General features: G+C 38.2%; 3 protein-coding genes and 1 long non-coding RNA gene across 23 annotated transcripts; 3 read left to right on the top strand and 1 right to left on the bottom strand.

Annotated features, from left to right (window-relative positions):
• Nucleotides 1-19,519: 19,519 nt before the first annotated feature.
• Nucleotides 19,520-45,285, top strand: GTF2A1 (general transcription factor IIA subunit 1). 2 transcript variants are annotated; one of them, XM_061367553.1, is made up of 9 exons: nucleotides 19,520-19,880; nucleotides 27,086-27,187; nucleotides 29,418-29,622; nucleotides 32,591-32,652; nucleotides 34,773-34,848; nucleotides 36,275-36,408; nucleotides 37,274-37,594; nucleotides 39,550-39,639; nucleotides 43,023-45,285. In XM_061367553.1, the coding sequence occupies exons 1-9, from the start codon at nucleotides 19,851-19,853 to the stop codon at nucleotides 43,128-43,130; spliced, it is 1,128 nt and encodes a 375-aa protein (XP_061223537.1). In that variant the 5' UTR covers nucleotides 19,520-19,850; the 3' UTR covers nucleotides 43,131-45,285. The 2 variants fall into 2 exon arrangements, with proteins under 2 accessions (XP_061223537.1, XP_061223536.1); XM_061367552.1 differs by having other exon boundaries at nucleotides 32,588-32,652.
• A 9,566-nt stretch (nucleotides 45,286-54,851) lies between these two features.
• On the bottom strand, nucleotides 54,852-110,404 carry TSHR (thyroid stimulating hormone receptor). 2 transcript variants are annotated; one of them, XM_061367543.1, is made up of 10 exons: nucleotides 110,013-110,404; nucleotides 85,140-85,211; nucleotides 80,954-81,028; nucleotides 74,479-74,553; nucleotides 73,222-73,296; nucleotides 72,735-72,812; nucleotides 71,664-71,732; nucleotides 66,289-66,366; nucleotides 58,152-58,340; nucleotides 54,852-56,564 (listed from the first exon to the last, which is right to left on the bottom strand). In XM_061367543.1, exons 1-10 carry the CDS (start codon nucleotides 110,180-110,182, stop codon nucleotides 55,160-55,162), a joined length of 2,286 nt encoding a protein of 761 aa, XP_061223527.1. In that variant the 5' UTR covers nucleotides 110,183-110,404; the 3' UTR covers nucleotides 54,852-55,159. The 2 variants fall into 2 exon arrangements, with proteins under 2 accessions (XP_061223527.1, XP_061223528.1); XM_061367544.1 differs by lacking the exon at nucleotides 66,289-66,366.
• Nucleotides 62,796-78,802, top strand: LOC133219894 (uncharacterized). The gene is made up of 3 exons (XR_009727560.1): nucleotides 62,796-63,690; nucleotides 65,857-65,933; nucleotides 78,037-78,802. It is a non-coding gene; the product is annotated as an uncharacterized LOC133219894 (long non-coding RNA).
• Nucleotides 110,405-117,351: 6,947 nt separating the features above from the next.
• Nucleotides 117,352-262,805, top strand: CEP128 (centrosomal protein 128). 18 transcript variants are annotated; one of them, XM_061367525.1, is made up of 25 exons: nucleotides 117,371-117,566; nucleotides 119,787-119,947; nucleotides 121,980-122,066; nucleotides 126,215-126,341; nucleotides 127,329-127,450; nucleotides 129,939-130,030; nucleotides 130,753-130,825; nucleotides 137,761-137,877; nucleotides 148,636-148,722; nucleotides 150,282-150,356; nucleotides 151,686-151,806; nucleotides 154,246-154,406; nucleotides 157,800-158,150; nucleotides 161,000-161,650; nucleotides 165,680-165,844; nucleotides 167,241-167,417; nucleotides 168,332-168,391; nucleotides 169,089-169,281; nucleotides 201,022-201,071; nucleotides 203,617-203,640; nucleotides 217,741-217,818; nucleotides 219,630-219,743; nucleotides 223,438-223,546; nucleotides 228,254-228,394; nucleotides 254,883-254,988. In XM_061367525.1, exons 2-24 carry the CDS (start codon nucleotides 119,801-119,803, stop codon nucleotides 228,358-228,360), a joined length of 3,288 nt encoding a protein of 1,095 aa, XP_061223509.1. In that variant the 5' UTR covers nucleotides 117,371-117,566; nucleotides 119,787-119,800; the 3' UTR covers nucleotides 228,361-228,394; nucleotides 254,883-254,988. The 18 variants fall into 18 exon arrangements, with proteins under 18 accessions (XP_061223505.1, XP_061223511.1, XP_061223520.1 ...); XM_061367524.1 differs by lacking the exon at nucleotides 254,883-254,988 and adding an exon at nucleotides 230,488-231,151; XM_061367521.1 differs by lacking the exon at nucleotides 254,883-254,988 and having other exon boundaries at nucleotides 117,352-117,483; nucleotides 228,254-228,746.
• The last annotated feature ends 21,737 nt before the right edge of the window (nucleotides 262,806-284,542 follow it).

Below are 284,542 nucleotides of genomic sequence, written 5' to 3'. Positions count from 1 at the left end.
CTCTTGCTGTCTCATCCCCTGAATGGCAACATGTCGTTGTGCACATTTTCATGGGTCTGCACAAGTTACAAGAAAGTCTCTGCAATTTCTTAAAATTTTTATTTGTTAGTCTGTTCTATTATCTTGACTGAACATGGTAATGGCTGCTAGTAACAGGGAATGTGTCTTATAGAGGTGATACGGGAGGGACTTGGCTAAGATTAGATCATTCCTGCCTAGAAAGATATTTAAGGGAGAAACACTAGGGTTTGGGTTTGGGTTTTTTTATGTTTTCTGGGGTGGGAAAGGTGGGTGGTTATTGAAAATGTCAGAACAAAATTACTTCAACAGACAATGTTGTTTGCCTTCCTGAAAATCCTTGGAAGTTTGTCCAGCACAGTATCACTTTCATGTTCTATCTTGAACCTACAACAGAAGTAACTTGTATCTTTATAAACCCCCCACTAACTGGCGCCTAAAATCTCTTTTCATAAATTAATAACAAGCTTCTATCATGGAGATTCTTTTATCTCCACTTAGCTGAAGGTAACAGCAAGTCTTAAAGCTTCTTTCTAAATAAAAATGCAGAAGGCAAAGTTCCCATTCACATTCATATAAATTTTAGAGAAAACAGTGTTCAAAATACCCAATTTTTGTAACTGTTTCCCTGGCTTGTGTAATAGTTCATGTTGAGGGAATCTGGAATGTAAAAAGAAAAAAAATTAAGTCATTTATCTTTTGAAAGGTTACTGCTCACTTTAAAATCACATATTCAGCAAGCCTTGGCAATGTAATTTAAAATCATAATGAAAATGCAAGCTTTTTTATAAATGTATAGGTTTATTTGACATTTAATATAACAAAAAATTAATACATTCTCTATTTGCTACTTTCACTGTGACTTCTCTAAAAATCACTACAATGTTAAAATCCCAAATGAAACTTGATTAATTACATTTAGCCTAAAACTGTTAGTGGTAGAATTTAAACCAAATTATTGTCGAGAACTTATAAATGCCTTTTTGTATGAAGCTAAATTTCAATCCTAGGTCAACTTAGTGACATATATTTACACAGGTACACCTCTGTAAATACATAAAGTCTCAGTCCTTCTAGGACTTTATAATAAGCATGTGATATTTACTTCAGGTAGTTCTACTGAAGCCCAGGGAGCTGCCCAGAGCACACCAGTTAGTACTAAACTTTGCAGCATCTCTCTGTAAATGGAAGAATGCCATCAACTTTTATGAACCATTTTGTTATCAGTGGAGTAAAATTCCTGATAAAGAACAAATTATTTATTAAATGATTACCTTTATAGGTTGTGAAATACCTGAGAGCACAGTGCTGAATTCATGAGTAATTCTCATCTCTGTTACAGGCTGACTGCAGTGAGTTACATGGCAACTCCTATGTCAGATACACTCTTCTTTTGAAAGAACTTCTGGGGTTTTTTCCTGCTTTTCACTGTAGCTCCTAGTTTCTGAAAAGGACCAGCAAGAAATGCGACAAAACCAAGCTGAAGGAGTGCTAGATGTTCTAGATGTTGCTGAGGAAGTGCAGAAATGTTTTGTGAAAGAAGCAGTGAGGAGATTTCCTACTCTGATCTGCAGGCTTAGTGTCTAAATATTTGCCTATTGCCACCCAGCCCTTGAAAACACAAACAAGTAATAGCAAATAAACAATGTTGTACTCCTTGCAGAGGGGAGATAATTAAAGGAGTATCATTTTCCATCTCTGAATTCTTAAACTATTCAGTCTTCATCATACTCCAGCCACAGAATATTTCATGCCCACAAAACTGAAAGATGAATGTATCAGAAGCTTCTGGATTTCCTTAACTTTTCATCACTGATTTGTTTGTTTTTTTTTTTATTCAAAGCTAATGAATGAAAGAAAGAGTATGAGCCTGTCTCTGATCTCTCTCAGGTAATTAGCAGTACAAGAGATGTATCTCTTCCAGTCCTTCCATGGAGTTATGCACGCAAAACTGGAAAAGTTTTCTGGTTTATAAAAAAGTTATTTTAATCATAGAATCATAAAATTAATTAGGTTGGAAAAGACCTTTAAGATCATCAAGTCCAACCATTCCCCCAACACTGCCAAGGCCACCACTAAGCACTGAGGGCTGAATACTTGGGTTGGGGCAGTAAAGCATTCATAGAATCATAGAATGGTTTGGGTTGAAAAGGACCTCAAGATCATCCAGTTCCAATCCCCTGCCACGGGCAAGGACGCCGGACGCCTCACACTAGAGCATGTTGTCCAAGGCTCTGCCCAACCTGGCCCTGAACACTGCCAGGGATGGAGCATTTACCACTCCTTTGGGCACTCTGTGTCAGTTCCTCACCACCCTCACAGTAAAGAACTTCCTCCTTATATCCAATCTAAACTTCCCCTCTTTAAGTTTTAACCCATTACCCCTTGTCCTATCACTACAGTCCCTAATGAAGAGTCCCTCTGCAGGATCCCTATAGGCCCCCTTCAGATACTGGAAGGCTGCTGTGAGGTCTCCACGCAGCTTCTCTTCTCCAGGCTGAACAGCCCCAACTTTCCCAGCCTGGGACACCTGGTTTCAGCTCTGGGTTCTGCAGCCCATCAGCTCTGCACAGGCAAGGTCTGCACCCTGTGCTAAACTTGCAGAGCCTCCAGCACCATCCTCTCCATTGGTCCCCATCCACCACTGTCATAAATATGATGTTTAATCAACTCTGCTCACTGAAGAACATTTTTCTGATGGACCTGCTGCTGAATTTTCAAGAGCTTAGGATGAATACCTTGGCCAGAGTTTCAAAAGGTCTTATTTCCCAGTGAAGCACTGAGGTAGTTTGATTTTTCAAATGAGCACTAACAGCCAAAATCTTTAGGAAACCTAGTGTTGGTATCACCAGGTGTCACCGCTGAATTCCTTTTTCAGTCCACCACCATTACAAGCGCTGAGCATTTGAACACCGGGAACCTAAGTGCCCTTTTTGAGGCTTCCACTGTTCTTGCTTGATTAAACAGTGCCAATTTTTCAGTGTTAGATACTGTCACATATGAACTTTATGTACACGAACCATATACTCTTCATCCATGGGGCTCCATCAGAATTCGGACAGACTGCTGATGGGAGTGAGGAGAAAAGATCCGAGAGGTTTGTCAGTTTCAGAGGAGAAATAATTTAGATACAAGCTATGCTTGTAGTGGGAATGACTTTTTTCTTCTTTTTATCTTGAGGAAAAATCTCTTTGAATAGTCTCAATGTAATGCTCTTTTTGAAAAAGTTATCATCACTGTCCTTTGGTGTATTTGAAAGCTTTGTAGTACTCCATGCAGGAAATGTGCCTTCAAGGTAAGCATCCATTTACTCCCTGAAGCTATTCCCACTTTCAGCTTGCTTTCTATTTTTTGTGATGGTTTTGTTTCATTTTTGACTGTGATAAGACTTGAAGTATTGCAGGGAATTTTGTCCAGAAAAATAAACAGTCTTTGATCACAGGAGGTAAAGAGGAACAACACCTCTGGGCAGCTGAGCTTATTTTAGTGAATGCTTCTTACATTTATTAACTATGGACACCCTCCTAGCAAAGGAAAATGGGCAAATTCAGCTGAGAAATACTGTAACTGACTGGTGTTATTTTTGTCCTTTATTTTGACTCAGATTTAGTCATCCTATGAAAGAGACAGATATAGTAGTATCATAAGAAATTGCAGAAATAATTTACCTTTTCTGGTGGGTGGCTGGCATATTTACTTGACAGAACATCCAAGACCTGTTGGTCTACATGTCCACATGACATAGTAGCTTCTAAAACTCCCTCTTGATCATTGACCTCCCAGGACAGAGAGCAATTGCATGAAAGCAAGAGGAAAAAGCGTATAAAGCTCAGCCTGGAGGTACTTGCTCTGTTGCTTGCATTAAATTCTCAGTAATTTCATTAGCCCTTGAATGCACACAAACTGATCAAACCCTTGAGAGGTCACCTCTGTTCCACAGGATGAAAAATTCCTTTCAGTGACTCTTCGCAGCTTGTGTCTAGAGCTGTACTCATGTCCAGAACTAGCCAGCACAAGAATTTGCAGCACACAGAGATTACTTACCGATAAAGTGTTTACCCTGTTCTGCCACTAAAGTTCAATCTACATGATGAGCTGTCTGAGATACAAAATTTTGTGTGGTAATAGGAACAGCTGTTCCTATTCTTCCTGTTTTGGTCAGCCACCCACACATCCATCCCTCCATCCATCCATCCATCCATCCATCCATCCATCCATCCATCCATCCTTCCATCCTCCCATCTTCCCATCCATCCTACCCTCCCTCCATCTCTCTCCTATACTGGCAGTTCATTCTTTGCACTACTGACATTGATTGGTTTGATGATTATTTTGTAACATGTTCCTACCTTTTTGTTTTGTAAAATAAGAAAGTCTATACACTGGCTAACTTTGTAGAAGTGTTTTGTTTTATCTTTTTATTTTATCAGGTGAAATGGGATGTCATATTTTGTTTGAAATATGGGAAAACTTAAATAAATGTTAAAATGAAACATCTTGTTCACATTTTCACTGTGAAATTGAAGTTGTATGTACTGTATAATCTGGTAAGTCAGAAGTCTTAAGTTCAGAAGAGGAAAAGGGAATGTTTTGAATCACAGAATCATAGAATAGTTAGGGTTGGAAAGGACCTTAAGATCATCTAGTGCCAACTCCCTGCCACGGGCAGGAACACCTCTCACTAAACCATGCCACCCAAGACTTTGTCCAGCCTGGCCTTGAACACTGCCAGGGATGGCGCATACACAGCTTCCCTGGGCAACCCATTCCAGTGCCTCACCACCCTCACAGTAAAGAACTTCTTCCTTATATCCAATCTAAACTTTCCCTCTTTAAGTTTGAATCTGTTACCCCTTGTCCTATCACTACACTCCCTAATGAAAAGTCCCTCCCCAACATCCTTACAGGCCCCCTTCAGATACTGGAAGGCTGCTATGTGGTCTCCATGCAGCCTTCTCCAGGCTGAACAGCCCCAGCTTTCTCAGCCTATCTTCATATGGGAGGTGCTCCAGTCCCCTGATCATTCTCATGGCCCTCCTCTGGACTTGTTCCAACAGTTCCATGTCCTTTTTGTGTTGAGGACACCAGAACTGGACACAATACTCCAAGTGAGGTCTCACGAGAGCAGAAGGGGCAGGATCACCTCCTTCGACCTGCTGGTCATGCTCCTTTTGATGCAGCCCAGGATACGGTTGGCTTTCTGGGCTGCAAGCACACACTGAAGCCAGCTCACGTTCAATTTTCTCATCGACCAACACCCCCAAGTCCTTCTCCGCAGGGCTGCTCTGAATCTCTTCTCTGCCCAGCCTGTAGCTGTGCCTGGGATTGCCCTGACCCAGGTGTAGGACCTCGCACTTGTCATGGTTAAACTTCATGAGGTTGGCATCAGCCCACCTCACAAGCATGTCAAGGTCCCTCTGGATGGCATTCCTTCCCTCCAGCGTATCAACTGAACCACACAGCTTGGTGTCATCGGCAAACTTGCTGAGGGCGCACTCAGTCCACTGTCCATGTCACTGACAAAGATGTTGAACAAGACCAGTCCCGACACTGATCCCTGAGGGACACCACTCGTTAGTGGTCTCCAGCTGGACATTGAGCCATTGACCACAACTCTCTGTGTGTGGCCATCCAGCCAGTTCTTTATCCACCGAGTGGTCCACCTATCAAATTGATGTCTCGCCAATTTAGAGACAAGGATGTCGTGTGGGACAGTGTCAAACGCTTTGCATAAGTCCAGGTAGATGACATCAGCTGCTCGACCCCTGTCCCTCAGTTCCGTAGCCCCATCATAGAAGGCCACCAAATTGGTCAGGCAGGATTTCCCCTTGGTGAAGCCATGCTGGCTGTCACCAAGCACCCTGTTGTTTCTCGTGTGCCTTAGCATGCCTTCCAGGAGAATCTGCTCCAAGATTTTTCCAGGCACAGAGGTGAGACTGACTGGTCTGTAATTCCCTGGGTAATGGCATAAAGGATGTAATTGGAAGTAATCGTACTATATAGAGAAAAGAGATTATATCATTTGATCATCCACATTGAAGGATAGACTTGCAAAGGAAACAGAGCTTGAGTGACATAGCAGATGTTGAGCAGTGCTGACATAATATAGATGATCCAACATTTGAATCCTGAAACGAAGTGATTGAGAATTTAAGCTTATCCTCAGTCTCTTCTGCTTCTGTTCTCTGACTGCTAAAGCCAGGAGTCAGCCAGCAAGAGCAGTGTCTTCCTGTGATGAAAATATTTGTACGCAAAGCAAGTGTAAGGGTAGGGTCTAAACTATTTACAGAGTCCTCTGCTATGATTCTCTGTGTTATTTCAAACTTGAGTAAGCCACATATTTCATACATTCTTCCACTTCTCTCACTGCGACAAGTTGCAATCTGTTTTTCTCAAAAACACTCCCTGAATCAGACTGAAGAGCTGAGCAGTCTCATTGACCAAAGAAAATCAGATACCCATCATAAGGGCTGCTCAGATTATTGCTCTCAGCTCAGCACATTCTCTGTAGTATGCCTCAGTACAAGTGATATCAAGTTAATCATTTTACAGTATAAGAAAATGGAGGTACGAAGGGAACAATTATTCAAGGGTAAGTCAGGTCAGGCAGAAGAAAGAAGGAAGGTTAAATAGAAAGATTCAGGGACTGTTTCTAATAGTTTACTTCCTATAATTTAGATATTCACTGACATTTGGAAATTATACTATAAAACACATTAATCTTGATAATTAGATAATATGCAAAATGGTGTTAAAAAAAAAAGTTATAGAAAAAGCTGAAAGTTTCAAACAAGGGTGCTCAAAGTTCCCTGGCAACAGTGTAGTCTTTAGAGATAAGCCAAAATAACACCCTGCAAGAGATGGAGAAGTCAGAGTGCCAGCACAATGTGTACCCAAACAAAAAACATCACTATAGTAAGATAGCATGATTTGGAGAGAAGAAAACCCCCCCAGATTTCTTTCTCTTTTATTTTGCTCTTAGTTACCATGAATGGCTTTACCATCTAATCTGGACATGTAGTGTTTATGAGTAAGACAAAAGCTGCTGAAGGTCAGCTGAGGTAAAGCACAAGACAGATCAGCAGCTCATTATTTCAGCTTAGGAGCAGGTCTGTGTCGCAGCAAATGTGTCTGAAACATGAAGCACACCAGTCCCAGAAACAATCCTGTCCTTTTGGTCACAGTAGCAGAAGCCTAGCAGCAACTGCCACATGTAAAAAAGCAGATGGAGTAGTACTTTAAACAGAAGCTATGAAAGGTGCTGTCTTTCTCAACCCTGAATAATGGGACAGCAAAGCCTGATGGGTGACTATACCACTGCTTGCAGCTGCACTGGGGTGCTACAGCAAGTGGCAGGACCCCTCGGATTCAGGGGATCCTTTCCTGGTCTAGTTTTCCGTAGTCTTCCAGTTGCTACTGCCCTAGGGCCTGTAGATAAACTGAGAGCAATCAGCTTTGCCTAAAGAGCTTCAGAAGCAAAAGGCTGAATCCAGGGTGAATACAGCTGAAAGTAATTTCCTAAGGTGATAGCCTCTTTCATAAAGGTTTCCCTTATGCAGAATAGAAACGGAAAGCTCTGCTCCTCTGCTTAGAAACAACGAAGATTGCTAGGGCGTGGTCAGTTCAGCAGTTGAGTTAATACAGAGAGTACTCAGATTAAAAAGGAGTGGATGGGAAAGCCTCATGTCAGTGCACAGATTCAGGCAGAACTGCAGTGGAGTTCTGGCTTCTGGTCAAGAGGAAAAAAACCCAAACAAAATTGCAAACAGTTTTCAACTAAGAGATTAGTACAACACAACTGCTACAGCATCCTCTGTCCCCACCTTGCTTGGATCAAAATCTTGCCTAAACTGCAGTGTGGCAGTCAGCAGGCTTTATTTTTTTCTTTCCAAGCAAATAGGTATAGGTACCCTTTGCCCAGGAGGAAGTAATGTCCCTGGCAGTCAGGAAGTGACAGCTGGTGCAAGAGGAACAACCAGGGGAGCACAGGTGGCAAAATAGGATATGCTGAAGTTGCAATCCCAACAGTGAAAAAATGTGTGTTAATACCTCATGAAATCCCATGACAAGTCAAGAGCTATGCACAAGATATGACTTCAGGAGTTCTCGTCTACACACACTGATCCTGAGAATAAAGGAAAAGAGAGAAAAAAAATAGTATAAATATTACGAAAGATCAGAAGGTTTGTGAACAACTAGAACTGGATTTGGAACTGAACCACGTTGCCAAAATCAGCTCTCAAATTGTACAAGGCAGAGGACCTTAGAGACACAGGATGATGAAAGTGTCAGTTGACTGTGACATGGGTAAATTGTAATTTGTGGTATGGGTCCTACCTGGAGAAGTGAACTAGAAGATTGGTACAAAAAGGCGTTCAGCTGTGTGTTCACACTCTCTCTATTCACAGGAGCTAAGGGACTATTGCTCTCTAGTGGTCACTGCAAGCTGCCAGGTTTTTGCCTGAAATACTGACCTGCTGCATTGAGGAGACTCAATGAAACCCAAGGTTTCAGGACTGAGTGCAGTTCTGCATGCAGAATTTGGCCCATTGCTGACACCCGGAAAACCATTAGATCTCAAAACTATGTGTAAGAGTTGACTTTCTCAATTGAGTCCATCTTTAGCTGAGGAAAGGCCAAGAAGTCAATTTTTCAGTGGTATTGACTACTCTTTTAACTTAAGTAGTGCTTACCTGTCTGCACAGTCATGCACAGAATCAGTTTATGTCCATAAAGCCCTTCAAATACCTCCAACAGAAAATGCTTTTGGTTTTTTTAATGGACAGTAGTTAAAAGTTATCCTTTTACGGCCTTTGAAGTAAATACCTTCTTTACAGCATGGGGACAGTTTTCCTTCCCAGCATCCACAAACAGCACATGAAAATAAGTTTCAATCTGTCCTGAAATAATTTCTTCCTTAAATTTTAGATTTAAGAAAAAGATGTATAAGTTACTAATTTTCAGATTAATCATTTAACATTTCTTATGCATTATGAACCTACTTTTATGGAACTTACAGCCAACAGTCCTAAAAGTCTTCAATTTTGAGTGGACAATTTTAGCACAAAAATGACAAATTTTGAAAACACATGGCTCCGATTTAGGGCTACTATACTGGCATAGGAGTTCTGCCTCCCTCTTGTGGCTACATCTTTTACTTTCGACTTGGAAAAGAAACATTCACAATGCATCCACAGAGTTCAAGATAGTCACCTTCCTGATAATAAGCCTCCTCCTGAAATTTGGCAAAACAACTCCACTACATTGAGCATCTCTCTTACAGTAATTTTCTATATAAAGGATTCTTTTTCACTTTCATGTGGGGACAACTGAACATGTTTGTTAAGATCTGTGATAATTCATAGTGGTTACATTTCGTAATTGATCCAGAATGTTCAAAATAAAGACAGCCAAACATCTGCACTCCACCTAAGAGTTATTAAGGTATATTCCAGCTGATGTGATATTTTCAAGTGGTGCAAAAACTCATGGCTCATACATTTTAGGATATCACTTTGTCCCTTCCTATCACTTTCCATTCATATATCACATATTCTATCACCTTTCATATAAATATCACATAGTCCTTTTCAAATATTACGAAATTAAACTATCTGAAGAGTTAACTGAAATAAAAGACTGTACCTCTCAGACAATAAGAAAGCTAAGCTAGCTGGATGTAAGTCTAATGTCCCTCCATTTTTCCCTAATCCAGAAGAACAGCTTCTTCCTTCAAGGTCCTTAGCAGACTTACATCATTTGTAGTGTGATTTACCTGGAGTGTCTCTGCTCTGTGCCCTTGTATTCCTTATTCCTTAGTCATATACACTGATACTAATACAGCACATTGTCTGCCCCAGCATACAGAAAGACATGTGAATTGGGTCTTGAAAGGCATTGCTAGAAAGCAGTCAGGAGAGACCTGAAAATTTGTAGCAGTGGTCTACAGTATAGGAAGGAGAATAGACTGCACAACTTAAACATTACTGCTGGTCTTCTTGCTTGTTAGGTCTAGAAAAAGTGCCTCTGTAGATCTGCACCACTGTTACTTGGTTGCATCCTCCAAGTTCATCTCTAATTTCACCTAACTTTGGCAGCAGGGCAAGGGATTGGCTTTGAGGACTCATACATTTATGAAACTGTCCGGGTGGTGTGAATATATTATCCCTTTGGCTTTGAAGGTACTCTCATCTGCTTCAAGTTAGATGATACCCATCAACACCTCTTTGGCAGCTGGCCAGTGGAAACATTCATGTGAGCTGAGCCCAGCCCCATACAGACTCTGCCAGGGGCTGGTTACAGCAACAGCTACAACTTCCAAAAAACCATCAGTGGTGCTTACAGACCCCAGAGAATACAAGCAGTGTTGGGACCTTGTCCTGTAGTTGTTAATACTGTGACTGCATCTGGCCAGAGCATGGATCAGTCCTTCCAGCAGAAATGCAGCTCTCTTGAAACTCTATAAACTAGAAGTGCTGTTTTTTGCTCATCATGTGCTCTGCCTGTAACAGAAAACAGAGTGCAAGCAAAATTGCAAGTATAGCAGGTGTGATGGTATGCCCCACTAAAAGTATTTTCATTCAACAGAGACACAGATGTGCTGACTACAAATTTGCCTAGGGTCAGTCTGTGGCAGAAATGAGATGGCTGACAACAGTAGGTCATATTGCAAATCTAGGAGGATTTATAGTGGAAGATGATGCTTAAGATGGAAAAACAATATTTCATCCAAAGGAGCAAAAGAAGGAGTAGGAACAAGCAGCTGAGAGAAATGTGAACTATGGTCTGTAAGTGCAGCTTCCCATTTTTTTACATGTTTGCAGCTGTCAAAATCTTGGTATGTCCAAGACTCCCAGATTACACATCATTTAGCATGAAAACTCAAGTGGAAAGGAGCTCTGGAAATGGGTCACAGGTTAGAAATGGCAATTAATGCCTAAGGTCCTATAGCTCCATTATAGGATGAGCTGAGATGGCTCCTTCCTGCTGTTTTCCTTTCTCTCAAAGCCAGGGACTAGGATTGCCCAGCAACCCTCACACTAGCACAGGTTTGCCAGTTAGATAATTAGCCTCAGCATGGGAACTGCACATTAACTGCTTGTAAGCCATAGGTTGGCCACAATGGAGTTCATCTTCTCTGAGAAGGCTGAACACAGCCAAAACTGAACTGGAGCTGTCTCCTGCAAATTCCACCCAGTCCTATGAAAAGCAACCCTATGATTCATTTAGGGGAGAAAAAAATATGTATTAAAAAAAAAAAAAAAGAAAAAAAACAATAAAAGATTTGGCTTGTCTGCTGAATGCCTCCCATTGCTGAGTCCCAGAGGGGACATACAATCACCTCTGAATAGGCTGCAAAGTGTACGGCAATCCCATTTCTTTTTTTCCATGAAAGCTGTTGCCTCTTTGCCCTTAAAGCAGCTCTACTGGATCCTCACTAAGTCAGAAGCTAGTGTGATTTGCAAGGACACTCCCGTGGGCACAGAGGAACAGACTACTAAGCAGGAGGCAGTGAGCATCCAAATCCTTCCTTGCACAAAAGCGTTTTTAGTTTATGAACATGTGAACGGCTGAGTAAGATACACCACAGCACATCCCTGCTTGGCAGGAGCTGCCTGTGTGCAGTCTCCCATCCTGCCAGCTGTGTGAGGGAAGCCGAGGCTACACAAACCCACACACACTCTCTAAGGAATCACAGGGTTATCATGCACACAGACCAGCACCATAGCTATATGCTGCATATTTGTATTCTGGCATACTCTAGGGTGATTACTTTATCCTAAGTGACCATGTGGTGCCTGAGGTATGTAAGGCTTGTGAAGCCACATTATGGATCATTCTGTGCAAATTTTTCTCTATGAATATTTCACTTTTTGATGCTTGTATATATGAGGAATCACTTTGCTGAAGCGAATTCAGTTTTGCTGTGAACTTTTGCACATAATACCTGCTGGCTGGAATATATGGCAGTAATCAGTAAAAACATTTATCAGCATGCTAGGTAAAGCTTTGTTTTAGATCAGTAATGTAGGACATTATGTAGGACAAGTGGTGTCAGCTTAGGTGGCTCCAGCAATACATTTATCACTATACCTTAAAGTTCCACTCAGCGTGGAAATCCAACAGAAATGTGCAGCAACTCATGATGGCCCAGTGCAGCTGAGCTGGTGGGTTTATTCAGTCTCAAAATAATTGGTGTTTACTTTGCAGTTCCTGTGCAAAGGTGATCTCCTGGCTTCTTCCCTTTCACAGGAGCTCATCAGTATTTCAGTGTCTAGGGCCAAGCCAGGCAGCATGTGCACTTCAAGAAATGGTAGTCTCCCACAAAGTATTTTCTTTCATCAGTTTTCAAATGGTAAACACCTGTAGTTAAAAACCACCACAAAACAAAACCCCCTAACCACAAAACGTCACCCACATTTTGGGTCTAAAATGGCAAATCAATGCAAATGTCTCCAAGAATAAAGTGCAGAGACCTGACTAGAAGGTTTAGCAAATTAACTTAGCAGGAATCAGCAACCTGGTCTAGTGGAAGGTGTCTCTGCCCATGGCAGGGGGGTTGGAACTTGATGATCTTTAAGTTCCATTCCAACCCAAACCATTCTACGAATCTATGATTCTATGACATTGTGTGTAGGAAGACTAATTGGTATTTTAAGTGCAGAATTTTTTGTTACCTAACTTCTTTGTTGCTTGGCATCATGGGTCAGAGCCAGTAGTATTTCGGCTGTTGTCAGAACTTCATCACAGTTGAGTAGTTGTGATTCATAACAGTTGCAGTCCAAGTGGTTAATGCTGCTACTTAAAAAGCACTTAAGCAAGGTAGTACTGACAGAATGTGTAACTTGAAGCTACTCCTTGAGCTTATGCCCTTGCAGAGAAGCTCTAACCTTCAGAATTTTAGGGGCTTTTTTTAGCTATTTAAGAATCAGTACTCTGTATTCAAATTATGATTAATTCAGTCTGTAGAGACTTAAGCATTAGGTCAAACATGTATACACATGTGAAAAATAGGGGTGGTCTCTGCCCTAAAACCAATAATCTTCCTACTACAAACATTAGAGCCTGCTTACAGCAAGCGGGGTGTGCATTTTAGTAATGGCCAATTCGTCTTCAAAAAAAGGAAGCCTGGAGACTCTTCTACATGACAAAGCATTTGGCAACAATGCTGTTATTGAAGCATTTCCTCTTCTGGTCACTTATTTCTACTCCTGTCAGCTCTTTCAGTCTCACTAAGCATCTTTTGTGGGGCTGCCCTATGAACCAGATCAGGAAACTGATCCAGGTTAAAAATTAGCCAGTGCAGGAGAATTAAAAAAAAGTCACAGCAAGGCAGAACGTGGTGGCATAGGGACAGAACGAGCACTCAGTGGTATGGAAGGAAGTACGACTGTCTGAAATCCTCATTATCACTGAATGCATGGGGGTCATGAGAACCACGGGGTCAGTGTCTCAATTAAGCTTTGCCAACCAGACACGTGAAACACAGAAAGTCTGACTGACAAATCTATGTCAGCAGAAACCTCTGCTAAGGTGTAAATACATGCAGCACATGGCAACAGCCTAGAAAAGAGCTTGTTGCCTCCTCCAGCTGTCACTGATCATTTACTGGGAACAGCTGTTATAAAGACCATGGTGCAGCTATGTGACGGATGGGCTGAGTAAAGTTAAGGAAAGACCATCCTCTAGGGGCGGGGCATGGCACAAGTGGTGTCTAGAAAATGAAGTGTTGCAGTATCTGACATGGAGTTTGTGTATAAAAGAGAAGGGTGAGTTTGCTAGGGGAGAAATTGTAGTATTGAGAGAATAGCATCTAGCAATTAGTGGCAGCTTTGGAAGTAAGTCTTCTGACTGATTTACAGGCCTCTGGGTTTTGTGGTGGTGTTCCTTGGCTTTTGAAAACATGAGAGGTATGTTGGAGATACATGGGGATAGAAGGAGTTACAGGAACAAAGCAACTATAGTAGTTGGTCACCTGTGAATGTAGTCTTCTGTGAAGATACAAATTCTGTACTTTGTTTGAAGGAGGGAAGATAGCTTTCTAATGTTGGTAGTTATGTGGCTTTGACTGTGCAATTAAGTACATAGTTTTACTGTCCTGTTTAGACATGCCCTAATGAGAAAGGTATACATTCAAGTTGTTTTCAAACGACTATATGCATCCTAAACAGTAAACAGTCTTAGTCTGTATTAAAGAAAAACACTTTGTGCTTCCTACTTTGCTTGATAGGTACTTGATAAGAGCAGAGCAAGCCTGAGACTCTAGGAGTTTAATCATGAAACAAAGTTTAACGTGTAGCAAGCTATTCTGAAGGCCTTGCCTGCTTTAGCACTTCAAGCTGAGGATTTGCTGAAGCATGAATGTCTACCCTCAGAAGGTTACTAGAGACAAACCACATTGCTTGAGGATGACATGGTTTGGTCCTTTGTGGGTTGTGAGGAAGGCAGTTGAGTTGTGCATATGTTAGACCCTTAAAACTGGTGATAGTGTGCTTTAGTAAAGCATATTGCTGTGCTTCAAATTCTAAATGTGAAAGTAAATCCATCTAGACAAATTGAGGTCTGTTGGAATAAGGGTGATGGAAGATATTTCATTCCATTTCTGTCTTGCTTAAAAATTTTTCTGGGGAAACTTAGTGCTGAAAATGAGGGATATTAGAAGAAAAATGTCACCCTATAAATTATTCCTTTTAATTAAAGAATGTTTATACAGTAAATGAACAGTCTCTAAAACTGGTATCAGAAAAGCTCCATTAGTGTCAACATCTCTTTGACTCTTCAGGGTTGCTTGCATCCATAAAATCTTTGGTATGATATGTAAGTTGTTAACTTCTGTCTTTGCCTGAAGTTTTGGATTGCAGCTTGGGTCAGTTATTGTTTCTTTTTTTGAGCTCAAATTTTATTTAAGGTTATATTCTCTCTTTGGTACAGTGAGTGGAAGCAGCAAGAGCAAGTTAAACGTAGAGGTGAAGTTCTAAACTCACAAAGAGTGAACATAACTTCAAGCAGCTTTTTTCCCTGTTAATATTTTCTAGACTGGCTTGGTTCTGTGTTTGTTCTCGTTTTATCCTTTTAACACATGCTGTTGTAATTTAAAGTTATATATGTATCTCCTCATTGTTCTGGAAAATTGCCATTTCAGAGATTGGGTCAGAAAGTTCATTTCCTTCACTAATAATAATACTACATTGCCAAAGCCTTCTGAAAAGTGTTCAATGGCTTAGTTTGCTTTTAAGGAGAAAGTGTAATATTGTATGCTGCCTTCATACCCGCAGAGGGAGACTATGCCAGCACAACTACAACAGCAATGTAATAGCAATGTGGTCATAACAGGTAATGTGGACAAGAGCTATGGTGACAAATCTAAAAGGCATGCTTATGGCAAAACTTGTTCTGCCATCTGTGTTAAGATTTGTCCTCCTGTAATAGTGTTAAAACAAGTTTTTATTTTCCTTGATGAACAGCCCCCCTAGGGTCAGAGTGGAAATAGTCAACATGATAATACTTAACATGCTTTTCTCTTTTAAGAAGTAAGAAATTATAAACAACTGTCAGCAACATTTCATAGTAGGTACTGTATGCTTTGCTGTACGATCGGAAATGCTTTCAAAGAAAAGTAACAAGTGGTGTCCCTCAGGGATTGGTGTTGGGACCAGTCTTGTTCAACATCTTTGTCGCTGACATGGTCAGTGGGATTGAGTGCGCCCTCAGCAAGTTTGCCAATGACACCAAGCTGTGTGGTTCAGTTGATACACTGGAGGGAAGGAATGCCATCCAGAGGGACCTTGACACGCTTGTGAGGTGGGCTGATGCCAAACTCATGAAGTTTAACCATGACAAGTGCAAGGTCCTGCACCTGGATCAGAGCAATCCCAGGCACAGCTACAGGCTGGGCAGAGAAGAGATTCAGAGCAGCCCTGAGGAGAAGGACTTGGGGGTGTTGGTCAATGAGAAAATGAACATGAGCCAGCAGTGTGTGCTTGCAGCCCAGAAAGCCAATCGCATCCTGGGCTGTGTCAAAAGGTGCATGACCAGCAGGTCAAAGGAGGTGATCCTGCCCCTCTACTCTGCTCTTGTGAGACCTCACTTGGAGTATTGTGTGCAGTTCTGATGTCCTCAACACAAAAAGGACATGGATCTGTTGGAACAAGTCCAGAGGAGGGCTACAAGGATGACCAGGGGACTGGAGCACTTCCCATATGAAGACAGGCTGAGAAAGTTGGGGCTGTTCAGCCTGGAGAAGGCTGCATAGAGACCACATAGCAGCCTTCCAGTATCTGAAGGGGGCCTGTAAGGATGCTGGGAAGGGACTCTTCATTAGGGACTGTAGTGATAGGAAAAGGGGCAATGGGTTCAAACTTAAAGAGGGGAAGTTTAGATTGGATATAAGGAGGAAATTCTTTCCTGTTAGGGTGGTGAGGAAGCAGTGTGGGTTGCCCAGGGAAGCTGTGTATGCTCCATCCCTGGCAGTGTTCAAGGCCAGTTTGGATGAAGCCTTGGGTGACATGGTTTAGTGAGAGGTGTCCCTGCCCATGGCAGGGGGGGTTGGAACTAGATGATCTTAAGTTCCTTTCCAACCCTAACTATTCTATGATTCTAAAAATGAGGGCATGCTGATACTCATTGGTACTGATTTCTCCAGGTGTAGGAGATCAGATTTACTCTGTCTGCTTTTGGGAGGCAGAAAAGTAGCTTCAGGGTTTTTTACCATTTTCAAATTAAGCAAAAAGCCTCCATTTAAAACAAAACACAAACAAAAAATTAAGATCATATAACTGAAATTTATTGTGTTTTGACTTAGCAACAAGATTGTGTTGCTCTTATTTTCATCTGAATTGCTACCTGGTGGCTTTCAGTGGCAATCACAGGTACTTAGCATCATTGAGTTTCATGACTCAAGTGTGTCACATCTCTCATTAGCAAGTACCTGTACATCAGTTATTTCTTTGCAGAATATCTACTTGAAAGATACACTCTAAAGAATAGTTATTAGTATTTCCCTAGAATTTTAGTATGGAACTGCAATCAACCTAAAAATCTTACTGAAGAGAATTTATTTCCCCCTGCTTTGCAGCTTCCTCCTCACAAGTTCTAACAAATCTCTCTTCTAAAGGATGTAGCTCTGTGATAGACCAAAAAGGAGATGAACTAAAACCATCTCAATGTCTAAGACCCTTTATATTAACTTAGCAAGCTACTCGTGCGGTAGTAAGTAGCTTGCTCTTCTGAGAATTAAGGGGTGCTTCTGGTACTAACAGGACAGAATCATTGAGGACATTCAAAGTAGATCTTGTGCCTCTGAGCACAAAGTGTGGGCTATAAAAGATGATTTGTTTGTCTCAAACATTTGAGACCTGGACAGGCTTGAGATGTGTGTGTCTATGCAAACCTCATGAAGTATCATGAAGTTTCATGAAGTTCAACAAGGCCAAGGGCAAGGTCGTACACTTGGGTTGGGGCAATCCCAAGCACAGCTACATGCTTGGTGGAAAAGGGATTGAGAGCAGCCCTGGGGAGAAAGACTTGGGGGCATTGGTTGACAAGAAGCTCAGCATGACCTGACAATGTGCACTTGAGGCCTTGCAAGCCAACCATATCCTGGGCTGTATCAAATGAAGTGTGACTCCCAGGTCGAGGGAGGTGACTCTCCCCCTCTATTCTGCTCACGAGACCCCACCTGTAGTACTGTTTTCAGCTTTGAGGCCCCCAACACAAGAAGGATGTAGACCTGTTTGAGCGACTCCCAGAGGAGGGTCACAAAGATGATCAAAGGGCTGGAGCACTGCTAATGAAGACAGGCTGAGAGAGTTTGGCTTGTTCAACCTGGAGAAGAAAAGGCTCCAGAAGTTCTTATAGGAGCCTTCCAGTACCTAAAGGGGCCTACAAGGAAGCTGGAAAGGATTTTTTACAAAGGCATGTAGTGACAGGACAAGGGGGAATGGCTTAAACTGAAACATGGTCAATTTAGATTAGATATTGGGAAAGTATTCTTTAAGGGTGGTGAAACACCAGCACAGGTTGCTCAGAGAAGTTGTGGATGCCCCATTCCTAGAAATTTTCAAGGTTTCGTGGAGCTTTGAGCAACGGGGTGTCACTACACCCCTGCATATGATGTCCTGTGTGGTAGTGGGTTGGAACTAGATGAACTTTAAGGTTTAATTTAAATGATTCTATGATTCTATACAAAACATGTACATTATTCCAGTCTAAAAAAAAAAAAGCTGAATTAAGTAGAATCCCCTAAAATTGATACAGCAGGCAGTTGTGATGCTGGCGAAAACCAAAGTTAACAGATTCCACCAAGCAAGCAACTAACTTGCTTGCTCTCCCTGAGCAGCAGCTGAATTGCCATGAATTAGATGGGCCATTAGTCTGACTCAACGAGGCATTTCTTGTGAGGTCTTGATTTTGTTTGCAACAATATTCTTTAGAGGCACTTGGGGTTTGCAGTGCTGCATTGTAACTTGATATTAATATCCAAGAAACTGACAGGGCTATGCACACAGGTCTTACCTTCTGGGTAAGGCTTCTGTAGTCTGCTGAAACTTTTAGATTTGTTATCTGGAGCTCCAGCAGTGTGCACAGTGAACAGTGGCTTTGTTAGCTGGCCCATGGCAAACCAGTCACAACCCTCTAGAAAAGTCTGAACTCCAGAAGGGGAGTGTTTGTTCCTGATGAAATTAAGGATTTGGAGAAATGGGAGAGACAGGTCTCCTCTACCCATTAACAAATCCTTCCTGCCAAAAGGGAACAGGCAGGAACTCCTGAACTTGTTACTTGGGCTAATTAATAGGCAGGACTGCAGGCTGAAGGTAACAAAACAACTGTAGTCTGCACCACATTACATGTTGAAGATATGTTCTCCCTGCTATCCCTTGAGTATGCCCCATCAGAATTCACTGCCGTCAATTATGCTTGAGAGGAACTTACCCAAGTGAATGGTGGAGACCTAAAGGATGAGTGGAATTCAAAAGTAGTGCTAAGGACCAAGTGGCAGTGGTTAAATTAATTTTAATGGAATAATGGTTGAAAAGATACTTCTGTATTACATGCTGCTCACAGGCTGCCATAGACAAACGCCATGAAGACAGTGGATGTGAGAGAAGGCACCAGCGCCCACCGGACCAGGTAGGGCTTAACACCCCCTTCTTGTAGGCCAGGAAGATAACATTTCTGTCCTGAAGCAGACGGCTGCAGGTTTCGACTGCCGTGGAGTAAGTATATCCCAGGGACTCAGCCGGGGCGAGTTACTATCTCCGGTTGCGATCCCCTCCTCTTGTCCCTCCACAGCCCCTCCCGACCGCGCACAAGCTCAGCTTAGCGGCGGCAGACTGAACAGCCCCCTCAGCGGGCGCCGTTACGCCAGGCGCAGAAGAGGCGGGGCTCACGCGGGGCGGTACCAAGCGCTTCCGCCTCGGTAGAGCCGGCCGCGAAGGATCCAGCAGCAGTACGCCCTGCTGCTACTTCCGCCTCGGTAGCTGTCATGGCGGCTGGGCGGGCACCTCACGTGACGACTTCTTGCGAAGAGAGGTCTCGCACGCAGCTCTCGCGGTGCCTCGCCCCCCTCCTTTCCCCCCGCCCGCGTCCCCCTCTCGCCCTGGCCGCTCGCGCAGCTGCTCAGCTCTCGCTATATAAAGGGGCGAAGCGGGCAGAGCGGGCGGCTGGCGGCGGCGGCTGCAGCCCCAGGGCCGGCGAGAAAGGCCGGGCCAGGCCGCGGGGCAGCCCGTGAGCCGGGGACGCGCGGGATCTGGGGGGGACGCAGCCAGGCAGGTTTATTGTTTTAGGGGCGACTCCCCCCCCCGCGGTTGGGGGCGTCCCGGGGGGCTCGGGACATGGCGAGCTCGACTAACACAAACCCCGTGGTAAGGACCGGGTCGGGGGGCGAGGGGGGCCCCGGGGGCAGCGCGGGCGGAGGTGGCCAGTGTGGCCTGCCGGGCCCGCCGCCCCCCTCCCCCGCACTCCCTTCCCTCCCGCCGCCCGCCCGCCTCGAGCGGTCCCGGCCCCTGGCGGGAAGGGGCTCCGGGGGGGGGACGCGAAGCAGCCTCGCCCCCGAGGCGGCGAGACAACTTGTGGCGCCCGGCGCCGGCCGCCTCGGCGGAAGAGAGAAAGCGGAGCCGCGGGTGGCGGGCTGTGGGCGGCGGGGGCGCGGGGCGGCGGCTTGGGGGCGGCAGGGCGGCCCCGTGGGGGAGGCCAGGGTCGGGCCGCCGCCCGCGGGCCGGGGGTCCGGTGGGAGGGAAAGGGCAGGGCAGGGGGGGGGCGCCGGCGCTGCCGCTGGAGAAAGCCGCCAGGGGAAGGGGCGAGAGCCGGAGCGGGCGGCGGGAGAGCGCGGGCGCTGCCGCCCGGTCCGCCGCTGTCCCGAGGCGAAGGGAAGGGGCGCCCAAGCCAGGTTTCGGTTTTGTGGTGTCGGTGAAGCCCGCCCGGGCTCCGCTGGAGCCATTTTATGTTGCTTTGTAACAAGGAGACGATGGTTGTAAAGCACTTATCCCAACCCAGCCGGATCGAAAGCCCTCAACTTCCCTCCGTCGAGGAGCGAGGCAGTATTTATTTGAAAAAAAAAAAAAAGAAAAAAAAAAATCCCCTTTCCCCGTTCCCTTCTCGTGCTTTCTGCACCGTGGCGGGTGGCTAGCTGCTGCACTTGTGCTCACGGAGGTTTGCAACAAGCAGTCACACAGCCCTCCGCGGGCTCCGGCCACGGCCGCCGCGCTCCGCTCCCCCTGGTGTGCCCCCGGCCGCGACCCCCGCCCCGAAGCACAGGAGGAGACAAACCCGGCGTCCTGTCGGCGGGCTCGGCCCCCTTGTCTGTGGCTCTCAGATCCATCATGGCTTCCCCCTGCTTTTCTGCCTCCCTGCTCCTTGTGTTCCTCCTCCCTGTGGCTGCCCTGTTTATATAGAGCTTTGCCGCTCTCTAATATAGACTCTGCTCGGATGGGAAGGTGCTTTCCAGCCCCACGTCACCGCCTCTCCATTTAAACACCACATCAGCCTTTAAATAGGGAGCGAACCGCGGAGCGCGGGTTGGGAGGTGCATGCGTCCGCGGTGGAGGCTGGAAGGCGGGTGGCCGGTCTGTCGCATCCCGGTCGGGCTCTCGCCGGGTTTCCCTTCCGTCTATGCCGCCCGTCCCCGTCGCCACCGGCTTGCGGAGCGGTGATGCTTTCTGCCGGCCCTGGCCGGTGTAAATGGGCTTTGCTTTGCTTTTATGCATTGCACAAAGACAGTTTTCACCCTCTCGTGCATTTGAAACGGTTTGCCTTTTTTACGTCTTTTTCCTTTTTTTTTTGTACCTTTTCTATTTTTTTGTTCTTTGTCCCCAGCATATTGGTGGCACACATGGCAGTGCCCCCATAAGCTGTTCGAAGTATTTTTTTTTTTTTTTTTTTGCTGGGTGGGAAAAAGATTTTAAACGGCCCTTACTCAGCGCATCAAAGAGAGATGTGGTCCTTACTTTATGGCGTTTTGCCAAGGTCTGACTACAGTTGTTGCCCTACAAGTTATATTTAATATTAAAGTTCAGTCTGTGGGTCAGTGGCCACAGATAGTACTCAGTGATTTCTGTGTATTTCTGCTGACTAAAGTGTACAAATATTTTTATTACAGTCTAGGCAGGGCAAGGGTTTTAGAATTTTCACTAGTATTTATTTTACCTGCAATATTTGGTATTCTGCAAAACAGTATACAAAAAAGAATGGAAAGCAGCATAGTTTTCAAATCTGAAATTTTAGAGACTTGCCTGTGAGTTCAGGTCATGCGATTGCGAAGCAGCAGCGTTGCTTTGCTACTTCATCACGTTTTTTATCAGGACATGTTAGGAAAGTAGTCAGCCATTATGCAAGGCAGTTACTCAGTAGGATGCATGTTGAATGTGTGCGATCTGAATCTGTTAGACGTCCTTTTGTTATAAATCGCTGGCTTTTTTTTATTACAAGAAAAGGATTTTTTTCATACACTAAATTGAAGGGCTTGTTTTTCGGCCAAGTTAGTACTAAGCAAAATATACATATTGAATAATCTACAGAGTATTGTAAATATCTTCCATTCAGCAATTTACTAGGACTTGCTTTCTCTTGGCTGTATTTCTGTGCTGTCATAACTTCTGTAAAGTTCTCTTGGAAGGTGTCTGTTTGAGCATTGAGTTTGGAATAGCAAAATCCAAGCTTAAACCAGACGTGCTTCAAATAGTAGGTATGTGTTAGTTTGATTTTGAATTAAGTAGTAAAACTATGCAGTTGCATGGTCAGCTTTGTCACATTTGAGTTTCATTCCATAGCAGGGATCACAGTGTTTACCTTAGGCTTACCAAAGATGAATAGGAACATTTTGAAATACTGAAACCAGGTGATAATTTTAGGAAGCTAGACTTTGAGTCTAATGTGGCAGCAGTACTATGTCAGCATCTGATCAAGTCTGAATTGCTAGAAATCTGCTTTTCCTAATAAAGGACAAATACAAGATGTTAAGTTATATGCAGGATAACATTCTGTAGGTGACAAAGGTAATTTACTTGTGAAAGTTCATGGCAAGATATAAATATTTTAATGCTTACAGTCTTACTATGCACATCTTTGATGTAATTGTGACTAAAACTTTACAGTGTGCTCCTTTAACAGTCATGTAGCTAGTTTCCATCTGTGACTGCACAGATAGGAGAATGATTAGTGGTATTTCAGGGATAACTGCAGAAGCAACCAAACTACTGTCAAGTGCACAAAGCATGCCATGGTATATCTCTCCATAATGTGTTGGTTATTGCTGAAATCCCAAGTGTTGTGATAATAATTACAAAGAGATGCAGTTTTTGTAGTCTTGAACTGGAGGAGTGTAGGAAGTGTAAGCCCCCAAAGGCATGTGGCATTTCTTAAAATAGCTTGCTGGTTGCTCCTTGGATTTGGAGCGTGTGCGTGTGTAGCAGTCTCACCATACTTGGCATTTTCTTTACAAGATACACAGAGAAAGTGAAATATAATTATTCCCTTGTGTTCCCGGAGGGGGAAGTACTAGATTTCAGATCTTTTCTGTGTGTTTGTGATTGTATCTAATAAATCAGGAATTTTAATTGTTGTCTTTAATCTATAGTAAGTGTTTGGAATAGTGTTTATTGAAGAGTGATTTCAGTATTTTGCTCTTAAAAGAGCTTGAAATTTACAGCCATGTACTTTTTATGAGGGAGGCACTTTAATATAAACCAGATGAACGCATGATTATTTTAATAGCAATCTTTAAAGTTTCCATTATGTTTTCATTGCTTTTGCTGACTGAAATTTATTGAAAAGCTTAACTCACCTGCTGTCCCATCTTCACACCTGTTCAGTAATTGTGTTACCATGTTTCTTTTTTTATGAGTAAGCAATATATGAAAATAATTCTGTCATTCAATTCCAGTATTAGGTGGTTTGTATAAACAGCTTGAACATCATATAAATAATGCTTAAAGCCAACATTTAGTGCATATCTAAAACCGTACGGTGTGCTTCCTTTTCAAGACTGGGGCTCAAGGCTGTTTTGTAATGTTACTGGATTCACCTCTGTTGAAGTAAGAAAAGAGCATCCTGTGATATTTTTCAAAATTCCACTATGGATGGCTCTTGAAGGCATTGCTGCTCCCTCTGTGAAAGGTGTTGCATCCACCTGGGCTGTATGTTCAGTAGAACTGCATGGAAGGGAATATTTTCAACCGAACAGGATTTTTCTGAGTATTGTGTAAAAAGTGTGAAGATGTTTTCTTCTCTGTTCCTTCCTTTCTAAGTATACAGCCATGACTGTATCATATATTGGGATACTGTGTGATTAGAGCAGCATCCAAAAATTCTGACCCTTCTTTATATCCAGTGCACTGTGTGGCTCCTGTGGAGAGACACATGCATGTGCAAACTGCTGGTGGGTTTGTTAAGCACTGCACTAGGGTCACTGCACCCCTGTGGTGCCGTTGTCTTTTTGGGGGCTTAGCTGCTTGCTTGGGCTGTTGGAAGTTGTGCAAAAGGATGCCGTGTCAATGGCACAATGAACCTCTTATGCTCTTAACCTGTCTTTCTGCTCTCTTGCTACACTAATGGTGGACACCGGAAACCAGCATCCAGCTTACATTTGGGTGGGGTTTTTTTCCCCCTCACTAAGCAGGAAAAGAAGGGAACATTCCCAAGCAGACTTTTGGACTGTAGGGTCAGTTTGTTGTACAAATATCAACATGAATGTTGATACTTTTTCCTATGGCTTTATAGACTGAGGAGGCTTTGTAATGAATAAACATTACACGAATGCCTGACTATGGAGACAGGAGAAGGTAACTGCTGGGGGAAATTCTTAGAATTTGCTTGTGTAAAATCTGCTTTGTTAGGAAAGTGGACCTAATAGAGGGTTTAAAGAAAGGAAGATTGAAGGAGAAAATGAAGTCTCCATCCTGCAGGAATTTTGATTGTAATTTCAGACATGCAGGTAGTTCTCTTGACTGAAGTAAAGCAAATCACATGCCAGAGGTTAAGCATGTCTATTTGCAGAATGTGGTTTTGGCATTAAGCAGCAGATGCTTTTGATACAATAAGGAACAATATATGGAATAAGTTAAGTAGCATTTCTGTGCTAGTTTAATCGTTTAAGCTTTATGTGCTTTGTTTCATTATATAAATAATAGGACTTAATATCATTAAGTAAAATGGCTTTTTGCATCTGCTGTGAATTAAATCCAAGCGGAAAAATAATCTTGGTAATGATGCTTGGTATTTTTAAGTAACTGCAGATTTAAAATGATAGCACTCAAATAGGCTTTGAAAGTCTGTTTTAAGTGTCTCTATAAACATAATTAATTCTGTACTTGAAGCCTGGATAACATGAGCATGCTGTATTGTTTTGAAACAGAAAAGTATGCAAGTAGTCTGGCACGTTTTTTTTCTTTTGAAGAAGTTAAGTTTTCAACATAGGTGCTGTAAGCGTAGTTTTCAAAGATGGCAGACTTACTGTTGCTTAGGGCTAGAATTTTTTGTGAGACAGGTAACAAAAGGATGAATTCTAACACTTCAGTTACTTGATTTGCAGCAGCATGTTTTAAAGCTGAAAAGTGGCAAGTGGCAAACTGATGAAATAAAAAAAAAAAAAAAAGGTTGCTGATAGCATGTCACTTGCCAAAATACTGATATGGGATCAGTAACACAGAGTGGCTTGTTACTGGTTATGTATTATTACTGGTTTTTCTAAATGTTAGTTTGTTTGGTTTTTCTCGTAAGAAAAGTCACTTGACTATGTCCCAGTGCGAGCTTGTTTTAAATTCTAAGGACATAATGCACTATACAGCTATCAGACTGCTTAGTTTTTTAAGTTCCAGGCTTCCAAATAGGTTAATTTATCCCCATCTAATATCAATGCATTCCTTTATGTTGTTTGGTTATTGTTGTGGTGGGCTTTTTTTGGTTGTTTTTTTCTTTTTTTACCATTTTAACGCGAAGATACTCAACTTTTTTTTTGTGCTTATTGGCCACTCAGCTTTTTCCCAGACTAGTACATCATGTGATGTTATTCCCCCTCCATTATTCCATAACATAGGCATAACAATTTCCCTAACATGTGCAATATAATCTTTAGAATATATGTAGCAAATCCAACAGTTCTGGGAGGCATCAGACAACTGTGTATGCATACAATACATGTTTCAAGTGTGTGCAGTAAATCTGCATAGTTCCAGCACTCCTGTAGTTCCAGCATGTGCTTGGTGGAGGGTTTCTATGTGTGTATTTGAGACACAGCCCTCCTGGGGTGCCAAACCTACTGCACAAGCAGAGAGTGATTGTTTTGCATATAGACGGCATATCTTGTGTGTGACATCATTTGGGATTTGTTCCTTCAGGATGTTATGGAACTTTATAGAGGAAGAGGTCAGCTTACAGAAAGTTGTAGCTACTTCCAGATGAGCTTAAAAATGGCCTACCCCCATTCTAAGCAAGTGTTGGTCAGTGACATATATGGTTCACAGGCTGCAGATTCATCAACCCTAATTTAGAGCTTATAGTGCTGTCTTGCAGCATGACATAGCATGGATATTTAAACCCAACCAAAATACTGTTGAGGTTAACATGTATGAGAGACGTCCAAGCCGTACTGTTTAAAAGGTACAGAACGTGTATAGTACTATTTTCTTCTGGTCTTGTGAATTAAATTTTGTGCTTTAATTGATCAGGTTAAGTATGTATATTCTCTTAAAACTGTACCTGCATTTTAAAATTCACAGAATGGTTGAGGTTGGAAGGAACTTCTGGAGGTCATCTTGCATCATCTGTGCGTAAGCAGGGCCGCCTACAGTTGATTGCCCACAACCATGTTCAGATGGCTTTTGGGTATCTTTAGCAGTGGAAACTCCACAGTTCTTCTTGGCAACCTTAAGTAAATTGACAATTCAATTCACCATTGGCAGTGTAGGCCCAAAATCCGCATAATGGAATAGTCTCTCTGAAAAATTTCTAATGTAAAAATGTAAGTACTGATGGAAAACAGAAGTCTGTCTAGCCCTATATAGTTTCTTCAGTAGTTTTATAAACAGATGCCGAAGGAAGGAGATTCACATGAATACTTCCAGTTTTTTGAATCTTCAGTGTTTTTCAGCTTGAGAACATTCTGAGCCATGTATAGTTCCCGTTGAGCTAGCAAGCACTGACAAATTTCTTTTGTCTGTATTTGTCTAATATCCTTTTGAATTTTTAACATTTTTTGAGATTAATATTTTGCACACGTGCAAATATTTTTGAATACCACTATGTACATTGGTGAGCAGGTAACAAAATGGATGGAAAACAATCTCCTTTTCTCTGTTTTGAGTTACACTCCTCAGTGCTTGAAAACTCATGCTGTAGTTATGTCACGAAAGGTAGCAAACATTCCCTTAACCTTTTCACCTCATTTGAGCTATTCTTGCTGATTTGTGCCTCCTTGGATATTTTAGTTACTCAGAAACATGCAGTGTATTTTGTAATAGAGTTTTCAGAGTGGTGTTTGGGGCAGGGGGGGGGAAATGATATCTTATTTTAATGTTATAGTCATAAGTTTCTTTCAAAACAGTTCTGATCAGTTACCTTTTTTTTTTTTTTTAAGCCTAAATTGTACAGGTCTGTAATTGAAGATGTCATCAATGATGTCAGAGAAGTTTTCCTGGATGAAGGAGTGGATGAACAAGTTCTTATGGAACTCAAAACAGTAAGTTGCAGCTTAAAAGGTTTTTTTAATAGACTGATGCAGCAGTTGGTTTTTTGGCTCTGCTACTGTTGTACACAGTAAAAATTCTAATTTTAAGTTAGTGAAGCATTGCATTAATCTGCGTATCTGTAGCCCTGTATAATTTGAACTACACTGCTGTATAGAGAGATCTGCTCACCTTGTTTATTTTCCCTGTCATGTTGAACTTTAGATATAAACTAGCAGCAGGCATCCAAATTCAGTGTTTTTTGTGTCCCCAAAATGTTGTATCTTAAAAAAAAAAAGGGGGGGGGGGGGAGGAGCAGAGAATATGTCTTATTTTCGAGGCAGACAATTCTTAAGGTTTTTCTGCAGGGTAAATAAAACGCCTGCTCTGCTTGAGGTTTTTGTCTTTCTGAAGGTGGGGAGTTGCATTGTCAGATTTTTGCATGTATGGTTTGTGGCTTGAAGTATTGTTTCTGGAGGGTGGTACATAATAAATTGCACTGTGTGTGTCATGCTTTTCCAGAAATCGCAGATTCAGAATTGTTTTACATACAGTGGGTTTGAGCTGTTATCAAGGATTTAAAGGAAGGGGAGGATGTTGAACTGAGCTCTAATGGGTCTACTACAGCTTTCTTCATGTTCTTCCTGAGTAAAAGAAGCCCTTCAAAAGGCAAGAGAAAAGAAAAAAAGGGAAAGAAATAAAGTGAAAAGAAGCTGGGAAATTGGGTGCCCACTTATCTCAGTTGTTGAATAAGGACTTCATCAGAAAGCAGGACATCCTGTGTCTCAGTATTTTTGAAGTATTAAAAAATGGATGGAGTGGGAAAGGAATGTTGAGTTTGACTAGACAAAAGCAGGTAAAGAATTTTTCCATGAAACCATGATCTTGCTTGGGGGATAATGAAGTGAGCACTGTAAGAAAAGCATTGTGGTGTCTGTGTCACAGGCGTGTTCTGCAAGTGATGTCAGAACAGGCTGAAAGAGGGAGGAACTGAGAAGAAAACAATGTATTGAAGAGGAAGGCTTAGGGAGCTGTCATGGATTCAGCAGTAGCAGTCATTTTTCTCCTTAGGAGCTGGTGCAGTGCTGTGTTTTTGACTTTCAGCCTGGGAACAATGCTGGTAACACCAGTGTTCTTAGTTGTAGCTCAGTAATGTTTGCCCTGACCAAGGACTTTCTGAGTGTCATGCTCTGCCAGAGAGGAGGAGAAGTTGGGAGGAAGCAGAGGCAGGACACCTGACCCAAACTAGCCAAAGGGGTATTCCATACCACAGCATGTCATGCGCAGTATATAAATTGGTGGCAGTTACCTGGAAGATCACTGCTGGGTGTCGGTTGGCAGGTCGTGAATGGTTGAATTCTCTCCCCCTGTTATTTCCCTTATCATTACTGATGGTAGCAGTAGTAGTTTTGTGTTATACCTTCGTTCCTGATCAACCCGTGGGAGTTACATTCTTTTGATTCTCCTCCCTATCCCTCCAGGAGCAGGGGGAGGAAGAAGTTGCGGGGAGTGAGTGAGAGGCTGCATGGTTCTGAGTTACCAGCTGGGCTTAAACCACAACAGGAGCCTTATTTGTTTGTAGTCTTTTTGACTCTGTTGTATTATGGAGTACTTGTGTTGCTGTCTGTTTATAAGAGCTGCTTTTTCTTCAGAGATATGTCAGCTGGTATCAAGAACTGAAGGGCTGGAGAAGCTGAATTTGGTATTGTGATAGAAACGATGTAAATGCTTATACAGAGGTATTATCTTAGGTATACTGATAGTTTCTGTTGAACTGTGTTGTAAGGCAGTAGTCTTTGAGCAGCTTTTATTGAGGAGTTCCAAGAAGAAATGGCTTGAGGAAACAAGAACATATAGAACTGTTTTTGTGATTTAAGAGGTAAGAAAGGGAGAAGGTAGAGAAATGAAAACTTGAAGGCTACTTTAAAATTACCAGTCTAAAATTACCAGTCTATTCATGCTTCAGTTAGGGCTATTACAAATCTTTCGCAATTGGATAAATAAAGAATGTTAAAACTTAAGCTTGGACTGACAGTTCTTACGGGATATTTAGTTCCTCTTTTTAAAGCATTACCTGTCTGGAGTTTTTTCTTCAGTCTGTATTTTCCTGAGGGCTTTCTGGGCTAAGTAAGCAGCACAAGATAAACTCTGAAAATTCAGTTTTGTAATACTGTCTTTATATTGTTAAAAATCTTGTTGAGTAAAAACGGTACACGGAGATTTCTCTTTCCTTTTCCAAACCAGCTGTGGGAGAACAAATTGATGCAGTCCAAGGCTGTAGATGGCTTCCATTCAGAAGAACAGCAACTTTTGTTGCAGGTGCAGCAGCAGCAACAGCAGCAGCAACAGCAGCATCATCACCACCATCATCACACACAACCTCAGCCACAGCAGACTGTGCAGCAGCAGTCTCAGCCACAACAGGTCCTTATTCCAGCATCTCAGCAAGGTCAGACTTCTCTCTAACCTCTCTGGCAAAAGGCTCTAAAGTTAGACCAGCTCCTTAGTATGTTCTAAATATAGGGCAGGATGTTTATCTGACGGATAACTTTTGTGTTTTGATGTTAACTTTGTCTCTACTTGGGTCTGTTTAGTGGATCAAGAGAGCTGGCTTGGTGACAGCAACTTGGTATTTCTGTTAGCCGTATTCTTCAGGAGATTTTGGAAAAGCGAATTTTTTCTTTCAGTCTTCTGCTATGTCAGTTATGTTCTCAGAGTGCGTGACTTCCAGATTTTGTCAAAGATTCATTAGCAGCTCTGTGATTTCAAGCTGGTACACATATGGAGTTGACAATTTAGTCCTGAGGTATTAGTGTGATTGGGAGCAAATTAGTTTAAAACCCCCATACTGTTTACTGTAAGTGGATGCTGGGATGTGAAAAATACTTGTATAAGAGTCTGTTTGGAAGATGGTTTTTCCTGCTAGAATAAGTTTTGAGTAAAAAGCATAATGGCTGGGTGGTTTTCTGGTCTTGGAAGATTGCGTACTGTGTAAGTATATTTTAGCTAGCCATTCACAGTATTGTTTCTTATAATCATTGCCTTGTATATTCTCTGTTAGTTTAAGGGAGACGTTAATTTAAGGGAAACATTTTTACCAGTTACAATTTCATTTGAAAACTAAGATAAATACTGCTGGATTTTACTGCACATATGCTGTGTAAACAAATCTGCCTCCTACAAAATGCTTGAGTTTTCAATGTGCTACTAAAATTGTGGCGTAAAATATGTATCTGTCATAGTCACAGACTTCAGTCATTTTATCAGGTTTCATGGATCAGAACCTCTGTGTTATAGGTACAAAAGATAACTATGAGCTGGTTCCTCAGCTGTCTCTACCCCCAAACCCAACCACTGTATGTTCAAAAGGGATGAGAACTAGTGTGGCAAGAACCTGTTGTTGGGGTGGGTTTTTTTTGTTTGGTTGGTTTTTTGTTTGGTGCTTGGGTTGTTTGGGTGTTTTTTACCTTTCTACCTATCTTACAATACCTTGTATTTTGGCTGGACATATCTCAGTTTCGACTAATTTTGAGATTAAGAGCCCTAAATACACGTGGCTTCAAATAACCCGAGTGTTTTGGTTTAAATTCCAGTCAGTGGAACTGGGAAAGTCTGCTTACCAAGACCTCTAGTGGTGCCTTAGTGGAACAGCTGTGATTCTGCTAATAGGGAGATCCATGTCTTCCCATATGTGTCTTAGGGTAGAAAAGATCCTGCCTGTAGTAATACGCTTAAAACTGATTTATTGTTGCCCTATGTTGTGGCTTGTAACCAAATGACAGTGTGGAGGCTAAATGGAATTAGAATATCAAAACCCTTTAATCATAGACATGCAGTTTTCTGAATTACTTGACTTCTCTGTTCCATGGGGGAGATGGTGTAGTAGTTCTTTGCATGACCTGTTGCGGTCCCAGAGAGATCAGGACAACTGGAAAGGTGATTCCTGTTTTCCTGTGTGTGGTCCTGGCACAGGATCACAAGATGTCCTGGGGCTCTTTTACCCTCCCTGGATTTTCTGAAAGTTGGAGAGATGGCCTCAGGTCTTGGTGAAGGGTTGTGGGCCTTCCCTCTCCCAGATCTGTTCCAGAAACTCAGTATTCTTAAATGTCCTTGCTTTATAGGATTGGATGGAGAATACCTTGTTGATGATTAGTTTGTTCAAATTGTTCTGTCATTTTCCAGTTTGCTGCCACTGTATTAGCACTGGTAACCTGCTTGTTCCACACACTAGGACGCTTTTGCACTTCTAGATTATCAGCAGGTTATTTGTATAGTTAAGCTTTCTATTCCATTTAGCACATAAAACTATTTTGTATTTTTTTCTGGGTGGGACAGGTGGTTGATTATACTTCATCTGCTTCTGCTACATTAGATCATAAGATTATGCTGATTAGATGTAACTCAGGCCAACTGCTGCATTCTGTTAACATATTTTTCATCTTGCTTAAGTCAATTTTAAGAATTAGCCACAGTGAATTGATGCTTTTGGAGAACTCCGATACTGGATGTCAGCAAGTTTATCAACATTCCACTAATACCTTTCAGAAATAGATTCTAAATGTTGCTTTACTTGGGGTTTGAATAGGTAACTGAAGCCCTTGAAATAAAATCTGTGAAGGCAGAATTGCCAGCTTCTCAGAGCTGCTGCTGTATACTGTCTTCAGAATAAAACTTAGTAATGTCTTGCTGTGCTTCCTTGTGCACAATGCTGCCTTAATTGTGTGGAGAGACAGTGGGTTCTGCATGCAGCAGCTCCTTCTTCCACACTCAGTACTCTTCATTCCTCCAGAGCAAGGACTTCTGAGGCATAATGTGTGTTTAAATATGTAGGCAGTCTGTTAAATGTCTCAAGTGCCTTATTCCCAGATATTTCTTGAACCATTGTTAATTTGGAATATAGTTTTCTAGAGTAGTTCATGGTGATGCTTATGTGAAGTTGATGTGGATGCTCACTTCAGACTAGACCAATATCTAGAGTAGGGCAGTTATCTGCTCTTGGTGTCTTCCCTAGCTGAAGTTACCAAAAGTTTGCTAAAGTTTAGGTTAGATATAAAGAAGAAGTTTGTTACTGTGAGGGTTATGAGGCACTGGAATGGGTTGCCAAAGGAAGTTGTGAATGATCCATCCCTGACAGCATTCAAGGCCAGGTTGGATGGAGTCTTGCATGACATGGTTTAGTGCAGGGTGTCCCTGCCCGTGGCAGGGGGATTAGAACAAGATGGTCTTAAGGTGCTTTCCAACCCTAACTATTCTATGATTCTATGAAGAGCAGAGACTGCTCAGTAGCCGTTTGTGTTACAAAGCTTGGCTGATGTATGGGTGGTATTCTTTCTAAGTTATTCTGGCTTTGATGTTATTTTGGACAGACTGCATAGTTTTCATGAAATGCTATTTTTTTTGTTTGTTTGTTTTAGCAGCTCAGCAGCAAGTTATCGTGCCAGATTCCAAGCTTATACCGCACATGAATGCGACAGGCATGGTAAGAAAAGCAGAAGTTTATATATGCATGCACTGTCATTATGTAAGTTGTTTTGATTAAATAGTAAACAACAAGTCTGGTATTAGTCATCAGTGCTTAAAAGTAATTTAGGCCACACTTACATAGCTGCTTGCCATCTTTCTGAGTTTTACTGCTGCACTGACAATCCAGGAACAGTAACCTAGGTCTTCAGCTTTGATAACAAATCTAGGAGTTACCTTGACCTTCTGCTTTAAATGTGCTTAACCCATTTTTTTTTTTTTTTTTAAAAACATAATTTGGAGTACTGTGTGTATGAATCTGCATGATGGTGTGCTCTTCGTCTACCAACACAACACTATTAACTAGTGCGAGCATACTGTATTGGCTAGATGTAGGAAGAATCATTAACTACTCTGAAACATAATCTTGTATCAAATCAGAGATTATTTATCAATTCACATCAGTCTTGTCATGTTAATTTGATTCACTAATTTTTATAGTAGCATATGAAGTGGTATCATCATCCATCCCTTTCTTGCAGTTTCTATCTGTAGAGGTTTATTTTGGTTATCTTATCCTGCTTTAAATGCCCTGGCTTAATTAAAAAAATTGTTTGCAAAGTGAAGACAACAGCTAATACAAGTTAAATACATGTATTAAGACTGGAATTCTTACATTATATTCTTACTACTTTCATGGTAAAAGCACATGAAACTTTGTTTCGTGATTAGTCAAAGCTGCAACAGGTTGCTTAGCTTTACTTCTCCCTTACCTGCTGACCTTAATATAGAAAAGAACCTGAACTTTGTTACTTGCGTAGCGTGATTTAACCCAGAGCCTGTGAGCACATTAACATTTGCCTTTTCCTACATGTTTTACAGTCATTTCAATGTGATTTGTAACTTCCCAAGTCCAACAGTTAAACTTTGTCTTATTCAGTTAGATCTTACTGATGGACATTGGAAAAATGAGTATGCCGGATTTTAAAACTCTTCTGCTGTCAAAATGTAGATGAATTGTATATCACAGAAGACTACTGTTCAGTAAATAGTTACAGGATCAATCTGGAATTATTATGTGTGGTTTTTTTAGAAACATTTAAGATGGTAATAAGAATGGATCTGACAGAGCTTGAATGTTATGGAAGGCAGAGAGTATTGAGAGTTTATTCATCTGTCTTTGTTTGGGACATGAGGATGCAGACAAGCACTTTTCAGTTTGTTTGGTGATCTCTGGTTTTGGCAGTTTTAACTGTTATGTTAACCAGCCAATACAGGAAGTTCATATGTCTTATAAACAGGAAGCGTGTACTCTGTAATAAAATATTTACATCTTTTCTGTAGCAAAGAGGGAGCAGCCCTGGTTCCTGTATAGTAGGCTTTTTGATAGGCAGGTGAAGTTAGACCCTTGAAATTGAGAATTCTGTCTTGCTCTGTGAGTTAAGGACTTAATGCAGATTTTTGTGTTTGGAGCTCCCATAATTGTGTTGGTATTCAGTTTCCTTTTACGTTCAAATCACTACCCACTGAGAGTCTTCAGCTTCCTCTTCTAACTAGCTGTCTTCAGAGCAAAAAAATAGTCATTCTGTGACCAGTGAGTACACTGTATGCATATATTCAGTCAAAGGAGCTGTGTTAATGTGGTACGTGAAATGCAGTTCATTTACAGAATGAAGAAAAGTGCAAACCTGATTACAGCTCCATGGGAAAACAAGACGGGAACATGGTCACTGCTTCAGTACTGTATGTTTTTTCAGATTTGTAGGCATACCTTTAGCTGCTTTACAAAAGTGTAAGTAAAATTGCCACATGAGCAGTGCAGTGTTGTACTCTGTTAGAGTACTTGGCAGAGGAGGAAAAAATATCTGAGCTTGCAGATAAAGCAAGAAACCATGTGGACCTACGTTAAGGTGTTAGCTTAGTGATTGTTACTTCAGTCTTCCTATTACGGAAGAAGGCAAATAATTTTTATATGTAGTACAATGTAGAGTTGATTAATGCCTGCATTTCAGTAGCTGCAGAAACTACAGTGCAAACACTATAAACAGCACTAAAAAGGTATGTCTTTTCAGGCAGCATGTAGCGAGATAAAACACCGGCAATAATGTCTGTGGTTAAAAAGCTGTTGTTGTATTACAGAGTGCTGCAGCCACTGCGGCTACATTGGCTCTCCCTGCTGGTGTTACTCCTGTTCAGCAGATACTTACAAATTCAGGTAACTGTTGTAACATTCATATCAATGGTTTTGAGGGTGTTTGGGAAAAAATTATAGTTTTACTCCCTGTTATATATTGATAAAATATATGTCAGAACCTGTGAAGCCACGCTTAGAATGCAGTGCAGTCTCTCCACTAGTCTTGGACTCTTTAGCGCATTGACTTGGTAGACTTATGAACCTTGTGGTTCTGACCTAACTGTGGTCTGGGTTAGATTTTGTGCAAGTTTCCCCACTTGTTAGAGAAGTGCATGAAGCAAGAAGGTAGGCAAGGGTGATTCATCTAGTCTGCTCACAATCACCTGGGATTTAACCTCCCTGCTTTAAACATTTGAATGTTTAATGTATATGTGGTTGAAATAAAATCTATATGTGTAGCTGTTCTAGAAATCAACATCTTTTCAATTTTTCAGGTAGCACATCTGTGTCATAGCGTAGAGTAATCTGTGGCTCTCATTTGTTACTTTTGTTACGGTCATAATTTTTTTTCATCAGTTACAAATAATTATTGTTTGTTTTCTTAAATAAAGGGACTAGGGTAGACTCTTCTTTCAGATACACTTAGTTATTTCAGTAAATAGGGCTTGGCATTTTGCTGTGGAGGGAGAACAAGAACTAAAATTGGTCTTTGAAGGAATTGTGTCAAATTCAGGATTATTTAACTTATTTTCTTCTCCCACATCTTTCTGATCAGAGATGTGAAAAACTAATGTTGGAATATATCTTAGCGCTTCCTTTTCAGATGTGGAAGTCATTTCCAAAGGCATCTGAATCTAAGATGTGTTTTGTGAAATGAGGAAAGATATAATGATAAATCTATAGGATAATAAAATGGAGTACAGATGTTATGGGAACAGAAAGGTGAGTTGGATAGTAGCTGTAGGGATAGATTTTTCAAAAAGGCAGCTGCATGATAATATTGCAAATAAAGTTATGCGTGGAGGAATTTCTTGTAGTTTGATAATTAGAGGAAATAATGTGAGGAAAGGAAATAATCTAACAGGACCCTGGAAATATGACAGCGTCAGCAGTGGATAGAGGCTTTGTGGTGTGAATACCTGTGTTCTTATTTTGGTATATGTTAATTTGTATTTCTGTCTGTAAAATCATGTTTTGAAACATGATTAATATTGAGAAGTGGGAGCTAATATTTAAAGTACTGTGCTGTGTTAAAGGATTAGATTTTGGCCTGCATATGTGAATATATTTTTGGATTGCATACCTCATGATCCTATTCAGATGATAAACAGCTGTATTTGTTTCAGACACAGCTGCTACAGCATAGTATCTTTTCACTGATGAAAGTGAAATGTAAATACTCTCCTTTATTTATCATTGCTGTTCTTCCAGGAAACAAGCTTCTAAATTATGATCATTCTAAAAGTGATTTCTATAGTTGATTAGTTTGACATTTATTTTATTACAGGCCAGATCCTCCAAGTAGTTAGAACTGCAAATGGAGCTCAGTATATCATTCAACCACAGCAACCAGTTGTTCTACAGCAGCAGGTCATACCACAGATGCAGCCTGGTGGAGTACAAGCACCTGTTATACAGCAGGTAAAAAAAATAAATTTCAATAGGTACACTTGAAAGAAAAAACACTGCAGTAATTACTAGAGGGTTGCATTTTTGTGAGCAAATTGTAATAGGGCACAAAGTCAGAAAGGGTGTATTTAAAAAGAAAAAAAGAGAATTGTGCTAAGAAGTGTTTTTTAAAAATGCACAGTTTTGAAGTGGTGTTTTCAGTGTCACTTTTATTCTTGTCAAATTCTGACTGGCTGCAGTTTAAAATTTCTTTTGTGCATCCCCTGTTGACAACTATATAATAATCCCAGTCTACATCTTTCTAAAAATGTGTTTATCAGTTAAAATTACTGTGTCACATAAAATATAGAAGAAAGTACCTAAGCAAGCTTACACAACTCCCTTAATTATTTTAGTAGTGAATACAGGATGTTTTACGATGATTTTTGTTCAGCTACAAGCTCAGCTGTGTGTCCTGACTGTGTAAGCATTGAGTTTAGCACTGTGTCACTTAGTTCTGCGATTTAAGCGTGAAGAACAATTTGTAGAGAGTTTAAAGCTAAATGCTTTATAAAGAAGGCTTAAAAATAATCTTTTACTTGAATTTAAACATTCCTCTGCTGTGCTTGGAACTCGGGTATGACAGTAGTGCTAATGTTTTGGAATGGAATGAGAGCAGGTTTTCTTAGATTCAGCAATGCGAAATGCAGAAAATTACCACCAAGTAGTGAAAGCAGGTATATTGTTGAACATAATACTTCTCTGAAACAGGTGGAATTTTTGTAACTCATTTCTTTAACTAGTGCAAGTCAGGTTGATATACTTTAATTGTTTTCTGTGAGTGATGTGGTAGTCTGTTACGGTAGCAGCCACAGCACTTGCAATGATATTCCATCAGGTTTTGGCTCCTATCCCTGGAGGGATTTCCCAGCAGACAGGAGTGATTATTCAGCCTCAGCAGATCCTGTTTACAGGAAATAAAACACAAGTCATACCTACAACAGTGGCTGCCCCTACACCAGCTCAAGCACAGATTCCTGCAGCTGGTCAGCAGCAACCACAACAACAACAGGCACAACCACAAGCACCGCTCGTTCTCCAAGTTGATGGAGCAGGGGACACATCATCTGAAGAAGAAGAAGATGAGGAAGAAGACTATGATGATGAGGAGGAGGAAGACAAAGAAAAAGATGGGGGTGAAGATGGCCAAGTTGAAGAGGTAAGCTTAACATTATTTCAGAAGACTGGAGCATTCTTGTGTTTTGTTTTGTCTTTATTTGCAATATTTGAAAGAAAACTATATGCTTCAAATAATACCATATTTATATTCCAGTAATTTTGAGAATATGACTTTTATCCTTTTACTTCAATTTCTTCATATATCGAAGTTGTAGAAACTGTGTGTGTTAGCAAAGCACCTTGAAGTGCAGCTGGGAAAGGCGGGGGGATGCAGCAAAAACTGCTAATTGTCTTTAATGCCCTTTTAAAAAATTAAGCAGTAATATTTCTGATCTTATGGGGAGGTCAGCCATGGAATTATGGAAACAGCAATAATCAACTCACTTGGGAATAAGTGCATACAAAAGAAAGGTGTTATGAAGACTGACAGAAAGGAGAGCATATATTTAGTTCAGAACCAATAGACAGTTCAGCATATATTTAGTGACAGAACAAATAGATGTTGTCTGACCTTTATCTCACTGGGTATTCCACTGCTTTCTGTTACACTAGAACAAGCCTGAGAACTCAAATTTTATTATAAATCACCTTCTGGAAGTACACCTGACCTTAATTTAATGAAATCAGGATATAGGAGCAGGAGTGAATATTCTTCATGACTTGTTTCATTTTTAACAATATGTGCTTAATTTAGACTTTGAATTTTCTTGGGTTTGGACTTGAGCCAGTGGCTTTTACTAAATTTTGGTGTGCCAAAATTTTGGGGCACCAAAATGTCCCCTAAGAATTAGATACTCTTTTTTTAAAGTTGAGGAGGGAATGCTAATAAGCTGAAAGTACTGTTATTTTAGTCTTTGACAGGAAACTTGGTACTCCTTAAATCTGTCCCTAAAATGCATTTTGAACTGTCAAATCAATTCTCTGCAGCCTTTCTAATTATTTTAAGGTTCCATTTAAAATGCCAGCATGAGAAGCATATGCAGCATTTCACAGTCTCTGTTACCCATGTAGTAGGTCCATGTAAAAATTCTGATTTTTGTCAAGGAGTTAAGTCAGGCTTTCTGTAGTACCTCTACAGTGGTGTCTAATAGAATTTTTCTGTTACAACTTAGGTTGGGTTCACATCTCTTTTTCACTGTATTGGTCAGCACTGATGTCAGTTTGAATGTTGTAATAATTGCCTCATTAAGTGTAGGTCGTCATGCTTAAATATTAAGTATTCTCTAATACTGTCTTAATGGTAGCAATCTTGTGGAGTTTTTTTTAATATGCCAAGAGTTTATTATCAGCATGCCAGAGATCTCCTGTTACTTCTGCTACCTGTGTTCATCAGCAGTTACTTAAAGACTGGACCAGCTCCTTAAAGCTTTTGAAGTTACTTAAAGTCTTAATTTGGAAGGAATTGGAACTTTTTCTTCTTTCACTAGCATTCTCTTCCACTTATCTGGCATATTTGGGAAAACATGGGAAGACTTCGGAAAAGTTGCTCTGCGTTTATTGAGGTTGTTTTAACTTTGAAATGTGTGTATTTACATTAAATGAAAAAGAAAACACCGAAATTTTTCTGGAAGAGTGTTCGGAGAAAGAGGGGGAAAAAAAAGGAAAAGTAATTTTTAAGGGACATGAAAATAAATTCTAGGTCTGGAGAAGTTATTTTGCATGTAAAAATCTGTGTAATGATAAATTTTTTGTAAAGACAAATTGCAGTCACCTGAACGTTTACAGGAAAAGAGCAGGAGCGGTTGTGGTGGTAAAAAGCTGTGGTGCCCAGAGTCTGGCCTGGACGCTGACGTACCAAATAAAATTGGTAAGGGTATCTTAGGATGGAGCGCAGGAATGAAGTGTATGTACATCGCCCTTCTGCTGGAAAGCCTGATATTCACCACCTCAAATGAATTTTAGGTCCTATAGTTCATGTGCAACACTGTAGTCTTATGTAAATAATCAAAGTACTTTGATTTTACTAATCAGCATAACATTTTGCATGTGTTTCAGGAGCCTCTTAACAGTGAAGATGATGTGAGTGATGAGGAAGGACAAGAACTGTTCGATACAGAAAATGTTGTTGTGTGCCAGTATGATAAGGTAAACTCTACTGAAGAGAATCCAAAGATTCTACTCTTTGTTCTTCTTACTATCAAGTCATATTTTTTAAGAAATATCTTTGTGACTACTAAGTACAGATAGATCTGTAAAGATTATAATGTGAATGGTCGTGTCAGAATTGCCTATTGTTTGTTTCTGTGACACGTGTGTATAACCCTGATAGCGAGTAAAGCTTAGAAGGATTTGGATGCATTTTCTTTTTTTTTTCATCATGTGTTTTTGTGACCTTTAGCAAAGGTCAGTCCTCTGGGCTAAGGAGAAGTGAACTATTGTAAGAAGTTTGTACATTTGCTGTGATGGGGAATGCAAAAAGCAGTTATGATTTACATTTGTGGAAAACTTCCTTGATCACTAAAAGTATCTCTTCCTGATGGTGAATAGTTATCAGAGGAGACGGTTCTTTCTTTGCCATGTGGAATGCTTTTGCTTATCTTGCTTTAAATCCTGCAGAGCTGTCTTGCTTGCTTATAATGACTAATTTTTTCACACATATTTGTCCTGGAGTATGCAAGAATTCACCATGTCTGGAATTGGTTTAAATGTGTCTAGAGGATCTCAAACAACTTTTTAGTGAGGTAGTAGTATGCAGAAAGATTATTCAGTGTGGATTTTCTTTATTTTGCTATGCTAGAATAATTGGACTGTAACGAATAAGGATTCTTTTTAAAGCAGAAAGAAAATCTCTTGAGTTTGTTCAATAAAAACTCCTATGTTGTGAAGAATGCTTTGCTTAGAAGATCTTATGTCCAGACTCTGCGTAGACTTGTCATCACATTCAACAGAGAATTTAAGATAGAGAAAAGTTGTATCAGTATTTGCATCTCAGCCATCTGTCTTCTCAAGACTGTAATCCAAAACTGTTAGTTTTAGGGCAGTTTGTGAGGATAGTGAGGAACCTAAAAGTAGCAGTCAGAAAAGCTTGTTGGGAGCTGTTAAAGCTTGAGCATCAGGAACTACTTTGAAATCCTCATCCTCTTAAAAAGTTAAGAATGTGAACTCTGTAGAGAACTGTCCATCATTAACCTCTAGCACCACATACTTTGAAAGGACCCTCATCACTTATCAAACGATCATAATTCAGTTTGTCTCTATAAAATACACACGATTAACTCAGTTATTCTTAGCAGAGTTCCCTCTTGTATTAGTGTCCAGCATCAGCTGATGGTAGGTGCCTCTAGAACAGTGAGACAGGCAGATTGTGATGCTCACGTAGAACATTTTACCATCCTTCTGTGATACAGTGGCTTTGTATCAGATGGCCAGCAGGGGATTTTTTCCTTAATTTGTCAGAAATTAATTAGATTTGTTTTGAATCTTTCTCTTATGACAAGAAGTTTCATAGATGATGTGTGGAGAATTACCTAGTTTTCATCCCATTAGTTTCATATGATACCTCCTACTTGTTTATTTAGGAGATTGTTCCCTCTTTGCTTTCTTGGTGCCTTTTATGGTATTGCAGACCATCATAACCCTCCTCAGTCATCTCCTTGAAATCAGAGCTATGCTTTGCTTGGTTGCTGTTTTTACAGTTGTGTAAATATTTGATTGTTCTTACTTTAATTCTCCAGATCTGTTTTATTCTTTTGTATCTTACTTGATACAAGTAGATAAGGTTGGGGGAGGATCAGAGATACTCACAATGCAGGTGAACCTTTCATTTATTAAGTGGTGTAGCAATGTTCAGCAATAGTTCATGTATGCTTTTGACCCCACTGAACTCAGAGCTGATGTTCCCATGGAGGAGTCTTAGAACTTGGGGATCTCATTCCGGACTTGTAATTGTTGACTTCAAACCCATCATTTTTTCTATCCATGTAAGTTGGAATTGTTGTTTTTTTATCCATTGTTAACTATCTTCATATACTTTGAATGCCACCATTGTTTCATGACACGAGTTAGGGCAGTAACATCATTCTGCAGCTGTTCAGTAACTGCCCTTCTGTACAGTCAGTGATGTTTTGTCATTTTCCATATGATTAGTGAATTCTTAAACAGTGCAGACTCCAGCCAGCACATTTTTTTTCTGGAATGATCCCATTTCGCTGTAGAAACAGTGTTTTTTAACCTTGTTTTCCCATCTTTATTCATCTGAGGACCTTGCTCCTTACCTCATGGCATCTCAGATGCTTCTGATAGGGGATTTTTGTTCAGTTCCATTCGGAAGGGCATGTAGAGTATGTAAGCCAGACCCTTCCTTCTTCATTTTCAGTTTCCACTGACTTTTTATTTTAAAGTGAGCATAGACCAAATGATGCTGCTAATAACTGATTGAGGGCTATGGTCTTACCTGTTCTGGTGCCCATGGGAAAATGCTTGTCATACATAGTTGCTGTTAGTTTTGGTGATATTTTCTAATGTAAACCCTGCATGTTGTCTTGAACCAAGGGGATTTTGTATTTTGTGGGTTCCTGACTTGGCTTCCTCATGAAGTAGCACTTGACTGTATATTATCTAAAATGGCCACAGTCCTGCACATTGATGTTTACTCAGTAGGCATAATACAACTGAAGTCTTCAAGACTACGGCTATTTCTTGTTCTTTTGTCTTCTCTGATCCTTCAGCACACTGGTCAACCTGCTTCCTGTAGTTGGGTAGTATTAGTTTGGGGATAGGCATAAAGAGAGTTGCTTTGAGACGGATTATTTTTGTAAAGGGAGTATTAATTAAACTGCTGTTTTATTCGTCAACATGAATACCCATTATAACCTGAAGATCCATTATGTTACAGGCTTCACAAATATGGACTCCCTGGGGAGGAAGAGCAGAATTGGGTTCTGGGTGGGGTTTTTCCCTGCTGTGGTGATGGCATGTGGGAGAGAAGTTGTGGATGTCCCGTCCCTGTCAGTGTTCAAGATCAGGTTGAATGGGGTTTTGAGCAGCCTGGTTTAGTGGAAGGTATCCCTACCTGTGGCAGGGGGGCTGGAACTTGATGAGCTTTAAGGTCCTTTCCAGCCCAAACCATTTGATGTTTTTTTAATTTTATTTAGTCTGCCCCCTGATGAATAGGCCAACTATCTATCTTTCTAGCAGAAATGCTAGAAAAACTAGCTTTCATACAGAAAAGTTTGCACAAGAGGTCCAAGTAATAAAAACTTAGTGTTTCACCCTTTCAGAGTCTCTCTGTTACAGTGGCTGAAAAGGCATTTCTGGCTTTCAGGTGGAGCTTTGTGGCTGTTGTAATAAAAAATAACTTTTGGTTTTCATAGTTAAATGCAGAATTGATTTTTGAAATATGTAGTAATTTAGTAATGTATATCTGATAGTTATTCTCATTTTTTCTTGCCCTTACAATTTACTTAGGTGTTACTACTTATATCTGATACAGAGTAATAGTTTGATTTTTTTTTTTTTTCTGTTTTTAGATTCACAGAAGTAAAAACAAATGGAAATTTCATCTCAAAGATGGCATCATGAATCTTAATGGAAGAGATTATGTATTTTCCAAAGCCATTGGGGATGCAGAATGGTAAAGTTTTAAAAGACAAAACAAAAAAACTCCCTGTAAAAGGAAAAAAAAAAAGGCAGGAAAGGTTGAGACTTGGATGTGTACTCTAATCAAATGTGTATCTGCACATCGGAAATAAACAATAAACAAAAATATTGGAACAAAGGTAAAATGTGGCAACAAAGACACTACTTCAGCTGAGCAAGCCATGGACTGTAGCAGCTATAGCATTGTCTGGGAGCTGGTTTTGTGTGTTAGGAATACCTTAATTATCAATTCTACATACAGGTACCTACAGCTGGTATTTAGCATGTAAGGCTTTGTTCCCCTTCCCCCCTCCCTCCATTCTTCCCTTGATTTACAATTTTAAAATACTTCTTCCATTGATTGAAGGAACTCTTCCCTTTGATAGATTATTAATCTGAAAATGCTTATTGTGTGTACAAATCTTTGCTTTGAACACTTCCTTTTGGTAGTGAGGATGGTCAGAATGTTACTTAAACTGTGTGCAAGCTTTGTACAGAAGGGTAAGAATTAAGGTGTTAAATTTTAAATAACTTGTATAAGGAAAATATTTTTAATTCTGATATGCTCATTAATTATTATATCTGTTTGTTGTTTTCAGTTCCCCATAAACAGGTGGTTGTTCCTGGCAGTTACAAAGCGGTAGAATGATCATTTATATTTCAAAATTATTTTGATTTCATGTGATCCCTTTTATTTAGGGCTGTGTTTTTTAAATACAAAGCAACTCCCCTCACACAAGTCAGATTGCTTGTTAGTTATATTCTTGCTGTTTGGTTGTGGTTCAGCATCACTGAATTGAAACAACTAATTAACTGCCAATTGATTTGATTTTATTTTGTAATCTTTTTTTTAAAGGCTTTACAGACCTTTTGAATCAAATGTAGACATAATATAATGCATTCCTTTACCTGCTGAAGGAATGTCATCCATAGTCCAGACATCCACAAATAATTCAACAGACCACAAGAATGACTAAATTTGTCATACAGAAAATTGCATAAAAATCCTAACATCCTGGCTGCAACTCTGTTAATCAAAGATCTGCTTTACTTAAAATTGTAGCGATAAGTTACCTGCAGTGGTTAATATCTCTGAAGTTTCCAGGTGGCATGTAATTTCATGGAGAGCTTTACAGCTTTGAGAACACAAATTTTGTTAGTGTCTTTAGACTGTCTTGGTAACAAAAGCAAGCAGTTGGATGCAGTAAACTTTGTGTAGTCACTTTTTCACTTGCCTTCTCCAGAGGTGGGGTTTTGTTTTCTTCCTGAAAAGCAATAAGGTTGCTTCTCCCCCCCATTTCCTTTCTCTTCTTTTTGTGATCACCTTTTTGTCATGCATAGGTTATTCTTGCAAACTCTGCTTTTGGAAATGCAGTTGCTTTTCAATGAGGAGAGGGAATGGGCATTATACTTCAGAAAGTGTGGAGGAAGGATGCTCATGTGGCTCACCATTTGGAAAAAAACCTGTTTCATTGGGTGTTCAGGAAAAGCAGAAAAACCACAGTGAAGTTAATTTTAACTAAATTGGAAAGACTTTCAGAAGCAGACATTTGAACCACAATTTCTGACTTTTTTTTTTTACTTGAGAATGAAATTTTAAATATTATTTAACAGAGTCAGTGTATTTTAATGGTGTATAATGACTGCTCTGATTTTTATTCTCTCTGATTTACTTGCCCCCGAGTGCATTCATAGTCTCAGTAGTGCGTAGAAAACTCTATACATTGTAAAGAGGGTTTTTTTTTCTGTGATTTTGTACACCTGTGCTCTCTGATAACTAAAACTGCCTGTAGGCTGTATCTAGAACTGCATGGTTGTCGGTAAGCCATCTATGTGCGCAAGCTTCATGAAAAGTTAAATGTTTCTTCCAATTCATTCTTAAGTAATGGAATCATCATTTAGAGTGCATTTTTGGCTTGGGGCTTCAAGCTGTCTCAGACTGATTGGTGTTTGCTTTCTTCCAAACAAAGCAGATACTTTATTTTTTTACCACTATTGACACTTCTATACAGCTGCAGTGAAATCAGTACTGTACCAGTTAATTCTTTCCCTCACCTTTTCCATATTGTTACCAGTAGGTCTTAAGTAGTAGACTTCAGAAAAATTCCTGTCATGCTGCACAACCAAACCAATAAAAGGAAGAAAATGCCTTTAGCTATAGATCCCTTTTTATACTACTGGAACCCAGATTACTTGTACAAAACTTTGTTTTCATACATCTTAATGGTTTTTTTCACTCAAATACATATACTAGAAGCTGCATATCCGTTTTATTTATTTTTAAGGAATAGCAGAACTTTAAAGATAACTTAAGCTTAGCTTGTTCTGAAGGATGTTAGAAGCTTTCTGAACTTGCACAGCCTCCTACAAGCTAATTGTGTGGTATGCTTTTCAGAGAAGAAGTTTTGTCTTCAAAAAAGATAACCTGTGAAGTTTTCGGAAAGCCAGTCAAAACATGAACATACCAAACTGTGCTCTTATTGCTGCATCAAGTGTTCCTTTTTTTAAATCAAAAAGCATGTTTTAATTTCATTTTATTGTAGCAGCTTGCTGTAAGAATGTAGTTTGCTTAATTTTATTATTGTACTTGAATTTTTAATTGTGGTTTTAACAATGTAACTGAACAGACCATTTCATTAGGTTCCAAAGAAACCATTCCTTTCAGAGGGCAAGGGATTCCCATACCATAGCTCATAAATGATTATTTCCACCCCAACCCCCCAGAAATACTGTTTCTGGTTGTGTCTCTTTCTTCCCCCCCCCCCCCCCATTTAAATAGTTCAGTATTATGGAAACAGTTAATGATTTCAAGAGGGCTTATGTTAAAATTTGCACAGATAATGGAGCACCTTCTTATGATGAAAAAAATGGGAAAGATAACTTCATAATTGTAACCATGACAGCTGATGGAAACTTGGGAGTGTTGTGCCTTTTCAGTTTGCAGAATACCGGTTTTGCCAGTATGACAATACTTTGTTTTGATTCCTGAAAGAGTAAAAATTCCTGCAGTGATTCAATCAGAAAAGCAACTTTTTTTCTCTAATTCTGTTGGGGTTTAGTGTGTGCAATCATTTTAAAACATCTAAGTTGAAAACAAATTGAAATATGTTTTCTGTTAAGGAGATAATAGAGAATTTAGTCACATAAGGAACTTTATGTTGGACTATTTAAATAAAATGTTTTTATTCCCCCTCAATTGCTGGTTAGCGACAAGATTTCTTTGAGGTTTCATACTCTTGTTCCTGCATTGTACTCACAAGTTGCATTTGAACATCATTCCGTTTCCTAAACGCGATTTGTAATTGTGGTCCGAGTTTATTTCCAAGGACATGATACGTGATTCTGAAGCACAGTTTCTAGAAAAGAACATGTTGTGTCATGTAACAGATTTTTTCTTTATAAATGTTTATTTCTGCTGCACAGTTTGGAGTGTTAAACTTCATTGAGTCTGTGAAAATAATTCCACTGCTTAGCAGTAATTACGTCACCACATAACACTACCAGAGTAAAGGTTCTTAATTCCAGTGAGAGTTAAAAACCTTGTTAACTGAAGTTCATTTTGATTGAATCTCTTCAATTTATAAAAGATTAAAAAAAAATAAAATAATAAAGCCTCTCCTCAGTTTCCCCCAGAGCAGAAGCTTCCTGATAGAGTGCAGTAACACGTCCAGGAAGTGAGCAGTGGTTTTAGGGTAATGCACACTGGATTGACACTGGACTGCCTTACGCAGCGTTGTGGGGTTTGCTGTGTGCCACCTCACCCTGCCCATATACCCCAATGGAAATTAAGAGTTCTTTTCAGACTCAGATTAGTGACTATACAAAATGAAGAAACTTGCAAACTTGCATATTGTTATGTATTGGTGTCTGGCATTTACAGTCTTATTTTCCCATTGTTGTGATTGGTTGGGAAATGTATAAAACAAACCAGTCCATTGGTTTCCCTGTTGTCTACCTTTTTTCAGGCAGTTCATGCAGTGTGTCTTTTTAATTATTGGTTGGTGGGTTAGACATTGTGGAACAAAAGGAGCTTTTTTAACGGGAAGAGCTACCTTGGGTTAGCTATATGTGCAGTCATCCAATGAGACGTGTTCCAGAGTGCATAGGGTACCAATAGATTACGGAATGGGGGAATATCCTTTTTTGCTGTTCTGAGCTACTATTGTCAACTGCTGTTGTACATATACTGTTATGTGTAAGGGGGTAAATATATTTATTATGTTTGTAAAATTCATTCTGTACAATTGCAGATCAAGGTTGCTCCTCTGTGATATACAGGATATTATGTTTCAAAGGCCATGCTTGGAATACAATTAGAGAACTTAGTATTTTGATGTACTAAGACCTATTTTAAGTTTAATATTTTGCCTTTGCAAAAACTTTAATTAAAGATGTTATTTAAAAATGTTTGTCACTTCATTTAATATTTTGCACATGCATTTGTTTAATGTATGAGGCTTAATGATTACTGTGTAATAACCCTGAAGATTCTGAATTTGTTTTAATCACACACAGGTAACTGAATCACTGTCACCTACATGCTGAGTTTGCCTTGCAGACCTTCCATTTAACATTATCACAGCCTTACAAAAAAAAAGCACGTATTAATCTTGAGTTGCCCATCCCTCTCTGAAGATGAATAGTGGTGAGCTGGTATTTTGAAATGTTTTTTATTGATAACTGTTTAAAAAATATGTAACTGGGTGTATTTGGTTTATACTTTCTAGTTTGTCTTCATTTTTAGTTCAGTTTTGTAAACAAAAAGTTACCGACTGCAAACAGCAAGTGTTTAATTTGGAGAAGTATATTTCAATAACAACTCCAAAACAAAGACTTAACATTAAATTGTAAAAATAAAAAAGAGAAGTACCTTGTGACACAAAAAATGTGTTGTGTGGACACGTGATTCTGTCAAGGTAGAAATGCTTTTCCTTTGCTAGAGGTACCAAATGAAGCAGAACTGCACTGTGGACAAGCCCTCTAGACATCTGGAACAGAAGACACATTTGAATCCCAAGATAATTGGGATGCTGCTTTACAAGTGCTGGAGCTGGGAGGATGTAATGCCAAGGTAAAGTTAAGCCCTTTCTAGCTGGTGATGGAGAAAATGGTTTGGACTAGCAAAATAAGGAAGGCAGTCTTTTCTGGTGAACCACCTGGCTTCCTGATTTTACAAAGGTTTATTCCTATTTGTCGTAGGATTCTGATGCAAGACCCGGCAGACAGGGTTCCTTGTGTTTCCTGCCATACCTGTGTCTGAGGTTCTTGTACAGGCCTTTCCCTTAGAGGAACAGCTGGCTGACTTCAGGTAGGCCATCTGGATTGAACAGGTAATGTATTCTGGGAAACAGTGTTCTGGGGATTACAGCATTTCTAAAAAGGATGTATCACAGAATTTGTCCTGTGGAAGCACTGCTTCTAGGTTTTGTTCTGTCTTTGGTTGCCTCCCCCTCCATTCCCCCTGAAAACTCAAATTTTGGCAGGAAGGAAGCTCTTTCCTTGTGAGCTTACCTTGTTCAAGATTTTTAAAGAGAAAGCATTAGTGCTGGGAGCAGTATTTCTGAGGGTTTTATGAATTGAATTTCTTTCTAATTTAATAAATAGTTTTAATCTTAAAACATTAAAGCAACATCAAGTAAATTCCTGTGTATGTGTAGACAGTTGACGAACAGCTTGTTAAGTGTGATGTTGATACTGATGTTAAGAATTGGTTAGCTAAAGAAGAAATGTATTCCCATCACAGATGCTTCTGCGTGTGTCAAGTTGGTTTTGAGAGGGGAGCAGAGGGGAAGTGGAGCATTTCTTCATTTTAGTAGAAGTTGTTGTTAATCTTTATTCAGAATATCTTTTGGCTTTCATTTTCTGTCCTAAATCACTGTCATATTCTTAAACAGCTTTGTAATTTCTTCCTGAGGCTGCCGTGCATATGTTGCCATGTAGCCTAAATAACAAGATTGTAGGTGGAAAAATCTAAAGTCCTTCATCAAATAGAGCATTGGGTTTCTTCCATAATAGAGAAAGGAGACATAAAGAGAATCTGGAAAGAAGAAATGGAGCGCACAGAGGACAAAGAGAAAAGTAGGTAGTCAGCCTTTAAAAAAGAAAAAAAAAAAGCAAACTAACTCAAATTTCAGCAGTATATATAAGGAATAAGAATAAAAAAACCCAAACACCTTTTTCCTGGACTTTTCATGGGAAGGTGCATCTGGCACCTCCTAATTGCCGGTTATCAAAATACACTTCCTTATGCTTTATACTGGCACATCATTGCAGGATTTAATTGGGAATCTAGAGCTGGCTGAAAAATAATTGATGTGTTTTTTCCATGGCTCCCTCTAGGCAGCAGCAGTAATCCACATACACCTTATGTAATTCTTTAACTATAGTAAAATTTAAACCAGCATTTTACATGCAGCACAAACACAAATGCCTGTTTGTTCATGCTGCTTGATACTTCAATGCTGTCATGCATATGCCAGTCAACAGCGAGCAGTGGAGAAGACAGGCATTCAGACAATGCCTAAGAATTTGCAGTGAGAAGTTTCTTGTTAGAACACATATAACTGCTTTGATTTGATGTGTTGCAGCTTTGCCTTCACAAAAAAGAGGGAATGCTGTCACTTAGGAAAGAAAATCAGCTATTATTTCAGCTGAAACTTCAGCTGTAAGGAGGCTAGCGTGGGTTTGGCAGTCTAGCCAGTTATCAGTGTTTGCAGCAGGGAGGCTCTTGTCAGCATAGTAGGTCTGATAAAAAGTACCACAGTATATACACAAGTAACAATCCAGCAATTCCAGTCACTTTGTAATGACTGTTCAGTGCACTGTTAGATAATGTGAGGTGAATGAAGTTGATACAACAGATTTAGTTCCTTAAAAGAGACAAGAAAAACAGAGAACCTGGAGGAGACTCCGTAACACAGCTGGATAGTGAATAGATGAGAACCAAAATAAGTGTGCTCCTCTTCTCCTAAATTAACAAAGCTTCATGAGCTTCAGCTGAATGGCACAGATGTGCAACATTAAGGATATGACTTCAGATGACCACACATAAAAGACAGCATTGCATATAGTCCGGAGAGCACAGAAAGCTCCTGCTCAGAAAGAAGAGTAAGATTCAAGTTGATTCATATTAATCCTGCAGAAGTTAAGCTCTTGGAAGGAGTAAGTTCAGGATAGCCCCAGTGAGATCCAAGTCCTGCGTTGCAGTTGATGACAGTTTCCCATGGTTTTGAATAGTTACCCAGTATTTTCAGGGTGGAAAATAAGGACAGGCAGTTAAAAAAAATTAGAGATTTCCACAGGATTAGTATCTTGTCTAGTCTGAGAACTTCGTAATTTGAGGTACTGTGGCAGTTTGGGTTGGGGAGGTAGGCAGGCATGGGATAAGAATAAAAAGCTAGAACTGATGGGTTCTGCTGATGAAATACTCTGCATATTGTGACCTTAAAGTACCTCCACTTGTTCACTTTCAAATCGTGATTTCTAGTCACACAAAAATAAGTTGGGTCAGGTGGAAGTGACTAAACAGATCAAAAATAATTCAGCATTATGCAGGTGTGTTATTGAATCAGTGTGAGTTCTAGGTTGATGATGCTGTCAGAATCTCTCAGTGTGCATCACTGAGACCTCTTGACCACCTGTTCCAGGGTGTGACGATGGCCCTTCAATACCTTGTTGCCTTAGCCCACAATGCCTCATCAAAGTGCAGTATGATACCATACGTTTTCAGAATCTCTGACAAGCAGGAGCACTATATCCAATTAATTTTGTGCCTCACCCTGTCCAACTTTAATTGCAAACCAGAAACCATTTGATTACTGAGTGGTTTTAGAATGAGTTGCCTGGCATCTTAGGAAGTCTTCCTACAGTTCTTTATAGCAGCCTTTTTTTCTTGTTGCTCTGAGTTATCTCAGTATTATGGCAGACTTTGTTCTTTTGCTGTTCAGTCCTTTTTAGAGGCTTCTTATGCACATACTGAACAGCATAGCTCTCCTAGAAAGAATTGTTTATTCCTTGCCACTTGTCAGCCCATTCGATTTTCTTGTTGCTTGTAAGCTTAATTGTTCTAGCTGATGCCATTTGGCATCTAGAGCTGAGAAAAACCTTTTGTTGTAACCTAAAGCTTCCTGTAGGAGGGAAGCACAATTATAGGCAGCAGCAAGGTACACAGATACTGAAGTCAGATGAGTTTTTCGGCACTGAGAGGGTATGTCAAGAGATAACTCATTTGAGCACTTCAACGGTTTTCAGTTGTGGGAGTTCTCTCTCAAGTGTTCTTTTTTTCCAGGTATTGCAAGGATCTCAATAACAGATAATCACAAACACATGGATGAGAATTACTGAATGTAAAATTTGCCAGCATAAATTTTGGCAAATGTGTGTCAAGGGACATTTGCTGTAAGGGAGGGATGTTCCGTAATGTCGCATATGGGCAGATTATTCTGAGAATTCCTGCAGTAGCGTCTCTACCACACAAACTTCATACTATGTGTTTCTCATAAAGTACCTAATCCTTAGTTGCAGTGGCTGTCACATACAGATTTAGGAAGAATGTTAAAGATAATCCGATTCCAGACTCAGTCTTTTGAAGAGGACATCACGGTTGTTAGGTGATTCTTCTGGTTATCTTGGAATGTGATTAATGATGATTTTGGAAGCCCAGAGCTCAGCAATACTACAAGTAGTTCCTTTCCATCCCTGCTGCACTGTCTGAGATGGCCATTTAGGACATCCCTTTCCCAACTACTGGCATGGAAAAAAACCCCAAACTTCTGTCAAATGGTGTGTCATTGGTCAACCTTTTTGGCTGTAGGCCTGCCAAGGGGAACAATGAAGATGAGTGCAAGAGAAATAGAAAAACTATTTTAAAACCTTCAGGAAGAAAAACTTTCAGGACCTCTTAAAATTTCAAACAAAACATTTTATTCCAATGTTCTCCATTATTTCTAAAGTATTCTAGAGAAAATATGTATTGAATGCCTGCTGTAATACATCTTGCTGAGACAGGTTTAAAATAGCAAGTGTTACATAAGGGTGTACACAAAACCAAAAATGGCTGAAGGGATTGATCAGAGCAGAAATAGAACGGAGTATCTATAGAATACAAACATTTACAAGAAAAAGTCTGGTGAATAAATTATTTTGAGTCTATTGCCTGGATCTTTCTAATCCTTTTAAACTATTTTTACCAAGGAAACCACAAGAAAGAATATGCAAGACATAAACCAGAAATAACAAACTTTGTTCATAAAAGCAGTGTCAGAGAACTCTTTTAATAGATAAAATACATGCAATAATAGAAGATAAATTCATTCATGTGCAAATATATCCTTCGTCTATTAATAACAGCAAACAGCTGTATTAATTCAAAAGCATACTGCAGTCAATCCAGCATACCACATCTTTCCAATATCCTACTAGTTTCTAAATGGAACAAATATTATGGTTTGTTTTAAGGTAAAAAGAGGTTTGAAATAAGTGAGCCATGTTATTTTTAAAAGCACTTTTAAAATAAATGTAGTCTTTCCTCTCTTTCTGAAAAATACGATTTCAGTTTAGATTTTTCTTTTCCACTGGTACAAGTGGTACATATGAAGTCTGTAGCATAAGTGTCCATTAGAACTTGAATGTCTTAGCTGCTGCTGGGATACTAAATTAAGATACTCAGGAAGCTTTTTTTTCCTTTAATGATTATTCCAGTATCAGGAGGGTGAAAGATTCTGGGGGCAGGGGTTACATCTAAACATAACATATTTTGTATGGGACTTTTGGGCAAAACCAAAGTGTTCCAAATGCAGCTGTTTCAAGAGCAGGAAATTTGCTGATGCACACGCTTAAGTTACCCTTATGTTTCTGGTTAACACTGGGTGAGTACAGATCACAGAAGAGAAGGTCATAAATTATTATTTGCATGGTCTCCAGCAATTCTGGTTTCAAAGTGTGCTGAGAATCAACAAAAAAATGGAAGCATGCCTTTCACCAAAATAAGCAGCTTGATTTAATCTATAATGAAATACTGTAGGTTTTTAATGGTGTTAAAGACAGAATCTTTTTTTTTTTTTTTATAAGACCATCTCACAGAGTTGGTGAATATGGGCCCTTCCGTGATCTGAGTTTCAGCTTACTGAAGCAGCATTTGTTTGTAATCAGGAATATGAAATAAAATCAAGTTTTAACTGGGGAGAATATACATGGCACCTGCAGTCATGCAGTTTCCAGCTGTAGTAGCTAGCAGTTTAAAGGGCTCTACCGTTACGTTTTTCTCGATACTACTAACCCATTATAAAAGATGAGACTATTGTATGCTCAGTTTAATTACAGTTAACTCAAAGACTGTAATTCCATTAAAACCAGTGTAGATATTACAAAATGAGCTTAAAATACCTACCTGAAGGTAAAGATTTACCCAGTATTCTCCATTCTCACAATAAGCCTTGCAAATAGATGAGTGAAATGACCAATGACAGACTTAAGAGCAGTCCTACAGAGCTGGTCCCTACAGTTGACTAAGAACAGGTTTGATCCTGCTGTCAAAACCAGGCACTTGGGCCACACAGGTGTTAATGAGCATGCTGGTGCAGAGCCGCTCCTACCCTGAGTAGTATGTACCTAAAAGCTACGGACAGGCAACCAGAAGTTAACGGTGTGGTTTATGTAGTGGTACTGCAGACATTCCAGAAGTCGGATAACAGCTATCACTACAAGATGAAGAGATGCTCTTAAAACATGTTAGAGGTGCTAGCCTTCAATTCAGAAACTGAGGGGCATAAAGTAATCGGAAGGCGCAATCCACTTCTTTTCTCTAAGTGTAGATTTGAGGCATCTCAACATAGCAAGTGCTAGAAAGAAAGTCAGTCTAGCCCTATAAGAGGGGGGTAAACAGGGATAGCCTTAGTAGTGAGAAAAACAGTAATTACAGAGTGTTGAAAGTAATAAAAACATGCTGGAGATTGGATATAAGGAGGAAATTCTTTTCTGTTAGGGTGGTGAGGCACTGGAATTGGTTGCCCATGGAAGTTGTGAATGCTCCACCCCTGGCAGTGTTCAAGACCAGACTGGACGAAGCCTTGGGTGAGATGGTTTAGTGTGATGCGTCCCTGTCCATGGCAGAGGGGTTGGAACTAAATGATCTTAAGGTCCTTTCCAACCCTAACTATTCTGTGATTCTATGCTCAGATTAAACAGCACTGCACACAGGTAAAGAATGGATAAGTGGGAGAAGATTTAGTACAGTCTTAAGTATCAGCTATCAAACTTGACTGGGTAGACTGGTCTTGAAAACAGATTTAAACTAAACCATCTCCTAAACAGATGTATCAGAAAGTGAGATAGTGATATTAAGCACACAAACACAAATGCCCTAATGGTTCTTAGCTGTTAATGATCAGATTAAAAATCAGTTACATTTGCCTTTTGCCACCATAAAGGCAGTATGAAGAAGGTTCCTGCCTCACCCCCTACACCAAGAACTGCAAGCTTTGTTTAGGTCAGGATGGCAGAAGCATCTGTTCCATTTTAAGCCCTGGTGGAAGTTTTAGAAATTTGCTGTTAGAAAACCAGTTGATCATTTTGACTCACAGGCAATTGAGGCATTTGAGAACTTCAACCTTTATTTTTTATTCTAGTCTTCTAATCTCATTTTAATTATTAAACTTTATGTCCTTTTTTTAGTCATATAAGTACCCCCAAGTTTTGTGCTTGGTCTCCTCCTTCCCTATTTTTTTTAAATGAGGGTATGTTTTGTATTTGCTGAGTTTATATATATTAATTTTCCTATTTAGATAGAGCATTCCCATTTACTTCCCATGCTATCATCAGAACAGTACCTTTTGACCTGTACTGATAAAATTGTGAGACAGGAGGTTCAGCTGAGTGACTTGTCTGAAAGAAGACCACTCTGAAGGTACTTTCAGATATCACAAAGGATAGGCTAGGGAAAAAGGATATGGAGAATACATTATCTTCTCACTCAGTTCACTGTACACACAACCACCTCTGGACCAGATTGTGGCTTTTATACTGTGAGATGTCATAGCTCAGTTTGTTTGCATTCTTCTACAAGAATTTGGTTCTGCATTGTCATGGCAGGAAGGTAATCACTGACTGGGTCTTGAATGCTTGTAAGAATATGACCTATCCCTCGGCTGATTCTTTGCCCATAAGAGCCACTACTGTGTTTGGCTGAAATTGTCTGACCTCGGTAGACTTGAGCCTGATGCTCGCAGATGCCAAACTTGCTTAGCAGGATAAACACATCTCTTCGGAAAGCTTTGGTGAAAATAGCATAAAGAAAGGGGTTGGCACAGGAATTGAGTGGGTAGAAGAGTACCAGCAAAATCTTGGAATTGGTGACAGTTATCAATGGTTTGTTCATAATGGCAGATAAAGCATGGAAAGAGATGGGAGCCATGCATAAGAAGTCAGTGAAAATCAACACAGCCATACGCTTAGCAATTTTGGTATCTTTGTCTCCTGACTTGTACTGGGGGTTTCGCACAGTTACATAGATTTTTATGTAGCAGGCACAAATGATGACAAAAGCAATAATGTTACATATTAAAACGAAGACGATGTAGGCTTCAGCCACTGTCGTTTCAGTGTCCATAGGCAAGCAGATGCTGACTTTGCTGTAACTGCTGATGCCAACCAGTGGCAAAAGGGCAAGAAGAAAGCATGAGAGCCACCCTCCCAGCATGATAACCAAGGCATGCCGAAGGCGAATCTTTCGGTCTGGGCGCATGGCAAAAGTGATGGCATACCAGCGCTCCAGGGTGATCACAGTCAGAGTGTATACAGACAGTTCACTAGCAAATACTGTGAAAAAGCCAGCTGTGTTGCAACCAGGCCCAGTCTGCCACTCTATAGCATGATTATAGTATTCTGACCTGGTGTAGAGATCCACTGAAGCAATCAGGAGGAGATATAAACCCATGCAAAAATCAGCGAAGGCCAAATTACACATCAGAAAGCGTGGTACAGTCAGTTTATAATGGCTGGTGAGAAGGATGCAAAGGACAAAAATGTTACCTAGGATGGCCAGCAGGTTCACAAACCACACCACGATCCTCAGAAATTGATATCCCATTATATCCTCACAGGGATTAAACTCATCAGGTTCTGGAGTGCATATTACATCTTCATTGCCTCCACAGACAGCATAGTCATAATGACTGTCAAAGGTCTGGACATCTTCTGTTTGAGGGTTCTTGAGCTCTTGGCCAAACCCAAGATTTGCTTCTCCATGCTCTTCCAAAAAAATGTAATAATGGGAATTTTCTGGCAAATTTGTGAACTTGGTGTTTTTGTCATAAACTGTATCAGTGTGGTCTGTGTATTCTTCTGCATAATCTTTGTAAAACGAACCTCCGAGAGCTTTGACTGATCGTCTCTTACGAAAGCTGCTGCTCTGGTTACATGTCAGGTACTCCAAAATTCTGAAAGAGCAGAGGAGGAAATCACTGCTGGCATTTACAGTCTGACTGGAGTGCAGCGAGTAAACAGAGGGGGACACTTCAAAGGCAAATAACCATGAATGGAAATGTAGCTATAAAACTGTGATCAGGTGTGTTTCTGTTAATAGAATATATAGTAAATGATAAGCCTGAGCATTTCTGGGCCCTTTTTTAAGCTGTGTTTTTTCCTTTCTCTGTTGCTGTCAGCTATACCCAGTAGTAATTTGGCTTGTTCAGCATCCATAATCCCTCTTCCTTTTGGGGATCTACATTCTCAGTACATAACAACACTTTTATCTATTCTTTATAACTTCTTAACTAATACAGTATTACTTTCCTTTTCATTTTTGCTCACAAGTCGATTTCTCACAGAACTTCCGTCATTATAATTTCTGGTTTGTGTCTTTTCTGTGGGTGCTTTTGAGCTAACTATCAGTGTAGTGGTTGGAAATCCCATACCTCATGGTGTGATGCACCTGTATTTGTAGTAAAAAAATTATCCATACTTTTTACTAGGAAAAAAATTGTGGTTTGGTATCAGATATTTTGATCACTGTGACCCACTGTCACATAACCTTTAGTATGTCTCATTTCCAGATGTGTAGATTGCTTACAATTTGAGATTGCATACAGTTCAGTCTGAGAAATTTTTATTTCTACTAATAGAAATGCAGATACTTTTTTCTTTCAGTCATTAGATTGTGCTGGGTTCTTTCTGTACTTTCTTTCTATCCAAGTTTTAAATTTCTTCACTCCTCTGTTTTATTTCTGTCCTCACTTTCTCAGTTTGTTGTAATCGTGAATATTACTGCCTTGCGAGTTTATTATTGAATAATTCATGTACTTATGATAGCCTATTTTTAATATACTATGCATTCCATCCACAAATACTGCAGTACTGAAGACTGAGGCTGTATTCCTAAATCAGAGGCTGGATAAGAATTCTCTAAACCTTATTAAAATTTGGAGAAATTTACAATGCATTTGCATTCTGCAGTAGAAGTCTGCTTCTTATCAAAGTAAGTCGTCCTCCCTTTCTCCCTCCTCCCCCGGTGACAGCGCAAGTCGCTGTATTGCACCAGGACATCTGTAAATGTACTTTTTGCCTCACAAAAGCTATCCACACCAGTTCTGAGAAGAGGCTGGAAATCCTGCTGAAATGGCATTTGAAATATTTGTCTACAGGGTTAATCCAGAATCATCTGTTCAGAGCTTTAATGAGACATGAGGTTATAATCCCTCCAAAACTTCATTTTCCAGGCCTTGCTATAGCCCATTCTGTGTTACAGCACATTATCCTTCTCTCTTTTTTTTTTTTTTTTTTTTGGTTTTTTTTTGTTTTAATTCTGGGCTCAACAAAAGGAGAAGCTTTTGAAAAAGGTCCTACAAGTTGTAATATCGGAAAGTCTTTCTTCTGTCAGTTTGAAATTGTAATTTCTGTTTCAAAGAATGTCCTCTATACCTAAAAAAAAAAGTCACGAAAGTACCAATAGATATAATTTTATGTTAATGCTAAACACTGTCTTTATTTGCATACTTTAAAATGGTATATAAGGTAGTAAAACTCACCCACTGCTTTTTTTCCAGCTCTTGAAAGCACAGCAGTGACTTGGATATGATAGTTCAGCTCGCATTAGCTGAAGAAATAGCTTTACTGGTGGTAATTTCTTTAAAGCCCATGTATTTTTGGCTATTAGTTCTTTGAGGCTTTCCAGTCCTTTGGATGGAAGGTTAGCAATGGCTGTTCTGGAGACATCCCTAGGTAAAGGAAGAAGAAGACAAGTGTGTCAGAATATCCAGCAACTGGATCAGGTTTTTGTTTTTCTTCAGATTCTCACAGTAATTGAAGAGTTTCACAGAATTCTGCAGGAAAAATCAAATCCATAGGAGGCAGGGATTTCATATCACTTTGTTAAGTTCTGATACCACTCAAATTCAGGGAGGATATGAATTCCTCCTGTGATTTGTGTGTGTGTGTGTGTGTGTGTGTGTGTGTGTGTGTGTGTTTTAAAGCTCTCGTATGTAATGCTTCATACTGGAGAATATGGATGATACAGAAATAGCAGAACTTTTAAAATTGCACCTTTAAAGTGAACAAGATAAACAATTCTTTAAAAAAAATCACATCTTCCATTGGAACAGCGATTTTCCTTTAGACCTCTTTAGACTCATTTTAACCTATTGGGATACTTCAATAGAAAGTATTGTAATTACTAAAGCAATAGTTCTTCATAAACCAAAATTAACTCTTTTATCTCAATCCATTCTGAAACACTCAGAAAATTTAGTATTACGTTGATGCTTTCTATTCTTCTGGTACTGAGTCTACCTCAGCAGGTACGTTGCACGGTTCATGGGGGAGGTGGCTTCCTTTAGATCTGCCAGTTGAATGTCATCTGGTCCTGCTACTGTTTTTCACTCACTTTTTTGCTTTAACCTAAAGCCTCTTCTACTGACACTAGAAGATGTTTTTTTTCCAGAGTTGTACTCTGTAAAGAAATGAGCCTGTATAAAAGGTTCTAGTGCAGGAACACTGTTTGAAAGCCAGTGTCATCATGAACATCCTAGTAATAAACAATTCAGCTTTTTTTCTGTGTTGTTTCCCACGAGTGCTGTTCGTATCCCTCTGGAAGTCTCACTCACTGGCTGGTTTCTTGCAGCTAAAATAAAATTGTTAATAATTTTATGCTTTAAACAAATTGCTTCTAAAAGGTTTAGATTTACTCTGCTTTTTTCTTTTAATTTGCTTGTGTTTGTTTTTAAATAGAGTTAGAAATTGCTTCCCCTTTCTGTAGGAGGGCTTTTTTTTTTTTTTTTAATCCCTAATAGCTTCTTTGTATCATACATATTTGAATATGTCACAACTAGTTGATTTCAACCATATAAACTTCTTTTTTGTTCTTCTGGAGTCATTTCTGATAGGTAATATGTGTTTCTACCCAGCCCCTGAATTGGCTTTTAGAAGAGTCTGAATGCTGTCACAGAATAGTTGAGCTTCCAGATCATCAGTTTTGATCTCCCGGCTGAAAGCATGGTCAGCTGGAGCAGGTTGGTCAGACAGCTGTCTCCTGTTGACATCTCGGTATCTCCAGAACTGGAGGCTCCACAGCTTCTCCCAGCAACGTGTTCCAGCATTCTACCACCCCCACAGTAAAGAAGTTTTTTCTTACGTATTCCTGCATTTCAGCTTGTGCCTGTTGCCTCTTGCACTGTCACGACACCACTGAGGAGACCCTGGCTCCCTCTTCCCAGATCCTCCCCTCTCTGCCCTGCCAAGTGTTTATACATGTTGATAAGATTTCGTTGACTCTTCTCCAGAATAAACGTTTCCAACTCTCAGCCTGTCTTATGACAGATGCTCCAATCCCTTATTCCACTTAGTGGTCTTAATCAACTGCTCCTTTTTGGTTTTCACTGATTTCCTTATTTTACAGAGCTCTATTTCTGAAGCAAAACATCTTGGTAAACTAGATCTTGGACTAGATCTTACCAAGATAAGGCTGGCCTTTCGGCAACCCCCATGGGTCTCCATCAAGTCCTCATGGTGGTGGCAGCTACCTGCAGGAAGGGAACATGGTTAAATGCTGTGTCATAAGAGGTGCAAAGATTTTTTTGGAAGGGAAATAATACTTCACAGACTAAGAGTTCTGTGAAGATGTTCTGGCACAAGTGTATGGAGAAAGATGATCCTGTTTTGTAAAATGGGTTAGGATTTCTGAGAAGTCTTGACAAAATCGGACATTGAGGGCTGGTGAGATAACTAATCTGTTACCTGACAAGGGAATAGCTCTCTTTTATCAATTAAGACAAGAACAGAGTGGGGGAAAAGACTACGGACCAAGAACTTTTCATGCTAGAGCGTATTGGAATATACACATCATTGCAGTAGAGGCCTGCAGAGGCTAGCCTAGTGTTGGTACTACTGAAATATTCATAAACAGTCTGGAAAAAGAATGAGAGTAGCTGCAACAAAGCTTGTTTCTGTCACAAAGTAATAAAAGGTAGTGAAAGCTAAAGCTGATTGTCTAAAGAAACAGGAGGGTCCTGCAATACTAAGTGACAAAGCATTAACTGACATGATTCAATACTGATGAATGTAAAGTGCATTTAGGAAAAAGCAATCTTAACTGTACATAGATTACAATGGAGTTTATGTAGTGCTCTGGAAATATCTTGGAGTCCTCTGCAAATGTCAGTTCAGTGCTATTTAATAATGTTGAAGAGAAATATAGAATGCTAAGAATTTTTGGGAAAGACATAGAACAGAACTTCACTTTGTAAATCTGACTGCATCTTTAATACTTTATGCAGTTCTATAAATATTCTATGCAGAAAGCTACAGCAAGGATGATTGAAAGTATCAAGTTGTTTATATATGAAGCAATAAGGAACTTTCTCTTGGGAAAAGCTAGGACTAAAGCAGTAGTAGACTATATATGCCATGCATATTGTAAAGAAGGTGATTGGAATTATTTATTGTGAGATGAGTTTCGGAGCCTGAGAATGTGAGGCAAGAGGCTTAAAAATGAGAAAAGGGATAATCTTTTCACAACATTGCATCATTAAATTGTGAAAGTCAGTGCCACGGTTCATTGTGCAGGCCAAACAACAAGGTAACAAGATGAACAATATCTCTTTTTGTTTTATTCACAGTTGAGTCACATTCCCATCAGAAATGACTGGGTCAGGAGGAACATCCTGGGGCACAAGGGCTTGTGCCTTGGAAACAGCTGCAGAGAAGAGCCTCTCCAGGCCCTGGAGGGGATGGTGCTTCAGCAAGAAGAAGAGGGCAGCCAGCCTGGGGCCCAGATAGCAGAAACAACTCCCTGGGAGCAGAGGGGAACATGTGAAGTCTGTGGCAACTCAAAGAGTGTTACCAAGTGATGTTGCAAATTCTGAAAGAAAGGTATGTTTAGTGAGAAGAAAGGGCTTGGAAGAATTAGTTATAAGACTACATCAATTTTATCTTATGGAATCCTTTGAAGTCTTTTATTTATGTATATACGGGTGTGTATTTTAGCAGTTGGGTACTGTTTAGGTTTTAAAAAAAATTACTTATTTTAAAGTAGAGGGGTTTGGGGGAAGATTGAGGTACATATGCCTTGAAGTTCTAGTTGATTTAGGATTAATCATGTTGCGGGGCTAACACTAGGTGATTAGTCCCACCCATCTCATCCATGGGCCATATTAAGCACAATGGTTCACAAGTTTGGAAGTTTCCGAAATCCCCAGTTTGGAAAGTCCCTAAACTGCCAGTATAGTGTCTGCCACCAAGAAGTCTTGTGATGCTGTCTGTACCACTGCTATTGCAGTTGGAAAAGCCCCCTTAAGAGTCTGGTGGTAATTTGTTTCACTGTGGAAGATAACTTCTTAGTTACTCTACGTAGGCACACATTTTGTTAGTGACAAACTGTGTGTCAACTGGTCACAGGGAAGTGTGGAACTGACATGTATTTTTCTACCTCACAATTCCAATCTTGATGATTATCTATTTAGAATCTACTTAAAGCAGCATAGCAGCTGTCTTCAAACCAGAAAGCATAGGACTGAAAAGGTTTTAAATAGTAATTACTAATCTTCAGAGCAGCATTAATCCAATTAGTTGGAGTTTGCTGGACTACAGCATCTGTGTCTTCATTCATACAGGAGGTTCATGGTCTTAAGTGATTTCTTTGTTCCGTGTCATTGATTTTGGGCTGCTCACTAAAAATGGGAACTATCTGTAGTTGTGTCAGCCTCATTAATATTGTTAACTAATGTATTTAAATACAGCAATGTTTACACTGCACAGAAGAGTGTCTTGCTACTACTGCTAAGCTATAGCTTGCATACTTCAACATGAGAATGGGCAAGAGGTCTGATAGACTTCTCAAGAGGATCTGTCTCAAATTGAAAAGACTATAAAAGAGGTTAGGCAGGAAACTGATAAAATGGGTAGTAATGAGTCATGAGGACTGGATGGTTTTCACCAAGAAGTTCTGAAGCATCTCAAGGAAGTGGTAGTTGATTTGGTGAAAGAGGTGTGTAACCTTCAATTTAGCTCTGTGCAGGAAGGCAGCATATGAGCCACTAACTAATATGATCGACCTGGGGGAAGTCAACATGTAAAGGGCTTCTGTAAAAATAAGTCCTGCCTTACAAACCTTTCTGAGTATTGTCAGTAAGATCTGCTCAGTCTCTTTGGACTTTCACAAGGCCTTAGACAAAAAAGGCTGATGTTGAAGCCAGTCAGTCACGCTACTTGTGGGAGATGTCAAATGTTCAGGATTATGGTAAAGTGCTAACAAAATTCATTTCCAGCCTAGACTCAGATCAGACTTTAGCATTTAAGATGCCATGGTCTAGAGCTCACTCAGATGCTGGAAGTGGTGTGCCTGCAGTAGTGTAGAGCTCTACACTGTGGAGCGTAACAGCAACCAAAGTGCACTCGACCAGTTTTAACATTGTGGCTTGTTAGCTATATTGTTTTTTCCTCACGTGCTTTCTTATAAATCTGGTGTAATGTTTCTAGGCTGTGGCTTGCCTTATATAAAATTTACATGCTAGATTTAGTGTTGCAGAGACATTGGAGAGCTCCAGACGGAAGTGGGAATAAAATGTATCTTACTATTTAAGAGATGTTGTTTTCTGAACCGACTGTATACATGATACAAGTGTTAAACATGTTTGGCTGCTGAAATTGGATTTTTATTCTTGTGGGTTGTTGTTTTTTGGTCAAATTCTTCATTGCTTCTTTGGAGGCAGAAGTTCAGAACTAGGTATAAGGAATAATAACCTTGTCAGTAATCTTTTTTTAACAGCTGGAAACATGGAATTGTAGTGTGAAATCAAGTAATAATGATAATTTAAAAGATAATTGAGAAAATGAGCCTAAATGCATCACAGTACCGCTGGCAATTTTTACCTAATCATGCACGCATCTGAGTACTGCAATGCTACAGTAGTTAAAAAAAACATAAAGTATGTAGTAGTTGGGTTTAGACTATTCTGTCTGCTAAAGGATTCTTTAAATCTACAAATTTGCATTGTTTGATTAGCAGAATGCAGAGTGCTTCTGTGGCTTGAAGATTTTGTGTCCAGTGGCAGCAACAGAACGGAACCTCCTAAGGTAGGACCCATTCCTAGACTGGGAGATGATGCTTTAAAGAGCACTTACTGCTTTTTAAATATAATTAGTTACTCACATGTATCTTGTGTGACAATTACCAATGTTTTGAATTTGGCCTGTATGTTTTGCAAAAGCTAATTGAATAACGAGCATGATTGTATTTTTGTTGTACCCTGTTGAGTGAAGGCAGCAGCACTTGTTGGATCACTTACTATAAGTCATGTACACTGAGTTGCTGAATCCTAGCCAAGATTGCATTTTCAGATGAAGAGCAGTGTACTGCCATTATATTGTTAAAATGTTTTTCTAAAGCGAGCATTCTATGTATACATCCACGTATATCTTAATGTACAGCAGTGGCAAAGCAATCAGAATTACTGGTGTATGTTCTCCTCTATTCAGGGATCACACTCCCCTCTTCCTCTGCTACTGTAAACTGCAAATTTAGAAAAAAAACCAATCAGCTGACTTTTAAATACCTACTTAAATATACCATCTAACTAGGTGGCCTAAGAACGTGGCCAAACTCATACAACATAGTTTTTAATCACTGTTGATTTACATGCTGTTTTATGCCTTCTGCCTTTGAGAAGCAATACCTCCCTCTGTAATGTCACTATAGTACCATCTCTCTCTCTAACTATAAATATTGTTAGCCATGGAGGTATATAATTCTGCTGGGAGATGGGTAACTGGCTGTTCAGGCTGCAAATGTAGAACATGTCCTGAGATTGACGATCAGTGGCAGCTGGGATAGCACAATAATTAGGAAAGATTAGAAAAACTGCTAGTCATTTGGGAAACCTTATTTGAGAGCACAGAGTGAGAAGGAAGTTCTTTACAGTTACATATGCATGTCCTAGCAAGTCATCTCCGGCCCCTAAAACAAGCTGTTTCACGTAGCTCACACACCTTAAAGCTAAGCCCTTGCAGAATGAGCTTACGTGGCAACATTATTATAGCATATGATTACCCCACAACCCTTTGTAAGATGCCATAAATTGTTCACTTGTTCAGCATAACAACATAACTGGTGCTTTTAATACCCACCATAACTCCAAGAGTCAAAATCTGTGATGCTGAAAGCTTTTACCTCCCTTAGACTTAAGATCCTGAATTTTGTTTTGTGCCATCCCTAGCAAAGAGCTTTTCAACCCATTGTACCACCAGTAGCCTTAGAGGGAAGATGTGCAGTAAGCCATTTGAGACTGTTACAGCTGAAGGCAGGACAGAGACCCCAGATGAAACAGTGCATCTTGCTTCAAGACTGCGTATTTACTGTGACACAGTAGTATCATGATGGAAATATGGTGTCCAGGTAAAGTCATGTCAACTGAAAAATGCCTTTCTGATCAGGAACAAAATGAGAGAGGGTTTCTCTGGTGCCATGTGCAGAGTTAAGAAAAATGACTTATTAGCCAAATACTAACGAAAAAGGCTTACTCAGCACCAACACAGCCTCTGTTGCAATTCTCCAGCAATGACTCTTTTACTTCAGTGGTAGGTGGCCTGAGCCCTCCTGAAGGCAGAAGTAATGGAAATGAAAATGAGCCAGCTAGCAGGGAGGAAGAGGATCAACAGCAACCTCAAAGGCTCCCTGAGCAGGAGGTTTAACAGCCCTTTTGTGAGTTTTTTCAGGTTTCCCTCCTGATCTTTTTACTTCTGCTTCCAGAACACTCTCTTTTGCTCTGCCTATACGGCCAGTTCTCCTGATGGTGGACCAGCGCCTTGACTGTACTTTTCTTATCCAGATTGTGTAACTTTTAAGTCGTGGTCAAAAAACACTAACTTCTCACTGCTGTCTCGGATCTGGCCATTCAAGGCACAACTCAGGTTTAAACCTCAGGTGATTCAGTGATAAGAAGAAAAACAGGTATATTAGTCATGAACCCTATGCGGACCCTGTGATTCCTTCTGTGACCAATACACTCTTATTCTGATAAAAATATGTTGTTTTCCTCAAGAGCAGAAAGTAAAAGCGATTCTTACATGGAGCGAGCACTGCCAGCATCACCTGATTTTGGCAATGGAGCAGGAACTCAGTTTCCCCACTTCAGTTCTCCCTCTCAGTCCTATGCACTATGTTACATGCTAGATGATGAGTCAGGGAATATGATTCTTCTTAAAGTTTTTCATTTAATTCTGTATTGTGATTCCTAATTATAGTGAAGAGTTCTTTGGAGGACTATAAAATCAGACTGAAAGCCAAATTGCATGAGAAAGAAGAAAAGACAGCACTAGAGGTAACTTTATTCTGTCTGAAATTAATTTTTATCTCTGTTTCAATTTCCTGTATATGTGTGCTACTAGAGTCCTTAGTTCATGTTACAATTGTACTGCAATTGTACAGTCATAAGACAGATTGTAGTACAGAATCTTTCCAAAGAAAATTTGGTAGGAACAGTATTTCCAATGTAAGATGCAAGCATTTCTTAAATCAGTTTCCTAAAGCACACACAGCATTTGTTGCTGGTACTCTTTTTGTAAACATGGCATTCCCATCTCTGGTGTTCTGCTGTTAGTAGTGGTTGGAAAGAAAGTGCAATGTAAAATAGTAGTATTTTTAGAGCTATCTCTACTAGATTTTCTCCTACTCACAGTAGAGTTGGTCCACTGTGCACTCCCAGAAATGCATTGTCATTGATAACTTCCAGGTATTTGTTCTTGTGCAGATAGCTGCAGAAACAAACAAAACACAGTGATTTGGAAATAGTTATCCGTAGATTGAAGATCATCTTCAGTTAGTTGCCTAAGCAGATTTACAAAAGCAGTATGTATAAGGACCAACCTATCCCAACAACATATTGAAACATAATCAGTCACTTCATTTTCGGTGTACTAAAGGAACAAAATACAGGTTTGCTTTTTTGAAAATAAATTAAATCCCTCATCAAATAATAAAAAATTAAATAGGCAAAATAAATAGGCAAAAAAATTAGGCAAAATTAAATAGACAAAAAAGGAAAATACGTCATACACATAAAGATGTGAACGTAAGCTGTATCTTCAGCTAAATCTGTGCGGATGAGGTTAAATAGATGGTTTTGCTTTTATCAGAATGAGGTGTGGGGAATTACATGATACAGGAATGCTTAATCAACAAACATAAAAATAATGCCCTCTTTGTTTAGAGGTTGATAGTAAGTTTTAAGTACTTTAAAATCTCCGTAGCCTCGTGGAGGCTTTCAGATACAAATCAAAGTTAAGAATGAAGTTTTTTATAAAAGCAGCAAGATAGGGAGTGAGAAGGAGGACAGATTTGAAGGAAAAAATGATACATGTTCTGTTTTAAAAAAATAAAAAATAATCTGAAGTCTTGGGAAAACTGTGAACAATTTCCTGAGTGGCCAACACTTTCCTGAAAGATGGAATGCTGCAAATTTCTCCTATGATTACATGATTGGTGTAATCAAGGGCAAACGTTAATTACCATCACTCTGGAAAGTCACATATAAGGAAGCGTGGATTCAGGAAGTCAGGAATTACAGTTGAGTTAAAGGTGGATGATTAAAGACAGGCAGTGCAAGGCTGCTGAACACTCAAAAAATTAACATAATCCAAGTGGAACTGTCAATGTTAAATTGAGTTCTGTGGTTTTAGATTTAAAAGTGACTGATCGAGAAGGAATATTTCTTTATTATTTATCTATTTTTATTGATTACTCCTTACCATGGTCTGAAACTGATGTTTGAGACTTACAAATACATGGATTATTACTGCAGGTAATTCAGTCCAGTTCCAAATTGCTTTAGGGAGGCTATGAATTTCTGTCTGAGACTTTTGTTCTCAATGGCCTAATAGAATTTATGGGCTTTCTGGAAAGACTTGGGAGAAATAATTTGACTTCAACAGTTCCACAATTGCAAGTCCACAAAGAGAAAGCATAAATTAAACAACCTGCAGGAGCAGCAGAAGCCCAAGTGTCATGCTTTTCTGCCAGAGTCAGAGTGGACATACAGCACTGAGCAGATTTTATGACATTCTGTGAAGAGCAGACGTGCACAGAATGTGATGGAATAGAAAATTAAGCATTATTTTGTGTGTATTAGTTGGGTATATTTGACATAGAGATTAAAAATGTGGGTTTGGAACAATTGTTCGGCTAAAAAAGTACTTTTCAAAACGTAGCAAGCGTACTAATTTCCTTGACAAGGTGGTTCCTCCTGGTTAGTCAGGGAGGAGGAGGACCATAGTTATAAGCAGCTAGGTCTTCTAAGCACACAGACAGGAAGATGTTGAATTAGCTGAGTAGTGAAAAGAGAGTGAAGATTAGGTTGCAATATATACATATGTACATATACGTTTATGTGTGTTTGTATGTGTATGTGTGGATACTATAATTCCCTATGACAGCAATTTAACCTTAGGTAGTGTTTTTACTTCAGTCAACTTCTGTCAGAATGTTTACAAGAGAAATGACTTGCAGGCATCAAGCCTAGTCATGTTTTTTAACTTAATTGAAATGGAAATTGAAATACTGTGTTGAGATTAAGAATAATCTATTAATTATAGTAGTTCCTAGAGGATGGAGAATAGTTCCTAGAGGATGGAGAATCATGTAGCTCTCTCGGCTGAGGGGCACTACATAAACAAGGAGACAAAATAATCCAAGAATTTTGTTTCTGTACGATAATGAGAAAGGATCTCTGAGAGAAGTTTCAAGCAAGGCAGCAAAGGGGAATGTACAGCTGTAGAAATGCAATGCAACCCATTAAGGCAGAGAAAACAGAACATTGCCAGGGAAAGTTGTCAAGGGGAATGCCTGTTCCGCTTGATGAAATGATAGCAAAATGATCAATGCTGTAAAGCCTTGCCTAGGACCATGGTGCCTAGGTAAGAAGAGATTCAGGGAACCTGATATTAAATGAGTTCTGGAAATGTAACTTGGTAATGTATTTGTTCAGCCTGTTGAATTATGAAACAGGTTAAAAAGTAGCACAGGCAAAAGAGATAGGTTGGTAAATGAGCAGTGTTAAGGATTCATTGTATGCTTTTTCTGCACCATCGTTTATCTGACTTTTAGCTAAGTCAGACATTGTAAGTGACCCCTGAGAATGTATACTAAAACAAATATACTTTTTACAGTTTATTTTTGTAATTAGATTTTGAGATTGCACTTTTCCCATTTCAGTATTTTAGACAGCTCTGTAAAACCTCATCATATAAATTTTGCCATTCACTGGATGTATGTTTTTAAAAATGTTCTTTCCTCACCAATTTTCTTACAGAAATAAACATTGGTGCAGAAGCACCATTTTGCAGAAGTCTGCAGGAGTGATGCAGTTCACTGCCCTTAATGATGTGTTAGAATGAGGGATTCAGGTTTCAGATGAACACTGGTTGGGTAGAAGTGTCATCTGGCACTTCATCCTGTTTTTTTTTACTTCCCTACCTTTACAAAACATATACAGTAATACTGTGGTTTGCAGATTTATTAGGTAGTAGTGCCATTACTCAGTATGATGATGAAAACCATTTATGCATGGTTTCACTGCTATATCTGCATTGACTGTTTTGATATCCTTAAATTACACAGGTCTTTTAAGACTGCAGGAGTGCTAGAAAGGCATACTGCATGGTAGAAGGCAGCCTCTGAGATTCCCAAAATGTCTTCTGATGTATGGATGGAACATAGGGTCTTTGAAAAATTTGTCAAAAGTGAATTATTGGTTATGATTATTTTCCTTTTTTACTTTTTTTCCTCCTTCATGTTATCATTTAAAACCCATTAAAATTTCTTTCCCTCACTCTTTTTGTTTCTTTTTGCTCCTAGTTGCATCAGATCCAAAGAGCCTGGGATCAGACCCAGGGAAAAACAGGTACCTTCTTCACTGTACAGTGGTAGATAAACAGGAGTTCAAATTAGAAATGTCAAAATACAGAAAAAGAAATATTTGCCTTTTGCATTAACTTAATGATGCTACTAGAAACAATAAATCTCCAAGCTTGCACTTAGCAAAATTACACCTTATCTTGGCATATGGTAACCAAACCACTTCAGAAAATTAGTTTAGAAATTTCGGTGTAGTTTATCAAACAGATAAAGGTTTTACCACTGATGTTCAGCTCCCTGGTTTACCTTGTAAATCTGGAGTAGTGCTTTGCTCCAGGAAAATGAGATATGCTTTAATTAGGAGAAAACTCTTTGTTGTAATAAACCACTTTTATGGCTGGTAGATAAAGCCCTGAAAGTAAGCCTTGTTATAGTTTCTTTTTTCATTTGAGATTTTGTTTGTTTTGGTTTGTTCAGGTTGGTTTGGTTTGGTTTTTTTTTTTTTTTTGGCTTGTTTGTTGTTTTTTTTTTTACTTATTTAACTTATTTACTTATTTAACTAGGGCATCATAGCCAGTCGCTGGAAAGAATCACTTAAAATTGTAGAATAGTTAGGGTTGGAAAGGACCTTAAGATCATCTAGTTCCAACCCCCCTGCCGTGGGTAGGGACACATAAAATATTTCAATTTGGAAACGATCCATAAGGCTCATTGAGTCCAACTCCCTGCTTCCTAAGAGCATCATCCAAATGCTCCTTGAACTCTTAACAGGGTTGGTGTCCTGACAGTTTCCTGGGGAGCCTCTTCCAGTGACTGACCACCCTCTCACCCTCTTCTAATGTCCCATCTGAACTTCCCCTGCTGTGGCTCCATTAGATCTCTTCTTGTCCTGTTGCTGGACACCAGAGGGAGGAGATCAGCACTTCTCTCTCCACTGCCCCTCTTAAGGAAGTTGTAGACTGCCATGAGGTCACTTCTCAGCCTTTTCTTCTCCACAAAATAAGTGACCTCAGCTGCTCCTTGTAAATCTTGCCCTGGAGGCCTTTCACCATCTTGATTGCCCTCCTCTGGACACACTCTAACAGTTTGATGTCCTTACACTGAGGCACCCAAAACTGCACACAGTGCTTCAGTGCAGTGCAGGTGGGGCAATCAGCTCCCTCGACCTTGGCTAGCAATGCTGTGTTTGATGCACCTCAGGGCATAGTTGGCCCTTTTGGCTGCCAGGGCACACCACTGACTCATATTCAACTTGCCATCAACCCAAACCCCCAGATCTCTTTCTGCAGGGCTGCTCTCCAGCCTCTTGTCTCCAGTTTGCATGTGTAAGCAGGTTTACCCCATCCCAGGTGCAGAATATGGCATTTGCTCTTATAACAGCATCTCAGGATGCTCTTAAAGAATTCAAGCCCAATTTAAAATGAAGTATTGAAAATACTTTTATCTGTCCTCATGCCTCTCTGGTTAATTTAAGAACTCATGATGAAGAAACCTCTTTACTCATGAGATGATTGCTAGTCAGGCTCTTTAGCGAAGCCTCTGTAAAGCCAGAGTAAGCTCTGCCAAAGTGAATGGAGCCTCTGGAATTGAGATGTTTTATGTGTTAATGGTTGAGGCAGATGATTTGGATATGGTGTATAAAGGATATTGACTCACTAAGTGTTAGTTTCCAGAAACTGTAATAAGGTTAATGGAAAGTTGAAATTGTTACTTCGTGTTTTTGAGATGTCCACCTCTCATTCCTCATGCCAGTGACCAGTTCCTCTGAATTGCTTCCAACACCTTACACTACTCTTTTTTGTAGATGAGAAATTTCTGTGAAAGGGCTGCTACCATCATCAGTGTTACGCTTAGCAAAATAAATGTCATGTAAGTAAACCAGTATAATTATCTTCCAAATTGTCTTAGAAATGTTACTGATCAAAGGAAATTCTATTGTAGCTTCAAACCAGAACAAAATTACACTGTAATTACCCGCCATGATTTGATTTCTGAGCTATAAATAAATATACATCCCAAATGAAAGTAGGCTGCAAAAGACATTAGGTGCTAATGTTTTTGTTGCTGGCTGGAATTATCTTCTTTTTGTTCCTTAAAAATAATTAGAATAAGACATATATTTAAGAGCTTACAACAAGCACAGAGAGTTGGGTTTTGTTATTTTTTTTTTCCTGAAAGAAAAGAATGGTCTGTTACTTACATGGCATCCAGATTTGTCCCATTGAAAGCATGGCCTTGTATGCTGGTAAAACCATTATTGTAGAGTTTGCTACAAGCAAAGAAAAAAAAAAAAACATGTATTTTTGGTTGCTTCAGTACCAGAATACCTAACATTGTATGGATCATTTCTCTTGGCAACAGCACATTTATGGATGGGTTAATTTTAAATTCCTTGAAGAAGCAGCAGTTATAGTGCAAGGTCAAACAAATGCCCAGCAGCATTCTTGAATGCAGCTGAATAAGAACACCATGTGGCAGGTGTGCCATCTTCTACTTCTTTTTACAGCAAAGATAGAACTAGACTAAAACACACTGCTATAACTTTCTCACCCTCAAACTAAACCCAAGGAAAGAAAATTCTGCTAGGACTGGTTAAGGAAGGCTAAAGGAGCTAATACCAAGCAAAATAGCTAGGATTTTTCTATCAGGCCTGCCTGACTTTTTACAAATCATTCTTTTGCTCCCTTAGAGCAAAATGATTGTTTTGGTGGTTTTTTTTTTTGTTTTTTTTTTTTTTTTAATTTCTCCTAGTTCAGGTCATAGAATTATTTAGGTAGGAAAAGACTTTTCAGATATTCATTTTCACTCCCCTCCACCCTTTCCTGTAGTTAACATTGAGTATGGCTTGCATAACTGAACTTTATTTAACAGTTTTTCAAATATGACTCTTCTGAAATTTGCCTTCACGGTATGTGACACTTAGGCTGCAAAAAAGTTAGACACAGTTCTAACCATCCTGTAGCTTTACAGAAGGAGAAATCTGCAACCTTTTCCCATTGATTTTCCTCCAATATAACCATTTACTGACATCAGGGTCATACAAAAGCAAAACCACTTTGGTCAAGCCAGTTTAAAGAAAAGCAGTAGGGCTGATTCAGATCACTGTTAAAGTAAAGGGTTTAGGCAAATTAGATTATGGAAACTGCCTGTCTATAGTGTTTCTTTGTTACAAACTACTAGAGTAGGACAAGGATTATTTGGGGGTTTTAAAACATTTTACCATATGCTTGAGAGAGGTAATTGTCTTGCAACTTGAACTGGAAGAACTTACAGAGTTAGAGATTCATTACAAAGCCCGTGGAAAGCATTTGCAGGCACTGAAGTCATGAAAGGATTATCTGCAATTTCACTGAAAAAGGAGACAAGACATCACAATCAAATATCTGCCCAACAGAGCTCCTCCAGAACAATTTTATTACAATTGTTCTCTGCCTTCATAATAAATAAAAGCACAGAATAACTTTAGTTTATCTCAGGTCAGAAGGTACATGTGGGATTGTAGAAATTGTGTATTGTGTGCTTTGGCTGATTCAAGAGAAATGCACTTGAGCGTCTATGTCTTCCATCCAGGTCCAATGTATAATGCTATGTGACCTGTCATTTTCCGGGTCTGGTACTAATAATGATTGAAATATAGCTGGAGAAGAGCTTTGGCAGACATATTTCATGTTTTTCTTCAAACTAGAAACCTTCACTGTAGGCTTTCTTGGGATCTGAGGATGGTAATGTTTTAACCACCCGTGAGGCGAGATACTTACAGTAAAAAGTTCACATCAGATGAGTAGATTTTGGTGAGATCTGGAAATGCTTTGAGTCCAGTATTAAAAATACCACTGAAAAAGAGAAGAAACAGAATTATATGTACTGGATTACTGAACAACCACAACTAATGTATTTAAAACATTCAACAGTTCAGAACAGTTATTTCATCCTCCTTATTGTCAAGCAATTAATTTATAATCAACTGTCCAAAATATAAGGATGCAAGTACAATTAAAAAATCAAAATACCAGATTTATGGTATATTATAGCATCTAAAAAATGGAAATACAGAATAATCAGACAGCTGACCGTATCTGTGGAGTGAGTAGCATATGAGGTGAGAAAAAACCTGATAACTCTGGATTCATTGAGAGATTCAGACAATAGTCTGGACCCCCAAATCCGCTATCTTTCACTGGGGCTAAGATCTTAAAAGGGGAAGATAGTTTTGAATGTAAAGACAGTTAATGTCTCTTATTTCTGAATTCCTATAGAGTGGAAATAAGAAAATACAATTCTCGATTTTTAAAACTGTTACCCTGAAATGAAATTATTTAAACTTCTTTCTTTATATTGCTTTCAGATCTATAGGAAAAATCTTTCCTTTTCACCAGTACCCCTACAACAGAGTCTTATCATGACCCCCCTTTTTAAAGATTTCTAAACATTACTCAATCACAGAAGATACTCTTTCTCATCTCTCTTTCCTATGCTATAATTTTAGAATTTCATGGTTTGTCTACTCTGTGCTGCTCTTTAGAAACGTCATGGGAATACAGAAAATTCTTCAGGATTTCTTTCTGCCAGAGACTACATTAAATCAAGTGTCTATAGGTGGTCTTTCACATTTAGCTGACAGGTATGCTTTAAACCCCTGTGTAAATATAAATATAAAATATGTGTAATATCTCTGTTGTGTCCCTTCTTCCCAATATTCCATACAAAAAAGTATACTTATCATAAGAAGAAAGCTAGCTGTGGAATTTTGCCAAGGCGACCCTAGTATATTTCAGACATTTAATGCATGAGAAGAATGGCAAAATTACTGTTGAACTGTGCACACGTTTTCCTTTCTTGCAAACATAGTCTAAGTTCCAGCCCCTACCCTAACTGGCTTTCTGTCATTGAAATGAAACATCAAGGAAAAACATTGCAATCAATTCCAAAATGAAATGCAAAGAAACAAAACTGCTATAATGTAGAGTCATCTGTGAGGCTTAAGTGCCAGCTTGTTACAGGTGCTAAATACTTACAGATATTTCAGAAGTGGGAGGTTCTTAAAGGCATCTGGATCTATATAATCCAAGTTTCTAAGATTTCGAATTTCACTGTAAAAAAGGGAGGAACATCACCACATTGGTTTTTAATATTTAATTATCTATTGTAACAGAAATCAGCAATGTTAAAATGAAATTTCAGGGACTCGATTCTTGCAATGAGCTTTTGTACTGGCCAGCACTAGCTCAAGACCACTATGCATGCTGAGTAATCAGTCTTACAGTGATGAATTACATGAATGTTAAACTGATGTAATTAATAGTTATACTACTGCAATTACAGTGCTGTATTAAAATATTCTTTATATCTGTTAGCTACTTTGAACAGTACTGTTTCTGTATGTAAAAGAAGTCTTCTCAATGGCTGTTGCTTCTCTCAAATTAATTTATTAGTTCTATAGCTATCATATTCCCAACAGTGGTATTTGCTCAGCTTTAATTGACATGCTTTTCCATCACTGACTACATTTAAAATGCTGGACTCATGGGCCCCCTGGTTAGACAGTGGGCCAAATATTCCAGGGAAAGGCAGTCTTCAGATCAGCCTTCAGCCTGGAAATGGATAATGCATCAGAGTACCATAAAGTCATAAGGTTTTGGCTTGTTGCTATTCATAGTATTCTGCATAAATGAGGGTACTGAAAGTAAGAATTTGGATGAGGGTACTGAAAGTAAGAATTCAGAATCTGCAGCACAATTGAAAGCACAAAATAGTGCAGTGAGATTCAATCAGATTCTGATTTATTAAGTAACTAGGCCATGAGAGGGCATGTGCTGTTTAACAAAGGCAAATGAAAAACTAATTAATCTGGGAATAAAAGATTTAGAACTGCCAGATGAGACAGTTGGCACTGTAGTCAGAGAAAAGCTTAAATAACGTAAATGAAGAAATCAATATGATTCGACTGAACGTAGGATAAAAGATTTATGTCCCTGCTGTTTGATTTCCTTGAATTGGTAATACTGCAATTATGGAAGAATTATGCTTTAATATATACTGTATCTATATTTGCATTGGTGAATTGGAATGATTGAAACCCACAGATTTAGAAAGCTAGGGTTCCTTTCAAAAGTAACTCTAGGAAAACTATTAGTAGTTTTAGCTGCCTAAAATGCAGATAAAGGTGAAGAGCAAACTTAAAAATACCTAGTAGGTTAGTTCCAAGGTATCTAAGTGTCTGTGAGAGCTGATTTTAAGTGACTTTTGAAGTGGAACTTTGACACACCCCATAAATACAACTTAATCATAGAATGCAGTGCTTAAATTCTGCATCCAAAAGCAATGTAACAATTCTGAATTATTCTGGGAATGAAGTGCTTTAAAGATATAAGAAAACCTAAGACAATAGGCATCTTTGTTGACCATTGATGCAGAAAGGCAAAAGGTGCCCTGAATAAATATTTCACTTCTCAGTCCTAACTAAAATTGCTTAGATATACTTGTAAGAAGAAAGGATGTTGCTACCTAACTATAACAGAATTATTTGCGGCATATTTACAAAATTATTCAAAGTTACTTTACAAACTATTGAGCTTCTGCTTTATTTTTAAAAGTGCCTAAACCAATTAAGAATTGGTAGATATGCAGAGAAAGTCACTTTTTGATAGGAAGTCCTGCATCCAGACTTACAAATAACTATGAACTTATGTTCGGTTAAAAAGACATGAATATTTAGCTCAAAATCCAAATTAATATAAAATGAAACTAATAATAATTATCCATTGTATTAGTCTAGTGAATTAATTACTGAGATGTAATTTCACTAGATAATTTCTAGAAAGGTTAATAAGCTACATAGCATCCTATATGAATTTAGTAACATTTTGAAAGGCACATTTGCTTAAGCGGTGTACGAATTTCATTTACCAGACATATCTTTCATGCCTGCTTTGCAATATCGACATACCCCTGCCTCCAGACTGCAGCTTTTAACAAGATTTTTGTGCATGACACAAAATTTCAGTGCCTTGAAATTCCCTGCAGGTACACAGCAGTCCCCCAGATCTCTTCAATCTCCCTCTCCAGTTGCATCTCGGATATTTCCATCATATCGCCTCTCCTTTCTGCAGCACCATATCCCACAGCCTGGCTCTGGAAGCTGTCCAAGCCAGGGAAGTGCAGCCCTGGCCTGGAGGCTGGCAAAGCTGCCTTGGCCCTTAGCTCCACCTCTCTGCAGAGATGAGAGTGGTCCCCCACCAGCTCTTCAAATGATGTCGCATATATGAGGGCAAGTCACTTGAAACATAACCTTTGGCCCTGTTCCCAAATGCAGAGAGGTCTGTTTGTGTAGTTGCACAAGAGGAGGGAGCTTTTGAAGTGAGGACGAAAAGGGAGTAGGGAGATGATCTCAAAGGAGCATAAGCGAGACACAGAGAAGGGGAAAAGAGTGAATTTGTCTGGGGTTCCTTCCACAGGAATGTTTTCCTGAGAAACAATGACCTAATTACAAAAGCTTTTTATTTAGTGTAATGCTACCAAGCTGCAGCTCCACTAGTAAGACAAGTACACAGAGACACTGACTGCTAATCGGATACTTTCAAAAGTGTATCTGGATAAAAGAAATACATATGCCATTGTACAGGAGAGACAGTTCTGAATTTGTAAGGATGTTAAGTATGTCTCACAGACATGCTTAAAAAAGGCAAAACCAAAAGGAATAAGAAAACATTGTGACACCAATTTAACACAACTGGGGAAAAAAAACCCACAAAATCTTGGCTCTGATTTTCATCTTCATAGAGTGTGAATTTGTCATTAATTACGACCAAAATGAGATCTGGGCCACTGAAATACAGCAGCTGATCGGTATCCTTAATTTGCAGAGGTTGCTCAGCACTTGACAGGCATTGTTTCATAAATATGTGATCTATGCTTAAAGAGAGATGAGGTTTGGAAGGAACAGAAAGCTGGGATAGAGGCACATAAACTGAATAAGGATGAAGAAAGTGGAGCACTGAAGATCAAAGCTGAAGCACTCTAACAGGCTTGGCAAACATGGATGATGAAGAACACAGGATACCTATTCACATGACATTTGACTCAAGCCAAAGCAATTAGTTCCTCCCTTCCACAAACACTGATTTTTCTCCTAAGAAGTTCTTATGTTTAAAACTAAATGTTTTTAAAATGAAACTGTGTATATAAGATTAATTTAGGGTAAAAAAAAATATTTACATAAAGCTGCACTTTATGAAAAATCCATGAAAAACAACCTGTGAAGATTAAACTCTGTGAAATGACTTCTTTTACAAACTGTTAGAGTAACTTCAACCTCCTTTAAAATACCCTAAGATAGTCCTTACCTGGCATTATTTTAACAAAAATACTATGCAAGAAGAATTAAAGAAACATTAAACAAATATTTAATTTAATTTGGAAGAACATTAAAGAAATGCACAGCACAACATATACGTTTATCCCTGAATAACCTTGTTCTGCAGAAAATAAATCAAACCCAACAATAAGTGTTAACAAATCAGAGGAGTTAAGGAAGCCATTCAGAAAAGCAAATTTATAAATTGCTTTCTTTACAGCTCATATGTAACTGCCTAATCTGCCAGATGTCTGAATATTCCCTGATTAAAAAATACGTGTGCTTTACTTGCAAACATTTTAAAAATCTGGGAAGTGCTTTTGAGTGGTAGCCCCTTCTTTGTGGGCTATCTGCAAAGGTTTGAGGTTTGCCTATAGCTTCTGTGAGTAAAGTTCTGGTGTCTTGTCCTGGGTAGTATTTTTGGCTCTTACAAAAGATAATTAATATATATATATATATTTATGTACAGTTCTTTTTTGGGTAGTGCCTTGTGAGAAATATAAGGATGCCACATTACCATAACCCTTGCATAGCAGGTCAGGAGATTCCCTGAACACCATGCCCTCCTGGCTGCCTGTGCCATAGGGGCTGTGCATGTAGATGCTCGTGAACTCTGCTGACTCTTGGGCCTGAAGCTTCCTAAAGCATCGGCAGCACATCCAGGCCTGTGTTCTGGCATGGGGGAGATAAAGCAGTGGTTTTGCACCTTACTGGTGTGCTCCAGCCTGACTTAAGGGGAACAGTAACAGAGGCAGGCTATGGCAAGGGGCACTGGCTGTCCTCCCAGGCAGGAATATAAACATGCCTTGGGGGTGGTTAGAGATTTGAAGATGACAAGAGAAAAGGCTTCTGCTTATATTCCCTGCCAACCCTTTAGGTAGTAGAAAGAAACACAAATTAGGCAGTGCTACAGAGCACATCACAGTGCCTTGGGAGGTACTGGCAACACCAGAGCTCCATCCACCGTTCCTTCAAACTACTCATAGAATGGTTAAGTTTGGAAAGGACCTTCAAAATCATCTAGTTCCAACCCTCCTGCCACAGGCAGGGACACCTTCCACTAGACCCATTTCTTAAAGCCATGAACAGTGCCAGGGATGGGGCAGCCACAGGTTTTCTGGGAAACCTGTGCCAGGGCCTCTCAACCCTCATAATAAGGGTGAGGTCTCCCTGGAGTGTGCATTTTGTGGAAGAGCTCATGATATTCAAAGGCATACATTACATTACTCTTTGAAGGAGATGAGTTTTGTGTTATTAATTAAGATCCCAAGGGAGAATTTTCTAGTCCATTCTCCACTTTAAATCTAATACAGGAACAACAGAAAACAGCTATTTAGCCAGCTAGCTTTTTTTCTCTCAAGCCATCCTCAGAAGCCTTTTTATCCATATAGTTTAAAACAAGACAAAGATACTATACTACGTATTGCATGGAAGAATCCTGCAATGACCCAAGAGCATTTTATCTTTTAACTTCTAATGAGGTGAGCCACAAGTACTACATGAGGAATTGCTAGTGCATAGTACCAAATGCTTTATTCATTGCTTATAAAATGTGCTGCTGGTAAATGTTTCATTGCTCGTTTGTGTTGAACAAGAAATCCTAAAGACACAACAACTGAGAAAGAGGAAGAGAGAACATACAACAAGCCTGGAAAAAATATCTATAGAAGAGGAAATGGCGTTATAATCCAAGATATTTACTCATCACACCAAAGCCTTCCCATGAAATTCACTGAGGAATATTATACAAGAGCATGTTACTGGGCTGAACTAGGGCTCAGGATCCTGGACTTCTAGCTTTGCCTGTCAGGTACTTTTAGGACAGGTAGTTCCACTTTTCCAACATTAGTTGTTCTCTATCTGTAACAGTAATGATACCTCCTTCATTTTTATTAACCTTTCTGTTTCACACTGTGTGAAGTAAAAGGGAGAAAAAATAACAGGAAATAGAGCAGTGTTAAGAGATCATCTATTTCAATCTTCTCTCTGAGTGAAGATTAAATAGATGTATGGAGTTTCTGATTAAACAGCCTTAAAGGTCTCCAATGACAGGCAAGAGTGTAGGATTTACTTATGCCAGCCATATGAAAACATTTCCTAGAGTCTAACATGAACCTTGCCTAGTCTAATTTAAAAGTATTATTACTTTTGCTTTGTCAAACATCAGTGTGGAAAATGGGTTGTAGCTTTCACCCCTTGCAACAGCTTTAAAAGATGTATCTGCTTCTGGTATGTTCTCTTTCTGGACACAGAAGTCTTTCCTCTCTGTCAGTGTTTTCTGGACCCATGATGACAGGAAGTGCTCTCCCATGGAATCTCTGCAAACACAAATCTTCTCTGAAATATGATAAGCTTAAACTTAACTGAGGTTTACAACACTGGCACACTTTCCATTTCCTCATTTGGATCAGTAACAGAAATATGGAAGATACAGGATGAATCCCATAAAGCTCTATTCAGTACATTACTTCTCATTTTGATAGGGTACTGCTGAATGACAAGAACTTTGTGGATGCACGTATCCTACCACTTTTGTAACTGCCCTAGTGCATCACTTAGTGAGCACTGGTCAGAACAGAAGGGTATAAAAACACTTCCCAGAAGCCTTTGTCCATAACATTCTCATTGCATCTAAAAACCAGATAAACACTCTTCATTTTACTTTTGCACTTCCAGAATGATTGCTTGTTATTCTTCATGTCTCCAGCTAGTGCCATTTTGCTCTGTGCTTTGGTCCTTCTGATTTTATTTCTGGTGTTTATATTACTGTTTTGCACTTACCTTCAGTAATTTGACAAAAGTAATTCTTAGTTGTCAGTTTATTTCAAGTTGCCATCGAGCTCATAATGTAGTCCCACTTAATATTCACTGCACTTTCTTACACTTCTATCGGAGGATACAGGAAAGGAAGGGATCCAAAAAGATGTAGGGGAAGAGAGCACAAGGCAAAGAAAAAGAAACTGACTCCAAATTACGGAGAAAGGAAATGGGAAAAGGAATATTCAGCTACAAAGGAGACAAGAATGGTAACTCAAACATCAATATATATATATATGAGAGAGACAGATAGATGTTATTTCCACACATCCACAAATTCATTTAATCACTGTATTCATTTATTTATTTACAATACTTACATATGAGTGACTTTACTTAAACTGTTGAAGGAATGGGCCTCCAGACTCTGAAGTGTTTCATCTATGGAGATGTAGCTAAACACCATCAAACAGGGAAAGAAACAAGTCTCAGGTCATGGCAAACCATCATTACTGCCTGTCATACCATTTTATTTCTCTCATCCAACTGCCATGACATTTCCAGATACACAGACAGTGTCTTAGGAAAGAACTTTTAACAGGATTTTGATTTTGACTGATGCCTGAGATGCACAGTATACTGCAGAATACTGTTAAATCAAAAAACCACAACCGTGCTATTAAGCAGCAAAAGCAAACATCTGTATTTCACATTTCAGAATCGTATTTCTTTCCTTCTCCCCACTGAAAATCACCTTGGAGTTCTCTAAGGGGATCTAGCCCTCAGGTAAATTTGCATATTTATCTGTATCGAATTACTAAAAAGGAAGGAAAGAAGCAAAGATGGCCCTTGGGCCATCATTGCAAACAACAGTTGCAATTTCTCTAGAGAGAAACATCATCAGAGCAACCTTTGATATTGCTGAGAAAAAAAAACGTGTTCTGACATTAATTTAGAGAGAAACTCTAGCCTTACAGTGAATGTCATAAAGGATGTAAGGAGTAAAGTGGCTCAGAAGCAAAACCGGACACCAGGCTTAAGAAATACTTGCACACAGTTTAGACTGAGTAGTATTTGTACCACTAGTGATCTACTGAAACACAATAAAATAGTTCTAGTCGCCCCACCATCGTTAGGAAGATGATAATACTGGAACTCTCTCCTCAAAATATCTCTTTAGTTTTAAAATTTATTAATGTTGGAATAACGTTTAAAAGATGCATTCCTGTATTTTAATAACTTTTCTAATAATATTTTATATAATATTTCTAATCTATAGATCTTTTAAAATAACTTGACTACCTTCTTTGTATTTATCATTAATATTAAAATATTTAAGTACTTTTGATACTCTTGATCAAAGTTATTTACTCAATATAGTTTTTAATTTTTAATTTAATTTTACTCAATATAGTTTTAACCCTAAGCAACCTGATCATTATTAAATTGAGTAGAATCAATTACAGATGTAAAAATAAAATAAAATGTAATAATAAATAGAAATAATGTATTATATGCCTCATCTCCTTTTTAATTCTGTTTTTCCAATGACAGTATTAGAAGTAATAATAGCAAATTGAAATATGACCATTTAACTTAAGAGAGCTTTTTATTACAGTCAATGATGGATCAGAATGTTTTTTTGGTGGAAATTTTAAAGATGATAAATCTTTATTTCTTTCAATTTATATTAAAAAATATGTAATAAGTTTTAAATAATTGGGAAGAATACTTTGTGACCAGCAAATGCACTAAAAGCCTGCAGATGACTACTACCACTCTTTTCCAAGAGAACTAATGTCCTCTCCAGAGCAGAGCTATAAGCATATTACCTGAACTAATTTTAACTCTTCTGACATGGGATTTAATTTTTATTGGTCACTTTGGGAGATGTATTTAGCAGTGTTTGAAGAGATACTGGAAAAGTAACTAGTTGTGGTTGTATGACCAATAGATTCTCTTTCTACAGTAATGTTGCTTTTACAAAGCTTTTTACCTGTTCCAAAAAGAAGGAAGATAATAAAAGAGGGATACAATAAAGAAGTATTTCCAGTCTGTACCCTGTGATTGAGTAGTGCACAGGTAGATGTTTATGTGAGATGTTTTAATTTTGTTTTCCTGTAAGCAATAAATGTCTATTGCCCAGGAAACTGGAGTTTCAGTCTCAAAAGAAAATTATTACATTTTAATGTACCAAAAGACAGGTTATATCAGTGACACATTTAGAAAAAGTTGTTCTGTGTAGCAAACAGCTGTATATAAACCAGCTTGACAGAATATTAAATAAAAAATGCATAATAAACACTGTATCCTCCTGCTGGGGCTGGGAACGAGGGAGTACTCTTCATCTGCTCCTTGATCAAAATTGATCACCTTGTATCAGGCAGGCAAGTGTTTTTTTTTCTCACATATGAGAAAAGGCAGAAGAGTGGCAATGGGGATTCTGCCTCCCATCCCTTACCCCTACAGCCACCATGTCCCTTCCCACTACACTGCATGTCACACTTTCATTATACTGCCTGGCTCGGGACTAATGAAGTTACAGTTTTGTAGCTTTCAGCTGTGGGATGAAAGTGGGGCGAAACAGTTTATTTTCTTTGTGTGGTGACCTCCACTCTTCTGCTTCATTATCAGGTTTATCTGTGTACATTAATTAAACCACATCATCACTGATGACAGAGAAATGAGTAGTTTTACTTGCTTTAGTGTAATCTAGGTAAACATCCAAACCCCACACAAATACATCCAAAATGACTTATGAGACAAGAATGTCAAACATAAACATGTATTAATGTTGCATAAGCTTTTACTTCCAAGTGTTCAGAGTGATTCCAAAAACCTTTGGGCTCTAGTTAATTAACACATAATGCAACATGTTAAATGTAAGAAATAAAAATCATAGCAATCAATCAGAACTGAAAGGAGTTACATCAGAAAAAGAGAGAAAGCATCTTTAAGTCCCATTTTGAAGGTTTGTTACAATTCAGCACCTCTTCTCCCTATTAGCTGTGTTTAATTCACAGGATTTCAGAATGCCTTGAACACCCATCGCAAATACAGTCATAGATTAAACACCAAACCTACAGCTTTAGAGAAAGTCTGCAGATACCACTTGAATCTCCACTGCCCATTCAGAAGGAGCCTGAACACAGGACTTGAAGCAGATCTGCATGTGGCAGTAAATGCAAGGCTTTTTTACAAATTCATAAATATTACCATTTGAGAATATTAAAATCTGAAGTGTGTCTAAGCAATGGATTATGTGTCACTGGAAGCCAAAGAAGAGTTGACATCTTTCTACATTTACTAAAACTCTGTTTTGAACAAAGATTACTGGGTTTATATATGGTACTACAGATCATATGAGGGACATTTCTCTCCCCCCCCCAGTAATAAAAGAATACACTATCTGATTAAACTGATATGGTAAATGATGCCACAGATATTCTAGAACAATTACTTATATGGATTTTAGAAATTATTTCAGTATACCTGGATGAAACTGTAAAATGTAATTAGGCAGACCTTTATGTCTCCCCAAAGTCGTGTTTCATAAATTCTTAAGTATTTGTCCATCTCAGCCATTCAGCCAAAGCTCAGCTCAAGTTGAAACTTGCAAGGAATGTCAAGGTCAACAAGAAGAGTTACAGAGAGTAGCACAGAGTATTGGATTAGTAATAAATGGCTGAGCAAGAAAACTGTGAGCCTCTTGCTGAAAGAGGTAGTTACTTTAGTTGACAGTGCACACATCAGACTGGATAAAGCCCTAAGTACACTGGCTGGAACTCACAGTTAACCCAACCTTGAGCAGGGGGTGGACTAGAGGGCTTTTCAGAGGTCTCTTCTAAATTACATGACTCTCTGGTTCTAGGGAGTGAACTGGGAGATGGCAGAGAAGTTCTCTACATCAAATAGCCATGAACAGCCACCAAGAAGAAGAAGCAAAGGTGGGACAACTTTGTCTCAAGACTGTTGACATTGATGAGCAGTGCAGTGAAAGGTTAGCTACTTTCAAAGGGACAAATGTTGATGTGAAGCAAATAGGTAGAGGCTGCTGGTTGTGCATATGTAGGTTGTATCCGGGCATGTGTTTACACACAAAGAAGTGACTCAATGGAGTCTCTCTCATATCACACAAATACTAATGTTTTGGTGAAAGTCCATCCCTAGTCCAGAAATGCCACAGAGTCTCTGATGAAATGAGTTACAAATGATGCTGGGAGTGGGAAACAATTTTTTCAGCTAAACCCAGGACAACCAGCAATAGAATATGTTTGTTTGTTATGAATGAAACCATTTCTCATATTTTACAAGTTTTATGGCCTTATTTATCACATCTACTTCAATACAGGTGTTCTGTTGTCTAAAAATACTTAGTATGCCTTCCCATAGTTAGTTCAGATTATAAACAATGGGGTTATTACCTGCAGCTCTACAATATAAGTGGTGGGGTAGCAAAGGTGCTAGAATATTTTCATTTCAGAAGATTCTACACAAAGAATTTTGAAGAAGAAAAGTGATTTTAAATAAGAGAGCTAAAAGAATAATATCAGAAACAGAACTTACATCCTAGAGATGTTGGGGAGATTGGAAAAAGCATCACTTGGAATTGTTCTTAGATGAGTCTCCATAAACCTCCTATAAAGATAAAAGTTTGGCAGTTAATATCCTTTGGTAAGCACAAATTGATATTAAAACACAACTCCAGCTCTGCTCCGATACTTCTATTCTTCTCTTTTCCCAGTATTTCCATCTTTGCCTCATTCCTATTTCTGTTTCATTACATGGCTTGGTTTGCTGGTATGTTCCCTCAATTTAAATTACAACCTTCTGCATCTTCTCTCGTAGGAACTCAGCCTTCAGTGGTAATGATGGACCTTCCAAAGCTCCAGAGCATGATCAGCAAACATATTTTCCCATTGAAGTAAATGAAGGAGTCAAGAGTTTAAACATACTTTTAATGATTTCAGGCTCCATAAAGATGCCACATCCTGTATTCTGAGAAAAAAACCCAGATATTCCAGCCAAAATTGAATTAGAGCGATTGCATGCTACCTTCACAGAATTCTCCATATACTTTGTAATAAGGACAACATTCTTCCTCCCTAAGCTTCTGATGTGGGGATGGCATGTACATTGTTATTTTTTAGCTTAAGCCCATTTAAAGATGCTCTTCCGGAGAGAAAATAATTATGTATTTTACCCATCTGCAAGAGGTTTCAGAAAACCAAGCAATATTTAAGGAAGATAGATACTTTTCAACAGCAAAGTTCTTAATGGAACGAATCCTTAGCAAACTGACTCCTCAAAAAAATGGAGGAAATACTTTGGGAAAATAGCCTCTACTGTCATTTAAATTTACAATTACAACTTCTCATTGCTGGGTGAGGCGATCTTTGGTTTTCCAGTACATCTGGGAATACACTTACATAATTTATAGTCAATGAATAGTCTGAAGAATAACCAAGAACAAATGATAAGCTTTTCCCATAGGTTCTCTTTTAAGAATAGCTCAACAGAAAATAAATTAGCGTGATATCCTCATTCTGTTTTTTGTTTCATGATGTGAAGTATCTGATTATAGTAATTATATTTGGTTTACAGAGACTAAAATGTTGTCATCTTAAGATTTATCAAGGTTCTGGAACCTGCATATAAGAAATAAAAATATCTGTAGAAATCCATCTTGATTAAAAATATAAATTAAGACACCATACGCTACTATCACCACAAGGCTCTGTCTACTTCCCAAGTATACCTCTCCTACTCCATATACTTGTTACAAGAACGAGCAAGAAGAACCTAGACTTCTATGTTTCCAACAGTGGATTGATGTTTCCCCTGACTTTAATCCACCCAGCTCCCACCCCCATCAAACCCTCAACAATGGGAACGCCAGTTGCTTCAGAGGTATACTTGCCTATTCCCCTGCACCTGTAGCACCTTGACACCCATGCCAGTCCTCTTCCATCCCTCCTCCACTTCATGCTACTGCTTCTTTCTATTATCACAGTCCTAGACAAAGTATTTGTGAAAAACAGCTGCTTAGTCCAGCCCATCCTGCTGATCTTACTGTTGTGTTTTAACATCTGTCTGTATTTCCAGGCCTTTGAGATAGCTGACACAGTACTAAACCTATCACTTATTCATAATTCCATGTTCTAGAAAAGCAAGAATTTAAACACAATCTTAAGTCTCTTCTTAACCTCCTGCTTTTATGTCAGATATTCATCCCTCTCCATTTTTGTCAGATAATGAGCAGAGTCAGACGTATCATTCCTGAGCTACATATGGGCTAAGTAAGCTCACATTAATCTTGTATTGACATACTTGGAATTTACACATCCCATCAGAGAAGTCTCGAAATTCTGGATAGTATTTATGAACCAATTATATCGAAGTTGCTGTATTATGAAATCACTCTGCATTTATAAATTTCTAGACAAGGCTCCTGATACGTCAAGAATAAACAAAACGAATGTAGACTTAAAGGCTACATTTTGAGTGAATGTCTGGTGAATGGATTACGTGGGCTGTAAGTGGGAGTATATTTCTTCCTATCTCTGCTAGAGCTTAAAGATACACCAACATTCTGCAAGTATGACAAAAAGAAAACATATGGGTATGTTTATAAGCATACTGAAAGGAATGAGAGACAGAAAAGTGTAAGTAGAAATAAATCTTAGGCACAAGAAGGGAAGAAACAGCCCATTTCAAGATAAAATTCAGTTGTGAGGTGAAACATATTAAAGTTTGTCAGCTAAAACACTCCAAGTTGAGGTAATACACCTACTACATAAACTTACCAGACACATGTAGCATGTATACAATCATAGAATAGTTATGGTTGGAAAGTATCTTAAGATCATCAAGTTCCAACCCCCCTGCCATGGGCACACATCGCACAAAAACATTCCACCCAAGGCTTCGTCCAACCTGGCCTTGAACACCACCAGGGATGGAGCATTCACAACTTCCCTGGGCAACCTATTCCAGTGCCTCACCACCCTCACAGTAAAGAACTTCCTCCTTATATCCAACCTAAACTTCCCCTGTTTAAGTTTTAACCCGTTACCCCTTGTCCTATCACTACAGTCCCTAATGAAGAGTCCATCCCCAGCATCTCTATAGGCCCCTTCAGATACTGGAAGGCTGCTATGAGGTATCCATGCAGCCTTCTCTTCTCCAGGCTGAACAGCCCCAACTTTCTCAGCCTGTCTTCATATGGGAGGTGCTCCAGTCCCCCGATCATCCTCGTGGCCCTCCTCTGGACTTGTTCCAACAGTTCCATGTCCTTTTTATGGTGAGGACACCAGAACTGCACACAATACTCCAAGTGAGGTCTCACAAGAGCAGAGTAGAGGGGGAGAACCACCTCCTTCGACCTGCTGGTCACACTCCTTTTGATGTAGCCCAGGATGTGGTTGGCTTTCGGGGCTGCAAGTGCAAATTGCAGCTGGCTCATGTTCATTTTCTCATCGACCAGCACCCCCAAACCCTTCTCCGTAGGGCTGCTCTGAATCTCTTCTCTGCCCAGCCTGTAGCTGTGCCTGGGATTGCTCCGACCCAGGTGTAGGACCTTGCACTTGTCATGGTTGAACCTCATGAGGTTGGCATCAGCCCAATTCACAAGTGTGTCAAGGTCCCTCTGGATGGCATTCCTTCCCTCCGGCATATGAACCGAACCACACAGCTTGGTGTCATTGGCAAGCTTGCTGAGGGCGCACTCAATCCTACTGTCCATGTCACCGACAAAGATGTTGAAGAAGACCGGTCCCAACACCAATCCCTGAGGGACACCACTCATTACTGGTCTCCAGTTGGACGTTGAGCCATTGACCACAACTCTTTGTGTGCGGCAATTCAGCCAGTCATCCACGGAGTGGTCCACCTATCAAATCGATGTCTCTCCAATTTAGAGACAAGAATGTTGTGTGGGACAGTGTCGAACGCTTTACACAAGTCCAGGTAGATGACATCAACTGCTCTGCCGCTGTCCATCAGTTCTGTAGCCCCATCATAGAAGGCCACCAAATTGGTCAGGCAGGATTTCCCCTTAGTGAAGCCATGCTGGCTGTCACCAAGCACCTTGTTGTTTTTCATGTGCCTTGGCATGCCTTCCAGGAGAATCTGCTCTGAGATTTTGCCAAGCACAGAGATGAGACTGAGTGGTCTGTAATTCCTCGGTTTTCTCCTTCTTGAAAATGGGGGTTATATTTCCCTTTTTCCAGTCATCGGGAACTTCACCTGACTGCCATGATTTTTCAAATATGATGGCCAGCGTCTTAGCAACTTCATTTGCCAGCTCCTTCAGGACCTACAGATGGATTTCATCAGGACCCATGGACTTGTGTACGTTCAGGTTTTTAAGATGGTCTCAAACCAGTTCCTCTTCTACAGTGGGCCCAAGGTCTTCATTCTCACAGTCCCTGCATCTACTTTCCAAGACTTGGGTGGTGCGGTCAGAGCCTTTGCCAGTGAAGACCGAGGCAAAAAAGTCATCCAGAACCTCAGACTTCTCCAAATCCTGTGTAGCTAGTTCTCCCGATAGCTTCCAGAGGGGGCCTACGTTCTCCCTAGTCTGTTTTTTATTTGTTACGTACCTATAGAATCCCTTCCTGTTATCCTTAACATCCCTAGCCAAGTTTAATTCTAACTGGGCCTTAGCTTTTTCTAACCTGGTCCCTAGCTTCCCGGACAACATCCCTGTATTCTTCCCAGGCCGCCTGTCCTTGCTTCCACCTTTTATAAGCCTCTTTTTTCCTTCAGAGTTTCCTCAGCAGCTCCTTATCCATCCAAGGAGGTCTCCTGGCCCTCCTGCTGCACTTCCTTCTACCTGGGATGCAACACTCCTGAGCTTGTAGGTGATCCTTGAATATCATCCAACAGTCTTGACCCCCCCTGCCCTCTAGGGCTGTATCCCATGAAACCTTACTAAGGAGGTTCCTGAAGAGGCCAAAGTCTGCTGTTTTGAAGCCCAGGGCAGTGAGCTTGCTGCACGCTCTTCTCAGTGTCCTGAGGATCTCAAATTCGTCCATCTCATGATCGCTGCATCCAAGGCTGCCCTGGAGCATCACATTTCCAACGAGCCCTTCCCTGTTGGTGAGCACAAGGTCAAGCATGGCACCTCTTCTTGTTGGTTCCTTTATTACTTGCAGAAGGAAGTTGTCTTCCACACAATCGAGGAACCTCCTGGATTGCTTGTGCCAGGCTGTAACATCGCTCCAACAGATATCAGGGTGGTTGAAGTCCCCCATGAGAACAAGGGCCTGTGAGTGTGAGGCTTCTCCTATCTGTCTATAGAGTGCTTCATCCACAGGTTCTTCTTGATCAGGCGGTCTGTAACAGATCCCCACAGTAATGTCTCCCATTGCTGTTCTCCCTTTAACCCTGATCCACAAACTCTGTTTACTGATCACCTGTCCCCAGACAGTTCTGCAATCTCCAGCCTATCCCTAACATAAAGCGCAACTCCTGCTCCCCACCTGCCAGGCCTGTCTTTTCTAAAGAGCCTGTAACCTTCCATTCCAACACTCCAGTCACAGGAGCCATCCCACCATGTTTCTGTGATGCCTATTATATGATACCCCCATAGACATGCACATATCTCTAATTCCTCTTGTTTGTTCCCCATGCTATGGGTGTTTGTATAGAGGCATCTGAGCTGAGGTCCAAATGAAGCTGGCTCATTGGCTGGAGCAGCTGGAGTATCTCTACATTGCTCTGAGCATTTATTATAGGTGTTGGTAACTGACTGGGTGTGTTGGGATGGAATTATGCCCCACTTTCCCCAACACGTCTAGTTTAAAGCCTCCTTGACCAATTGGCAAGCCTCCTACCAAAGCTACTAGACCAGCTCCAATAGCCCCCAGTAGACCTGGCCTACAGACTTGGGTCCTGTGTTCAAGACACCCAAACCCCTGATTTTGGCACCGCCCTTCTAACCATTTATTAACCTGGCTAATCCTCCTAGCTTTTTTTAGGTCCTCCACTGTGTCCTAGAGAATAGACGAAAAGACTATCTGAGCTCCAGAGCCCCTAACCACCCCTCCCAGGGCTCTGTAGTCCTTCTTTATGTTCCCCAAGCTACTATTGTCTATATCCCCAGCACCCACATGTATCACCAGAAGCCGTGGGACTTACTAGAGCAGGCAGTCTCTCTGCCACATCCCTGATCCATGCCCTTGGTAGGCAACAGACCTCCCTTGAGACTGGGTCAGGCCGACAGACGAGTGCTTCTGTCCCTTTCAGAGTCGAGTCCCCTACTACTACAACCTGCTTTTTCCTGGCAGCACCAGTGGAGATCTTTATCAGTGTATCAGCCAGTTGTTCATGGTGCAAGTGTGTTTCCTCATGAGCCCCCTACAGGACAGCAAAGCGGTTCTGGGTGGGGACAACAGATTTAGGAGGAAGTCCCTTGCTTTTAATTATCCTTTCCCTCCTTTTTTTTTTTTTTTTTTTTGTTTGTGTGTGTGTCACCAATTCCCAGCTTCCCCGATAACGGCCTCCTTCTTTCCTCCATGAGCTACAGGGGAAGCTTGAGGCCCCTGCACAGTTTGGGCCAGGAGCAAGCATTCCGGCTTCCTCTCAGCTACCCTGACATCTTTCAGCCTGTTAATAGCATCCTGCAGCTCAGCCACCTGCTGCAGGAGAGCCTCCACCAGGGAGCACCGAGTGCAGCCCTGCCCATTGTGCACCTTTCCCTCACCAGACCAGTGCAGGCACTCTCTACACTCCGAGCTCTGCACTGCAGCCTCCCCTCTCATCGGCTCTGTCTGGGTGCCTACCCTGGCCGCCGCCGGGGCAGCCAGAGCAGAGCTCCCAGACCGGGCCCATGTCGTATGACGAGTGCTCACCATCCCGCTCGCCTGCCCGCGCTAACGGCAGCGCAAGCTGCCTCGCCGCGCTCTGGTGGCCCGCGCTCCCTGGGGCAGGTTTTTACCCATTCAGGGCTGGTGCCGCTGCTCCTGGCTTCGCCCCCTGTGAGTCCCTGCTCGCGTCAGCTGAGTTGCCTGCTCCTGGGCAGGTCCTGTCGAGGACTTGAGGCCCCCTCGGTGGCTCTGCTCTTGTCGCTCTGAGTTGAGGCTCCTGGACGCTGATCTCCCCCCGCTCTGGTGTTGAAGGCGTCCTCGCTCGAGCTACTCACCTCAGCAGAGTATTTGATGCTTGTTAGCTGCCATTTTTTAACTAGTTTTTTGTCTTAACAGACCACCTGAGTTCAGAGTCAGTGATTATGCAGACCGTAAACTGGAGTGAATGCAACAGGCCTGGAGCAAGGGCCAAACTTTAAAGCTAACCTTTGTGCAGAACCACCCACAAAGCAACAGCTTCCTCTGAGTTTTACAAACCTGTGGGCTGATGCGCTGTTGCTATTTTAAGCTAGCTCCTAAATCAGTGTAAAACTTTGCAGAAAAAAATCAGTGCTTCAGTTTCTGTTTGCCAAACGTGAGTCTGGGGAATTACTAGCTGGGGGCCATGAGTATGTAGAAGGCTGTGGGATGGACAGTAATTCTTAGGAGTGGGAAGAAGAGAAGCTGATGAAATTCGCAATCAGTGAAGTCTATGATGGATCACAAATGAGAGTCATTTAAATAAAATAGTTATAGTTTAGCCCAGTCTAACTGCATTTAAAGATCACAAGCTTACCAACTGTCTTAAAAGTCCAGTATTCAGCCAGCCACTGTATCTTCATGAAGGAAGTAAGCTTTTTTCAGAAAAAAAGGGAAAAACTTCACTGGGCAAATATACATTATTTTTCCAAGTGAGAAAAAATGTGGCTGTAAGCACATATTTAACAGACTCACTTAATATCCTTTTTATATTAAGGCAAATACAACATACATGAAAATGTTCAATACCATTTAATGAAAAAATTGCGCCTGTGCTACCCTGAGTACTACCATTTATTTCTACCTTTTTTTCCTCATTTAGATTAAAAGCTCTATTAAATCCAGAAATAAACCTTCAATCTTCCTTCCATAAAATTTTTCAAAAAGAAGAACCCAAAGGCTGAGGTCATGTTCATTGCAAGCATACTATCAATATTTGCAAATATAAAAACACAAATCACATTTTCGCTAAATGAAATATTTTTAAAATGGCAATAAAATGTTTCAGAAGAAAATTTCAGGTCTCATAGGGTAACATTTAGTTTGCATTTCTTAGTTTCATAGGTCAGAAAGTTGGTTTGAAGCTTTTAAAACTCTCTTTCTGTTTTTGATACTTGCACCAAAGGTTTAGCCTCTATGTTCCTGAAAGACTCTACATTTCATGTATCAATAAAATGAAACCTGAACTACTGGTAAGAAACTTATTAGACTGCTTGTGCAGAACTTAACATTTTTGCTTTCCCCTGCCCAAACATCTTGTCAACCAGGAATGTAAAAAGTTTTCTTGCTCAAAAATCAAGTACTACAGACACTCACCTAACTGCGAGTTGTTACTTCAAAGACATAAGATTGGTGGCTTAGGCCAGGCACAAGACAATAAAACTAGAATCAGCTCTGTAAACTGAGCAAGTAGCATTAATTGCATTGCAAATAATGATGTTAATTGCCCTTACTATATTCTGTTGTAGCACAATAATTTTTTCTTATTTGGACTACACTTTAAAAAATCTATAAATAGTAATCCATTAAAATACACAATTTACAGGTGGCTTAAAACAAGGCATAAGTAATAATCATAGAAATAAAAAACAATTTCACAAAAATATTCCAATAATAAAGCCATAATTACATCTCAGAAGCCAGGAGTTTCTCACTTCCCCTTGTGCACTTAAGTCAGAATTACAGCATAGCTGATTTTTTTTTTCATTGAACACTAAATACAATTAGAGACAAGTACCAAGGAGTTACAGAAAAATTCAAGTGAAAGTGTTCATAATCATAGTCCTCTTTCAACTGCACATATGCACAAGAATAGAATCTGCTTATGACTTACAGAAGTGATATAGAGAATATAAGGAAGTTAACAAAAAAACTTTGGTAGTTATTTCATTTCTTACGGCTCGCCATTTTCAAACACATGATCTTGATGAATATCAGAACTATGTAGCAACCAGGAAGAGAGAAACACCAAGAGATGTAGAGGCTATTTCACTTGACTGTGGCTACTTCATTTCTATTACTGCTTTGTGTTAGAGCAAAAAAGTCCAGGGGAAAATGTAGGATTTATACACTCCCTTCTGTTACACCTTTCATCTGATAACTAGCACTAACAGCATCCATAATGTAGCCAAAATACTATTAGAGTGAGAATTTACAGGTGTAAATGTGAAAATCTAAAGAAGAAAAAATTCTATTGCTCTTTGGCTTGCTTATTAAATCACTTGAAAGCTTTATTTCTCATTGCAGATGAATTCTGACTCAGTGCTGAAGTTCTTACAATAGCATGAAGGCATAAGTAATGTATAATATATTTATGGAAAGCACTGGTCTTTTAAAAAGATTTTACAACATTTAGTTACAAGCTTCTCAGGACTTTGGGGTTTGTTGTGGGGTTTTGGAAGGTTTGTTTGCTTTCCAAGCCTGAGATTCTGTTCATCAAGGCAGGGCAGCAGCAGAAGGGTGTCTTTCCTGTCACCTGTGAGAGGGTGGTAGGAGGGAACATTCCTTCTTTGAAGAACACTGACCATGACTTCTCCCCTTCCCATTCGCAGTCCCGATGGTTCCACTGTCCCTTCTCATGGACTACTGCTGCACCCAGATACTCAGAAATGGTCGGTAACAAGGGTCCCGACCTCATGCTCAGGCATGCAATAGGCAGAGAAGGAAAACTTTCTCAGTCAGTTGCACCCCCTCTGCAGCCATCCCTGCAGCTACTTCAAGTTCCTAAATAAGGAAGTAAAGAGCATCTACTAGGCCATTCTGGCACTGAGTGGACATTATCTTTTAGCAGGAGCTGGAGGCAAATAGTAAAAAAAAAAAAAAGTGAAACCAACATCATCCTCAAACATGGTTTCACATTTTCTATATTGAGAAATACAGAAATATGTCAAACACATAGATAGATAGATAGATAGATGATTTTAACAACATCCTTAGCAATAACTGTGGTATTGCTTCAGTAAGATCTACTAGGGAATATATATTTTACATACTTAGCCTCTTTATTTTAAAAGATTTTTAAAATATCTGTCTACAAAACATAAATAAATGGGGATCATCCAAAGAATTTCAGATTAAAATAACATGATTTATAATTTAAATTGTGCCAACTATTTAAATTTTAATCATGGCAACTACTAAGGTACAGGTATTTTAATGAACTACTCTCTCCAGAAAAATGGGGGGGGGGGGGGGGCCCCCCCCCACGACAATGACAGTTGGCTATATGTGAAACTAAATAAATTTTACATATTAATATTTCTGAGAAAATTGTAACAAGCAGTGACCTTCCAGCTTTTACAATAATCACAACAGCTGAGATAATGGCTAGGTAAACAATTATTGACACACTAACTTCTAGGATTTTATATCCAACTAAACTCAACACAAACTAAGCAAACAAAAATATTACCTTTTTGATTATTACTATTCTGAAATAAATTCATTATAGTCTTTTAGTGGTGCAAAAATAGCTATAAAAAAGACATTTCACATAGTGAAGTGCGTGCTGAACTTACCAGAAAACGATTACCACCTAGTGTCTAATGCTAGTATTACCAACAAGGTAGAAGTTAGGGAAAGACTGACAGCAAAATAACTCTAAAAGTAGAAAACTGCTTCTGACTATGCTAGAAGACTACATAGCTACATTTATATAATTAACCAGCAGTCCAAAAGATTAACATAAAGTATACATCAAAACTGGCCCAGCCCTGTGAAATTAAAGACATACTAGATCCTTTCAAAATGAAACTGTGCAGGTCAGCATTTGGGATGACTCTGTATTAAAAGTAAGTTCTTAGCACTAACATATCCTCTCCCTACAAACTGAGGTGCATATGGACACTGTCAGACTGACAGGCAAGAAATCAGGTTGGTTACTTGCTAATTTATAGCAAACATAATACACCAAACCACAATGTTGGAGCTTATTCTTGTTCAGTTTGTAATCACCCACTGCTTCTTACTGGAATTCAAGTAAAAAATGAAGACTTTACAGGAAGCACTGGCCCTACTCAATGTTACCTTCTATTTACCAGCAAAACAGTATGTTGCTAATGTTTAACAGATTTCTAAACCAACAGGACTGAAGAAAGCATGACATTTAAATGCTTACAAGGAATAAGTGACAGAAGGGAACCAGAGAGACTACTGAAGAGCAAAACAATAATTTTTGAATATTGAATGCAACTTGGTTTCCATTGCTTATCAGTCATCATGTCAGTAGCATTTCTTGCATGTTTGTAACATTTAAATTTCCTGTCTCATGGCATGGAAAACCATAAAGTGTTGGTAACTATACAAGTGCAAACAAAAAGCCGTCAACATTCTATGATTCCCATTCCCAGCAGAAACAAGTATTACTTCAGTATGCTTTAACTACATACATAACTTGCTCAACAGAAAAGCAGGTGGACTGCAAATAGTTCTTTTGTAGATGCTAAGAAGAGGTTCACTTACATGAAAATACAACACATTGTCACAAAAGGCACTGGTGACATGGCAGGAGAAACTCACTTTTATCCTTTCTTTGTCTGTAGAAATGACTAGTTTTGATCAAGTTAATAGCAAAAAAGTGGTTTACACAAGACTTAAAACCCCAGACGTAAAACCCTCTATTTTTGGAGAAGATTTCGACAGTCATTTAACAGACTGATTATGTAAGTGTTACACACCACAGAATCTTGAATTGCTACTGCAGTCAGTTTTCATTACTTTGTTTTCTTTTGACATTAAATTTCCAACTCATTACACTTCAGAAGCACACAACAGCCTTCTCTTGAGCTGAGAAACAGAGCTTATTGACGTAACTGTAAAAGGGAAGAAAAATATCAAATTTTACAAAATACTGTAACTACAAAGCAATTGTGTAGCAAAACGTAGAGTGTAGAAAAGTAGTTTGTTTCACTCAAGGCCTCATTCCAACGCCAAGTCAATGGGAAACAATAATGATCAGGATTTTGCAAAATCCAGCACTACAGACTCGGGTAGAAACAATGATAGATCCTACAGTAAATTCATTACAATTCAAATTATATGGATAATGAGCTGCTGGCTCATGCTAAAATAAGACTAGTTCTCTATTCATCTGAGGACAGTGAGCGTGATCAGTCTGGATCTAAACAAAGCACCCTAGAGTAATTTTATGGAAATCTTTTGGGCTTGTTTTGAAATAAAAACAAAAGTACCAAAGTAGACAGCAATTATCTCTAGTGTGAATATATATATATAAAAATATATTTCCTTATATGTATATAATGAAAAACAACCTTTTAAACAGCAGTGTTTAAAACACAAGATTAAGTCACGCAACACAGTAAATGCAAGCTATGTTTTCTGATGAATAAGAAGATACTTAAACATACAGTTTGAAGAGTTAGTAAAGGTAATGTAACACTGTAACCTAGCATAGAATCATAGAATAGTTTGGGTTGGAACCAAGGGACCTTTAAAGATCATCTTGTCCAACCTTCTACCCCCCCCGTCCCTCCCCGTCCCCCCCCCCCCCACAATAGGCAGGGACATCTTCAATTACATCAGATTGCTCAGAGCTCCATCCAACTGAATTTTGAATGTTCCCAGGGATGTGGCATCTACCACTTCTCTGGGCAGCCTGTTCTAATGTTTCAACATCCTCATCATAAAAAAAAAATATTCTTATATCAAGTCTAAATCTTAACTCATAAGCTTTCAACCTGTACAATTGTGTGTGATTCAGTAAAGACTTAAACTACATCGATGGCACAATATGAAAACTCTTTCAAGCTTATCTGTCAGTCACAGGTAGTAAGATAGACCATAAAGAGATTGTTTCTGCTCTGACATCTTATGCCTGTCACTCCTATTTTTTTTCCTTTCTTCTATACATTTCACTGGTTACCTAGCTTTATGTGCTTCATATCTTTTGCATAATGACAAAAATTTCTGGACTCCAGACTACCAGATACTTCAATCTTCTATTTTTCTGTAGAAATAGCGCCATTTCGTCTTCTGCCTTTGCCTCTTAGCCCCGGTATCTAAGAAGGACAGTCCCATGGATGAAAGAGTATTTCATGCTTAGACTTCTTTCTGACAACTACTAGTAAAAATAATACTTTCCCAAAACACTGGCCTACCTGTCAACATGTACTGCATCTGCTGACCACCTTTCCAAACAGCCCGTTACCTTGCTCCAACTGCACTTGAGGAGCATGTACTCCAAAGATGATAGAGAAGAGCTGTGTTTCTGAAATGAAACCAAGAATCTATAAATAGCTGCCAGAAAAGATCAAATGGGATTATAAAATTTCAGAAAACAGCAATCAGAAGAGGTTCACTTCTTTCAGGGAAAGAGAGTAAGAACACGGTGTAATTGATGGCTACTACTGTTTCTAATCAGACCAGGGTTAAGTGCCTGTAATTGCTGCCAGCTGCTCAGCAGAGGTTAGAAAAGGCAAGCTGAATGTTAGGAATTATTTAGACAGAAATATAGGATAAAATAAAGGCAATTGTTTTGCCACTAGTTGTGTATATATAGCACCTGCAAAAGAATGGTTAAAAGTACAGAAGGACTTCCATACAAAAAAATAACTACACAGCAGCCACCAGCCTGTGTTTCTCCATATCCTCATTTTTGCCTTACTGGTAAATGTGCGTGATGTTTGCCTTTTTCAGATACCATCAACCTCACTCGATCACCGTGATCTTTCAATGATGATAGAGTGGCTTCACAATGACATCAAGCAGCTTCCACATCACTCTTAAGTGTGTCCCATCTGGACTCATAGATTTCTCTGTCCGGTATGCTTCTGCTGGTTTTGGCTGGGGTAGAGTTAATTTTCTTCGTAGTAGCTAGTGTAAGGCTATGTTTTAGGGTTGTGCTGGAAACAGTGTTTATAAACCAGGGGTGTTTTAAGCTGCATTACCCGCCAGCCAGTTGGCTGGGGGTGCACAAGAAATTGGGACAGCTGGGACAGCTGACTCCAATTACCAAAGGGATATTCCACATCATATGGCATCATGGTCGGCATATAAAGAAGGGGGAAGAAAAAGGAAGGTGGGCATGCTCAGAGTTATGGTGCTTTGGCTTCCCAAGTAACTGCTATGTGATGTAGCCCTGCTGCCCTGGAGATGGGTGAACACCTGCCTGCTGATGGTGAGTGCTGAATGAATTCCTTGTTTTGCTTTGCTTGTGTGCACAGCTTTTGCTTTACCTATTAAACTGTCTTGATCTCAGCCTATGAGTTTTTTCACTTTTACTTTTCTGATTCTCTCCCCCATAGCACCAAGGGAAAGTAAATGGCTGTGTGTGTCTTGGTTGCCAGCTGGGGTTAAACCATTATAGTCCTTTTTGGAGCGTAACATGGGGCTTCAAGGTTTTGAGATAATGGCAGATTTGATTGGAATGTACTAGATCAAATTTATAGCTCTTATTGCTTGTTAACTTTTAATTGACAGGCTTCTCTGCTTGCCATGAGACTTGCTTGCCTTACTGTGTATTAGTCTATTGCTTGTTAGTAGCTGCTTTTTGCCTTTGCTGCTTGTACTGTTTATCATCTTACTCAGCAGTGCCTGAGAATGTTTTGATAACAGCAGCGGGGATGCACCTGAGCTGGCAGATGGCCAGGCCATCACTGCTGTTTCTATGTTGCTGTGTTCGGCAGGGTGGAATGTGAGTGTTCCAATTGAAAGGACTGTGACCTGTGAGTGAGTCCATGTGGGAGCAGAACACCCCACAACATCTATGGCTGTGAATAAGTCCATACCAGAGCAAGCATGTTGAAACAACTGTTGGTATGGCTATATCTGTGCCATAGCAGGTATACCTCTATGCTGGAGAAGTACACCTCAAAGCATCAGTGGCTGTGCATGAGGTCATGCTGGAGCACCTTAAAATGAGTGGCTCTGGAGAAGCCCAAAACAGAGCAGGCACACTCCGGAGGGACTGCAGCTATGGGTAATCCATGCTGGATCAGCTATCTGCTCTTGGTCAATGTTCAGGACAGGATCTTAGGTGAAAAGGAGCTTTCTTTATGACCCAGTACAATAAATTTTAAGTTTTATGCTCCTGGACACTCTAAAGAGTTAGTACACATACTTGTCCCCAGGAACTAATGAAGTTAGCTGCTTTCAACTCAGACCCATCAGTCAAAAAGGAGATGCTCACCAAAACAGTTTAAAAGACTTGATGTTAAAAAATGTAGTTTTCTCCTTACCCATTTAATAAGGGAGTTTCCACAAATTGTAATATAAACTAGGACTATATGAAATATAATTTTCCTGCAGAACCTCTCTGAGTGGTTAAATTCCTCTCCCTTCCTCCACAAGGGCTGATGCAGCTTGGGGAAAACGAAAGTCTCTGTCACAACAATAAAGTGAACAAAGGTTAAAAAAATGAAAGTCTAGATCTTAACACAGGATTAGAAAAATAATTCAATTCATTCAGTTACAAAGAAAAAATTATTCAAGGGCTTCCTCAGAAGCTATTTTCATTGCAATGTTTTGTCATGCCTCTGAACATGACTGCATTCATTCAACTGAGGATGAAACAGTTCTGATGGCAATTTTGAAATTTGTGTAGCCCAGAAGAAAAAGTTTGTTCCTGGTATAATTTTGAACATGCATCTCTATGTTAATTATGAAATTACAACTCTGAGCAACAGCATTAGCTTTTTTTTTCTGGTGGCCAGGAACAAAAATTGGTACCATAGATCCACAAGAGGAGAATCTTGCCCTTTTCCTCCAAAATGATGTCTTCTTTTTCTACCTAAACTTTCTTCTATTTACATATGGTTACAGCATTTTTTCAAGTTTATTTTTTATGTTGATTTTCTTGATTTCTCTATCAGTCTGACATATGGATTAAAAAGTTGTTGCAGTACAGAGGCCAGACTCCCAGACTGTGAAAGTGTTTCAGCAGGTCCTGTTTGCACTACAGACTATTTGAACCATGTCCTTTTAAAGAACTCTTTGTATGTTTATTTGGGAATAAGGAGGGAATTTGATTAAAATATCGCTAGCTGAGCAGGGACTATAGAACAGCATGCTTTTAGTTACTAATTTTCTTTACATTTCAAATGTAAATGAAGAAATTTCCTGCTGTTCCATTTGAATAAAAAAGTTATATCTGGTTCTGTGAGACAAAGTCTGAGCTCATATGTGACAGAAAGGAAACAGGATTTAAAAACCTCAAAGGTCTTTATAAACAGTCAGAAATACTTTAAATTTAGAAAGATCTCTGAAACCAAACTTTTGTACATAGACAAACACTGAAAGCGCACAGGGAAATGTAAAGAACCATTCATAATAATACTCTTAAATCCTTCACCAAAGGACTTTTAGAAATAAAACTACACAGGAAGTTACTTCAAAACTGCTTGAATTTCTACTGAAAACACACATGAACAGTCATTTTGGTTTCATATTTGTTTAGCTTAAATGTCTTTCATTATAAATCACAACAGTGGCAAACTCTACCTTAGGGAAAAAACACAACATTCCAGACATATGCATAAATTATATATGTTATTATATGTTATTAGATATTATATAGCTTTCTACTGCCTTACAGATGCCCATGTTTGTCTATATCTGTATGCAGTCATATGTTACTTCTGCAGGCAAGAACCATTAATGTTCCGTCCCTGGACAATGCCCACAGTTATAGGATTTTGGTCCATATATTACAGTAATATAGACAATGGATAAAATAATGAATGTAATTTGAGTGATTTTTCCTATTTGAGGAGTGTAAGGAATGGGCTGGAATTGACTTGTGGTGATGTCAATGCAAGTTAAGTACAGGTAAGCATGAGAAGTGCAACTGTTATGCAAATGGATGTTCAAACCCTCCCTTTTAACAGGGGATTGAAAGCAGTACTAAAAATCCAGCTTCAGTCTTTCTAAGACTTCTTTCTCTGCCTGTCAGATTGTCTAAAATCCTCAGTGATGGACCCGGGAAACTAACAAATGCTGGTACAGAAACCTGGTCAGCATCCGTGACACTTTTATTAACAGTAACAAAAGCAATACTGTACCAGCTGGTATTTCAGATCATACAGCACTTCAGGATTAGAATATTAGATAAAATGACAAAGACGGCAAACATGGTACTGCAATACTGTGCTAAGGCTGATAACACACAAGTAAATAGATTTATGTCTTGAGTCTGATCAAAGAGAATACATTCAGCAGTTTCTAAGGTAGTATGTGTTTTTTTATCATTACTTAGATTTTCCCTAAGAAATAGTTTTCACTATTATTTTCCAGCATGTATAAAAGTTTATGTAAGGACTTTACATATTAAAACGAGTTTATCTCCTCCCAAAGGGGACACTTCAATATACAAGGGGAATCTTTCTTAGGAGGAAAGAACAAAAAGTCTAGTTCATTTCCAAGACTGTGACAGTTTAGAAAATAAATAAATTATTGGTTAAAAATAGAAAGCAAATGAGAAGACTAAATGAATCAGAGAAAGAATTTAGGCTGTTTAATATACATTCATAAAAAGGGGGATGAACAGTAAGGTAAGAATGCTTACTTATGCTAGAAAGTTATTAAGGTAGTAATGCTAAGAGCAAACTGTGAATGTCAGAAGGCTCTTGTAGGACTGCGTGGCTTGTAAAAAAAATGGTAAATGAAATATGGTGTCAACAGCTTCAAATGATACATGGAGAAAAGCATACATAGATACATATAACAAAAGTTACAGATTCTGAGTTCATCATTTTCATTCAGGAGCAGATCTTGGCATTATGTTAGATCTTGACATCAGTTCCATGAAAACATGGATTTAAGTCTTAGGAACAGTCAAAAAAACCCAAACAAACCCAAAACAAACCCACAGAAAAAAAAAAAAAAAGAAGAAAAAAAGGGGGGAAGGAGCTCTAATTAATCACACCTGTTGGGAAGTTTTGTGATTTTATCATCCAGAATGTCAGACTAGATGTTCCCATGGGCCCTCTTGGCCTTAAAATCTATGCCTCTACCACTTGTTAAGAAGGGAAAATAAATGAAGTAAATAAGCTTCAAGTACCTACCATTTTATTAGAACATGTTTTACCATTATTGTTCATAGACAGTGAATTTTACTTAAACAGCTGTTAGAAAGCAGAGGGTTTTTTTAAATAGCAATAGATTATAAGCCATTCACAACCCAAATATTGTTTTTGCAATGTAATTAAGGTAACATTTTACTGAAGTCTTATGAGATCAGTTTCTAAAAGATGTGGTCAAGAATCTGTGTATCCATCTCTGTGAAGCTAAAACAATAAACTATAGGCGTTAGTCTCCTTGCAATGGATCTGTGTAATTCCTGGTTACTCTAAAAGCAATTAGATTCACTCAAAGGGAAGTGTAAGTTTCTTGTATTTTTAGCTATTGATAATAGCTGATGGCAGGCTATTGAGGAGAAATATCAGGATATAAAAATGTCATGTATTGAAGGCAGTTCATTCATCAAGATCACAGCGTGTCTATGAGCAGCTTACTACAACACCCATATTAAAAGAACTTAGAAACAGCCTAAATATGGAGCAGCCTACACCCAGACTGTTTGATGTCATAGTTCCAAGTAAAGGTCCTTTTATGAATTCCCTGTATTCTGAAAATTGAGATCGTTACCACCTTTTTTTTCCTCCTTCCTTAAACTTCCTGTCAATCCATAAAACAGCTTTCTTTCCTATGTCTAACAGCTAATTTGTCTCAAGTCTTTCCTAAGGTACTTCCTGATTTTTTTTTTTTTTTTTAAATGAGACTTCAAAAATCAATTCAGATGTTTGTGATCCTTTGAAGAACTAACATGCCTGTGAGGCAAGATTTCCCTTTATGAAAACAATAGAATCATTTAGATTGCAAAGGAACTTTAAGATGATCAGTCATAAAGCTAATACTGCCAAGTCCACCACTAAACCATGTTCCTAAGCACCACGGCTACACATCTTTTAAATACCCCCAGGGTATTCTGTCCAATAAGTGGAAATTTTAAGACATTATGCCTACAATGGAGACATACAAAATTCAGGTACTGTAAATAGTACCTGAATAGAATCATGGAATGGTTTAAGTTGGAAAGGACCTTTAAGATCATTGAGTCCAATTATAAACCTAACACTGCCAAGTCCACCATTAAGCCATGTCCCTCAGTCCTACATCTGCACCTTTAAATAGCTCCAGGGAGGGTGACTCAACCAGTTCCCTGAGCAGCCTGTTCCAATGCTTGACAACCCTTTCAGTGAAAAAAAATTTCCTAATACCCAATCTAAACCTTCCCTGACACAATTTGAAGCCATTTGCTCTTGTCCTATTACTAGTTACTTGGCAGAAGAGACAAATACCGCCCTCACTCCAGCCCCGTTTCAGATAGTTGTAGAGAGTGATAAGGTCTCCCTTGAGCATCCTTTTATCTAGACTAAACAACCCCAGTTCTCTCAGCTGCTCCTCGTAGACTTATTCTCTATACCCTTCACCAGCTTTGTTGCCCTTCTCAGGGCCCGCTCCAGCACCTCAATGTCTCTCTTGTTGTGAGAGGTTCAGAACCGAACAGTTCCCTGAGGAACACCACTTGTGGCTGGCCACCAACTGGATTTAGCTCCATTTACCACCGCATTTTGGGCCCAGTCATCCAGCCAGTTCTTTACCCAGCAAAGAGTACTCCATCCAAGTGTGAGAACAGTACACCCGACCCAATCAGATTGATTCCTTCATATTTTTCACAATCTTCCAAAGAAGACAGACCTAGCGCCATTTAGTTCCCAAGGTGTTCCCTGAAGTACTTTTAAAAAAATAATTATGCTATACTTGTGACCTTTCATTCCATTGTCATCACGGTTGTTTCAAGCTGTAAATTACATACATAATTACAGTGGGTAATGCAGCAATTTAATTTTTTAATGTACTTTGAACTCTTAGAGAAGTATTATCTGGTTCAGGGTATTTAATTCTATTCAAGTTTCCAATTTGTTTTAAACAAGCTTCAGTTTCCTAGTTTTTCAGACTTACCCTCCTTTGTGTTTTAAAGACTATATATAAAGCTTTTATAATATTATATATAAAGCTTTTATAATATGACAAGTTTGTTTTGTACAAAATATTTTTCCACTGAATTACTTTAAGTTTCCAAAAATCTCCTCATTTATGCATGACTTCCATTTTCTAAAGGATGCCTTAATAGCTTCCTTCAGTTGTCTGTTTAACCGTGTCAGTATTTTGCCTGTTCTTTTAGACTCTCAGTACTTCATCATTAAAATAGGGATAATTATGTGCTTATGTTGCAGGGTTATTTATGAAGATGTATTTATGAGGCTCCACACCTAATTCTGAAGTAAGTAAGATTATAAAAAGATGATGATAGAATTACCTGAAGTCAGAGTATCTCTGAATTTCAGACAATTCCTAAGACTAACATTTTGGGGAAAATATTTTAAATCAGTTTAATTTACATTCAATCTAAAGTAAAGACATCATCTCCTTCAGCTCTGCTTGTACATTCTGTGAACTCAAAATGCTCTAAACTTCTCATTAAGCATATAAAACACGTATGCCAGTGAAGCTATCGTTACAGGTAAAACTGCTCAGTCCATACATATTTTGTTCTCCAGTTCAAAAAAAGTATTTGTGAATATACAACGTATCATTGCTATGATATTTTAAATATCACTTTGTAAATGTGTAAAATATGTTATACAATTTCCATATCTCTTTTACCAAAAGCTGACAATAACATGGACAACTAAACAATCCAGCTGATTCAGTACACCTTGTTATCCTGGTATTCACACATGCTCATCCTTAATAACAGTAAATATGACATATGTCAGGATTCCTTGCCCCTGAAGGGTGAGCTACTTTGCATTTGTCAAAAAGCAAATGCCCTAGAGAAGATGCAGAATGGTAGCTTGATACCTCATGTAAAGTGCATATTCTTAAAGACTGCACTATTTTTGTCTCTATTTATCTGCCAGTTCCACTGTCCTTCTCTAACTCCCTCTTGTCCAGTTTCAACCAAACTTGATTGCGGCAATGTGAAAATAGCACCTGGGTGCAGGATAGAAACCTCATTAGCATCTCTTCTGGGAATAAATAAATAAATAAGCAAACAAACAAAAATGGCAAAAAGCCAAAATTCAGCACTCACAGCTCTGATCTCAGGAGATGCTGCCTTCTGTACAATATTAAATATACTGGTTTTAGGCAGCAGATGAGAGTGCTTTCTCACTCACAGATGAGAAGGAACACAGGAAACTGACGCTGGCTTACTGTGGAAGGTATTGGGAGGAGATGAGAGTATTGTTAGCAAGCTGAAGCCACACAAAACTGACCTGAAAAAGTTGTGTTTGCAGCTGCTGATGGGGGGACAATGTGGCTTTTTCAACAAAAACAAAAATGAGTTATTGCATCATCTATTAAACTTGCAAAACTCGTTGCCAAAGGATATTATGGATGTTGAAATGGGCTAAAGAGACAACTAAATAAGGCACAAACACAGAACTGTAGAGACAGAAGAGCAATCCTTTGAGGGCTGCTACAATGACAAAACCACACCTAGTTTAGAAACTTCCTGTAGGTAAAAATAATTGAAAGTGAAATGGAAATGGAGAGTACCACATATGACCTCTATATGTAAATACCTACGGGAAATTATGAGAAGGGAAATCCTGGAGACAGGGTACTGCATTAAATGAATTCCCTTGGGCTGATTTGCTATGGCTGTTCTTAAGTGGTATAAGACTTAAACAAGGGTATTAAGGATATTGGGAATGGGCAGGAGAGCTGATGTTATTTTAGTAAGCATTTGCAGGTGATGTGGAGCACAAATATGAAAGAAGCAGAATTTTATTAGTTTTATTGTCAAAGGAAAAATAATTAAAAGCAACTAGTAATAGATTCATAAAATGAAAAGCATTGGGAAATATGTCGAGCTGATGCTAGGATAGTGATAACATCTGAATATTTCATCACAGTGATTCAAGCATTATGATGCAATTATATCTTTGGAGAAAAAGTCAGTAGAGTTTTGGTGTAAGTAATTCTTCACAGCCATTAACCCCCAACTTCCTACTGGATCTGTTTGCACTGAAAAGCCAGGATCTCCCTTGGCATATTCCACCAAGCATGGAGGAGATTATAGCACCAACTGTTGCTTTGCTCCAGCACTTTGCTGGTGAAAGAGGAAAGCACTGCCAGCCAAGAGGCAGGGCAGGAATCCCCTCAGTACCTGCATGTAGTGCCACTGCCACAGCATGAACGAGTAGTGGAGTCAAGGATAGGCAGAGGCAGAAGTAAAGGAGGGCCAGGTAAAATGGTGACAGACCAGGCCAGGATGTCAGCTATACAGAAAGAGGCATGAAAAATATTATAGATGCAACAAAAATATTGATACCTAATTTAATTTTTTTTAATACTGTATTTCCATACCAGTTAGAACTGCTTTCTTACCATATTATTGTATGAGTATATAATCCTTAACTCCAGGCAACAAGACAAGATTTGCCTGTAATTCCTAAAACCTTTTTTTGTACTTATTTTGTTTACTCCACAGAAAAGGAAAAAAAATTTGTACTGTACTGAAAAAAATAAGCATCTCCAGGAACAATATCTGTGCACTCAGGCATTCTGGATAAGTACCTTCATGAACTATATTTGGACAAACACATTGAAAGCTATTTAAAGCAAATACACTTTTCTGGCCAAAGTTCATGACATTTTAATACTAAAAGAGTTTGGAAATAAGTATTTTTTTGTAATTCCTTATAAGTATGGCTTGTTAAAAAAAAGGGCTTACACTACTCTCTTAAAGTAGAGTAGGGAAATGTGAACACTCCTGACTGAATAATCAGAATGAAACCTTAATTGGAGTTTCAAGATCCTGTGCACTGAAAAGAGCTCATAATCTTGAGAAGGTAGCAAAGTGTTCCTAGACTCATGAGTCTTTTAGCTTTACAAGACCTACAAAACTGAATAGCCACATAAAAAAGTTTTAAAATCGGCAGTCTTGAGGTTCATGCATAACAACCAAGAAGCAAAGTTAGTTTACATAAAGTAACAAAAGTTGCTGGATTTGGGGAAAATTGTAGAGTGTTTCAACATGTATTGTGCAGATACGTACAGCTACATAATTCACTTCAAAGAAGTGTTCATTATTCTTAAGGTTAAGAGAAACTTCAATTATTTTGGAGACTTGTCTTTAACTCAGAGCCATTGCCAGTTGTAAGGCAGAAGGATGCAAAACATGATGTAAACAGAGGTATACACCTTACAATCTGTCACGATAACTCTTTGCCTTATTTCATCCTCCATGAACAACTAAGTCAACCAGAAGCATCTGAAAGCACTCTGAACAAAAACCAGATACAAGTAATTGTTATGACTCCCATGTAACATATGGAGGGAAAGGTTATTTGCTAAGAGCAAGGAACTGCAGAATTAAGTACTGTCTACCAGGCTTCAGCAAATCAAATAATAACACAGAATGAAAGATACACACCTTACCCAGACAGAAAAGTGCAAACTGAAATAAAAAATAAAAAAAGCCTTTTTTTTTTTTTTTTTTTTCTGCTGTGTTTTCCTTGTTTCGAGTCAATTTTCCTGTCTGTTTTCAGATCAGACAGACTATAACAGTGCATGTTCTACCTTTTCTACCACACAGTATAAAATCATAATTGTCACTATCTGGAATTTTTTCTTGTCTTAAAATGACTGTGGTAGAGAACACACTTCTTGACAAGTTTGCAGTGGTCACCCCAGTTGGTACAAATGATTAAAATATACCCCAAATAAATAGGAAAATATTTCTCAGCTGGTTTTGTTAATTTTTCAATGGAAATAAGACTTTCACTGGGTGTTTTTGACTTTTAAAGTGTCTTATAATCCTATAGCCCCATCACAACAGGTATTTAAAACACTAGAACACCAGTAGCAGAAGTGCTTTATTTGTGAAGCTGTATCTAGAGAGGTACTGCTCAGCCATCATACCAGCAGTTTTCAATGAAAGTATCCAATTCTGTTATGTGATCTTGTTGTTTGTATTAACTATTTCAAATGCCTATACAAACTATAAATTGACACTTCTTTATTTTCTAGCTTTTCATGATAGATTTCAAAGACCATACTAGGTTACATACAGTAACATTTCAAACTAAATAAACTGAATGTACAGAAGTATAGTAAGAAACAAAACCCATATAATTTAAAATCTTATCAACTGAAATACTGCAGTTTAGTAATAGAAAATAAATTAAAGGCATGCATAAATAATAGAAATAGCATATTTTTTTTCTCTCTTTTTAGATAAGTGATCAGTTTGCTACGCCTTTACTTTCAGGTGTTAAATCTGAGAAGTCCATTCAAGTAAGTTCAAATAACAGTTCATATTTTCACATATGAAAGCCGTGAGAATCATTATCAAGACATAAACCAATCAACCTGTTACTGTTTTATCTTGCACTTAAATCAACTGAGTTTGAGTTTGTTTATTTTATTAGAAAGTAATTACTTACTTTCTAAGTAAGATTCTAAGTACCTTCCCTTGGAGACTAGAAACATTTTGTGCTCCGTGAGAAAAAGTAAAAGCCAGGAGTGAATTAGCTGCATAGTTATAGCTGACTGGTGACATTTCGGTTTCCCTAAAATATTTATCTGATATGTCTCTATGGGGCTGACATACAACACAGGATGTATCTTCTGGACTGGCAGCGTGAACCCATGCAAGATATCCTTCAGTGCCTGTAATGGTACTAAACACTTAGGTTTGAACTGCTCTGCAAGCTCCAAATTTGCTGCTTTATCCCATACTCCATTCTTTTGTTTATCTGAAGTATTTTGTCTCCTAGACAGTATATTGGGATTCTTAGTTCCCATGGATTCTTTTTGTTGGGCTTTGGCAAAGAAGCTGTGGAAGTGCACAGAAGCTTTCGTGGAACTGTTTGAAGTGGCACATCCAATTCCTTTTTTTTTTTTTTAGTACAAAACTGTCTTTGATCTCTCCATCTTTTCCCTCACCCGCTAGGAACACACCACACAGAATCCAGCCTTCTGCTCAGTTTGCCCCCAAAGAGCCCAGTAATGGATTTTCCCACATCCTACCCAGAACTTTTAAAGCCCAGCGAACGATCACCTCTCTCTACCTCTATAACGTTTGAGAGTCACTTTTCCTACGTCTTCCTGACACACATGGAGCGTACACATTGCTGTTCCTACTATGCTGTACTGCCCAGGTAAATAACAGCACTTCCCCCTCCACACACACTATCCCTCCAGCTACTCACAGGGCAGATGCTCAGAGCATCTCCTGCTTGCAAAATACTATTACTCACAACTGGCTAGTATTTTCTCTAAACCATCCTAATATACTCACAGGGTCTGGGTATCTTCTGGAAGGCTGGGAATGAAGTGAATGTCCCTGCAGGTGATTTTATAGTCATCCCAGTCGGAACACTCGCAAAAGGCTGAAGGACACCTCTCTGTGCTGTGGCTGCACAGCACCAGTACCAGCAGCAACTGGAAGGCTACCGGGAGGCTCAGCATCTTCTGTCTCCCGTTCCCGCTCTGCCCCTCGATCCTCCGAGGGGAAGGGAGGAGACACCAGGGCTGCAGGGGCAGAGCACGCTGCCCCGCCGAGAAAAGCCGCTCGGGAAAGGCGTCACCTTTGCTGAACGACACCGCCTCCTCCCTCAGCGGGGACAGGAAAGGTCTCCCCAAACCCTGCGCACCCTCTCCTTCGGGAACGCTCCGTCTCCTCTCCCCGGCTCCCGCGCCCGCCCCGCGGTCATCCCTCCCTCCTTCCCTCACTGCCGCTCCCCGCTCCTCGGCACCCCTCCCTCGGGGCCCCCCGGGCCTGGACCCCGGCAGCGCCCTAAGCCCGGCGCCCGGAGAGGCAGCGCCGAGCCCAGCCGCGCCACCGGGGACCGGCCACCGGGCCGGAGGGTCCCAGACCCCGCGGGGCGCAGGGGCCACCTGCCGAGGACGGCCGGGACTGCGCAGAACTAGCTTTCTCCCGGCCCTGCCCGGGCCACCCGAGCCCAGCCAGAGCGGGCGGCGGGAGCTGCCAGGTAGGGAGCTGGGCACCGGCTCAGTGCTGCAGCGGAACGAGCCCGCCGAGCAGTTTTCAAAAGCGGCAGCGCGACGTTACCAGAACGCACGAAGCAACTCTGCAGAACGGAGGAGGGCAGAGGGCTGTGTAATCCCAGTACTAAACTCACTTGTAAAACCAGTGAAAACAGTCTTTACACCGAATAAAAACTCACTAACTGCAAAGCGGATACTAAATGTAAAACATATAAAAAAACCACTGAAAATTCAAAAGAGTAAGTTTGAAAACTGTTGTGATAGAAGAGAGCAAACTGAAGACAAGAGAGCAACATTTTCTACATTATCAAAAAAAAAAAAAAAAAAAAAAAAAGAAGATAAAATAGTTTCACCAAAGAAAAAATTGAGAAAAAAAATATCTAACCTTGAGAGCAAAAAGGTCACTTGAATAATTGTCACTTCAAGTAGCAAACTACTCCGGTCACTGCTATGGACACAGGTTTACAATGGATATGGCACAGAAGTTCCCAAAGTGAAGCATTTCTGTGCCTGACATACATACTAAAACTTGCAAAATTGTGGCTAATATTCACTTAATTCTGGGTTTCTTCATAAACAGAAGATACTCTTGCTAAAACCAAATATTTAAAAGTAGTGAAAAGGAAAAGAAGGTATACTATTGTTTAATTCAGTGAAGCCATATAGAAAGTTCTTTAATACTTTGCCTCAATTACTTTTATTATTATTTTTTTTTTCAACTAAATGGTGTTTTCTCCTTCCTGCAAATTTTGTGCATGGAATACAAGAAAAATTTCAATACCATGTCAACAAAAATGTTTGTTACCTTAGGCAGGAGAAACTTGATAAAGTAACCTACTCACAGTAAAAAATTAGACCACAACCTTCTTGGATAAATAGTTCTCTTCCAGCTAGATCAGAGTTATTCAAAAGTTTGAGTACAACACATCTGATATGATTTTGATATAGCTCTTTAGAATTAAGCCTTCTCATTACCATGTGTTTCCTAAATATAATTAATGTCCTTAACATGTCTTTTTAAAGTGAGCAAATAATACCGTGTCCCTAAAAAAATACAATATAAATCCTGATCTTGCAGACATATGTTACTGCTTAATCTCGTGTAAGTGACAAATCCCATCAGATATATTTATTCTGTTGAGAATAGGGGTATCTTTAGGGGTTTCCTGATGAGGGGACAATCTGAAGCATTGCGTGCAATTCCCTTGGGAATGGTGGCTGTCCTCTGTCCCATACCATCATGACCTTCTGGCACACTGCTCATTTCTGTAACTCATCCTGCTGCCCCCAAAGCCACCACCCACCACTTTTTAGTGTCCACACCAATCTCACTAAATAAAAATAAAACCGTAGGCAGATCACTGAATTTCAAGGCTGTCAGGGCTGAGGGCACTGAAAGGCCCGACTGCCCCTTCCTGACCTCCACTAGGACCTCTGCCCAGCCTGCCCAAAGCCCAGGACTCCATGTCAGCCCCCAAGGCCATCAGTCCTTGCCCCAGCACTGCCATATTGAGGCCAGTCTCCAGCTCCCCACAGTCCTGCCCTGCCTGGCACAGCCTCAGCTCATCCCAATCCCCAGGGAGGTGCCTAATGCATAGGGTTGGTGTTGCCCGGGACCCCCTGGGCTGCCCAGCTCCTGGCTGGGGTGGCAGGATGGAATGGGCTGCCAGGTCCTGCTGTGGCTCCAGGGGGATCCCATGTGGCCCCTGGTGCCTGGCCCTGAGGGAGCTGCCAGCCTTGCAGTGCCATGCTCTGGCTTCTCCTAGGCAGCTTCTGGTCCTTCTGTTCAACATTTTCCTGAACAGGCTGGCAGATGGTGGAATGAAAAGTATGTTCATAAAGCTACAGATAACAGCAGGCTAGGGAGGTCTGTGAACTCTAGAATTTAAATTCAGAAGAGAAAAACACAAGTAGCTACATGCATTGACACACCCTGCACAGCAGAAAAACTGGAATACCGTGCAATTATTTAACTTTACTTTCCATTTATAGAGTTGTCTTGAATAATTTATCTGTCAAGAAAGAAACAGACAAACAGGATTATTCACAGGATATAGCCCTAGAGGGCAGGGGGGCCCAAGATTCTTGGTTAATATTCAAGGATCACCTACTACAAGCTCAGGATTATTGCATCCCAACTAGAAGGAAGCACAGCAGGAGGGCCAGGAGACCTCGTCGGATGGATAAGGAGCTGCTGAGGAAAATTCAAATGAAAAAAGAGTCCTATAGAAAGTGGAAGCAAGGACAGGCGGCCTGGGAAGAGTATAGGGATGTTGTCTGGGAAGCTAGGGACCAGGTTAGGAAAGATATGGCCCATTTAAACTTGGCTAGGGATGTTAAGGATAACAGGAAGGGATTCTATAGGTACATAGCAAATAAAAAACACTCTAGGGAGAACATAGGCCCCCTCTGGAAGCTCTCAGGTGAACTAGCTACACAGGATTTGGAGAAGGCTGAGGTTCTGAATGACTTCTTTGACTCGGTCTTCACTGGCAAAGGCTCTGACCGCACCACCCAAGTCTTGGAAGGCAGATGCAGGGACTGTGAGAATGAAGACCTTGGGCCCACTGTAGGAGAGGAACTGGTTTGAGACCATCTTAAAAACCTGAACATACACAAGTCCATGGGACCTGATGAAATCCATCCGTGGGTCCTGAAGGAGCTGGCAAATGAAGTTGCTAAGCCACTGGCCATCATATTTGAAAAATCATGGCAGTCAGGTGAAGTTCCCGATGACTGGAAAAAGGGAAATATAACCCCCATTTTCAAGAAGGGCAAAATGGATGACCCGGGGAATTACAGACCAGTCAGTCTCACCTCTGTGCCTGGCAAAATCTTGGAGTAGATTCTCCTGGAAGGCATGCCAAGGCACATGAAACACAACAAGGTGCTTGGTGACAGCCAGCATGGCTTCACTAAGGGGAAATCCTGCCTGATCTATTTGGTGGCCTTCTATGATGGGGCTACAGAACTGATGGACAGCAGCAGAGCAGTTGATGTCACCTACCTGGACCTGTGCAAAGCGTTGACACTGTTCCACACGACATCCTTGTCTCTAAATTGGAGAGACATCAATTTGATGGAGGGACCACTCGGTGGATAAAGAACTGGCTGGATGGCCGCATGCAAATTGTTGTGGTCAATGGCTCAATGTCCAACTGGAGACCAGTAATGAGTGGTGTCCCTCAGGGACTGGTGTTGGGACCGGTCTTGCTCAACATCTTTGTTGCTGACATGGACAGTGGGATTGAGTGCGCCCTCAGCAAGTTTGCTGATGACACCAAGCTGTGTGGTTCGGTTGATATGCTGAGGGAAGGAATGCCATCCAGAGGGACCTTGACACGCTTTTGAGGTGGGCTGATGCCAACCTCATGAAGTTTAACCATGCCAAGTGCAAGGTCCTACACCTGGGTCAGAGCAATCCCAGGCACAGCTACAGGCTGACCAGAGAAGAGATTCAGAGCAGCCCTGCGGAGAAGGACTTGGGGGTGTTGATTGATGAGGAAATGAACATGAGCCAGGAGTGTGCGCTTGCAGCCCAGAAAGCCAACCATATCCTGGGCTGCATCAAAAGGAGCATGACCAGCAGGTCAAAGGAGGTGATCCTGCCCCTCTACTCTGCTCTCGTGAGACCTCACTTGGAGTACTGTATGCAGTTCTGGTGTCCTCAACACAAAAAGGACATGGAACTGTTGGAACAAGTCCAGAGGAGGGCCACGAGGATGACCAGGTGACTGGAGAGCACCTCCCATATGAAGATAGGCTGAGAAAGTTGGGGCTGTTCAGCCTGGAGAAGAGAAGGCTGCGTGGAGACCTCATAGCAGCCTTCCAGTATCTGAAGGGTGCCGGTAAGGATGCTGGGGAGGGACTCTTCATTAGGGACTGTAGTGACAGGACAAGGGGTAATGGGTTCAAACTGAAACAGGGGAAGTTTAGATTGAATATAAGGAGGAAATTCTTTCCTGTTCGGGTGGGGAGGCACTGGAATAGGTTGCCCATTGAGATTGTGAATGCTCCATCCCTGGCAGTGTTCAAGGCCAGGTTAGACGAGGCCTTGGGTGAGATGGTTTAGAGAGAGGTGTCCCTGCCCATGGCAGGGGGTTTGGAACTTGATGATCTTAAGGTCCTTTCCAACACTAACTATTCTATGATTCTATGATAGTATGGAAAACAGGAGGTTTAGAAACATGACTTGTATTGAAGGAATGATGGAACACAGTTGCTTACCTTAGTCAAGACTGGAAGCATTTCAGGCTGTAAAAATGAACAATAATCAGTAGTTCTGACCACATAAATTCTGAAGTGCGATAGCATCTAGCAGCTTAGTGTGACTGGCAACTTTCCACCCCATGTGGAATGTTAATAAATGTTCCTTTTTTATTTACTAAAAAATATTAATGTATTAAAAAGTATCACTAACGTGTATAGACACATTTATAAATATGATCCTAAGAACAGACATTCAAAATCCTGTATGCCCTGAGGACAGAGAAATTAAAACAGTTTTAATCAATGAATGTGGCTTATGCTTGGATCTTAATAAGCAAATAGGAAAGAAAAATCAGTAGTAAATCTGCAGTATGTTGCAGATTTATTTTTCCCTGGTGCTTCTTCAAAGACCCTGCATGTTCCCATTAATTTAAACATTGCAAAAATTGAGAAGTATACTTTTCCACTGTTACACTCCCTCTAGTGACTGCCACAGTTGCTCATCTACTATCTATCTCAAGCACTGCGAGGCTCAGATTTACATTGTTTTGGAAGTGATGTAAAAAAATAACATTATTCTTATCTGACAGATTTACTATGGTATCTCAGGTATCTGCGCTGCTTATATGGTTTATACACAAATCAGATAAACCGCAGCAGGTTCTAACAAAGAAGGAATTAGTTCCTAATTAGTGTTCCACATAAACTCCTCAAGGGACTACTAGATATCAACAGTTAAATCTTGTAATATCTGTATGAGGAAGTGTTCAAACTGGGAAAATAACTCAATAAAGAGTAGAATAAAGACACAGTTTGGTTATTTTTTTCCCTGATTAATTAACAAGTTCAGCCATTCCAGACACTTGTAAGATGTGCCAGTTTCTACCTGCTTCTGTTTCAGGATCTGAAATAATTCTGGTCTGTCAAGAAAAAATCTACATTAGCCATACTACTTTGACACAGCACCACTCATCAGGCCAACTGTTTGAATAGCAACATGAAAGAATGTTATTCTAGGGTCTTGAAGATTCATGTCTATGTAACCAATTTATCTTCAAGAGCAGGTAGTTACGGAATTTTATGGGTATGGAACCTTAAGGAACTCTTCTGCTTCTCCTTTTGCTTTATTTAATGAAAAAGCCATGAAATACTCAGGTGGCTGAAAACTAAATATGACCTGCTGTGTGAAGCCTTCTAAAGCCTGAGGTTGTTATTTCTAAGAGAGAATACTAATATGAGACTGTCCTTTGAACTTGCAAATGGTTAAGGTAAGAACTATGAAAGCTTCTTCCAGGAAGGTGTGATTGTGACAAGAAAGGATTACAGAATCACAGAATGCTTGCGATTGACCCCTGGAGGTCAACTGGCCACTGCCAAAGCAGGGTCACCTAAATTCTGCTGCCTAGGTCTGTGTCCAGATGGCTTTTCTCTGTTCCCAAGGATGGAGATTCCACAATCTCTTTGTGCAACCTGTGCCAGCATTTGGTCACCCTCACAATTAAAAAGTGTTTCCTTATGGTCAGACTGAAGTTCCTGTTCAGTTTATGCCCATTGCCTCTTGTTCTGTCACCGGACACTTTATCTTTTTTGTACCTTCAGATATTCCTACACATTGATGAGATCCCCGAAGCCTTCTCTTCTTCAGGCTAGAGGACCCCAGCTGCATTAACTTTTCCACATGGGAGAGATGCGTCACTCCTTTAATCATCTTAGTTTCCCACAGCATATTAGTAGCTCCCTCAGCATGCATGGGTGCACCCCACCAGGGCCCATGGACTTATGTATGTTCAGTTTATTTAAGTAGTCTCAACAGATTCTCTTGCACCAAGCAAGTTCTTCCTTTCTTCAGATTTCCCTCAGGTTTTCTTGCTTCAGTAGAAAACTACAGAGAGGGTGATCACACATCGTAAAAGGCTGCCCATAGATGTGGTGGAATCACCACCCCTGGAAGTATTCAGAAACAGTGTTAACCCCTCAGTGACATGGTTTAATGGTAGACTTGGCAGTCCTGGGGTAGTGACTTGATACTCTTAAAGGTCTTTTCCAACCTAGCTGATTCTATGACTCTTAAGTAACTTCACACCTTTTCTCAGCAGTATCCGCCCGGTGCCTAGTCTCATGTACACACCTGCCTTGCCAGAGCAATAGCTTTTGTTTCTGCTTTTCACGCCTGCTTAGATGCAGTTTGTGTAAAACGCCAACGTATTTTGTAAACGTTTACATTTTAAAAACTTTTACAAACACCAGCGCCCGAGAGCCACTTCCCGCTTCCCACACACGGCCTCCAACAGACCAACAACCACCCCGCGGGCGGGGCCTGGCTTCCATTACGGCTCTTGCGGCAGCGCGCCTCTGGCTCGGCCAGCGTCCCTGCCGCAAAGTCTCTCGGGAGTTTAAGTCCTCAGCGGCTTCTTTCTCATGGCAGGTTTGTCGCTAGTGGACTACCTGTCCCACAGAGCCTTGCTGGGAGGGGGGCCTGGCGCCCGGAAGGAGGTGCTGGCAGTTGGTGGCAGGGCGGCTAGTTTAAGTTGCCATGGCGGCGAAGTGAGGCGGTATGTGGAGCCTTTGGCCGTGCTCAGGGAAATGGTCAGCTTCGCCTCGGGGAGCTGTCGCTACCTCCTGTAGCTGCTATGTGGTGAGGGCTGGGGGTGTGGGGAAGGTTGAGTCGGGGGCTGCGGCTAGAGCGGCTGCGGAAACGTGCTGCGCTGCCGCTGGGGGCTGGTAGGGTGCGGAGGTGAGCAGCCCTGGGAGCCGCGGCAGGAGGTGCAGGGCGTGCAGGCCGCGGGGTTACAGCCCGTGGGCCTGACGGAGGCGCGGCCGTCAGCGTGCCCAGCGCTGTCCTGGGCTTGTCCAGCTGCCCCTGGGGCTTTCACTGCCCTGTCTGTGGCAAAAGATTCCGGAGGCCCTCAGGGATGAGGGTCAGGTGTTAGTGAAGTTCGATACGTGCACGGAGTAGGGAGGACTTGCAGAGGGAGTTAGTTGGTTAGTTAGTTGGTGCATAGTATGAAGGAACTGTTTTCTGTGTCGTGGTGCCAAAGAGGGCTGGGAACGTGGTGTCACAAATTGACAGTAAAGTGTAGGACCGGTGCCTGCTAGCACGATGGTGAACTGTCACCATGTCGGACCACCTTCCTGGTTTTTGAAAACTTCTCCTAGCTCAATTGGAAGCTCTTAAGGCAAGGACCTTTCAGGTGTCAGATCCTTTTCTAGAATGACTGTTGAATGTTTTTGTCATGCCTAGTCTTGCCAGTAAGGCTTCAAACATGCCTTTAAGTTATTTACCTAGTGGTAGATTTGTCTGCGTGGAGCTAAACAAATAAAAACACTTGAAGTAATCAGGTTGTCTATACTCAGTTTATCTTTTGTTTACTCAAGCTGGAGAACTTGCAGTTGAGACTGTCACTTGTACTTGTTTGCTTTACCCTGAATATCTCTTAACAAGACAGTCCACAGTGAAACTGAAATGTTCCGTTTCCTACAGTGAAGGAAAATGATGAGTACTAGTGTTTTTCCTGAGTGCAAGAAATTATAATCTGTTTGGGTACGCTGAACTAGTAAAAGACATATGACTCTCACTGTCAGGTAGATTGTATGATCATGTGCTGAAATCGGTCTAGATTTTTTAAAAAAGTGATAATAGGCACTTTTTAATTTAAATTAATAGACATGTGCATATAGAGTATTTGTAGAAATTTCTACATATGATTTTTTAAAAAATGTAAAATGAAATTTTTATAATTCCTTTAAAAATGAGGATGTTGCTTTATACGAAACAAAACTTCAACTTGAAAGTACTTGTGGTCCCTCTTATGTTGCTCATAGGAACAAAGAGGAATGCTGCTCAACAATAAATAGCAAGTTTTCTTCAGACAAACTGTCTTTCTGTGTCTAGTGTTTTCTTTCATGTTTACCTTATTTACGAGCCTTTCTTCAGTGCTTTGGCTAAGTATCTTACTGAGCCTATTTTTGGACAGCTGAAAACTAGCCCATTAATATTTTCTTTTATGAATCTTCATTTCACTTTTGTTTTCTCCGGTGTCGTAGCTTTTCAGTAGTTTGGGCTGTTATGGTTAATATACTTCTCAGAACGATGTTTTCAGAAAATAAGTCAGCTGCTGCTTTTCCTTAATTTCTATCAGTACCTATCTCTTTTTCTGATATTACAAGTTGTCATACTTACCTAACTGTTTAACAAATTTGGTTTCTTGTTACCATATCCATTGAGTTGATATCAATGGATACATTGCCTTTTTCTTTTTGGTCTGTTTTATTTTTCCTGCATATTTGCGTTGGTTAGTCTGTAACTTTGCCGTTTTCTTTCCCTGCTTTTAAGAAGCAGCATTTGCCTTTTTCCATAATATCTCCAGTTCTTGAGTCATTAAGATAGTGGTTCTTAGATTTGCTTCAGATATTTAGTAACTTGGGGCTATTTGTCTTAGTTGGCCCTGGCCATTCTGTAGCAAGTAGTGTGAGGTAAAGCGGAGTGCTTCTGCAGACCAGAACAATTAATAAAACTCTTATGTCCCCAGTGTACGTCTGGGGGGAGAATTTGCTTTGGGCTATGGTCTTATCTGGGTACTGAACGTAGAAATAGTGAGACTGCATCTTTTGATTTGTTTCTGTCCTAACTGGCTCTGTTTCTTGCATCTTGGCACTGCTTCATGGTGTGAACAAACATAATAACTGAGGAACAGTTGGAAGATCTGCTTCAAAAGTACATGCTGCTGACTTGAACCAGAAAGGCTAGTGTAAATGTGGCCTGACTGAAGTTGCTTTGGGAATATTGTGCAAGTCAGAGACTGTTCAGTTAAAATCTGGTTTCAACATTCATAACGTTTTCTGGTCTTCCATCTAGGTTTCAAGGTACTAATGGCAGATTCATCCAGTGATTCAGACAACTTTGTGAGGGCTCGAATAGGAAGGCGGCCACCTTTGAGAGCATCCTACAGCAGAGCTCGGAACTATGGTGCAGAAGAAGTTACAGAGAAGATCCATACTTTAGCAAGTACATTACAGGTTGTTTACGAAATACGGTTTTAAAGTATTTATAGAGTTTGCGTTTCTGTAACATAAGGGTCAAAATTTCATTTCTGAAGTTGTGGAAAATACTGTAGTGATGGGAAACATTGCTTTCTGTGCAAACCACAAAGGTTTTGGGGAATTTTTTATATTGCCTTTGAGCTGAAATATGTGGTTTGTTACACTTATATACAGCTGTTGTTTAAGACAGTAATAACGTTGTTAGAAGTAGTCACCTGTTTGGTAATACTGTTTATAAAATTTGGCAAGTGAATAATGCCAAACAAAATTTGTCAGATTCTCAAAAAAAGGCATTATATTTTGTAGCAGAAAATTTCAGCCCCATCTTTGTTGTCTTGCACTGTTTAAAATTGCCCAATTCGTGATAAACGACATATGTAGGCAGTTAATTCCCTCAGGATAGAGCTTACAATTCAAATATTTTCTATCTGTGGAACATCACAATAAGAAGCAGTATTTATAAACTTGCAAGAGATTCATACCTAAATAGGAAAAAGCATTTGTCTAATTTCTGCTGCTTCAGTGGAGGCACTGGGGGAAATACGTGAATCTGTACTGCAAGTGGAAGGAGACAGTTAGTTATCTTGGTGCCATTTATTGCTTGAGAAGTAACTGCCATTCTTCTTCAGCTGACAGTTCTGAATACCTAGAGTGAATGAAAACTTTAATTTGAATCTGTGGTCTTACTGTTGTACCGTAAATGATAGTGACCTTTTTGTGAGTTTCTGTTATTTATTTATTTTTTCTCATTCCCTTTGCCATGCTCTATCATAGAATCAGAGAATAGTTAGGAGTTCAAAAGGACCCCAAGATCATCTAGATCTAATCCCCATGCCATGGGCAGGGACACCGCACACTAAACCATCTCACCCAAGGCTCTGTCCAACCTGCCCTTGAACACTGCCAGGGATGGAGCAATCACAGCTTCCCTGGGCAACCCGTTCCAGTGCTTCACCACCCTCACAGTAAAGAACTTCTTCCTTATATCCAACCTAAACTTCCCCTGTTTAAGTGTTTACCCGTTACACCTTGTCCTGTCACTACAGTCCCTAATGAAGAGTCCCTCCCCAACACCCTTTTAGGCCCCCTTCAGTCACTGGAAGGCTGCTATGAGGTCTCCATGCAGTCTTCTCTTCCCAGGCTGAACAGCCCCAGCTTTCTCAGCCTGTCTTCATATGGGAGGTGCTCCAGCCCTCTGATCATCCTTGTGGCCCTCCTCTGGACTTGTTCCAACAGTTCCATGTTCTTTTTATATTGAGGACACCAGAACTGTACACAATACTCCAAGTGAGGTCTCACAAGAGCAGAGTAGAAGGGCAGGATCATCACCTCCTTCGACCTGCTGGTCATACTTCTTTTGATGCAGCCCAGGATACAGTGTGCACACTACTGGCTCGTGTTAAGTTTCTTGTCGACCAACACCCCCAGGTCCTTCTCTGCAGGGCTGCTCTGGATCTTTTCTCTGCCCAGCCTGTAGCTGTGCCTGGGATTGCTCTGATGCAGGTGTAGGATCTTGCACTTGCCATGGTAAAACTTCATAAGGTTGGCATCAGGCCACCTCACAAGCGTGTCGAGGTCCCTCTGGATGGCATTCCTTCCCTCCAGCATATGAATTGAACCACACAGCTTGGTGTCATTGGTAAAAACCTAGCTGTGGGCACACTCAATCCCACTGTCCATGGCACTGGGAAAGGTGTTGAACATGACCGATCCCAACAGTTACTGGTCTTCAGCAGCACTTTGAGCCATTGATCACAACTCTGTGTGTGCAGCCATCCAGCCAGTTCTTTATCCACTGGGTGATCCATCTATCAAATTGATGTCTCTCTAATTTAGAGACACCATCTTCAGATTCTGGTTACTCGAACAGGATTTTGAATGCTTAGACCCTTTAAAAAGCACTTGTATTAGGATTTTACACTGCTAAACCAAGAATAATAGAGACAACAGCAGTGTTTGAATAGAGGAAGTTTCTGGTTTGACTTTTCTTACTCAAATGTTTTTTAAGGATACCAACAGAAATCTAAGACATGTTGACCATTTGCTGGGACAATACAGAGAATACAACAAGGAACAAACTGAAGCGATAGCAACTGTGAGTAATCTTCAGTTTATCTTGACTTCTTAAATCTTTTCTGCTAATACCATTCATAGCTGGAAACTTGTTAATAATGGACAGACTATATCAAGAATTAGGTAGATGTAAAGAGAAAGTTTGCATATTTATTTGAGCGATCTAAATCAAGCTATTATGTGATACAATGAACTTGGCAGGTTTTGTAGTTTCATTACTTTTCTGGTTTCTAAGCACCAAATTATTATGATACACTATCATGTACAAGGTGTATAGCTGAAATAGAGTATTAGGGAATGTGTTTCTTTTGCATTAATAAGTGATAATATAACAGCTAAATTACAGAAGGAAATTATGTTGTGATCATACTGGTGAAGTATTTTTTCCTGGCATTCTACAGCAGCTTCTGAATCTGTTGATCAGCTTTATCTAAATTACAGAAGGAGTGAAATTCTCATAAATAGCAGTCTTCTACAAGCTTAAATACAAGTGTCTAGACAGAAAAAGTAAAACAAATTAGTGCTGGTAGGGCAAGAGAGGTTTGTAACTTAGTTGTAAACAAACTGTAGCAGGTGAACAGGTGGAACTTGGAACAGATAAATGTGAAATGTAGGAATATTTTGCATGTGAAGGTAGAGAGAAAGAGGAAAAAAAGCAAATATGTAGAAAAAACTTGTTTCTTCAGACAGCTTGCTTTCAAAATTGGTATGCACAACTTCTGCATAGGAGTAATCTGGGGTATTATATGCCGTAAAAGTATTTTTTTTTCCTTCTCTTTGAATGCTCTTTATAAGCTCTGCTTAGGTACTGAATTTGTGGAATTTCTGGTGAGTGCTGGAGCCATTTAAGCTTCTCAGTTTTTAACAAATACTGATATTAAATGTAATTCAAGATTGTTACTCTGAAAAGATGTTCTATTGGGAAACATCAAGGTGAGCAAGTGTTGTGGTTTAAACCCAGCCACACAGCTCGTTCACTCACTCCCCCCCCTTCTTCCCCCTTTTTTTCCTTTCCCCAACCCCCCCCCCCCCCCCTTGCTCCTGGAGAGATGGGGAGGAGAATCAAAAGAATGTAACTCCCATGGGTTGAGATAAGAACAGTCCAGTAACGAAGGTATAACACAAATCACTGCTGCTACCACCAATAATAATAAGAGAAAATAACAGTGGAGGAGAATACGATACCACCTGCTGAAACAAGCCTGACCCAAAAGAGAGCCCCTGCCCTTCCGGGTAGCTCCCAGTTACCTCCCTGGGCATGACATGCTGTGACTACACAGACTGCAAACAAACAAAGCTTCTGTCGTGGTTTAAGCCCAGCTGGTAACTCAGAACCATGCAGCCTCTCACTCACTCCCCTCAACTTCTTCCTCCCCCTGCTCCTGGAGAGATGGGGAGGAGAATCAAAAGAATGTAACTCCCATGGGTTGGTCAGTAACTAAGGTATAACACAAAACTACTACTGCTACCATCAGTAATGATAAGGGAGATAACAAGCGGAGAGAATTCAACCATTCACCACCTGCTGACCGGCACCCAGCCCGACCCGAGCAGTGATCTAGCCCTTCCAGGTAACTGCCACCAATTTATATAGTGGGCATGATGTGCTGTGGTATGGAATACCTCTTTGGCTAGTTTGGGTCAGGTGTCCTGTCTCTGCTTCCTCCCGGCCTCCCCTCCTCCCTGGCAGAGCATTGGTCAGAGTAAACATGACTTAGCAACAACTAAAAACATCAGTGTTATCAGCTCTATTCCCAGGCTGAAAGTCAAAACACAGCGCTGCACCAGCTACTAAGAAGGAGAAAAAATTGATTGCTACTGCTAAACCCAGGACAGCAAGACATCACTTGCATTTAGTTTTGACTTAATGTCCATTCTTCTTAGTCAATGCCAGGTGGCTTTTGATTATGGCTCAAGGAGGAATCTAGAGACACTAACCTTCTTGAGCTTTAAATGATAAAGTAAATTCAGTCTTCTTAGTAAAATTAGTAAAGATAGCATATTTCTCTGAGTTCCTGTTCCGTTTTTGAAGCAGTTTCCACTTGATTGTCTTATGTATTTGGTATGTGGGAAGAAGCAGCTGGGGTCAGTAAGCAGTGAATCTGTTTTCTTTGTATAATAAGTAAGAAAAAGTTGAATACATTTCTCATATGGATGGTGATATGTTGGTTTTTTTTTTTCACAGTGATAGTTGGTCCAGCACTTCTACCATATTAAACAAGATTGTTTATCTAAGAATAATCTGCTCCAAATGGGGTGTATGTTTAGGTTCTGTTAGTTGCGCTGATTGTAATGTCTAATCCTTGAATCCTTTGTAATCTTTTCCTTTAAAAAGACTTCTTCAGACCATTGTATAGTATATTTACATTTATGAATTGGTGACTGTTGGACTGCTGTGGAGCTATTTTACATTCTAATTTATAAATTAGTGTAACTATCCCACTTTGAGGTGCTCAGTGTCTGATGTGAATCAATGCAAAACTTGCTACATAACCTACAGGGTCAGGAAGATTTGCTGTTCAGAACTTTTATTTCATTTTTCCTATTGTTAGTACTCTAGTGGTGTGAACGTTGTACTTTCCATATGTGCTCTGTTCTAGAGCAATGTTATTTTCCTGATGTCTGTGTGTATATATATATATATAATATTAACCATGCCAAGTGCAAGGTCCTACACCTGGATCAGAGCAATCCCAGGTACAGCTACAGGCTGGGCAGAGAAGAGATCCAGAGCAGCCCTGAAGAGAAGGACTTGGGGATGTTGGTCAATCGGAAAATGAGCATGAGCCGGCAGCGTGTGCTCGCAGCCCAGAAAGCCAACTGTATCCTGGGCTGCATCAAAAGAAGCGTGACCACCAAGTTGAAGGAGGTGATCCTGCCCCTCTACTCTGCTCTTGTGAGACCTCACTTGAAGTATTGTGTGGAGTTCTGGTGTCCTCAATATAAAAAGGACATGGAACTGTTGGAAGAAGTCCAGAGGAGGGCCACGAGGATGATCAGAGGACTGGAGCTCGTCCTGTGTGAAGACAGGCTTAGAAAGTTGGGGCTGTTCAGCCTGGAGAAGAGAAGGTTGCGTGAAGACCTCATAGCAGCCTTCCAGTGTCTGAAGGGGGCCTATGGGAATGCTGGGGATGGACTCTTCATTAGGGACTGTAGTGACAGGACAAGGGGTAACGGGTTAACACTTAAACAGGGGAAGTTTAGACTGGATATAAGGAAGAAGTTCTTTACTGTGAGGGGGGTGAAACACTGGGATGGGTTGCCCAGGGAAGTTGTGAATGCTCCATCCCTGTCAGTGTTCAAGGCCAGGTTGGACAGAGCCTTGGGTGATATGGTTTAGTGTGAGGTGTGCAGGGGGGGGGTTGGAACTGGATGGTATTAAGGTCCTTTCCAACCCTAACTATTCTATGATTCTATGATATTAAGGAAGGACTAAAATGTTAGGCACTTTTTTGTGCCACCTGGAGGGAGATCCGACAGTGTATATATTTCTGCAAGAATAAAGCAGGAATTTAATCTTTGTGGACAAGCTTCTGGTAGGGAAAGGAAAGGCAACCCTTTAGAAATAGATGTTTTGTGGATTGTCAAATAAATGTGTCAAAAGGAAGTGTCTGAGAACCAAAATTAGTAAATGCAATTTTAGAAAGTAAGGTGCAAGTCTGAAAAATGAGGAACTTGTTTAGGAATATAGTTAGATCTGAACTTCAAAGTTTGAGATGGTTGCCCTTTTCTTCAAGTATAGCTAGTAAAAGTGGGGCTTGATATAAAGCTTCTTAGTGAAATTTGACAGCTATATGTCAAATTGATTCCAGATAGGGCTGATAGAAAAATGCTAATTAAAAGAAGTTCTTTAAAGTTGTTTTCTGGATTTTCCAGAGCTGGCAAATAGGTCTTCGTTTGGTTGTAGGAGACATATTTTTTCTTTTGAATTTTCCTGGTGTGTTGCACCACTGTTGTAAGAAACTTGATATTTGAAGCTGCCAGTGTTGTAAAATGTTTTGCTATAGTTATAGGAATATGACATACAAGATAATGAGGAAAAGCTGTTATTAATTCCTGGCTTAAAAATAGTTTTGATTCTCTTAATTACTTCTTTGAAAAATAATATTTTACATGCATTTTTTTCATCAGTCTATGCTCATATTTCAGTAAATTGCAATTTCTCTGCAGTTAAAAGAAACACTGGAACAATCTATAGGTCAATTAAGGAGCCAACGATTAACCCGGAACTCTGAAATGAGAAGTGCTTCTCTCTCAAGCTTATATCCTAGTGATCTGGATGGAGGAGGGGTGTCAGGTAAAATACTTAAGGTGCTTGAGTATACTTAAATTATGTCACATAGTTGTTGTATGGAAAGAGGAAATTAAAAATATAAAGGTAGTGGTGTGAAAAGTTGTCATTGGTTACTTTAAAGAAATTGGGTTTAGAAATTTGCAAGACCTTATGGAGCTGCTGATTGGGTAAATTCTTGTAGCTTTCTATTACTTAGTCTTTTCTGCTGGTATCCTGAGAGATCTAATGATTCTTTCAGTAGAGAAAATTGCTTGTCCCCTGCATGATGTATCATATGCATGGTAATGAGAGTTGCAGATACATATAAGTTAAAGCTAAATCCAAAAGATATTGCAGCTTCTGAAGCTTGCTTCACAGCAAAAGGGAAGTTAAATTTTAAATGCATAAGATTATGGATGTGTGGATGAAATTATGTAAGGCTCAGTGAAAAAGGAAGAACTGAACAAAAGTATAACCTACAAAAAAGTAGCTTTCTTCTTGTACATCTCTCTGAAAATTCATTATATTTTAGAACAAAGTGTATTTGGGGGCTGCATTCCTCCCAGAATTATAGTAAATTTAGTAAATTTACTAAAAATGTTAGTAAATTTAATGTCTTTTAGTAGAAAGCTTCTATTTTTCTAACGTAAAAGCTGTGAAGTACTGTAGTTTGAAGCTGTAATAGATAGAAAAAGTAGAGAAAAAGATATTGCTTGGGCGAATAAAATTAGAGGAAAAACCCTATTTATTCTTCGGAGGAACACAGAAAACCTCTTTCTTACCGTCACATACATGTATTTCAGAAATACTTGAAGAAGAATCCTGAGAAGAGGTAAAGGATATATAAGTATGCTTGTGCATTCTATGTAACTTTAGTAGTATTTTTGTCTGTAATGTGGCTTATAAGTATATTGGCAAGATGAAACACACTTTTTGATAAAGCAAAATGAAAAGCTTCCCGTAGAAAGTTTTGTTTTCCTACTTTTTTTTTTTATCTCCTATTTCATAAAGGGAACCGCCACTTCCTGCCTACTTCTCCTCTCAGGGATTATGGAGACTCACAGGGCAATAAACATCGAAGATCTAGATCTGCAAGTGTTCGATTTGTCCATGAGTCAGATAATTTGGACCAGGTACAAAGCACTAATGGGAGTTGCCTCCCAAACAGGCAACGTGGTCACCAGGCTCTTTGCTTTTACATCAAATGAGGTTATTCTGATGATGCAGCTAAGAATGTTTCAGTTACGAAATGTGCTTTTAGTTGTTACTTAACATTCATTTTCTTGTGTCTGTCAGTCATGTCAGTTTCATGCAAATCATTATAGAGAAAAAGATGCAGATGGTAGTAATGTCAAAAGACATGTATGAAAATAATCTGTACTTTTTAAACTACATATGAGGAATAAAAATAATTTCTGAATATGTGACTAACATTCACTTACATGTTGAAATCCAGTGTGACTATAAAGGGGACTGTTCTGCTTTGGTAAATGGCAGATCTTTGTGCTTTTGCTGTTTACTTCAGGACTGCCTGGGTTGATTTTTGAACCAGCTAGTTCTCCATCTTACTTCTAGGTCTGGTCTGTGAGTGGGATAATTTGACCCCATACTTCAGGCAGATGATGTGAGGAGAGGATGTGTATGGTACTGGTAATTTTCATACCCCTCAACTTGTGTCTACTTGCAGACTCTTCAGAAAAAAGAAATTAGTTAGTTTAATGGATAAGATTATAGACTTCCTATATCTTACATATAGAGAGGAGCTTTCAGCAGGTAGACCTACTTGAGTGAATCTCTCTCTGTGGACTAATTTGTCCAGGAGAAATGTATCATGACTAATATTAAAGCAGCTGATGGTGAGATGTTCATGTTGACTTTATTAAACCAGTCTCAACTTCCAGGTAATTTTAGACTTAACCACAGTATGTTGACTTTTTTTGGAAGTCTTGAGTGCCACAGAAATTCCTAGACTTCTGTTTAACCCTGTTTCATTGTTCCTTTCGGTCTGCTTCTCCCTTCATTCATTCATCCCCCAAGGTTAGTGTGGAACTTCATCCTTGGAAGGAAATAATGTTATACAGAAATCTTTCCTCCTAAGCTTCTGAAAATATTCAAACTATTCTAGACTACTTCTAAATATTTTATAAATATCTTTAAAAACATTGTTCAAGGCAGTTCCTGCAATGCATACAGAATTTCTAGTTTCTATGTGTCTGCCAGGGCTCAATATTGGGGCCAATGTTGTTAACATTTTTACTGATGCTCTGAATGAGGTCATTGAGTACACTCTCAGTAAATCTGCAGGTGAAACTAAGTTGGGTGGGATTCTATTAATCAACTGAGTAAGCAAATAGCTCATTTTTCCTGTTTTGATGATTACTACCAGTTTATTCCTTATTCTTGCTCTTCAGTGGGTGAATATGGCTTTACTAGTCATTAACTATTTTTGTAAGAAGAGTATAGTGCTTTAAGGAATGATGAAGCAGAACTAATAATTGATTATGACCATAGGTAACAACTGGGACAGAGAGGAAGCAGTGTTGTTTAACTAAAGCTGTGGCTTTTTCTTCTTTCTGTAACCACAGTCCCTTTATTCACATTCTGACTGCTTCTAACACAGGTAATTTTCCAGCTGAATGTGCTTCTAACACATTTGATTCTGAAAATGTGCTGTGGTTTTCAAAGTCTCTTGGATCAGGTTGAAATTTCTGGTTAGTCACACAGGTGAGATGGTAGTGCCTGTATCTGAATGTTGATGGCAGTCAGCTGGGCTGTGGAAGATATAGGTTGAAGTCTTGGTCATAGAAAAATGGGCTATTATAAGCCAGGATTTTTCATAATGATGGTCATGGCTACTGAGCCGTTGGTAGCAGTAGGTTGGATTAGGATGGATTAACTATCTGTTTTTATCCCATGAAGGATAGAAATTTGCTTGCTTAAAAGGTTTAACTATAAATTGGAGGCCTGCTGAGTGGGGAAGATGGGAGGTATTAGAGAGGAAAATAGATGTGGTTTTTTTTTTTTTGTTTTTTTTTTTTTTGTTGAAGGCTTTCTGTTTGCCTTCCCTGCCCCCCCCTTCCCCCAAGCTCTGGAAAAACATTCTAGTAGAGTATGTAAAGTCTTGGGCAAGGTAAAATATCTTTCCTCAGTGTTCTGGCAGCTCCTGAATACATTGTAATGTTCTGCTTGGTCACTTCCATTTTTTTACAGCAATATGTGTAGCTGGGCAGAACTTTGTTTCACTTACACTAGCATTTATTAGAAGGAAATGTGTCTCTCCTGACTTTACCTGTTCTGATCTTTCATCTTGCTTTGCATTAGGATAAAAAGATGGTGCAGTGTCAGGTAACCAAAATAACCAAGCTCTGAGTGACAGAAAAAAACCCCTTAGTTGGGAAGCTTGCTTTAGCTAATTATGTGCTGAAAATTAAATGTCAGTGAGCAAGTGTTGTGAAGGGTTGTTTGAAATAGAGACATGCAATTCATGGAATTTTGTTGTGTTGATATATTGTAGGCTATTTTTATCTGCTTTATTTTAAAAAGTGTATATATGTATTTTAGGAATATCACAGATAAAAGGGTTCCTAAGCCTTGGCTTACTTTGTGTACTTTGATTTGCAGCTGCATTCTTTCCACCAGTCTCTTCGAGATCTCAGCAGTGAACAACTTCGCCTAGGAGATGACATCAGTCGGGAGTTTTCAAGAAGAAATCGGTATGAAGAGAATATAACTCCCTATGAAGAATAGTGTGGAACATAATTGTTATGCTTTTAAATAATTCTTAAACTCCTTTATTCTTCTGTATTTAAAAAAAAATAATTTTGTGAAGAGCAGGGGATTGCACAAGATTTAGATGAAAGCAGTATTATAAACTGCTTGTTTCCTGTCATCTTGTGCAGTATTTATAAATGTAGATAAGACCCATCAATTCTGATTTGTATCGTATATGTGGCTTTCCTCCCCTCCTAGATATATGGACAAACCGACAAGGACTCGGGAATTTCTTTTATTACAGCTTTGCTCCTTGTTTATTCTTGGTACTGAAGTCTCTTGAGAGCAAGTTCTTATGCAGGCCACAATGCTTTTCTGAAGTATGTACTGTCTCAACATGTGGTGCTTTGTGTAATAGCAGTAATGGGAATTGGTCTGCTAATTCCTAGTAGGAACTGCTATTCAAAAGCACTCTGTAGACCTGTTCATAATTTTATAGTTATTGACAGCCTTTCAACCTAGATGCTCTGTTATCTTTGTTTGAGAAATGCAAATACTTTTTATCATGAATTTTCCACTTGAGGCTGGTCTCTATGCTAAGAATTTAGAGGCTCTAGAAGAAATTGAAGTAGCTTAAAGATCTGGGAGTTTTTCAGCTTAAAATTATCATAATTGATATTTAGTTTTTGTAAGAGTATTTTCTTACCTATATTTTTCTATGAAGCACTGAAGCTGAATTAAGAAAAACTGTAGAAGAATTGTCTGAAAAGCTTACTGAGTCTCAAAGACAAGAAACGGTGAGTGTGACTCACATGAAAAGGTGATTTATTTTTAGTTATATAAACAGGACATGAACTTTTAGTTTGATTTCTGTCAATACCACACATTAGTACATGTATCTGAACATGGTCTTATCTAGGCTACTATGGGTTGTCATAATGCTGCCCTTATATAATGAAATCAGCAATATAGATAGGTTTTATATTCCAGGTGCTTGTTTAAAGTAAGAGCAAGTGCTTTACAAGTGTGTATATAGTGAAATTTTCTGTTTCAAAATTCATGATCTTAGAGAAAGCTGCTTTTTAATTTTGATCATTGGTTCTTCCTTAGAGTGCATGTAGAAACTGTGGTATGTTATTGTACATTTTTGAGATTCTTTAGTACCTTTCTGTGTTTAGGAATTCTTCTAATGAGATTATTTAATTCAGAATGATTTCTCATTTGCGAAAGTGAGCTGGGTAGGAGGCAATACTTTTTTTTTTTTCCTCATGACTTCCTAATGCAAAGTTGTGCAGGAACTTTTGTCCTTAGTTCCTTTATCTTTTTGCTTTGGAGTTGTTTGGTTTTTTTTTTTTTAAATCTCCTCCAGTACTGCCATCATATTTATATTCTACTATATGATTCTTGGCAATAAATTGTCAACTTGAAATCTTGATATCTTGACTGGATGAGTTCATGGCAGAAACATTATTTTCAGGTCAGGTCTTTTAAGTCTTCATTTCTGTAGGGACATGTATCTAAATTCTTACAGCTGTAGTGTTCAGTATATTCAGTGCTGTTTGCAAATTGTCTATATATATATGTATGTGGGGTGATAAAGGTCTAGTCACTGCAGTTGTTCTGACTTGCTAATTCAGAATTTATTTTTATTAGATATTATAATTCTTAAAGTATTTTTGATGCTGAATCTGAATACTTCAAGCCACACAACACAATCAATGCATATTAATTTTACCTTTAAAGGGAGCTGTTTCCACCCTATAGGACATCTGAGGTGATAACACAGGCATAGTTGGATGCTCAAGTCAAGCACTCTCCATGGCCTTGTACTTGAGAATCTATGTCTGCTTTTGATATAAAGATTGCAGGCTCTACGACCCTATCAAAATCTCTTACCTAAACGTTTTGTGAGATTCTTTATTTCCTTGAAGAGTTTGGATGTTTGCTAGAGGAATGTTCATATAGAGTTATAAACAATTGAAATTTATAGTTACATAAGTTAACCATCTTTGATATTTTGTTGCAATCTCCTGGTATAGAAGCACATCCCAAATAGTACAAAAAGCTGATCTTTATGCATAAAAAGCAACTGCACTGAAGCACAGATTTGTTCAAATTAAGTAGATGCTTAATTGAGATGCTACACTAACCTTCTAATGGCATTAACCTTTAAGTATCTACTTAATTGGAATGGTGCCATTGGAAGGTTAGTGTAGGCTGTGTATGAGGAAAAAAGACAGCAATGTCAAGTGAAATGGGTTTCACATGAGGTTTGTGTTGGCTGTGATACCTTGGAGAGCCAGGATTATTGTCAGATAAGGAACTGTCCTTCAGAAAATCTAATATAGGGATTTTTGGCACTGCACAGGTGACTTGTGAAGTGTATGTCACACATCTTTGTCCTGAGGGAAAAGTTTAACAATATTTGAAGTGACGTGTGAAAGAACTTTGCTATTTTTGTGATTTTAATACTTCTGTTTCAATTCTGCATTGATGAGAAAAAAGGTCAAAACAAGAAAGGCAACAAAAATCTGTTGAAGTAGATTTCAGTCATCAGGACTTGTGCACTAGAAATAACAGTGGAGGGCTGAAAAACAGGAGAGAAACTCAAGAAGTAGGATGCTGCTTTTTGTAGATAAAGCATCCATTGTCTTCCATACGATTATATTTAGCTGTGTGACTGAAACGTCACCCTGGTTTTAAACAGGTCATTCTGTTATTTGTGTTTAATTGGTGGTGGGGGAACTTTCATAGATTTTGTTGCTACAACAATGTCAATGCAGTAATTCATTGCTAGTATTTAATTTTAAGTAGAACCTTGGTACTCTTTGTACTGTTCTTCAGTGAATTGCTTGTCTACACCAAAGCTTTTGGTAAGATCCAGAGGACAAGGTACATACTCTGATGGTAGAAATGTCCTGAGATAGTGTCTTTTGGGACAAAGGAAGTGAGTTTTAGGGTTTCTTCTGCATGTGCTAATTAATAAGTTGAGACTTAACAGCTTCTAATTGTTTTGGGGTTTTTTTTCCTTCTTTTTATCCCCGTTGTTGTGTGTCACAGAGCCTGTGACAAACTGAGGAAGGTCAAAGGGGCTACAAAAGCGGGAAACATATTTCTTGTGGAAGATAATGTCTGTACCAGTGTAGGCTGAAAAAATGTTATGTTGAGGGAACTGTATTGAGTGGTGCATTCACTGCTTTGTGGAGTAAGTTAGCAGAAATGTTCCAGGAAAAAAAGACAACAAAAAGGCCACAACACCCCCCCCCCCCCCCCCCAAAACTGTAAACAAGAGTCCAGTGCATGATTTTTAATCTGTTCACTTTGTAACAATGACTAAACAAACTTATATTTGGTATCACTACTGGAGCAAAAATGTTAAACCTCTTAGAATAAGGCTTGGTCTCTAGAAGAGAGTTGCATAAATATAAAGCAGCTTCGAAGAAAAATGTTGAGGAATGGAGGATAGACAGTGGAAGTGATCTACATACCCTGCAGTTGTGACTTGAAATAAACTCATTAAAAGGCATGAAGGAGATCAAAAGATAACTGATATAACTAGTATTATACTTTATATGAAGTAGGCTAAAAGTAGTGCTTAGGAGACTGCCTTTTCTTTAATGCTCTTTTTCAGGATTAATGCTAATTTAATATTTCATAGTAAGCGTTTGTCTACTAGAAAATACTTTTCCTTCTGAAGAAATGTTAATCACTGTGATACCTGTTCCTGTATCCTAAACCAACTTTCTTTAATAGTCAACCATTCTGTATGCCAAGCTCTACCTTAGAATCATAGAATGATAGAATAGTCAGGGTTGGAAAGGACCTTAAGATCATCTAGTTCCAGCCCCCCTGCCATGGTCAGGGACACCTCACACTAAACCATGTCAACCAAGGCTCTGTCCAGCCTGGCCTTGAACACTGCTGGTGTGGAGCATTCACAACTTCCTTGGGCAACCCATTCCAGTGCCTCACCACTCTCACAGTAAAGAACTTCCTCCTTATATCCAATCTAAACTTCCCCTCTTTAAGTTTTAACCCATTACCCCTTGTCCTATCACTACACTCCCTAGTGAATAGTCCCTCCCCAGCATCCCTATAGTTCCCCTTCAGATACTGGAAGGCTGCTAGGAGGTTTCCATGCAGCCTTCTCTTCTCCAGGCTGTACAGCCCCAGCTTTCTCAGCCTGTCTTCACACAGGAGGAGCTCCAGTCCCCTGATCATCCTCATGGCCCTCCCCTCTGGACTTGTTCCAACAGTTCCATGTCTTTTTTATGTTGAAGACACCAGAACTGCACACAATACTCCAAGTGAGGTGTCATGAGAGCAGAGCAGAAGGGCAGGATCACCTCCTTTGACCTGCTGGTCACGCTGCTTTTGATGCAGCACAGGATATGGTTGGTTTTCTGGACTTCAGGCGCACACTGCTGTCTCATGTTCATTTTCTCATCGACCAGCACCCCAAAGTCCTTCTCTGCAGGGCTGCTCTGAATCTCTTCTCTGCCCAACCTGTAGCTGTGCCTGGGATTGCTCCGACCCAGGTGTAAGATGTTGTGACATGTAGGATCTTATGAGAAAAAAAAAAATTTGGTGGAAAAAATTATTTCTTTAAGAATCGATTTGTTCATAGTCTAGAATTTGTTCTTTGTTTGCTATGTTTTTTGTTATTTCATACATATTTGAAAAAGTTTGTGAGGTTGTAATTTTTTTTTTTATGAGACAGAATCAGAATCATAGAATAGTTAGGGTTGGATAGGACCTTAAGATCATCTAGTTCCAACTGCCATCGGCAGGAACACCTCACAGTTAACCATGCCAGCCAAGGCTTTGTCCAGCCTGGCCTTGAACACCGCCAGGGATGGAGCATTCACAGCCTCCCTGGGCAACCCATTCCAGTGCCTCACCACGCTAACAGTAAATGACTGATTACATGCGGAAAAGTCTTCAGTCTTTGGAGGAAATGAGAGTGGGCAAATATTCAAACATGTTCTATGCAAATCCTCTTAAAAAGGAGAAGTTGACAACAAAGTGTAGGAAGTATAGCAAAATGGGTGAATTAGAAGTTCTGCATTTACTTCAGACACAAAGAGAAAGCAGAAAGTGGGAACTGAATTAGCTTAAGAACAGTCATGAAAATTGCAGTGAATATGAGAGTGGAAAGGCCACTGTGGAACATAATAGGATATACCTACAAAGAAACATCAATAGTGATGATGATTTGCTTGTATATACATCACCTTTTCTCAGGGACACCAAGACAATTGGCTTCTTCCTTGCAGAGCAAGGGAAACTACTAACAGTGTGCCAAGAAAGTAGATTCCTGTTTAGCACTTTTTTGACACTAATATTTGCCAACAAGTTAAGCTGCAAGTTTGTGACCAGCAACAGGGGTGTAAGACCTCAGCTTAAAATACTGGGGGAAAGGCATGTAAAATATTTTGAAATAACCTGGTGCAAATTAGCTAAGAAACTTAAATAATTTGAAATTATGTTAAATCCACTAACAGCTGTTTTGGAATATTCATGAACAACTTTTTTCTAACTGTGAGTTCCTGGAATATTCAAAATGGACAAACCTTGGAAAGGATAAAATAGATTTATTACAGTTGAAGTTCTGGAAAAAATAAACATCCAGGAGGATACATCAGACAACACAGATTTATCAAGAAAAATTACATTTGTATCATAGAAGTAATTTACACAAATGAAGCAGTGGTTTTCTGTATCTTGATGCATATTTGCATATTTTTTTTTTTAAGAAAGAATTTCATATACTGTTCTAGTAAGCTTTTCAGTAAAATGTGATAAAACTAGTTCGTGAACGGTCAGTGAAGTGAATTTTATGTGGTGCTACTCTTCATCTGGTTTTCTCTGAAATTTTTGTTAATAGCCTAGGTGATGCAATATAGAGATGCTTCAGGTATGTTGGAAAACAGAACTGAAATCCTGTATCCAGTCCTGGAAGCGGCTTAGAGGGAAGAACAGGGGTTTTAGATTTTTTTTTTTTTTTTTTTTTTTTTTTCCTAAGGATGATTTCTGTAAGTCTGAAATCTCCACGCACCTGACAAATTTAGTGAATGAATCTTTTTCAGTACCTTGTTAGAAATAAGATAAAGGTTGTATTCTGGAGGGAGGTGAAAGAGGCAAGGCAAATCACTTGATATCTTGTAGTTAGTAAAAAAGTTACTTTCTTATTCTGCATCAGTGACAACTTCCAATGAATTCCTAAGTTTACAGGAACCTCAAGCTTGTCTAGTGCTGCCTCATGTCATGTCACCGACTGGGTGTGTGGTGAACTAGACCTGTGTCAGTGAGGAAGTTACTAATCTCCTCTTGAATGTTTTCTTTGGGGATGATGTTACTTTTGGATGTTCTGTCAAATCTAAATTACACATTTTCTCTATAGCTGTAGTGCTCTCTTGCTTAACTTCACTTGAAAGATGTGTGAGAGGGCTGAGAAAACCTCTGCCTTCAGAAACATGTAGCTGAGATTTTTTTAAAATGTAAAAACAACTTTCTTTTAGAGATATATGGAGAAAAGAATGACAGCTATTTCCCAGTTCCCAGCAAAGATGTAAAAGTTTAGTGCCAAAGTACTATTTGCTGTTTCAGCTACATAGTATCATTGTTTCTGTTAGCTGGAGTATTTTCTAACTTACGGGAGTAACACTGAGTAGTAGTTTTCAAAACAAATACAAATGTTGTGATGTGGTCCTTATTTTTGTACATTAGTTTTTAGTAAGTTATTATTCTGGATTATGGCTGCAGATCTTTTCATAATTTATACGAAAGAGTGTGGTTTGTTGCTGTACATTTTTTGAGCTTCTTCTAAGGTTTTTAGGGGAAAATACAGAATCCCAAATTTTATGTGGACGATTCTTCTAGCTGCGCAAACAAGAAATGTTTTCAAGTGGATGTATTCTGTTGTAAAGCAAGACCATTTCATTCTTTAAACCCAATGTACTCATGAAGCCCAGACCACAGATGTAACCTTTCTGTTAATGCACAACTGTGTTGCTCATATTAAAATTTTCTGTGCTTATGCCTAGTGCTAGTAGAGGAATGCTTAATGGTGAAAGTACAGATCAGAACTTGTTCCCCTCTACATACATCAGGAACTAGTAGTTGAAAAGTGTTTTGAATTCATATTACCAAATGGTATTTAGATAAAAAGAGGTAATTCTTTCTAGTAATTGTTTAAAATGCGTAGTTTTAAAGCAGGGAGGAAAAGATACACAAATATTTTCCTTGCTTATCTTCAGCGATATGAATTTAACTTGCTGCCCACAAGAGGGTGCTGTCTGCTAGCAGCATGAAATGCAAAAGTAAACTCTTGCTGGTATTGTAGTGTAAGGTTGAATTACTGTGTTTATAATCCAAATTGCTTTAACAAATAACTACTGTTATTTGTATTCCTTTGTGTTCACAACGTATTGGGAAAAAGTCTTAAAATGATGTAATTATTTTGTGCTATGACAGGCCTTGTCTACTTTTCACTCCCAAATTTCAGATTATGAAAGGCAAACACTGGTCTGTGTGGTCACAGACTGGAGATGTGAAGGAAATGATTCTGCAGGGGTTAATCAGGCCTGAAGAAGCTAAGATTTTTGTATTGCAGCTTCAGGTTCTTGTTTGTGCCCCATACTCTATTTACCCTTTTTTGCCATTGTTATCTTAGCATGTGGTAAAGAACACACTAATTTCCTTCAGGATGTTCTTTTTTTTCCTTTTGAAGGTATTGGAACGGGTAGAGAGAAGACTTCAAGAGATAGAACAAGAAATGCGTACTAAAAGACAAGTTGTAGAAAGGCGCCAGGACCAACTGGGACATATGTCTCTTCAGTTGCAAGAGGTATGCAAATGAAAACTTCCTGTATATTCAGGGGTGCATTAGGAACCTGCTACATTTGTGAGCCTGTACCTGTCAAATTGGTAAAAGTGCTCATATCTTTGACACTTAGTTTTAAACTGTATCCATCCAGCTCTGCTTGTTTTAGCAACCAGATGATAACACGTACAGTCTGTGTTCTTCATGATACTGTCTTGTCTATGTTTAGATCTTTTTTGCAACTGACACAAACATTCTTTAAAAGAACCCATGCCTCGCGCCTTTCTTCAAACTCCAAACAAACAAAAGCAAGTCATTAGCTGGATTGTCTCAATTAAAACATTTTGTTTTCTAAAATATAAACTTTGCTTGCAGTGAGCAGTTTATTTTTAACTTATCTCAACAAGCAATCAAATGTGCTGCAGTAGCCAGACAGCTTTTCATTGCTTTTCAAACAGTATTTGATGTAGTATACTGTTTGATGTGATGTATCTGATGAAGCATAAAATATTGTTTAGGAGACAAATACACATGTTTATATTACAAATTAAAATTGGAGACAGCTAATACCCTTTTTTTCTGCTTGCTTTAGGAAATGTACAAAAAATACATCTCTGTTTCTGATGTTACTGCTATTTGGAAAATCTGTGTCTCAACAAAGAGTTACTTTATATTTTGCCTCCCTTAAGATATGATTTGCAATGTTATCTCTAATTATATAATAGAGTTAAGAGATGTGCGATTCCTGTTTTTTTACTTTTAATACTAGCAATGCCATACATACCTTTTGGAAGGCAGTTGTTTTACACTGTGCAGTGATATTGAGGAACTTCAGTATAGACTGATGTCTTTATTTTTTTTAATGCTAGAGACTACTGAGTGGTCATATCTAAGAAGATACGATGCTCTTTTGGTACATATAAAAAGCAATGTTTATCGAAATGCTCGTAGTGCTTCTGCTAGTATTTCAGAAAGAATCATAGAATCATAGAATAGTTAGGGTTGGAAAGGACCTTAAGATCATATAGTTCCAACTCCCTGTCATGGGCAGGGGTATCTCACACTAAACCATTCCACTCAAGGCTTCGTCCAACCTGGCCTTGAGCACTGCCAGGGAAAGAGCATTCACAACCTCCCTGGGCAGCCCATTCTGGTGCTTCACCACCCTAACAGGAAAGAATTTCCTCCTTATATCCAATCTAAACTTCCTCTGTTTAAGTTTTAACCCGTTACCCCTTGTCCTATCACTACAGTCCCTAATGAAGAGTCCCTCCCCAGCATCCTTATAGTTCCCCTTCAGACACTGGAAGGCTGCTGTGAGGTCTCCATGCAGCCTTCTCTTCTCCAGGCTGAACAGCCCCAACTTTCTCAGCCTATCTTCATATGGGAGGTGCTCTCCAGTCACCTGGTCATCCTCGTGGCCCTCCTCAGGACTTGTTCCAACAGTTCCGTGTCCTTTTTATGTTGAGGACATCAGAACTGAACACAATTCTCCAAGTGAGGTGTCATGAGAGGACAGAACCACCTCCTTCAACCTGATGGTCACGCTCTTTTTGAGGCAGCCCAGGATATGGTTGGCTTTCTGGGCTGCAAGCGCACACTGCTGGCTCATGTTCCTTTTCTCATCAACCAACACCCCCAAGTCCTTCTCTGCAGGGCTGCTCTGAATCTATTCTCTGCCCAACCTGTAGCTGTGCCTGGGATTGCTTCGACCCAGGTGTAGGACCTTGCACTTGGCATGGTTAAACTTCATGAGGTTCGCATCAGCCCACCTCACAAGCGTATTGAGGTTCCTCTGGATGGCATTCCTTCCCTCCAGCGTATCAACTGAACCACACAGCTTGGTGTCATTGGCAAACTTGCTGAGGGCGCACTCAATCCCACTGTCCACGTAACTGACGAAGATGCTGAACAAGACCGGTCCTAACAGTGATCTGTGAGGGACACCACTTGTTACTGGTCTCCAGCTGGACATTGAGCCATTGACCACAACTCTTTGCATGCGGCCATCCAGTCAGTTCTTTATCCACCGAGTGATCCATTCATCAAATTGATCTCTCCAATTTAGAGACAAGGATGTCATGTGGAACAGTGTCGAACGCTTTGCACAAGTCCAGGTAGATGACATCAACTACTCCACCCCTGTCCCTCAGTTCCGTAGCCCCATCATAGAAGGGCACCAAATTGATCAGGCAGGATTTCCCCTTAGTGAAGCCATGCTGGCTGTCACCAAGCACCTTGTTGTTTTTCATGTGCCTTAGCATGCCTTCCAGGAGAATCTACTCCAAGATTTTGCCAGGCAGAGAGGTGAGACTGACTGGACTGTAATTCCCCGGGTCATCCATTTTGCCCTTCTTGAAAATGGGGGTTATATTTCCCTTTTTCCAGTCGTTGGGAACTTCTCCTGACTGCCATGATTCTTCAAATATGATGGCCAGCGGCTTAGCAACTTCATTCACCAGCTCCTTCAGGACCTGAGTATGGATTTCATCAGGTCCCATGGACTTCTGCACGTTCAGGTTTTTAAGATGGTCTCGAACCAATTCCTCTCCTACAGTGGGCCCAAGATCTTCATTCTCACAGTCCTTGTGTCTGCCTTCCAGGACTTGGGTTTTGCAGTCAGAGCCTTTGCCAGTGAAGATCGAGGCAAACAAGTCATTCAGAACCTCAGCCTTCTCCAAATCCTGTGTAGCTAGTTTTCCCAAGAGCTTCCAGAGAGGGTCTACGCTCTCCCTAGTCTGTTTTTTATTTGCTATGTACCTGTAGAATCCCTTCCTGTTATCCTTAATATCCCTAGCCAAGTTTAATTCTAACTGGGCCTTATCTTTCCTAACCTGGTTTCTAGCTTCCTGGACAACATCCCTGTACTCTTCCAGGCCACCTGTCCTTGCTTCCACCTTTTATAAGCCTCTTTTTTCATTTGAATTTTCCTCAGCAGCTCCTTATGCATCCGAAGAGGTCTCCTGGCACTCCTGCTGCACTTCCTCTTGTCAGCTGCACCTCTTCTTGTCTGCTCCTCTATTACTTGCAGAAGGAAGTTGTCTTCCACACAATCCAGGAACCTCCTGGATTGCTTGTGCCGGGCTGTACCGTCGCTCCAACAGATATCAGGGTGGTTGAAGTCCCCCATGAGAACAAGGGCCTGTGAGTGTGAAGTTGTTCTTATCTGTCTATAGAGTACTTCATTCTCAGGTTCTTCTTGATTAGGCGGTCTGTAACAGATCCCCACAGTAATGTCTCTCATCACTGTTTTCCTTTTAACCCTGACCCACAAACTCTGTTAACTGATCGCCTGTCCCCAGAGAGAGTTCTGTACTCTCCAGCCTATCCCTAACATAAAGGGCAACTCCCCCTCCCCACCTGCTAGGCCTCTCTTTTCTAAAGAGCCTGTAACCTTCCATTCCAACACTCCAGTCAAAGGAGCCATACCACCATGTTTCTGTGATGCCTCTTATATCATACCCCCACAGATGTGCACACATACCTAATTCCTCTTGTTTGTTCCCCATGCTATGGGCGTTTGTATAGAGGCATCTGAGCTGAGGTCCAAATGAAGCTAGCTCATTGGCTGGATCAGCTGGAATATCTCTACAAGCGGATGGAATAGATCTACAAGAGATTCAGAGCAGTCCTGCAGAGAAGGACTTGGGTGTGTTGATTGATGAGAAAATGAACATGAGCCAGCTGTGTGCGCTCACAGCCCAGAAAGCCAACTGTATGCTGGGCTGCATCAAAAGGAGAGTGACCAGCAGGTTGAAGGAGGTGATCCTGCCCCTCTACTCTGCTCTCCTGACACGTCACTTGGAGTATTGTGTGCAGTTCTGGTGTCTTCAACATAAAAAGGACATGGAACTGTTGGAACAGGTCCAGAGGGGAGGGCCATGAGGATGGTCAAGGGCTGGAGCTCCTGTGTGAAGAGAGGCTGAGGAAGTTGGGGCTGTTCAGGCTGGAGAAGGCTGCGTGGAGACCTCGTAGCAGCCTTCCAGTATCTGAAGGGGAGCTATAAGGATACTGGGGAGGGGCTCTTCATTAGGGACTGTAGTGATAGGACAAGGGGTTAAATCTTAAAGAGGGGAAGTTTAGATTGGAGATAAGGAGGAAATTCTTTACTGTGAGGGTGGTGAGGCATTGGAATGGGTTGCCCAAGGAAGTTGTGAATGCTCTTTCCCTGGCAGTGTTCAAGGCTACGTTGGACAGAGCCTTGAGTGGAATGGTTTAGTGTGAGGTGTCCCTGCCCATGGCAGGGGGTTGGAACGAGATGATCTTAAGGTCCTTTCCAACCCTAACAGTTCTATGATTCTATGATTCATTTTTCTCTGTGTTGATCTCCTAGTGAATGAAAGGAACTGGAGTGCTTTATTACAGTTTTCATTGCTCTTTAATATGCCTTCATGTATTTCAAGGTTCTTTGTGTCTTCCATCTGGTAGAGAGCTGCCTAATGAAATGAGTTGGTGTCATGTTGTAGTGTTAACTGCAGACTGGAACAATCTTTTTTTTTTAATGGATAAGAACTTTATCTGTAAAGGTACAGTGGCACCTCCATGGCTGCCTTTGAAACATGTTTGAATTCACTCAATTGAATTTGAGTTTTCTTTCAAAGACTTTCATATGATTGGGTATGTGATTGTGAGCCCTCAAGACGAATACCTCTTCTCCTAGAAGCTCACCTTTTAAATTTAATACCTAATGAATATAAAATACTAAGTACATTCCCAACCTTTCATTCCCCTAAGCTGTCCAGGTGTAGACGAAGATGTTTTAATCTTTTCTTCTGAAAGTTCTGTTTTGTTTTGTGCACATATTAGTAAATGATTTTTTTCTGAGGAGTCCCTAGATTTCTATTTAAAATACTTTTTTGACACCACTGTTCAAAACATAGTCCTCATTCTCAGTTTGTGGGAAATTTGAACTCTATTAGTCTTCTTGATAAACTTTTAGGGGTTTGGCCGAGTCAAGGTTCAGAGCTAATCCTCTCTGGAAGTCTTTTTCCACACACCATACATTAATAGCTGGTGCTACATGGAAGATATGCGTGTACCGAGGACTGTATCGAGAAGTAGTCTTTATAAGATATGAATGTTCTTAGGGCATGGTGTGTGTGTCTGTAGCTTAAGTTGTATGTTAAAAAGAATGTATTTTAGAAAGAATGTTCTTGAGGTTTTTTTGTGTACTTTGTAGACCCTAGTGAGAATAAAGTAAATATTTAGCTTCAGTTGTTCTTTGGATGAAGCATGTTTCTACATAATTTTGAAGTGCTTTTTAGTTTGTTATTCTGTTTCTTGTCCTTTATAATTTGAATTTTGAATTAAATGGACTGTTATCTCTGTCAGCAACCTCAGTCTTCTGGTGATTATTTCATGGATGTAATGTTCTATTATTGTCCTTTACTATACTATATTATTTCTCCAAGATGCTTCCTGAGTAACATGACTGGAAGGGAAGTTAGGGTTTGGACTGAGTTCTGAAATCCTGTCATTTATTATGGCCTGAATGTTTTACAAAGAAATGCTGCTTAAATTTTGTGGCTATTTAATGAGACAACTTTTTCAATAGTTTGCCCGTTAATACATTTCAAATCATACAAAGTTAAATTTGACTTTTGTTTTTAATCAGTAATTGCTTTAATTAAGAAATTTTGTGCATTTTAAATATTAATAGTTACTATTTTTAAGTAAAGTGCAGTGCCCATAACTGACCACTACCTGTCAGTATTTTCCTATTTTATGAGAATGATTTTCCTAAACGTCAGTTATCAAATTATATGTTTTCGGAGTCTAACTGAGCATGAGGATATATATGCTTGTCTTTCTCTTGTCTGTCTTGTCTTTGTCTGTCTTTTTTAAGATGCACAAACTTTATATATGTGCTGCACTATTATTAAAGTCACAGAGTGATTATTAACCAGAATGATATCTAGCTGTATACTTACCATAAAGAAATCTTGTCATATAAATGTTTCAATCTTTAAGATCTAAATTTAGGTTATTATTTTGATTCCATAGTCTGTGTGTGCTCCATGTAGGTAGATAAGAATTACTGTCTCTACGTTTTTATGTATCTTTTAACTTAAGTGTTTCAACACACCAGTACGCTCAGTTTAAACAGCAATTACTGCAAATTAGAAAATTGCAATTAGCAAACAGAATTTCATGCAAATCGTACATCTTCAGTTTCTTTTGTATTTCTGATACAAATGTGTTTCTGATTAGAAATGAGAACAAATATTTTCATCTTTCTAGGGCTACTGACAATACGTACGTGTTGCTTTAACAAAATACATGTGTTATGTAAACTAAAGCTATTTTAAGATTCTTCAGTGCTTTATTTTGAACATAAAGACGCCATTACCTTGTACTGTTTGCATTTATGCATCCATTTTTCTAAAACAAGATCAAGTATCATTCTTAAAAATGAGCTTTTGGATGTCCTGCATGGCTTTACTAATTCTTATGCTTGGCTTCCTGGATTTTGGTGCAATGAGTCTGTGTGTTCATGCTTTGCATGCTTTAGGTGAACATCTTTATAGAACATCATGAGCCCACAGTCTGTAATGAGGCAGTAACTATAGTTGTATCTTAAGCTAGTAACTTGAATAGGCTTGGAAACATTTTGGTTTTTTTCCTTCGTGCAACTGGATACTTGGGTTTTCTTTGCCTCCCACTGTACATACTGTGAAGTGCAACAGGCTGGTGGACTTTCAATGAGAGTGGGGTAGATTGACAATCAAAAGGGTTTATGAAAATTCTCTTTTTTCATGTTTTTTATCTCTGATCCTTCTAGACAAACATAAACTTCATCTGTGCTCTGAGCCATCTGGATGTTTTAATGCGTCGTTGATACTTGTTCCTTGGCTCTGTGCTATGCCACCTGTGGCTAATGATTTCTGTTTTGATTCTCATTTGAATCTGACAGCCTTGGAACATGAGCAAGTTTCATACATATCTGTCACTGAAATATCTAGGCAGTCTGTTTTTAAATGCCTGGCTGCTATATCTAGGTAGGATACTCAGACCCATGCTAGTTCCTAATTTAGCAAGTTAGGGGAAGGTTTTCACTAGGATGTGGTACATTTGTTGTCTTATTTTAAAATATAGCATGAGGCTTCTCTGCTTGTATATTTCTGCCAGTAAGAATATAATTCACGCATCTGTCTCACTTGAAAATATAAATTTCAGTTTGTGGGCCCTGCATTACTTTCAAATAATCTGGTTTTATTAAAAAAAAACACCCCAAACTCCAAAACTCCCAACAAACAAACAAAAACCAAACCAAAAAAACCCAAAACAAAACCCAAACCAGTTAGTAGGCTTAGCTTGCAGTGGAAGTTATGGCTTGTCATTGGAAGATTTTCGTGATTTGGAAAGATTGAGACAGAGACCTCTAACAACTATGTTATTACATGTATATTATATATATAACTCTATGTTGTTAGAGGCCTCCACTTAGTTTTCCCCTTATACAAGAAAAAATATGTCTAGCACTGAATAAATAATTTTATCTATTTGCAGTTTTGGGGTTCAGTGTACTGTATATGGATAAGGTATGTTGAGCTGGGGTCTATCAGGTATGTTAGTATTTTAGTACTACCGTGTGCTAGTGAACTCTAAAAAGACCTCCAGGATTTGCTCTACTGAGTCAAATCAAAAGGGCATCTTGTCTGTCATGGACAAGAGCCTGTTTCAGACCACCTAGGCAGGCAGTGTGGCTTCTAGCCAGTCGATCCCTGCTGCGAAGACCTCTACGTGGAAGTTGTTTCCATGTGGCTTCCTCCATGCCTGCCCCTCAAAGGCCTTGTCAGCCTCCTGGCCAACCTGGACATTAATGCTTTTAAGAGGTGGATCTTGGTGAGGGAATCCTAATGATGGCAGTCTTATTACTGTTCCTTGGTGCTTCAGCATTGCTGGGCAGAGCTCTCTTAGGCAGTGCCCAAGCCTGCTGCTTTGAACCCATCAGAAACAAGCATGTATTTGAACCATTGTCCTCAGGATCCCCTTCCTAGTTTCCATTTTTGACATTTGACTGCCCCCCCCCCCCCCTTTCTTTGGAGACAGCAAGTGAAATTAAAGAATCACTTGGATCTTTACATAGTATTTTTTTCTTTAAACCCTTCCTTTCACAAGAGAAATCGTACATGGCGAAAGCTTTAGTGGAGACAAAAATGTGGCACATACCAGGAAGAAATAATTACTTAAAAATCAGTAGAAGGAGGAGGGAAAGCATAGAATTAATATTTACCTATGCGTTTTCTGAATCATCGGTAAAAGCTGATGTGGATGACCAGATGTTTCAATTTCTTAATGGCATTTTGATTAATTAACTGATTGCCTACCTAGCACCTGCTCGGATAAGGTATGTTTCACATTTGAAGTGGTGCATATGTGGTATATATAATCTATTTCAACATTACATTCTTTTTGAAGTATTTTAACTCATATATATATGAGTTATTTTTTCTTAAAAATGAAATGGTTATGGCATATTTTTATAATACACAGAAAATAAAACTGAATGTCGTATTTATAATATCGGTGATAGGAAAGACTGCCTTTTTATTTGAAATTATTGCTATTTAATTGCCTAAATATCATTCAGTGATCCTGATAAGTTGAAATAGCATATTTATTTCAGTGGTGGCTTCCGGGATTTAGGATGTACTACTAATGCAGAGACATACTTTTTGCCTTCAGTAGGGAAATCTTTGAAAATTTACCTAATATTACTGATTCAAGCCCAGTTTTAACATTTTCCTTCTGATGCTGACACCTGTAGCGAAATCTGCACATGAAAACATAACTTTTTATTCCTATATTTATTATTAATTTAGTGCCAAAACTAAGGGTGGCATACAGTTGACTGTATATAACAGAGCTTCTAATTTCACTAGTGAAAATGAAGCTCCATTGCAGTTAGTACTCATATATCCCTAGTAGAGTGTTCTGAACTGGTTGTTTTTAATTGTTTATAGTAACCCCCAAAACTCATGTACTAATGGCATTAGCTGAAGTGATGATCTTGTTTGATTTTTTTGTTTGTTCAGATGTATATATATTTTTTTTTTGTTTGGTTCCTGTAGCTTACTAGTTTTCCCTAGTCTTTTTGAGTAAAATGGGAGTGTGTCAGGTCTGTGTGCAGTGTTGAGTTTTGCAGTTGGTGGGAATGACAGATAAAAATATACCTGGAGAAATATTTTAATATGTTACAGTCTTACAGTATTTGATTATGAATCAGTAAGATTAAAAGCATGATTCTTTATAGCATAATATTTTCAGTGGCATAGTTATGATAACTATTTTCCACAGCCTCAGTTTTTAGTATAAACTGTTCAAGTAGTCCAAACTATACTGAAATCCTTATGTTTCCTGAGGTGGTAGGATGTAAGACTGAGATAAGTATATATATCTGTTTATTTTCTCCACAGAGCTACTTTTAAAAGCAGAACTTCTAAAACCGGATGCTTGGCTTCACTGGGGCTAATTAATATCTTGCCTTCTGTTTTTGTGCAGTGAAATCATTCCCCAGTATGCAATGCAAAGAAGATGTTCAAAACCTGAATGAAATTGCACTCATTATAGGGGCAAAATTCAGAGATATTTTGGGAAATATTTCTTTTAAATGCAAAACAAAAATGCTACTCAGGAGGAACAGACTGGGAAAAAGACATTTCTTTCTGGACATGCTATGTGTTTGTTCTGTTGTAATTTTAGCAAGTAATGGTAGAAGGAATAGATGTACTTGCACTTTACGGTGTTGGATGAAAGTAAAAGGTGAATGCTAAGGTCTCTGAAGTGTGAAAGCCACTTGGTCATCTTGTGTAGTAGCAAAACAAGATTTATTAACATAGTTACTAAAATTCACAGCAAATTCTCTTAGTATGGTTAGTGACCTCTCCTAGCTGGTGTTTCTGAGTGGTTTTTAAGATAAGCCGATGACATTGTTATGGCTTCAGATATCCTAGCTTGGGTTGTGTATGTTGCAAATTGTGTCATTAATGTCTGTGATGTGTAATGCATTCCTTTGATAGTAATTGGCTATGTTCTACAAATAGTGTTGGTTTGCAGAAAGAAAAGATTTTGAAATTGGTATTCAAGACAATTTAAAGCAATTTTATTTTTTGAGATGTTTTAGTGTACATAACTGTTTTTAGGTACTTTGGGAAAAAAGTCCCCATTATTTTCTCTCTCTCCCCCACCCCCAAGTAGGGCACAACAATTTCAGTAACTTTTGATTAGGAAAGTTTCAGTTTATTCTGTCTAAAGCTACAACAGAACAACAATAGTGCTATTCTAAACATGTGCCCAGATTTGGATGAAAATATTTTTTTCCTTTTTCTGACTTCTGACACAACCTTATGGTAGGGTTTTCCTTACTACAGTGCATTGTATTTAATATTGTGCATATTTTATATAACAGAATATATTCTTTTCATCTGATATGTTTGCAGTTTATCTGTAGAGGATTTCTTGAGGCTCTTAAACCTTCATTTCAAAGGTCAGCCTTCAGCATCTGGAGCTCTATACATCGGAAGGATGTTAGTGCTAGTTTTGACTTTGTATTTGACCCTGTTCTGTGCATGGGTGTGTTTATGTATGCGTGGACATATATTTATTTTTTCATAATATACATTGGCTTCAAATGGAATTATTGGACATAGACAGAAAGCATTTGTCTAGATCTTCTTTCTTAAATACATCAGTAGGTTCTTTCATTTTAAGAAAGACTTGCAAAGAGGACTTCTGTAACTTTTATAATGAAGTTCACAGTATATATTTTTCCCCCTAAAGGCTTTAAGGAAGCAAGATGCTAAAGCAGATGAAACAGAAGAACTCATGAGAAATAAACTTGTGAAATATGAAAGTGAAAAGAACCAAGTAAGACTTTAATTTTCTCCTTTCTTGTTTGGTTTTAAGTAAGTGTATAGTCTCATATGTTACAATATATGCTTCCTATTTCAGGGAAACCAGCAAGATGAAACTTTCTTTACTCTTTAAGATAGCAAGGTTTTGTGGTGGTTTTTGGGGGGGTTTCTTTTTTTTTCTTTGTTTGTTTTTGGGTTTTTTTGCATTAGAGGCACTATGAATGTAGCAACACTCAATTTCTTTCATTCTAAGCTCTTGAGTTACAGTGCGTTACTTCTAACAAGTTTTCCATCCTGCCAGGCAGGCAACTATAACTTGGGGGTTATCCTTGATTTCTTTCTCGAATTCGTTTCTGGATTTATACATAGTTTGCTGTTGCTTATTTGCAGCAGCTCAAAGATACATTTTTTCTTTATCCCTACAACTAATGCTAGTTATGTTATGCATCATTGTTATTATTATTCTTACTGAGCTGTCTGTTGCCATATTGCTCTCTTCCTCTTCATAGAAAACAAGATTTCTTATATTTGTCTTCTGGCAGGATGCTAGGGCAATATTATGCTTTTTCTATCTTTTTTTTCTCTTACATAGAGTTTAGCCTTTGTATCCATGATGTCAAAGTTATACCCCTTTATGCTAAACCTTCTATGTAATGTTTTATTTTACTCTCTCCATTCCATTAACGCTAGCCCTGTTTACTTTGCCCGTTTGCCAGCCTCTCAACATCCTTTTGAGATTGCTATCTCTGCAATAACAATTTCTGCTGTCAAAAATTCTATCTGTTTCCATCTGGATCTTTTTGATCTTTGAACTATTTATGGTAGAAGTAAGAATTCTTTTTGTAGCTTTTGTTTTCTGCTGTTTTGTATTTATTTTTGTTTGTTTTCGTAAATGATCATCAGTTTGACTATTTCTGATGTAACTATTTTAAAATTCTCTTAATATTATATTTTTAGGAAAAATTGTAATCATATGAAATTCTGGCACTTCAGTATTTCAGTCTTTTTCCGTGAATAATTCAAATGCATCTTGCACAGTGCAAAACCCACAGAATTTACCAATTACAAGTTCTACCAATGCATGTTATCTTTAACAATTTTATGAATGAACTGTGTTACAAAGGTGACTTCCAGGTGTTAACACCTGGAAATCACTTAATTTTGATTTTAATTCAAAAGTATGTTTCAAATCCAGGGACAATGTTTTTGAAGATTTTTCTTGAAGTTCACCTTCCTTTCTTTTACTTTTAATCCAGTAAAAATTTGCTTTCATTCTTTTTTGCTTTGGATTATATATATTACTTTGTATCTTCGTGTGACATAGAATATGGTACAAGAATTATAGACTGCGAGTTAAACTCTCTTTTATTCAGTTAAAGAAATATAGCAGGAATTTAGTACAATTGAAAGCTTGCTTTAAGATTTTTGACAAATAAGAATGTTTTGTAATATATACCTTGGTTTAGATAGATGTTTATATCGATTAATTTTTTGCCAGAATGAAATAGTTAAAATATACTTCTGTACTATGATGTGTACACTGCTTTCTTTTTTCATATTCTGTAATGAAAGCTTGAACAAAAATTGGAACAGTCACAGAAAAAGTTGAATGAATCAGAAGGCAGAAGAGAAGCTCTTTTGCATCAGGTAACTGCTCTGTCGTGGTGAAAATACTGAAGTTTTCATACTAGACTCTGTCTGAGTCTTTTGCTTGATCTTCCTATCATATTCTGATAGCATTGTTTTGCAAGGTCAAGAAAGAGATACATAAAGAAGGTTTAAAGGTCTAAAATACATGGTCTGAGCTCTCAGTATGCTTTTTCTGCTTTCCAAAAGTTTTATGTATATGCTTGTTATATAATAATTACAGTAGTGGTAGTACTTATAGTACTTTTAAAACTCATAATAATATTACAAATAATAATAATTATTTGTATCTTCCCCTTATAGTATGCTTTAGAAACTTCTGTAATAATAATAATTATTGTGCAAAGTGCATACTCTAATTGATGAGTTTGTATAAACCAGTGATCTAGAATACTTCTGTATTGTACTGCTGTATTGTATGCTAAATTGTATGCTAAAATATGATAAAAATATATAAAGAACAAAAATATATAAAGAACAAACACCTGAAAAACTGTCTAAACTGTGCTCTAAACGGTATCTGTTGATGTACATATGATTAAATCTGGAAGTTGCCGGAACCTGGATTATAACTTCAAAAACCTCTCCTTTCTCCTAAAATTTCTAATCCTTCTTTCAGAGGGGAAAAATTTGAAATAAATAGGGAAGGGGCAATTGGCATACTTACCTGTTAATGTTGGTTGTTTGACTTGTGCATCTAGCAGAAGTTTGACTTGGTTGTATTACTGTTTTGAACTCAACTCACTGTGCGTGGAATACAGAGCTTTATCACATATGGATAATACTAGTTAAAATTATTTTCCTACAAAGCAAATTTAGCATGTCCTTTTTTCTTTATTTTCCTGTACGCAGTATCATCTTTAAGTTCTAGGCTGTGTATGATCAAAAGGAAAAATGTAAAAAGCACCAGTGTTTCTTACGGATAAGTAAATTGTATTATTAATGAGCAGAATTTACATAAAGTGTGTTGCTTATTAAATGTGCATAGATATTTTCACTACCAGTGTAAAAAGACAATAGCAACATATAAAATGGTAGCATTTTGTTTAGTCTAGAGAAGTTAGTGCTCTGCTGTGGTCAACATAACAAAATATTTTCATTTTGAATAATCACTTTGTGGCCTGTAATTAGGAAGTAATATGTCTTTTTTTTTTGTTTGTTTGTTTTTTTCTTTTTTTTACAATCTGCAGTACTCTTGGGATTTATTTAAATAGTACTTGTGTATAGACTTTTTTTGTCTTTTTCTTTTGGTAGTGTTTAATAGAAGTACACTGTTTACTTTTTCATTCTGTTTTAATTAAACATTTGACACTTGTACATGCATTTTAGATAGAGGAACTTCGTTCACAACTTTTGAGAGCAGAAGAAGACCGTGTAGAGTTACAACATCAAATTTCGCACCGGCTGAGCTACCAGGACGTACAAGATAATGACAGGAGAATCAGAACAGGTTCAACTCTCATATTTTGTACTAGAGGCCTCAAATTTGTTAGTTAGCCTGGACATGAATTTTGTCTTTGAGTTTCAGTCTGATTATTCTACTGTTTCAACAAAACCAGCCATATAAGTCCCCAGCTTTAAGTTAATAAGTACTGACATCTGTGTCCTGGGTTTAGCAGTAGCAGTCATTTTTTTCCCCTTCTTAGTAGCTGGTGCAGCGCTGTGTTGTTGACTTTTGGCCTGGGAGCAGAGCTGATAACACTGATGATTTTAGTTACTGCTCAAACGTTTATACTGGCCGTAGGAGTTTGTGAGTCTCATGCTCTGCCAGGGAGGAGGGGAAGCCGGGAGGAAGCAGAGACAGGACACCTGACCCAAACTAGCCAAAAAGGCATTCCATACCACAGCATGTCATGCCTGGGAGATAACTGGGAATTACCGGGAAGGGCACTCTCTTCTCAGTTGGGCTCGTTTCAGCAGGTGATATCGTATTTTTTTCCCTTGTTATTTCCTTTATCATTATTATTGTTGGTGGTAGCAGCAGTGATTTGTGTTATACCTTCGTTACTGGACTGTTCTTATCTCAACCCATGGGAGTTACATCCTTTCGATTCTCGTCTCCATCCCTCCGGGAGGGGGCAGAGTAGGGAAAAGACAAGACCCTGTGTTTGAACATCCAGCCCAGCACAGCCAGCCAGGGTGCGGCTGGGGTGCCAGGAGGAGCTGTGCTTAAGTGCCAATCACTTGCGAGGCAGCTCAAACCCCTTAATAGGCTGCCAGTATCTCTTTCTCAGTTGGGGTATAGCTGGCCTCAGATCCTTTGTATCCTTGACTCCAAAAGCCGAGGGGTTGACCTTGAGTCTTCCTTGGAGCTTTTTGCAAGAGGCTGCAGGTAGGATCATTCTCCCCATTATTCGGCTTGATGTGATAGATCATCTCTACAATGGCTGATTCCCTCAGAGACTGATGCCTTTGTCTAAAGTAGTCCACTTGGCTGAACAACTTATAACATCTCGGTCTATCCCTGTTATTCTTCCCCCCCTCCATTTTAGCAAGGTCTTTGCTTCATTGTTAGTTATCTATCTGTATTTAAACTTTTCAAGGATTATCAGAAGGCATTAGAGAAAGACTATCCTTTATTAACATAAGAATGTATTAGTCAAGATGATAGAGGAAAAGTGGCTCCAAGTCCAGTGTCTCTGTGACTGCTTAATTGGTTTGGTTAATGACTTATTTGTATATTGTCATACTTAAGGTATTGAATTATCTTTAAAATAGATTATTTAAAATAGGTTATCAAAGTAGAAATCTGACTCCCTGTTTTACAAATACCATATAGAGCACTGGGGAATGGCTAGATTTTGTACATGTTCATTTTAGCAGTTTTTCTCCAGTCATTTTAATGTATCTACTTGGATGCCAGAACAGGACTCTTCATCACGGACTATAGTAATAGGACAAAGGGTAATGGGTTTAAACTTAAACAGTGGAAGTTCAGGTTAGATATAAGGAAGAAGTTCTTTACTGTGAGGGTTGTGAGGCACTGGAATTGGTTGCCCAAAGAAGCAGTAAATGCTTCATCCCTGACAGTGTTCAAGGTTGAACAGAACCTTCGGTGACATGTTTTAGTGTGAGGTGTCCCTGCCCATGGCAGGAGGGGTGGAACTAGATGAACTTAAGGTCCCTTCAACCCAAACTGTTCTATGATTCTACATTTTTATCTGCTTAAAAGTAAATTTATTTCATGTTAATGAAAGCATATTTTAGTTTTTCCATTTATATTATCATTATAAAGCAAAACTGTTGTAAAAATATAAAGAAAACAAGAGCAATGTAGTGGACCTATTTAGAGATACACATATCTCTATATAATTTATGCAGTTGTTTTTCTTCTTATTGTGTTATTTCTGTTTCTTCAGAGATGCATAGGAAGAATAGAAATGGAGTTTTTCTTTGCCTCCAGTAGTTTTTATGACCTACAGACCTTTGAAATTCTGCTTGGGGAAATTTATAGCTTACTTCCATCAAAAACTTCTATTGTAGGATTCAGACACAAAATTTACAAGTAGTGTGATTTCCAAAGCAGGAGGTATTACTCTGGTGGGATAAAATCTTGGCCGTGAAGTTTGTAGCCAAGTTTCATTTATACCATTGTTTCTTCCATCTGATTCTATTTTATTGGGTTTTGTTGGGGTATTTTGTTTTAATAAAAAAAGAAAAAAGGGGGGAAACCCCTATAAAATGACTGGTAAAGTGGAAATACTGTCTCATTCAGTAAAATGTTGTGATACAAGTATAGCCATTTTTCGCAGATATTTTGTTCAAAATCAAAAGTTGTAGAATAGTCTCAAGGAGACAAGAAGACTGCCAAAAGAGAAATAAAAAAAAAAAAATTACCACAAGTCACTGTTTCTACTGGGTTTACTGTTCTGATGTCACTCTTTTATAGTAGCTGAAAGTTATGAGAGAGAGAAGCAGGAAATGGAGAAACATATTTTGGATCTTAAAGCAAAGTTGAGTCATAATGCTGTAATGTCAGAAGTAGAAGAACTGAAGAGATGCATAGAGCGTAAGGACAAGGAGAAAGCACAGCTTGTAATGCACATACAGGTGAGTATTTTCTGTTTGGTTTTTGTTGTTGGGTTTTTTTTTCCTTCCTGTGGTTTTTTTTTTTTTTTTTTTCATAATTTCTCACATGTTTAAGGTAAGTGATATGCCATATTAGGGAATAACCTTTAAAATGTATTTTAACTGCCATGTTCTTCATGGGTTATTCTATAAATAACTTTGAAAATTGATTGGCATTTGTAGAGTTTTTTTCTCTCCAATCTCATAAATAAACCAAAAAAGGTATTTCCTATTGCCCATGAATTTATGGTTTGGATTGCTTCTCTTTCCCATGTACAAAGAAAAGGTGATTTGATTTTATCAGCAGTTACCATTAATAGTGGTTTCTAGAGTTACTTTTATAAGTTAGTATTTACTTCCTCATTTCCCATTCATAATGCTTCAGAACTAAGGTTTAACTTTCTGGGATACTTAACTTAAACAAACTGGGATACCTTATTCTATGAGCTAGTACAGTAAATTAAGGAAAATAGGTTATAACTCCTCTTTTTTAGCAATTAGAGGGAACATAATTATACTTTAATAAGTGTTAGTATTCTTATTTATGGTAAACACATACTTATTTAAAGTGATTCTCTGTGAAAAGAGTAACAGCAGTCTGACACTGGAATTTTAGAAGATTTATCTTGAACACAGAAGGAAATATAAGGAGGTAGTAACCTTATTTAATACAGTAGACTTCTGTGCTTCTTGTTTAGATTTGTCATTGGTAGTAAGATCCTTGAAAAGTAACTGTTTTCTACTGTCTTTCAGTACTGTAAAGAGAAGTGAGGATATTTTCTAAACTTTATGTGGGATTTCAGTAGTCAAGTATTTAACATTTGTTGTACTTGTATTGGGGCATTCAGTAAGCCAGGGAGGTCTGTATTTTGTGTTTATTTTTCTAATGAAGGTAATTCTATTTGAAATGGCATTGTATTACTTGTCAAATTCAAAAGTAGGACTTTTTTTTTTGGTCTTTTCATAGATTTACAGGAACATACTATGCAGTTTACATCTGCTCTTTTCACTTGTCAACTTCTGTGCCAATTTAAATTGAACTAATACAACAAATTATGTTTGGAAAAAACTGAAGTCTCAAAATAAATTCCTATGTGCTTTATGAAATTGGTTCATTGAACAGGTTTAAAAAGACCTATGGTGCTTCTATATAGGATAAGGCAAGCAGAAGTAATTTTCTGATGCCCACCGCATTTGTGTTTCTAGCTGGCCAGCGCAACTCCAGACTAATCTGAAACATGCTAGTTTTTTAGTTTTGTGGCACCTGAGGAATCCCAATTACTCTGTTGGCAGGAGATAATTGGATAAAACCTTTTCTTAAAACTTCTGCTTGTAGAACATACTTTCTTGAGGGTCAGAATGACATTCTGATACTTATTTCCTGCTCTCTGAAATACTGATGGAAGACTTCTCAGTTGGGGTTATTGCCATTGCTCCAAGTTTGAAATCTTTGACTTCCGTGATTATCTCAACAGAAAACACTTTGTACTTCTTATCTGCTTCCCACTGCCATTCTTCTACAGAGGAAGTAACAGGAAAATAGCTAGTGTGTTTTTGTTTTGATGAGACATCAAGGAATGCAAGGATGTGAATTTCTAAACTTAGGTACTAACAAAGCATTTTGTCAAGCCTGTTCTAACAGCTGCTCCTATCAGATAGTCTGTTTCCCAGTTGGAAGTGACCAGTCATGTTTGACTTAAGTATAATTTGTCTTTAGTTAGTGGGAAGTAACTTCTCTTGCCTCTGGTGTACATGTGATATTAGAAATCTCCTTTGATTTATTTAAATGTCATTGTTCAACATTTTGAGTTGTGAGGTATATTTAGTCCATGACAGTTGCTGTAAACGCACAATATGATGTAAAATGGAAAGGACGAAAAAGATTATAATCACATTCTTAAACTCATGTTTAGAAGTGAGTTCAATTTTAAATTATATTTTAAATTTAATAGAGAGAATTTTTATTTCAGTTGCTGTAGAACCTGGGGATGCTTCTGTAAGATTTTGCAAATGTATGCAGTTATCTGGAATGGAACTATGTAGATGTAGGGCTGTTAGGCGGACTGTTATGACCTGACTGTTAGGCTAAGAAATAAATAAAGTACACACATTGTGAGATGCAATGCTCTAGTGTTTCCATAAGCATTTTTAGACTCTTGTGAAATTGTTAGAATGAGAAGTAATTAGTAAATCAAATTAGGTCAAAGTAGTCTTACAATATTGTCCACTAGAATGTAACAGCAGACAGTTTACTAAAATACTTCAAATTTTGTGGTGGAAAGTTATTGATTTGCTTATTTAAGATTAGAATTCTTCAGTAATATAAGTCTTTCAGTCTTACGAAGATTGATAAAGATCTTATCCTCACTAAAATTAATTTTATGGCTTTTCATCCTCTAATGATGAAAATGTTAGCCAGTTTATTCATTGTATGAGTCAAGATATCTGAAGATCAATAATTAACACTTTTCTGCATGTAAAGATATATTCTTACAAAATAAGAGAAATTAATACCTTTGCAGACCCACCTAGTTGAAGAATAGATTCTTATTGCAGTGGGGTTTGGACTAGATGACCTTTGAAGGTTCCTTCCAACCCAAACTACTCTATGATTAATAAAAATAGTGAATGGTATGAAAACAGCATAAATAGGCCCAAAATACAGAATACTAATGTGAAGTTCTGTGTGATGATCTTAATAAAATTCAGTTTTGTGAGTGGAGCCTCAGTAACTTGTTTCTGAATATGCTCCTGCAGAAGGTATATGGAAAACATTTTTCCTGACTTGCTTGTGAGACTGTCCTGGGAAATATCAGATTTGAGACGGGCAGCACTTCTTCTTATTATTAAAATGTGTGGTTTTAATTTAATTCAATATTAAAAGACCAACTAATATTGGCTCTAGTATGCTTGCTACATTTTCAAATGTCTTTGTTCTAGAAATATCTTCCATCCTTGGTGAATGCTGTTCTTTCATTGCCAATTATCTGTTTCTTCTCATCTGTTTAAGTTCATCTCTTCACATCTTACTATTTTCTTTAGTCCATATTTATCTAATGTGTAATATGTGAGAATCCTTGTTCAATAATTCCTTCTCAAACTTAAAATACAAAAACTAACAAGAGCAAGCAGATGAGGAACAAATACGGAAGGTATAAATGGGATAGAGTAAACGTGTCTGTTGAAATTCTTGACCATTGCAGAGGGGGAGATTCTGTGGACTTACAGGGTTTTCCCTGGTAGTCAAGGGGATCTTTTATGCTGTTCCCATTTTAGATAGAAATGCTATTTAATGTTGCTGTATGTTGTTTGGTGAGGTTTCATACTGTGTATCTTTAGAGTTGGAATTTTCATATTCTACTATGATGATTCCAGGAGTTAACATCTGACCTGGAAAACAGGGAGAAGCAGCAGGAAAAAATTCTGGACCAGCTAAAGGAGATACAGAGTTGCTACAAGGCTTGTGAAGATGGCCGTAGACAAACTGAACTCCAGTCTGCTGAGTTAGCTCACCAGGTGGAAGAGAGTGCCAAAGAAGCAAAACGGTACTTCACTGAGTTCAAGCAAGCAGAGGCACTCAGGCTGGAGGCTGAGAAAAAAAGAGAAGATCTGAAAGTGAGAGCACAGGAAACTATCCGCCAATGGAAGTTGAAATATAAGAAACTGGATCATGAGATGGAAAAACAAAATGAAACCATCGACCAACTGATGGACAAGAACAGTCAGGTAAGATTGGCTGGGGGGTGAAGGGGGAGGGTTGTAGTTTCTTCTTTTTTTTCTGTTTTTTTTTTTTTTTTAGAAATGAAGATAAGGATTAGGTTATGCAAACTGTGATTTAAACCCCTTTCCACCTTAAGTCCTGCACCAAATTTTGTGGTGAGCTACAAAACGGCTAATAGGTGGCAGTATTTTTTAGATGTTAGGGAGTTCCGCATTTGCTTCTTTATCCAGTATGTATTCTAATCTCTCCACTTAATCAAAGCTTTCTTCTTGCAAAGAAAAAAAGTTTCTCTGTGAATGTTGCTTTTACTTTATCTTTTCATTTAACACTTAAGGTAACAGGTTGCTTTTAGTTAATTTTAAAGGAAATAATGTCATGTTATTTAAAGAAAAATCACATTAAGTAATAACTCATGTTCAAGTTATGCATTGTCTCATGTAGTGAACAGTAGTCACATCTTGGAAAGTAGGTGTTTACTTTCACCATGTATATGTCAGGTTACTAGCAGACTGTAAAGCTGTGTGCTACTAGTGTATTATTAATTTTCTGTATTTGGAGCCCAATGGGTTTGATACTGAATTGAAATTAATAAACTCTACCAGATCTAAGCAGTGATTCCTGGGCCTGCTATTTCTCTCCTGAACTGCCTATCATATTCCTTATTTTTTATTATTATTATTTGCTCTATCCATGCTCCAACAATTGATTCCATGGTAAACATGTATTGATTAGCCCTAGCAGTTGTCTGAGGAAGTAAGGCTTGCAAACATTTCAGAAGTTAGTCATCTCTTACCTAGGCAAATGGAGGTGTTGAGGAAAGGAAGAAAACCTGAATCATTTAGAAATCATATGTGTGTCTCAGAGAAATAAAAAGCGAAAAGTAGAGGAAAGTTGTAAATAACAAGCAGGATGAGCCCCAAAAGTTTCTGAAGTCATTCTTCATGTAAATCCATGGACAGGTCTTTATAATGGCAATTAACAGAGCTGTCCACATTGAAATTTTCTTTGTCACGTAAGCCTCTTTGACGTGGATTTTACCTCTTTTTATGTGACAAAGGCGTAAAAATGCCAAATGCAGTCACTTTAGTTTAAGCTTCATTTAAGAAATGCTGTCAGTATTTGTTCTTATTTTTAAAGTTATCAAGCATCCTGCCAACAAGTTTGAGGTAAGCATCACTCCTGAAGAAAATCTCTCTCTTGGCGGATATGTTGCATCAAATAAATGTGTGTCATTGTGGAAGAGAAAAAAATATAAACAGTATTTCATGTTCTCAATACAAAGTTGTAGACAGTCTCCATATGAGGATATAATCAATCTAAATGCATCATTCGTGATAAGCGTCAGGGAACTAGATGAACATAATTTAACCAGCTTTGAAATATGCAGACAATTAACATCTGAGACAAAAATTTATAAAGGAGAAATGGCAGTCTGTTGTCTTTGCTTTCTGTTATAAGGCTTTAAAGGGTTAATAGTACATTTTCAAAATTGGATTACAGTCATAACTTGCAATTTTGAGATGTTCTAAATTGTTGCAGACAATGAGTGGGCTATAGAGGTAGTGGGGTAATTTGGCTGAAGTCTTGCTTACGTGGTTATCCTTGATATTGGTTGACAGTGGAATCTCTACGATCTTGTGTCTTTGGAATGTATTTTTTTCCAAATATGTTATGTAGAAAACATGCTTACAATCGAAGTCAAACACTGAGGGGTTGTTGTTTTTTTTTCCTTCAGGAAAAAAGGCACAATGGTCATTACGTCATAACCTTGATTTATTATTTTTGTATTTTGTTTTCCATTGCTTATTCTTGATGTAATTATAAATGGGTTTATTATTTTTTTTTAACCTGCAAGCTGTTAATTTCCTTTTTTCTGAATTATTTCAAGTAATCTTGCTATAAGAAATATGTATGGTTTGTGGAATTAGTGGAAATAATAAAATTCAGTATAGAATTTATTTAAACTGGTTCAAAGAATCCAGCAGTTTGTGATATATATCAGGTAATCCAGTGTTGTGCATTTTATAATTTTTCCTGTAGTAGAAGTTGTGTGTGACTTATGGTAGCGGTACCGTAAATTCCTTCTTATTTTAAACAGTGTTAAAAAAAATTAAATATAACTTGAGATAAGTAAGAATCCAGAATGATGTTTAGTAACACACATGTATTTGCAGTCCAATTTTTCCCTATAGTTTAGCACATTTTCTAGAATGTTTTTTAAGCTTGAAATACATCAGTGCTGGGGAAGAAAACTGCAGCCCTTACGTCCCTTAGGAAAACAGTGGAATTTTTTATTAAATGTGGCTGATTTTTTAAGATGAAGTCTTCATTTCTTGGCTTTGATGCATGAGCGAACCAGGCTTTTAGCTGCTGTTCATTCATCTACTGTGTGCAGGTTTAAAAAAAAAAAAAGTTAATATACTTCATATGTAATAGTTTAGAAAAATAAACAGAACAAGTCAGCCTATGAAATGGACCTATAGGCAAGGTCTGTGTGACCATTAGTCATCCTGTATTCTGCTGCATTACTGTATTGCCTCATTTCCTCCACATCTTGCTATTTGGAGGGGCCAGCAAAGAAACACATCTGAGTTTGCAAAGAGGGTAGGATTATCCAAAACTGTCTCTGCTTGGGAGGCTAAATTGTGTAAGGACAAGTATATGTTTGAGGTCATAAATGTTCTGTCTAAAGAAACACTGAATACATTTGAACTGAATTCAAAACAAGCAAAATTTCTGTGTTTTTACAGAATAAAGTGTGCTAATTGTTCATTAGACATTAGCATGTCTAAGAACATCCAGTAATTTTCTTTCATTAGCTTAGGTTGCACTGGATTTTTTTCTTGTTTCCTAGGCCCTCAAAGAAAAGGATGACCTCAGAAGTCAACTTATATCTGCTATACACCAAATAGAAAACCTTCAGAAAGAGCTGAATGATGTGCTTACAAAGAGAGCCCACCAGGAAGAACTCCTCCACTGCAAAGAGGCAGAACTGAATGAAATGAAGTCTCACCAGGTATCTCTTGAAGAAGAGATGAAAGAGGTTCAAGGTACTGTAAATAAACTGGAGAATGAGTTGAAACAGCAAGTCTTACTACAAAATCAAATACAAGCTGAAAAGGAACACTTGGAGAGAGAGCTTGCAACTAGTAACTTGATCCGTAAAAAAGACCAAGAAAGGCTCTTAGAAGTGCAAGCAGATGTAACAAACCTAAGCTCCGTACGTGTGGAACTAACAAATAGAATAGCAGAAGAGGAGAAAGTCAGAAAGGAATTACATAAGAGCCTCTCAGATCTCCAGAAACAGCAGGAATCTAAGCATGAAGAGGTGACTTCAGCTAACAGGCAGCTGAAGATGGAAAGAGAAATTCACCAACAGGAGTTGGCAGATCTTCAGTCAGAATTACAAAATGCTAAAATCAAACATGAACGAAACATTCAAGAGCTCATGAAACTCCTTAAACAAGAAAAGGGTGACGCAGAGGCTCAGATTAGAATGCTAAAGGTACCTTATTCTGAAAAGTTCCAAAGTCAGTCTTCCCCTCTCCCCAGGTCATTATAAAGGTTTAAAGTTCAGGGTAAAAAAAATTAACAGTAACAGTTTTAGGTGAAGAGCTTTTCTTATTTCAGAAGTAGTGAAATAGGTATATTTGTGATCAGAACAGGAGGAGATATATGAGGCTGCAGTGTTTTAAAATTATTTGATCGTTTGTTTAGTTCTTACTTTTACAATTGTCATGGCTGTATTAAAGAACTTGCATATTTCAGGAATGATACATTTTTGTAAACCTTTAAAATGACTTTTTCTGCATCATGCAGTTTGTCTGGAAACACTTTCAAAATGCCAACTGATAATGTGTAACACTTTTAAAGATTAATTTTGAAAGTTCTGTTTCAAGGAGTTTTTAGAATTTCTCATTACTATTTCTCAGAAAAGTGACTTTGTTCAAATAGTAAATGATGAAATATAGCATTTTATTTAGGAATACACAAGTTAATGGCTTTAATTTACATCAGCTGCTCCTTATTCAAGGCTGTTGCATTGAAAAGAAATAGAGAGTTTTAGTGGCTTTAACTGATAGAATACAATCAAAAAGTTAGGTCAAAGTGGTCTAAAATACACAATTAACTGTCAACAGTTGAATGCACTATACATTGCACTTCTATTGAAGCAATTTTATTACATGGTTAAATATATATGCAAGATTATTACTAGGACGTACAAAATACTAATTTGTATATTTATATTAATGGAGGCAGCAGTTTTCTAGATAAGTTGTAAATTACTGACATATTTTGAGTGTGCTTTTGAAGCACTATAAATACACTTTCCACCTTGGTCCCATCAAATTAAAAATTTGCTCATGTCAAAATTCTACCAATTTAACCGTAAAACTATAAAATCCTTAATCAAAGCTTAAGTGATTTATGATTTACTTCATTGTAAGTAATTTAAACATGTTTATTTCCCTTCTCACAAATATGTGGCTAGTTAAAAATGCATATTTTCCTCTTTTTTGCAGTTAGGAGTTGATATTACTTAGAAAAGTTTGGTTAATTATTTAGTATATCATTTATGATAATAACTGACAATAATTCTTAAGACCTTGCTAACATAGAATGTATCTAATGAAGACAGCAATAAAAATCTGGAAGGTTGTTAGCGGAAGGATCATTAAAATCGAAATATTTTGACAGCAGTGCTTAACACTGGGAACGTAATTTGTAGCATGTACTGTTATTTCAGTGATCTCTCAAAATATGTGTTTTTTCTTTGACAATAGCATAGAAATTAAAACTACATTTAATGTCAAGGGGAGAGAAGGAAAGTATTCTGGCTGGTAGTAATCAAATAGTGAGTTGATCATACTGTATCTTCCTTTTCTACTGAAACCTTTTCTTACCACCAGTCTTGTGATAAGGTCCTTGATATTGGTACTGATTGTTGTATCTGAACAGAATATTAAAAAAAATAACTGCTTTCTTTTATTTCCAGTGCCTTGAATTCCCAGAATCCTTAATCTACACGCAGTTTCTTTACAGCACTGTGTCTCTGAAACACAGAACAGAGGGCTTGAGGGAGATGGATTTTGTGAGATAATAGGGTGGGCTGCCTTTTTTTTAGGAGTACACAGAATGATAATGACAATACTGTCTTGATTCAGAGACTATATGTGCAGTAAAAAATAATCATATCCATCTGTAGGAAGACCTGATGAAAACATGTCACCATGCAGGTGATTTGGTTACTTTTTGTCTGAAGTCATCACTACATCGCAATTGGGTTTTCACTTTTGTGGACATAGTTTTTCTTCCAAATTATAGTAAAACTTAGCATGCCTTTTATTTAATTGTATTCAAATGTTGTGGTTTTAGGGTGGAGTTTAGGGAAATCCAACAGAACAGGTTTTTGTTGGTGTGGGTGTGTTTTTTTATTTTTTTTTTTAATCAATTCTCATTTTCTGTTACTCTTGCAGTAGTAATCTTGACCTTATTTATGTCTCAGCCTTGTCCAACCTCTGTAACTGCTTTTGGGAAAGAATATACGTAACCCTGTCCAGAGGTTATTAATGTTAAAGTTGAAAAAATAAAGGTCAGTTGGGAGAGACTTGGAGAGTGAAGGAAAATGTAGAACAAGACCCAAAGCTTTAAACTTAACTAGAGGAGGAATTTTGAGTTACTTTCAGGAAATCAAGGGTGCAGAGACCTGTGTTTACAGGACCAACTGATGCCTAGGTTGTAAAAAGAAGTGACTTGATCCTCATTGTTCTTCCCTCTCTTACCTCCCCTGCATGATACTTTCTGCTTCTTGTCTGGCTTTCTGTAGTGCTGCACTGGATTGAAAAATTACCAGGTAGTTAAGGGTTTTTTGAGGTAGTAGGGGAGGTACCATAAGAATGTTGTATGTTGCAGTAGAACTGGAAAAGAGCATACAATTTTGTATAATGTGTCAGTCTTGAGAAGGATTTTACTGTCTCAGTACTGAGATTCTAATGCTTAAGCTTTTAATTCTGTTTCTGCTAGAATATTCTAATGGATTCCCAACCAATGTCTTTATGATTTTTTTTTTCTTTATTATTTGAAATGTTAGATAAAGTAGGCATAGGAAATTAAGTGGTTTGCTTAGTGTTCCCCAATCAGCTATGTGTTTAGAAGCTCTGAATTTGTCCCTTATTTTTACTATGTATCCTCATTTGCTTTAAAAACATCCTTGTTCTCTTAGAATAATGAAATACAATATGTCCTTGTGCCTAATAGCACTTTCAAATATTAATCTTGAATGTAAGATTATGTAGAGGTATGTATCTCTCTCTATATAAAATTGTGTATGCGTACGTATTCTTTTCTTCTCTACATATACCAGGTGGGTATAGTTATTTTTTCCTGAAGATTATCAAATGCGGAATATGTGTTCAATAAAGATTAATTAAATTATCAATTAAATTGTGATCAAATAAATTATGGATCTGCTTGTCCATATCAGAACTTAATAAAAATTATCTTTCTTTATTGTGTCTCAGAGGTAATATAAGTGAGGAATTTGTTATTTTGGATTGTCTCCATCTGCATAGACATTATAATACAATTAGCTTTAGTAGGAACTGAAAAGTCGATTTTATAAGCATATTAATAGAAAATGTTTTAGGCATTGCAGGCTTATCTTTGTGTTCATAAGTCTTTGTGGACTTAGGACACAAAAGTTCTTTCTCAGAACTGTCCTTCAGAGAAGTTTTTGTACTCTGTTGGCTCTGGTGTCTAAATTGACTCATAACTTCTCTCCTTGCCCTTCTTCCCCATAAAAGTTATATTTATAGTGTAATTGGCAGAACAGAATTTCTGCTTTTCCTGAGGAAGGGTTTTACTCTGCAGGCAATTTTTTGTGTGTACCTGTATCCCACAGTTCATCAAATATGAAGCTGCTTTTGAGTAGTATGTCTGTAATTTACTTTTTTTTGTTGTTTTTGTTTTTGTTTTTTTCATTTTCTAGATATTCTAGGGAATTCCTCAAATCTGTCAATTTTACTCAATTATCTTTTCCACTGGAAATCAATATACTTGATTCACTCACCTAGTTAGAAATTTCAAGGCCCTTAAATGTTGTTCTTCATTTTTCTCTGCAATGTTTCCATGAATAGCATGAAACCCAGTTCTAGAAATAAAAATACCAAGTCTTTGCAGATATAAATTTAAATGGTAGACCTAGACTTTATGATTCCAAATTATTTCAGTAATGGAAAAATTGCATAAATATTAGGCTTCTTAAGGTGATGTAAGCTGATGAGTGTAGCAGAGTTGAAATGCAGAATCTGAGACTTCTGTTTACTGCTTTTAAAACACTGTATGGTTCTACAACTGTGATGTGTGTTTTCTATATTCAGATGAGTGATTGCACTTAATATAACTTAAAGGTAAAAAAATTAAATAGAAATATATTTCCATAATATTTTTTTCCATGGATTTGAAGCCATGGTCTGAGAGTGTTTTAAAATAACCCATATGGTGACTTTGTAATCTCTTTTCCCATTGCCATCAGATGGAGCTTTTAGAAGAGAAGAACATAGTGAAAGCTCAGTGTCAGCAACTAGAGAAGATAAAATTTGAGTGTGATAAATTGACAGAAGAATTAACACAAAATGAAGAAGAAAATATAAAGCTCAGGCGGAAATGTGAATTTATAAAACAAGAACTGGAGAAAAAGGTAAACTTACCTAGTTTTAACCATTATACATATAATTATCTAAAACAAATGATGAATTATAGAAAGAGACAGTAAACTTAAAATAAAAAAATTAAATGTGCATAGTAAAGAATATATAATCATAATGTAGTGCACAATTTCTGTATAAGTCAAATAGGGCAGAAGTGCTTTAAATGAGTCATGAATTATATCCCTCCAAAGATTTGCTAATACTGTTTTGGCATAGAAATAGAAATCCTGTTACCTGCTGTATTTCTAATATAGGTAACTATAGTTTGTCATCCATTGCACTTCTACCAGTTTGATGCTGGTGCCGGCAGGAGAGTGTTGGAGCAGGCTGCCCAGGGCAATGGTTGAGTCACCATCCCTGGAGGTATTTAAAGGATGTGTAAGTGGTGCTTAGGGACATAGTTTAGTGGTAGACTTGGCAATGTTACGTTAACGACTGGACTCGGTGATCGTAAAGGTCTTTTTTAACCTGAATGATTCTATGATTCCGTATAGTTCCCCTTCCCAGAATTTGTATGTTAGAAATTACTTAGCTCCACAGTTGAGTCTAATGAGAACAGTGTATGAAGATTTCCAATAAATAAAATTTAAACTGTTGCACCTTGTTGTTGCAGAGGTCTATAATTAATAAATTTTTGAAATCATTATTCTTGCTTTTCTCACTGTTCTCAGCACACTTGAACATACTGAAATGTACCCGCTAAAGTGTTTAGCTTATGCTGCATTACATTCTCCTGATCTCAGCAGCAGACAGGTCTGAAGAAACTTCATTTCTCACAAGACAGTTTTGTCATACTAATGACAATGCATAATTCAATATACAGTTTAACAAAACTGCTTTTGGGTTCAGTTTTACTTGGTGCTTCAATTGTAGGTATAAAGGAGGAGAATATGAATTTTTAAAAGAGATGCAACATACTTAATAATCTTTCTGACACTGGATGATAACATAAAATGCTTTCCACAGTGCCAGTCACTGTCTGATGTGATATTCTTATGCAGGTGTCCTTCAGAGATCTCTTTGATGACAGAGATTAAATGCCTGTAACTGGTTGAGGGCAAAAGATAATAAGGGGAGTATTTGTCTTAGACTGCCTATCCTAGTGTGAAAAATAGATTTATAATAGAATGCCTGGTTTTGACTCTGAAAATAGGCTGTGATTGTTTGGTTTGCATATGGTAGCAGCTTCTTCATAACTGATTTGAGGGAGAATAAGGAGGATCAAGAGAGGAACTTACGAGCACTATTAGAAGGTATTATTTTCCATGGTCAGGAACTGAACTTGGTGAATGAGTGAGTTTAGTGTTATTATCACATTTTGCTAATGATGTGTTATAATATAAATGGAATAATTTATCTTTATTTTGTTTTCCTCTTTCATTTCAGAATAAACAGATCAGCAATGAAGAAGATCATTTGAGGAGGATGGATGAAGCTAGACTGCAGTTTAAGGATCAGCTGCGTCACTTAGAAATGGAACAGGAATCTATTCTCACCATGATAGGAAGTGAAATTGATGTTGCTTGTGAAATTTTTTCTCGGGACTCCATGGAGAAATTAAAAGTAATTCTAAATATTCTGCAGGTTTTGTTATTTCCTTATTGAATGTTTGTAGCTGAGTTTGTGTGCGTTGTTGTCACCTATCACTTCACTGGTGAATGCAGAATGCAGAAGGACCTATCACATTTTCTTCTTGTATGAAGTATTAATGAAGCATTCCAACACAAACTTATCTTCTTTTTATCCACATAGGGAAGATCCAGTTTTCTTTTTATGCCCATCAAATATTGAAAACAAGTGATTTGTCTTTTTCATGAAAGCACTAAGAACATCATCATGAAGCATAACTAAAGATTTGGGGGATTTTTCTTTTTTACTATTGATAAGACATTTATGTGGCACATAGCATTTCTATAGCTATACTGATAACAGTAGATGACTGACAACAATTGCTTCTGCTACTTCTGGTTTATGTGCAGCCATTGTTCTGCAGAATGCAGGAAAAAACAGTTGAATGACTTTGCAGTTGGCCTTAAGATATAGTAATTTTTAAGTAGAGTCTGATTATATTACTTGGAAATATTATTATATTCTCAAAAAAGGACATAAAGTTTCAAACTGAGAATATATACCTTGATTCAGAGATATGTGCTGGGGATGTTTGAAATGCATCATTGCATCAGTGATTCTTAGAAGAAATCTATGCAGATTCTGAATACAACTTACTATTGTTGCAATTTAGTGAAGCTGCACTATTAAAGAAAATTTGTATCAGCAAGTTTCCATAATTTGTTTCTAAATGTGACTAATTTATGGCTAAATAATTATATTAATCCATTTACAGGTATCATTTCCAATCTGGATTTTTAGCAAAGAATATTTTTTGATGCATTTCCAATAGTGGAAAAGACTTTTTGTCTTTTCTGTGTCCAATTCCCATTTTTATTCCTGTTTCTTTCTCCCCTGCGATTCCATAGGCAGTATCACTTACACCAACAGTTCTGAATGATCCTCATCGCTGGTTAGCAGAAACAAAGGTAATAGTCAATCTCCTGAAATTTTACTGAAATTTACCATATTGACCATGACATATCTTATCTGAGCTCTATTTTCGTTTTCCTTTGCATGAACCTTAGATACTAACTTTTACTGACCAAAAAGAATTAATGTACCTTTTTTTTTAAAAAGAAAAATCAATAAATGCTTTAAATTCTATCAACATACAATAGGAAGAGAAAGATATTTGGAAAGGAAGGAGTATCTCTTAATGTTTAGGTATACACTAATTCAGTGCGAATTTCCAGGCATACACAAGCAAATTCATGCTCCTGATAAAAAGAAAAAACCCAAAACCAAACAAAAAAAAAACAAACAAAGAAAAAACAAAAAAACCCCTCAAAGTCCTCCCCCCTCACACCCCCAAATATCCCCCAAACAACTAAAGCCCAATCCCAACCAGCCAAACGAAAAAAAAAAGAAAACCACCAAGATCTATGTATTGCTTCTTCACATCATACAATTATCAGCCAAAATATATCTCTTTTGAGACTCTTTGAAGGTCAATATATGTCCTCTTAATCTTATCTGAATGAACATTTTATTGTTACTATTTAGTAATGAGTACAAATAAGTAGACTCCAAAGATAGCTTGACCAGTTAACTTTTGTCTTATTTTCATTAGAATTCTTTACTTTTTACTATCCTTTTTTTGTTTGTTTGTTTGTTTTAATGTAGACTAAGCTTCAGTGGCTGTGCGAGGAGGTAAAGGAGAGAGAAAGTAAGGAAAAAAAGCTGCGATGCTACTTACGACAGAGCCGAGAACAGCTCAAGCGCTTTACACAGGTGAAGGAGGCTGAACATCAGTCTCTTTTTAAACAGATACAAAAGCAAGAAAAACTTTTGGAAGAAGTTCACAGAGAAAAAAAAGGTATGTTGCTGGTTCCATTTTTGGTGAGAAAAGGGAGAAAGAATTTTATGATTCTACTAATTATAATACCTGTGTGGCACATTCAGATGTATTTTATCAACTACTTATTGCAAATTCTAATTTTGTAATTAGAGTTTTGTAATTAGAAAACCAAGTTAGGTGTTTTGTTTTCCCTTGCTGACAGAAAGTGCGAATGTAATAAACTGTGTTTGAATACAGTCCAGTTGCTGAATAACACGAGTTTGCAACATGGGCAGTAGATACAGAAGTTATTTTTCAACTGTGCCATCTGTGGCATTCCATAACCCAGGCAAAGAGGAGTTACTCAGGAGTCAGGCAGCATTGCTAATGCTGCTTTTATCTGCCAAAAAGAAAGAACCAAAAGCACTGTCAAATCCTGCACAGTTACTCCCTTTTGCTTAAATTGCATGTATAAAGAACTGTGGTGAATTTTCTTCTCATCCCCTCTATATTGCAAAATGAAGTAAGACAGGCTTTGATTCTAATTAAAATGAATGACATTATATAGAATACCACAAAAAACATAGTTTTCTAGTTCTCTATGCTTATCATGAAGGGGAAATACTAATTGGGTTTTACTGATCAGTGTTAAATGTTCTGAGAGAGGTGGACCTCACTGTCCCCAGCCAAAAGCCATTTATTAGTCTCGGATCAGGAAAGTGTAGTTTAATATTTTATATCCTATGAGGACAGGATGAGAGAGTTGGGCTTGTTCAGTCTGCAGAAGAGAAGGCTCAGGAGAGGTGTTATTGCAGGCTTTTAATACTTAAAGGGGGCTTATAAGAAAAATGGGGACAGCCTTTTAGTAGGCCCTGTACTGATAGGGAAAAGGGTCATGGCTTTAAACTAAAAGGGGGTTGATACAGACTGGATATAAGGAAGGCTGTTTTTACAATGAGAATGGTAATACGCTGGGACAGGTTGCCCAGAGAGGTGGTAGATGCCCAAACCCTGGGAACATCAAAGGTGAGATTGGATGGGGCTCTGAGCAACTCTACCTAGTTGAAGATGCCCCTGCTCATTGCTAGGGTTGGACCAGATGACCTTCAGAGGTCCCTTTTCAACCTAACCCATTCTATGATTCGGTGATACTCCCATAATATTAGTAATCAGTGATAATTTTCTGTCCCTAGATACAATTTTCTAAAAGTGTAACGATAGAATAAAAAGCATAATATAGGCAGTGATGAAAATTCTTTAACCAAAGGAACTGAAACCAGAATTTTTTATATAAAAAGAGGGAAGGAAATGTCATATGAGGCTTAAGCCTTTGTACTCTCTCAAGACCTGCAGTGACTGTTTTGAGAATATTACTTGTCCAGTGCATGCATGCATGTGTACACTTCTTTGCCCTCTCCTTCTAAGGTACTGTCACAGCAGAAGAGCAAGTTTCTGAACGCATGAAGAGAATGTGGGTAGCTGGAAATCTTACAGGTAGAGGTAGAAAAATGTGATCAAAAGAAAAAGAGATAAAACCTAATGCATGAAAATGATCAATGAGAAAATAGGCTAATTGACACAAGGTCCATGAATCAGAATTTCCAGAATAAATTCTATTCAAAATATTCCGATTTCTAAATCAGAAATAAATTCTATTAAAATAAATTCTTTGGTTCCACATCTTTTGGATTAAACTTTCTCAAGGATCTCATGAAGCCTGAAAAATGGAAGGCTACATGGTGAGGAAATGCTATTTTGATGTCTATAAATGGCTGATGCTAAACTAACTTATGAATAAAGTACTTCTACAAAAACTTTGCTTGTGGGTGAACCTTGAAAACTATTAATATGCCTTATAGAATCATAGAATCATAGAATAGTTAGGGTTGGAAAGGACCTTAAGATCATCAAGTTCCAACCCCCCTGCCATGGACAGGGACACCTCACTCTAAACCATATTACCCAAGGCCTCGTCCAACCTAGCCTTGAACACTGCCAGGGATGAAGCATTCACAACCTCCCTGGACAACCTATTCCAGTGCCTCACCACCCTAACACGAAAGAATTTCCTCTTTATATCCAATCTAAACTTCCCCTGTTTACGTTTTAACCCATTACCCCTTGTCCTACCACTACAGTCCCTAATGAAGAGTCCCTCCCCAGCATCCCTATAGGCCCCCTTCAGATACTGGAAGGCTGCTATGAGATCTCCACGCAGCTTTCTCTTCTCCAGGCTGAACAGCCCCAACTATCTCAGCCGATCTTCATATGGGAGGTGCTCCAGTCCCCTGATCATCCTCGCGGCCCTCCTCTTGACTTGTTCCAACAGACCCATGTCCTTTTTATGTTGAGGACACCAGAACTGTACACAATATTCCAGGTGAGGTCTCATGAGAGCAGAATAAAGGGGCAGGATCACCTCCTTTGACCTGCTGGTCATGCTCCTTCTGATGCAGCCCAGGATACGGTTGGCTTTCTGGGCTGTGAGCGCACACTGCCGGCTCATGTTCATTTTCTGATCGACCAGCACCCCAAGTCCTTCTCTGCAGGGTTGCTCTGAATCTCTTCTCTGCCCAACCTGTAGCTGTGTCTGGGATTGCTCTGACCCAGGTGTAGGACCTTGCACTTGTCATGGTTAAACTTCATGAGGTTGGCATCAGCGCACCTCACAAGCGTGTCAAGGTCCCTCTGGATGGCATTCCTTCCCTCCAGCGTATCAACCGAACCACACAGCATGGTGTCATTGGCAAACTTGCTGAGGGCGCACACAATCCCACTGTCCATGTCAGCGATGAAGATGTTAAACAAGACCAGTCCCAACACTGATCCCTGAGGGACACCACTCGTAACTGATCTCCAGCTGGACATGGAGCCATTGTGTGCGGCCCTCCAGCCAGTTCTTTATCCACCGAGTGGTCCATTCATCAAATTAATGTCTCTCCAATTTAGAGACAAGAATGTCGTGTGGGACAGTGTCGGACACTTCACACAAGTCCAGGTAGATGACATCAGCTGCTTTTCCGCTGTCCATCAGTTCTGTAGCCCCATCATAGAAGGCCACCAAATTGGTCAGGCAGGATTTCCCCTTGGTGAAGCCATGCTGGCTGTCACCATGCACCTTGTTGTTTTTCATGTGCCTTAGCATGCCTTCCAGGAGAATCTGCTCGAAGATTTTGCCAGGCACAGAGGTGAGACTGACTGGTCTGTAATTCCCTGGGTCATCCATTTTCCCCTTCTTGAAAATGGGTTATGACACAGTGTATAAATATGGCTGACTTGTTAAATGGTTTGCATCTTTTAATGTAATATGTTAGACTACTATGTGCATACCTCACTGTGTCATGGTACAGTCTTTCACTGTATTCTGTTACCTCAGTTTCTGAAGGAAGCTGTCACCTCTCAGGTTTTCTTTTCTTGCATTCCTTCAAAAACTTTGTTCTGGCCTTTATTCAGGACTCAATACTGATAGCGATGGCGTATTTTTTTTAATCTTTTTTTTTGTGTCAGCCAGAATAAATATTCTTTACTCTCTTTAATCATTTTATTAGTAGTCATTTTGTATGTAGGCTCAGACCAGATGAAAGTAAACTTTTATAAGTTTAATTACAGCTTCTATTAGCTGACTTAATTACTAATTTTTGTTCAATATAGTAACAAATAATAGCAAAACAGCTGTCCTGGTTTCAGCTGCCATAAGGTTAGTTTTCTTCCTTGTAGCTAGTACAGTGCTATGTTTTTGGTTCATTTTTTTTTTTCATTTAGTCTGAGAATAATATTGATAAAACCATGTGGTGTAGGTGTTGCTAGATAGTGCTTACTTTAAGTGAAGGACTTGTTTGTTTCCCATACTTTGCTAATGAGGAGAGACACAAGAAGCTGTGAGTGAACATAGCCACGGGACATCTGACCTGAACCAGCCAAAGGGATAATCTGTACCAAAGCATATCATGTTCAGTGTAGAAACTGGGGGAGTTGTCCAGAAACCACTGATGGCTGCTGAGGGTGGGCTGGGCATTGATGGTGAGCAATTGTGTGGTGTATCACTTGTCTTTCTTGGGTTTTATTCCTGTCTTTTTATTATCTCCCTGACACACTCATTATTATAGTATTGTTATTATAATATTTTATTTCAATTATAAAACTGTTCTTAACCCACAGATTTTACCTTTTTTCTGATTCTCTTCTCAGACTGTGGCGAGGGGGTGGATTGGGGGTATATATGTGACATGAGCAAGTGACTGTGTGGTACTTAGTTGCCAGCTGGGGTTAAACCATGACAACAATAGCAATAACAAATAAAAACATTCTTGTAAATATTTTATAGAACAGGGCAGGTTATTTGCTTTACAAGAATAGTAAGATCCTGTCAAGACTTTCTTCCTTCACTTACAAAGAACTTTGAAAGAGAACATACTTTGATCTTTCAAGCTTGAATGTTTCTATTGTTATCCTTCACTTGTTTAAAATGATAGTGCCAAGACCCTGGTATAATATTAAATAGTGTGTTATTCTTTTTAGATTTGAATAATTTTCTTCTAAGATGATCTCCCTGAGGCCTTATTTGCCCTTTTAAATATAAGTGCATAGGAAATAAAGCAAACATTATTTAGTCATTAATTCTGCTGTACCTGATTTGTTTCATGCTTTGTGGAAAACTTTGTAGCCTGCATTTATATTTCAAGGTATAGGCAAAGTTATCATGGGAAATTGTTAAACTAAAAAGAGGGGTAAAAATTAATATTATGCACTGAGCACAAAAAGTAGTATGTAATCTCATATCTATCTATAAGGGACATTCCTTTGTTCCCTACAAATATGCTCAGTTACACTTGTTAGTCAAGATATTATGAGTTCTGTAATTCTAAGTAAATTATATTCTCTTCTGTCTACTTCTAGAGGTGGATGCAGGTTAAAAGTAGGTAAGAAAAAGAAATTAACAGTTGCATAGCCATTAGTTTTCTCTGTAACACAAACTAGTAAAAATGCTTTAAAATTCCACCAAATATAGGATGAGAAATAGGACTTAGTAATTTGCAAGCTGACATTGCAGGGTGGTGTTAGGTTTGAGATCTGGGTTCAGGATACATGCACACGCTGAGAATCCAGAGCCACATAGGTATTAGACAACAGAAGATGAAGGTAGGTAACTGACTGCTGTTGGTGGATTTACTAAAATATCCTCCTTGCTGTCTTCAAAGTATTCATAAAAGATTAATGTTTGATTTAAACAATTAATGGTAGTGGAGTTTACTGTTTTATAGGGAAATAGGGATTCAGGACTGTTTTTAGGTAACTACCAAGCATCCTATTGGTTCTTTACACCTCACCTTTTTTAATGGTATAATTTGAAACCTGGTCATGTAAGATGGTGGGGTGTTGGTGTTTTGGGGGTTTTTTTGAACACTACCATGACAGTAGTGTTAGAGGAGGGAAGAATGTACTTGAATTCACAGTGGTAATTAATTATATGCACAATTAAGAATATATCTATATGTGCAAATTTATGATTTAGTTCATCACATTCTAATTTGATTAGATTTAATAGTCAACAGGTTGTGTAGATACAGATGGAGTTGCTATGATTTGGGCCAGAATCAGTGTGTTTATTTAGCTTTAGCTGCTGTGGTGTCATAGGCCTTCAAGCAGTAGTTATTTACTCTTAATAGTATTCAAGACTTTAGAACAAACATCTGCTGAATGGAGACAGGGAAACAAAATACAACTGAAATTTACAACAGGTAACCTAACGCAACTTCCTGGTATTTCACTCATTTAGTAAGATATCTGGTAGTTAACAAATAACTGTACATGATATACAGTATATGCTATATATAAAGTGTGTGTACATATATATACACACTATATATAAAATAACATTGTGGATGTTGTCTGTATAGCATTCAGTGTGGGTCATGCAGGAAATTACTAATGTAAACACGAGGATTAAATATGTGATTTGTAAATTAAGAGTTAGGAAGGTGCTATTCTGACAAATTGGTAGTTACTGAAAAGCATAGTTAGTATTGTTTCCTAGATGTTAGTCTGTAGGCTCATTTTTCTTCCTGAGCAAGCTTGGTATGAAGCTCAGTCATGTCTTATCATCATTTATGAAAATAAGACTTGAAACCTTAGATAATTTTATGGCTTTGTTGGCTCATAGAGGAAGTGGAATAGCCCTGGGATCATTTAATTTCATTCACTTGCTGCCAAGGAGGGAAATTTTATGTTTTATTTAGTTTTACAACTCTTTATACCAATTTTCAATTTGAAGCCAGGTTCAGAAATTCATAATAATGTTGACAAACATAAAAAAGCCAGGTTCAGAAATTCATAATAATGGTGACAAACATCAAACGATGTTTTAAGATCTTTTTATTAACGTATTAAGAAATAGGCAGATTAACTTGGTATTCAATAGAATTTTCTTATGAAACTGAATTAAATGACAGTGCGTGTGACAGTGTATATAAGAATAATGGACTTACAATCTATGTGTGAATTTAATTGTTTTGTTCACAGTTATGTCAACATAGATTGTTCTTTTTAATTTGAAAACTGTGGCCTGCATTGCACAAGATCAGGTAAGCTGGTGGGAGGCAGAGAAATAATAGAATGCATGTCTGTTAATGTGAGTCCTAACTACTATTATTAATGTAATGATACATTTAAATGTTTAAACCAGTTTTTATTAAACAAACAAAAAAAGTTGCAAGACAAAATATGGCTATTTACATTTCTTGGACTGTAATACTCTTGCATACTGAATGAAAAGCCTAGGTTCAATTATGGTGAAACTAGTAGAATGTAAGCATGCAAATAATTTAATGTATACATGACTGACATGAAGATTAGAAAAGCTACTTTCCTAAAGAAAAAAAGAAAACACGGCTAATACCATAAAAAGTTTTAAGCCAAAAGGAGAAAGCAGGGTACCAAAATGATAGAAAATGTAAATAACAGAGGCAGAATGGTAGTTGGCTTTCATTACTTAAACGTAAAAACTGGAAGAAGTACTTACAGAATACTGACACTCAGTAATTAAATTATAGGCAAAATGTAGGTGCAAGAGTGAAGGAAACAAGGGCAGAATGGATTTACTCTAATTGATAAAATGACCCTACGCTTTTTTTATAAACAGCAAAGCATACTTGACAGTATTGCTTAATTTTCAGTGAAATTTGGTGCAGGTGGATAGAAATATATTCTCCGTTTAGAATGATGTAGATTTTGGATGGGTCATTTTATTAGAAAGTCTGATTCTGTAAATATCTATGGATGGGGTTGGCCTTCGCCGCTACTACAAACCAGTTGTCTGAGTACTTAAATGTGGTCTAAAAATGCTCTATTAATTTAAGTTTGCATAAATTATAAAAATAAAACTGAGAAATTGTATTCTCAAGAAATTTATTTATTGATTTCCTTTCAATGGATCTGATATTAAAGTTTTTTGTTTGTTTGGTTTTTTGTTTGTTTGGTTTTTTTTGAGGAGGAGAAGGGGGGAGGAAGAATAGAGATTTATGGTAAGCATGCCAAAAGTATATAGGATGAGTATTTAAACTCTTTTATTGATGAACATGTTTCAGGAAGTTTTATAAGCTTAAATAGGTCTACCAAAACTTAACTACATAGATTGTTTTTTCCCTTCTTCACCCAGAAGTGTTTTCAAATATCAGGGATATTGTAGGCTTTTGGATCCTCCTTACGAATTCCTGTAGAAATGTTAATATTATCACAGCCTATATGATATAATGCTGATTAATACAAGTAAGCTAACATAAAGATTCATGAATGAGAGTAGTGAAAGAAAATACAGAAACATCACAGAGTTTCAGGATTGCTTACAGAGGAGCAGGAATTTCATAGCTCTCTGGTGATGCATCAAGACTGGCTGCAGTCCTCTCTCCATCTTGATAAGCATACCATCCTGAACAGTGGAGAAATTCAGAAGTCCAGTATTTATAAATAAGTAAGAATTGAAGAGAGGATGTGGATTCTGATTTCCAGTTAGCTGATTTGTACTTTGGCTACAGTTCAGTACTTATCTATTTATCTGCCATGCCACCCAATTGGATACTTCAGTAATAACTTAGATAAAAATAATACTTCTTAGATATCTCCTCTTGAAGTGATTTTAATTTCATAATAAAATATATTTTAATAATATTCATGAAGTATTCAATGTTTTAACAAAGTGGACAAAGGTCTGAGGCAATAAAAGTATAAATCCCATTTTAACTATGTTTCATTTGCCTTCTGGAATCACTGAGCACGCCAAGGAGTTCTTACAAATTGTTTTAAAATTGTTTCAGATGACAAAGGTATTACTATTACTACAAAGGAACGTTTGAAGATAGGAAAACTGTCATCCTGAATTGTACCCAAGACCTGCCCCAAACTTATTTACCAAATTTTATATGGTCTAGCCAGATTATGTAGTCTGAAAAGCTTATCATGCAAACCAGTGAAAGTCTGTATTTCATCCTGGGAGCACCATTGTTCTTACACACTTAGACTTGCTTTAGTTGCTGATTGGTTTTGTCGAAAGAAAGTATCAGCTGTCTCTTCATCAAGAGTAGAACGTCAGCAGTTTTTGAAAACACAGTCAGGATGCTTGATACAATTTGAGTTTTATTTTTGACCAGGTAGAAGTCTGCATTCATACCCAAGCCCTTTAAATCTTTTTACCATGCATAAATAATAGTAATTTATTTTTTCTTTGGTGTATATCTGAATTTTTAATTTTGAATTACGTGTTTTTAGAGATTTATTTTGCCACCCTTAGCACAGAAGCATAGATTAAACTGCTTGAGATATGTTATTTTGGAATAGATCATGTTAATTTTAAAAATACATAACTAGGTTAACAGCATGGACTGTTATGTTCAGGTCCTAGCCTTATTTACATGTTTGTGTTCCTTTCTTGGTCTTTCTATCTCTGTGAGATTTCACTATCTTTGGCCATATTTTTCAGTGTGCCAGAGTATTTATAATCTTGAAATTTGTTCTGAAGCTAATCCTGTATATACTTTTGTTAGAATAGCTAATTAAAAGAAAAAGAAACATTAAGTTGTAGCAATCTTTGTTATTGATCAAATGCCTTTAAAATATTTCAGGTATTTAATCTTTTTCATATTTTTTATTTGAAGGTGTTAAATCTATGTGGCAATACACATTAAATGCTTTAATATTTACCTTCTATACAAAAGGATACTGTCTCTGTTACGTTTCCGATGTTTTTCTGTTTCGTACGGAGAGGAAAAATAGGTCTTTCAAGAAAATCTTTCTGTAATAAATTGAAAGATATAGGGGCTAGACATGATGTGGTATAACAGTGAGCCATGGAGTTTGCACAGTTCTTTTGTTTGAATATAGTGTACTGCTACTTCAGAGAAGACATGGGTAGCCAACAAAGAAATGTTTAACAAAATAAGGCCTGAAGTATTTGACAAGGCCACATCCATTTATTTTTTATTTTTTTTTTTATAGAGCATTATTGATAGGGCTTTTGTGATGTAAGAAGAGCAGGTGGTTTGCTCTGATACACCAACAATACACTGATTTAATTTGTATCAAAGGTATAATATTTTGCAAACACTGTTTTATCTTAAAGTCCCAGGTGATGCAAGCTGAGTTCTGTACAACTTCTCAGTGCCTACACTATAATCACACTTAAATTGAAAGAGGGTAGATTTAGATTCGATACTGGGGAGAAAGAATCTTGTCTATGAGAGTGGTGAGACGTTGAACAGGTTGCCCAGAGACGTTGTGGGTGCGCCATCCTTGGCAGTGTTCAAGGCCAAGCTGGATCAGGCCTTGAGCAGTCTGTTCTAGTGAAGGGTGTCCCTGCCCATGGCAGGGGGTTGGAACTAGAGGAACTTTAAGGTCCCCTCCAGCCTGAACCATTCTAGTATTCTATGAAATTATTACATTTTTAGAATTTCTCTGATATTGGTGCATTGATTATACCACTAAGTAAGGTTTAAGAAGATAATGATTCTAGTCCTGACCTTCTAAGCTTTTGTCACAAGCACAGAATTCTGCTGGGCAAGTCTGTGGTGTTATACTTTGTGCATTAAGTTTATCGTTCATTTTGTTTAATTACATTCATTGTATTCAAGAGTCAGAAGAAGAAATATTTTTATGCATTGTCTTAGATTTGAAGCTCCAAAATCGAGTGGTGGTGTCATTTCTGTTAAGCATACAGTTAGCTACTAGTTACAAAGATTTTGGTATGTGATCTCTAAAGCAAGATATCAATTTATTTTTTTTAATTCTTTTTTTTCTGTTAGGAAAAAAAATCATGATTCTTTGTTGTTTAACTGCGGAAAATATAGATTCAATGAGCCTGTTACACTAAAGTAGATTTGAAATGTAGGTAAAACTTTGCTTTTTACAAAATCTTATCTTCCAAATTATTATTTTTTTTTAATCAGAAGTCCAACTATTGTTTCAGCAGAAAGTGTAAAAGTTCAAAATACAGAGACAATGCAGTATGTCAGTATGCAAATATACTGACACTGAGCGATGTCTGAGCAAGCAGGAACTTGGGAACCAGTGAAATATCCACAGTAAATTTTAGTGTCAGGATCAGTACTGAATGACAGGTAGTATTTTAGATGTTTCTATCATAGCTGTCACCATAGTACTTAGTAGCTTTCTAGCTTTCAGCTGAATGTGGCCCAGAGAAGAGGGTGCTGGTGGCTGAAAGACTGAATATGAGCCGGCAATGTGTGCTTGCCGCCCAGAAGGCCAGTTGTATGTTGGGCTGCATCCAAAGGAGCGTGGCCAGCAGGTCAAGGGAGGTGGTTCCGCCTCTCCACTCTGCTCTGTTGAGACCCCACCTGGAGTACTTCATCCAGCTCTGGAGTCCTCAGTACAGGAAAGATTTGGACCTGTTGGAGAGGATCCAGAGAAGGGCCACAAAAATGATCAGTGGGCTGGAACACCCCTTCTATGAGGAAAAACTGAGAGAGCTGTGGTTGTTCAGCCTGAAGAAGAGAAGACTACGGGGAGACCTTATTTTGGGCTTTCAGTTCTTAAAACATGCCTGGAGAAAAGATGGGGAAAGACTTTTTAGCAGAGCCTGTTGAGATAGTAAAGAGGTTTTAGTCTTAAACTGAAACAGGGGAGATTCAGTTTGGATGTCAGCAAAACATTCTTTACAAAGAAGGTGGTAAAATACTGGAGCAGGTTGCCCACAGAGGTGGTGGGTGGGCCATCCCCGGAGACATTCAAAGTTGGATGTGGTTCTGGGTAATCTGATCGAGTTGAAGATGTCCCTGCTCATTGCAGGGGGAGTGGACTAGATGATCTTCGAAGGTCCCTTCCAACCCAAACTGTTCTGTAATTCTGTACTGACACTGAGCAATCTCTGAGTAAGCAGGAACTTGGGAACCAGTGAAAATTGAAATACTGTAAAATACTTCTACTATGAACTGTTATGTTTAACAGTGAAGTACATATACTGTTATGAATATAAATTTAAGGCTTGTTCTGACCTGTCAGCTTTGTTGTTTTTTTTCTTTCCAATTTGTTTGTTGTTTTTTTTTTCATATTTTACCTTATATTATCCTTCTATGACAACAGAGTCCTTTCTGTGGCAGCAAGAAACATTACAAGGTATTTTAAGGTCCTCTGTTATTGAACAGTGAATGGGAACATCGATTAGAGAACATTGGTTTTTTTGTTTCCCATCACAAAGGAAGAAATCTGAGGGGTTTCAGAGACATTTTCTATAATACTTGGTTTTGGTGGTGAGCTTAAAAATACATAAAGCTGAAATATACTTTCCATTCAAATAATATCTTTTTAATAGTGTTCTTGCCCTTTAAATCATGTTTGGTTTTTTTAATGTGATGGGGGAAGGAGGAGGGAGGACTTCTAAGTTATTTTAAACTTTGCCAAAATGAACCTGCATTCAGAGTCTTAGAGGAATGGAAATAAGCCCAAATCATTTGGAAATCTTAACATGAGGGTTAGTTTGTTTCTTGGGTTTTTTTGTTTGGTTATTTTTTTGCATTGGAAAACTGGAAATATCAGTCTGGACATGCATTTCTCTAGTTATCTAGTATTTTATGCAACTGTTTTCATTTGCCATTATCTTTTTATGCACTCAAAAAAATATGGTTGCCATTGTGGAAAAAATGAAGGTAAGAGATGGGATCAAACTAGAGCTAAGAGGTTTTTAAGATATCTTAGATTTATTTTTTTCTTTCTTTCTGAATCATATACTTTAAATGCTTATCTGAAACCTATGTACAGACATAGTTTAGAAAGCATGGTGTGTTCTTTAAGCATTAAATTCCTGAGTATATAGTACACACTAACAGTAAGAGACTTAAATTTATTAGTTTTGCCTCATGGTTTACCTACACATACTGGAAACTAAATCAAAATTAACAAGAGTAACCTGAGGGATTGGGATTTAATATATATTAGTTAGAATCTCTTATTTAATCTTTTCTTCCTGTTATGAATTATGTTTTTTTTTCTTTAAGCCAAGATAAAGAGCTGGTGTTCTAAGGACTACTTTTTTGGGTTTTTTTACAGCTGTTGATATGATGGCATAGAAGTGTTTATAATCACAGTTATACCTTAACAGTGCTTTAGCACTACATAATAAAGAGAATTTTGTAAGCATGTGTACTTTTATATTAGAAGTCCTTGACTTAGCATTGTCACGCTTTCAGGTTATGTAGTGTTTCCATACGAAATCAGTATCACTGATTTACACCTATTGAAAATCCAACCACACAAAACCCCAACACAGGCACTTTCAATCTTGTGTCTTGAATTCAATATTTTTCTGAGAAGTACATAACAGAAACATGTTATCTACCACTCAGTCTTCATTAGGTAGAGATAACATTCCCAGGAAACTCTGATTTCAGTTTCATTAAATAATACGCTGTCTTACAGGAAATGAAACTGAACCAAGGGTCTGTGGTCCTCTCACCTCTTGCCATAAGCAAAGAAATTTTGGTCTAACATACAGATGACTCATTTTGGAAGTTTAAGCAGGAATTAAACTTATTCACTAAGAATTTTAATATAATAAGGCTCTTGAAATTAAACTATTTGAAATATTGCATATTACTGTAGTATATATTTAATATATTTTAAAATTCGAGCTAATATTATTTTTTTTGCCTAGGATTTGTCAGGCTGTATTAGAATATGTATTTCAGTGCAGTTCATTAATATGTTAACAGCTTTTATATACTGACATGCTGATGTGCTATTTTAAACCTTTTTTCCCTAAAGTGAGTGCTAGTGCTGTTTTGTATTTGGAGAAATTAAATTTAAGCTCTATTTCACTACCAAAAAAATTCTCACTTTGAGAAGAGCTTCAGTCACTGGTAAAGCTAACTGTTAATGTTGACTGTATACAACAAAATAGTTTTACTTACAGATGGGCATTACAAGTAAATCCTTGAGAAAAGGAAAGCAAACTGGAGGTTTTTTCCTATATAAATATTAAATTAACTAAATGGTTAATTAGCCTGTTGGCATCTTTTTCCATCTAGTGGTTTAAATATGACAAATTGCTAGGTTCTAATCAATTTAATGAACATCTGATTAGCATCTTCAGCAGCTGCCTCTAAAATTCAGCTTTTATTTACTGTTTTGACTAGGTCTTATTGGCACTGGCTTTACAAAATGGGAGTTGCGATTAGTACATTTAAATATTTTACAGGTTTTTTTTGTGTTTAAAAAGGATTTTGCTTTTTGAGTCAAACAAGGCAAGGAAATCAACTGTGTAGTTCATGCAGTATTAGTGATTAGAACGATAAGCTATAGAGGATTTTTTCCAAATAATAAGTCTCTAACTTATTAAAACCTACTTGTAGTGATGAGCATTTATATTTCAATCTTCTATATTGTGGGCAATAAGTCACAGTTTTTCTTGTTTTCTTGTGACAAAGTCTTGGCCATGATTTGCATGCTTTTGCCTATTTCATGAAGTTCCCCAGTTGCAGGTTAATAAGCACTGTTGTTAAACACTGTTGCTGTAAAATACTGTTTTCTTGCTCGACAGACACAATATCTGAGTCATAATGTGCTTGTTCCTGGTTATGTAAAAAAGAAAATAAAAAAAAAAAGAAAAGAAAGGTAGGTCTCTTATTTCTCAGTCTGATTTCTTGATTCTAGACCACCTCTCTACTCTGAGGTTTTTTTTTAATGCAAACTTTCATGTTGCAGTACTTATTTTTATTTTCTAATATTTGACCAGTCCCTTTGTGCAACATTATACACTGCCAGTATGTAAGTTTCTGCTTAACAGAAAACATTTAAATGTAAAATGTGTTCTTGTTTCACAATTCTGACACTTTTAAGTATCTTTTTGTTGTGGACTTTTTGTTTGGTTTTAGCATATCTGGTAAATTGAGATACCTGTCACTACAGAAAGAAAGAAAGTACAAACCCAAGAAAACGCATGAATAAATGCATGAAATGTATGTGTAGTTCATGCATGCATATGTATATACTGCATCAGTGTACGTTGTACATACTTCAGCTGTCTGGACTAAGAGTTCGTCTTCCTGATTTTACTTACAGCTGATGACTTGGCCATAAAACATTACTTTCTTGATTAGTGTGGAGGTCTAGGAACAGCATTTACTGAAAAGACTGTTTGGATGTTGTATGTATGGAAAACCATTTCCATTTGCAAAGTCAAATGACCAGACAGTATGCCTTTTGTTGCAAGATACTATATCAAATGGAAACCCTAATGAAAGCATTTAGAATCTGTGGAGTGCATATTTACTAAAGAAGAGTTCAAAGGACAGAATTAACTTAGCATGATCTTGAGTGTCATGCAAAGACTGTAAAATTGCCAAAATACTGTTTTAATTTCAGAACCAGCAACTGAAGAAGTTAAAAAATAGTTTCAAATTATTAAAAAAAAATAACAGGAACTTTCTCTGTCTCTCAGTAATAATGGATGCTGTGAAGACCAGTAGCATTTTTTTTGTACAGTTATTGTAGTAATGCCTTTGAAACACATCCTTCAGCACTATATTTTGGTTTCCATTACCTCATTAAGAAACGGTGTGACTTTCAGGGAGGTTGACTTTAGAATGTTTCTCTTATTTCTAGGTCATTCAGCTATATGATTATGCAATATTCATGTGCTGACCTGTTATTATCTTGGGAATGTGAGTTAGTATGAAATATTTTTAGTTCACAGAATTAGAATTTCTTATTTGTTAAATGGTACTCCAGAGAATTAGTATGATTTAATTAGAGCTTTTCATATCTTGCTATTCATCTTGTGTAGTTTTTGAAAATAATATCTCTTTTTGTTAATTAGGAATTAAATACTGCAAGTTGATGGTTATTTGATAGCTTGTAATAATCTAATTTACTTGAGTACTGGACAGATCCAGGAACCATACTGAATCTGATTTGGAAGAAATGTCAATAATCACATTCTTTCTCCATCTGAATCACCAATATGATTGAACAATTTTATATTTCCAGGTCAAGACAAAGCAGACTCGGGTCTCTTGTTCCTTAAACTTTGTTCTGTATGTTATGTTCTTTTCTGATATAGTGCATGTGTAGTCTGGCTACAAGTCACATGTCTGACATTATTCTTTTTCCTGAGCCTAGCTCTTAATTTGGGGCCTGTAAGAGACAACTCTGTTTTCTTGAATTAAATTGTTTTAAAGAGTTTGTTTGACTGTCTCAGAAGAGTAACCGAAATCCAAAAGGAACAGTTTATTCCAGAAGAAGTTCTAATACTCTTATCCTTCAGTTGAAGTGCACCAGTTTGCCAGAATATAAAATACATGTCAAGACAGGAGGGCAGACATTTACAAGATACAATATAAGTTCTTATTCACTGTGAAAAAAATCTTAATAATTGATAAAGTTAGTCCTTTGGGAGAAATTAACTTTGAGGACCAAATGTGTACAGGAGAAACCTAGTTGTATGTTGCACTATCGCATACTGTGTGTAAAGAATAGGGCTGGAAAAGATGCTGTCAGAAAGCCCCATATAATAAGAGAAATCTAGCATGAAGAACCTAGTGTGATTAATTTCAAAGATTTTTTTTTTAAACTGCAGGTATTTTATGACTTTTATTTTCATTGTTAATTCTGTAGATTGTCATACAGGAAAAAAAATTGGTTCTGACATTCACTAAATGACCTTCTTAAATAAATATGGCAGTAAAAATGTAATGTTGCAGCAAAATGAAATTACACTAGATAAAGGGTAGAAATACAATATACAGAAAAGGGTACGAACTTTTGGGTAAGAGCCATGTAAAACAGTTTCTGAAAATCAAAACCAACTTTTGATTTTGGTTATTTTCTTATTCTCTGAAACAAGTTTAGAATCGTATTTTGACAGTTCAAAACATTACTTTAGAGAGGGCTTAAATCTTTAATTTAGGCTCAAGAGCTTTAATTTGCTGTCATGTTTTGTCTTATGCAACCTAAAAAAAAAAAAAAAAAGAATGCAAGGGAAATTTAGCCATTTGTTAAGATTGCTAAAGAATATATAAATCTCCTGTAAAGAATATGCATTTTTAACACTTAAGCACACATTCTGACAGGCTAGGTTTCTGTAGGGAATCCTCAAGAGGCCTGAGCAGATCAATGTGCATTTTAACCTATGTTTCGTAACAGTTATACCTTTCAGGGACATATCCAATGAAGCATATTTACTATTTGCTCTCTAGTCCTGACACTGTTGAGAATTCATACCTAAGCCAGGAGATGATGCAACACCTATTAAAAGCACTTCCAAGGTGTCTGTTTGTCAGTATACTTTATAAAGTGTGCTACCAGAGGCGTTTATAATAAAAAATATCAAACATTTTATCAGCTTTGCAAACTTTAGTTCATTCCTGGCATTTTGTCGAGACTAAACAGACATACAGCTATGTTGTAAATAGGTGCAAGTATTAGGTGTGTAGGACATATGGTATGTTCTCCCATTTACAGTGACATTTGTGTGGGATACTGACAGAGTCATTTGGCCGCTTCTTTGCTAAATGGTAATGGAATGTTTCTGCCTGTAGAAATTATGTAGTACTGGGGGAATGGGATAAGCAATTCTGTAATAAACATAACTCATTTGCTGCTCTTGTCAACTCTTGTAGTAAGACTTACAATCTCTGTATGTAACAAATTTTATAATAAGCTTATTATACTGCTCATACTGGGTATTCATTTCTCCGTGTAATCTCAATTCTGAAACTTATACCCTCTTACCTTTTTACTCAGTGAAAATAGCAGTGTAAATTTGGCTTTGTTGTGATCAGTCTGTAGGAATTAGATTAATCAGATATGAAGTATCAGTTGAAAATGGCATATACTCCACTGTACAAGATGAAAATAAAGCTCTAGTGCTGCTCTTCAGTTTGTGACACTGGAAAAAAAATATCAATTTATGTTTATATGCCTGCTGCATGAGAAGCAAACTTAAATGTTTAATATTATGTCCCTGCCCACAGGCAGAGGGTTAGAACTTCGTTATCTTTAAGGTCCCTTCCAACCCAAACCATTCTATGATTCTCCTCTTAAAGGAAAAAGGGGTGGATTTTAAAGTATAGGAGATTTTTTTTTCTCAGTGTTTTCATCTGAAAAAGTTACTAAAATTTTTATACTGTAGATTTTTACACATATCTACATGGAGGGAATAGTAAGTTATTGCATTTAGATATTAGAAATTCAAAACAAGGTTTTAGATATTAGTGAAATGTTGCCAGTCACTGGAAGTTAAAATGTTTACCCAGCTGTGTTGGTAAATCTCACTTGTATGTCATCAATTACCATGGGACAGTACAAGTCTGAACTTATACTTGAGAAAATCGTTAATAAGATTCTTCATAATTGCCTGCTTACAGTTTCTTTGGGCACTTTGCTACAAGAGAGATATGGAATTGCTGCAGTTGGTCCAGAGAAGGGCAACAAAGCTGGTGAAGAGTCTGGAGCACAAGTCTTATGAGGAACAGCTGAGGGAAGTGGGGTTGTTTAGTCTGGAGAAGGCTCAGGGGGGACCTTATCGCCCTCTACAACTGCCTAAAACGAGGATAGCGCAAGGAGGTGGCTGATCTCTCCTCCCAGGTGACAAGTGATACAAGAAGAGGTAACAGCCTCACGCTGTTGAGACATGAGGAGAGGTTTAGACTAAATATCAAGGAAAATTTCTTCACTGAAAGGGTGATCAGGTACTGGAACAGGCTGCCCAGGGAAGTGGTGGAATCACTGTCCCTGGGAGTGTTAAAAAACCATGTAGGTGAGCCTCTTAGTGACGTGGTTTAGTGGTTGATTTGGGAGTCCTGGGGAAATGGTTGGACTTGATGATCTTAAAAGGTCTGTTCCAACGTGGTTGATTCTATGATTCTATGAGATGGGGTGTTAAATAACTTCCAGTTGCGTTATATTGTGATTTTTAATATCTGTCTCATTACAAAGAGAGGATTTCTGTAAATCTGGGGGAAGTTCTCTGTGTTGCAATGAGACACACAGACCTCTGTGTATATGCTTGGTTGAAATGTTTTCTTAGAAGAAATTTGGGTTTTAGTAATACAAAGGTCCACCAAGTGAAATTAAAAACTTCTTTTTACAGCATTTTGCAAGGACAGAATCACACAGAGCTGTAACTTTTTTGTGTGCTTTACTCTTCTGACATTTATTAAAATGACCAAAATGCTGAAAGATTCTTTTTTCTGAAATTGGTAGGGAAACTTAATTTCATGACTGTCTTTCAGCTTCCTATGTAATCTGCTGTCCTTTGCTGTGAACATTGCAAATAAATTGTTTAGCTCTGATCTTCAAACAGCCCAATTAGGACATGTAAATCTAAGCTCCAAAGAGTTACTCATCTCAAGTAAAAAGTGTCCTTGGCTAGAAAAGCTTCTGTTTTCTAGCTGACAGCCTCTTTTGGCCTGCCCAGTTACTTCAATTCAAATGAGTTGTACTAGCTGCTTCAAAAAAATTGATACACTTAACTTCAACCCTCCCTTAGCTGTTAGTTCTCAGATCAGTTCTGTGTATTTTTTGCATTAAGATATGCAGCTGCCTTTCAGATGTAGCCAAAAGGAAATTTGCTGATATGCATAAATATGGTTGGTATGATAAACATCAAAAAAAGAAAAGCCTAGGAAATTAAGACAGAGAACTCTGTGAAGAAAGTGGCATTCAATTTCCTGTGTTGTCATTTATATATGCCATACCATAATTTTTATGGAGCTGCTATGTCCATAAACTTATCAACATAATTTTCTAAAACAAGAAATGATGAATTATCTCTTCAGGCTTGCACTCAGTGAATGCAAACAAATTAAGTTTCAATTTCTTTCTGTGTACTCCTGGAAGGTTTTATTCGTAATCACAAAGGAAATGTTTCTCCATTCAATGTATAATCGTTACAATTTTCTCCTGTATGCTTTGACAAACTGGAATGTTAAACTGTATTTTCTGTTTAAAATGTCAGTTGCTCTGAAGACCTCACTTTAAGGGCATTTCTTACTCTATTTTGTTTTATATGATGCTGGTTTTGTTGGATTTTATTTTTATTTTATTTTTCCTTTCCAGATTATTTAATAGGGTTCCTAATCACAACTAGGGGAGAAAAAGCCATTAGTCAGTTAGCTTGGTAGATCTGTACTGAAGACAGACTTGTGGTTATAGCTCACACACACAAATCCAAAATAATCATGAGTTAATGGTCACACTAGTTTCCCATTCAATGGAACCATTTATTGTCACTGCAGACAAAAGGCTAGATTCTTACTTCTGTTTCTCACTCTCATCTGTGCTACTTGCTCTTCTTTCATGTCTGTTTCTAGTTGGTCCCCTCTATACTATGTTTTACTCACTATTAGCCACATATGACTATGTGTTTTTTTGCCATTGTACTTTGTTTTCATTGTAATTTGAACCTATGGAGGTCCAGGTTCAATATTTTTTGCCAGGACAACGTAAGCAAGAGTAATGCACAACCAGAGGTAGGGAGCAAAGAGACCTTTTAGCAAATGCCATCTGCAGATGTAGTCTGTGATGTGGTCAGAGCACATCTGGTGGAACTGGAACACTTAGTGCTAGCACCACTTCAGCTGGGGGTGCACTAGCTTCTGTTGGGACAATAATTACACAGTCATTAGTACCAAAACTAACTTACTAAATCTGACTCCTTGAAGTGAAGAACTTCACTGTAGTATATATGTACTATTAGACTGGTAAGGTAAAAGTTTCTCGGCCTCTTGTAAAATGTGAAGTATTTATTCACTAGCATTGTAGGTAAAATTTTCTAAAATAAAATCTGTTCTCAAGGTTTATTTACAATAGGAATGCCTACATTGGGCAGTAGCTGTCAATGTTACTGCTCCATGAGTAATCAACACCTATATGCAGTATAACAGTTGCATGTCATAGTAGAATCAAGCCATTACTGAAACACTGGCATTTAAGGCCTTAGAAGCATCGGTAATCTTCACAAAATGCTTAATGGCGGTAACTCATCAAGAAAATTGTATCTGCATCTACTTACAATTGAGTGTAACCTAACAATAGGTTGCTGAATTGAAAGGGAAAACTTAACATATGTTTACTCACATCCCCTGGCCTGGACCTTTATGTGGTGTGTGAAAGGTCATATTTACCCTGTCACAGATGATAGAATTCTGTACAAACTGTGATTAAATATTTTTTAAAAGAAGAGTAGCTGCACCTATTCCAAAAGAAGCATGAAATCATTGCGATAGATGCTCTTCAAGACAGTACCAAGCCCAAGAATAACATATGAACTTTCTTTGAAGTGCTGTCGTTTATCTTTACTGATACTTTTCACCTAGAGGAGATTCTGCTTCTCACACACTGTTAAATTCATATTTGTGCAAACTGGCAGGAGGAAAAAAAAGCAGCTACCTGTCAGACTATTTTAGAGGTGATGTCAATATAGTTTCTGAAAAGTATTTATTGATTGGATTTACAGCATATTCACCTAGCACTCTTTCCTTTTTAAACCTTTGCAGGACCAGATATTCCAAGTGGGATCAGACCTCCATAAAACAAATGTGTGCTTACCCAAAAGAATGTTATTTTTAAAAAAAGTTGAAAAAACTGTAAAACCCAAAGTGACCAGTAACTGCTGGTTATTACTGCAAGTTACTATTTTTCTCTCCTATATATTAAGCCTGTTAGGTCAGTGTCAAAGGGCTCTTTTAGCACAGTATGTATTTTATTTGACCTTTTGTTCCATTACTCCAGCCAATGACTTATTTGTATATTTCAGTTGCTAAATGCAACCAACATAGTAGATGGTTGCAAAAAGCCAGTGAAGTGAGTTGTTTCCCATCCACATCAATATTTTCATTGTGACTTGTGTTTTCTTTGAATTTTGTGAGTGTCTAATTTCTAGATTCAGTGGATCTCAGTGATCCCCTCAATTATCTTTATCTTAGGGCTTTTAGTCTTATGTTTCCTCATAAGATACTCTGCATAGTTGTAACTGAAAAGAGACTTTTGTGACTATAGGCAAGCCTTGCCAACCTAAGGGTAATATAAAGTTGGAGTATTTGTATTTTGATAGATAATTTTGGTATCAAAAAACCACCAAACCCCAAAAACCCATCATTGCAATGTTCTCCAAGTGTATGTGTGTTAATGAGCTCTCTTTGGGGTATGCATCTTTGATAACAAGCAAGGTCAACTTTGAAACTGCTTTCTCTTAAAATTCAGATAATATTTTATTCAGATAATATTTTAATTACTACATTTAGTGGTACAAAGAATTTTTTTGCCATGAAGAAAGTTCTCTTTGCACATAAAAAAAAAATATCTGTCTTTTCACCTGTGAGTAGAAGAGATAGCCTAGAAGCTACAAAGACTAGAATTTCACAGTTGCTATTGTTTGGGGTTTGGATTTTTTGTTGATTTGAAGTGTTGAAGTATAGTTACACGACTATGTTCCTTATGTAAGAAGAGGGCACAGGCAGTAACAGTGCTGTTTTTTTCTACTATATTTTACCAGGTTTTCATCCTTAACTTAAGCATGTTAGATGGAAAAAAAAAAATGAGATATTGACACTCAGCCTTTTGGCTTGTTTAATTGCTGGCATCTGTAAAGATTGCTACGATGACTGTTGACAGATACAATTTTACACAAGAGACAAAGAATGTTACGAGATGGGAGTGGCTCACTCCCATTAACTACTAGCTGTTTGTATCTTTTTTTTTGTGTGTGTATATATTGATTTGAGGATAGATTCAACTAATAAGCATATGACTTGCTTTTAATCTTGACAGCAACCTTCTGGTTGCTGCAGAGTTGTGGGTGTAGTTTTTATAAGCAGGTATTTAATTCGTAATTAGAAAATGACAGCATCCTGAAACTCCAAACTGTTTTCAAAACAACCAAAACATGCATTAAAAGTAGTTGAAAAAAAATCATTTTTGGCAACTGCATTTTTAGTATCTGTTGTATCTCATTTCAATTTTCATGGCTGAAACCATGTTTTTCAGGTAAACTTTTGCTTTACTGCATCAATTTTCCATGTTTTTATTCTGTGTCTTTTGTTTGGGATTTTTTGGTTGGTTGGTTGTTTTTTAGGTTTTTTTTTTTTGGTTGGTTGGTTGGTTTTTCTTGTTGCTTTATTTTTATTTTTTTTTTTCATTTTACCACTCTTGGTGTCTGCACATCTTGTTTTCAGACAAGAAAGTTCTTTCTGTTTAAATTATTATTTTATTGTGAAATATATTAAAAAATTAAGAAACCATTATATAGAGCCATAAAGAGAAGTTTAGCTAGTAGTGGTTTTCTTGGTCAGTAGAATCATGTAGTTTAGTAAGGGTTTCGGAGAAGAAAAATAATGGTGGTGTCATCCTACAGCAGATGACGTAGATTAAAGTCCATAGTGTAAAAACATTCTCTCACATAGGAGATTTAAGACTTCCTGCCAAGGAAAAATGCCTGCTTAGGATAAAGACAAGCTCATTGATTAATGAGGCTGCCAAAACCTGAAGTACAGGTGATCTGACTTTTTATGCTTTTACATCTCTCTAGGGAAGAGTTGAGCAAATAGTGTTTTGAAAACAGAAGGTTTTCTCTAGCTCTGCAGTTGTGGCTTCACAATTTTTCAGTGCTTCTGTGAGTCAATAGCTATATGCTGTTGTCCCAGCTATGTTGACATTAATGTACAATCTTGCTAGATTTTAGAGGAGTCCCTTGATTCTATTCTGGCTGGAATTCAGCTTGCATATTTGGACACTATTACAGAGAACAGATAATACCTGGAATGCCACCTCTGAACTTATAATAGTGATGTTTAGAGAAGTTGTTTAGAGTTGTTAGCAGTTGTTTACAGAAGACATTCATAGCTCTAGAAGACAAATCTGCTTAAAGGTATGCATTGCCATACACACAGTTCCTCTGCCAGATACAAAGATGTATTTGGTACTTGTAAAGATGGGTTGGTATACATCCTTAATGACTTAAGAGACACAGTAAGGTCTCTAGATACTATCCACTGCATCTGGAGAGGAGAAAATTTGAAAAGAATGACACACATAGTTGTTCTGTTCCTCTGCTGTAAATTCATATAGCCCTTTCACCTTTTTTTCATTCTTTACACCTTGTTTCTGTTCTTACAGACATCCTTCTCATTAAATCTTGTTGCTATTTGAACTTGGTTCTGTGCACCTGTTCTGTAGACTTGTGCAAAGCATTCGACACTGTCCCACATGACATCCTTGTCTCTAAATTGGAGAGACATCAATTTGATAGATGGACCACTCTGTGGATAAAGAACTGGCTGGATGGCTGCATGCAAAAAGTTGTGGTCAATGGCTCAATGTCCTGTTGGAGACCAGTAACGACTGGTGTCCCTCAGGGATTGGTGTTGGGACCAGTCTTGTTCAACATCTTTGTTGGTGACGTGGACAGGGGATTGAGTGTGCCCTCAGCAAGTTTGCCGATGACACCAAGCTGTGTGGTTTGGTTGATATGCTGGAGGGAAGGAATGCCATCCAGAGGGACCTTGACATGCTTGTGAGGTGGGCTGATGCCAACCTCATGAAGTTTAACCATGCCAAGTGCAAGGTCCTACACCTGGGTCAGAGCAATCCCAGACACAGCTCCAGGCTGGGCAGAGAAGAGATTCAGAGCAACCCTGCAGAGAAGGATTTGGGGGTGCTGGTCGATCAGAAAATGAACATGAGCCAGCTTCAGTGTGGACTTGCAGCCCAGAAAGCCAACCATATCCTGGGCTGCATCAAAAGGAGCGTGACCAGCAGGTTGAAGGAGGTAATCCTGCCCCTTTATTCTGCTCTTGTGAGACCTCACTTGGAGTATTGTGTGCAGTTCTGGTGTCCTCATCATAAAAAAGACATGGAACTGTTGGAACAAGTCCAGAGGAGGGCCAAGAGGATGATCAGGGGACTGGAGCACCTCCCGTGTGAAGATAGGCTGAGAAAGTTGGGGCTGTTCAGCCTGGAGAAGAGAAGGCTGCATGGAGACCTCATAGCAGCCTTCCAGTGTCTGAAGGGAGCCTATAGGCATGCTGGGGAAGTACTCTTCATTAGGGACTGTAGTGACAGGTCAAGGGGAAACGGGTTAAAACTTAAACAGGACAAGTTTAGATCGGATATAAGGAGGAAGTGCTTTCCTGTGAGGGTGGTGAGGCACTGGAATGGGTGGTCCAGGGAAGTTGTGAATGCGCCACCCCTGGTGTGTTCAAGGCCAGGTTGGACAGAGCCTTGGTTGACATGGTTTAGAGCGAGGTGTCCCTGCCCATGGCAGGGAGTTGGCACTAGATGATCTTAAGGTCTTTTGCAACCCTAAGTATTCTATGATAAAGGCCTCTTAAAAATGTGTAAGCAGCGCATTGGAATCTATAATTTTTTGTCTGGTGGTCTTGTGTTTGCTTCCTTCAGTAGTTTCTCACATTGATTCTTACTTGATGCAGATATGCAAAAAATCTCCCACACTTCATTTAGAAAGCCTCTCTATTTTTTCATTTATTCCAAGCAGGTGTTCTAAATTCTCCTTATCAATTCTATAACTCCTCTGTCCCTACCATCAGCTGAACTATTACAGTGTCTGCCTCACACTGAAAGAAGTAAATTAGAAGCAAGACTTATGCAGGTAAAGAAGTCTTTGACAGTCCAGATATGTTTAAAACAAAAGGCATTTTTGCATAGTGCATGTTTAATTATGGAAACTCATTGTTGCAAAATGTTCTGGCATCCAAAACAAAAAATAGGTTAAATGAAGAAATAGTCAAGTTCACGGAGGTCAGATAGATCATGGATGGTTCAGATGCAGTCCTTTTACTTAGGAATTCTCTCAGGTGCTTATTGTCTTAAGCTGCCATTAGAGTAAGTTATACTATATTTTCTTTCTTTTCCCTCTTGTTTTAATATCCACTTGTGAAGTCGGTTGTAGGTTGTGTGACTTTAGGCCTGACTCAGTAAGATACCACTAATTCCTAAAAGTCTTAAATTTCAGGAGCATGAATACTTGAATAGAAAATTCTCTGAGAATCTCAAGTTGCATTTCTCTGTTGTTCCTTGTCCCCTCCCATCTATCGTTACCCTTTTCCCAAAAGCCATTAGCTTCTTTGCAAGTAAGGCCAGGCCAGCACTGGAGATGTGAAAGTTTAAAAGTTGTGCTACAAAATATCAAACCTACCTAAACCTCAGGGAACAGGAAGAAAACACAGTATGTTCTGTTTCCTGCCTAATGGTAAGTCTGTTAAGGAAATCTGGACCCTGCACTGTTGTTTCGTTCTCTCAGCTTCAGATGCCTTTTTATGTTATGATTGTGGGTGCTGCTTCAGGTTAATGCAAACAAATGCACCGCTATAATTTTAAGAATCTGCTTTGAAATTCCACAGCAAAAATGAAAGTGTATACCAAAAAAGTATCAGAAGAATAACCTGATCAGAAAAGAATTTCAAAGTTCTGTGTATACTTATGTGAAGTGTATTATGTTGAAATATTTGCTGTGTTACTTACTAAAGATTACAGTAACTAATAAATTGCTAGAATTTATAAAGGCAGAGAATATGAAAAAAGGGAATGCCTTTTTAAAAAAATTATTCCTTTGAGTTTGGAGGTCTTTTTACATGTGGATGAGAAAACGATTGACTTAGAAACAGAACAGCTGTTTCAGTCTTGGTGGTGATGAGCAGTACATTGGTTGCAGTGATGGTAACTGAATTATAGTCTTTAAAGATAGTGGAATTCGTTCAATGTTAATATAACAGTTTGCTAACAGAATAGAAAGCTCTAATCAGTATCAAAAATCACTTGAGACTTTGCTTAGCAGAAGCTACAAAAAAAAATTAATAAAAATGCAGTGGCCATTGAGTTTTGCTGTGAAAACAATTAAATGAAGGCTATAAACCATCTGAATACAATTCCGAAAAAGGTAATAGCTTTTGAGATGTCTCCTCCTTTATCTTCAGTTACTAAATTTATGAATGCTAATAATGAAATTAGCAGGTTAGGAATATTTTATATCATTCTTTTCTGGTAACAAGCCAGATTTCTTGTTTTAATGTCATATAGTATCAATATGTCTGCTATATGAGTTGCTGTATAGTTTCCTGTGTGAGTTGCAGCTGCTTCAGAGGGGTGAAAGCCTTGAGTCAGATCTGCTGGCAACTTAGTAGATATCTTGGATAGTTTACACCTCATAAGATATGTATGTAGAATTGAACTGAATTGCAAATGTGAACTTCAGAGTAATCTGAATCACTTTTTAGGGTTTTTGACTATATGACTAGATATTTGTGACTATAAGAACTGATTTTATGTACAGTTCTGTATTTGTGCATTTCCCTTTGCTAAAACAAGTTATGTATTAGCAGGTACCAAGTTTAAATTCTTAGTAAAATTGTATTTCTAAATACAAATCAGGTATTGATCCCATTTGTTGACTTTTCTCTGGCACTTTAGTCTTCACAGAGAATGTGAAACAGAATGTGTTCTGTTTTTACTTTCAATTTCTTAAAATGGGAAGTCATGCAGTGCTTAAAATCCAGTTCCTGCTTCATAATGAGTGAAAGTTCAGTGTTTTCTCTGAAACAAATCTGTGATTTTTAGTTCAAATCATTGGGAAGTTGATTGCTCCAGGTAATACAATGTCAATGTCCTGTTTCCTGGTGTTGTTACTCCCAGCAGAGGGATAAAGGAGTTGAACTGCTTTCTAACATTCTAGTTAGTTATTGGCACATTAGTGGACCAGCCAGTATGAATAAGATAATACAGTTGTATTTTACTCATTCCAGTCAATAAATATCTGCTGTTAAATGTATTTTCTGAAACTTTCCCCTAGCAGTGAAAATTACAATTGGGGTGTGAGGGTGTGTGTGAGAAAAAAAGTCTTTTTCAGTAGCTGCACAGCTTTTTCCTCACTTGCCTGAGAGTTATGATGGAATATAAAATCATGGAAGGGTTATGTTGAAGATCATGTAGTTCCAAAACCCATGCCATAGGCAGAGACACCTTCTACTAGACCAAGTTCCTCAAGGACCCCATCCAACATGGCTTTGAGCAATGCAGGGATGAGGCATCCACACCTTCTCTTGTCAACCTGTGCCAGTGTCTCACCACCCTCATAGTGAAGTTTTCTCCTAGTATCTCATATGAATCTCCCCTCTTTCAACTTAAAGCCATTCACCCTTGTCCTTGTCACATGTACTTGTAAAAAGTGTAAAAAGTCTCTCACCACCTTCCTTATAGGCCCCCTTCAGATGCTGGAAGACTGTTATGTCTCTCCCCGAAGCCTTCTCTTCTCCAGGCTGAACAAGCCCAACTCAGCCTGTCTTCACAGGAGAGGTGTTCCAGCTCTCTGATCATCTTTATGGCTTTATGCTGGACTCAGCTGGGGAGGTACATGTCCTTCTTGTCTTGGGGGGCCCCAGAGCTAAACACAGTACTACAGGTTGGATTCTCATGAGAGCAGAGTAGAGGGCAATTAGAGCTTCTTATTAGTCAACACACAGAAGTCCTCCTCAGGGCTGCTCTCAATCTAGTCTCCACCCAGCCTGTAGTTGTGTTTGGGATTGCCCCAATCCAGGTGTAGGACCTTGTACTTGACCTTGTTGAACTTCATGAGGTTTGCTTAGGCCCACTTCTCAAGCCTGTCCAGGTCCCTCTGGGTGGCATCCCTTTCCTTCAGTGTGTCAACTGCACCATACAGCTTGGTGTTGGCAAGTCTGCTGAGGGTGCACTCAAGCCTTACTGTCCGTGTCACTGACAAAGGTGTTAAACAAAAATGATCCCAACACTGACCCCTGAGGGACACCACTTGTCACTGATCTCCATTTGGACCTTGAGCCATTGAGTGCAACCATCTTCATCTCAAGGGTAATATTCACACTATTTTGCAGCATACTGTGTTGTTTCAGTGTCACACAAACTGCAAAAGATAATAGCTTTTATGGATCGTTTTAAATCACAACCTGTGTATTTCCTGGAAGTTTTATTGCATAAATTTAAGTCACTCCAAGGACACTTGGTGCTCATTGATGAGTAGCTAAACGAGAGATAAACCTTAGATGATTTGGAGTTTAACCACTGTAAATAAATTAGTTTTTGTAAAACTACACGAAGTAAATCCCTAATTCTACAGACGATATTCTGAACTTGCTGTTGGTTTTGAGTTGTATTAAACAACTGAAACATTTGATTATTGTTTTTTAAATTGTTTTAGCTTACAGTTTGCAATAGGATTGTGAGATTAAAAACAAATATTTTGATGAATACCTCTATTTCCAAAAGTAATTTCTCTTGCTGTCTTTCTCCATGTATTATTCATCTTTTGGCAAGAACCATCAATGCCTGAAGGTGATTTTGTAATGCTTTTTCATTAATGCTGTTTTTTCTAGACAGTCTATACGTTAATGTGTTCTGCGCCCCATGAGAATAATGGTACATCACTTTGGAAAAAAACCCACCAAAACCAAACAAGAACCCTGTAGTTACATTAGGCCTTGAAAGGTGATCATAGCAGGATTGTTCACAAATGTAGGAACTCATGCCACTGTAGAACTTAGGTTAGGAAAAGAAAGAATTACAAAAACTCAGAAGCTGTTCATAGGATTAACAAAAGGAGCCTCTATCAGGGCTAATGATCAGCTTTGATATATCACAGACACAGTGAATTCTCTATCTTAAATTTATTGAAATATTATTTTCTGGCACTGAATATATAAAACATGTTTACACAGGAACTTAAATATGGGAGGTGTTTTATAGATTAAGAAATCTGGAGAGGGACTTTTTACAAGGGTATGTGACAGAACAAGGGGAAATAGCTTCAAGCTGAAAGAGGGGAGGTTTGGATTAGATATTAGGAAAAAATTGTTCACCAGGAGGGTGGTGAGACACTGGCACAGGTTGCCGAGAGAAGCCGTGGCTGCCCCATCACTGACAGTGTTCATCGCCATGTTGAATGGAGCCTTGCGCAACCTGGTTTACTGGAAGGTGCCCCTGCCCATAGAAGGGGACCTGGAACTAGGTGATCTTAAAGATCCCTTCCAACCCAAACCATTCCATGATTCTATGAACTTTTCAGATCAAATAAGCAAAGATATTCTGTCATTATACATCGCAGTGTTTAACAGAATTATACAATAGGCTGTATTCTTATGAGACTTTTTATATAGCTGTTTAATATGTACTGCTTGAATATTTTTTTTTTCTTTAGCTTTGGAGCAAACAAGCTATTATTTTGGATGGAGTACTAAATGGACTCATCAGTTCAAATGCAGAACTTGGTTCTTGAACATATAGTTGTTAAGGGTGACATATATATTGTCAGTTAAATAGCAACACTTCAGTACTTACCTGAAGTGGTAGGTACTCATGGGGACAGAGTATTATGTATGTCCTGCAGGACAGCCAATTTAGGCAGTGTTTCAATAAAGTAAATGGATTCTAGATATCCCTAATTTCAGATGCAGAACTTTCAAATCTAGAGGCTATTACCAGAAATTAGCTCTGTTTAGCTTAAATTTATAAAAAGGCTTTGAAAAGAACATTATAGGAACATTCCTTTCACTTAGAAGAGTCCTATCTATACCAGAGTCTCAGATATTGCATTAGAATGAAAATAAAGTGAAGTATAAGATTCTTCTTTTGATCAGATGAAACATGTGGAAGAATCTTTCATTTGTCATCCCTTTCTCATAGATTTATTCCTTCCCCCTCATTTATTTATTTATTTTTTTTACAGCTGGTATTACAATGCAAAGTTTTATCAACTCAGAATACAGAAATATTCTTAAAGAAAAGATACAGGGCGGCCACTTTCCAAACCCATATTCTTGCACTTACTAGTGTTGGTTGTAGCACATTTAGCTATAGTAATTTATATGGTAGTTGAGTCATTGCACTGGAAAGCGTACCAATAATCCAGAAAAACATAGATTTGCCAAAACTAAAGTGAAGAAATGGTCATTTTATTAATTTTAAGAAAAGATTTAAAAAAACTGCATAGAAGCTAGGAAGAAAAAACAGCAAGTCAAACAATATCTCTGTGAAAGAAATAACTAAAATTTTGTATGTGTTATGTTCATCATGTTTAAAGGGTTAGGGTGCTCACAAGGAGGCTTCATAATGAGAGAAGGAAGAAAGAAAAATAAAAGATTTGAGAAATGAAGAAAAGAAAGCAGATTAATGTTGGTAGAATAGTTATTTCCTACTGTAAATTATTGAAGCTAATCTGTAATAACTGAATTATGCATTCATCTGTAATATTTATTTCTTAAGTATACACAGATACTTTCAGTTAGCTGTTCTGTACTTGGATGCTGAGGGAATTCACAGTCAGAATTCCGTCCTATGAGGCTGTCAAAGCTATTTCATAATGCCATAACTCTCCTAATTGTTAGCAAACTGAAACATATCTTTATTCAAAGTCAGTCTCTGGCTAAGTTAAGGCGGTGCTCTTCTCATGCAAAACTCACAAGTGAACTTCTGGTAGTTAAAATAGCAATAAGCCTGCAGCATGGTTTTTGTTTTTTTCTACTCTCTATGAGGTTATAACTTTAAGGTTCCCCAGAATTGTAAATATGATGCACTTGATCAAAACATACTTTTAATCATAAAAATATGTGAGTGAAATAAAAAAGCAACTTATGACATATCCCACAGAACTCAAACTTCTAATATGTAATGATACTTGTATGCATGTATGTGCCAGCATATATAATTGTCACACAAACCTAATACAAGGTATTATGTAAAGATTACAAAAAGCTTTTCAGATATCTTTATTATAGTGAACTGGCTGTTTCTGTTTTCAAAAGTATTCCATTTTATTGAGAGAAGGTCATTACTGTAATATTAGTCAAAATTGTCTCTGCTAGTTTCCCAGAGGATGTTATTTGGTTGCTAAAAACATTGCCTAGAATAATTTTTCATATATAATTGCATAGTTTTGATGATCCACTTCTGCTTTAATCAATTTTCAGCGGGAATATTTTTGTTTTTTTTTCTTTTTTTCCCAGCCAATTCTACAAATACACTGAAAGACTGATTTAAGTATAGGCAAGTTTTTCTGTGAATTTGAATGCTTCCCCCCCCCCAGTCAAACTGTCTTCCTGTGGCTGTTTTTAGTTACCTCAATAGCCCATGCTTGGAAACAATCATGTCACTGACACATTTAATCAATTAGTTTAATCAGCTGAAAAGGAATGTTGTGAAAACTGTGAAACAAAAAACTCACTGATTGTTTCATGCAGTGCTTTTTCTGTCAGGCCATGAGACAGGAAATTGAATTTACAAGTTCAATTTTTCATTTTACAGAGCTACTAGAGAAGACCCTCAGAAGAGAGGAAGAAATGGGAGCCATCCAGGTATACTTTCTATTTAATTAAGTAGCTACAGTTTTTGTCTCCCTTCAAATTACTAAACTGTATTACATTATGTTTTTTGACCTGCCTTGTATCTCAAATTCTGCTTTGGAAATATATGCAGCCAAATACAGACCTGATAGCTAGTAATAATTACTACTAATGAATTTCTGCCCACCAGTTAAGTTGCACATTACAGAAGATTGAAGTAGTCAGCATTCTCCTTATGAGTCAATAAGTTTAGTCCATCCGTGAAACGAATGCTTTCAAGTCCCACTCTATACTCAAGTTATGTTGTACTGCTGGCTTCACTGAAACTGCATGTGACATGAGGCAGTGCAAATCTGCATTTAGAACTTCAAAAATGTTGGCTTAGATTTTCTGGGCTGTGTTGTTTTCTTCTGTATCCCTGAATAAACTGAAAGTAAAAGATTTTAAGTAAATATTTTAAATCTCTGAAACATTAAATGTCACCTTCCTGAGGAAGAAGAACCAGTCAAAATGTGCTAGGACTTGATACAGTATAGTAATTCCTCATTGTATGTCATCTAGCACTAAAGCTGCTTGAGCTAGGCACTGTAAATTTGCAATTAAAAAGTAAGATTCACTCTAGGCTCAGCTTTGGAATAGTATTTAAGCATTACAGTCAAAGAAAACATACTCCTTTGAAATGAAAATGGCTAGGAAAGCAAAACCAAGCTGGAATGTCTAAATTGTGAGGCTCTGGAAGCTATTAGGGAGGGTAGTTCATGTATTCTTCAGAATAGAGAAAGGAAAAGAAATTTTTAGCAACAAATTACAGCAGACAGTACCCCACATGAGTATAAAAAAGTTAAGCTACAGTATGAAGAGTATCAGTGAAGCAACTTTCTGTAAGTGTTCTGGAAGCAGGACATTTATGAAGGAATTTATGAAGATAAGGGTGTTAAAGAAAATGAAATTATGTATTGACCTGAGTTTTGACCATAAGAGTTTGTTTGAAAATAGAAGCTTTCTCTTCTAACATCATAAAAAGGAGACATTTTGAGGGCTAGATGTATCAAAAAGTATAGAAACAGTTTGATCCAGTAAGAACAGACAAGTTACACAACACACCAATCCAGCTGTTCCTTGTTCAAACAAAAATCTTGGCCTAGCTTTCTGGCAGCTCAAGTTCAACAAGGCTGAGAGCTTGTCTACGCAAGCAGTTTACACAGGTGCATATCTAGTTACATCAATGTAAAAAGATCTCTTTTCATGTGAAGCAATTCTGCATCTGTTTTCATGTGAAGCTCTATAGTTGACAAATTGTTCTAATGATTTACTTCTGATTTAATAAGGTGTAATTTTATACTGCAGAAAGTTGCGTTATAATAGTATCTTGTGTGGATACATGTGCTTGCCTGTATTTCTGATGGTCTGTCAAGCTGCTGATCGAATTGCCTTATGTCCTTTGCAGTCTTGTGACTGGCAAGAGCTGTTTCTGGCTCCCAAATTCTTCCATTGGAAGAAATTTTTGTTGTATGTGTCAATTTCTTGAGTGTCCTGAAGTCAGTTCAGACTTGTCTATCTTTGAATGCTGTAGGAATAAATCCAGATTGTTACAATCATTTTTACCTGTTAGGGAGTGATAGAGCAGGAAAACATATAAGGATTCTTAGCCTAATCCACCCAGGGAGGAAAAGGGGAAAAAAACCCACACAAAATCTTCTTCTGTACTTTCAAAAAGGTAATATTTGAGCAAGGTAAGATTTCCTGTAATATCTTAATGGTCAGGTACTCCAAATGTACCTGACCAGGACTCAACTAAGCACTTGAATGTACATTTTATTGAGTTACTTAAAATACCATTCCCAGTCAGGACATTAGTGCCAGAGTACATGATCTTGAATTTACTGGTTTAATATCTTTCTTAAAGATTCTTTTAAATGGAAAGGGAACATTAAAATATATACAGTGAATTTATGAATTCTGGGTTCTCTATATTTTGTGCTGGATTAAAACAGATACAAGCTTGCTTTATTTTAATTTTATTTTCATCTAACATTAGACTTTGACTAGTGTCATCTTATTATTAAAAAAACATTATTCAGAACTATTTCTGGATAACAGAATAATGATATGGAATTTGCTTGTTAGTTTTTGAAGGAAATGCCTAAAAGAAACCTAACCAGATGCTAATGTGACATTAACTCCAAAATATGCCAGATTTACAGTCATAGATGCTCGAAAAAAGAAATCAGTCATTGGGATACACAAGAGTAATAACAATATTGAAAATCAAATGGTACTATTTGAGTAAAATGATTCATTGAGTAATTTTTTTTTTTAATTCTTTCTTACCTTGTTTCTGGGGAGTTTCTTTCCTTTAGAACAAATTTCTAAAGAGTGATAGTATGATAAATGGGTCAGAGGTCCAATTAAGTACAGTAGTTCCTATTCAGTGATATTTTTACAAAATACCATGCATATGACCAGCAAAAAAACAAAATGAATCCTTTTCATCATTGTTCAACTTGTGTTGCATTTATATTCTTTACTTTCTAATGGCATCTAACTTTATTTTTAGGAACGTATTATGGCCTTAGAAGTGGTAAGTTTCTTAAATTAATTTCCAAACCAATCACAATCACATTTATAATTCTTCTAACTGATGAAAAATACTAGGTTTATTTATTTTGAGAAGAAAAAAAAAAAAAGTTGCAGTTCTGGGCTTTTAACTGTCATTTTACTTTCAAGAGAATGTGTAATATTTTTACACTTCACCTTTCTGTGCAGGTTTTTACTACAATATTTGAGCACTAGTTATATGAACTACAGTGTAATGTTTTTCTGTACAGTTCAATCCTCATCCTCATTTGAGCTGTACAAAGGATGTTATTTTTCTGTTGCTAACACTTCTAATGTTTGGGGTCCCATTGGTAGATCTAATGATTTCATGTACATATGCTTTTTACATGTTTATGCTGGAAGGGGCAGACAGAATCAGTTCATCTGTTCACATCAACACTGTAACTAAAAGCATGAAGGAATACCACTTTGTTGAGTAATTAATATAAACTAATATGTTTATATGTACATTATCATCAGTAAAACATAATTTTCTTTCTCAATGCAAGTTGGGACGTAACACCTGAATGCAGATTTGTGATGCTAAATCCAAGAGCTTGAAATCAATCACTGCTTTCATTATTGCTGATATTGGAAGATGTGTAATGTGAAGTCCTGAGATTGCAGGCAAGAAAATTATGGTCATCGCTAAGGCTGTTGAATTCTCCCGTGGCACTAATTTTACTTTTACCATGAAGTTCCTCTATGATATGAAGCGAATCACTGAAACAAAATTTTTCAAAGACTGTAAATTACTTTGTGTCCTCATGTTCTGGGTATCTGACTTTGTGACTTGAGGCCTGATTTTCAGAAATGTGAAAGTTTAATAATAGCTAAATTCATTGACAGCTCTGGCTATGTATATTGCTAAGTATACTCAAAAGTCAAATGTTAGATATCTGATAGTGAATACCTTTAAAAATGTAAGTGGTTTTGACTTTTATATCTGTTTCAGTTCTGATGATGACAGCATCTCTGTCTTGTTCTTCCCATTCACTGATCTTAAAAATGTACACAGAGTAATACTTAAGCAGTCTGAATGTGTCAGGATGAGCTATGATAGAAAAACCCTTGAGCAAAAGAATGAATAAGGCTTTCCATGTAAGGGTTCTTTAAAAATCCTTATACTTTTAGTGTGTATGTCTACATAGCTGTATATCTATGCAGCATTTATAACAATCATAGAATCATAGAATAGTTAGGGTTGGAAAGGACCTTAAGATCATCGAGTTCCAACCCCCCTGCCATGGGCAGGGACACCTCGCTCTAAACCATATTACCCAAGGCCTTGTCCAACCTGGCCTTGAACGCTGCCAGGGATGAAGCATTTACAACCTCCCTGGACAACCTATTCCAGTGCCTCACCACCCTAACACGAAAGAATTTCCTCCTTATATCCTGTACTCAGATATTTGTTTAATTTTCTTATCTGTCATTTTGAGTCCTCAGAGCATGACATCTGAAAAGTACAACCACTCACATATTTTGTGATTTAATTCAGGTTACAGAGGATGGAAATGGAATAGAGACATAAGGTCTTTAGTCAAATTCAAGGTCTCTATTCAAGTTCTTGAATTAAATTCAGACAGAATCCTTAGTGAAAAAAATATTTAAGCTTTGTAAAAAAATATTTTCTTAGGAAAATTTTGTCAGAAAGGTGGCGGTTCATGAGACTCACGAAATACAAGGTACGAAAAGGGGCAAGAGAGGAAAAAAACAGAACACAAACATACATAAGTTATATAAAATGCATAGGAAAGCATCAGCTCTCTAGAACTCTTTTCAAACTGTGAGACCATGGGATGACTGGGTTAGGAATCTCATCTGCATTTTTTCCACCACATTCTGCCTAATCCTGGGAAGAAACTGATCTGCACAGGAATAGATGGAGCTTAGTGCAGGACTGTGTGAGATTTACCACAAGTATGAAGCCTCTTGCACACTTTTTAAATTGCTTCTCCCCTGCATATACCTTTTTAAGCAACAGAAAAGACACATATATCTGGCAGTAAATGCAATTTTTAGATCTTTAGATTAAGATTTTAATCTAAGCAATCTGCTTTACACAATGACCTGAAAATTGTGTATGTGTATGTATTCTGAGAGGTATGTTTGACAGCCTGCCCTCCTCTGTTCCTCTACAATCTACTCATTTCTGCCTCCTGCACGTGCCAGTAAAATTGTAGTAGTCACGTGGTGAACTTGGCAACTTAGGCAAGAAAAAAAGGAGGGGTGTGTATGTGTGTGTGTAAGGAAAAGTGATAGCAACCTAGTAGATTCTTTTCTGAGTTTTGGATGAACAAACCTTCCAGCCTAGCTTAATCTAACTCAGTGATTTTTATAAATTGTGGGAAACTAGGGGAGTCCCTTGCATCATCTCTGAGCTTTGTGAGCTCCTTCTCCTCTCTGCAAGCTGTTTGAGCTCTAAGCTCCATCTCCTACCCATGCCTCATCCTGTCTGCTCTGCCCAGCATTTTTTTGGATCTTCTTTTTCCTTAGTCAATTCACTTGATTCCCAAGGAAACTGCTTTATTACCATCATCCTTCAGCACATGACACCTTATCTGGTCACTCCCTTAAGGAACCTGTGAACAAATAGTACCTATCACAGGAAGCTTTTGGATTTTTTTGTCTGTTTTTCTTCAATCAGATCAGTTCTAACGTATGATTCAGTAGATAGGTACCCACTTCTTGCTCCTGCAGGGTGCACAGGACAGGAGCGGAAGGTAAGAAGGAAGAACAGGGGTACTTAGACAGACTCACTGATGGATATAAAAGGAGCTAAAGAATCAGAGTATATTCTGGAATAATCCTTCAGCTCATGAGGAGTGCCATGGGAGTAACCAGTACAGGAAAAACGGATTTTGGGAACCTAGAGATCGTGTTTTGTTTGCCTCTTTTTTTTTTTTAGTTTAGTTTAATACTGTTTAATAAAGTGAATTTAATTATTACATAGCTATTAACAACTAATTTTCATGATTACTTTAGCAATCAATTATGTAGTCTGATGTTTTGCCAGAATGAGCAGTTTATCTTTAAACAAGGTGATTTGTTTTCTCTTGAGTGTAGCATAGTTCTTACATACAGGATTTGCTTGTGTATTATTTACAGAAAAACGTGTACAATTTTCTTGGAAAAAAGTCTGTATTTTATTCTTAGATACACTTCCCATTGTACCTACATCTAATTCTTATAAAGAGGTCAGGGTGTATTTTGTTAGGTACAAGCTGCTGTTACGCCATGCTTACAGCCTTAGTGGGTTTCTGTAAACTACATCATGTTCTTTGTGAGCATAAGCTGCAAGTCAGATTGCTCTGCCTTAGTACTACTCTGACATAAAAGACTAGGAAACTTAATTTGAAATCAACCATGTCCTGAAGCTGTTCCAGTGAACATATGCATTTTGTATCCTTTGATCAATAAGACAGTTTGCTGCTTTCAGTAAAGAACTCAGAAGTGAGGTTAACACTTGCTCAGAATGCTTGGATCAGACTTTCTGGATATGATTCAACTTTTTGTTACAATGTAATAAATCTAGGTTAACTCCAGTAATGTAGCAAGTATTCTGCAAAATTGTTATGTAGTGTGAATTTCCTTTTCAGTATGAACATTCATGTATTTTATTGTAACTCATATTTTATGTTCATGGAAGTAAGGTATTGAATACCAGTAAAACAAATTCTGTCTGCATGCACTCAGCAATATAAAAGCTGTTAGATTCTTCTACTGTAGTAGCAGGTTCAAATTTGCATCTGTTTTCTCATTTATCACCCTATTTTAAAAAAGAATTGTAAGAGTAACAATGCCCAATGCATTTCCCAGAGAGATTATCTGAGTGGCACCATCTGTTTTAGGTGCTGTCTCTCTCTCTGTGTTTTCTTACTGTGCCTTCCTTCAGTAAGTAAATCTTGCTGTCAACTCTTAAGGTTATTTCATGGTTGTCAGGCTTTGTATGTACGAATGTTTAGGAAATCTTGAATCTGAGGGTTAATGCTTTCTTCTCCCCTTGGTGTTTGCTTCTGTAGTGTCTTGCCAAAACTACCCTTACATCAAAGGCCTTCTGGTTCTCCCAGGACAGAGCCGTTCTTTGATCTTTATAAAAAAGACCGGGAGAGGAGCAGCAATCTGAGAACTTCTGTCCTGCCTGCCTCGCCCTTTCCTTTCCTTTCATGAGCAAACCAGTGTGTTACTTCCCTTTGCTGGGGATGGAGAACTTTCCTGAGGTTCCTCAAGTCCTTCCTCTGCTCACTCCCACCAAGTAACTTCTGCTGCCTGATGGTGTTTGCTGTTAGCTTCTCCTGATGCTCACCTTCCTCTTCCCTTCTTCTCCCCCTACACATCTGTTGTTCTTGTTGAATACCTTGCTACTTAACCATCCTCTGCCACCTACTATTTGGTGCTTTACTTATTCTTTTATTATTTTTTTTTTGCTAATACACCCACCTCTGCTTTTCCTCCACCAACATTTTGATATTTTTTTTCTGTAAAAGAATTTATTTTGCTTTGAAGAGAATGAGGTTGTTTTTTTTTTTTTTTCTTTAAATAATTGCCTTTCTCTCCCGTTCATACTTATTTCTCAGTTTCTGGCTAGTTGTGGGCTTTAGAGTGAGAACCAGAAATGCTGAAAAAAGTTATAAGATTCTGGACAACTTTTCTAATTTATGGATTTCATTTAAGGCTGTGTACTTGCACAAAATCCGCAAACTAAGCATATGTATATTTCCAATGTCACCTCTAGTTCCCCTTCCCTCAAAAGCCGATATATAGCATAATTTTTAAATTACTTTCTATTAGAAATGTTCACTATTTTGTAAAAATGAATTATTACATGTAAGAAATGAAGTAGCATCTTGTTACAAAATATATACTTGTATTGAGACTTTGAACACTAAATTTACACATAACTATGCTCAAGAATATCTTACTGTGTTTTTATAAAAAAATATTTAAAATACTGGCCTAAGAATTTATTGCTAAATTGCCTGTAAGAAGCAGGTTAAAAAATGTAGGTAATTCTGCAAACTTTATTAAACTTGAAATAAAGGGGGCCTATAAGGATGCTGGGGAGGGGCTCTTCATTAGGGACTGTAATGATAGCACAAGGGGTAATGGGTTAAAACTTAAACAGGACAAGTTTAGATTGGGTATAAGGAGGAAATTCTTTCCTGTAAGGATGGTGAGGCACTGGAATAGGTTGCCCAGGGAGGTTGTGAATGCTCCATCCCTGTTGGTGTTCAAGGCCAGGTTGGACAGAACCTTGGGTGACATGGTTTAGTGTAACGTGTCGCTGCCCATGGCAGGGGGCTTGGAACTTGATGATCTTAAGGTCCTTTCCAACCCTAACTATTCTATGATTCTATGATTCTATAAACTGCTCTTTGCTTGGTGGTCAGGGTGAAAGCTTTGTATTTGTTTATGGACAAATAATCATGGTGTATGTCTGATAACTCCGTCTTATGACTCCAGGGTTTCTCCTGCAATGATATCATTTACACAATACATTACAGAATCACAAAATGGTTGAGGTTATGAGAGAGTTCTACAGCTCATCTGGCCCAGCCTTCACTTGTCTAAGAGGGTCAAGCAGAGCCTGTTGCCCAGGACTGTATCCAGATGGATTATTTCAAAGGATAGAAATTCCACAACCTCCCTGGGCCACCTGTGCCAGTAGTTGGTCAGCCTAACAGTGAAAAAGTGTTTTCTATGTCTGGGTGGAACCTCCTCTGTATCAGTCTGTGCATTGTCTCTTTTCCTGACACAGGGCACCACTGAACAGAGCATGTCTCCTCTACACAATCCCTTCAGATACTTTTATACATCGATGAGATCTCCTTGAGCTTTCTTTTGCTCAGGCTAAACAATACCAGCTCTCTCAGCCTTTCCTCATGGGACAGATGCTTCAGTCCCTTAAAGTGTGTTAGTTGCCCTTTGCTGGGACTGTCTCCAGTATGTCTCTATATTGGTGAACTCAGAACTCCAGATGTGTCTCACCAGGGCTGACTAGAGGAGAAGGATCACTTACTTTGACCTGCTGGACTCACTCCTCCTAATGCAGCCTTTAGATTGTCGATGTAGAAAGCTCCTTTCAGCATTGTGAAAATGTGTTCCACATGATGCAAATATCAAATGTTTTTGCCACATTTTAATAAACCAAAATCCTCTCAGTTTTCCATTGGAAAGAGTAAAAATCTCAGGATAAATCTTTATTACAGAATACTGTGATTCTTTATATATCCTATGTTATTTCTTTTAATTTAACTATGAGTAGCAATATACAGTGGTCTTCGCTTTCATTTCCTCGAACATAGTGTGTATATGTATGTAAATATAATTTTAAAGAAGGATCCTATATGTTGCATCCACAGGTTTATTTTTAGAAATGTTGGCCTTTAACCTCTGGAATGTGTATCTATGAATTCTTCCACAGGATATAGAATGGTTATAACTTTATAAGTAAAACACAGATATATGTGGTATAGCATGCATTTTTTTGTTTGTTTTATATAGCAGAAATCAAGTTGAAATTTTGTTCAGCAGATTACTATGATGTGTTTAATGTGCAGCTAGGTCCTTTGTTTTAGTTTTAAATGGTTTATATTCTATCAATTTATAACTTTAGGGACACAGACATCAGTTACACCTATCAATGTCACTATAGTTTTTTTCTCTCAATTCTCTTATTTCATCTTATCTAAAGAAGTGCATCTTTTGATTAAAATGGGGAAATCTGTAATCCATATTTCTAATTTCTTTTCCTACTCTGACACTGATTTGCTGTGAATCCTAGCTTAAATCACTTCTCTCTGTATTTCAGTTTTCTCAGCTCTGAAACTGAACAGTATTTCTTCCTTCCCATGAAGGCTGTGTTAATTGAATTTTTGTAAGGCTTTCTGGAAGGCATGATGAAATATTGTTAGCATACAAAACATAAACATAAGTTGCATGTAAAACTTTTTAGCTTGCAAACCTCCATAAAGTTGAAGATAACATTCGTGAATGAATGACAGAGAAGTCTTTATACCTTTTAGGAATGTGTGCCCACTAGCAGTGCTTTACTTTAGACACGCTGCCTCTTTTCTTGTATTCCTTTTAATTTCCAGTAATTGTGTCTGGATGTTTTTGATCAAAATCTTAGCAAATGGTAAAGAATGGATTCTCAAAAAGAAGTCCTGTGGACCTCTAGTAGTACTCAGAGCACTAGCTGATTATTCACAGAGAGCTGGCTTGCCAAAAGACTGCACTGTCTTCTCCACATTTCTAGCTGCTAGTATGCATCAAACAACTAAAAATTCATGAAATGTTTTCCTAATATTTTTCCATGTAAACAATTAGTGTAGTTACCACAGGGATCTCATGTGCTCAAGAATGAGAGATGGTCCATGACATTGCAAACAGGAAAGGAAGCATCCATGGAGCTTTCTTAATTAAAATGTGGTCCACCCCATACAAAAACAGCTGGAGTCTAAATTAAAATCTTGGTTAGTTTGACATTTGCAATGCTTTGTTACAAAGGTATTTTGGTTTTCATTATTATAAGTGTAGTTTTTGCTTGGAAAAAATGTTAAAATCTGTATGAAACAATGTGTAGAAAAAAAGACAATTGAAATTGCATGTAGTGTGACTTGACAAGTTTTTATGTATTGCCTATATTTGTAAAGATAAATTGATTTCTTTTGTATTTGTGCGTATTTGTACATATTTGTATTTTGTATAAATCTGTACAAATTTGTATTTCGTATTACCTATCTTTGTAAAGGTAAATTGAGTTCTTGATGTGCTTAAATTATAATAATGTTGTAATTGGAGTAATGGTATTTAAAGAATACAAGAAAGTGGAATTTAAGGATACAAAATACATTTTTCGTTTTCTCTTAATGTTCCCTCTATGCATATGATGTACAGAATGTGCTAGCTACTGTGGAATTTGCCTGGTGCATGAAATTCAACAGAGAACCTCAGGTGTAGAATCCTGCCTTGGTCTAAAAGAAGAACATATGATGTATCAGTCTAGTGCTGGAGATAGAAGTTAACAGTGCACACTTTCACAGATAGTAACAGGAAAAATAAAGGATCCCTGAATACATGTTGGGGGTATCCTATTCCTGCTATTTAAGTTGGAGCTGTTCAGCCTGGAGAAGGCTGCGTGACCTCATAGCAGCCTTCCAGTATCTGAAGGGGGCTTATAGGGATGCTGGGGATGGACTCTTCATTAGGGGCCGTAGTGATAGGACAAGGGATAATGGGTTCAAAGTTAAATAGGGGAAGTTTAGATTGGATATAAGGAAGAAATTCTTTACTGGGAGGGTGGTGAGGCACTGGAATGGGTTGCCCAGGGAGGTGAATGCTCCATCGCTATTGGTGTTCAAGGCCAGGTTGGGCAGAGCCTTGGGTGACATGGTTTAGTGTGAGGTGTCCCTGCCCATGGCAGGAGGGTTGGAACTTGATGATCTTAAGGTCCTTTCCAACCCTAACTATTCTATGATTCTAAGTATTCAACTTGCTAAGGCCATTTTAAATAAGTCATCATAGGTCACCTTTACCATTGTATCTTTCATCTGAATTGTGAGTAACTGCCTGCTGACATGCATTGCAGTCAGTTAAAATTAGTCACATTTAATCTTTCTATGGGTATTCTTTGGGGATTAGCTCTAACTAGCACTTAAGTCAGTTCTAATTTTCAAAAATGTCTGTGCAATACAGCCAGCCATTTGTTTTTACATACCTCAGAAAAGAAAGGAGCTCTGTACTTGAAAGTCAATGAATCATTTTTCTGGTTTATGTTTATGTTTTTTCAATACATCGATTCTAAAGGCAAATTTTAGGATAGTATATACAAACCCAGTCTGCTCTATTTGCATTTAGCATTGCAGCTTTGAGCCAGAAAATGAAATGTGTATCTGACTTTGATTTAGATCTGTCCCTTGAGACAGTGTGAAGCTATCATCAAGAATACATCCATATAGGAGGATTAACTGTTCACATGCAGTTTAAACATCAAAGAGTTTGTATAAAGTAATGGAAAATGAGTAATTTGTTTTATTATTCTCTGTGAAAACATAGAACGCCCCTTCTCAAAGTAAATTATTTTTATTTTTAAAACAAAGATTAATAGCACTCTATGAAAGAGTCTGCTGTGAAAGTAAAATGTCCTTAATACAGTTTAGGTCAGTACAATTGGTGTTTCTTCCTCTTATCAGTACCATCAGTGCACTGTATCAGTACCTTCTGTTCCCTGTTAAACAGTGAGCAGACAGATGTGATTGCTGTCTTTAGGATTATAAGTATGCATTATGGCATACAGCTTTCTGATTTCTGGGAAAAAATTAACAGTACTTAATCACCCTCTATGTCAGGTGCTTCTGTCATCCTTTTTTTGCATTTTATCTGTGTGGCTAAATCCATCTCTTTTAATAGAGTGTAGTCATTAATCATACAAGTATGACATTTGATCCACATTGAGAAGGGTGTTGTGCATTTGGTTAAATTACCAGACCAGTTCTGTGTGCCAGCTTTTTCATCACGTTTCCCTCGTATTCTCCAATATATTCTTTTGTTGCCACATTCTTTGTTGAATTTCCCCTATAAAACATGGCTTTTTTCTTTTTCTGTTTTTATTTGCCATTCTTTTCATTGGTTTTATGAAAAAGGCACACATTTCTGTCCCTGAAAATGTTAGCATGTGACTTATCCTATTCAAATCAGTTCACAAACTGCTCAGAAGACTGAGAATTTTAGAATATAAAAGGATCTGTTCTGTGTAAGACCAAAGGTCAGCCTAGCCCAGCTATAGGCACCGCAACAATGGCCAAATTAAAATGCTTAGGGAAGTAGGTAAGAGTTTACGAAGAGGACTGACATATATTTTGTTTCCCACTCATTCATTCTGATTCCAGCTATTCAAAGCTCAGAGGCTTCCAGACATAGATGTAATTTCTATGAATTTGGAACCCTTCCATGGTCTTCCTTATTCATGAACTTGCTCAGTTTTATGCTTAAACCCATTTAAAATTTTCTCTTTATGTGACTTCTTTTTTTTATGCAAAATGGTCATTTCTCCCCTCTGTCTTCCTGGCATGAGAGTCCTGTTTTTTTTCAGTCATTGTATTTAATAATTTCTTACATAGAAACAGAACTCCATGGCTTTGATCATTCTTGTTGGTCTTCTCTGACCTTTTCTTCTTTCTGTTTTGAAACAGAAGTCTCCAGCTGCACTCAGTTGTCAAGATGAGTTGACCCTGTGGATTCATACTCAGGAATAATTATATTCTTTTTTTTCCTCTTTCCCAATTATATCCAGTATTGTTGTTTGTCTGATTGATACTGAACACTGAGTTAGCAAGTTCTTGGAAATATGTATCATTATTCCATGATCTACTTCCTGAGCAGTAATGATTAGCTTAGAGCCCATCATTTAGTGTGTGAGGTTGGATTTAAATTTTAAGAATCTAAAAAACCTGTCAAAGTAGCATGTACCATCCTTTACCCACATGATTATTGATGAAACAAAAAAAGCAAGGACTGAATATGCATATAACCTAAAGGCTGGTCTTCTGCTTTCAAGATTATGTTTAATAATGTAACTAATGTGGGCTAGCTGAGGCACAGCTGATAGTTTTGGGGTTTTTTTTGTGTTCCATAAAAAGTACGTGAAATAGAGGGGATATATTTAGGAGACACTTGGGGAGAATAGACAGTGTTGACATGAGGTTTTGGCATTGGAATTTAGAGAATGAATTGACAAATGGGATGGCTTAAGGCATCACTTAGGGCCTGAGTTCCTTTTATTCTGAGAACAGATCACAGGTTGTCTTTATTAACATGGGGAGAGAGAGGGCAAGGGCAAAAATCTTTGTAGTTGGAAAAGAAGTTGCTGCAAATTGAATGTACTTTAATGCATGCTGAGGAGCCACTACATTAAATTTGTCCTGTGTCCCAGGCAAATTTATTTCAACTCTGTGTGATACCTCAAATGTATATTTTTCTGCAGTTTGTACGTAAAATACTTTAGCAAAATGAATTAGGCAATATATACTATAAGCTTAAAATATTTATGGTTTAATTTGGTATTGTGCCAAGAAGAGACATTGTGGGGATGTTATGATTTTGGGGTTATTTCCTATGAGGAAGGATTTTATTTCTTGAAGGGGTAGTGAAGTTCTTGTGCTTGAAGTAAAACTTTGTGGACATGTGCCCTATCAGATCTTGATGATACTGGGATGACTGCAAAACATTAGGATTTAGTGTTTTGTTTCACAAGTTTATATTCCTTTTGGTCTGTTGTCTCATATATTTCCCAGCCTTAGAAAAATACATGCAGACCAGTACCAGGGGCTACTCTGTGAAGCAGCAGCAAACATTGCATCTCATCATAAATTAATGAAGTGGAAAATCAATGCTTTGATGAACATAAGGCCATTGTAAATGAAGCATGAAATATGAATGAATACTGCTTTAATGTGGTAAAATTGAAATGGTTCATTCTTATGAGAGGTAAATGTTAGAGATTGATAGATACCTGTAGGCAACTTTACTTTCAAGTTGAGTTGTATAGTAGCATTTTGAAAACAGGGAAGAGGTATTTTATTGCTATAAAAACATTGTTACACTGTAATCTGTGAAAAACACTTTATACACAATATGTAGGCCTCGTGCCCAATTAATATATTACTGCAGGTTCTCTAATTCTTTTTTGGTAAAGAAACAGATATGTTTCAGGAAAAATTAGTTTTTATTCCTTACAAAATCTTCCTAGGTGAACTTTGCAGGACTTCTTACAAAGATAATGCAGTAAATTTTAGGTTTGGTCCAAATACAGCTAGCTAAGTGTGAAATATAAACTTCCTTTCTCCTGCAGGAGGTGAGAAAGAATTTACTGGTTTTTGTTGTAAGAAAAAATATTAATTCTGACTGAGTTTTGTTAAAATGTAACAATTAATGTGTTAGCATAGAAGAAAAGAGTAAATATTAATTTGTTTTGGGTTCATATCTAAATTATCTATGCCTTATTTTCCGTGTCTCTATTTTCTTGTTCTCACTAATTGACTAAAGTATCTGTTTTATTCTGTTTCACTTTTGACAGTTCTTCCTGTACTTCCTGGAATCTAAAATATCCTTCCTTGCTGGTCAATCCTTTTATCCCATTTTCTAGGCTTCTTAATCTTCCTATTGTTCTTGAAGCAACAATTAATTCATCTTTCTCATGGAATTCTTTCCCCTTGCCTGTGATAATGGAGCTGTTACTGTTCTAATAAATTTCAGCACAGTGTATTCTTATTCTCTTCTGTGTTGTGTGAAGAGTAGAAATTATCCTGGAAAAAGGGCCAGATTTGTGAGTTCCTGGCTATTTTTTTCCTACTGCATCGTGCATTCCTACTGCAGAATATAACAGTGGGAAAAGAGAGCCCTTTTTTTAGCTAAGCATGCAATCTAAGAGTAAAAGTTTATTCTGAGAGGGTGGGAGATTATTGTTTGAACCTCATGAGTCTCAAGAGTTAAAAAAAACCCTAATGCAACACTGATTTAACAAAGCCATTTTATAGAAATAGGCTCCAATATTGTCAGTATATTGACTGCCGGTACAAATTTTTCCTAATTACAGAAAATTAGGTAAATTATTTTACATACATTATATTTCTGCATGCATATGATTACAGAAGCAGAAAAAACAGTCCCGCGTTCACTACCTAATCTTGTTTATTGGCTGAATATTGGTTATAAGTTCAGCCCTGTGAGATGCAAGTGAATCTCATTGCTTATGAAACTTGACCTTTATTAGCTATGGAAAACATATTTCTTGCGATCTTAAAATCTGAATATTTGGAGCTGTTTGGAAAGAAGCAAACAATAAGACAGACATCACTGCTTCTAAATGTATGATGTGTCTGCACTTGGGTTTACTCTGTTCAGTTCTGTTTCTATATTCTTCACTCTCCCCTCCATCTTTTTGGAGTAGAGTGCACTTGTGCTGAGAGGTTCCCACTGTGTTTTTGTTTTTTTTTTTAATCCTAGTGTGATTGAATGTTTTAGTCTCTTTAGGTCTTAAGCCTGGGACTAAAAGGGGATGTCTTTTATGTTGGTCAGATGATGACTTTCCAAGACTCTCGGCAGAGCTTTTGTAGCTAAGGGCAAATTAACTCAGTTTGCAGACTTTACAGTATAACCATATTTGTCTTCAGGATTGATGAATTGTATTTTTTGTATAGATTTTTGCTTTAAAGTGCCACGACAGTAACATGGTTGATGATACCCATTATTATTAGGTTCCATACCAGGTTAACAGAACCTTAGCCAAAGAAGTGTAATTTATAGAACTGTAGAGGAAATGCCAACTGTTCAGAAACTGTAAGCAGTATTGTTTCTCTTCTTCCTCTTCAGCAAATAATAGAAGGGCACCTTTTGAGAAACTCCAGAGTAATCTGGCTTGTGGGGCATAACTACTCTTTTTACATGACCAACCCACCTGTGCAGAAAACCCAAAACAGGATAATAATTTTCTTCAGTTCCTTGCATCTTGCTACATGCTAGAGTTTTTGTGTCACTGGTGTGAATGTGAAATCTTGTTGTTGAATCCAGCCCTAACTCTCCCTAGAGTCATAATTCATTCTTCAGCAGTACATGCCTTATATCTAAAACAAAAATATGATATTTGATTCTTTTATATTTCGCTAAGTGCTAACTGCACATAATTGTATTAGGAAAAAAAAAAGTTTCTACTATGTGTTTAACTGCAAAGATATAAATGTAGTGAGTAAAGATTTATATTTTTGTTAAATGCCTTTTACTCCCTGAAGTGCAATAAAAGAAAATTTCATACTGAAGGCTACATAAACTCCAAAACTGTAAATAAGTATCGTTTTGCTCAGTAAACTGGTAACTATTCAGAGATACTCAAATTAAGGAATTTGCTGCTGTATGTTTTGTTTTGTCCTTCTTTCTTAACAGCCTTCTTACTGTTGACCTGTTTATTTACAGACACATACATACCTGTAGACCTGTTTTCCATAGATATAATAGGTTTTTAATGTCTGAGATGGCTGAAAGAATTGATTAACTTTTTTGTTTTATCTTGTGTTCTGTTCCTTAGCATACTCAAGTAGCTTTAGACCATCTGGAGACTGTTCCTGAGAAACTGAGCCTGTTAGAAGATTTCAAAGATATTGGAGTGAGACAGATTTCATATGATTCTTTTAGTATTTCCAAAATATTTTGGTTAATTAATGTCCTCTTCATATGTATACATATATTAATTGATATGTAAAATGACATATGTACATATTATATAGATAAAACATAGAGAAACCTATTTTCATGTTTTATGAGGTTATAAATTTAGTCCTAATTAGTAATATTGCTGAGATGGTCCATAATGTAAACAAACATTGCTAACTGGGCATAATAGGTCAGGTCCTAATTGCTGGTTCCGAATATTTGTATTGAGTGCTGAATTCTGATATGCTAATTGTTAAAAAATGAAAAATTTTAAATTAAATAAATTATACCACATTGACAGTAGTGGTGAAGTCTAGTCATAAGCCTCATATCAGATCTTCAGTGCCTAAGTGGCTAAACCACTGTATTATTATTGCTTTCCATACATTAAGTTGGTAGTTTACTAAAGAGAATTTGGGATCTCATTGCACAATATAAGTTTAAAATCGGTATTGGTATTAAATCACATATCAACAAATGCATAATGGGTTGCATTTTATTTGCTATATAGAATTTCTTATTCTGAGGTACTCATAAACATTTCAAAACATACTTATTTAACAATATTTGTTATTTTAAATGTACTTGCACAAGGTCATGTGTTAATAATTGTGCACTGTTTTATTGTTGTCATCATTAACAGTTAGGAGCACAAATGCTAGTTGAAATATTTAGGTTTTTAAAGAAAATATTGTTGAGAGCTATAGCTTTAACTTCACATTCCAGGGAACCCCAGAAGAGCTTTTTGCTCTGATGGAGATTGACTTTTGCCCTTTGTTTCTGATGGTTCTGCACTTCAACAGGAAAAATTCTGCTCTCAGCCGGGCAAAGCAGAAGCTTGAATGTAGGGTTTCTACAGTCGCCTTCACATGTGCATGCTTTTGCTTAATGTTACTGTGAAATGACGCTGTCATTTTCTGATTTGCTGTAGTTATCACTTAGCCAGCATTTGTGAGATTGGAACTCATATTATTTGTCTTAAGTTCTGGCCTTCTCCCTGATGTTTAATTTAAAAAAATTTTTTTTTTTTAAAAAAGAGTCCTTACCAACAACTGCATACTGTTTATTCTATAAGTTATTATCCAGGAGAGCTAAGCTTTATATCTTAGCCATGAGTATGATGTCAGTTTGGAGCTTCATTAATTCTTATATTTGAAAATAATCCATAGGATATTTTGTACAATAGTGTATTTTATTCTCAAGGAGTATGTGTGAATGAAGTATTTCAAAGCTATTAATTGCTTTCCATTGCTAGCTTGTTATTCTCTCAGTGTTTTCATAGGAAGGGAGAAGGAAAGAGGAAGTAAGTCTTTGGTAATATCTCACAAGTTGTTTGGTTGTTGTATTCATTCCAGTGAATGATTATCTAGTTCAGTGAGAAGTGTCCTGTTTTCTCATTTGAAGGTAGTTCTGTTTAATCCATATCCTTAGAATGGTGGGGTTTTTGGTTTGTTTTTTTTTTTTTTTCCAAGTGCTTAATGTTTCACCAGTACAGAATTTCTTTCTTAGAAGGCACAATATTAATGAATTTTGGAATTACAAGCAATCTTTCGCCATTTAAGAATTAGGCTGTTCACATTTTAACCTGTTTTCATTTTTACATTACATGCTTTTGTATGGCCTCTGTATTTCAACCTCTGAAAGATAGTAATTAGTTAATTCTTGCTGTATTGAAAATTCTTGGTGATACCTGTGTTTACAGCCAACATTTATTAACTGTTTGTCAGATTATGAAACCATTTAGATCTTTCAATCTATTTCTAGGAGTCCTGTTGCCGAAGAGAGATTATTGAGGAAAGGTATACAAAATATAAAGAACTAGTATGTTCTTTACAGCAACAGCTGGAAGATTCAAAACGAATAGTTCAACAATTAAGGGTATGTGTGTGTACTCCACTTTTGTTTCGCAGTTACTTGCAGTCAGCAGCATAAGTTGATTTGATGCATATTAACTTCTAGTACAAACACGGACTAAAAACACACATTAATGTTTCTGTTTTGTGTAGCTGTCATGACTGATGTAAAATTCGATGACAGAAGCTTGTCTTCATTGTAAAGTGCCGTGGATGTTTTTCAAAAATGTTTAAAATTTCAAAGAAAAGTGTCTTACTGGGTCTTGCAACTCTGAAGGGTTTACCTGCTTTATCAAATTGCTGTCTGCAGCAATTTTTGATTGGTTTGTTCAATTTCCCCTTGTCCTTTCATGTAAAAGATAAATACAGAAATCTGTTTTTTTTTTTCATGAAAAGGATGATTAATTTTTAGATTTCTTATTACATTTTTCAGTAGTTGCCCTTTGCATTCTTTACGAAAGAGATCTGTTTCATGCATGAAATCCAGGCAAACAGGGCAAGTTAGAGATCACTCAGTGGACTGATAACTGGGCTAGGCAAAATTCCCTAACTCCATGCAAGACAAATCCAGTGCTGTTTAGAAACATTGCCTGTAATGAGTTTACCTTTCCAACTGTTGACACGCTTTCTTTCTCTTTTTAATAGCTTGTTCATTGTCATACCATTTTGCCACTGCATGCCATTGTGGTAGCAGCTTACTTTGGTAGAACTACAGTTTCTTGTGGACATGACTGAAATAAGTGATCAGAACTGAAGAACCGTGCTAGTATTTCAGCTACTTATCGCAATTGAATCAAGATACTTTAACAATGAATCTTACCAGTGTCTCAAAGTGTTGAGCTAAAAATCTACTATATACACACTGTGTGTAAAACCCCTTTGTTTGTGTTCCCCATATCTTCCATAGTGGCCTTCCTTCTGCAAAATGAAGGCATACTTAGCAGTAGATCTTTTTAAAAGTCACAAAAGTAAAATAAATACAGAGTATTTTAGCTCAGTTAAGTTGCTGTGGTAGAAGAAGGTACTATGCTACTTGAAAAAGCCATCTTGCTTTTCTGCAAGAAAGAATTGAAACAAGACAGATTTGGTTTCAGTCTATTGCTAATGATAGTCTTTGCTTTCTTGAATTTCTCTTGGCTTCACTCAAGAGTTACTAATTCAGTAGCCTCTGAAATTTGGATAACATTGAAAAGCTAAGTGGAATGCAATCAGCTGATGGTAGAATCTAATATTGCAGTAAGCTGACTGAACTTACTGAGCTCGTGTGATTTGAACTCTATATTCAGAATCCAGTACAAAGCTGATTCCAAAACAATATTTCCTCTTTAGACAAAAGAGAGCATTTAATGGCTTCCATTTAGTTAATGCCTAATTGGGGTTTTGCATGGCATACAGTACTCTTTGCTGTCACGGCTGTTACAAATAGAACAGAATGTTCAAAAACAAGTAACAGAAGGGTGCTAATCTGATTTCAGCGATCAGGCTAGCTTAGTCTAAAAAAACCCTTTTTAATGCTTGCCTTTCTCACCCTCTCTTGGAACTAACTCAAATGCATTGTTATTTATTTTTATTTATTTTACTATTTGTCAATTGGTTGTCTTTGGTTGGTGGAAGAATGTGGATTTAAGGACATCAAAATTCATTCTTACAGTTTTGATTAATGCTCTATAGTGCTTTTGCTATACAAAACAGACAGTTGTTTGGTAGGTGATAAGAAAATGCATGTTTTTAAAAGGGGGTTCTTGTAAAATTTGTACATTGACCATTTTAGATAAAATTATTTATGGAATTAATCTTTTTCCTTTGTTATGATCTTCCTTCTAGCCTTTCATGTTATACACCTCTTTCAGTTTCCTTGCCAGTATTAATCTCAGACAGGCATTATCTAATCCTGTGTCCTAGCCTCTTCATTTTAAGGAGTAAACATGAAACTGATGTTGAATGTTCCCCTAATAGCAGTTACTTTCTTCTTTTCTTATGATTTCATTTGTCCTCGCTCAGCCTTCCTATTCCTTTGTAGTCTTGTCAAACGGCTGTAAAATACCTGCTGGGTAGAAGCCCAGGAAAATCATAGTTCATGTTTGTATGTGTTAAAATGTAAGATTGCCAGCAATGAAGGAGGGCAGAGTCTGTCAGAATACCATCAAGTACAACAGTCATGACTTTAAGAAAGGACGAGTGATAGTAGATAAAGAAGAAGTTGGGGGAAAAGAAGATAAATATATCATATACAATAAAATAAATAATAAAGAATACCATCTGAAGCAAAATCAAAAGGGAAAGCTAGAGGAAAACTAAAGATAAATGTTATGATTGATAAATGTAAATATTTTAGGGTAGTTTCCCTGCCACAAATTACTGACATTCTAGTCAAATACAGCATACAGGTGTAATTGTAAATGAAGCACATGAGTAAAGAGAAAGCCATTTTGTATTGCCAATATTGGTAGAAGCTCCTTACTTGTTTAAAAGCCCTGTTCTAAAATAGCATTTCTGGAAGCAGATTGAAAAGACAAAAACTTTTTTTATTCTTTAAAAGTTGTTATTGTTCTATGTACACTATAGGTATTAAGTCTCGCATCAGCACATAAGGGGATTAATATGTATAATTCCCGTTAGTTTTAATAGGAGTAAATCCCTTTTCAGTGATGGGACAAAAGCTCATTGTATCTCTAAATTAATGTTGAATTTTATTTTGTTTTCTATTTAGTTTTCACATCTTTTTAGCAGCATGAATGATAAATTGCAAAATGTTTTAACAAAATTCCTTGAGGCTGTTTATGATAAGAACTCAGTAGCAAAACTGAGTGTTTTATGAACTGGTGCATTTGTGTATTATTGTCTCTTCTCATTTAAAGAAACTGAGTAATTTGGATACCAAGCCAAGATTTTAATCTTATTTTGGAAGGTATTTCAACTGGGGTCTACTTGCTGCAATACTAATAAAGATTTATGGAGATTTTTGTTTAAATGGCCTTTTTAAAATGATCCTTTTTTAGCTTATAGACCAAATGACTTCACTTACCAAAAAGCTGTGCTGAATGGGTCTGGCCATAAATAGTAACATGGTACTTCAGACTTTAATAGTTTTACAAAAAAGTGAAAAGCAGCTTCAGGTATTTTGATATGAGAAAACAATGAAGTTTGATTTTTTTTCAGTGGCAGGGAAAATGAATGTACTTTTTATTCTCACCTTTTTTCTGATTCTCCTCCCCATCCCACTGTGGGTAGCGAGGGGAAGTGAGTGAGTGGCTGTGTGGTACTTTAGTTGCTGGCTGGGGTTAAACCATGACAACAACATGACCATGGAACTTCACTGAATTAATGTGAACCATTCATTGATGAGGGATTCATCATTCACTGATGTCTGCCCTGCCACTGTGCTTTGTCCTGAACTGTTGATATGATGTAAACAGTAAATTTGCTGTAGTGACAAAACCTCGCACTGTTTCTAATACTTTTCTCAAGGCAAAGTTTGTTTTTTGTTTTTTGGTTTTTTTTTTTTAGAGAGATTGTGTGATGAATTGGGCTTGAAATTCAGAGACAAATTAATTTAAACCTAACTGCAACACTGAGAACTCTGCAAATTCAAATCAGTATTTTCTAGCATGGGTGAACTCATGTCATATACCAGTATGTGTGCTGCTGTATGTTTTCTTGATAAAGTTTACAGCTGTTTAATATTAACAGATGAAAATATTTTTATTTGGCTCCCACAGAATGTGAAAATGGATGCTGAAATGTCAGATATAGAACTGGTTGCTCCGTCTTCTAGTTGTCAAACTCAAAACAGCTTTTTGTCCAGATCACGGCTCTCCAATTCAGGTTGTAAGTATTGTTTCATAAAAAAAAAATCTAATGTATTTTTCTCTTTCAAAGCTGTTTTACTTGAAAGAGTAAGACACTCTACTTTTCAACAAAAAAAAATGTAATGCTAGAATCATCTTAAGTGTCTTCCTGTGTTTTGGCTTTAGATACTGGACAGATGCCTTTGTCTAGGAAGTACTTCATTACATCCCGCTGATAGTTGTTTATTTAAGTGGGACATACAATATATTCTGTCATCCAAAGCTATGCCAACAAAAAAGGGCTGCACTTAGAAAAAGTGCTGCCCTTAGATTATGGATCTCTGCTTGAAGAATTGTACCTGTGTAAGCTGAATTTCTTTTCAGGTACCAGCGAGACATCCTCAGCCAAGGATTCTTTCCCAGCTCTTTCATTTGTACTAGTTAGTCTGTGCTTGTATAGCAGTGTAGCAGTTTAACAGTGAAAGTTGAATTCACTAATTCTGCTTCTATTTCAGTAGTCGGTTTTAACTGTTCTTTCTGTCCCTTAGTGCATATACAAGTTCAGGTCATGCAAGACTATGGGATTTCTGATACAGCTACGAGCTGCTCAGTAAAATATAGGACAGTAGATTTTTATCTGGAAGAGATACACCTTTGCATAAGTGTCAAAACTAACTTAAAAAGCTTTTTTTTTTTTTTTTTAGAAGGATGTCATCTTCCATTTCTTTTTAATATAGCCAGTTTGTGTAGTGGGAACCTATTCAGTAAGTTGCATTCTATGTAATGGCAGGTCCTATTTCAGGCTTCATTGCACTTTCAAACCTTTGCATTGTAGAATGAGTTCTGCAGTACATTACTGCTCACCAGTAAGTCCGGAGTTGATCTGATGAGGTTAAAGATAATTGGTTTCTTTTCCCTTCAGAATCTGTGGGGTGTGATTAATGTATTTCTGCAGAGCATACTGAATAACAGTGGTAGGAATAAAGCAAAACAGCAAATGCCTCCATCTTGTCTGTACTTCAGGAATAGTTTCCCCTGACTCAGAGTTGTTTTTCCATTTTTCCTTACCTTATCCCTATCAGTCTTGCAAATCAAAGTATAACTCAGCCTGGTATAGAAAAGAAATAATCCATACCTTGCAGGCAATGTTGGACTAGATGACTTCCAACAGTCCCTTCCAACCTCAACAGCTCTGCGATTCCATTGCAAACACTTGTTGAAATTTAAAGAGGCAGCATAAATGTTCCTAAAATATTTCAATATCTTTATGCTGCTTAACCTGAATGCAACTTGCTAAGACTCTGTTGCTTTAGTAGTATTTAATCAATTTTAGGCAATTGTCAGAGAAAAATGATCTATATGATCTGAATACATATCTCATGAACCAATTCTGCATATTTATTCTCTGATTCAACTGTTGTTGTTTTTTTACCAGCACTAAAAAGAAGTAAGTTAAAAAAAAAAAAGATGAATGGATGAGACAGTAGTGATTCAATAAGTCAATAATTATAAAAAATTTGCAAAGTCTTTAGCATTTGAAACCATGTTCAGGCAATGTCCCAGGGCCATGGCTTCTTTTTTTTTTTTTCTGAAAACTTTTAGGAAGGTATTTTCCACATCATACATTAAGCTGATCTTCATATTTCATACTTTCCAAATCCCAGAGCGGTGCTGAGAGTGTTTTTAATTTTGCTCTTTTGCCCAGACAGTAAAAAGCTATTTAAAAAAAGGGGGGGGGGAAGGGGTGTGCAGAATGACAAAAAAGTAAGAAAACAGTGAGTATGTTTTACTTTTTCCTATTTGATTTTAACAGAAAGTAATTGGATACAAAAATCTTTAGGGTTTGCTTCTTACTTGTATTCTATTAAAATCCATTAGTCAGATTTTCTGAGGATAAAACAGAGAAGTAGGCATAGAATACTTTTTCAATCTGTGATTTGACTCCAAGAGAATGAGGATGGTATTCTTAATTTCTAACTTTGCTGATTCTTTACTTCCAAGAGTTAGTGCTATTGCATGTTTTTTATGCTTAGTAAGTAAGTATGAGAGAAAATGCCTGATTTCATTTCAGATGTCCTAGAGTATGCTTCTAGCTGTCATTTCAGGAAGGCATAGATTTCCCGTAGATCCCAGCACGTCTTTTGCAGCTCTTTGTAGATGTATGTGGTAGCTTATGGCACTAAGGTATGTGCATTACTCCATAGATTTTTGGTTAGCGACTGAATGTTTTACCTTTATGCTGAACCTAATCTCCACCAGTCAAATGTGTATTTTGAAGTTGCTGCTGTAGTTTTTAAGGACAGTGAAAATTCTGCAGTGGTATTAACATTATAGGGCTTTTCTTGTAATTTGCCAGTGAGTGGCAAATGGTAAAATCAGCTGCTTCAGTCATGTTAGTCACATGAACAGCATGAACTTTTAATTTCAGTAATGATATCAGTTAGTTACAATTTGAGACTTCAACAACAAAGTATAATTTGAGGTATTTTGCTCCCAAATCCCCTGTAGCTTTTAATTAATCTACCTATAAATGTCATCAACTAATTTCTGCGATGAATTTATCTCCTTACTTCTTCAGAAACAGAAGAATGGACTTTTTATTTTTTCATTTACCTCTTGGAGTAGTTTGCAAGCCTTTCTGATTTAATGTTTCCCCAGTGCATCTCTCTTAAATTTACGAATCCTTGCAGATTATAGAGTCAATAAGTAATACTACTTCCCAATGTGGGTCTCTTATGACTTGTGGAGAGCACCAGGAAGGAGAGCAGACATGTTTGATATAGTTTATCTGCAAGGGGAATCCTGGGATTTAGGTTTAGGTTTAAAACGGGTTGAAGAAGGAGAGACGAAAAGTATGAAAAAATAAATAATGGAACAACAAACTCCTTCCATATATATATAAAGTTGCCAGCTCAGCAGGCAGTTAAAAGGAAAAGTGCTTAACATTAACATTCTGTTTTATTTCTGGTCTTCATGTTTATGGTATTATATCTACAGTTATAGCAGCTTTTCCATATCAAACTATTTTAAAGATGCTGTGGGAATGAGTTTTTATTTTATAACTATTTTCTTAGAAAGGTAGACATTTAACTGAGAAAATAATTTATGCAAGAAAGCCTTCATCAGACATGCTTGACACTCTGAATTGTGAGACCAAGACAGTTGGTCAATGATGTCACTTCTGGTTGTCATCTAAAGAATAATTCTCAGAAATTGTTCTTCATGGCCACTGTATATTTTTTTTTAAAATAATGTATTACAAAGGTACCTAGAGTCACACATGCTTTGCTTTATCTTTGTGAATTGGATCCTGCCTTTCTCACTGCACAGTTCATCTCTTTAAGGTTTTAGCCACATGGCTTTCAGGCTTTCTGTTGTTAGGAATTTATGTTCCGGGGCTTCATAAGCTGTGACTTTATGAAGAAGAAAATAGCCACCAGTTTTCCTAACTTCTGTAGCTAGGATCAGTCTTCTCTGAAGCTTTGGCTCTGGTGATACAGAACACTGTTGTGTGAACATGGTATATAGAACGAATGAGATCGTGGTTCAAAAAAACCAAGTTGTCCTGAATCGTGATTTTTATTGCCATAACAACTCATGCAGTGTATGCTGATATGTCTTTATACTTCTACCTATACTTTTTCATGAGTTCTTAAGACTACTTGTATTTACATGTATAAATAAGTTAATTAAAAGTAAAAACACATTGTAAAATTGTAGTGCTGCAGGGCACCATTCTAGAAGAAAACCTTCTAACACTGCTCTAGGACAAGAACCTGGAATAATTGGAGACTTGACATAATCTCTTTGAAAAATATGAACTGATTTAGTTTACCAATGAATTTTCTTCTTTTTTCACTTTACTTTGAATACTAACTATGGGAAGCACTCCTAAAATAGCATATGGTAGCATAGTTTTTGGCCAATACTGAAAACTTTGTGCTGACAAGTGATAACTCGCTAGTTTACATATGTACCAAACACAGTGATTTCATTCTCCTTTTAAAAGTGAAAACATTTCACTTCTCCTAATCAAACTGTGAAGACTTGCTCCCTATTAAATAAATTTTGGCTATATACTGCTGCAATTTTACAGGACTATTGAAAAATTCCACTCTGGACATTTATTACAAACAATCAGGAAGGACCACTTTTCTTATGATATAAGGAAGGCCATTAGAAAGGTATAAGGTGATACCCACTTTCTTCCCACTAATTTATGCCTTTTGTTAAATAATAGCTATATGCTTCGAAGTTGGACTTTTCCTCCAGCACTTTACCATAAAATGTTCTGTCAATTCATATAGTCTAGATTTTGATGCAATAAAATGTATTTAGAAATAAGTATTATATTTGCACTGTGCTATGCATACAGTCGTGTGGCATCCTGTGTGCCGTATGGCACTGAATTTGTCAGTGCCGCCTGTTGACTTTAGTCCATGCTATTGCTAAAGATATTCCTTCAGAATTTTTTTGAGTGGTTTTTTTTTGTGTGCCTTAAACAAAAGTGCTGGAAAACTAAATGGAAAATAAGTGTTAGTGGAATTATTAAATAATTAAAAATCCAATTTTCATTTCTTCTGCATAAGAAAGCTTTTGGCCTTGCCTGTATTATATAGTATTAAAATGTATATATATTGCATAATGAAATATATGTTTTATGTAAACATTGATAGTCAGCAAAATGTGTGCATTTCTCTGAAGAATTTTATTTTTTTTCTTTTTTTTTTGCTTGACTTATTTCTAGCATTTATGAAAAGAATGTCTCCTTTTGATACAAGTGCCACCAAGGAAGATTCCATTAATGTTGCTGTCAGTGAAGTGAAGATGCAAGCAGAAAGAGGGAAGCAGTAGAAAATTTTACAAAAACACACCATCTTTCTCTGTGGTAAATTCCCTTCCACTCTTTTGGGGTTTTGAACAGTAATAATTCCATGTGTTATAGGAGTTATGTAAGCAAACACTTACATAAAAGAGCACAAAGAGTGAGTCTAATGAACTCCTGTGGTAATTTACGTAACTTGTACACCAAAGATTTTCAGGGATTGTGCTATTCTCTTGTATTTGTTTCTGCAGTCCTCCTAAATGAAATTTATTCTGTTCCTAAAATACCATGAAATGAAAAACCTGTGAGATTAATCTTTGCTATCGGCTTATTTACCCCTGTACACAAATTGTTCTGACATGTTTTTTTATAACCTTTAATAACATTATTAATAATGAAAATTAATCAGAAACTACCTTTGTCCTAGTATTTATTATGAGTCATTATACAGTGTTGTGCAGGCACATAGGTCGTTTTATGTTCTTTGTAGAAGCATCGAATCATAGAATGGTTTTGGTTGGAAAGGACCTTAAGATCATCTGTTTCCAAAGCCCCATGTTATGAGCAGAGACGTCTCCCACTACACTGGGTTGCCCAAGGCTTTGTCCAACCTGGCCAGTGCCTCACCACTCTCACAGTAAAGATTTTCTTCCTTACATCTAACCTAAAATTCCCCTGTTTAAGTTTAAACCCATTAGCTCTTGTCTTATTGCTACAGTCCCTGATGAAGAGTCCTTAGCCAGCATCCTTGTAGGACCCCTTCAGGTTTTGGAAGGCTGCTGTGAGGTCTCCACGCAGCCTTCTCTTCTCCAGGATGAACAGCTCCAATTTTCTTAGCCTGTCTTCATATGGGAGGTGCTCCAGTGCCCTGATCATCCTTGTGGCCCTTCTCAGGACTTGCTGCAACAGTTCATGTCCTTCTTATATTGAGGACACCAGAACTGTATAGAGTACTCCGAGTAGGGTCTCACAAGAGCAGAGTAAAGGGGCAGAATCACCTCCTTTGACCTGCTGGTCACGCTTGTTTTGATGCAGCCCAGGATACGGTTGGGCTTTCTGGGCTGTGAATGCACACTGCCCTTTCAAGTTCAGTTTCTCATCAAGCAACACCCCTAAGTCCTTCAGGGCTGCTCTGAATCTCTTCTCTGCCCAACCTGTACCGGTGCCTGGGATTGCCCCAATGCCAAATGATAAAAATCATTTAAGAAAAAAGTAATAAAAATTGGACATAACCAAACTTCCTCAAAATCAATTTATATTATGATTTCAGGTTCAGCATATGTCTGTTATAAGTTGTTTAGGATTATTCCTTTGACCAGAACAGTTTTATCAGATGGTCACTGGTAAGGCACTTAACAGCATCTGAATCTCGCCCATCCATATCAAGCTTGTGGAAGGGCACTGCTGTGTGGGTAAGAAAATTTTAATAGCAGGATTTAATACTAATTTATTTATTTTATTTTCCTCTCATATGTGTCATATTGATTTTAAAATGTTATGGAAATTCATTATTTCATGGTTGTATTTGTTCAGATGTCTCTATTCTAAACAAATTGGATACAATTCTGTGTTACCATGGTCTTAAACAGCATATCACAAAAGAATTTTCTGCTGTCAGAAGAAATGCAAGTGATGCTCCTTGTTTTGTTCTCTTCTTGAGTGCTTCTGGGTTGAGTCAGTACTACTGTGCCTTAAAGATTTGCCAAATTTATCAGAATACTCTAGCAACATGACATCATCAAAACCATTTTCATCTGTAGACTTCTTTCATATTTAAGTAGCCTAGTTCTTTGAAACACTGTCTTTGTTTAGCACTGTAGGTGTCTCAGACATGTTTTATTTTGCAGGTCACTGTGCCACCTAAAAAAAGGACCTTTTTTTTTTTTTTTTCATTTTCTAACTTTCTGAAGAAGTGTTCTGTTCTCTGCACAGTGTACTTTTTACAATCCCCTTTGATGCAGCCTGTTCCAGACAGAAATTCTTGCTGAGAATATCAAAATCAGACGATGAAATGAGAAAAAGAAAATCCTTTAATTTTCTTTACCTTTAAATTACTTAAAAAAAAAATAAAATCTAATTTTCTTTAAAAAGTTTTCTTTACCTTTTGTATGTGAATGATGCTATGCATTGGAGTGCTGGCATGGACTTTTTTGCAGACTCCCGGCACATCTGCTCGTTTAGAAGGTCAGGAAAGCTAACCAGGCACATTCATTCGTTCTGAGCTCAGCAGCAATGACAGGACGAAGAAAAAACAAAACAAACCAAAACAAGTAAGCTTCTACTCTGGAGAAAGCAGGATAGATAGGAGCCTATTTGTGTCGTGGTCTGTGAAGAGTGTGGATGTCAGGAAGCAGTGTTTAGCTCAAGCCACAGTTACTATAAATTAAACTTACTTTAAATGTATCTAACATTTGTATTTTTTTTATTTATTTATTAGATCAGAGCACAGTTGGAAATATGGTGTTTAAAATATTTTAGCTGGTTTCTCTGGTGAAACAATAAAAAATTGCAAAATAAAATATCACCAGTTTGCAAATTTATGGTACCCACAAATTGTGGCTAAAAATATAGAAAGGTATTTTTTAAATATACTATGCAACAGTAAATCATGCTCTCAAAACACTTTGTCTTGTAATGAGGTCTGATGCACGTATTGCTGGTGGGTAAATATATGCCCAGCCTGCTTTATTAAAGTTGAAATGATTTTTGAGGTAAAGGGTCTGTTGGTAAATGAATGGGTCTTTAAGAGTCTAAGCTGAGAAGTAATACATAGACAATTATGTCCTCTCTTTTTCCTAAGAAATCTGTAAAAATCTGGATATTGATTTCCCTCACCATATTATTTATACTTTTCTTTCTCATGTGCAACTCAGAAATGTAGGCTTCTTTAAAACAACATCGCTACTGCTTTATAGTGGTAGAAAACTAAGAATAAGCAGTCTGAACTCCCTCATCATTACATGAACTATTGAAATTATTTTTGCACCATACAGGACAGAAATTGCTTCTAGGTGAATAATTTTGGCTTTAAGACTTTAAATATGCTCAGTGCTTAATCTGTTTGCCTTTGGCCATGGAACTGGGTTTTCAGCAGAGGTTTATATCCTTTTTAAAATTTTTCTAAATGGGCTGGGGGGACAGACGGAAAGAAGTCAACCGAACAAAGAGAGGAATTTTTAATGACTAGACTTATGGATTCCTAAGCCAGGAAATTCTTTCTGCCCTCTTGGCATGGCCATCCAGATAGACTGTAATATTTTCTCTCTTTCACCTTTGGTAGAGGTTCATATTACAAAGTGAATTTTGTTTCCTTTTTACCGAAGGCTAAAGTTCCGTTCATGACATTATATAAAACTGTCCCTTTGTGATTTAGGAAATAATATTTTTTCCATATTGGCCTGAAATAATACTCTCCTAACCAGTTTCAGTTTTTAAAGTAGAAAAACTGAGAGGTTTTTAGCAAAACATTGTTTGTATTTCAGGTCTTTAAATTTGCTGTCCCTTTTGGTAATCACTTCTTTTTTTTTTTTTTTCCCTATGTTTCAAAACTTTAATGACCTGTTCCTCAATTCCTGCCCAAAGCAGTAGTTTTCAAAAATCAAAAAATGTGGTGTCGTACCTATGAATGGTGATTTGTTCCTTTGTTCTCTTCAGCATTTGGTACATCAGGAAACTTTGTATGTATGCACTAAATACATTTTTAACAAGATGATATTAGACTTCCATTTCTTTAATGCTGTCACTGCAGTGGTTCAGTGTTGTGCTTTCTGAAATGCACTGGCCCTTTATTTTAGCATCAGATAATTGTCACTTGAATAAACTTTAAGTTTTATATCTTATCAGTTCCTTAATGCTTCACAGCAGGCTTGATTACATTTTTTAAATTGTTTTTGTGGTGGTATTTACTAAGTATTTGCTTTTATTATGTAATTATGTCATCCTAAGAAGAAACATAAAAATAAAACTTTTTCCAGGATGAAAAATAAAATTCTATAGTGTAAAACAAAGCAATTTTCTTACATTTAATTCTCAGATTTTGATGGGAGAAAGTCTTCAGTGTAATGGTGGTGAAAATACTCCCTGGATATTCAAACCTCAGCCACATTTTCACAAGGTGTCCCACCAAAGTAAATAAAGATATATTGAAATTCCTTAGAACAAAGAGAATACTATTCTAAAATCCACTTTTGATCTAAGGAATCTGCATATCAGTTCATCTGTGGATTGCAAGACATAGTCTCTGCACTATGTAGCACTGAATGGATTTTTCATGAATGAAAATGCCAATATTACCCTGAAAATAAACAAGTAAGTATTTTTGTAACACTGTTACCATTTTTATGGCTCAAAATGAGTCGTATAAAACCTGAATATATTCTTATATCTACAACATGCAGAAATTATTCATAAATTTATGTGGGAATGCTTGACATAGTTGGATTTTACCATGGGTCTATTAAATTCTTTGCGTTCAAAGGATGTTAGTAATATATTTATCTCTCTCAGGACTGTCTTGACCTCACAGAAGGAAGCGATATTGAGGTTAATGTGAGCTGCAGGCCAGTATCTGGGGATGCAACCTTATCAAAAATGGACATCGCAGAGATTCCTGTGGTTTTGATCTAATTGTAGAATTTAGAAGCAGATATAGAGGAAAATCTAGTAGTAGAAAGAAAGGAAAGCAGCTCATGTTAAGTCAGAATATTGGAACACTTTTATTCTTGGTGCCATAATTTAAAACCTGCTTTAGAGCTAGTATGCACATCTAAATGAAAGTGATCCCTCAATAATTTTTTTTATTACATACTAAAATGCTCTATAGCGCAACTTAACTCTTTACTGTAAGCATGTCTAAGTTGTAGTATGAACTGGTTTGCTTTTCTATGTAAAGAACTAAACCAGATGTTAAATCTGAAGAACACTTTAGTGTTCTACACAGAAGTAGAGCAGAGCAGAATTTGGCAGACTCAGTCTTTCAAAAATCTGTAAGCTAATGCCTCTGGGAATGTTGACAACAAAAATGAAAGAGATTGCTGTGGTTAAAATACAGCAACATACAGCATTTATCGTTCCTACTAACAACAATAGCTGTCATGTTTCTAAAGATAAAGTTGCACGTCCGCCATTTCTCAGGTTGCAAGAATGAGACTGGTTTCTCTTGCCTTTACAGTGGCAAAATCTGTAATGTTATGAGCCTTGAGCAAACATGCAGTGATGATATTTTTAAAAATTTCTGGTCATTTTATTTAGGTATCTGCTTGATGCTATTTGGAAATAAATATTTTTGGAACTTGAAACAATTTTTTGTTAAAGGATTACATTTAAATAGAAGGACTGCATCAAGAGATTTCTTTTAGGATAATTCTGCTATCTTTATTTAGGGGTGTGACTCCTTAATAGGTGTTTTGCTTCAATAAATGCAGCAGTTGTCCCCAAGTTGTCTCTTATTTTCATCTGTCTTCAAACCAGAGTTGTTTTGATCTTTTCTCCTCTGCCATTAACAGTTTGCTAGTATATCAGAAGACATACCATCATTTCTTTGCTTACCCTACATTAATAAGTTGAGTAGTTGATATGCCCAAGGAATTACATTAAATCTTGAAAGCAGTTGTACCTTATAATATCTTTTCATATCAATTGTCATTTATTTGTTTACTAAAATAAAACCCACTTGGTAAACTGACTAATGTCAGATCACATGTTGCCTAATTTTAAAAGTTATTACACAGGTAAAAGTAAATGTGTCTAAGTACATTTATCTAGATTTTCTAAATGCTAGCGTTCATTGTGCTATCAGATGGTAGAGATAAATAACAAAGTATGAACTTTGCTGTGATAACCCTGAAAAATCACTAATTCCAGGCAGAAAAAGAAGGTACAGTTAATTTAAGAGATCTGCCTAAGTGCGTGCTTAGTCTAAAACCTAAAAGAAATAAAAATCATATTATGAAGTGTATTTCTTCAGTGTGTCAATATCAAGTTGTTCTCAGTAGAAACAGGTGCTGACATCTAAAATATTTCTAGGAAGTGATACTGAACTTTGCTAGAGATGAACACGGTATCATTCTATGTCACTCACGTTGTTAAACAAGCACTGAACTGGAAAGCCAGCCCAATTTATGTACTGACACTAGGCTCTGCAGAAACCACCAGTGACCCAGTTTTGTACTTAGAGTGGAAGGCAATGAAGATGAGCTGTATTTTATTGCTGGCGAAGAGAACAGTTTGGATCTGTGGCATAAGCTACTTTGTGTATGGAGCTCAATGAATGCACCGTTTTTAATAAGGCTTTCACAGCCAAATGCAGCGCTGGCAACACAGTGCCATCCAAACAGCAGCAACCATGAAGACAGTGTGTAGCTCCAGAATTTTTCTTACATGTTTTGACTAATAGAATTTCAATAAGCCCATCACAAACTATGGAGCTGTTTGTTTTGTCTTCACTGGAGATGTATCCAGTGCAGTCTTAAAGCTAGAAAATGCAGGAACCTTAGTCAGTATGAGCTCCATCAGTGGTGAGGCTCACTAGCCACAGAATGTGAATCTGTTAGCATGTTGCCCATTGGTTAGAGGTACACTAACAAGAGACTAATCAGCAAAGTTTTAAAAAAGTAGCTAAATCTGTCTTATTTGGTGGATAAAAAAATCCCTGTGAAAATGGAAAACTCAAGTACCAAAGTCGGGAAACACTTAATTTTTTCATGTTGCAAGTAATTTCTTAAACTTCACTATAATGGCAGCCTTTTATCTTGAAGATCCTGACTATATTAATCAACAGACATGAATCCCATGTCCCCTCACTACAAGACATTGAGGTGCTGGAGCTGACTCAGAAAAGGGCAACAAAGCTGGTGAAGGGCCTAGAGCACAAGTCTTATGAGGGACAGCTGAGGGAACTGTGGTTGTCTAGTCTGGAGAATAGAAGGCTCGGGGGGACCTTATCTCCTTTCTACCTGAAAGGAGGTTGTAGTAAAGTGGGGTCAGTCTCTTCTCCCAAGTAACAAGCAATAGAACAAGAGGTAAATGTCTCAAGCTGCACCAGGGGAGGTTTAGTCTGGGTATTAGGGAAAATTTCTTCACAGAGAGGGTGATCAGGCATTGGAACTGACTGCCCAGGGAAGTGGTGGAATCACTGTCCCTGGAAGTGTTCAAAAGCCATGTAGATGAAGCTCTTAGTGACATGGTTTAGTAGTGGACTTGGCAGTCCCGGGGTAATGGTTGGACTTGACGATCTTAAGGGTCTTTTCCAACCTAATTGATTCTATAATTCTATGATTCTAATTATGTTCTGTAGCTTAGGAAATTGTGTTATGTGCACTGTGCACCGAATATCAGACTTGAAATAATTCCACTGGAGATAGCTGAAGTGCTATGTAAGGAGTGCTGGCTGGTACAATGTATCTTAACAAACAGATCAAATGTTCAGATTTCAGACTGGAGTTAAGAGTGTCCATTCAGTGTATTATTGTGGTTCTGAAGGTCAGCCACTTTTGAGGCTGAAATTCTTATATATGCTTAATAGCAATTGCTGATTTTTTTTTGTTTTTTGAAAGTGTGAGAAAAAAAATATATTAGTCATTTTTCAGTTCTGGAATATGTTTTTTCATTTTATGCTGCTAGTTTTTATTTAATTTTGGGATAACTAAAAAGCAACTAACTCTGATAGCTCATTACAAGTACTCCAAATTAAGTTAGTTGATGCATGGCTCATTTCCGTCCAGATTTTTTTTTTTATTTAATTTCAGTAAAATACAGTGTTTTTAAATCTAGTATTGTAAAACTGGAACAAAATCAGTCTTGTGATCTAGCATTTAAGTGGGGAAATTCTAAAACTAAGAGTGCCCAGGTGTCTTATGTAGCGACACTGAAAGTATTATTTCGGATTTCCCAGTGCCGTACATTGTAAAGTGACCTTAAAGAATCTGCAGAATTTCAATGAATTACATGGATGCAGGATGTCTCTGCACTGGTGTGGAGTCAGAAAGTAGATTTAATACCTTGTTGCCTTGCTGAACCTGTTCATGTAACAGAGATAGGCATAGTGGAATGAAATTCCTCAACATGCAATTATTTCCTGATATAAAGTCCCTGAAAGATCTTTGCCTGTAGCTAAGCAAGGATTCCAGCTCCTGATTTAATATAACAGGCTCCCTGACACATTCCCATATAAGCTCAACTCTCAGCAGTGTTTTAGTGACAACTGTGTGAAAAAAATGTGTAACTGACTTTGATTCTGTGTGGACATCAACATGCTGCTACTTCTCTTTCCTATAAAATGCACCAGAAAAATGCAACATATTGAGGCTGACATTGTAGGAACCAGAGCTATTGCATTTGCCTTCAGTCTTGATTTTTGAAATGTAAAGTTTTGTTCATGTAGAGGTCATGTATGGTCTGTTCACATAGTTACTTATCTTTCTTATAGACATTGTCATAAACATGTTCATATGCTGTAAAACTTTACTGGTCAAAAAATCCTTTCTGGTTGGAGATCCTGACTACATAAAGCTAGCAGAGGCCTTGTCTCTAATATCAAGTAGAGTTATAATTTCATGCTGAGTTTGAGAAGAGAGGAGAAATATTTTTTCACCCTACTTTGTAATTTCATTTATGAAACTAACACAGCTGTCTTGAGAATTATGAATTAGAAAAAATACGGGATCCCTTAAGATCATCGAGTCCAGCCTGTCTGCTTGACTGTTACTTTCCGTGAATCACATGGATGTACATACAACTATGTCTACAATTTGCATTTTCAGAACAGCTCTTGCAGGTTTAGGAGCAAAGCATTTTAGAAGTGAGAAAGAGAAGCTTACCATGTTACTCCAAAGCACAGGTCCTCATCAACCTGTGAAGTCTGTGGTACTCAGTTACATGCATGAGGTCTGACTTGTACGTCACACCAGCTTTACTGTTGTGTGGCCACATTTATTTCAGAATGCATATGTCTGATTTATACTAATATGAAGTCAGAATCAAATCTTATTTATAAAGCATAACTACCAATCATAATACTGAGTGCTGAGATCACGATAAGTAATTACGGTACAGAATATATGGAAGCTGTCTATTGTGCTAAGAGTGTGTTGCTGCAAACTGATGGCTTGACATAGAGTGTGCAGGTATGTTTAAGTTTGGTTAAGGCTTTATCTTGAAAGCTCATACGTTAATTTAATGTTAACATTTGTACCTACTTTTTGCAATGAAAATATAAGATGCTAGCCAGTGAGGCTGTAACAAAAATATCAGACTTCTTTACATTTTGCTGACTAGGGACTTACACCAAGCTATTCCTGAAAGCAAGGTTGGTCGCATGTGTTTGTTGCATATCAGGAGATAGTACCTTTGCAGGATCAAAGTTGCTAGCTGTACTCGTAATTTAAAGTGTAATATGAAATGTTGTCATTTTTGTAAAGTAGCAAATTGTTTTTACAAGCAGTACATAGCATCTGTATTAATTTGCCTGACATTGCCAAACTTTTATAAAGACCTGTTTTGGGTAGTTGATATTTTTTGTTTTGTGTAAAATATAGATGTTTGGTATGGACTTATGTTGTCCGATTTTGCTTTTTGGGTTGCCTCCAAGAACAGTAATGCGCTCTAGGGTTTTTTATTTGTTTCTTTCTTCTACTGTAAAATTTGTTTAAAAACTAGGATGATAGTTTCATGGAGCGAATCAGTAGTCTTCAAAACTGTGTGCTTAAAACACTTATTTAGGTAAAGATCTGTTTACCGTTATGGACCAAAAAGAAATTATCTGGCAACATAGCATAGCATTACAATAGGGGTGGATCTTTACATCGGCTAAGAGTGTTTCCAGAGGTGTCCTTGAATGGGACAAGGCTGTTGTGCCTATTGCCTCTCACGGAGAGTAAGATTCATTTGACTGAACTTGGGTTTGGACAGAACACAGGACTCCATCTAAAGGAACCTGTCTTTGGCAAGAGGGTGCCTGGGATCTGTGACATCATTCACCTCACCCCAAAGTAAACACCAGGGTTTGATCAAATGAATTGCAGCAAACTGCTCTAACAGTATTGATTAGATCTCCATTTAGAAAAAAAGAAACCAGACAGCTACCATAGGTGCATATGCCTGCGTTATAGGCACAAATCAGGTGGGGTTCACTATATCCACCCACAGGGTGGGGTCTATCCATGTGTACTTCATCTGAATTTCAGGGTAAGTTCTTTATTAACTTAAATGAAAGACACCACTGAAGTCAGTGGAATAGGAAGCAGTTAAAGATATAAACATATTGAGCCATTGCAGTATTTAATGGAACAAAAAGCATTGATGCTGGAAAGTTCCATAGAGCTAAATTTCTATGGAACCATTTAATCGAAAAGGCTTGCATTATATTTTTAAATACAAACTAAAACAAAACAAAAATGAAATAATGATGTGTTGCATCGTTCCTTCTAAAAAAGTTTTCTTATTCTGGTTTCTCACAATGAGATGGCCAAACAACATTTTCTTTTTATTCTGAGAAATCAATTATCAAAAGCCTGTAATTATTTTACTAATTCAGTTCTCCCCAATTGCATATTCCCTTTCCTTTCAGAGTTAAGAGGCTTTGCATGTCTTTTATGTAGTTTTGTAGGCAGCAGTTCTTTTATGGCAAACATCTTTTTCCCTTCTCATACCGTTTGTTTGCTGATCTTGTTGTCTGCAGAGCTGTTTCTCTCACATATTCTCACTCCTGTCTTCTGGTGCTGCAGGTAATCTTATTCCCAAGGCACTACCACCATCACTGATGGGCCCAGCCTTGGCAGCAGTAGGTCTGTCTTGGAGCTGGCTAGCATTGGCTCTGTCAGACATGGAGAAGCTTGTAGTAGCTTTTTGCAGGAGCCGTTGCTGTAGCTTCTCCACTACCAAACTCTCCATGCAAACCCAACACACATCAGCATATTGGTTCTAATTTTACCTCTGAGACTATGTCAGTAAGGTTGAAAAGGCAGCTGACACTTGACAGTGTCGTGTAACTATGTCAACAGAAATCATGAGCCAGTTTTCATACATACAAGTAGTACATGAATAGGAATTTTCACTGGAGCCACAGAAACAGCATCAAGGACAAATTTTGCTGTGAATGTTTTATATTTTATTGTAGCAGATGTTTCACAGAAATGTATTTTGGATACATTCTTGCATTAAAAAAACACCAAACATTTAAAAGGAACATTTAGTAACTTATATTAACTAATTATATCTTTTCATTGGATGTAAAAAAGTGATTTTTGGCTACTGCTAGCCCACTACTAATCCTGTGTTCTGAGGCTTTAGGGGTGGGTTGGCCTAAAACCTATTAAGCTGTAATAGCTCTCAGCTGAGATTATTAAAAAAAAAAAAAAAAAAAAAAGGCATAAAAAAGCATAAGGATTTTGGCCAGCACTTGTGATAGACTTCTCAACAGTTTTTGCTAGTTTCCATGATTTAACCTTGAGGTTCTGGTCAAATTCCAATTTAATTTGTTATATATACATTTTCTACACTCTGGCTGGGGGTATGGAGTTTTTTCTCCATATAAGTATTGCATTTTTTTGCATGGTTATTCCCTGTGGGAGGAAGGATAGATTAGTTCAAAACTGATCAGGGCAGGGAAATACAATAGTGAACCTGAGCAACAAGTGACCTTAGAACACATTTTATACCTTACCTAGATATGTAATTTCCCTGTGTCTTACAGAACTGATTTCTGAAGCATAGGGCTATTGATGTAGTTATCAATCTGTAATTGTAATAAAACTATGTAATATACGCAATCTATAATAAATCTATAATTGTATCTGTTGGTCCACATTTTTTTGATCCCATCTGATGCCAGCAGGTGTCGTGCCATGTAGATCGTCCCATTATTGAAAAACCCCAGATTCTGGCAGTGACACCAGCCATAGGGTATTGCATTTCCACAGTAAGGCACAGAGCCATAGGAAACCTGGCTTCCTTAGTTCCAGAACTGCTTAGGTTTCTTACGCTGTTTTCCCTAAGATGAATTTGTATGGTAATGTGTGAGTATGAACATGTTTTCAAGTGGTTTTAAAAAGAGAGAAAAAAACCACTACCCAAGCAAACTATTTTCAGTATCTTCCCACTGCTTTTGAAGATCAAATTTCAAGCACAAATCAAATTAGTTTTGGTTTTGGTTTTTCTTTTTTTGGTTTATGTAATGTATGTTGGCTGGTGTTTTTACCTTGCAGTGGAACAAAGAGCAGCTTCAACTCCAAGATATTGGGTTTTGCCAGAATTTTTAAAGTAATTAAAAATAAATAAAAAAGTGCTAGGTGTCCTCCATATACAGTGTAACTTCTAAATTATTGTACATTTGCCACAAAAGAAAAAAAAAAGAAGCCAGGAACATCTTATTACATGGGTTTTGCATTACTAAGCAACTTAAGAACTGCGATCCCCTTGTATTAAGTGCCACAAAAACAATACCACAGGTGCCTTTAAAAATGTTTTGACAATAGAAACGTATATGCAGATTTGGTATTGGTTTGTTTCAACTCATGTTTCCTAAAGAATGGGTTGTAGAATTCTCCCAGCAGCCAGTAGGTGTGGAAGAAAGGTATTTCAGAACTACTGGAAGTTTTGGATGGGGATCAGCATTAACTGGGGCAGAATTATACTAGTGGGCTGTAGCATGGTGTTATGGCTTAATGTACTCTGAAGTAATGAGGCATCTCTTCATTGTTTTTGAAGGAGGTACCAGCCTACAGCTGCTAATAGAGACTTTCAGCTTGGGGTGCATCCCCTAACAACAGAGCTCGCATGGTGGCAGACAAATAACCTACAGGCCCCTTCACAAGTGAAACTAAGTTTATTCCAGTCTCCTTTGCTACCTTAAGAATATGTGATCCTTAGATAGAATTGAAAAAGCAGCAAACACTGTCTGGAAACGGCTGCCTGAAGACCGCTACTGTAAACACAACTAGTTCTCCAGAAGACAGGATAACTTTGTCAATCACCATCTCTGATGCATTGGGCTATGCACCCCTTTACAGCTCGGACATTTTTCAATGATAAAAGAAGGTGGACTGATACAAAGAGTGGGCAAATTGTTCTAAAAGGAATTTTAGTGGTAGTCTCAGGAAAATGTGTTTATTGTGTCCTCAAATAGAAGCTCCAGCTGGCCCTAGGTCGGTTAGCGTGGACCTCACCTTACACTTGTTTTATAAGACAGGAACCCACTGAAGTATAAAGCGGTTCTTTCTTCCCTGATCTGTGTACCTCTTGGTGCCTCAAATTCAGGTAGCAACTAAGCCAGAATACAAGATTGGATCCGTGAAAGATACCTGAGAACTTTTGAATAAGAACAATGGAAAATACTGAAAAACCAAATTTGGATTTTATCTCGGGAGACAAGAATTCCAAAACAGTCTGTCTATGGCAATGTGCAAGCCAGTTAATAGTCAATTTTGTGATAAATTTCCAAACAGGTAATGTTATATAAAATGTAGCATAGACTTCTGCAACCAACAACAGTGGTAGAAATCAGTGCTGCTTATGGTTTTCTTACAGTCCCTCGGAACAAATGATACTACCTCTTTGCTAAAAGTTGGGTCCAAAACTTCTCCCCACATCTACCCTGTTTAGAAAAGCAGTGTTATTTCTCTTAGTTTATTGTAAACTCTGTTTTGTGGTAGAAATACAATAAGCTCAACCGTTAAGACATTCGCTGAATACAGACATAACAAAATTACCAGCAGAAATCAAGTTAAACTAGGTTTCATATCTCATGGCAAGGTTTTGGTGATGTTTCCAGAGTTTCTGAGAGTTGCTCTCCTGGCATTTCATCTGTTGATTTTACCCTCAGGGCACATGCAGCTTTCCATTTCCCAAATCCTTTTGTTTTGTAATCCCCATGCAATCAGTCACATTTCTTTTACTTGTTTGAGTTTATATGTTTCTTTAAAAAGAGACTGATGGGGTCAGGAACCTTTGGGGAAAGGCAGGAACATGACTTCTCCAAGGCCTAACTGAATGTGTTTTAGCAGAGAAGTTTTCAGTACTTGGGGTGGGGCACTGAGAGAGCTCAGCAAGAGGTGAAAATAGGGCATTTGCAGAGACAAGGACAGATACACAGTCAAGCCTGAGAGGTGATGGAAATAAACATTCCTTGGGACTTAGGAGGGACTGTGCATCATTTGCTGCATCTCACAAAACCGCCATGTTGCTGATCTGAGACCAAGCCTGGAAGAAAGGACTCATTTGTGAGCAGGAGAAAATTAGAGACTGCTTTTAATCTTACTCTGTTTTACTTAAATATTGTAAGATTTTTTTATTTTTTTTTTTTAGGATAATTATTCTAACCTGTGGTCTGACAATGCCTCTTTTCTCCTTAAAATCTTTGCAGTCTTGGAGGGGGAATTTGCTCTGGGTTGATTGTTTATGATGATGCACCTTCCATCCCTGGTTGACTCAAGGCCAAATCATGCCATGTCTTCAAGCTCTTTCTTTTTTGGAATTCCTGTACTACCCTTTACCTCAGGTTCTCAGCACACTTGAGTCTCCTGCTCAGCAGGATTATTTATATGCATGTGTCCATCTTTATTCATTTGCTTATTCCTGTTTGTTCTCTGCCAGCCATTTTATTCTGGCCCCTAATTCTTCTTCCCCGCCTCCTGTTCTCAGCTGCAGCATCTGGTAGAAGAGGAGCCTGCTACTCCTCTTCTACCAGAAGGCAATTAGTCACAACCTGATTAGAGATTTTTTTTTCTTCTTGATTTCACATCCTGATTTAACAAGCATAATCCCTCTGGTAAGGAAACGTCTTGATCATCCAGTGGAAGTTATATGTTCCAGCTCCTTTGGGATCTTTCTGCTTAGATTAATGAAGGAAACCTTTCTTGCTCAGGTCCAGCTATTCTGCATGTGCCATTACTGCTAGCTTTAAGTATCTTGATACTATGACTACAGCTGGCACTGGCTGGCAGTAACTCCTGATGTAGCCAACTTTCATCTTGCATTTATTGGCAGGAACAGAGATCAGTTCAAATGCTCTGCTATAAAGTACCTGAATGCAGAGTAAGGCAATACTCTTTTGGGAACGTAAACCCCAGAACAGTGGTACTATTTCAAACTAAAGTTTAATTTAATCTAGAATCCTGTCTCCAGATATCAAGGAACAGTACTGAAAAATTTGCAAATATATCGTGGAGTTTTAAGGGTATTTTCCCAGGATCTAACAATTTTTGTTTCATGATTTCCTGAACCTGAGTTAATAGTCTTGTCTTCAAGGTTTCTTTTTGTTTACATGAGTTTGTGCTGACACTTTTTGAACCTGTATAAGCTTCTAGCATCCGTAACATCTTTCAGCAAAGAATTCTGCTACTTAACTACGCACTGTGCCTATAGTCATCCTTTTGAATATGCCTCCTGCAAAGGACCTAATTCTTACTATATTTAAAGAGAGTTTGTTTCCCGAATACCTTTCTTTTATCATAAAATGTGCTTTTCTGAAACGAGTGTAGGAAATAAAAGATTCAAGTGATTTCTTTCCTGGTCAGTCTCTGCTGTGGCTGCCTGATATGTTGGAAGCAGCAAGGATCCCATCTCAGTAGGAACTTTTTTCACAAGAAGAGAGATTTATTGGAGTTTATTACTGGAGAGTGGTTGGATCCTTCTGGCTTTATTCTGTGGCACATGGAAGACAACGTGTGAACCAGAGATCCCATGACTTCTGATGGAGATCTGTCCCTTAGGCACATCATAGTCTCAACACCTTTTCTTCTGAGGAGCCAGGGCTGTTCTGCTGAACAGATAAGATAAGCTAAGAAAGTAAATGAGAGTAGCTCATTTAGATGCTCAAGGGAATGAAGGGGCAGAAGTCACCCAGGACCTTGCAAAACTGCTTTCTTCAAAGTACAGTTTCTGAATGAAGCTGGAGAGGAACAATCTCCCCTGTTCCCTCAAAGTAGCCTAGGCTAATCAGGTAGATAAACACACCTCTGTCTTTTTATTGAACGGTTGAAGATTGCTGTTTCATACTGAATTGTTGTTTTATACTGCAATTCATAGTGCATATAATCTTTGTTGGATCTCAAGAGACTGCTCTAACATGGAAGGCATTGCCCTTTGGGAGATACTGTGGTGTACAGGCCAACCTACAATACATCTACAGTATTGTTCAAGCATACACAAAATTTGATTTGCAGAATACCAGCTGCTGCTGCACACAGCTGGGCTCTTAAATAATCCCAGCCTTAAACCTCTGCCTATCTGGAAGTGTTTTCATCCTTGCCTAATCCTGAAGACTCAAAGTTTTTCAAACAGCAGTTCTGGGGGAAGTCCATTGTTTTGTGCAGTATAGGAGTGTTTTTCCTTAATGATTCCTATGACCACTGGAGTCTTGGCCTACTGCTAGCAGTGTCTATGCTACAGGCAGTAGAGAGGGTATTGCAGGGAGGGGCTGTTGAGTAAAGTCAGTGCTGACAGCAGTATCCTCCATGGTGCCAGAAGGACTGATGTGGGTGATTCAAGAGGGCCTGTTCTTCCATCTGTTGCAGTACTGAAACAATGTCCCAGCAGGATGCTGGAAGTTACATGGGGGTTGAGATGTAAAAGCCTACTTTTCAATGCTCCATTACTCTGTTTAGTGTTTGCTTGCCTTCTCTGTTGTGCATTTGATGAGGTTTTAATTATTATAGATTATATTTTAATGCCATATGCCAAATACTGTGGATGCATTGAAGAGGGTTGATAAATAAAATAATCAGTATTATGCACAAGAATAATTTTGTAAAAAATTGGCTCCTCACATAGTGAGTAACCTGAGTGATCTGGTACTTCTGCAAAGTGTTTTACTATTCACCCTGTTTCTGTAGCTTTCCTTCCTGCATGCCAAATCTGCAGTTAAATCTGTCCTCATTTCTTGTGGTAGGTAAGGAGTGATATCTACTGTTAACTTCCTTGCTGATTTCCAGGTATGTAAATTGCCTTGACCAAAGTAAAGCTAAAAGCTTGTGGCTAAACCAGGAAGAGTCCTGGTCCCAAGTCTCCTTGCTTTAACTGTAAGACTCTGTAGTAATCTACTTAAGGTATTAATGGGTAAAGTTCTTTATCTGTACTAAAAATGATATTAAGAAGCCTAACAAGTTGCCTTTGTTAGTAGGATGAGCAGAAAGAAGGAGTGTAGTGCCATTGTTTTCATCAGAAAATGTAAGGTGGTTTTCTACTGTCCAGTTTAAAATTTTTTAAGGAGAACTGGCAAGAGGCTTGAATTACTGCTGTAGATTTTGCATTGCTAATTTCAAGTCCACTTAAGTGAGCAACTGGGGGCACAACCATGCCAAGCACAGGGAAGAATTAGCTATCAGTTGGGGGAATTGGGAGTAAATCAACACAGGAAGACCTTGAGAGAAAATGTGTAAGTCGCAGAATGAAAAAATACTTCAAAAGGCTGGAGTCTGTGATGGGTTACAGCTGTCAGGAAGCATCAGTCCTGCTCCCAGTCTTCTTCACCTTTAAGGAAAGAAAAGGAATCTGAAGAATTTAATTTTAATTATATAAAATAACACGCTGGGAAAATTGAGCCTGCCAGGGCCTACCCTATCTCTAATGTTTCACATAATTTGCCTGCTGCCCTGGCTGGGAGCTTCTATACATGCCTGTTGTGTGAACTGCAGTTCCCCAAGGCTTTGGGATTATTTTGGTTTTGTGCCATAACACTCTGTCCCTGTTGCTTTAAACCTGCTTAATGAGTTGGAAGTTGGGTTGATTTAGGACTTCACATACCAGCATAAAATTAATGGCTGTAGTATCTCTCTCAGATCCTATTGCCTTATTCTTCCTGTTATCTTTGAAGAAAGGCAGGGAAGAACACTAGGTTAAATTTCAGTACAACTTTGTTTCACTGCAAATGAGAGGGAAGGAAACTGAGTGTAAGTTATTCCTCCCAGTAAGGTGTCCAGGCAGCATTAGAGCAGGTACATTAGCTGCAAAGACATGCAAAATTTTTTCTAACTTTTTTTCACCTTCCAGCTAGGATTCTTTCCCCCAAGCCCCTTAACAACAGCAACAACAGAAAACCACACAAACCAGCAAAAACCAAACCAAAACAAGGGAATGACCAAATGTCCAAATAAGACCAAATACCTTTCTTATCCTCCTTGGTGCTGCCTGGCATGTTAGTAGTTGGGTGTCCCGCTACCCTGGAGGGAGTTCAGAGCATAATCCACAGTACAGCCTGGGAACAGGAAGGGGACCTGGGGAGACAGCACGCCCCTGCTGCTATGCCAAAGCTCCACAGAGCCTTACTGTGTTTGCTGTGCCCCCAGCTCAAAAAGAAAGGTTTGTTTCATCTGTTCTGGCAACTTCACAGTTCCCCTTCTAAGCCCCTGAAACTGAGCCTTGGTTGTGTCACGAGATGCACAGTGCAAGAAAAAATGTGTTGGAATCAACGGCACAAAAATCCCAAACCACAAGTGAAGCTAAAGCACTACTGAGCATTTAAATGCTACCCTTTGCATAGGAGCAAAAGATAAAGTCAAGGATCAGGGAAGAAAAGCTGCTCTGAGAGCACCAGAAGTGTGTCATTGGGATAGAGTGCCAAGAAGCTCATCTGCCTCCTGTTGTGAGAGCTGTTCATGTCTCAATTCACTCTACAGCAGTGGATGCAAGGACAAGAAAGTACCAAGCTACTTCCTGTGGAAATCAAACACACTTTTCTAACCCTTTCCAGACTGGACACACCCTGCTGATAAAAGGAAAAGGCAATAGAGTGTAAAGTTCATTGTGGGGCAAACTGGTAAACTGGCTATACATATATAAAAGGGTCAGACCCTATTTTGAATTTTCAGGAAAAGTATTATGGATTTTAGAGTCTCAGGTTACTGACAGCACAGTATTAATATGTTCTAAATCCTGGGTTTGTCGTACATATTTAGTACATCTACTGGTCAGAAATCACACTAACTAAACAAACCCAAATAATCCCAGGGCTTTATATAGGATGCTGTCTCAGCTTCAGATGTTTCAAACTTTGGGTGTTTATTTCCCTTAATGTAAGTCTCCAAATGTCTGCAGTTGAAAGGGGAAAAAAAGCTAGGCATTTGTGCTTAAATAACACTGTGTACTGTTTATTCTATTAGTGACGGTGATCCAGGCGCTTGTATCATTCTTTGTATCAGACTTTGACACTTGGATGTCTATCATTGGATTGGTTATTAGTTACAAAAGGCTGTTGCTTCAGCTATTGCTTGAAACACTGGAACGAAGCCTGGGACTCCTGGACATTTTAAGTAGCTGGTTTATTTGTCTTTCCAAAGCAATTTATCTAAATAGGCCAACACAATCAAATTACATGGGACTCTAAATTCATTCCACTTCCCGGTCTGACATCTGAATTAGAACTTTTAAAAAATAATGATTACCTTTTGGCTCCCAAAATTTCACAAAGCTTTCTTCAAAAAAAAAAAAAAAAAAAAAAGCCAGTGAATATCACTAACAGCCACACAAAACTATTTGTTTTTTAAGTTTGATCAGACTTTCCATTGGCACACATCCTGGCAGGAAAAAGAAAAAGCTGTGAGGAGGAATACAATTTATGCTGGTTCAAAAAGACAAAGCAGAGAATCACTAATAATTCCAATTATGATCTTTATCTTGCATAAAACATTTCTTACCCACCTTTGTCTAAAACAGTGCCTTATAAAAACTTAATTGGGTTACACAATATCGTGAGTAATTTTAAATACCATGATGATTGCATTGCCTTTTCCACTCTGCTTCCAACTGAACTGCTTTTCTGCAGGGACTGTGTAAGTGGAGCTATTGCTGTTAAATGTCACTTTTTTTCTGTATTCATATATAAATTGCCTCGTGTGCCTCAAAGTGGACTATCATCTGTGAGTGAATGAGGATAAATATTCCAAAGGTATCAGAAACAAGGCTTCAGAGTGAGCAAAAGACAAACAGCATCAGAGCTAGGGGATGAGGATTTAACAAGGTGCTAACTATCATAACTACCTCAGTAGGATTTCTGTTGGTTAAAGTGAAATAAGTTTTAGATACCTTAAAATCCTTTCAGATGCACAGCCAGCTGATTTGCACCAGTCTTTAAAAATAAAAACCCCAGATTTTCAATATTGTTGTCAGAATTACAAATGATTCTTTTAGTATTTTGTTCCATTTGTGCTTGTTCAAGAGTCTAGATGTTGAAAGATGGACATTTTCTTTCTTTGTGTCTGACCACAACTTATATCAAAACTCCATTGCTCAAAGTAAAGTGAATACAATTTGCTAGAGATTTAAGTTTGCTAAATATTAGGTCGGTTAGCAGTTTGGTGCATAAGAGCAAGGCTTCAGTCAGTGGAAATTAAGTTAGAAGTTTCACCCCAGCATGACAAATGCTCAGCAGACCCTAAGATTCACCAGCACCAAGAGCTGGGCTTTCAGACAGCTTCAAGCCATGTTCATGACCGCTTTAATTCTAGCTGACCAAAAAAGAATCTAATCTGGCAAAGCAGACAGATGAGATGTAGGAGTCTTAGAATCAAATGCTTTGATCTACAGATCCTTTTGTATTGCTTGCTAATGTATACATAGCCTGTGTGACTTGGGGGAGTTTCAGCTGCTCTGCTTATGAGCAATTCTTCATTTAAAGTAACTGGTAATACTTACGTTTTTCTTGAATACTACTTCCGTCTTCACAGATGAGTGGTACTATTCAATTACAAACTACCTGAATGAAAATAATAAGTATCAGAAGTTTGATGCTGTGTAGAGACTATAATACAAATCAATTCCTACAGTCTTTATTTGCTTGTTGAAATTCTGTGGTCATACTTCTTTTATCACACTGAAGGCTCATATTTCATTTCCATGATCACAGCTAGAGTTCTGCCAAATATTTTCCATTGAAGTTTCAGATTATTTTACACCATAAGACAGCATCATTTGGATCTTACGACTGGAACATATTCTTATCCTAATTCAATACAATCTCATCTGCTTCTCCATCTCTGTATGGAGTAGAGGACTGCTGCCAAAACCAAGGGAATCTGCTATCCTCAAGCCATTTGCTGATAAAGTGTCACTGCAAAAATGACAATGGGATGGATAGATGGATGGATGGATGGATGGATGGATGGATGGATGGATGGATGGATGAAGTCCAGCAAACAAGATAAATCTATCAAACACTGAGGAATGTGTATCAGAACCTGCATGAAACAGAACAGAAAGAATGAGGTGAGTCAGAAATTTTTGAGCAGCAGAACTGTTGGAGAGATGTCAGCTAAAGACTGGTTGAAGAGACTATGAAATTCATCAAATACAGAGTAAGGAAATGGTGCTGAAAGAGAAGACAGAAAATGTGAGAGGATGGAGTTGTGTAGAAATTCAGCTTGGTCACCTAAGAAAAATGTCTTTTCTGCATACATATATCATTTGTAATTCTGTGCTGTTCTGCTTGCTAAAGAAATAATAGGCAGTTGGCAGCTCTAGGAGAGAAATTGAGATGGAAACAATTATATCAAAGTGAGGAGTCCTTGCTAATGCCAAGAACAAATATGTGAGACAACAAGTAGGAAAAATTTCATTGTATCAGTGACGGAAAAAGGGAGTTAAGTGTATCAGAGCTAAGAAAAAAACCCAGGGAATATTGAAGTTGAATAAAAGGCAGAGGAGGAAGAGATTAAAGATAATATGTAGTCCAAGACAACATTATCTCAGTCAAAGACAAAACAGAGCATGCTGAAAACACTAGATGACATTAGGAAGAAATATTTATTTTACTAGGAAGAGGGAAAAGAACAATTAGATTCTTATTTGTCTTCCTAAAAGTGTGAAATGACAGATTGAGATATAAAGAAACACTGCAAACAAAATTTTGTTTACTGGCAAACAGGTAAGTTATAATGCAATTTTATGACTAATAGGTCAAAGCGGTTTGTGGGTTGTTCATTGAAAGCTTTGTGAGAAAGAACAAAAGTTGTCCCTGGAAATGAAAACTTCACTGCTGTGCATATTAAAATACTCCTTTTCATGCTCCTGAAATAAGCCAGTGTTCTTCAGATATTCTCTAAATAAAAGAAAAAGAAAAAGATGCTAGCCTGCATGACATGACTCTGTTTATCCAGGATATATAGCTTGTCAAGATTTGTACTTCCACACCAGAACTGCCTCCCAAGCAGGATAGCTTAAAGCTTGTCTGAGTTTCCTTTGTGAGTAGGATAACTTTGCCCTAAGCTATTGAGTTGCTGGTAAAAGAAGTGCAACTTTTATTAATTGAATTGTTCAACTTAAATGACATACATTAAAATAAAAATTAGTGTGGGTCAAAACCTCACTGACAATAGAAACGTACCAATTTCCACAGCTGAGAATCTGAAACAGAAGAAAACAGGATCTTTCCAAGCATTAAAGAATTTTTTTATTTTTTTTTTCTAACAGCTTCTTTGGGAATGCCAAACACCTTTGGAATTTTGTCAGCTTAATCTAACCAAGCAGTGGATGCTTGCACAGGTACTGAACAAACACTATGCTGGAGAGATCTGTACATTAAGTTCAGACACCAGTAAACATGAAAAGTTGCCAAGCTGAGCAAATGTTAGTTTTCCAGTTGAATGAACAAAACCTGATGTGCTTAATTCAAACTGGTTAGGCAGTGCTTGAGCTTGTACTTTCATGTAAATTCTTTATTAAGGTATTTCTGTTGGCAAACATTTTAAATACACACTAGTGTTTTTTTTCTGCAATACTGGAAGAAAATTGACATTTGAAAAGAAGGGAGAGAAGTCTAACAAATCTAAGTAAGAAGCAGAACAAAATTGCTTAGACATGAGATATCACCTAACTTAACCCTCTGCAATCGAAAGGAAGGCAAGACATGAAGGTATCAAAGTTCAGTTTCTGGATGCCGTATATAAACCATGGGTGTAATCTTATCCCAATCAAGTACATTGCAAAATTACCACTAATTTCAGGAAGCACAGTCAACTAGGGCTGTCTATCTTGTCTACATCCCCTGTTCTTCTGCCTTTGAAGTTGCTTTCAATTTCTAGCCTTTTGATTCTTGTAAGTCAATAAGAATGGAACCCTGACAATGCTCATGTGCAGGATTTAGTGCACAGGGTTTCTTGATCATGCAAGCAGGATTTTGGAAGTCCCATAACAGTAACATGAAATTCAGTATTTCATGCTACAGCTAGAATCTATAGTCAGATTACAAGACTTTTAGCTCCTTTTCAAGTTTTGGCCATCAAAAAAACTTCACAATGCCAGGTAGGACAAAGCCTTGGGCGACATAGTCTAGGGTACAGCCTTCCTGCCCATGTCAGGGGGTTGGAACTAGAGAATCTTAAGGTCCTCTCCAGCTCTAACTATTCTATGATTCCATGATTCTATGGTTCTATGCTGGAACTTGAAATTTTCTTCAGTTCAGACATCACAGTTCCAGTTCTTGCAATTTACACTATAATATTACTATTCATATTAATTTTATGTTTTTGAAAAATTTACCTCTGTAAAAAAATTCACAGCTCTAAAGAACTAATATCTCTGGTGAAATAGATAATTCATTAGGAGGTAGTTCATAGATAATGATATTTGCAGAACTGGCATAGTTGACTTTAGATGCCTTACATAAAATTAGCAAATCTTTATTGTTTATAGTTTGTAGTGTTCTGAATATTGTTATAAACTCTGGGTTACATTTATACTGTAGTATAAATGACAGGTTTTGTTTGCATTATGGAGCGGTTTTGAGGAGGAACCTGACGGTGGTTTTAAAAGTGGGCACATGTGGCTTAAATTAGAAACAGCCATTTGAAGAGAGAGGTAATAAGGAAACCAGCCAGCCAGCTAAACAACAGAATACAATTCCTGCTAAGCCTCTGGCACAGAGGTGCCCTCCCAGTGCCTAAAAGCATCTGGGAAATGAATATGACATTCAAAGCCTGACAGATGGTGAGAGCATCCTGCCTGTACGCAGATCATGCCAACTGAGAATACCTGGTCTTTAGAGATCAGAATTGCACCTGAATGCAAATAACTTTTCAATTATCTTAAAATCGAGACCATCTAGATGAATACAATGGCTGGTAAATCTAGTTTTGCTGTTTTTTGTAAGAAACAGAGCAATGGTTTTGGTATAAGAACAGAGCACCAGAGCCTTCAGAGTGAAAAATGGAAGTCTTTTTCTGCAAAGCTGGATTATTTTCAGATCCATATTCTTCCTTTAATGATCTGAAGTTAGAAACTGTGTTAGTGAGATATTAACTCTTTTCAAACAGACTTTTAATTGGGGATTTTGCCAGTCCTATTCCTTGTGGAGAGAAAGCCAGGGCTCCCTTGGGGCAGGCAACATTTAAGTGGCATTCCATGAAGTTTGGCCTCACAGAACACAGTCAAATAGGGTAAATAATACATGTCTGCACTAAGCAACCAGACAGCCTTTCAGATGGATGTCTTTTGCACAAGGCAAGTAGTTTAAGTGCATGTATAAGCCCTAGAGTTTATCTGTAAGAGGCAGGGTAACCGGTATCAGTTCAGTTTAACTCCACCCTTTGTTAGAAGTTGGAGAGAAAAAGAGTTGATTTGTTTCTAAATTATGTTTGTCAAGGTGAGTTTGTATTTTGTATAAATGTTTTCTGAATTGTGCAGAGAACTCATATGTCTCTATACTTACTCCTACAAATAAAATACAAATGCTTGCTAAGAGGGGAAAGGATTAGAAAGTTGAGGAATTGAGGTAGGTCAGGTTATGACTACCACCTGGGGGATGGGCAAATTAAAAAATTTTGGGATACTGGAAGCAAAGTAGGAGAACATGCCCACGACTTCCTTTACCAAAGTTGTCCTTATATTTCCCTAGGATATCAGATTTATCCATGTGTTTAGCAGCTTTATTTTCCATTACAGACCCTATCAACTTGTCCTTTACTGATCCCTAGTTCTCCACTGGAATACTTGACATCAAACATGTCACCTTCCCATTCATAGGTACCAACATCATATTAAGCAAGTGGCTACAAAAAAGTGCAGCTATTTGACTCCAAGGTTTTTTTTTTTTATTTTTTTGAAAGTGTTTTCCAAAGTTTATGTCACTATCATGCTGGTTTTGTGTGTTATTTTTTAACTCATTAGTTAAAGACTTTTTGTTAGTTTTGTTTTGCATAGCATTTTAGGTTTCCGAATTTACTGATTATGTATGTCATCTTCCTGCTTAGCCATGTTGGTATAATTTTGTTTCTTCATAAAACCTCCTAATAGATAGTATACATTCACCATGTGCCTCTAGTAGGGCACCTTTAGGTCAACACCATGCTGCTTGAAAGGATTTAACTGTTAGAAGTTCCTTTTACCTATTTTAAGAAGAAACATTCTTGGTCTTATCTATTTCTCATTTTGAACGTGAATGCAGCTATGCAGTTTTTTTAAGTTGGACTGGGTTTTTTTTTCTGGTTTATGGATACTGAATCTAAGTGTACTAAGGCTGACCCTACAATTCTTTAATTGTAAAGATTTAAAACCTGAGCACTATTCAACAACAGCTTAAGAGCTACTTCCATAACAGGATCCCCAATCACCCACCCCATTAACTGTCGATTGTATGTCAAAGTATAGGACCAATGTCAGAACCCAGTGTGATATCTATTGTATGCACATGGAGAGCATGGAAGTCTACAGTTGGCATTTGCAAACACAGTGTTGAGCCAGCAGCTGATGCTTTTACTTCTTCCAGAAAGCTGAAATGTTATTTACAGTTTGTAAAAATGGTGTCACTTCATGTTTATAGAAAACATAAAAAGCTTTACTTTGTAGCTATAGAGAAAAAAAAATTCAATATCTTTAACTTTGAACAATTTCTTCATTCAAAGTGAATTCAAAATCCACTCTAACTTCACTGCAGATGTCTGATATTAAACATGATTTAGTCTGTAATGCTTATGAATACTTTGCCCAATATGTAGTTAAAGAAAACTGGAAAAAGGATACTTTTTTAAAGATCTTCAGTGAGTTACATTTGTTGCCTTGAGTTACAGGTTTTGGTCTCCAGCTACATTATTTTTAAGCTGCAAGAGTGTGGAGACCGGTCTTTCCATTTCACTTTCTTTGTATGGAGAAGATTTAAGCAATATTACAGGTTGATTTCTGTAATGGTATGTCAACCTCCATTACCTTATGTAGTACCTAAGCTCACAGCAGAAACGATAGTTGTAATGAAGCTCAGAAGCTGAAAAAAGCTTTTACTGTGTAGATGGTAGAACACATCCTGCTTATGAGCATTGTGTTCGATTTTCATTGTTTTACACCCTGTAATGAAAAGGAGTCCATAAGGTCTTGGAATCTGGACCACAGTGTCTGCTTCCATTGTTGCAGAATTCAGTGCTGCAGAGGCAAATGCAGTTGTCTTTGCTTTAGTATTAGCCAGTGCTCCATAATGACATTTTAGAGCTGCAGGCACAGTTTTGAGCTGTGACTGAATATTGTCACTTGGCTGGTAAAAATCACTTGGGAGTTGTTAGAACCATTGTCTGAAGTTTATTTTTTAATGTCTTCCATCTAAAAGGCAAGATGCCAATTTCCTTTGGGTTCTTTTTTCTAGATTTCCTTTGGCTTCCCTAATGGAGAACTGTCTTCTGATGTTGGCAAAAGTCTTCAGCAAGTCCCCATTTTGAAGTTTTCACTCTCATGTAAGATATGGCCTAGGGTCTCCAGTGAAATGCGAGTTTCAAATATATAGAATCATAGAATAGTCAGGGTTGGAAAGGACCTTAAGATCATCAAGTTCCAAGCCCCCTGCCATGGGCAGGGACACCTCGCTCTAAACCATATCACCCAAGGCCTCGTCCAACCAGGGATGGAGCATTCACAACCTCCCTGGGCAACATATTCCAGTGCCTCACCACCCTCACAGGAAAGAATTTCCTCCTTATATCCAATCTCAACTTCCCCTGTTTAAGTTTGAACCCACTACCACTTGTCCTATCACTACAGTCTCTAATGAAGAGTCCCTTCCCAGCATCCCTATAGGCCCCCTTCAGATACTGGCAGGCTGCTATGAGGTCTCCACGCAGCCTTCTCTTCTCCAGGCTGAACAGCCCCAACTTTCTCAGCCTGTCTTCATACGGAGGTGCTCCAGTCCCCTGATCATTCTCATGGCCCTCCTCTGGACTTGTTCCAACAGTTCCATGTCCTTTTTATGTTGAGGATGCCAGAACTGCACACAATACTCCAAGTGAGGTCTCACAAGAGCAGAGTAGAGGGGCAGAATCACCTCCTTCAACCTGCTGGTCACGCTTCTTTTGATGCAGCCCAGGATATGGTTGGCTTTCTGGGCTGCAAGCGCACACTGAAGCGGGCTCATGTTCATTTTCTCATCGACCAGCACGCCCAAGTCCTTCTCCGCAGGGCTGCTCTGAATCTCTTCTCTGGGCAGCCTGTAGCTGTGCCTGGGATTGCTCCGACCCAGGTGTAGGACCTTGCACTTGGCATGGTTAAACTTCATGAGGTTGGCATCAGCCCACCTCACAAACGTGTCAAGGTCCCTCTGGATGGCATTCCTTCCCTCCAGCATATCAACCGAACCACACAGCTTGGTGTCATCGGCAAACTTGCTGAGGGTGCACTCAATCCCGCTGTCCATGTCAGCAACAAAGATGTTGAACAAGACCGGTCCCAACACCGATCCGTGAGGGACACCACTCGTAACTGGTCTCCAGCCGGACACTGAGCAATTGACCACAACTCTTTGTGTGTGGCCATCCAGCCAGTTCTTTATCCATCGAGTGATCCATTCATTAAATTGATGTCTCTCCAATTTAGAGACAAGAATGTCTTGTGGGACAGTGTCGGACGCTTCACACAAGTCCAGGTAGATGACATCAACTGCTCTACCGCTGTCCATCAGTTCTGTAGCCCCCTCATAGAAGGCCACCAAATTGGTCAGGTAGGATTTCCTCTTAGTGAAGCCATGCTGGCTGTCACCAAGCACCTTGTTGTTTTTCATGTGCCTTAGCATGCCTTCCAGGAGAATCTAATTTAATTATGTATTCTGTAGGGAGGGATCTGCTTGTGCTTACTAATGAAATCCTGTTGAGGGAAGAAGAACCTATGCTGAATATCTCAGATTTAGCATGTCTTTATTATCACTTACCTAAAGTATTGTTCATGTTTATCCAGACATTGACAGGACTGATCAGAGTCCATTCTTGAATACCACTTCATTTCTTCCTGAATATTCACAGGCAGCAACAGTGCACAGGTGCCCTGGTGAGAGTAATTGACTCTTTAAATATGAAGTTCACAAAAAATATTTTGTCTGTCTGCTTCTCTGTGTTCTCATCTTCTGTACACTATGTGCCTTCCTATGCTGTAACGTTTGTAGAACAGTACTGTCCTTGCAAAGGTCTGTGTCATGCTGTGACTGCAGTGAGTCCTAGTACTGGCAGAGACCTCAGGAGAGTATTACAGTCCATATGCTAAACACTAATATAATATAAGAAATTAATAGTTTTTAATTATTTTTCCTAATACTTAGCCAAAGGAAAATACAAGGTTAGTGTGTTTTTAACATTAGGAGAAAAAGTACAGGTAATGTGTCCATATTTGGAACTTTCACGTCTTTTAACTAAGGAACAGCTTTATTTACTAATGCAGTCAGATTTGCTGCTAAAGTAATCTCAGCTTCCTTCTTTCACCTGCACCTTGCAGATACTAGTCAGTTCGGTATGGATCTGTCAGTTTAACTGCTCTGTGTGCTAGGTGTGCCCAATTTAGTAAAACATTAATGGCTGACATTTATAATGGTGCCCAAAAATTTCTAATTGTGTTCTACCAAAGGTTACTTTACTAGTCAATCCATCCTTCATCTCCTTTTGCCACTGACAAGTTAAAGACATCAGTCAACTGCAGAAATGCTAGTGTAAGAACATGTGAACAGCCATACCTTGTCTGACCAGTAATCCATGTAGCTTACCAGCCTGCCTGTGATACTGTCCAGCAGATGATTCTTAGAGAGGAATGTATTGCGTGAACTCTCTATGGTTTTCCTCAAGTGGTGGTTTAGAAACTGCATCCAGAGCACTTTTAGCCGTGATAATAGACCTACTTTCCATTAGTCTATTTCCGGAACCTTTTAGTTTATTTAGTGCTCACAGCATGTAGCAATGAATTCTCCATTTTGATAATGTGTTGAGTGAAAACATTCTTCCTTGTTTTTGCCTTAAACCTGCTGCCAGATCACTCATTTCACTTTCCCAGCCTGGAATATTGTGAAGAACAGCAGAACAGGATCTGAAGGACCCTACCCAGATACAAGTAATAGAAGGACAGAAGACTAAGAAGGGCTATGACTACCAGACTTTTTATTGCAAGTGTCAAGGCCCCTTTATGCTAGCACTCGTACAGGCTTCTGAGAGAGAATGTGGTACAAAGAACTGATAGTCTAAACAGAAGCCATCAAAGTGGAATAATGAAAACTCAGGAGTCTTGACCCTTTCTTTGGAAAGAGATACAATTACTGCAGCAGCTGCCCAGACAGTATGCTGGGAAATGTCCTTGTGCACTGTGTCCTCCCACTTCTACTCACAGCCTTCTTCAGCTACTTTCAGCCATTCCTGCTTGCAGGGGCATTGGCAATTAAGAGTGTGGCAAGCACAGCAGCAACTCATAGTAGGCAGTGAGAAACCAAGCATACGGGAAGGAGGACCTCAGGTCCCAGCACAGAATACTATGAGACTCCACTGGCTTTTTACTTTCAGGATCTGTTTGTGATCTTTGAAACTTCTTCAAAAATTCGTATCCACCCAAAGACATTCCAACAATGTTTAGATTATTTGAGAGTCTTTGGGTGAGGAACATTACTGAATGCCTTTTGGATATACAAGACCACATCAAGGTCTCCTTAACCTTGTAGACAAGTATCACAGTATGTTAGAGATTGGAAGGGACCTCAAAAGATACTCCTTGTCTACATTTTTAATTGCTTGTTTGGAGAAGTTAAATGAATTTGGGAGGTCAACTTTTCTTTACAAAACACGCAACAAACAAATCATGTTGTCTCTTCACTGTTCATATTTATCCATACATCCATTAATTTTATGATGTAGAGTAACTTCCAGTAATGTACCCAGAGGGTTATGTGGCTCATTGCTTTGTCTTCCTTGGGTCTCTTTGGAACTTCTGAAGAAAGAAAAAAAAAAGGCATCATGTTGGTCATCTTCTAGTACCAAAGCAATTTTAGACAAAAAGCAGCGTACCATAATTAGTTCTTTACTTAATCTTGAGTTCCCGTAGAACTTTGGCGTGAGCAGAAGTTGCTGATGGCTTATTATTAGTTTCTTGTGTCTTTTGCAAGCTTCATCTCACACATTCTTCCTTTTTCTTTTTGGCTTGGGTTGCTATGCTTTTTTCGCTTAACATGCCAGCACTTGAGTTTTCTGAAGGGTGCCTTCCTGCTTTAGAAGCTGATTTTATCCTTCTCTTTAGTCATGCTGGCTTACTTCTGGCCCTTCTTAAGTCTTTACTTATGTATGCTACTAGTTTGTTCTGAGAATCAAATGAATGGTTATCATTCCAAGATCTGGGAGGAAGCTGCTGTCTGGGTCGGTTACTGTAGAACAGAACAAAGCAAAAAGAAGGAAGGGGTGCAGAGGAAGAAAGCGTATTTCTAGTAACCACACCACTTGACATGGCTATAGGAGAAAATATTACCTAGTCTATGTTAAATTATGGTGCACTTTAAAAAGACAGCCGATGAAAAATGTTTATTGGGAGATGTATTTGTACAGACCTAGTTATGCTATCTACTGATTGAAAAGAGGGATGCAGAACTGAATACTTTGCTTCTGCTCCTAGCTTAGTCATTGATTTTTTGTAACCTCTGGCATGTTACTTCACATGTCCTAGTTGTAGAAATAATAGGAAATGATAATACAACAGGAAATGTTTTTACAGCAAGTGCTTATAACAACCTGACCTTTACATTATTTTCTTCAGAAGTCCTCAGCATATTCAGCTTCCAGTATTTCTTTTTATTTTTAGTTTCCCCTTTTTCAGTAGTTACTCTTTATATGAGAAAAAGCTATCTGGACCCACTTTATCTTTCATGGCTTATTTATCCAGGAAATGGAAACCACCAATTATTGTTTTGGATTTACAGTGGTTTCTTATGTACATTTCTGTTCATTCTGGCATAAATACTGTGGGATTTGTTGTCTACTTTTAAAAGTATTTCATTAAAAATAAAGGGATTTAGAGTTGTGCTTTATTACAAATGTTGTGAAGTTAAATACATTAAGCTTTTACTTTTTATATAGAAAATTAAAAATCCCTTGGATCTGTTATTCAGTTTTGGATCTACAGGTCTTTTTCTTGAACCCTGCTGAAGATTAGGGAACACAGAGTACAGTGTAGGAATGATAAGGAGGCTTTGATACAGTTCTCGATATATAGCATTAAGTTTAAACCCTTGCTACTTGTGCTATCCGTGCAACTGCACAGGACTCTCTAGTGTAGAACGGTGGATGGAAAAAAAAAAAAAAGTGCTTTAGGAAGAATGGAGGATTTGGAAGATTTATTTCTTATTGCCAATTTTAGAATTAAAATATATGTCACTTTTGAACTACACTTCTAAATATTGATTTTTAATTGACACAATTACTTTAAAATGATTAGTGAGTTGTGAAACACTGTTTATTTTGTAGTGAAGCCAGATGAGCTAGTTGTTTTTTTTGTTTGCCAATTTGAATATAGACCTCAGAAGATCTTTCTTGTCTTTTTATTACTTTATTCCTGATTTTGAAGACTTATTACATCCCTTTCTGTGTTACCAACTTTACTGTTATGAATTTGTAGTTGTAATACCCTTTAAAAGTTGCCCTTCTCCAAGCTATCAGAAGCAAAGAAAATGATTTTACAGTACCCAGCAACATAACATTATGTATTCAGTTTAGTTTCCATACTTCCTTGCCTTGAACTTTGCAAGTATCTTCCTCTATTGCTTGCTCTATACCAGGCTCCATGCTTGTTAAATATGGCCCTGGGCTCATGAAAGTGATAAGTGAGTACTATGAAATGTTGGGACGTTCCAGGTTTTCCCAAATGAAATATAAGACCTTCACCTCTTTCAGTGTTCAGAATATAAGTCTTTTGAATCTATTCCAGTAATGTAAAAATAAATAAAAAATCAATACTTCTTGGAACATAGTACAAAGTTTGGAAGAACAGTGAAGATAAGATAAGCTTTCCGTGTGTGAAATCATTTCACCTTTGTAAAGGCTTTCCTGCGTTGTGGATTTCCAGTGAAAAGATTAGCACAAACTGATGTAACATCCTGAATGAAATTGAGCAGATCCCTTTTTCTATCCTCATTTCACAGTAATGGACTGTGTTATCCTGCATACTGAAGACTATTGATAATATGGAGAGTTGGAGGCAGGAGAAGGATAGTTGTGCAGCCTTAAAACTCTGGTTGACTTCTGACAGGCAGAACACATGAAGGTGTTGTTTGTTCTCCAGAGTTTCTGAAACAAGTCTCTTGAATTAGACAGACAATGAACATTTTGCAATATAGAAACTCTTAAATGGAAGAAAACAGATGTTGAAAGAAATGAAGACATAGAATAAAACCTCTAACATAATGACCATAAGTTGAAATGGATTTTGCTGCTTGCTTTTTGGATTATCTCCCAACAGAAAAAAGTTAATATTTAGTCTTGTCTATGGTTATCTATCAGGAAAATGTGTTGCATCATTTGTCTGCTGCTTCCAGGTGCTTAAAAAAGCTCAGTGGTTGCTCCCACTGAAACTTGAGTGCTGTCCAAATGTTAAAATAAGTTTCTAAAAAGCTCAGTTCATTCTAGAAGGCCATGCCCCATGGGACGAGAACCCAAGCACCCACTGCCCTACTTTGTCACTATCACTGGCACTTCCCTCTCAGTTTTGCTGGCACAAGTCTTTGTGGGACCATGTAGTAAACTGGGTCAAGGCCTGAAAAAAAGCCCTTCTTTTCTGCTGGGTTAGTTTGAAGCAGGATCGTTTCTCTAATTTAGTTTAAAATGTGATACGAGAAATAATTGTGCCAACAGCAGTGAAACGATACTACACCACTGTACAGAAATGAGTGGTGGAGATGGGAATATCTCAAGTTTCATTATTTCTGAATGGAAAATTTCATCTGATCTAGTTCATTTCATAGTTAGATAAAGCTGTTGTACTACCAAATGACCCCAGAGGACATATAAGCATCAATATCCCCACATGCACTGAAGATCATCGCCTAGAAAATTCCCACAAGGAAAGGACACATGATGATGTCTTCAGAAAAGTTATGCATGTTTCTGAATAGTTTGTGTTTGATTTTATTCCATTCATTTTCATTTTTATTATTCTCCCACACAAAAATTCTTGTTATTTCCTTCCTAGCTTCACTTAGTCAGGTTTGTTTATTTTTTGTTGGTTTTTTTTTTTCATTTATTATACAAATAAGGCAATTTGAGTAAATGCTGGGAAAGGCTGAGAGAGTTGGGCTTGCTCATCTTGGTGAGGAGAAGGCTCCTGGAACCTTAGAGTAGCTTCTAGTGGCTAAACGGGCTGATTAGAAAGCTGCTGAGGGCCTTTGGACAAGGGCTTGTAGGAACAGGACAAGGGGGTAGATTTGGATTAGGTATGAGGAAGAAATTCTTCACTATGAGTGTGGTGAGGCACTAGCACAGGTTGCCCCAAAAAGCTGTGGATAGTCCATCTCTGGATGTGTTCAAGGCCAGGTTAGATAGGGCTTTGAGCAACCTGGTCCGGTGGAAAGTGTCCCTGACCATGGCAGATGTGTTAGAACTAGATGATCTTTAAGATCCCTTCCAACCCTAGCCATTCTGTGATTCTATGTGTTCCACACATGAGAAACTGCAAATACTCTACAGACATGTAAATATTGGTCCCTTCTCTAAAGACATTACAATTTGGAAGAAGACAAAATAAATGCAATAATTAGAAAGAAGAGGACAAAGAAAAGCTAGTTTTTGTGATCAGATTCCAGTAAACTGTATGCATCATTCGTCAAAGAAGTCATTCCAAATGAAAGAGTAGCTTGGAGCTGCATACCATCATAGACACCAGTAAGTGTCTACGAACTTGTTAATGAGCAATTTTCTTTTGTGTGGTCATTGTGAGTCTCCACAAGTTCAACCATAATCTGACACTGCTGAGAGATGAGCTAGTGACGACAATGGATTCTTGGCTGGTAGCAATCCATCTTTCAAGATCACAGTATAGTTACTTGCTGGGTCAACAGGCTCAAGAGGCAGAAGGACCAGATGCCTGATTTGAAAGTTGATGGTGAAGATATACACTGAAAGTCTACATATCTCTTATATTTCTAATTGCAGTTCTTCTTATTTCTCAAAATACCCAGCATTCTCTCATGGTAGGGAGAAGGCCTGCTGGCAAAAGACTGTGAAGAAAGCTTTCAGCTCAGCTTCTCACACTATACATGTTCTGTGAATAAAGAAGACTTCACTGGGTGAATTTATTTGAGACTGCTTCTAGGTTTTGTTTTTTTATTTTTTCTATAACATCTGCAGAACAGATGATGTTGGAAAGAAGCATTATCAAACAAAACCCAGACTCATCTTGTGCTGGCTGGTCTTTCCCACCTTACATTCACTTCAATTAGCACAGCTAGGGTGTGGCACTAAGCCGTGTACTGGCACTACAGCTGAATGCTGTTAATCTTTCAAGTCTTTATCACCCTCATTCGTTAGCTTTGTATAAGCTAGAAAATAGTTCATTAGAAAAGGAAGAACATCACTAGTAGAAGAGTGATTTTCTTTTCTCAGCTGAGGGAATTGGTCCTGGAGAAAAATGTGAAGTTTTGAAGACTGATTCATATATTGGTTGAGGTATGAAATGGAAGAAACTTGATGGAATTGTTTTTTTTTTTGTTCTTGGTAACCCTTTAAAAAATAGGAGCTAACTCCAATCACTGGTGGTTTAACAACACTGAAAGTAGTGAAATTTTAATCTATGTATTATTTATGGTTTGGCTGTTGCTACATGTCTAGCAGGAGGAGGAACCAGCCAATTATACCCAGGTACACTAGAAAAATCCCTCTTGGTACATGTGCATTTGTAGTAGGGAAATGGCTCTGAACAGTAAACTTAGAGTAGGTGTATTGAAGTATAAACTTCATGCTACCTTTTCCTTCTCATTTACCTTTGTCCTTTTCTTTCTTCCCCTTTTCATCTGTTGTGTAATATTTGAGCCAAATCTGAAGTTCACTAAGTACTCAGATATAGCTTTGCATTTATCATATGTTAAGAATTATGTCTGTAAATGCATCCTGCTTGTGCCATGTGTAACCCAGTGGTGTTCATTTCTGACAGGTTTCTGGATGTGCTGTAAAGACTAGTTATTTTTGCAGAATAGTTCATAAAATTCTGATTTTCCTCAGGGTTTTTTGTTTTCTTCATTATGTTCATCTATTCTGAGGTTGGCTCCAAGAGACAGACTTGTCCAATGTTAGGATTTTAAAGATGAAAGGCTTTCAGTCAGAAAGATCTAAGGTCTTTACCACAGCCCTTCTGCAAAACTTGTGTCTAATTTCCTTGTACAATAAAATATTTTTGTACCCCTTTTTTTAAAGAGACTTTAAATGTGAACAAACAAAATTCCTTTCCATGGTTTCTTACTTGCTTGAGTGTAATAATTAGCCTTAGACTCAATGAAAGCTTAAACTCTATTGATTTTATAGTATAGACTAAGAGACAGACTGCAGTGAAATTTTCACCAAAAATGGAAGCAAGAACAGGAAATAACACAGATGCAAATTTAACTAACCTTTCCATTGGAATGTTCTGATTTTGCAAGTGGTTTACCAGACTTGTATCAGAGTTTGAAACAGTTATGCCTCTGTATAACTTTGTATGCAGATGGATATAATTAGTCATTAGATAAATGTCTGCAGGCACATAAAAGTACATTCACTTAATTTTTTTAATTGAATTTTTTAGATTTTAAACAATTTCTTAAGAAGAAAGAAGTGCTTGAAACTTCTCAAGAATGTTCCAGGTAGTATGGTTGAAGAAGGTCAATAGATGGGAGCTTCCCTGAGACCCAGTAATTGTTAGGAGCCCCCAAAAAATACCATGGAGTGATGGCACCTGATTGCCTTGCTATTCCCTTGTCTAATTTTTTACCAAGCACTGAATAGTGAGATATGGGAGACTAAGACCCTACAGAAAGAATGCTATGAGAGGAGGACTTGGAGGACTGAGAGTGTCAAGTGAAAATCTGTGCACAGCTTGGTAGTTGTATAGTATGGGAATATTGAAAGTTCATTCTAGTGTAATTAGGAGACCTGAATTGCTTGGGAAAATAATACTCTTTGATCCTCTTATGAGGACAACAAAATTTAAATACCTTTTCTCAAATGGCTTTATCAATTTCATTTAAATTAAAAATAAATACTTTTTTTTTAAAGAATAAGCTGTAGGGAAAAGTGAGTCCCTTTCCTGTGTCCACAAAAGAATCCTTCTGGAAAAGACAGGATCCATTTGAGGAAGCTAAAATAGAAAGGTTTTTCAACTATTAGCATTATGTGCAACAAAATATATTGTAGGTCCAAATTGTCCAAAATTTATTTTGTGACATTTCCTTGTCTCAAAACTTCCTTTCACAGAATCACAGAAACCCAGGGGTTGGAAGGGACCTCAAAAGATCATCTAGTCCAACCCCCCCTGCAAAGAGCAGGATAACCTAGAATACATCACACAGGAACTTGTCCAGACGGGCCTTGAATATCTCCAACATAGGAGACTCCACAGCCCCCCTGGGCAACCTGTTCCAGTGCTCTGGACTGGAAGAACTTAACTGAGTTCTTCTGTATATTCTGTATATTGGAGGATGTCTTCCCCCCTCACAGCAAGAATGGCATAAGAAAGTCCTGTTCCCCTTCCTTTACAACTGCTGAAGCAAGGAAAGCTGCCTTGTTCTTTGCTCTGGGATCCTCAGATGTTAGAATGACCCTTTGGGACAATTAGTAGCAGGTGTTAATCAGAGAAGTCTTTCAGTTGCTCTGATACACCCTAGGGGCAAGCTGGGGTTTTAAAGCCATGTGTACATGGTCATTCCAGTCCTCTGATCTGAGTGCTACAAAGTGCTGCTTGGTGACAGCCCAAAATCCAGATTGGGGTAATTAAAACTGAAAGTTTGACGGTTCACATTTCAGGCCTTATCATGCTCTCCCCTTTCACTGACTTTTAAATGTATAATTGGAGTTTGTGTTAACAGTTAGGGACCTTGGCCAGGAGTCATGGTGTTAGTTTGCTTCAGGGAATTGCTGATAAGGAACAAGGAATGGTTTATATTTCTCCTTCAGTTTCTTTAAAACTATTTTAAAAATAAAGCCATCCTCATACATTTATATTCAGTCTGTGTTTGTGTCTTCTCAGCATAATCTGGATAAAATGTCATTCATCTGAATGCTTACTTTTTCAAAGGTGTAACTTATGGTTCACTCATTGTGATTGCCTTGATAGTTAGTACACAGCTATTGAAGAAAGAAATCTAAATGTCAGTATGTTTCATCATACTCTCAGTACCTCCCACCTTTATTCCACATTCCTGGATAATCAGAACTTAGTACCCGTAATTGGACATCCAGCGTTTTTTTGCTGTCATAGAGATACAAAATGATATGTCCTATACATCATTCTATAAAGGTTGTTGTTTGACTTATTTTTGGACTCTGTCAGTAGGTCATCTGACAGAATGTGAAAGTTGCGCTTGCCTTTTCTACCTCGAAGTTGAACCTTTTAGAAGAAATGTCAGCGTGGAACCTACTGATTGAGGTGGACCATGAGACAATCAGTGCTGGAGACTTATCCTGTACGATTTCTAAATATGGGTCTGGGAATCTGTTAAGAATCTGTTGCTTCTCTAAGGAACAACTACAAATACAGAATAGTAGTGGAAACATTTTCTTTGTGACCAAACCCAGAAAATGCCCTAAAATATTTGCTCAGTGTCAGTACGTTTCTAATCTTAAAAACAAATGCCATGTATTAAACCCAGTTAGAGATTTTTAAAGTTCTGCACAAGTTTTTTTGAGGGTGTTTAGAGAAAGCCAAGCAGTAGTTTTTTAGCTACTGCTTCACAGTTTATCTTGTGTGTAATGGAAGTTGAAGTGCTTCTGTGTGGTTTGAAGCCATCTGGCAGAAAGTCTGCAGATGTAATTCCAGGAATACTGCTGCACCTTGTAGGCAAGGCACTGGGAATAAAATACCACTGAGAAGAATTTAGGTGAGGTTACATTTGCGATGCTCTAATGAGAAACCAAAACACATCTTCATACTGTAGATCAACTGTGCTAGAAATGCAATGCTAACACTGCAGTATGCTGGGCAGCCATGTGGCTGCTGTGTGCTCCTGGTGCAAGGTTGACTTGGAAATGGGTGCAGGGAGGTTTTGCTGTTCCCCAGTGTTTGCCATAGCATTTTCCAGTATCACTGAACTCGCAAAGCCCATTGACATGTTGTTTGGCTAGGAAAACAGCAGAACTATTTGTGAATATATCTTAAACCAGAGATTTCACTTAAATGCCACTCCTATTGTAGACTAGAGGGCCACAGAAGAACAAGAGAGCTAAAGAGGCTGGAGTATAAGATATCCATAAATACATATATTTAAGGTGCAGAATTGAAGTTCCTTCCTCATGCATCGCACCAAATGAGAAGAGGTAATGTAGGAAGAAATACTGCGCACAGATGTTCACATTTGACCTCTGCTACAAATGTAACATTTGACAATGCTCTAAGTTGTTAAATTTCCTATTTCCATTTCTCACTCTGTAAAGGAAGGGGATGTGTGAAACTGTTTGCGCTTAAGAGTTTACAAGCAGAGCAATTTCATAATAATTTAAAAGATGTTATTTTTTCATTTTCATGAAAATGTTTTTAAACAACAAAATTAAACAAATTGAAAAAGTGAACCCAAACTTTTGAAAGCATTTTACCAAGGTTTTGATGGTTTGATAATGAACAGTTTTTCACTAGAAATCTTTATGGAAATTTTTATCTTTGTGTGTTTTGGGGTTTGGTTTGGTTTGTTGGGCTTTTTTTGAGGAAAACCACAGAAAATGCTGACACAACAGACTACTTCTTGTGAAAGTTTAATTTAAATGGCAAAAATATTTTTTCATTATGAATGTTGCTTTTTCGCTTTTAATTGGGGTTTGCTGCCAGCATAAATTCACTATTTTGTATGAGTATTATTCCATAGATGTAAACTATCAAATAAGACCAAGAACTGGAGGAATTGTTTTCTTCTAGTATGTAGTGTTTGGGACTTTCCTGAAAAAAAAACATTTTTCTGTTGTGTAGTTCAGCAAAAGGATATCAGGATGTACTGAAGGTCAACAGCATATCCAGTGCATACAGTAAAAAAAAAAAAAAAGGCAGCAAATCTCCACACTTTGTCAAACAACCTCAATCTTAACCCTTTTCCCTATTCCCTTTCTCTCCCAGCCCCCTCCTTTGCTATCTACCACAAATGCCAGCTTTTCTGGTGTAGTTCATGTAGTTGAGTATTTTTAAGATCTCACAATGAACTACAGGCCTTTTTCTAAGCCCTTGCAATGCCCACAACTTTTGATCACTTCTTAGAAGAGACAGTTGTGAACATCTGATGATAAGTCACTTACTGGCATCAAGGGTCCACTGTGTTTGCTCCCATTCATGGTGTCTTTCATCTTCAGAAACTTTCTGCACAGAAATATTTCTGACTGAAAGCTCGGCACACTTGGTGGCATTTTTAGGGTTGTTCTTTTGGTTTTTAAACAAGTTTGAAGCTGAGTTGATGTAGATGGCAGGGATAGGGAGATACAAATCCTGAGTGCTATGGGGATTTACAGGCTCTGGTCTGCAGGCAGCAATGGCTTCACTGTCACCAGGCTTACAAAATCTTGGCACCTGGCTACCAGAGAGAGGCTTTGCCCTTCCCTCCTGTCCCCTACTTCCAAGGTGATCTTTGGTTTGCCAAGTTGGAGTAGTACCTCATAGTTGTAGCCCAAAATTGCGTTTGAAATACTTTCAACCTTTTACATTTGTTAAATTATGCTAAGCCAGTATATGGATTTTAAAATTTTTGTCATAGTGTGAAATCGTGATTCTCATAAATCCCGATATCCTTGGCAATAAAATTCCTAGAGGACAGTGGTGTTTTAAGTTTCATGATCAATTTTCACAGGGCATGTTCTCATTAACCCTGAGGGGGCCATTTCTGCAGACTTGTGAGGAATAACACTGTGAGCTGGAGCCATGGGTAAGAATACATTTACCTTGTACGCACAGATATTTGGAACTGGTCTCCCTTTCATTCCCTTGTCACTGCTGCTGGGAAGTGGACAGGTTTCCCTGTCAGAGCAACCCTTTCTGTGCAGAGCTCCCTGTTAGATATCATCTTTCTTCACCATGAGCTTTCACAGCCTTACACATGGAGATTATGGCAGGGAGAGAGAGAAGGGAACCTGGCTGAGTTGTGCTGCAGCAGTTCATGACTGACATTAGGCTCTGGTGAAGCAGATGGTATGGATTAGAGCAGCCCTTGGATTGCTTTCATCTATGGAAGGGCTGGGCTGGCAAAGAAATGGCCCCAGGATGAGGAGTGTATTGGCTTTTCATGGACCTCATCCTCAGCCTTCTCCTTAGTTACATCTAATGAACAATGGCACAGCTGAGAATGAGACCACACACAGTCTGGACAGTTTCTTTTCACAACCAGATCTTGGGAAAGATTTCCCTCCAATACAGAATTTCATGGATTTCCTTTGTGAGAGATGTGAAGATAAACAAATAAATCTAGTTCTCCAGCTGGAATGTTTCTGACATCATGAAATTAATTTGATTTCCCTGTGTAGTAGTATCCCAGAGATACTGCTCTTCTTAGAGGGCCTTGTAACAGATACCCTTATGGTATCCGAGCAAATGTAGGTGTGGTTCTTCCACTCAGCTGTCAACTCTGAAATGCAAGTATGCCCTGAAGATGAGATTTTAAAAATTACTTTTATTTTTGTTGGATTTATAGGATTCTGGCCACCAGAGCTAAGTCAGTGGTTCATGAAGTCTGTCTTCAGAAGATTACCAGCTGTGTACCATGTAATGTCTGATAACTGTAACTGCTCAGACCTCACCGTGTTTCCTACAGCTTTCCTGAACTGTCTGAGCCAATTGTGCAATATTAAACTGACAAATATTATTATTTGATTCTTACACCTTGGTCAGAAATAGCCTTTTTTTATATTTGGTTTTGTTTGGTTTGTTGCGGGTTTTTTTCAGTATCAGCAAGAATTTATTTATGATAATTCCATTTGGTGTTCATCCCTTAATTTACTCTATTTAGAATTGCTTCACCAGCTGATCTGGCAACACAAATGTAGTATTTTTCTTTATTAGCTATGGTATAGAATTGCACATCCCCATTCCTAGTGGAGGTAAGTGACAAAATACTTACCTCCAGAGAAGATGCACAAAAAAAAAATACACTGTTTTGAATATTTACTAGATTTAAATAATGGCAAATATAACTCCATCTTTTGTAATCATAAAGGTTATTCTACTTCAGTGGAGTGCCTTGAATGAATAAGAGGGGGAAAAGATGAAGATGGAGACTTGGATACAAAATTTGTGGGGAGTTTAAGCATAAGAATCTGTGGGGTTGTCTCTTGGCTTTGCCCCAAGGACCTTCAGCTTTATATGTTAAAAATTTCCCTCTGTCAAACTGACACATAGAGGCTTTATGTAACCTGTCTCTAACTAGCACTAGGGTTATAGAGCAGAAACATTAAAGAAAATAATGGGATGGGTGTATCTGAAAAAAAGGAAGGACAGAAAAAGGCTGAGGCTTCATGGGAAGGAACCAATGCAAAAGGGAGGAAAAGTGAACACACGCATACACAAACGTGCACATTCATTTTTGAAGTCCACATATTGGAACATCTCTGCAAAACATCAGACAAGCTCCAGAGGAGAGACAAGTGAACGTGTGGCACCTTGAAGGTGGCAGTAGCAGGTTGTACTGGTTTAACTACAGTTGGCAATGAAGTACCACACAGGCATTCTCATTCCCCAAGAACCCAGTGGGATGGAGAGACCTGGAAAAAGGTGAAGCCTGAGCGCTGAGATAAAAACGGTGTAATAATTGAAATGCAGTAAAATAATAGTTGTAATGAAAAGGGAGACAACTAAAAGAGGGAGGAATAAAACCCAATAGACACAACTGATGCACAATACAATTGGTCACCACCCACTGACTGATGCCCATCCCATCTCCAGGCAGCAATCAGTGGGTCCTAGCCAACTCCTCTCAGTTATATACTGGGCATGATGTGCTGTGATATGGAATAGCCCTTTGGCTAGTTTGGGTCAGGTGTCCTGTCTCTTCTCCCTCCCAGCTTCTTGTGCCCCTCCTCACTTGACAGAGCATGAGACACTGAAAAGTCTTTCACTTAGTTGTTGCTAAGTAGTACTTATCCTAAAACCTTGATGATGATTGTTATCAATGTTATTCTCATGATAAACCAAAATCATCACACTGTACCAGCTACTAGGAAGAAAATTATTCCAGCTTGAACCAGGACAGGAGTAAAGGGTAGAATCAATCTTTCAACATCAGTGCTCCATTATATCTTCTTAAATATCCAGTGAAAGAGCATGTGAACACACCACAGATGACTGAATGTCAGTGTAGAGTTATATTCCTTTTCCTGTTTGTGTATAACCAGGTCTGGTTACATCTCCTTCCAGAGTGAAAAAAAACAGCCAGAAACCACTGCATTTAATGACGTAATGCCTTTGCAGAATGTCTGAAAGAATTTCCAGCTATGATAGCTGTCATTTGACCTTCATCTGTTTTCCACGGCTTGGTGAAAAGCATGATTTTTCCAATACTTTTCTATTTTTATTTGTGTGCAGGCCAGCAAAAAGATTGCACCTTCAACTTCCTGTTTTAAAATTATTTTTTTTTACATGTTTGGAAGGTGATGTAATGTGGAGAACTGAAGTAGAGAACTTTTCTCAAGAACTTGAAAACCATACTGGATACCAAGAATACACATGTAAATGAAATACTGGTTTCAGTAGCCACTGGGGAGTACCAGACAATAAAAAAGGATTAAGCTGTTCATTTGCAAACATGTGCATATACACTAGCACACAGCAACTTCAGCAAAGCAACTAATTTTAAACCCTAATTTACTTCTAATGCATTCTGCTGTTATCTACCTTAAAGCTGTTGCTGGGAAAAAATCAACCACCACCATGGTTTAGAATTCTCATGTGCATGATAAAAATTAATCCCATATCAATACAGAGCCACAAATAAATCATTTATGCTGTAATTCCTGCTGTTGCTGACATACTCATTGCCTGACAGGTTTTGGATGGGTAAGGGGTCCTTCTTTAATGTTTTTTGATGAGATGATAAGGATGGCAGCCTCATCCTTACAATTTCACCATTGCTTGTGACTGTTTTAGGGTTGGTTTAAAGTTTCTGGTAACAAAAAAAAGTTTCTGATGCCCACAAAAACTAAGTGTGACCACATTGCTGTTCTAGCAGTTGAAGTTGCACCTGAGTGAAAAGGTGAAAAGAGAGATCCTCATGAGGTGTTATTTTTCTCTTGCTGTTCTTACTACTTGTCAGTGCTATCCCATTGGGCCCCGCATGATGCATCGTCAGTATAAATGAATAAAGCCTTTCAACAGCTCTGTGAATTACCCAGTGCTGCTGCCTTCACATGTCTGGTGGAGATCAATACACTGAGAAGCAAATGGCTTCCTAAATGATGCCTGTGATGCAGACACTCCTCTGTTTTCTCCTTCTGTGATTTAACCTTGTGGTCTGTATCTACGTTTCCAGTGTGATAGCTGTTGAAGGTTTGAGGCAAATCCCATTAAAATCAGTGTGAGCCGTTCTGCTGGCTATTATCAGGCTTTCTGTTCTTTGGTGTTATGGTAACAGTATGACCCACAGTTGACTTGTAATTATACACTTGAGGAGCAAAGAGAGTGATAGAATGAAGCTGATGTTTTATTCCAGTAATAAGCTAACCGAATAGGGCAGGATTTACTGCAGCTGGCCTGGACTTACGGATGCGAGTATTCTGGTGGCTGTAAGTTTGCTCTTTCTCGTCTGAGTGGAAATTCTGAGGAAAAACTGACTCCACCAAGACCAAAACATACTTACTAGTGGGAATAAAAGGGACCACGTGATACGTGGATGGCTGTCTCTAGGCTGGGAAGGCTTCCAGGCAAGGGATGCGAAGCCAGCCTATTGGAAGTTTGGGTCAGGACACACAAGCTGCTGCTGAAAGGGCCTGTCTACAGTCATTTTCTGCACATCCAACCAGGGGAATGCCCTCTAAGTAAAAGAAGGTTTTATCCTTGTTCTGTTTTACCACTGCTGGTCTTCCAGTTCTTTGATTAAGCGATCAAAATGTGGATGTATTTACATGCAATGGTGGCTCTAATCCTAGGTGGTGGGGATCCCACTGAAAGCTCTCTGCAGTGCGGATGTGTCCTTCCTCTCCCAGTATGCTGGCTGCTAGTGTGTGCACCATCTGCACTTAGCAAGGGAGGAAATGAAATACAAAGATTTTTACCAGGAGTTATGAAGTCCTGATGTGGATGGATCCTGCTTTCCTCAGTGTAAAACTTGCCCCTGTTTGAACACTGGGTGAAGTTATTTTGTGTAGAAGGTTAGAATAACTTAAAATTTGCCATGAAACTTAATAAACATCATTAAATGCATAAGCCTCTGGTCTTCACCTTCATCCACTCTATGTCATCTATAACCAAGAGTCATTACAGTAATGTCTGGATTTCTAATGGTGGCAGTGTTTTTCCCACAGGTGAAAATGTTAATTATGCTAAGGCTGTAAACTTTCCTTTTAGATTTTCATGTAAATGGGCATGTTTGACATGTCTATCCACTTCTATTTATATTAGAGTACCAAGTTGTGCTAAGTCTTCCTGTCTGAGGTACTGTATCAACACGAAAGCGAAATTCTGAGTGTTTGCACATTTACAAGTCTTTAGTTATTTATATGTTTATAGTAGTTTTGCTTGTATTCTGTCTCAGATCAAAATGTGGATTTAATTTAGAATAGAAGCATCATCCTATTAGTCTCTTTTGTGAATGGTAGAGGAGTAAAAGACAGAAAAGCAGAGGTGTGCCCATAGGCATAAGGGGATAAACATCCATGTACTTTGACCAATACTTGTAAATATAAGAGCGTAACATCACCAAATTGTCTAGAAAACATTTCTATTCTCCATGAAGTACTGTATCTTAGAGGCACATAAATACTTGGAGTATAGAAATCTCCTCTAGCTGACTTTGTGCTCCTGTGGTACTTCTACGTAAATAGCCCAGTAGTTGTGTATGTGTGCATGTGCATTGTTATGAAAAGAAGTAGATTCTTCCACTGCCTGAATCCAACAAAAATGAACATTTGGACAGCTTGTATGATTCAGCTAACATGCTGAACTCCCACTTTGATTTTTAAATTATGTTAGCTTTCATTGAAAATGATACTGTATTCTCGTTCTTTCCTGTTGCCTGAATTTCCCATAAATAAGAATCCTGCTTAAAGCTGAATTCAATGCTTATGAAACTCCGGAGATGAATTTGGCTCATCATATTTCAGGCAATTACTGCTGTATGTATTTTTAATCTGTTTTTTCCTCTACATTTTTTCTGGTTGGGCTTAATTCTTGGGCACATTCTGCTTTATTATTCTATTGTTATATTTCAGCTCCAGTTACCCTGTTAGAACTGCTTTTGTTTCTGAATCTCATGGATTTAATTCAGGGAAAAGAAAAGCATCTGCTATATTATGATTACTTTTGTCACTAGGCCTATTAGATATGAACTCAAACATGCTAGTAATGCTGGGAAACAATTAAAAAATTGTTCCACACGATATCAACATTTACTTCAGAACCAAGTAAAAACCAGTCTGTAGTCATACAACCCTAGCTACCTTTTCATTTAGAAAGCTCAGTAAGAAATTAGGTTTTAATTTTGACTTGTGGCTCTTGTTCAGGCTATTTGACTTTATTCGTCTTCTTACCCATACAGTGCTTCCTCATTTTTATATTCAGTATCAGTACTGCAAGTGCCAATAGCTGAACAACAAATAGCTGCTGCACTATGAGTATTCCTCTTAGGGTTTCTCTTCTGTGTAGTAATCTATTCATTTTTAACTTGAAAGAAAGAAAACAAAAATACTGTAGGGGAGTAGCACACTTCTTTCTGGGATTCCAGCAAGGTAATTCCTTTCTTTTCAAAGAAAATCATCTGACTGATAAAGCCACCAAAGAAGAAACAAATGCCTCTATCAAAGCCATCCTGAGGATGCTCTGATTTCCTCAGTTGTTGCACTCTGTTGTGAGGAAAAGTCATTTAGACAAATATGGACAGCACTCATTTTACCAAGGTAGAATTTGCTTTTTAGTTCTGGGACAAGGACCATTTATTCAAGAAACAATTACAGTAAATATTTTTATCATTCCAGTTGACCTTCTTTCACATTGTCTAATCCAGTGGTGTTACTTTAGTTTTTTATGGAATACACTTGGGAATTCCTAGGAATCATGTTATTTTTCCCCCCCACTTTGCTGCTAATGTCTGCAGAATTGACACACACTGTACTTTCTCACAGAAATTATTTACTTTTCTTTTTGTCATTGACCTGATCTAAAAAAAAATAATAAAATTTTACACTGAGTGAATGGAAAGTTTAACAGCTTAGAAAAAAAAGCATGTTGTTTTGTTTGATGCTCCTTGCTTAGTCCATGTCTATGTAGTTTCCATTCCCCATATCCTCACCAAGTACCAAGCACATCCTTCAATGCTAGAGATTATCCTTGAGACTTATCTTGCACATATTTTTGACTTCCTTTTAATGTTTTGAAATACACACTCCCCACTGAGCAGGGACATCTATGGCACAAAAATAACTTTTACAGGAGAGCAGATTTCTCCTGAGATACCAATAACTTCTGGTCTAAATATGTTTTTATGGCTTCAACCTTCTGCCAAACACAAAACACTTTTTCTAATGAGCTAGGAGACCTATCTGCTGCATCTGCTCCTAATCATACAGGTGGTAATGGCCCTTTATTTGCAAAGTAGTTTCTCCTTTCATTTTGCAGTGGTGCTTGTCACTGCTTGAAACAAAAGGTCTGTAAGAATGTGATGTAATATGAGGTAGGCAAGGGACACCTGTGTGTACTTTGCAATACTTCGTAACTTTGGTTATGAATAGTTCATAACAGAATGTAAATTAAAAGTTCATTTTGAAATGTGCTAGGAGGATGTATAAAGCTGAACAAGAAACTAATAATTTTGAAGTAATACCCTCTAAAGTCTTCCAACCTCTTCTTTGGATTCACTTAAAGATACATGAGTGCCATTTATTGCAAATCAGTAAGTGGATTGCATGCGGTACATCAACATGAGCTCACAAGAGCAGATAAGAGGTCAGTCTGCCGATACTCTGGGCATGTAGGTGCTGTTATTGTGTTGCTGAACTTGATCTGCACACAGGGCTTTTGTTCGGAAATGTTAGGTCAGAAATCCTCAGGACAGTGAGAAGAGCATGCAGCAAGCTCACTGCCCTGGACTTCAAGAGAGCAGACTTTGGCCTCTTCAGGAACCTGATTAGTAAGATTCCATGGGAAATAGATCTAGAGGGCAGGGGTCCAAGACTGTTGGTTGATATTCAAGGATCACCTACAACAAGCTCAGGAGTGTTGCATCCCAACTAGAAGGAAGTGCAGCAGAAGGGCCAGGAGACCTCCTTGAATGGGTAAGGAGCTGCTAAGGAAAACTGAAAGGAAAAAAGAGGCTTATAAGAGGTGGAAGCAAGGACAGGAGGCCTGGGAAGAATACAGGGATGTTGTCTGGGAAGCTAGGGACCAGGTTAGGAAAGCTAAGGCTAGGGATGTGAAAGATAACAGGAGGGGATTCTGTAGGTACATTGCGACTAAAAGACAGACTAGGGACAATGTGGGCCCTCTCCACAAGCTGTCAGGAGAACTGGCTACCCTGGATTTGGAACAGACTGAGGTTCTTAATGACTTCTTGGCTTCGATCTTCACTGGCAAAGGCTCCAACTACACCACCCGTCTTGGAAGCCAGGTGCAGGGACTGTGAGAATGAAGACCTTAGGCCCACTGTAGGAGAGGATCTGATTCAAGACCATCTTAAGAACATGAACGTGCACAAGTCCCTGGGACCTGGTGGAATCCATCCGTGGGTCCTGAAGGAGCTGGCAAATGAAGTTGCTAAGCCGCTGGCCATCATATTTGAAAAATCATGGCAGTCAGGTGAAGTTCCCGACAACTGGAAAAAGGGAAATATAACCCCCATTTTGAAGAAGGGGAAAATGGATGACCCAGGGAATTACAAACCAGACAGTCTCACCTCTGTGCCTGGCAAAATCTTGGAGCAGATTCTCCTGGAAGGCATGCTAAGGCACATGAAAAGCAACAAGGTGCTTGGTGACAGCCAGCATGGCTTCACTAAGGGGAAATCCTGCCTGACCAATTTGGTGGCCTTCTATGATGGGGCTACAGAACTAATGGACAGGGGTAGAGCAGTTGATGTCATCTACCTGGACTTGTGTAAAGCATTCCACACTGTCCCACATGACATCCTTGTCTCTAAATTGGTGAGACATCAATCTGATAGGTGGACCACTCAGTGGATAAAGAACTGGCTGGAGGGCCACATGGAAAGAGTTGTGGTCAATGGCTCAATGTTCAGCTGGAGACCAGTAAGGAGTGGTGTCCCTCACGGATCGGTGTTGGGACCGGTCTTGTTCAACATCTTTGTTGCTGACATGGACAGCGGGATTGAGTGCGCCCTCAGCAAGTTTGCCAATGACACCAAGCTGTGTGGTTCGGTTGATACACTGGAGGGAAGGAATGCCATCCAGAGGGACCTTGACACGCTTGTGAGGTGGACTGATGCCAACCTCATGAAGTTTAACCATGCCAAGTGCAAGGTCCTACACCTGGGTCAGAGCAATCCCAGGCACAGCTACAGGTTGGGCAGAGAAGAGATTCAGAGCAGCCCTGAGGAGAAGGACTTGGGGTGCTCGTCGATGAGAAAATGAACATTAGCCAGCATGTGCTCTCACAGCCCAGAAAGTCAACTGTATCCTGGGCTGCATCAAAAGGAGTGTGACCAGCAATAGGAAGGAGGTGATCCTGCCCTTCTACTCTGCTCTTGTGAGACCTCACTTGGGGTATTGTGTGCAGTTCTGGTGTCCTCAACATAAAAAGGACATGGATCTGTTGGAACAAGTCCAGAGGAGGGCCATGAGAATGATCAGGGGACTGGAGCACCTCCCGTATGAAGATAGGCTGAGAAAGTTGGGGCTGTTCAGACTGGAGAAGGCTGCATGGAGACCTCACAGAATCCTTCCAGTATCTGAAAAGGAACTATAAGGATGCTGGGGAAGTACCCTTCATTAGGGACTGTAGTGATAGGACAAGGGGTAATGAGTTAAAACTTAAACAGGGGAAGTTTAGATTGGATATAAGGAGGAAGTTCTTTCCTGTGAGGGTGGTGAGGCACTGGAATAGGTTGCCCAGGGAAGTTGCGAATGCTCCATCCCTGGCAGCGTTCAAGGCCAGTTGGACAGAGCCTTGGGTGGCGTGGTTTATTGTAAGGTGTCCCTGCTCATGGCAGGGGGGGTTGGAACTTGATGATCTTAAGGTCCTTTCCAACCCTAACTATTCTATGATTCTAAATGTGCATCTAGGGGATGTATGTCTTTGTACTAGATACATTGAAGGGAAGAAAGAGAAAAGTGTACATCAGTTTACATTTCCATAGTCTTGGATCTGACCTGTGACACTAAATACATGAAAGCAAATTTTGTTTTCCAGCACATCCTCCATGTAACTACACTGAAGCCAAGATTTGGGAATATAGACTTAAGTAGAATGCTGTTTGTTATAGTTTCAAAATATTCAGAGAGTAGTTCCACAATTTCACTTCTCTTCCATGCTCCTCAAACAGCAGCAGTAAATTATTTTAATGATGAAACATCATCATTTTATACATTATATTTTCTGGGCCTGGCACCTTGTGTTTGCACCTAGTGCATTTTATAGTGTGATACAGAATGCAAAACTTGTCCTAAAGTGTTTGCAGAATACTAAAAGTTGGAAGTAAACAACAAAGATGGTATTTTTGTACTTCTTTATTTGGCCTTTTTTTCAGACTAGCATAAGCACTGGTGTTCAGAATCACTGGCTATTTAATGCAGTCTAATACTTTTAAATTCAAAGTTTGTCTAAGGTCTCATTGAAGAACTGTTGCATGATTTCATTTTTTCATAATGAAAAGAAGTTGATTCTGAAACTTTCTACCCTCAAGTAAAATTCTCATGTTTATCCTCCTTTTCAAAGCACGTGCAACATGGTCCTCCCTCCTTCACTTATGTGCGGGAGAAGATTCAAGCACCAGTGCTAAAAGGCATCCTCTAACAAACAGAGTTGTTATCTTTTCAGGGTACACCTTAAGGAGGGGGGTATGTTTGTCGCAGTGAGGATTGTGTGGCAGGAGTTTGCCTAAAGCAATCAGAGAAAATCTATGGCCTCAGGTAAAGTTAGGAAACTTCACGCTTGTTAAGTAAATGCCTCAACATTAAGCTACCTGGTCTGCCCTGGTTTCTGTCTACCTCCAGAAAGCCTTGTCCCACTGGTACATCTCGTACTACTCCTGGATAAGGCTGTGGTACCTACTGTCTCTGATCTATCCTTCAGTTTAGCCTTTTTGATCTTCCTGCATTCAGAGGGTCTATTCAGTTTTCTCAGTAGTGTTACATGCCCCAAACTCTAGCAAGCATAGGGAAATGCTTAGGATGGAAACAAAAATCCCAGACAGCCATTTGCTCTCTTAAGTCTCTACAAAATAGACAAGAGTTTCAGGTCACACCCTTAAACAAGATCCAAGCCTCGCTATCAGAGCCAGGCCTCATTTTAAAGATGATTTGGCAAAAGAAACGCAGACAGGAAAGTTTCCTGCAGCTAGTTTGTTTGCGTGGTGACCTTTATCTTTCTCCAAATGAAAATGAAAACTCTTCCTACGCTGCATGACCTCTGGTGAGTTGCATCATGATGAGACCATGTTATACATCAACATCTGTTTCTACAGTGTCCATTTCCCATATCTGGTCTTCCATGTTATGAACTTTTCTTCTCTTTATCTTTCCCTCTCTCATTTTTGCTCCTTCTTAACACTTTTTCTTTCCTTCTTTTTTTTTTTTTTATTTTTATTACACTTCATCTGTCCTCTCACTCAGTAGTGTGACAGTGAGAAAGAAGCTCTATGCATGAGAGAGGATGAAGACGCTTTTATTTTTTCTCCCAGTTTCATAGTCTTTTGCAGTTTAACTATTTACCTCTTCTGAAAAGGAATTCTGCAATGAATTCGGCAGACTGCAAGTATTATAATGGACTCCAAATTGAATTAATTTCAAAGTTGGCACAAAAAGTGTAGCTTTACATGTACCTCTGATAGAAATCGGTTAGGAAAAGACTATTTAGATGCAGTTGGTAAGAATGTTGGCTAGGAAAACATTAACTCTCCATCAAGAATGAATAAACTTTTGGTGCAAAGTAGAATGCCAAATTCAAGTAAGAAATTTGATCTTCTTCCTGCATTCTCTCTTTTAATCTAGTTATTTAGTTAATTCTTCTTTCCAGTAGCTGTTTCCCTTGGAAAATATTTTGCTTGCAAAGGCTCTCTTTGTGTAGAGAGCTCTGATTTCAGCTGTTATTTCTCTGATAGCTGACTAGGATACAAAATCCTGAAAGTTAAACATACAATGCAGAGTACAAGCACAGCATGTATAATTTAAAAACAAGTCTTAAAGATACAACTCATGTCAAATACTGAAACTGATGCTCAATGGTAATATCATTGTCACTTATCCCTTGTGGTGTTCTAAAAGCTGCCTCTTGAAGAGGAGTCCTGAGTATCTTATATATATTTCTCTCTAAAGCTTTTTATCTACAAAACTGTTTTCTGTACAGGTGTTTTTTTCTTTTGTTTATTCTTATTTTGATATCTTTTTCTTGCCAGTGAGTTCCTTTTTCTGTTTGTCATGTGGAGGCCTATGTAGCTTCTGCCTTTGCAACAGCAGCTGTTATTCTAGAATCCGCCCTTCAGTTGCGACAAATTTGTAAATTTGTTTCTGGGAAGGCAGGAAATAGAGATTCCTTATCAGAACCAGCAGTGCTTTTCACTATCATTGACAGAAGAAAGACAAGGACAGTACCTGAGCACACTGATTGTTTCTTTGTTATCCTTTCTGGACAAGGGTTGTCCATCTGCTTACATATTGCACAGCACAGTAAAGCCCCAGTTCCAAGAGAGACGTTTTGGCACTAATATAAGATGAGTGGTTAATAGTAAATCTGCCATGAAGCATGACTCAGCCTTGGTAGTAAGATAAACAGATGGAACAAAATAGGTCTCTTCAGTCTCGGGTTTATATATATGCCACAGATTCAAAGCTGAATTCAGCCCTGAAGCATGACATCCAGGCAAGAACATTTCACCAGATCAAAAGATTAGTGAATTACAAATAAGCCATGTGAAACTGAAGTTAGTATCTAGGAAAATGACTTCCTAAGCATTAGAAAGAATGCTGTGAAACACTGTGGCATATGGACAGTTGTAACTCATCTGTAAGGTAACTGTTAAGAAAATGCTCTTATGATTCCTTGAGTTAGGAAATTTGGTTATGGTAAGGGTTCTTCAATATGACGCAGCCAAGAGCACAGGCAATACTACATGTGATGATGAGATTTACAGGAAAAGAGCGTATGGGAAACAGGATCCCACTGCAGACACCAGCTGGAAAAAACTAAAGAGCTCTGCAGAACTGCCTGTGCAAGTACACTTAAAATGCAAGGTGAACCCTTTAACTAGTGGCTTCTGGTAGCCTTTAGATTGTCTTTCCCTGATGCTGTAGGATTTGGTTATAACCATTATAGAAAGTGTAAAAAAGCAGCTTTGCCTGTGGAAATGTTTGCTTACTTCCAAGGTTATGCAGCAGACAGCACAAATAGGTGTAAGGGGTAAACCCCTGCTATCTGCAATAGCATGTGGACAGAAAAGGAGACTTGACACAGACAGGTCTTACTCTCTTACGTCTTTCTTGTACCTAAGGAGCACATTCATGTGCAGTGAGAAGACCCGAGCAGACCCCTAATAGGACACACATTTTTTTCAATATATATAATCATCAGGAAGCCCGAATAAATGGATCATTCATTTTGCCCTTTTTCACACCCATTTCCAAGAATGGATCTGTCCAGATTTGCAGTGGTGTTAGTTTTGTAAACTACTTTGTCTTTTTTCTACGAGATGCTCTTACCCACAGTATGAGTACCTGTGAGTATGAGTACCTGTGGTTGAGCAGCTGCAAAGAGGTAGCAGTATCAGCATGGCACAGTTTTATCCTCATAAAGGCAGAAATGCTTAGTCTTGCTATTCAAAAGGCTATAAAAGGAACACTGCTTAATGTGGCAGTGGCAGTGCTAGGAACGTTAACTGTGCTTTTATTAATATATGTGGACCTACTTTTGGCAGAGACTGCACTGCATTTAAAAACTGCTTGCACATGCTTTTTGAGGGATCTAAACCTGTCCATGTGGGTGGCTTTTTAAACAGCAGCAAGAGATTTTAATCATGCTGCAGATTTCACACTTGAAAGAATTCGCAAAATGTCCCATCCTCAGCTCGCTGAAGAGCTAGAAAAAGGCTTGAGTGTTCTAGTCTTGGGGAATGAATATAAGGTTTTCCAACTAGAAAACAAAAGTACATCAATGAAAAGAAAATTCACATCTAAGGAAGAACTGGAAAAATTGTAGATTTCATTAAAATTATTGATTTATTAAAATTATTTAATTATAATTTCATTTAAATTAGACGTTGAGTAAGAACATGAAAATTGAGTTTCTAGAAGGATTATGAAGTAAATGTCTTACTTTTTCTGTCTCCCTACTACAGGGTCATATCAGAGTTCATTGTGAGTTGTTAGTGTGATGAAATACCCAAACATTGAGGCACTGAACTTCTGCTGATGATTATACTTGGTAGTTGTTAATTTAGCTTCTTATAGTGGACCTAGAAAAATGAACTATACTGACTTAATCCTTGGAATGACTTGGTCCTTGGATCAGCAGTTCAGAGACTTGGGGGTTGGAACTAAATGATCTTAAGGTCCTTTCCAACTCTAACTGTTCTATGATTCTATATGGTACATGCTTACCCCTTTAATTAGCTCAGCATCATCTTTCCGTCTTCCCCTCTTTTCTTCCTACATGTCCACTTGTTTGTGAAAAGGGCATGAAAAGGAATTAATGCTTTCTCTTCCCACCCCAGTCAGCACAGTTTTACAATGTACTCAATACCAACAACTGTGAAATTTCAAACAGTGGTCTATCAAGTTCGTCCTAGTGCCTGAGGCTTCAAAGAAAGGCAGCACTCATGTCACATCTTCGTGCCTTTGGTCAGCAGTTCAGTGTTGTGGTTTTTTTGGAACACAGAACTGGAATTCATCCCTGAACTTCTGTGATCTGCTGAAACAATAATGCGTGAAATTTTATTAACCCTCTCTTTATGTGTAGAATTATACAAGCTGGTGGCATGACTGTTTTCTTGCCAGTCCTCACAGTAATCCATTTCCATTCTCTCCAATATGTGGCTAAGACAACACACTTAACAATTGGGTATGTTATCTATTGGGAAAAGCTTCTCCTCCCCATCCCTGTTCCCCTCCCTCCAGTATTTCACATACATTTTTCAGTAAGGAAGTTTATAAATGAACAGTTTCAGAGAGAGAAAGGAGTAAAAGATGCTGCGAGGTGAGAGCTGTTCTCATTTTGATTTATTAATAGATGTTGTGCTTTAAGACAACTGCAAAACTCAAGCTCCTAGTGCAATACTGGTGCTCCTGTCCAATTAATTCCCATGTGCCTCAGATTTTGGGGAGAAGGAGGAAAAAATGGGGCATAACAAGGCTTTGCATACACTGGTGGTTGCAGTGCCTGGGCAGAGATGTGTGTGGGAGGCAGGACATGACAAAATGAGACCTTCAGTTTTCTCCACCTGAACAGTTGCTTTGGAGACTTGTTCCATCAGGGATCCAATCTGAGGGACAGGCTGCCTAAGTAGGTCCAGTAGACCTCTTAACCCTTAACATGAAGGCTGATCCAGTTTTATGCTCATTCTCTATATATTTTTTCTTCTATTTTCTGTAAATCAGGGTGTTTTCTGTAGTCATATGTTCATGTCACCTGTTCTTAAATCCAAGAAATCTCATGATATGTTATAGCCTTGAGTTCCATAGATGTTATTTAAGTTGAAACAACTTGTTACAAAATTCTTCTCCTACTCTTTGCAAGATGTGAAATTGCACACTCTGATAAGATGCTGATGAGGGAAGTATCTTCTTCACTTTGTGTTAAATTTCTTGAATTCTGTTCCCTTAATGCAACTGTTTTTGATGCAAAGCAGTGCAAGAACAAGAATCAATACACTTTAGTGATCTTAAGGGTGCTAGAGTTACATGCTTGAAAGGTTTCCTGGAAATGTCTGTCCCTCTGGTATTCTTTCTCCCAGTTTGCCACACATGGCCACAACATGAAAAGACTGGAGAAAAAGACAGTTTTCCCTTAGGCTTTTTATTTAGGCATATGACTCGGCAAGAGTTGTTAACGTGAACTCCAAATAAATGGTGTTAATACACTTTTAGAATTGTGCAGCAGTAGCCCAAACCGTATCATCATTTTGAGCACTTTCTGTGATTCTCCTCATTTTCCTGTTGTTTGCACGAAAGCAATATGGGAGAAAGCAAAGCCAGTGAAAATGTGGTAAAGGAAGAGCTGTGATGCCTATTTCGTAGTAGAAGCAATGATAAAAACATGTTTTATGAATTGCTTCATGTTCCTCATTTTTTTCCTTTGTCAGCTTTGTACTTTTCTTCACATTCTTGTGTCCCAAAGAACACACTTTTGCAGCAAAGTTTGCTTTGTTTCTCTCCCAGTCCTTTCATTAAATATATTTAGGTAAGCTGTTTATATCATACACTCTCTGTTGGCATCTCCTTTATGTGCCCAGCCAGATGTAAGATAGGATTAGCCTTCATGAGCTGTAAAGCACTTGTAGAGCTAAAGTTGGGG

This window comes from Neopsephotus bourkii, unplaced genomic scaffold (assembly GCF_033783945.1).
Source record: "Neopsephotus bourkii isolate Nb327-2 ecotype Australia unplaced genomic scaffold, CSIRO-AGI_Nbou_v1 NB_1376, whole genome shotgun sequence".
Taxonomy (NCBI): domain Eukaryota; kingdom Metazoa; phylum Chordata; class Aves; order Psittaciformes; family Psittacidae; genus Neopsephotus; species Neopsephotus bourkii.
Note: the sequence above shows the minus strand (reverse complement) of the source record. Positions and strands in the feature narration are given on the sequence as shown.

Coding starts and splice junctions, on each gene's coding strand:
- CEP128 (XM_061367525.1), top strand. CDS start 119,801: ATGGCAGATTCATCCAGTGATTCAGACAACTTTGTGAGGGCTCGAATA. Junction 130,826..137,760: donor AGTCTCAAAGACAAGAAACG/GTGAGTGTGACT, acceptor TTCCTTTTGAAG/GTATTGGAACGGGTAGAGAG. Junction 154,407..157,799: donor AGCTTGTAATGCACATACAG/GTGAGTATTTTC, acceptor TGATGATTCCAG/GAGTTAACATCTGACCTGGA.
- GTF2A1 (XM_061367552.1), top strand. CDS start 19,851: ATGGCGAGCTCGACTAACACAAACCCCGTG. Junction 27,188..29,417: donor TTCTTATGGAACTCAAAACA/GTAAGTTGCAGC, acceptor TTTCCAAACCAG/CTGTGGGAGAACAAATTGAT. Junction 39,640..43,022: donor TTGTGTGCCAGTATGATAAG/GTAAACTCTACT, acceptor TTCTGTTTTTAG/ATTCACAGAAGTAAAAACAA.
- TSHR (XM_061367543.1), bottom strand. CDS start 110,182: ATGCTGAGCCTCCCGGTAGCCTTCCAGTTGCTGCTGGTACTGGTGCTG. Junction 73,297..74,478: donor CTCCCACTTCTGAAATATCT/GTAAGTATTTAG, acceptor TCTCTTTTTCAG/TGGTATTTTTAATACTGGAC. Junction 72,813..73,221: donor TCTGATGTGAACTTTTTACT/GTAAGTATCTCG, acceptor CTCCTTTTTCAG/TGAAATTGCAGATAATCCTT.